General features: G+C 43.1%; 6 protein-coding genes and 2 long non-coding RNA genes across 21 annotated transcripts in view; 4 read left to right on the top strand and 4 right to left on the bottom strand.

Moving 5' to 3' along the window:
* The window catches only part of LOC126996517 (uncharacterized), a 5251-nt gene extending 4743 nt beyond the window's left edge, over window positions 1–508 (bottom strand). Inside the window, exons 1-2 of the long non-coding RNA XR_007751227.1 lie at window positions 179–508; window positions 1–63 (exon numbers count right to left, since the gene is read on the bottom strand). The exon at window positions 1–63 is cut by the window's left edge and continues 32 nt beyond it. This is a non-coding gene — a long non-coding RNA (uncharacterized LOC126996517). The remainder of the gene's footprint in view (window positions 64–178) is intronic.
* Window positions 509–1107: 599 nt separating this feature from the next.
* On the bottom strand, window positions 1108–29325 carry LOC126996516 (transformer-2 protein homolog alpha-like). 10 transcript variants are annotated; one of them, XR_007751224.1, is made up of 10 exons: window positions 29159–29325; window positions 26253–26398; window positions 23961–24026; window positions 19208–19294; window positions 18603–18786; window positions 15019–15194; window positions 12740–12868; window positions 10608–10753; window positions 3485–3612; window positions 1108–2558 (listed from the first exon to the last, which is right to left on the bottom strand). XR_007751224.1 is itself a non-coding variant. In XM_050857048.1 (9 exons), the coding sequence occupies exons 1-9, from the start codon at window positions 29162–29164 to the stop codon at window positions 2542–2544; spliced, it is 957 nt and encodes a 318-aa protein (XP_050713005.1). In that variant the 5' UTR covers window positions 29165–29325; the 3' UTR covers window positions 1108–2541. The 10 variants fall into 10 exon arrangements, 8 of the variants coding, with proteins under 8 accessions (XP_050713005.1, XP_050713008.1, XP_050713009.1 ...); XM_050857048.1 differs by lacking the exon at window positions 3485–3612; XM_050857051.1 differs by lacking the exon at window positions 3485–3612 and having other exon boundaries at window positions 18603–18771.
* A 10780-nt stretch (window positions 29326–40105) lies between these two features.
* LOC126996512 (patatin-like phospholipase domain-containing protein 2) lies at window positions 40106–67716 on the top strand. 2 transcript variants are annotated; one of them, XM_050857044.1, is made up of 7 exons: window positions 40106–40355; window positions 46389–46406; window positions 60483–60582; window positions 63022–63187; window positions 64179–64370; window positions 64799–64905; window positions 65477–67716. In XM_050857044.1, the coding sequence occupies exons 3-7, from the start codon at window positions 60494–60496 to the stop codon at window positions 65733–65735; spliced, it is 813 nt and encodes a 270-aa protein (XP_050713001.1). In that variant the 5' UTR covers window positions 40106–40355; window positions 46389–46406; window positions 60483–60493; the 3' UTR covers window positions 65736–67716. The 2 variants fall into 2 exon arrangements, with proteins under 2 accessions (XP_050713001.1, XP_050713000.1); XM_050857043.1 differs by lacking the exons at window positions 40106–40355; window positions 46389–46406 and adding exons at window positions 54200–54403; window positions 55088–57489.
* Window positions 53147–55192, top strand: LOC126996342 (uncharacterized). The gene has a single exon (XM_050856712.1). It carries the CDS (start codon window positions 53147–53149, stop codon window positions 55190–55192), a length of 2046 nt encoding a protein of 681 aa, XP_050712669.1.
* Window positions 67717–68667: 951 nt separating the features above from the next.
* Window positions 68668–93248, bottom strand: LOC126996513 (uncharacterized). The gene is made up of 9 exons (XM_050857045.1): window positions 93154–93248; window positions 91561–91652; window positions 90712–90863; window positions 87669–87779; window positions 87116–87260; window positions 86471–86866; window positions 85548–85747; window positions 80418–80666; window positions 68668–71879 (listed from the first exon to the last, which is right to left on the bottom strand). The coding sequence occupies exons 2-9, from the start codon at window positions 91626–91628 to the stop codon at window positions 71254–71256; spliced, it is 1947 nt and encodes a 648-aa protein (XP_050713002.1). The 5' UTR covers window positions 91629–91652; window positions 93154–93248; the 3' UTR covers window positions 68668–71253.
* A 21476-nt stretch (window positions 93249–114724) lies between these two features.
* LOC126996511 (uncharacterized) lies at window positions 114725–159581 on the top strand. Its single transcript, XM_050857042.1, has 6 exons — window positions 114725–114864; window positions 125558–125669; window positions 131575–131778; window positions 131864–133387; window positions 153425–153675; window positions 155904–159581. Exons 1-6 carry the CDS (start codon window positions 114829–114831, stop codon window positions 156480–156482), a joined length of 2706 nt encoding a protein of 901 aa, XP_050712999.1. The 5' UTR covers window positions 114725–114828; the 3' UTR covers window positions 156483–159581.
* A 7880-nt stretch (window positions 159582–167461) lies between these two features.
* On the top strand, window positions 167462–172786 carry LOC126996510 (uncharacterized). 2 transcript variants are annotated; one of them, XR_007751221.1, is made up of 3 exons: window positions 167462–167985; window positions 168039–169178; window positions 169239–172786. It is a non-coding gene; the product is annotated as an uncharacterized LOC126996510 (long non-coding RNA). The 2 variants fall into 2 exon arrangements; XR_007751222.1 differs by having other exon boundaries at window positions 167462–168167; window positions 168275–169178.
* A 229-nt stretch (window positions 172787–173015) lies between these two features.
* On the bottom strand, window positions 173016–250369 carry LOC126996509 (inactive dipeptidyl peptidase 10-like). Of its 3 annotated transcripts, none has more exons than XM_050857038.1 (18): window positions 250149–250369; window positions 246083–246899; window positions 228316–228529; window positions 224078–224172; window positions 222597–222671; window positions 213026–213078; window positions 202124–202338; window positions 200314–200471; window positions 200014–200138; window positions 192288–192411; window positions 189067–189296; window positions 187902–188142; window positions 186756–186818; window positions 184533–184717; window positions 182621–182762; window positions 181108–181321; window positions 179816–180033; window positions 173016–178780 (listed from the first exon to the last, which is right to left on the bottom strand). In XM_050857038.1, the coding sequence occupies exons 2-18, from the start codon at window positions 246167–246169 to the stop codon at window positions 178622–178624; spliced, it is 2598 nt and encodes an 865-aa protein (XP_050712995.1). In that variant the 5' UTR covers window positions 246170–246899; window positions 250149–250369; the 3' UTR covers window positions 173016–178621. The 3 variants fall into 3 exon arrangements, with proteins under 3 accessions (XP_050712995.1, XP_050712996.1, XP_050712997.1); XM_050857039.1 differs by having other exon boundaries at window positions 200035–200138; XM_050857040.1 differs by lacking the exon at window positions 186756–186818.
* Between the last annotated feature and the right edge of the window lie 37989 nt (window positions 250370–288358).

The following is a 288358-nucleotide window of genomic DNA, read 5'->3' as shown; positions in this document are numbered from 1 at the left end:
CGGGGGCGGGGCTCCCTTGGCTGGGACGTGGGCTCGTCAGCGGGGCCACAAGTGTACTTTGATCTGTAAAGATGTCCTGCAATAAACCTCGTGGGCATGTCGAAAGGGGCACGCACTGCTGTATGTGCATGTGGGTCTTTGAACCGAGGAGCCAAGTGATAATTACACCCACACTTACCTGACGAGTGAAACGGTAATCTCGGGCAGTGTCCACCACTTCTTGGTGAGACACCATTTTTAAGTGTTTTTTCTGGGCTTGCTGAGTTCAAGAGACAACCTTGGGGCTGTCAAATGCAAGTGTTTAAATCGGCATGGAGGAAGTGATAGACGTGAGGAGGTTTTGTTTTCAGATGACTGGTTGGCTGCAGACTCCTTTCTCAAGTGTTAAGAGGGCGAGGCAAGCCACAGGAGCACGGCCTCGAAGGTGGAGGGTGCTAGACACTTGGACAGATGGTGGTGTGCCCCTGAGCGGAGGCTGGGGGCTAGATCCAACTGGTGTGGCCATGGTTCAGGACTCAGGAGCCACTGCAGAAACCTGTCACGGACGTTGGATGGTCACGGACCTATCATAATTTCTTTATAGTATTACTCCTTATTTCATTATTTCTGCTTCACTTGTTGCTCTAATAAGAAATAATTAAAAAACCTAAAATGCATACAACAATAAATATGGATGTTAGACATTTACCTCCGAGTGAATGGGCGGGGCCGCTCGAGGAGGTCCCTGGCCATAGCGCTTCCATATCTTATTTGACGTATACAGAATATCGGATACATAATTTCAAATAGTACGTACATGGCATATGAGGGAGAGTAGTGTCCTGGGGGTGATCCACAGAGCTCGGGCCCCTCCCAAACTGCCCTCATATTTGTGTTGGATTATGGTGTTATTCAGGTTCTGTAGTCTTTGAACTTAACTAAACGTAAGTAACCGAATAATGTCTACAGAAAAAAAAATCGTCCTGAATCAGTTGTAGTATATTTCTCTAGGCAGTCTAGGGCAAAGCGGGTGAGACAGTTACATACTGGAAATTGTTTTTCATTAAGTAATCCTGGGCTGGGTGTACAGATACCTTCCTTTGTAGCTTTGTAAATGAGACAAATACGGCACTTGCTCAAAGTTGACATTTATTGATTACTTCTCTTCAAACACAATAAAACAATACAGACGCGTGTACACATTAAAGTTTGAGATTATAGAATACTTATGAAGTTATAACTCCCTCAACACAAAAGTTTACCAGTTTGTAGTGAATGTCGAAATATAACTCCGATCATAATGGATACAAAAAGTATTTGTACAAGAATGGTAAAAATTCCTATTAGTGGTGGCTGGTGGAATCGTTCTTTAATTGTAATCAGTGAGTGATAAGAACACTTATCACATCATACCATTCATTCTAAAAGTGTATGTGCAATATGTTATAATGCTCAAGGTTAATATTCTAAATGTTTGTGTTCTTTATACACACAGAGATGTGGGATCTTGGACTTTGGCAATGCAAGCTTATTCTTATATAAATTATGAATTCCAAGTATCGCCTGCATACATTTTCAGTTTCTTGTAACAAATAAATGACTGGTGTACTAATATCTTTGCATACATCCAAGCAAAACTAATAGATACTCATTCTCTTGCATTCTAAACATTCATAATATTGAACCTGGCATTGCCTTAAAACTATTTTGTATCGAAGGCAATATCTGGACAGGAGTGGAATGAAAGTGATCTAAATCTCTCATCCTCACTGCCATCTCCCAGTGGACATCGCCACATTCTCTTTGCTTTTCTAAACTATGCTTCTTTCCACACACATGGAAAATAAAGAGAAGATAAATTTATAAAGGAAATGAAAACTGAAACAAAGGAAGTACTATAAAAACTGATAACTAATTAATAAGTAATTGCAACACAAAAGTTGTAATAGCATAAAAATTACAATAATAAAATAAATTATAGAAATAATGGTATACATATATCAGTAGGAAAAAAGGAAAAAAAATAATTTGAAGCACAACACTTGTACATGGCATTAGCCACAGAAAATATCATACAGTAGTTTGATCTCATCTAAGTGCTACCACCAACAACACTTGTACATGGCGTTAGCCACAGAAAATATCATACGGTAGTTTGATCTCACCTAAGTGCTACCATGTGTAGTGAAATAATGATAATGATAATAATAATAAACTAGCATGGCATGTAATGGCCTGAGTGACTTACAATGAGCCAAGCTCTCACAATAAATAAGGATATACTCAAACTGAGCCGAACGCATTTTCAAGACCCACATTGTCAAATGGTTCATGGTAAATTTTGCACTGAAACAACCTGAGGAAGGACCACCAGCATGAGGTGGCCATCAGCATTGGTTTCTATTTTAAAATGACACATTTCCAATACCCACATTGACCAATGGTTCAAGATAATTTTTGCACTGGACAACCTTTGAGGAAGGACCACCAGCATGAGGTGGCCTTCAGCCCAGCAAGGCTCTTGGTGTCTACTCTAAGATGACAGAAGATGTAGCACAAGCATCAATACTTGTATCTCCCTGAAATGTAAATGAACACATGGTAAAACAAAAAAATCACTGTGAAGATTATAGAATAAAAAGTGTAACTTGATGTATAAATATAAATCCAATCCAAAAAGATTTGACTACTTAATGCAACATCCACACAGGTGACAAATTTGCTACCATGTAAGTTACCAAAGAAGCCTTGTTGTATCCATGAGGCAAATTTTTAAAAGCATACATCAACACTTAATCAGACTGAATCACCAAACCAAACTTGTCGAGACATTTGATGTCCCAACAACCAACGAATTACCTTGGAACAACACCTCTTAACAGTGTTGGAAGCCACTACCTGTACTGCTCGGCATACATGGCAACTTATGCTTTGTTAGGTATGTCTTTTGCAGGTGCTTTTAAGGTGATTTGCAAGATTCTGTAAATGCTCGAGTATTTTTTTTCTTTTCCAATACCATTTTCATTACCGTGTTAAATCTTGTTTTACGATATTTTGAAAAAAAACATAAAACTAATATCCTCACCTTCACCTATCTTATTAATATGTTTATTGGTTATTTCATGACTTGCAGCACTTGTCTCCCATGTACTACTGGACCAGCACCATATTTTGATTATATATATATATATATATATATATATATATATATATATATATATATATATATATATATATATATATATATATATATGCTGGTGACCACTGAGGAAGCCAAGGATCCAAGCACTTTTGTGTATTACATCTTTTCCCCGGAAGATGTAATACACGAAAGCACTCGGGATCCTCGTGTTTCCTTGACTTCCTCAGTGGTCACCAGCAAATATTTACATATCATGCGCTACCAAGTGATTGTGTTGCATATATATATATATATATATATATATATATATATATATATATATATATATATATATATATAGGGTGATACGGGGTGAAGTCGTACTCGGGGTGAAGCCGTATAGTCGCTGTAAAGAAGTTTCTGGCAACTGGATCGTGACGTCACGGGAAGGGATGGGGAAGACGAGCAGTGTCTACGTGGTCGCCATTTTCTGTGCTTCTATTGCCGGTCGTCTGTTTATAAGGTGAGAAAATCATTTTTTTTAGTGTCTGTCATTATAATTATTGTTCAGCTTTATGATACAGTGTGTCATGATCGTGAAGATGGCCTGATCATTTTGGTAAGAGGTGTATAGTGAAATATGACCTCTACGCGTAATATGCGAGTGAAACAAAAGTGATGGACAGTGAACTTGGTCCAATATGTGGGGGGGAAAAAAAAAAAAAAAAAAAAAAAAGGCATCTGGATGAATTCGTATGGGGTGAAGTCGTGTTGTGAGTTTTTGGAAAATTCATGAAAATTATTAAACGTTATTTAATGCCTCCAAACATGTGTGACCTATTAATTTAATTAAGTTAATGTTAATAATAGTTGAAAAAATTTGAAAAAAATAAAATAAATAAATAAATAAATAATGTGATGTCACGGAACTGTATTTTTGTACCTATATTTGTTACAGTAAAACCATAATTTTCTACAATACTTTAATTAACCTTCTAGTAGCTTTACAGGTTTAAAACAAGCTGATAACTGGAAAAAAAGGTTCACCCCATACCTTGTACGGGTTCACCATACTACTCATATGTGGGGAACCCGTATGAAAAATTACACAGTACTTTGACAAATGATTCAGGTTTCTTTTGGTGTCTGTCTGTTGCCAATAAGTTTAAAACTTTTTTATTTTTAAATGTCTTTCATTTTGCTGTATGTCTTAACCCCATATCACCCTATATACAATATATATATATATATATATATATATATATATATATATATATATATATATATATATATATATATATATATATATATATATATATATATATATATATATATATATATATATACACACTCAGTCAAACCTTTTTAAAGTGTTACTTTTCAAACAAATTGGTTCATGAACAGAATTTTGAACCCGGTTCCCGAGCAAGCTACTCGGCAAGAGCAGCACGGCTGCGGCATCGCTGTGCGCGTCAGTCATACTGCAGTCCTCACTCAGAGAACATCTGCTACGAACCGTTCTTTGATTTTGACAATTTTTCTTGTGTTGTGCATTATTTCTTCTATATCTTTTTATATTCCGTAAACCACCATGGGGACCTACGAAAGCTAGTAAAAGTGTAAAAGCAAAAAGGAAAATAGTGAAAACAACAAGAGGTGAATAATGAGATCATACGAAAACATGAAAATGGCGTTCATGTCTCGGATCTGGTTTTGCAGTTTAGCTTAGCAAAGCCATCAATCTGTACCATTCTCAAGAACAAGGAAGCAATAAAGGATGCTGTTATTGCCAAAGGAGTGACTGTGATCACCAAGCAAAGATTACACATCTTAGAAGTAAAATTGTTGCTATTGATTTGGATCAGTGAAAAGCTGTTGGCCGGCGACAGTATTTTGGAGGCTATCATTTGTGAGAAAGCAAGGCTTTTGCACCAGGATTTTATGTATGAAATACAGCTGAAAAGGTAAAAAAAGGTCTTTATTTGGGGGGTCAAGAACAGATTAATCCATTTTATATTTTTACTTATGGAAAATTTGTGTCAGTTTTAGAATAACTATTGGGAACGAATCATGTTCGATGATCGAGGTTTGACCATATATATACAGTAAAACCCCGATTATCCGAAATGGAAGGGGGGAAGCCTCTTTCGGATAAGCCGATTTTTCGGATAATCCGGATTTATGGCCGCCATTTTGTGAGGTCGAAGCACAGGTAGAACGCGATGCGACTGCCCAGTGTGAAGTGTGTGACGCGACTGCCGCCGACTGACGATGTAAACAATGAAACCAAACAAACACACGCTACGCTAAACAAAGTAGTACGCTTAAAACATGTGATGTAAATGTTTTATTGTATGTTTGTCTGTGTGTCTCCTTGTCTGGACCAGTGTATGTTGATACTTGTGAGCGTTGCAGATCTGAATTGTGAATGTTGCAGAGTGCGATTGTGAATGGTTGTGCAAGCTTGCAAGTGTGACCTTGATGCATCGTGCAGGTGGAGACACAGTATGATGACTCATATTATCGCGCAACTCGTATGTTGGAAGGGGAATGTGGCATGGAGTGGAGAGGGGAGTCGTGTTTGTGTCGTTGTCTTGAGAGTACGGTGTGAGAGTAGTCGTGCAGTAGTTTGTTCGTTCGCCGCACCTACGTCCTTGCTGGGGCGAAGGTGCGGACGTGGTGTTGTTGAGAGTTTGTTTAATGTTTTTTGTCTAATACATTGATCTATTTGTTACAAGCTACTTTGGCAATACGTATTAGAAAGCATATTCATTTTAACTGTTCTTATCAATTTTAAATGTGTTAATATAGTACATATGTAGTTACTTTTATTTATTTTTGATGTTTTATAACGTTTTAGTATAGAAAAAATTTTATTGCATTATCCAGATCAATTTCGATAATCCGGTTTTTCGGATAATCCGCTTCGGATAATCGGGTTTTACTGTGTATATATATATATATATATATATATATATATATATATATATATATATATATATATATATATATATATATATATATACAGTACCCTCTCGAGTTTCACGCTACCCAAGTTTTGCGATCCTCGAGTTTAGCGCTTAGTCCTAAATTCTTACCATCACGACTTTCGCCGCATTACCGCCACGAGTTTCGCACTCCTTTGACATGTTCGGGTCACGTCTACCTACCGTCGGCGTCATGCGTGCTGCCTTAAAAGGCGGTGTCCAACCATTGATGCTATGGGCAACCGGGAGCGAGTTATTGGTTGTCCGTATGAATGGAAAACGGTTGTGAGTACAAGCGTGGGTACGTGGGTACCTCACAGCAGCATGTTAACAGACGACGGCAGTGGCTGAGTGAGGAGCAGTGGAAGATGGTCCACCAAGAGACTCGTAAAATGGACTGGCAGAGCTGCTTTGCTTACTACTTGATTAACAAGATAAGAGAACACCCCGCGCTGTGGAACCACAGTCCAAAAAACATTTTTCTCGAGTCTATGAAAATTGTAGATCTCCCAGTGATATTTTCCTCTTCTTCTTCTTCTTTTGACCTGTAATGCATGGCAGCGATGGTGAAAAGTAACAGTGGAAAATAGCAAAAGGGCATAGAAAACCAAAATCAGAGAAAGAAAAGAACAGAAAAACACCTAAGTTCAGGGTGGAGTGTATAAGTGCGCACTGTGAAGTAAATAAGGGCCACTTTCAGTCACTTTGTTTTGATCGTTACCAATGGCGGCAATCGACTCTATAGTTTTCCACGTGAAATTGGCCTATGGGGTAGTGGTGGCTGCAGAGAAAGCGACAGGTGTTGAGAGTGTGTGGTAAGGTGCAGGGTGAGGCTAACCCTGCAGCTGCCACGAGGTGCCGTTGTAAAGGCAATACCTCCGACACCATCACATCACATCACTACCCATCAGCCAGTTTCAGGTGGAAATACTAGAGCGGCGATTGCCGCCACTGGTAACGAGCAATACAAATAAAATGACTGTGAAAGCGGCCCTAAGTGCATGTTGTGAAGTAAAAAAATGTGGAAAAGGAGGACCTAAGAAGCAATACAAAGCATTACAGGTCAAAAGAAAAAGATCCACTATACACTGGCCGGTGTTGCAAAAAATATCTTCCAGCTGAAATTAGTCATTCTGCTCTGCTGTCCACCACGCATGCGTGCTGTGGGAATACACAGCATTAAAAGTGCTAATTTACCTGGATTTGTTCTTTTTTGTCCACTTGTGGTCCTTGTGAGCGGTGAGGGAAATATGGAAGCAGTAAGCAAGTTGAACCTCTCTGCGAGCTATTTTGCGATTGTGGCGGCAGTTTACGTTCAATAGGCATTGAAAAGTCAATCATGATGTTAGTGTTTTGATGATATATAACAGAGTTAGCGGATTATACCATAACACAGAGAAAACAACCAGAAGCTATAGGTTTGTCCAACTGTTCCACAGGTGACCGCGAGCAACCGCCCTTACATTAGCAGACGACACCACGTGGATCACGAGCGTGTATTCAGAACTGCCAGCCAATTGTAAGGCAGCCGCCTTCAACTGCGGCTTCAGAACGACCTCTTCTCACTTCCCATTTTCTGCCTATTACCAAGGTACGTATTTTGAGATAACAAGAGAGTAAAGTTGAATAAAATTGTGATAACAAGGGAGTCAAGTTGAAAAAAAAATAAATAAAAAAAATAAATAAATAAAAAAATTCCACGGGCTGGAACCAATAAGCGCTCTTTCATGTATTTCAATACCTCGAGTTTCGTGCTATACCTTCGGATTGAAGCAAGCGCGAAACTCGAGAGGGTACTGTATATATATATATATATATATATATATATATATATATATATATATATATATATATATATATATATATATGGTCAAACCTCAATCATCGAACATAATTCGTTCCCAATAGTTATTCTAAAACTGACACAAATTTTCCATAAGAAACAATATAATTGTTTATGCAAATCAGTGGTGTAATGGCCTTGAAGACTTAAAAACTGGATATTTTCATATTTTACTTGGATCTCGGCCATCTTGAAACCTGTAAGGAAATGACCCTTGTTCTTCACTATAGTCGGTTCACCTGAGTCTGAAGTGAGCATTATCACACAACGGCAACCTGCAGCCACACAGCATGTCCAATTTCATGGATACTGTATGCTAGCCTGCGCATAGTAAACAGTCATTAGTGTCAATAATATGCAGGCAGCAATAACAAATATTGTCACAAATAGCTGTTTTGCTACTATAAAGCCTGTTAATTTTCTTGCTGGTGGACAGCTTCAAGGCTGTTTAATAATCATAATCAGCAATCTTGTGAATTAACAAAACAGCTATTTGTGACATTACTAATATTTTTACTCATAATCAACTATAACTGACAGTATTTGTTATTGCGCCTGCATGTTATTGACACTGACGACTGTTTACTATGCGTAGGCTAGCATACAGTATCCACGAAATCGGACACCGTGTGGCTGCAGGTTGCTGTTGCACAATAATGCTCACTTCAGACTTGGGTGTACTGACTATACCACTCCATCCCTGTGCCCTTTTTCCCCACCACCATCACTTGCATGTACTGTCAAATGTACTGTCAAAAATAGATGTATTATAGGATATAAAAATACTTTACTCAGATTTTAAGGACTGTTAAGAAATATTTTACTGGTATGTATTTGGGAGTGTACAACGTAAATACAAAATCATCATATTTTCCATTACCACACTACTCTTGTACATTCAGAGAACTACTGAATAGTAAATATGTGGTAAATTACACACACATTAGAAAAAGAAAAATATATGCCTCATGATGTAAAAGTTGGTATCTTAGACTCCCTATAACCATTTGTGTTTTTCTGTCCTCTTCCTGTCTAATAATGATGTTAGGCTTGCTTACTGGACCACCCCAGCCTGAGGCAAGCTGAAATATGTGTGGCCTATAGGCCTCATTGGTGTTACTCCTCATTGTGCTGAGTGAGCAATAAGCACTGGGCAGGTTACCACATGATTATCCCAGATCAGATTCTCACACAGACTGCAGAGCATGTGACAATAAACTGAATATAATTTGCAAGAACAGCCAAAGCTTACAATGACTTTAGGGTGGAAAAAAAATAAATAAATAAAAAAACTTTTGAGGTACAGATATTGACAAAAAATATCAATCCCCTTTATACTTAAACTAGTTGTGCCTTCCTAGCCTCCTTCCACACAGCCAGTCACAGGTCACAGGAGAGTGGAGGGGAGGAGGATACACTGGCAAGGGGTTACCAAGTCACGAGTTAAGAGTAAGGTGGGGAGATCAATACTTTCTTTTGTCCCACTTGTGGTTGTTAGAAATTGCCTGCAAAAACAATGAAGAAAGAATTCAGTCTGATGCCAGATACTCTTCAGTAACAGGGAGACTAAAAAATAGAGAAATGTGAGAAGGCTCAATTCCCAGTCCTAACAATGCATTGAGACAAGGACAAAGAAAAGTCAAAATGGATACTGGAGGCACAAGAGACCAACTGTCATTGGCAACAATGGCCAACCACAAACACACATTTGTAAAATAACTGTAAAGCATCCTTAATAAGGTATTTTCCTCCTTTGGACCCTCCAACTTCTTTCTCAGCAGCTCCCCTGAATACATCTGACCCTTCACTACAGCTATGTAAACTCATGTACTTTACCTCCACTATAAGTAAAACTTTAATTTTCTACTTCATAGCCACAAAACCTGTAGTTCAGTAAGTACATTGTCTTTTCTCATGTATTTCACAACTTGGCAGGGAGTAAGTTTATTCCATTGAACAATATCCAGTCTTATTCTCACTGGATTTTCATCATGTAATGATTCTTTGCACATTCACCAACTCTGGCATTGTAAGGGATCAAATTGTTCATATCTCTATAGGTTTATCACATACTTCACTACCTGTCATGCAAACTACAGGTATAGTCCAAGTACTGATGTCTATATCGTCAAGGTGTTACAGCTGCAAATTTATTCAGGTAGAAAAATTCAAATGACACTGAAAATAACCTGCCAAATTACATTTATCCAATCACATACACTTGGTATATATTCAGCCAAATAAAAAACGATACCACTAGAATATAACTCAATTTCATACCTCCTTATGAGGATGACAATAAAAGATAATTTCATTATGAACAAAAGGGGAGGTTAACTGAATGCTAACTGTGAAGAGCAGCAATGTTGGTCAATATATATAAATAAAAAAAAATTATATTGCAAGCCTTTCTCTGTAACATTAGTCTCACATTAATAACATCAGTAAATCATAGGCATGAAAACACCACTGAACAATGCTGATCTTTGAGATGTATTAATGAACATTGGAAGGAAACATTCTGCCACAGACTGGTTTGTTAGCACACTGTAATGGCTTTTGTGGGTTTAATGACTACAGTTTTATTGATAAAGATACTTACCTACAAAACGTCTCCCACACCGATCCACAATAACAAGCACTCAGATCTTTTTTTTCCTTTTTTTTTTTTACTTACGGGGAGAATATGAACGAGATCTGGACCGTTCATAGCGATCGTACTTGTCATAAGAGCGATCATATCTGTCGTAACGGTCGTAGTGTTGGGGTCGGTCATAGCGATCATAGCCGCCACGATAGTAACTTCGATCGCCACGGTCGTACCTGTGAAGATTAAGTCATGGAAAAAATGTAATGCACATCAGGTATACAAGTGTATGTGTATGACTGTAAGACAGTGAGGAGTTGTTATTTCATGATAATAATTTAATAATCATTTTTTATGAACTAAGGGGTAGATGTTTAGCATCCTTTTCATCTCATTGGACAAGAAATAATAAAATTCTAAGGCCAAATTAAGATATTTTTTTAGCATGCTTAGGATGATCTTGTTCCTCAAATCTAATTACCACAACCTGCGGCCCATCATACTACTGCACACAATTCTGCCTGCCCACTCCAGCCTGCACACACACACACACACACAGACACACACGCACACAAACATACACACACACACACACACACAAAGCGGAATACAGATATGCGATGATCTCCATGTCTCATTCACCATTATATGAACTGACTTTGTAAGGAGGGTAGATGGCAACAGAAATGGACTGACAACTAGTTGGTACATCTGAAGAAAACTAAAACTTTGAGATGATGACTCAAATGAGAGCAACCAGTCATGAAAAGAATACTATGACAACTTTCAATGATTTGAGGTTGCTTAGATTGCAAGGACAACAATCTTTCTTCTGCTGCAACAATGTTATTTACATTTGTATTAGCCATTAAGAGCAGCCAGGAGTTTGATCACGTAATCCAGTCAGGAATGACAGCAAATATTGAGCTGACTTATCTTCATAATTTGTGAAAACTGGCAATTAGGATAAGAGGCAAACTTCCACTCCAAAACAGCAACTCAAACACTAAAATATCACAGTTCAACAAAGGGACAGCCCATGTAAAGAGCTTCCCCACTGTGAGGTAACAAGATAAAACAGGATCTCCAAGAGGAACATAAAAAACTATTAATAACTTATAACCCAACAGTACTTCTCTCTACAATCTCTGCCAACCTGAGTGTAATGTGATATCACTGAGCCTATTCATAAGGATTGAATTCTGAATAAGTTACCACTCATCCCAAGGACCTGTACTGTCAAGAAGCAAGTAAACAATACACTCTTGAATATCTAACAAGTAAAAATAGAGCATGTCCTTGCACTGATATGATGCTAAATTTTATTAGAAAATGGCATCTATATAATGAAAACGAATATGGCTGTAAGATAAAGCATGAACCTTCATTGACATGAAAAGTATACTTATGGACATTAACATAAAGCAATTAAAATTCACATCTCACTTAAAAATTAAAAAAATACAAAGAAAAAGCTGAAGTAAGGAAAAAAGGAAACAAAATAAACATAGCTTAAGATCTTAAAATAATGAAATTGGAAAATCCCCAAATTTATTTCAATAAGGACTTTTGTTTTTGACATGAATTTGGCAAAACTGAGGAATATGATCTCTTAAATCGTTACCAATATGACATATCTTTGACTTTGTTAATGTTATCAGATGAATATAAAAATCATTAACATGACTGAAAAAACACCTATAATTTAAAAAAATTGTGTCAAGTTCAAGAGAAATATTACATATCCTACTCAGGAAAGGGCTAGGAGTGAAACACTGTGTTAAATAAACATGAAGATGATTATTTACATATGAATAATGGGTTAGTAATGCAACAATGAATGTGAAAAAAAAAAAAAAATAAAAAAAAAAAAAATGAAGAGGCTGTAAATGGTAACAAATGACAATGATTCTTCGTTGAACTTTCTGTTTGTACCATCTTACCTCCTTATATAGAGAATCCTCAATTCAAACTTGTTTTTCAAATTACATTGTGTTTCGTGTGGACTTGCCAACTGCCAAAGGAACTTGATCTTAACGAACCTTAAAACTTGTGATTCAATGCTTAAGAACCTTGACCCATAACTTGTGGTTCATCATCTTCAGCCTTGAGACATATACAACAGGCTTCTGTACACTTGCTTAACTAGCTTGCCTCCACATGTATACTCTTTGTTTGGTTGTGGCTTGAGCTGTGGTGTAACTCCCAGGCTGGGTACATACCCACGGTCATAATAGTCACGGCGACCTCCACTGGAACGCTGTCTGTAACGAGGTGAGGGAGAGCGGTACCTGTCTCCTCTGTACCCTCCGCCACCTCGCCCACCATACCCTCGGTCGTGACCTCCACGCCTGAAACAAGGAAGGGCATCAACACACTGCACGATGCTGCCATCAACTACTAAAGGTTGGGTCCCATACTCTGTACCCTCCCCATCCTTGCCCCATCATACCCTGTTATGGATTTCATGCCTGAAACAAGGACATGCTTCAACATGCTGCTAAGTACTGCTACTGACCATAGAAAGTGCTATCATATCCTCAGTCACGTAGAAATAAAATCAGGCTGGTTCAAGACCACTAGTTGCTACTATCAAAATCACTAAAGGTGGGGTGGTCCCATACTCTCATGAGTAAGGGATAGGTGAGCAGCATCACACATATGGGCAGGGCCAAAGGCAAAAGGTTATTTTTTTTCTCCGATGACTTTATTCTCCATAATTTGGGTAGGAAGTTACCCATGGAGGATGGGGAGGCCTAGGGGCCAACTACTAATCCAAAAATAAACCTTGCAAATATCAATGAGATTGAATTCAGATCCCCAGCACCATAGACAGATATACAAAGAACAGAGCAGCTGTGCCCCATGTTATTTATCATTGGGATACTGTAATAACTCATATTCCTCCGTATGCTTAAGAAAGTTCTGAATATATGGAAAATGAGACATTATAAGGCAGCTTTCATATATCAAAAACAAAACAAAACAAAACTAGTCTATTCTACCACTTATGCATCCCACCCCCATGTACCTCTCAAGATTGCCACAATAAAGAATTTTTCAACTTGAGATATTGGTGCAAAAATAAACTTCAATGAAAACTAGCATAAAATATTCTTTAACCAAAAGAACATATTTGATACAGACATCACTCATAATGATATTGCCAATAACTATATGTATGTAACATATCGTTCTTAGTATATCTCAATAGAAAAATTTTCATAGGGAATACTTCCACAAGATTATGAGTTATTTTCATGCCTAAGTTTCAAAGACTATTACGCAACAGGCATTTCAAGCCTTGTATAATTGATAAACCTAAAACTTTATATTCAATATATACAATGCATTGCTAGTAAAACCTCTGATACATTATGCCTGGGATAACACCTACTATACAGTACCAAAAGTCATGCATATGTACACCACTAATTGTCATTCACTAAATAAGTATCTAATACATTGTATCACTCAGGAAGTACATCCACTGTATGTACTGAGGTGATAACAGTCCTTATACATACATACATACATACATACAGGGAATCATGTAATAAGTGGTGATTTATGGGGACATTTCACACATACATACAGGATGTTGATGACAGTGCTTTCACCTAAACTGCCTTAAGGATCCAGCAGGCACCCATTCAGAGGCCATGTGCGGCTTGAGGTGGACACACACAGGGTATTCATTAACATTACCTGTAAACTCTGCTGTACACCTCAAGGGTCAAGCTCACCTCAGTTTCAAAATAATAATAATGATAATTATAGTTCCTATGCACAAAATCTACATAGCAACATTATCTACCATAATCTATTTCTATAAACTTTGTAGTAAACTACAAGAGCCAAGATTGGGAAAAAAAGTTGAACAATAACTGACTCCCTACACAGGCTCAAAAAGGGTTGTTAAAAAAAAAAAAAAAAAAAAAAAAGTGAAAAGAGTAATAACTGGCCAGTGAAATGAGCTGCACAATCAAAATCATTAAAAAATATATAAAAAGGATGATAGTCAGCTGTTTCCTCAGGTTTCACATCCACGGATGAAAATAGTTGATAGAGGGGGAGGAGGCAAAGTTCCAAAAATGAAAACTTCAACTTGCCAGAGGTAAGGTATGTGTGATATTCTAGTGAGGTAAATATGATCATGAGACACAGGAAGCTGCTAGTGCTGTGAACTCCTCAGGTGGCTGCGAGCCTATGTTTTCTTGTAATTATTCCCGTAATTATTCCCTATATATTATACTAAAACAATTACATAACAATTCAAAGTAAATGTGACGATGCATGTAGGTGCATTCAAATACTATGCCACTTCATGGAAATTTGGAATTCATGGAAATCTGCTATCAGAAGGGATCTTGGAAGCAATACCTCAGAGATGTTAGGGGCCAACTGTAATACCTTTTATATTCTGAAACATCAAAATCCTATTCAATAAGACAAGTCAGCAGTAGTACTGCATACTGCTGCAGAGTATCAGCACACTTACGTGGTGGGTCTGCCCATGTAGATGCCTGGGGTGGGGGTGTGGGGACGCTTGGTGATGGAATAGTCTACTCTGATCCTTCTGCCATCAATCTCCATGCCTGTGCACTCATCCTTGGCATCAGAGGCATCTTTTTGGGACTCAAAGTATACAAAAGCAAATCCTCTTGACTTCCCAGTCTGCAAAGTGAAGTCACAGTTTGCAAAATGAAAAATATAGTTATCTTGGAGTGAATTAATTAAGAATCTTGCAGTGGAGAATGTACAAAAAGAGTTAAACATAAATAAGAGATTAAGGGGGGACCCAACACTTGGGGTAAAAAATACTAATATTTAAAAAATGTGCAAAATTTTTTCCTATACCATCGATAAATCATCTCCAAACAGTATTTGTTCTGCCTAGCATGATTTAAATGCCTGGGTGGGACTTATAAGGGCGAGAGTGTACACACGAGAGGGGGGCGTGGCAGTTTCAGACCTTTTGTGTGTCGATCAAAGGTGATTTACCTTGCATTTACATGCTGAAAGTGTTTCTATTGGTATTCTAGGGTTTAGTATACATCATGATGCATTTGGCAACAAGCACTGAGTCATGGTCGCAGGCAGAGGCTTAGTTATCCGTGAGTGTTCAGAGCGAAATTGATAGTGATGATTATATTCACATTATTGTACATTGTTCGGTCCTCCTGATGGTGACACCTACATTGTAGGCAATAGGAAAATCTACAGAAAGTCCAACACCACAATTAAACAACATTTAAAGACACTCAAAGTAAAACGAAAGACCACTGTGTATGAACAACATGTGGACCTTCCCCCACCCATGCAGCCTCCCCCAAAATGAATATTTCCACAGAAAAGTGAATTTGTGTTAGCAAAGAAAACTAATATTCTAGAGTGGATGACTTCCATAGATCTCCTCTGTACGTGTGGAGGCCAGATTCGTGTGGATATAAAGAGAGTTAAAGATGACAAAAGCTATTCAGGCCGAGTACGAGATGTGTTTAGAAGCAAACACGTGGTAAACATCTCCTGGAGGAGGGAAAGAACAATACGAGAGGCATCGCAGAATAGTGGAGGTGGGACTCCTTTGTGAAGATGAATTTGTGGCTTTGCATGACATAGAACATGTCACTATTGAGCCATACAACATTTTACCATACCAAAAGGATAAGGAGTAAGACATGCAAAAAAACTATCATTTCGGGGAAGAAATAAGACTATAGTTGGTTCACCCATGTCTGAAGTGAGCATTATCGCGCAACTGCAACCTGCTGTCGCACGGCATGTCTGATATCGTGGATACTGTATGCTAGCCTGTGCATAGTAAACATCCGTCAGTGTCAATAATATGCAGGCAGCAATAAGGAATACCATCAATTATAGTCGATTTTGAGTTAAAAAAATATTAGTAATGTCGCAAATAGCTGTTTTATTAATATAAAGCCTGCTAATTTTCTTGGTGGTGGACAGCTTCAAGGCTGCTTAATAATCATAATCAGCGATCTTGTAAATTTACAAAACAGCTATTTGTGACATTACTAATATTTTTAACTCATCATGCACTATAACTGACAGTATTTGTTATTGCTGCCTGCATGTTACTGACACGGACTGCTTATTATGCGTAGGCTAGCATACAGTATCCACAAAATCGGACATGCTGTGTGGCTGCAGGTTGCCGTTGTGTGATAATGCTCACTTCAGACTCAGGTAAACCAACTATAGTATGTGAATCTTTAAAAGACTGTATCTCGGATTAATAAATTTTGCTTTCAAAATATTGCAGAAAATCTACAGTCAATCAGATTTCCTTGGGACTCACAGGGTATATTGTTTATGATATTATCTTGGGATGAGTGAATTGCTTTTGGCGAAAATGTAAAGTTTTTTAAATAATAGGGGAAAATTGCCGAAAAACTTGATTTTGCGTGACGTCACACATACGTGTGTAAATGGCAGGGCTTCATTTCGTTATTTATGAAGAATTTTACAAATTTATTTATGTTCGACTCTAAAGATAGTAAACAACATAAATACCTATTTATCTGGGAAGAATTAGGTTTTAATTCCAAATGGTTAGTTTTTAATGGATTAAGAAATAAAATAAAATTAATTCCCAAGTGTTACATCCCCCTTAATCTGTTGCATGAATAACAGTGCAAGAGGTGTGAAATACATATCCAGTGACATTCAAAAGAAAATGAAATGTGAGAATAATGAATATATAAGCTGTTATGAAGACTAAAGATGCAATCCACATTAATATACCAAGAACATGTAAACTATGCCTCATATATATTCATGAAAATATCAGTGTAAAAATAATAAAATAATTGTTCAAGATGTGAAAAGTTTAATTAGTGATAGTAGTGGAGATCAGAAAGAACCTGGATATATCTAGAACTGCATGCAGAACAAAAATGGAGAAAGAAAGAATTAGCAACTAATAGACTAAGTGGAGAAAGTTGTACAGCAATATGAAGAGAACCAGATAGATCCTTCCTGCCCTGATAGTTAGTTTGATATGCTCCTACCACCTGACATCCATCTCAGGGTGTCTTAGTGTCACACTATTCTGCCCTGAATGTTAACCTGACAAGCTCCTGCCACCTGGCTGGCTAAGGGTGTGTTTGCATGCATCAAGCATCATTACGATCCAAGAGATGTCCACTATGACTTACTTTCTCATCAATACTAACACTAGGCAATTCCATGTGCTACACTTCACACTACTCCTATGAGAACTACTTTATTTCCATGAAGAGAACATTTTCTTTAGTGGAGATCAGGCGAAAAAAATCATCATATGGGACTTCCTCCCTGCACAGACACTTGGGAGAATAGAGGTCTCCCCTATTCCTTGTACTGTACTGAAGCAGTTAACTATCTAATCACTATACTACTGAAAATGGAAGACAACATGGCACTAGGTAAATGTGGAGTGAATTTAAGCAAAACTGATTGTAAACCAATAACTTAAAATAATGGGTCATTGGTGGCTATACTAGTTAGTATATATATATATATATATATATATATATATATATATATATATATATATATATATATATATATATATATATATATATATATATATATTATTATTATTATTCCTGAACACTTTTTTCATATATATAGGCCTCAACACTCTTTCTTCAAAGTAAAACCAAGTTGCCTGCCAGAATAATCTGTTTTAGTTTCAAAGGTGTCCTAAAACTTTGCTTGTGAAGTTAAATTCATTGAAGAAGAAAATACAGTAAAGGCAGGCTGCTTCACAGATTATAAGTGATATAAATGAAATAATAATGGGAATTAACTTTTGCATTAGGAAGTTGTACAGCATAGAAATGAACTTAAGTCCAGTGTAATAGGATCACTGATGAATGCAGTTGGCAAGTTCAAAAGTTAGTATGAAAATAGGGATAAAAGATCCCACAGGAAGAAAGGAACACTGCAGTGGACTTTTAAAAACTTGAATACAGGTCAGTCAAAGGATCTGAAGAATTGAAAGATAAGAAAAGAAACATGCAGTGAACTTTTAGATGTTTAAGACATCAGTCAGATATTTATGAAGATAACTCTCACCTTGGAATCCAGTACAACTTGAACCTTCTCTAGTGGTCCAAATTTGTCAAAGATGCTGTGTAGCTGTCTCTCGGTGGTGTATACACTGAGGCCGAACACACCAAGACATTTCGATGGCTCGGGGTTATCGCGGGTACCAATGTGTCTGCGACGATTGGACATGGGAGACCTTGAACGAGGGGAGCTGGTGGTGGAAAAATAATTTAAGGCTATCCTCTCTTGGGTATTTCAATGTGTCAAGTTACGGGTTGTCTAAAAAAAAAAGATAACCAAAGAAAGTAAAAAAAAATAAATAAAAAAAAATGTACTCTAATGTAGAGTAGACAACAAGAACCATAGAGAAAACTGCTGAGATGTACATTCACAGTCTGGCCCTGTAAAGAATGCCTACCTTTACTGGAACAACAACCAAAAAATAAAGATAAATAAAAATAAATAAATAAATAAAAATAATAATGATAATAAAAAAATAAAAACTGATCCTGTTTATGCAGCTTTGCCTTGCAAAGCTTCAAGTCAAAAGAAAAATGAATAATAAATAAAATAAATAAATAAAGACACTTACGAACCCATGCGGCTCCCTACGCAAGCAGACGGTCACTTACCGTGATCGGCGAGACCGGCGACTGTCATGTCCATTTCTTGGGGAGCCGCTGCGGGACCGGTGGCGGCGAGGAGTGCGGGAGCGGGACCTGGAAAACACATCCATGTTACACTTGATTTATGAATGACCATCAATTTTATCAATAAACACCATTATCAGTCATTTTTAGTCCACTGCTGGACAAAAGGCACGCCCAAGTCTCCGACTTTTCCCAGTATGTTAGTGTAATCCATCCCAATTATCATCCCAATGCAATGCACCAAAACTGAATGAAAACTCCGCCTTGTCTTAGTTTCTGTAAAAGCTGACTGGGAATCCATGGAAAAATGTGATAAAAATTGCATGCCCACATGAGACGACCACAAGTTTCAGCAGTTCTCCCTCTGAAAAGATTGCCACACGGCTATGCACCTTCTCTTTACCTCTCTTGGTGCCTAACCTTCCTTTCCCCCATAAAAGTAAAGTGCTGACAGTGAATGACAAATGGGTGACACTAAATGGGATGTTAATTCTGAGGTGCCGAATTGACAAGTACAAAATATTCTCATTTTCCTGTTCTGACAGATAGCATGGGTGACACTATTTCTTCAAAAGTACAAAAAAAATTTAAGAAAGAATGTTAATTGGTAACTCACTCCCCAAGAAGAAACTGCCCTATTCTATACATATTCTGTTCACAGACCTCACATCTGTGGCACCAATGCTTCATCTAGTTTAAAAAAAACTAGGGCCATGGTTGTAAGGTCTACTTTTAAACCCAAATACTTTTTTTTTTGTGCAACACATCAACTTTTTTTTCCCTGTGTAATGTATATGATAAGTGCTCTAGTTATTAATTCAGAAAACATCAATTAATCACAAATGTGTGAACTTCAAGACCTATAATTTGTTCTGATGGCATTTGACAAAAATTATATATATATATATATATATATATATATATATATATATATATATATATATATATATATATATATATATATATATATATATATATATATATATATATATATATATATGAAAGTTAAAGGCCATGAGTTAATAGGTAAAACCAACAACAAAACATTAGCCTAGTTTCAGAATAATTTTGCCTATTTCTAACCACCATCAGCAGCAGCTATTATTAGTTCACTCCAGGATGCAGGCCTTTCCTCCACCTTTGATATTAGTGTCTGCCCTGGCTACAGTTCAGTTAGGTCAGGTTACTCCAAGTTGTTCTTTCATATCCTATTCATGGCTCCTGCACGAACTTAATATCTACCGGTTTACTGAGGAAGTGGAAGGAATAAATTATATAATTATGGGAAAAAAAAAAAATAAATAAAAAAAAAATAAATAAAAAAAAAAAAGGACTTTCAGTGGAAATGGAGGAGGGGAATATCCTTAACATTACTGATGTGTGGCAGCAGCTATGATTTCTCCCTTAGTGTGAGCAAACATACTATGCTGTTACCATCTCACTTTAATGGATGGATTTGACTTATTGAGACACGCTATTCTATTCTTGTATTGAAAATCCAGGGGACGTGAATGTTATGGAAACTAGCCAAGCGTTTGTGAGTGCCAGTACTGACAACTTAGGGGGTCGCCCGTTATGTAGGTTAGGTCGGTTAAGTTAGGTTTCGTTGGTTTAAATTTACTCGGCACTCGGTGTGGGGCGGTGGAAATACGAAGCGCAAGATGGGACAGGGTGGCGGCGAGGATGGCCCATTACGCTGGTTGGTGCTGCAAGAAATACCTCCTCGCAGAAATAAGTTACTCTGCTGTCCACCATGCATGCGCACTGGGGAAATACACAGCAGGAAAAAACATTAATTTGCCTGGTTTTGTTCTAGTTTGTCAACTTGTGATCTTTGTTAGCAGTGAATGAAATACAGAAACAGTAAGCTAGTTGAACCTCTCTCTGCGAGCTACTTTGAAGCTGCGGGGGCGGGCGGCGGCGTGTGCACAACAGGCATTTAGTGATTTAATGATCTGCGACAGAAAGTTAGCAGATTATTTCATAAAAAATAAAAATAAAAGTTTGCCAGTGCGAGATAGGTGAACTTGTAAAATTATATCCATACCTGTAAAAATACGCTCCCCCCGTAGAGCCCCACTGCCAACCTAACAGCCTCAGTGTGTCGCCAAGTTTGCTGTGTGGCCATACAGACAACATACACAATAAAAAGAAATATATACCTACGTTTATTAGGCTCGTCAGTATTATTATACGTATTTTTAATTTTCCGCCGCTTATAACGGACTTTCGGCATTAACGGACTAAGTTCCCCCACAATTAATTTGTTATATCAAGGGTTTATTACTGTATATATACACACAATAGAACCTTGTTTATCCGGCATCCAAAAACAACGGCACCCTGAAAACAATGGCACAGATCTGATCTGCCGTTGTTTACTCCAGGGTTGCCAAAGCGGCATTGCCAGCACACCCAACGTGCACTGTTGCCATTCTAGCGATTTTCCCATTAGATCTAGAGATTTGTGGTAGTGACCTAGTTGGGAAATTTGCTATCTAGTAGCTAGCATTTTAGTGAAAATGCCTATTTAAGCATTTTGGGAGGGTATTATTATTGTATTACTTGAAATGTAGCCATATATATATATATATATATATATATATATATATATATATATATATATATATATATATATATATATATATATATATATATATATATATAAGGAGGGGGGGGGGGGTCTGAATGCATTAAATATGCAAAGTTTCCAGCTGTTTGAATGCCTTTCCAAGTTAGTAAGCATCACAATACTCTGAAAACTTGGCATATCGCTCTAAATTATGATTGGGTGTAATTTTTCATCTTCTATAAACATATGAATCCCTCTCAAGGTATATATGTGTCTGCAGATGCAATTAAATAATAACAATAACAATTTTGATTAAATTAATGAAGTCACTTTAAAATGGGAAACATGCAATAACTTTTCAAGTGCACCCTTAGGCAGTACTGATCCCCCTATACTCAACTTTACTGATCACAACTAAAGGGAAGTAAAGAATGATGCATGACCACTCAGCCACATACACAATAAAACAGCATCAAATTATTTACAAGTGATAAGACATCCTAAGTTCTATTTTAGATGACAATATTATGAAAAATATTAATACTTAAGTGAAAGTGCCAAAAACATAGAACCAGCTGTGGCCAACACACTACTGTCATAATACACACTTAATGTAGCATCATTAGGGGTGAATATCCACATTAGTAGTAAATCTCAAACTAATAACTTATGTCAATAAAACTATAATGAATAAACAATAAGACATCCAATGCACTGTTGACAAGCTAAGGGATCATTTCTAAACGTTCCAGGTATAATCTAATCTATAAATTTACTTGTGAGCAAGTCTCCAATTTCAGCCTACAGTAAAATTTCATGGCATCACTATATACCACTGTGAGCATCCATTCTCTAAGTCACTGTCTCAATTTCTGACAATCCTTTGGGGTAGAAAACTCGTGCACACCACCATCCACCCTCACCAGCAGTAACAAAGCCACACCACCCACTCAGGCACAGTGAGGCATTAAGCAGCTGCCATCATGTTAGAAGTAAAATATTTGTTAAAAGAACTTGATATTTCCTACTCAAGTAGGGTGAGGCACTAAGCAGATGTATATCATGTTAGAAAGCAAAATATTTTATAAGGTCACTTGACAAAAGCTCAAGTCTACATGTGAATGATGACATTACAATTATTCTTTTTACTAAACATTGGTGTGACCACAATCAATGAAAAATTATCTGACAGTGTTTTATCATATATATAAATGATTTTGTAAGTTAGGATGAGCTGATGAAACTGATCTAGATCGCTATCTCTTTGCACACAAAGCAGAGTAGAATGCATGTAGCAAATAATTTAGTATATACACTATTCTAGCCATGTAATACCATGGTTTGCAGTCCAGGGGAAAACTAAAATTTATGAGCAGTTAGAGCAGGCTGATAAATTCACAAGCATAAGGTTGAACAGTTTACTATCTGCCTGATGTCTTGTTCTTTCCTTTTCTTCTATAAATAGCAGTTATCTTCAAATACCAGCAAATATTGTTCAATATCTGCAGTATATTTAATCTTCAAGCATATCCTTAAAAGATATATAGTATAAGTTGCTATAAAGCTATAATAACAACAAAAAATAAATAAAAATATTTGCATTCTTATTCAGCACGAAGTGCATAAACTGTCCAAGAAATTTTAACTACAATGCAACAAAACATGTGATGAGTATAAATGTCCAGTTGTGCCATAAGTCATCTACAATTTTGGCCGAGCTCCAGTTCCTTCATGTGGATATTCACCCCAAAACACCTGCTGCAGATGCTAGCCATGATTGACATTAAAGTGAAAGATGGACATCGGTTATGTGAAGGTTCACTCATAGTGTTCGGTTAGTGTAACCAAGCTTAGAGCAATCCAATAATTGCAAGAGCCTTTATGACAAGTGAAGGATGAAGATGTGAACTTCCATCAAGTGGTGATAAAAAATAATTCTCATTCATACATAATATTCTTTCAAGTCACCTGCAAGACTTTCCAATAGGGTCTGTGCTACTTTTAATTAAGATATCTTATATGCTATGATTTTTAATAGTTGCAAGTGGTTGCCATTTTCTAGATATTCTCCTGAAATCCCCACGAAAAATTTCTCTGGAACACAGTTCCAAACTTTTCACATAACCGATGTCTTATTGTATATAAATGAACAGTTGACACTACCTTTCATCGACAATTTCTTCCAGAACCACATATCGAGACATGTCTTGTGATGGCAACAACTGGGGGCTGGTGAAAGTCACTGCTTGAGTCTGTCACTTTACATAGCTGATCAGTTATTACTTCACATTGGCTTTTACACCAAAAGTTAACCAGGTGGAAGACTCATTCACATTAGTAGAGAAAATTTTCACTGACCTAAATTTAACTAATTTAAGATAATTCCAGCTTTTGGTTTTCTCATGTAAACTGCAAAGCTTTCAAAACACATCACAGGAAAATGAGAGGCTGAGCATTCATGACCACATTATAGTGTCAACCATTAACATGAGTTGTCTACTTCAACAAGGATTTAAAGTGCTTGTTTGATTCATGGAAATCATTACTCCATGAAGTACTAACTGTTTGTGAACTAACAAGAAATAGTTATAAATACAATGCATAAATATAATAGCACTTACATGCTATGCTATGCAATGTTTATTTTTTTATCCAATGTTATAACTTATTCCTACTCAAAGTATAATCAACTGAGATGGTTAATATATAAATTTAAAATTTAAGTTACCTTGCCAAATATAAGTAAGATAAACTTGCTGTCAGGGCCTTATATTTCACCATGTGAATATCTTGCCTTCAAAAAATTACCAGATATGAGTTTGTGAGACAGCTTCATACCTTCAAACCTTTAGATATAAAAAAAGGGTCATGAAGCTAATTATGGTGCATTCCACCCAATTCCTGCAACATCAACTGTTGCTGAATGACAACAGCTGCCAAAACACTATTTCTAAAGTTTGGTTCCCGGAACATCTTGCTGTTGACAGTTAAAAGTGAAGAGTGGGAAACTGGCAAACTTGCAGGTGACTTTCATATATCAAATTACTGTCATGTTCCAAATAAATGTGCAAGATGGAACACAGTTACTACATCTAACAAACTATTTGTTCACATTACTGTCTTCATTTTTTTGTATTATTTTGTCAATGATACATCAAACACTGGCTTATTAAAACAAAATAATACAATAAAATGGCATAACATTATATTACTTACACAGGTTTGAATTATGACTAAAATACCCTGCAGGAAAGAAGTAGTCATAATGCAGCAATGCATTTAAGAAAGGCATCAAACTGATAAATATATATATATATATATATATATATATATATATATATATATATATATATATATATATATATATATATATATACATATATATATATATATATATATATATATATATATATATATATATATATATATATATATATATATAGTGACAAGATGATGAATGGTGTAAAATATAAATTAAAGTGAGGGTATGAGGTGTACACTAATATGAGTGTGTTGGAGAGAGAGAGAGAGAGAGAGAGAGAGAGAGAGAGAGAGAGAGAGAGAGAGAGAGAGAGAGAGAGAGAGAGAGAGAGAAATTTCTGACCCCTTAAAAAATCTCTCATTCCACTAACCACATGTAGCCAGGTAAGAGTCATCATACTATAATAAAATAATTCAGCCAGAGGCCATAAGCAGAGAGATATGTCGCTGATCAAAACTTAATTATATACAGTAAATATGCAAACAGTCCTATCAGCAGAATGGGATGAGGGTTTATGGTATGAATAATATAACTTTTGGATAGTAACACACAGCTAATCTAAAAACATGATGATCTGTAACTTTCATGTTTGAGATGGCTACAAACATTCATTAACAGTTCATTATGGGATAAGCTTCTCTTCCATGAACTCTTGTTAGTGTGGATCAACCAGTGGCTACTGGCCATTAATGCACTTGACAAATCTCAAATGCCAAAGCCAAAGCTAAGACGCCCCATACTATAATCTGTTCCTTAAAAGCCAACTTTAACCCAAAATTTAGTTTAGAAAAGTAAACTGTTAAACAAAGGCAAAATGTCAAATAAATGGTACACATACACCTTCTGATGACATAACCAATTACAACATGAAAACCTTCCTCTCCCTCCTACTCACAAGTGCAAATATTTAGAACATGACAGTAGGCTACTAAATGAACCATGGCTGGAATTCCAAAGCAGGAGTGAAGCACCATACACAATGACAGCTGACCCTTGAGAAAAGTATTTTGAGTAAAGTGCCACTTTAATCAAGTGAAAACATAAAACTGTATAATTAGCATTTACATTACAGCTCCAACAAAGTAAAGTTAATCCCATTCCTTCTTTATGTTCACCCATCTCTACTTGTGTCCCTCCTCCTCCACAAAGTGTGGTGCACAGTCTTCCTTATCAGTGAAGGCATCCCCGAGTACCTTGAGAAGGACCGTCTGCGGGGCGGGGGCGACCGGGACTGTGAATTGACGCGCCGGCGGGACGGAGAATCAGAAGGCGACTCCAACCGTGACCTTGATCGTGACCGTGACCTTGGCGTCAGACTGTTGCGTTCAGCCTCTGGACTCTGCAAGAAACCATCAAATATAAATACATATACACAAAGAAAGCAATACACTGGAAATTAATAAGATATTCAATGAATGACTTCCCTGCATTATGGTCATCTGGAGACTACTAAGGGTCTTGAGTGTGTACATAAGCTACCCCACCACTCAGATCTTTCTACCCTCTGTATCAAGACACCTCTCCACCCGAAATTGACCTCTCTTTTGGCCACTCTTTACTTTTATCTTTTTTAGGAGCAGTGTTTAGTGGGCTTTTTTTCTATTTTTTTTATGACCTTAAGCTGCTTCCTTTTCTGTAAAAAAAAAAATAATAAAAAAATCTTGTCTCTGAAAGACTTCTCAGTTCTGCTAAATGATGGTAAACACATCAAAACTGTCATAACATTTTTTTTCAGCCACTGACTCAGGCATTTCTGTTTTAAATATTTATCTTAATTTAAGTAATGGGTTAACCATAATATAGTAGTACAGGTAACTCTCGATTTACGCGAGTTTGGTTTACGCGTTTTTTAAATAATGCGGGGTCCAAAATCCAAATAAATGTTTAATTTACACGTTATTTTCACTTATACGCGATATATTATGGAGATGTCTCACGCGAGTGGACTCACACACCTGAGCTCAGTTCTTCCCGCGCGCCACTTGAACAACAATACAGTACCCACGCTGCCACGATACTCAACAATAGGGGTGGGCAGGTACCGGTACTAACGGTACCAGCTATACAGTACGGTACCAGTACCAGGCTGCCTGGTACCGGTACCAATACTAGCCAGTCACTCATGGTGTCCCTCATTTCTTCCTCACACGAGTGAGGCTGAGACTGGGTGCCTGAGTGAATATCTCGGTGATATGGATATTCTCTCTCTCTCTCTCTCTCTCTCTCTCCACTGAATTAAGTGAATATTTATTTTTCGATAGAAACCTACCTATTGTTTGATTTACATCGTTTTTGATTTACGCGACCTCTTCAAGCACACAATATTCGCATAAATCGAGTTACCTGTATAATACTATAGTATGAAGGTGCACATGATTAAAAACTAGGGCCTCTTTCACACGAGACCACCAGTGGCCTCCACTGGTTACCCCAATGTGAAAGGTCCAGGAAACTGCAAGAATCTAGTGACCACCATTGACTCATGATGTTCCTTCACATGAGTGTCAGTCACACGAATGGCATCAAACGAGGGGCTTCTTTGCTGGCCAAGAAAAAGAAGACGCCCTAAAAGGAGAAGAATGAATGTCCATGACATTCTCTTATCTAGATGAACATTGGTTTGCATCATACATTTTACAGGATTTATGTGCTGCCCCCAAAATCTATTTTCCTATGGTACTAATCTTTTGTATGAGCAAGCCTTCATTTGAGCTTCTCAGCCTCACAAATATCGATATCACAGAGACGGATAAAAACACTCCTTGGTCATCCACAGCATCTCAGCCTCAATGCATTCTTCACCTGACTTGACTAACCTGACCTGGAACATTTCAGATATGAAACTAAAGTACAGACCCCATTTTTTATCTACACCATATTTCATCACAGCTGGACTTCCACTGAATGAAAGTGCCGGCCACTGGTGGCTCCACATGAAAGCTCCCATTGGAAACAATGCTTTAGTGAGTGGTAGCCACTAATTACGTGAGCGGGCCACGATCAAACCTTGTCGTCCCACCAGGCAACCGCAGTGGCCTCACATGAAAGGTGCCACAGAAAAGTATGGGAGGTAACTAGTAGCAGCCAGCAGTGGCCTTGTGTCAAAGGGGCCTAACCTAATCTAAACAAACTTAATGTACCCAAACCTATCTACTGCCCTTAGTCCTCCCCTCCACATCGGTGCTGCTGGCATGGTTGTTAGGTTTGGTTAGGTTAGCTTAGTTATTTCTAACCATGTATGGATTATGGTTCAAGGGCATAATATGAAGCCATACATGGTATTATGAGTTGGTGTTGCTGAACTAAACGTTTACTAATACAACTACATTGACATGAGAGGACATCATATCTTACCCAGGAAATAAGTCTAGGTCTGAAATCGACTACTCAGGTCTGCTAAACACTCTCCCAGATTCATTGAGATTAACCTTTTCCTAGTAAGCCAAGAAGTAAAAAGTAAATAGTGTTGGTACATTTAAAGTCTAGCATGGGCTCCTTGATGCACGTGTGACCAGCATTTGATGAGAACCCTACATCACGCCGCCCTGCCATGCCACGGCGCCTGTCCTGCCTCCCCGACCCCTCCCGAGGACAGAACGCCGTGGCGCGCACCCCGTCATGCCACGGGCGGCAGAGAGGCGCCGCGGGGCCCCTCAGGCAAAGGTGACCACGCCGCCCTTAGGCTCACCCCAAGGACGCTACAGACCGCATAACTGTTCCTAGTATCTCACCTCCGTCAGTAGTCACCTCCAGATCCCCCACCTCCCGCCCCCAACGTTCTCTTGAGCCCACGCCATGCCGCGGGGCCCCTGAGGCAAAGGTGACCACGCCGCCCTCAGGCTCACCCCAAGGACGTTACAGCCCACACGGGGACCACCTGACTGTTCCTATTACCCCCCTCCGTCAGTAGTCACCTCATGATCCCCCGAACGTCCCCTGCGAGCCTTTATCCTGTTCCCCCCTTGGAGCATCCCCTCTCCCCGTCCCCCCGCAGCATCCCCTGGGTCTGTCCTCTCCTGTGTCCCCTCAGCCGCCCCGACGCTCCTCTCCCCCCGCCACACCCTCCCCGTGCACCATACAGCCGCCACCGCCGCCTCACCTCCATGGTTAAGTAGTTGTGTCAGCGGCGTGGGCAGCGAGAAGCGGGACCTCAGGGCGCGCGCGGCCTTTTCCCTCGCCATGTACAAACCCTGCCCAGCCGCCTTGTTTGGCGCCGCGTGATTGGCTGGGGGCCTCGCGGCGGCCTGCCAGTCCTCGCCGCTGATTGGCTGACGGCCGGGCGTACAATTCCAATAACGAGATACCAGTCACTAATATCGTACGCCTTTTGCTAAAACTGTTGTACTTTCGTAGTGTTGAATCGAGAAATCCATATAATTATGCAGTACGATAATGTCAGTAGTAAAATTAGTGCGTAGCTATTCTTACGTTTTTTTTACACTCTTTATTATGGTTTTCCGAGAGGTTTAAGGATTAAAGATTAGTAGAGAGGTATATACATAATACAGGGCGCAGCATATATACCAATGGGTGTCGAGGTGTCGGACCACCCCGCATCTGCTAAAAGGTACACTTTCTAAGAAAGTCAAAACGAAAAACTGGGACAAAAAGCCCCAGTTTTTCGTTTTGACAGCAGGAAAATGCACCCAAAAATGTATTATTTTCAAAATCCAACCCCCACAGCTGATTTGGCTCGCTTCGCTCGCCACTCGCCCTTTTCCAAGTGGCTACAAAGGTCAACATTAGTGGAAAAAAGATTAATTCATCCCCCGCCAAAAAAATTCCCCGTGGTAACGTACAAATGCATGCAAGGACATAGGAGTACCTGCTTCGTATGGTTAAAAGCGATATGTTAGCCCATTAAGCAATCAGTCTAAACTATAAATTACTTGTTTTTATGCTGTCAAGAACTGATCGTATATCGTACGTACATATACCAACGTTACCTATAGTTTATCACATCACTAATTTTTCGTAGTCATACAATAATTGTCATACATCCAGTCACGCTGCCAATAACCATACTTTATCGTTAAACAACCGGAAGGACATATTGAGAAGACCGGTAAATATGTAGCCTCTTCAATATACCCAAAATATAACGTATCCCAAAAAAGAATTATCTATTTACCAACAACTCTGACGTCCCGTTCTCTTTGAAGGCTCTCTTAAGGGGTGACCATGGCAGTTGAGTCTCTAGGGGGGGTCTGTCTTATACATGCCCTCTTCACACTCTACAACACCCCCCTCCCACCCGACTCGATGTATTCCTCAGTCCTATCGATCTACTTTACCGCCTACCTGCCACTACCACCCACTGCTCTCCCAGTTGACTGTATTAGAATAGTAGTATCACCCAAATGAACTACGCTCTCTATGTATAGCCTACCTTCTCATTCATCAACTCCGCATCGATTTCGCGTGCGTCTCATATTCATACGATATATTTCCCTCCTTTTCCAAGCATTCTGTCTTGTTTGATTGATGGTTTATTGTTGCAAAAGTACACAGCAAAAGAGAAGGGAGGAGCATGCCATCCCAATACATAATGTGATATTGCAGTAATACAATAAAGAAACATGTGTACATTATATCCATATCACTATGCGGTGCAGGAAATCATAACACCCGGAAGATGATAACAGAGAACAGGAAAGTCACGTGTTATTCTTGAGCAATTCATTTCCTTTTCCATTATTGCACACGCTATTAATCGCCTTTCTTGCTAATTAAGGTATATATGCTGCTGGTGATGAGACACGTACGCTACCTAGACTGTACTGTACGTGGATTCTCTCTCTCTCTCTCCCTCTCTCTCTCTCTACTTCACAAGAACACGTCGTTATATGGGCCGTATTACTGAACATTTAGGCGCCCAAGCACATATATTTGCATGACAAGGCTTTCGTAGGAGGTTTGGGCATTTCCAGGGGTATAGTTTAATGACCCTAGTAGTACAGGTTGACCCTTCTTCTGTAGGCTACTATCAAACCCACAAAACACCCATTAGAACCCGATTGATCTCTTTTTCAGTCTTTGGAAATAGATGATATGAGATCGAGGCGGATCCGTCTAGGAATACCAACCTATATACCTTCCCATCAAATAGGCCCAACATCGTAGCCTGTAATTATGTAAGTTTGAGGAATAAAACCTAGAAAAATATCATCCCCATCTGCTTTATCTTAATTAAGCATCTGTGGTATACGTGTAAAGTCTATGGATCGATATCGAATGAGTTGTGTAATGTGTGTGTGCTGTTGCTACGTATTATCTTCTACTATTACTACAATAATAATAATAATAATAATAATAATAATAATAATAATAATAATAATAATAATAATAATAATAATAATAAAAACTACTCATCTTGTTCCAGACGAGATTAAAACCATCTGACTTCCTTCCCTTCTCTCTCTCTCTCTCTCTCTCTCTCTCTCTCTCTCTCTCTCTCTCTTATGTTTAATCACTCTCGAGGTTTGCTCATTTCAATCATTCAGCCTTCGTCATTAATTACCTTATCTTCTTTTTTAGGCATGCTTGGCGGTGGCGGTGATGGCGGTGGTGATGCTGCTGGTGACGAGACACGTACGCTACAGACTGGTACTCTACGTTGAATCTCTCTCTCTCTCTCTCTCAGCTGTTGTTTGCACCTGTGCATGGTGGCAAGTGTTTCGTTTACAGGTGTAAGACTGATCGATGGTGTGTGTGTGTGTCACAGTGTGTGCATGTGTGTGTGTGTGTGTGTGTGTGTGTGTGTATAGATAGATAAGTAGATAGATAGGGATGGATAAGGCAGCTGCGTGGGAGCTTGCTCTGGAGGACCGCTGGGAGTATGGACGGCGGGAGAGTGAGGCGCCGCGCCCCAGGGTGTATGTTTCCCAGTTAGTTAGTTATATCACACTCATTCCAGCATACGGGGACCATGCGGTGTCTTGGTTTCTAAAGAGTGGTCCACAGTAGCAATATCCGTTATTATTGACAGGATGAGTGTAATGGCCATGCAACAGTGTGACCCTTTGCCAGGTAGTGCAGCAGCAGCACGCCTGCTGCACCCCAGAAAGCTGAGGCCACCGCCCAGGGTGCGGAGATCACCGACTTGGTTTTCTTGGGTACTTTCACTGTTTCGATTGTTTTGGAAGTGATGGATCCAAGTCTCATAACTGGTTACGATTCGCTGTAAAAATGTCTGGGGATCCACAAAAAATAATGGTATAAAGTTCCCTTGACATCTTTTGCCGCATCCGCTCCTGAGCATGACCATGGAGTTTCGAAACCTAACGAGCTGATACCTTGGTCATTTTGGGTTCTTTGTGGATAACTTTAGGCTATGGACTAGGAAGAGGCCCAGCTCTTTGATACTGTGCCGCTGTGTCAAACTATTTATCTGTTGATGTCATTTGATAACCGTGCCAGTAGTTTGCGTGGAGTCGGCGACAGTCTTTGACAAGCTAGGGTTGTCTTTACCATGTTGTAGGATGTGTTGCCACCTTGTCCTTTTAGATCTGCAAGGACGATGAGCTTCTTGGACAGAGGTAGATAATGAGGTAATGATGTCAATCCATGGCAAAACTTTACGTATTCTATATAGAAAGCATGCACAAATAGGTATAAGCATGGGTATAAGGTTGCCTACATGCAGTTAATATCACACAACATCGTAAGTAAAATATTTATGCGTTTCTATGTCGTCGTAGCATTCTGAGGCTCACAAAGAAGTGGAAAAAAATAAACTGGTGATAATGCTGTCAGGCCAAGGTAAGAAGGGCTAAGAAGAGGAGGAGGAGAAGGAGGAGGAGGAGGCAGTTGTGACTCGTTCAAGGACTTGGACACACACACACACACACGCACACACACTTTTTGTTGTCTCATTTCGTTTTCTTCGCAAATCAACACATTCAGCGCGGGATTATATATAAAGACTCCATTCACTGCGGGTGCTTGCTTCTGCGTTCTTTCAGCGAATACATGCATTGCTGTGATTGTTTGCGGATTAGTCACTTAATTCGCGGCTACATAACCCTTGCTGGAGAAGGCATCGTGCAAAGGAGGGAAGGGTGGGTGGCGTCTTCAACGTTTGGTTAGTATAGTTTAGTTTTATTTCCGCTAATGTTGCGAGGCCGTGTGTGTGGGAGGGGGAGGCATACGGCAAAGAGCTAAAGAGATAGGTTGATGTTTTGAAAGTATACGCTGTTATCACCACCTTCGCTATCCGAGAGAGAGAGAGAGAGAGAGAGAGAGAGAGAGAGAGAGAGAGAGAGAGAGAGAGAGAATGTTTATGGAGTATTTTACATATATAAGCATAGTGTTAGGTGGAGTATTTTAGGCCACGGTACAGCATTTCTGAAGGAGACACAAATGTCACACGCAGTTCACTCCGTTTTCTTTATTTCTTGTGTCTGTGAAGCTCTATACGGGTGAGGCTGAGGGGAAAAGAGAGGATCAAAGTTACCCCGCCTATTATATACGATACATAATTATACAAGGATTCAGGTCGGTTATGTAAGACGCTTCAGCCTCTCACGTTAACTATTTCCAAAGGCCAAAAACGAGATCGATCGGGTTCTAATGAGTGGTATTTTAGGTTCATGGTACAGAGGAAGGGTCAAACCACCATAAAACCACCCCCTGGAAATTCCCACAACTCCTACGAAATCTTTGTCAAATATGTCTGCTTGGGCGGTGAAGTGTTTATGAATATGACCCACATGCAGGATCTGCCTAACAAAAATATCGTACTTGACTAATTCAACAAACAATTCAGCGAGGCACGGGGGCCTTACTTTAACCCGGTAGCTGCGGGGATTATGTTTCCTAAAGGCCCTTCCATCTAAGCGAGAAAAATGAGAAAAAAATCAACACTCACGCAAACCATTCCATAATATATATCAACGCATTTGTGATCAGTTTATGCATCATCTATTTTGGGGGGTTTATATCATGGCAAAAATGTGGCCCGTCGCTGGTACACGGTAAAGCCACAAATTTGGCCTGTCGCTGCTACCGGGTTAACATTATGCTGTCGAGAGTTGATTCAGAGCGATAAATTCATAGAAGCACAACACGGCCTCAAGACCCTGGGAAGCTAAGTTATACGCCGTTCAATTAGTCATTACTGTCTGCTGCAAGAACCACCCATTACTCTTTGACATGAGACCCGTAAGACAGCGGCTGCGTACAAAGATGTGAAAGTGTAATTAAGAGCATCAATTAAACTTTTAGAAGCGCACCACGACACGCACAAAGGATATCGAGGCGACTGGGAAGGAGGGGGTGTAGGAAAACAGGGGCAGTATTCTCAGACGCTTCCACCTCGGACATCAACTATTTTCAAAGGTCAAAATGGAAATTAATCGGGCTTTCATGAGTTTTTTTTCACATTCATGGTACAGAAGAAGAGCTAAACAACCACCAGGGCCATTAAACTACACCTGGAAACGCCCGAAACGCCTGCGAAAGCCTTGTCGAATATGTGTAATAGGGCGCCGAAAGGTTTAAGAATACGGGTCCAGGTCATCTGTGGGAGTCTTTGCGTGAATGGAGCCGTATAGTCCCCATCAGGGTTCGTATTTCAGGGCTCCTAATCTCTGACGCTTCCGGATCTCACAGTCCATATATCCAAAGTCTCAAAAGAAGATTACTCGAGTTCTCTTAAGTTTTTTAGACATTCATGGTGCAGAAGCCTTGTCAAACTTTTACTAGGCTATTTAAACTACTCATGAAAATACCCCTAGAACCTCAACGAAAGCCTGATCAAGTGTGGCAGTGTGAGCCCCGAAGTGTTTGAAAATAGGGGCCCAGGCTGCAGTGCTGGATGGCTGTAGATTAGTCACCTGGTCGCCACTTCTTTAGAGATACTGATTGATTGATAGTTTATTGTTGCAAGTAAACAACAAAGGAGAAGGGAGGAACATGTCATCCCAACCCCCAGGCAGTGCATAGTGTGATTATACAACTAAGGATAGATGTGGAAGTAGCACCAGGAAACTAAAAAGATACAATGATAGGGACAAGTGTGCATAACTAAACACCAGCAGGGAACGGGAGACACACAACTTTGAGATCGGTATTCTTATGCAGAGGCTTCACTTTCCACATCAAATATTAAGTACCAATGGTCGACAAAGGGATTAATCGGTTTCTCACGGGTATTCTCTTACATTCATGGTACAGAAGCATTTGTCAGACTACCACCAGCATCGCAAAACTACCCATGGAAATCCCAACACAACTCCCACGAAAGCCTTGCCATATGCGTGTGCTTGCATGGGCGACGAAATGCTTGAGAATGTGCATGCATGGGCCACTGTCAGTCCTATCGAGATGTAAGTGGATCATGAGGGAAACGCTTTGCGAGAAAACTGGGTTGATGCGAGACGTGGCCGTAGAAATTCGATCTCTATATACTCGGAAATATACAAAATGATGATCACTCGGCGTTTATCGTGACGAGAACGCAGCACATAAGGAAACAAATGGACAAGGTGTTCATTACGGATATTTTCAGTGTTATTGCAGTTTCTCTAATAATGATGACAAGGGTTAACATTTTTTTCCATGGGATTTTAAACTAGGTACCTCTTCTTTTATAAAACTCACACACATGTCTCTCTCAGCGTATGATGGAGTAACTTGTCACCTCCACTCCATACACTTTTTATGCAGTTTTCCGCTTTGTTGAGTTGCAAAATTTCAGAGGCTTATCTGTAAAAATACTAACCAAAGCTCCTAAATCGTTCCGCTGTATGTGTGTGTGTGTGTGTGTGTGTGTGTGTGCGTATTGGGGTCTCATTGTGCAACCTCTCTTTAGGTAGAAAAACAAGACAACAAAAGGTTTCATTGTTTCTTTAGCGGCTGAGTGGATTCGCATCGTTTCAGAAGAGAGTGAGACATGACTTTCATTCCGACGAAGTACTTTGTTGGGGCTTAGCGGTGTATATGTGTGTGTGTGTGTGTGAGAGAGAGAGAGAGAGAGAGAGAGAGAGAGAGAGAGAGAGAGAGAGAGAGAGAGAGAGAGAGAGAGAGAGAGAGAGAGAGAGAGAGAGAGAGAGAGAGAGAGAGAGAGAGAGAGAGAGAGAGAGAGAGAGAGAGAGAGAGAGAGAGAGAGAGAGAGAGAGAGAGAGAGAGAGAGAGAGAGAGAGAGAGAGAGAGAGAGAGAGAGAGAGAGAGAGAGAGAGAGAGAGAGAGAGAGAGAGAGAGAGAGAGAGAGAGGGAGAGAGAGAGAGAGAGAGAGGGGGAGGGAGGGAGGTCAGGAAGGCTGTGATGGTGAGTCTCATAATCACATCAATGACCCCACACTGAGTGACCTCGATGATGCGTGACTGAGCGCCGCGACGGAGATGAGGAGGAGGAGGAGGAGGAGGAGGAGGAGGAGGTGAGGACACAGAGAAAGAGGAAGCATTCAAGGTCTTATTTATCTATCTCTTTATTTATTTACTTTTTTTTTACAACAAAGGAGACAGCTCAAGGGCACAAAAAAGGAAACAATAATATAAAAGCCCACTACTTGCTGCTCCTAAAAAGAATCAAAAGAGGTGGCCGAAAGAGAGGTCAATTTCGGAAGGAGAGGTGTCCTGATACCCTCCCCTTCCCCTTCACTCCCCCATATCCTCCCTACCTTTTCCCCCTGGCTACTGCAGCTGTTATTCAAGGTCGCACCACCCTTCCTTCCTTCCTTTCTTCCTTCTTTCCTTTCTTCCCACCCCCCACTTCCTCCTCTCTCACATGACGCTGATCTCTCCACTTCCCCCTACCCTGTCCTCTCCCTCCTCCCTCGGAAAGTTGCAAAATTGACCACAAAAAAAAAATTAAGCATGTTTCCTTTGTTTGGATAGCCAGGATAGGCACTGAAGTATTTCTTTATTTTTTTGACTACCGCTACCGCAGTACCGCACACCGCGTACCGCACTAGGAAAGAAAAAAATGGGACCGCACTACCGCAACCGCACTACTCCGGAAAAAGTACCGCACTACCGCAACTGCACTAATGATTTTTCAGTACCGCGCCCACCTCTGAAGATATGACATCTAGTAAAATTAAATTAAAGTCTTCCAATTATCCTTACTAATCATTCTGAACACTTTAGCCAAAAACAAGAGCTGTGTGTCTCCCGCCGTCTGGAATACATCATTATGCAAAAGTGACGGGCCAGTGAGTAGAGTTTATCGCGACTCAGTATAGTGTGACGCAACAGAAGCCTTAAGGAACCCCAGTATGGAGTATGGATTTCATTAAAGGACTCCCACATATGACCTCGATGCCTTCTGACGTTAGCCCTCTTGTACGTGTCGAGGTGAGCGCCAGTAAGTTTATCTGATGCTCTTACAAGTCTTATTACGCGGCCAAGACTAATCAGGTTCGGCCGCTGCCTTGTGCGTCTCAGGCCGAGGTGTGCCGAGGGGTACTTGCGGGGACAGTAATGAGCGGCTGGACGCTGCATACCTCAGCTTCCCAGGCACTTCATGACGACTGTGTTGCGTTTAGCGTGTATTATTACCGTATTACCAGGTCAACCTTCGAGAGCATGATAAGTTAAGAATTCTGCCCTGCCTCACTCGTTAATGAGAACATTTTGTAATAATACACACACACACACACACACACACATATATATATATATATATATATATATATATATATATATATATATATATATATATATATATATATATATATATATATATATATATATATATATATATATATATATATATATATATATATATATATATATATATATATATATAAATATATATATATATATATATATATATATTTATATATTTATATATATGTGTGTGTGTATATATATATATATATATATATATACACACACACATATATATAAATATATAAATATATATATATATATATATATATATATATATATATATACATAAGAAGAAGAAGAAGAAGAAAAAGAATAAGAAGAAAAGAGAGAAAAAAATATTGAAGCAAAACAAAAGACAAAAAAAAAAAGAAAGTTGAGGTATTATTGTTCGTTTTTACAGCAAACGACCAAATTTTCATATCAAATTTTTTCACATGTGTTTTTGGCTTTTTTTCCCTAATGACTGGCGCCATCGTGAGCAGCTTAAGGGGTTGCCTCACTCCTGGAATTAGCCATAATCTCCATGTATACATAATTTTTCATTAGAGTCATAGAGTTCGAGGTTGGCTGAGAGCAAGGAGACGAAATATCTATAGAGACAAGGAGCATGTAAATGGATGATTGGACATATAACCAAATGCAGTAGTATTATTATTATTAGTAGTAGTAGTAGTAGGAGTAGTAGTAGTAGTAGTACTTACATATGAAAAGGAAGAAAAAGAAGAATGTGAAAAAGAAAAAAAATGAAGAAGAAGAAGAAGAAGAAGAAGAAGAAGAGGAAGAAGAAGAAGAAGAAGAAGAAGAAGAAGAAGAAGAAAAAAAGAAGAAGAAAAAAGAAGAAGAAGAAGAAAGAAGAAGAAGAAGAAGAAGAAAAAAATGAAAAAAATGAAAAAGCCTTGGACTGGTCTCATGTTTAGAAATGATAACAGATGTGTAACTAAAGTAACAGAATGTCAACCAGGCCGAGTGATGAAATTATAACCTAGGTCGGAGAAGGAGGATTGACACTTGCATCAGTAACAAAATGGCAACCCATGAATCGTAGAAGTGGGGCAAATGATGAAATATAAGCCGGGGAAGGAGGGGAAGGAGGGTGACCACCAGCATTAGAGGGTGACAGAAGGGGAAAATAAGGAGTTTCAAAATGAGGCAGACCAGACCGAGGACTATAGGAGGAGAGATGAAATTATATCCTTGGTCAGAGTAGGATAAAGCATGATGCCATAAGGAAAGAGCAATGGAAAAAAAAACAGATAGATAGTTATAGTTAGTAAATGCCGACAGGAAACTAGACGAAGACGTAAAACTACCACCATTTCCGAGGTGGCATGAAGTACACCAATATACCAAAAAAGATCCAGCTGAAGAACATTGCGAAAGATCATTTTTATGCTGTTTTGTAGTTGACTAGTAAAGGCTGGTGCTCCTGCTGATGATGATGATAATGATGATAATGCTCTTTAAAACAAGCGGAGGTTTAGGTTCTTGCGCACGCGGCATCTTCACTTCTTGAGGTAGAGATCGCGGGCCAAAACCAAGCACTTCTTTTTTTTTTTTTTTATCCCTCCAAGTCGCTATGAACGTGTCGCCGTGTGCATCGAGATGGTTAGGTTGCGTAATGATGCTTATAAGAGAGCATCACAAGCTGTTCAGCATGCACGGTCGCGCTGCACTGCGGGTTTGTGGTGCTGCGTGTGTTGCTGATGCTGGGTCTTCTTTATTTGTTTCAGCGTTATCGTCACCATCATCACGACGAAAATAAGATGAAAAGGAAGATGATGCAGCACGACGAAAATAAATGAAACAGCAGCAGCAACAACAACAACAACGGTAACTGCTCCTACACCCCACTACTACTACTACTACTACTACTACTACTACTACTACTACTACTACTACTACTACTACTACTACTATTATTACTTCTACTGCTGCCACTGCTATTACCAAAAACCAAAACACAACAGCCAAGCAGCCTATTCTTGAAAACAAACATGAGAATCCACGATACACTATTTCCCAGGTAACTTTGAAATGTCAGGAGTTCCCTTTTCTCTTCTCCCTTCAACCACACGTCTTATTTCTCGCTGTGACCTCGGATTATGTAACTATTTCAGCGTGAACACACACACACACACACACACACACACACACACACACACACACACACACACACACACACACACATTGCTTATATTGCTGAGGCTTCAATGGGGGTAAGAACTTCAGATCGCATTATTTATTTTCTGACTAATTTTTGTTTGCTTCAGTGACCGCTAAAGTTCAAGAAGAGACTAACTAAGAGCTAACGTGTCTGGCGGAGGCGTTGGGGACTTGCCGCGTCAGTGTGGAGGGGGGCGTGCGTGTGACAAGGGCGAGATGACGGCTTAGCGAGGGGGAGCTGAGCAAGGCGGTGACGAGTCAAGTGTTGAGAGCTGGCACTCCTACCCCATCGCCAGTGAGCTTCAGGCGACGCTAGGCACACCATTAACCTGTCCTCACCCTTCGTCAGGCACGCATTCGGTGGGTGGACGTGCCAGACACAAGCTGAGAGGGCAGTCTGAAACTCCGTGATAGAGGAGAGAGGAAAATCGAGTGCTTCATCAAGTGCATCAGTTTTGAAGGACCCAAGCGACGCCAGACACACGGATCTGTCCTTGCTCTTCCTCTGGCATACAATAGGTGGGTAGACACAAGTGGAGGGCATACAAGGCCAGGAAAGAATACTTGTGAATGCTTTTAAGAAGAGAGAGAGAGAGAGAGAGAGAGAGAGAGAGAGAGAGAGAGAGAGAGAGAGAGAGAGAGAGAGAGAGAGAGAGAGAGAGAGAGAGAGAGAGAGAGAGAGAGAGAGAGAGTACATTGTATGACATTCGAAATCCTTGTATTTTCTGGATTTAAAAGCGAGAGCGCATACATCTAACAAACTTTATAACTTTATGACCCGGGGTCCTTCAAAATGCGTGTCACTATAAGCTAACATTTGGGTTGGCATTTTTTCATGGGTAGATAACTAAATACAAGATACATAGCCCTTAGTAATGTCATGAAGCTTGCAGATGGGCCGTGAAGGTAATGCTGGATAAACAGAAGGGTCATGGGATGGGAGGCTTGAAGCACACCGTCACGACAACCTTTGCGTTGACCTCCGTTAATTTCATGGCCCATAGTCTCAAACGTATCGGGGCTTACACACAGAGAACATAAACACAATAAGCCACAAAACAGAAGTGTGACGTAAGAGAAAGCAAATGGAGAAAGAATAAAAGAGGAAGAAGAAGAAGAACAAAAGAAGAAAGGACGAAATGGAGGAGTGAGAAAGATGAATAAAAAAAATAAAGAGAATGAGAAAGAACAAGAGGAGAAAAGAGACACACACTTGATAAGCATTTCGTAGAGGTTCTAGTTATTTCCATAGGTAGTTTTATGAGCCTAGTACTAGTCGGAAAAGGCATCTGCACTGTGAACGTAAAAAATGACTCATGAGAACCCGATTAGTCTTCATTGTGGAGACTACGGGTCTTTCTCACACTGTTTTTGATCGCCTCATTTATTAGACTTCGTGCCTACAAGAGTTTAAGGATACGCGCATATAGTAAGTGATAAAACATACCCTTTGCTGGCTAAAAAGATTGAATTTATTATCACACACACACACACACACACACACACACACACACACACACACACACACCAAAAAAAAAAAATAATAATAATAAAATCGTAGTGAAAAGTGGTTGGACAACTCCGCAGACTTTCAGACTTTCAATCTCTATAGTCTTATTAATTTACGGTTAAATCACTACGAACTTTTAATATTTTAAAGGTAGGTTTAACACTATGCTTTTACTACAAGGATAATGGGGATATCAGCAACTATATCTTGTACATTGTCTTGCAAATTTCGTTGATAGTAAATCATTAATCTCCGACACGTATCGTCAAAATTGATCGTTCTTTCGACATCTCCATTCGCGTTGTTGGCACTTTTTTGTCATTTTGTTTCGTTCAGGCCTGCCCCCTTCGCAGTAAAAACAATGGCGATTTAATTTGAACGGTAATATGTTAACCAGACGCCGTAGGAAGCTGTACTCACCTGCAGGGATCACTTGGGCGTTCCACCACGACAAGCGGCGGCAAGCAATGCAAGGAAAAAAAAAAAGCTCTTTAGTAAGTGTGTTCGAGTCATGGAATATCATATTAGAATTTCCTCGTCGATCCCCCCCGAACACACACGGCCTACTACTACTACTACTACTACTACTACTACTACTACTACTACTACTACTACTAATAATAATAATAATAATAATAATAATAATTCTACTATTATTATTATTATTATTATTATTATTATTATTATTATTATTATTATTACTGCCATTATTATTGTTGTTATTAATGTTGTAAACAGCAAACTTAATAATAATAATAAAAAAGAAATTATTACACTTATTAATATTATCAGTATCATCATATATTACCGACTGATCCCTTAACTTATATTCCCCCTCTCTCTTTTCTGCCACGGTTCCGAGAGTCATTCTCTTACACAACGTCTTCATCCTCCTTCCATCCTTCAAACCACTCGCCCACCACGCACACCCCATCTTCTAAATGCAATGAAATGTGCACCCAACCACGTCTAATGCTCAGTAAATTTCAAATGGAGCCAAATAAAACCTCTTGCAACTTCTATTAATTCAAGATTCGTTTTTTATTTTCCATTACGTGCACATTCTTCCATATGTCGATACTGCATCCACTCTCTTTTTTTTAATTGCTTCTGTTCCTTCTCTTTCCACGACTTTCATTTATACGCTTCAAATATTTATCGCGTCAGACTTGTGATTCTTTCTTCGCTCCGCATGCTTCACTTCTAATCAATCTTACTCCTTCTCTTACCCATGAGTCTCCTACACGTTTCAAACACCGCTCACTCAAGATTCATGATTCATCTTCTCCTTCCTTTGTTCTCTTCGAGGTCTAACTCACCCTTTTCTAACCAGTCATGTTCCCTCTTTATCCGTGATCCTCTTTATAAGATCCGATCATGTACGTCAGATTCGTGTTTCATCCTCCCCTCGTTTTGGTCCTTTCGATATCTCATTCGCCTTACTCTATCTCATTTCTCCCTCAACGCTCTCCTCCTTTACCTTCGCTCCCCTTTACTCACGTTTGATTCTGATCGTTAGTTATGTTAGATGTGTTAGTATGTTAGTTGGTTAGTAAGTGTTGGCTGTGCAAGTATGTTAGTTAGTTGTGGGATCAGTAAAATGGTCACACTAGGAAATATTCTCCGCAGCTGTCTCATGAATTACCTCCCTTCATCAGGCTTGCGTCTATTGTTACTTAATCTTGTTTGTCTGAGTCCCCGCCTCCCTTTCCCCCTGTGCGTGTGTGTGTGTGTGTAAGGAGACCATCTTCAGCGCGTGCCACCCTGGGCCTGCCTCGAAGTCGCCTTATGTCAGAGGCAGCTCAACACTCCCATGACTCTAATACCACAGTCATCCATGAACGAACACACACACACACACACACACACACACACACACACACACACACACGTTACAAAGACTATCTCCCACTCATAAACATCGCAGCAAAGGCAGATCAGTAGATAATAAAAATGCGTAACTATCAGTCGTAACAAGACCTAATAGTTATTAACGCCCCTTGAAATTATATGTATTGCTCAATTTTAGATCATTTACTTGAACTTTCTGAAGTCTCATGTTTTTTTATACAACAAAGGAGACAGCTCAAGGGCACAAAAAAAGGAAACAATAATAAAAAAAGCCCGCTACTCACTGCTCCTAAAAAAAAAAAAAATCAAAAGAGGTGGCCGAAAGAGAGGTCAATTTCGGGATTTTCTTTCTCCGCTTGATGTTCAGACCCTCAAGAATACACAAGGAAACTACATTTACTCACGCCAGAGAATTAATCCACGACTGCTTCGGAATACCTTTCAGTCACCCTTGGTGTTTGTGTTTGACTGATTCAGAAATAACATTGTCACGATAAAAAATAGGAGTAAGGCGTTAGTGAGTCACTGAATCACCTTGAAGCACTGCAACGAAACTAGGCCCTAACCTATCCACTCGGCCAATGGGTTCGGGTTCGCGGAGGCTTCGAACCAGCGTATAAGTGATGCTTTGGCGTTTGCAGAACTACGTAAATTAGGTCTTTTTTGGCAACATCTTTCTCACTTTATGGGAAAAAGCGTGTTGCTGAGCTTTTTATATATTTTTTTTGATAAAAGATAGCAAGGGAAGCAACACTGCGGCGGACTTTCAGAGATTAATGACAGTCAGTTAGAGGAGAGAAGTTGCCTAAGAAGTCCCTAATGCGAGGCCGTGGACTGCTATAGACGTGACTCCGTGGCCGCCAGAAACAAGATGATTCGAGTAACAGCGCCATCAACTGTGTCAATCCCCAGAAAGACGCGTGAGTCAGGAAGGGGCACTCACAACTACGCCATCATTGTACTTTATGCGGGAAAGGTTGACGAACAAACCAATGAAGGCTAAGGCTGAACATTTTCTTGCCTTGGCGGTGTCTTACCCGGAAAAGGTCACTCATGCCCCCACCCCCACCGCGCGGCTTTCCTGTAGAAGACATTGTACCTACTCAAGCTCATTCCTATGCTGTCCAACTTCCTAATGAAAGAGATAACTTCACTCGCTCTCACTTGTAAACTTTGATATAACCTTCCTTCTTTTTTCGCTTCCTTAAGACTCACACTCTTGCAAGAGGAGAGTATTGAGAAAGAAATTAATTAACTCATCTTGGCTTCTTCCACATATATATATATATATATATATATATATATATATATATATATATATATATATATATATATATATATATATATATATATATATATATATATATATATATATACATACATATATATATATATATATATATATATATATATATATATATATATATATATATATATATATATATATATATATGTGTGTGTGTGTGTGTGTGTGTGTGTGTGTGTGTGTGTGTGTGTGTGTGTGTGTGTGTAACAAAGTTGATGTCACAAAAACTCACCAGGTAAGACATGAGTGCCCAGGTGAAATGTGGTCAGCTCCTCCCAGCAATGATATACACCTCTGCTGTGTGGCCGCCAGTCCCCAGCAGCTTATCAGCAACTGGCCACCGTGGCGGCCTGACCTGCTCCACAACAGGGGGTGCTAACAGTTTTGGGGTACAGTCAGGCTGCTCTGGAATCTGCCCCTGGCAACATACAATGTTAGGACTTAGGCAGGTGAAGGTAACTTGTAAAATAATAAAATAAATGAAAGATATCAAGTGGGAATTGGTAGAACTCAGTGAGGTCAAACTATGGGTGAGGACAGACATATCTCAAGCTACCAGGTCTTGCAGGTAGATGAGAACGTGGAATGAGTTTCTTCATTAAGAATAATCTATTAGGTAGTGTAGAGGAATTCTTCAGTATCAATGAAAGAGTAGCAGGAATAATTATCAAGCTGAATAAAAGATACAAACTTACAGTACTTCAGACTCATGCGCCAGCATCAACGTATACTGATGAAGTAGAAAAGAAGCATAATATCCAATTTACAACAGTAATGGGAGACTTCAATACCAAAGTCAGTGAAACAGCAACTGGTAATTTTGAGAAGATTGCAAGAAACGAGAGAGATCACCTTGTTAATATTTGTGAAATTATACAGGCTTAGAATCCCGAAACACGTTTTTCAAGAAAAGAGCAAACAGGGTCTGGGCCAAGGAAAGCCCTAACAGAAAGATGTTGAACAAATTTGACTTTATTCTTGCTGAAAATCCAGACATAGTGAAGGATGTAATATCAGTAGAAAAACTCAAATCCAGTGACCACCAATGTTTAAGCTGTAAAGCAGCCTTAAACCTAGGAAGGGAGAGGCAAAAGTAAATAAGTAAGAAATACTCCTACTCCTGCGGCCAGAGGTCAGAAGAATTTTATTTATATATTCAGTAAAAACTCTCAAATCTACCTGATGAGGCTGAGGGGAGTCAGGAGGAAGCAAATGACAAATTACCAACCAAGATTGTGATGGAAGCAGCATGAGTAGGAGGAAACGCACCCGTGAAAATCAGCAGTAAACTAAACTAAAACAAAATAAAAGATTTCTTATAAAAGTTAAGGGATATGAAAGCAAGATCTAGGAGGTATGATTTAAAGTTGTTAATATTAGCATGAACAGGATAAAAAGTAGAAATGGGAACAGAACAACAGGTCAGTAAGGTGAATGTCTTTATACTAGAAGTAAAAAGAAGGGCAGCAAGCTAAACGTCTGCATACTATAATTAGATAACAGGAAAGTGAGCTGAATGTGTGCGTACAACAATCAGACAACTTGAGAGTACACTGAATCTACCTATACTGCAATGGACGTCATGTTAGGGATGAGTCAGTGCTGATGTCGGAAGTGGTTGTATGTTTGTCAGCTTGGTTTTAAAATCAACTTTTTGTTGTGATAAAAGGAAACCTCAGACTCAGTGGTGCCTATCATTGACTTCTGGCAGCTGCACTTCACATAAATGCAGGCTTTACTGATCCTTTAGTTAAACCGCGGCTCGGTAAGTTGATAGAACATATTTATTTTTTCCCCCGCATTCACCCATTTCATCTTTGCCTCAGCAGACACGTTCACGCGTTATGGTGACCAGTTATGATATGAGTTTTCTCTTGTGTTTCAGAGGCTGTTGGAGGGACAGGTAAGTGTGTAGTGGTTGGCGCAGCAGCCACCGAGGGCACTGTGAATGGGCCGCCCCCTGCCAGAACGACCCTGCCCTTACCCAGCAGTCCCCATGTACAGAGGCACTAGTCATCACAGCCTGTCCATCTTTCTGCTGCTCTCCTAAACCAGGGTTCTTCAAAGTATGGGTCACGCCCTAGTGCTGGGTGCGATGGCCTACTCACTGGGTTGACACTTCTTATCAAGTACATAGCTATAGATACCAGTCGACAGAAAACAAATAACTCCAAGTACTGTCAAGAGGCTTGCACGAGGGTCGTCAGGGTAATGCTTAAGATAAAATTGGGCTACAGTGAGAAAAAATTGAAGAACATTGCTCCAAACCTTCTGAGGTGGGTGGCCAGAGCAAACATTCATGTCGTGCCAAGATGAAGCATCTACAACCGTAACAGCACGTCTCCAAAAGGTGGAAATGTTTGTTAGTGTTACTGATAAACAATACTGAAAGCTTTTCGTTTGTACAGCATTTCACGAGCTGCCTTGTCCTCCAGTCATACGCCCGTGTGTCCGCCAGCGTCCATAGAGAGAACACGAAGTGTGCATTCTTGTTTTAATATTATGTGATTTAAGTAATTCATTTTAAGCTTTGAGTGGACGCCTCAAGAATCCGTTGTAGCTGCAGGTATATAACTGAAAGCTGTTAATATTTCCTCCTTCCCTTCTGACATGGCAAGCCTCAAGGACTCTCATCAGAACACTTCACGAGGGATGAACGGAGATGATTCACTTTCTGGGAATCAGTTTATCGGCGACGAAGACCTCAACGGGGCCACAAGTGGCTCAAGTGCTCCAGAGAGAGAGTCATACACCCGATCCTATGATGCTGGGATTCCGAGCATTCAAATTTACGATGCAAGTGACGACGACGGACTGAAAAGTCAACAAGACTCACGCAGACGAAGAAAATCTAGTGCAGGAAACATGGCGACCAAGGACAAGGGTGAGGTCAGTGAGGTGCCATGGTGGCGGAGGCCCTCTGTGCCTGATATCATACCCGTAGGTGGTGCCAAGGAGGAATCAAGGCAAGAAGAGGACGCTTCTCCCGCTGAATTCCTTCTCCCTGACCTCCAGGACTACGTAACATTACCGAGGCGCCGTTCAAGTGATGCTGGTAAGCCAAGGATCCCAAACAAAACCACCACCAGCCCTGCTCCTCAGACAACGAACAGGACACCGCGTGGGTCAATCAGTGCTCCTACTCCAGGCAAGGAGCGTCGACGATCCGTAAATGACATCTCATTCAACATTCAGCCTCGCAAGTCAGTCACAGAAATGACCCCTAAAATGCAGTCACAGATTGCAAAGTTCGAAATGCTCCCCGACCTTGAAATGGAAAGTGAACACCCAGGTCACACACAAGATGAAACTATTCGTCGAAACTCCAAGACTCTGAGAGATGCTTCTAACTATGGCAGGCGAAAGTCATCAATCAGGGATGAGATCCTTGACCCTGAACGAAAGTCTTCAATGCAAGGTGATGTTTTTGATCCTGATCGAAGATCATCACAGAGCGATGGAGTTCTAAAGTCCAACAGAAGGAGATCATCAACGAGGGAGGAGTTTCTTGATTCTGATCAAAGGAGACCATCAGTGAAGGATGAAGCTACTTATTTAGATAGACGCAGAGCATCAGTCAAAGAGAAGGACCTTGAAAATGATCACAGGAAGGCATCATCTGATAGCAGAAGATTGTCAACCAAAGATGATGTGCATAATTACAGTCGCCGAAAGTCTTTAACTGGAGATGATTTTTTAATTGATCAGCGAAGGTTTCCGTCTAAAGAGAGTTTGCCTGGGACGGGACGCCGTCCCTCTCTTAAAACAAAAATCAATGACATTGAAAAAAGCTGGCTGATTAGTGACGACATTGATGCTCTTGAACGTCGTCTGTCCGTCCAAGAGCCTGAGCTTAAACCTGAGCCTAAGCTTGAGCCTGAACCTTGGGGTGAGGGTAAAGGTACGGATGAGGACGAGGAACCCACGAGTCCTGAGCCTGAAGCGATGCCTGCACCTTTAATACAGGCACGGAAGTTTAGCGATTTACTGGATGAGGACGACGACATCTTAGGAGATGAGGACCTTGAAGAACAGTTTCGTAAGTCTATGATGCCTTACCTAAAATACCGAAAGTCAATATCTGACCTTGAACCTTATCTGCAGTACCAAGAAGAAGCAACAAAGATGACACCCGAGATTCAATCGCAGATGAAAATAAGTGAAAAGGGCTCAAGAGACGGCTCTCCAAGCAGTGAGGCTCCAGCTCCGGTGTCTCAACAAGCCTCTGAGAGTGAAAACATTGACGAAACAGATCAAGGGTCAAAACACTTGAAATATTCACAAATCTCGAAACACTCATTGACTAACGAGACAGATGACACACTGAACCAGAAAACCTTGAACTATTTAGTTCGGCGGTTCAGTAGTGAGCCAATACCAGAGCATAAATCCCTTCAATCCAGTAATGGTCGGTGGGAAAATGAAACTGATCAAGAGATGTCTCTTGACAAAGGAGATGATCACTCCCTTGTTCCGGGAATAACACTACCGCGTAAGTCATCTGCAGCTTTTTCTCCGACGGACTCATCGGAGGTCATTTTAGACCAATCATTTATTGATGACAATATTAAGGGACGTCCGGCAACTACGAATTCACCCACAGAATTGGAAGTCCAGTCATCACGAGGTTCGTCATCAGGACTTACTGATCATTCACCGAGAGAGTCCTTGAGATCATACCTGTCGAAAGATGAGCTAGAAGTACCAATAAACCAAGACCAAAGAAGAAAGTCACTAACGACTACATTTTTTGACTTTGTTGTTCGGCGGCTCAGCACCCAAGTGGATGAAGATGTAAAACTACTGCCGCAAAATCAGACTACTGATGCAGAAAACCTTCTGCGAGAAGACTTGTACACAGAGAAATATGAAGATGAAAACAGGAAGGATGAAGCGAATGATGTTATAGGAGAAGAAGAAATGAATATAGAAGAGGAAAAATATGAAAAAGAGTTGGAAGGGAATTCAGAAAAATTCTTATCGTATAATAAAAATGAAAATTCAGTAAGGAGCTTCTCACCAGAACTGGAGGCACGTTCACCAAGGGGCTCGTCAGCAGGACTGGAGGCACGTTCACCAAGGGGCTCGTCAGCAGGACTGGAGGCACGTTCACCAAGGGGCTCGTCAGCAGGACTGGAGGCACGTTCACCAAGAGGCTCGTCAGTAGGACTGGAGGCACGTTCACCAAGGGGCTCATCAGCAGGACTAGAGGCACGTTCACCAAGGGGCTCGTCAGCAGGACTGGAGGCACGTTCACCTAGAGCCTCGTCAGCAGGCCTGGAGGCACGTTCACCAAGGGGCTCGTCAGCAGGACTGGAGGCACGTTCACCAAGGGGCTCGTCAGCAGGACTGGAGGCACGTTTACCAAGGGGCTCGTCAGCAGGCCTGGGGGAACGTTCACCAAGGGGCTCGTCAGCAGGACTGGATGCACGTTTACCAAGGGGCTCGTCAGCAGGCCTGGGGGAACGTTCACCAAGGGGCTCGTCAGCAGGACTGGATGCACGTTCACCAAGGGGGTCGTCAGCAGGACTGGAAGAACGTTCACCAAGGGGCTCGTCACCAGAATTCGAGGCACGTTCACCAAGGAGCTCGTCAGCAGGACTGGAGGCTCGTTCACCAAGAGGCTCGTCAATAAGCCTTGGAGCACGTTCACCAAGGGTAGCGTCACCAGAACTCGAGGAACGTTCACCAAGAGGCTCGTCATTTGGATTGGAAGCACGTTCGCCAAGGGGCTCGTCAGCAGGATTAGAGGCACGTTCACCAAGGGGCTCATCAGTAGGACTGGAAGCCCGTTCACCAATGGACTTGTCAGCAGGAATGGAGACACGTTCACCAAGGGGTTCATCAGCAGGACAGGAAGCACGTTCACCAAGGGACTCGTTAGCAGGTCTTGAGGAACGTTCACCAAGGAGCTCGTCACCAGAACTGGAGGCACGTTCACCAAGGGGCTCATCAGCGGGTCTTGAGGCACGTTCACCAAGGGGCTCATCAGCAGGACTGGAGGCACGTTCACCAAGGATTTCGTCAGCAGGACTAGAGGCACGTTCACCATGGGGCTCGTCAGCAGGACTGGAGCTACGTTCACCAAGGGGCTCGTCAGCAGGGCTGGAGGCACGTTCACCAAGGGGGTCGTCAGCAGGACTGGAGGCACGTTCACCAAGGGGCTCTTCAGCTGGGCTGGAGGCACGTTCACCAAGGGGGTCGTCAGTAGGACTAGAGGCACGTTCACCAAGGGGCTCGTCAGCTGGGCTGGAGGCACGTTTACCAAGGGGCTCATCAGCAGGGCTAGAGGCACGTTCACCAATGGGGTCGTCAGCAGGACTGGAGGTACGTTCACCAAGGGGCTCGTCACCAGAACTCGAGGCCCGTTCACCAAGGGGCTCGACAGCAGGACTGGAAGCACATTCACCAAGAGGCTCGTCAGTAGGACTAGAGGCTCGTTCACCAAGGGACTCTTCACCAGAACTTGAGGAACGTTCACCAAGAGGTTCGTCAGCAGGACTGAAGGGACGTTCACCAAGGGGCTCGTCACCAGAACTAGAGTTACGTTCACCAAGGGGCTCGTCACCAGAACTGGAGGCACGTTCACCATGGGGCTTGTCAGCAGGTCTTGAGGCACGTTCACCAAGGGGCTCGTCAGCAGGACTGGAGTCACGTTCACCAAGAGGTTCGTCAGCAGGACTGGAGGCACGTTCACCAAGGGGTTCGTCAGCAGGACTGGAGGCACGTTCCCAGAGGGGTTCGTCAGCAGGACTGGAGTCACGTTCACCAAGGGGTTCGTCAGCAGGACTGGAGGCACGTTCACCAAGGGGTTCGTCAGCAGGACTGGATTCACGTTCCCCGAGGGGTTCGTCAGCAGGACTGGAGTCACGTTCACCAAGGGATTCGTCAGCAGGACTTGAGGCACGTTCATCAAGGGATTCGTCAGCAGGACTGGAGGCACGTTCACCAAGGGATTCGTCAGCAGGACTAGATGCACGTTCACCAAGGGGGTCGTCAGCAGGACTGGAAGAACGTTCACCAAGGGGCTCGTCACCAGGACTGGCACGTTCACCAAGGGGTTCGTCAGCAGGACTGGAGGCACGTTCACCAAGGGATTCGTCAGCAGGACTGGAGACACGTTCACCAAGGGGTTCGTCAGCAGGACTGGAGGCACGTTCACCAAGGGCTTCGTCAGCAGGACTGGAGGCACGTTCACCAAGGGCTTCGTCAGCAGGACTGGAGGCACGTTCACCAAGGGGTTCGTCAGCAGGACTGGAGGCACGTTCACCAAGGGGCTCTTCAGCTGGGCTGGAGGCACGTTCACCAAGGGGGTCGTCAGCAGGACTAGAGGCACGTTCACCAAGGGGCTCGTCAGCTGGGCTGGAGGCACGTTCACCAAGGGGCTCATCAGCAGGGCTAGAGGCACGTTCACCAATGGGGTCGTCAGCAGGACTGGAGGTACGTTCACCAAGGGGCTCGTCACCAGAACTCGAGGCCCGTTCACCAAGGGGCTCGACAGCAGGACTGGAAGCACGTTCACCAAGAGCCTCGTCAGTAGGACTAGAGGCTCGTTCACCAAGGGACTCTTCACCAGAACTTGAGGAACGTTCACCAAGAGGCTCGTCAGCAGGACTGAAGGGACGTTCACCAAGGGGCTCGTCACCAGAACTAGAGTTACGTTCACCAAGGGGCTCGTCACCAGAACTGGAGGCACGTGTACCATGGGGCTTGTCAGCAGGTCTTGAGGCACGTTCACCAAGGGGCTCGTCAGCAGGACTGGAGTCACGTTCACCAAGAGGTTCGTCAGCAGGACTGGAGGCACGTTCACCAAGGGGTTCGTCAGCAGGACTGGAGGCACGTTCCCAGAGGGGTTCGTCAGCAGAACTGGAGTCACGTTCACCAAGGGGTTCGTCAGCAGGACTGGAGGCACGTTCACCAAGGGGTTCGTCAGCAGGACTGGATTCACGTTCCCCGAGGGGTTCGTCACCAGGACTGGAGGCACGTTCACCAAGGGATTCGTCAGCAGGACTGGAGGCACGTTCACCAAGGGATTCGTCAGCAGGACTGGAGGCACGTTCACCAAGGGATTCATCAGCAGGACTGGAGACACGTTCACCAAGGGGTTCGTCAGCAGGACTGGAGGCACGTTCACCAAGGGGTTCGTCAGCAGGACTGGAGGCACGTTCACCAAGGGGTTCGTCAGCAGGACTGGAGGCACGTTCACCAAGGGATTCGTCAGCAGGACTGGAGACACGTTCACCAAGGGGTTCGTCAGCAGGACTGGAGGCACGTTCACCAAGGGGTTCGTCAGCAGGACTGGAGGCACGTTCACCAAGGGGTTCGTCAGCAGGACTGGAGGCACGTTCACCAAGGGGTTCGTCAGCAGGACTGGAGGCACGTTCACCAAGGGGCTCGTCAGCAGGACTGGAGGCACGTTCACCAAGGGGCTCGTCAGCAGGACTGGAGGCACGTTCACCAAGGGGCTCACAAACAAAATTGGAGAGTTTTTCACGAAGCACCTCGTCGGAAGAGCAGAATGAATCATTACCAGAGAGGCCAATAAATGAGGATCCATTGCTGAATGAATTAGAGGTACCAGTGAGAGAGGACCAAAAACGAAGATCACTAACTGAGACATTCTTTGACTTCTTTGCTCGTCGGATGAGTACTGAGGCGGAACATGAGCCTGATTTGGTGCAGGAAAAACATGGCTATGAAGAACCTTCCAATGAATCAGTGGGACTTGGCATGGAAGAACAAAACATTGAAGACGAGGAAGAGATGAACTACTTGTACAACAGAAAGTATTCAAGAGAAGAGTTGGAAGAAATAAACACAGACAAATATCAAATTGAAGAGGAAGGGTATGAAGGCACAGACGAAAATGGTGAAAATGGAGAACGCAGAGAGGATATATATTTAACTGATGGAAACGAGAGTTCAGAAACGGGCTTGTCAGTAGGACTAGAGACCCGTTCACCAAGAGGCTCGTCAGCAGGACTGGAGGCCCATTCACCAAGGGGCTCGTCAGCAGGACTGGAGGCACGTTCACCAAGGGGCTCGTCAGCAGGATTAAAGGTACGTTCACCAAGGAGCTCATCAGCAGGACCAGAGGCACGTTCACCAAGGGGCTCGTCAGCAGGACTGGAGGACCGTTCACCAAGGGGCTCGTCAGCAGGACTGGAGGCATATTCATCAAGAGGCTCGTCAGCAGGGCTGGAGGCACGTTCAGGGAGCATTTCACCAGAGATTGATTCTCATTCTCCAAGAGACTATTCACCGGAATTAAATGCCGGTTCATCTAAACCCATTTCACTGAAACAAGATTCTGTTTCACCAAGAGGTTCTTCCCCAGAAGTTTATACCCATTCACAAGGAAGCTCCTCACCAGAATTAGATTATTATTCACCAAATGAATCTTCCCTAGCTTTGAGGCCTGATTCTGCGACACCCTCTTATGCAGAAGAACAGGAAGTTCAACTACTACAGTGGCGGATAGTAGAGCAAGAAACCACCTCAACATGGGGCTCATCAGTAGGGGTGGCAGCACGTTCACCAAGGGGCTCGTCAGCAGGACTGGAGGCACGTTCACCAAGGGGCTCGTCAGCAGGACTGGAGGCACGTTCACCAAGGGGCTCGTCAGCAGGACTGGAGGCACGTTCACCAAGGGTCTCGACAGCAGGACTGGAGGCACGTTCACCAAGGCCTGTCAGCAGGACTGGAGGCTCGTTCACCAAGGGGCTCGTCAGCAGGACTGGAGGCACGTTCACCAAGGGGCTCGTCAGCAGGACTGGAGGCACGTTCACCAAGGGGCTCGTCAGCAGGACTGGAGGCACGTTCACCAAGGGGCTCGTCAGCAGGACTGGAGGCACGTTCACCAAGGGGCTCGTCAGCAGGACTGGAGGCACGTTCACCAAGGTCCTCGTCAGCTGGACTGGAGGCTCGTTCACCAAGGTGATCGTCAGCACGACTGGAGGCTCGTTCACCAAGGGGCTCGTCAGCAGGACTGGAGGCTCGTTCACCAAGGGGCTCGTCAGCAGGACTGGAGGCACGTTCACCAAGGGGCTCGTCAGCAGGACTGGAGGCACGTTCACCAAGGGGCTCGTCAGCAGGACTGGAGGCACGTTCACCAAGGGGCTCGTCAGCAGGACTGGAGGCACGTTCACCAAGGGGCTCGTCAGCAGGACTGGAGGCACGTTCACCAAGGGGCTCGTCAGCAGGACTGGAGGCACGTTCACCAAGGGGCTCGTCAGCAGGACTGGAGGCTCGTTCACCAAGGGACTCGTCAGCAGGACTGGAGGCTCGTTCACCAAGGGGCTCGTCAGCAGGCCTGGAGGCACGTTCACCAAGGGGCTCGTCAGCAGGACTAGAGGCTCGTTCACCAAGGGGCTCGTCAGCAGGACTGGAAGCTCGTTCACCAAGGGGCTCGTCAGTAGGACTGGAGGCTCGTTCACCAAGGGGCTCCTCAGCAGGACTGGAGGCACGTTTGCCAAGGGGATCGTCAGCAGGACTGGAGGCACGTTCACCAAGGGGCTCGTCAGCAGGACTGGAGGCACGTTCACCAAGGGGCTCGTCAGCAGGACTGGAGGCACGTTCACCAAGGGGCTCGTCAGCAGGACTGGAGGCACGTTCACCAAGGGGCTCGTCAGCAGGACTGGAGGCACGTTCACCAAGGGGCTCGTCAGCAGTTCAGGAGAACAGCAATGACAGAAATTTCTTAGAAGGACCGAATGACAGGTTACCAGGAGGCCTTTTAGGAGAAATGACTGACATCTTACCAAGGACCTCATCACCAGAACTGCAGTACAGCGAGGCAAAGAGCTTGTCAGAAGAAATAAATGATTATTTACAAAAGAGGTTTTCAGAAGAATTAGATGAAACACCAATATCCTTAACAGCTGAACAAGAGGGTAGTTTACCAGGAGACCTGTCAGCAGAGCTTGATACCCGTTCACCAAGGAGCTCAACATTCGGAAAGAATGAACTTTTACCAGAGAGTTCTTCAGAACAAACACAGGTTCACTCACCAAGGGGCTCGTCAGCAGGACTGGAGGCACGTTCACCAAGGGGCTCGTCAGCAGAATTTGAGGCACGTTCACCAAGGGGCTCATCAGCAGGACTTGAGGCACGTTCACCAAGGGGCTCATCAGCAGGACTTGAGGCACGTTCACCAAGGGGATCATCAGCAGGACTTGAGGCACGTTCACCAAGGGGCTCATCAGCAGAATTTGAGACACGTTCAACAAGGGGCTCATCAGCAGGACTTGAGGCACGTTCACCAAGGGGCTCGTCAGCAGGACTGGAGGCACGTTCACCAAGGGGCTCGTCAGCAGAATTTGAGGCACGTTCACCAAGGGGCTCGTCAGCAGGACTTGAGGCACGTTCACCAAGGGGCTCATCAGCAGAATTTGAGGCACGTTCACCAAGGGGCTCGTCAGCAGGACTGGAGACACGTTCACCAAGGGGCTCGTCAGCAGGACTGGAGTCTCGTTCACCAAGGGGCTCGTCAGCAGGACTGGAGACACGTTCACCAAGGGGCTCGTCAGCAGGACTGGAGTCTCGTTTACCAAGGGGCTCGTCAGCAGGACTGGAGGCAGGTTCACCAAGGGGGTCGTCAGCAGGACTGGAGACACGTTCACCAAGGGGCTCGTCAGCAGGACTGGAGTCTCGTTCACCAAGGGGCTCGTCAGCAGGACTGGAGACACGTTCACCAAGGGGCTCGTCAGCAGGACTGGAGTCTCGTTCACCAAGGGGCTCGTCAGCAGGACTGGAGGCAGGTTCACCAAGGGGCTCGTCAGCAGGACTGGAGGAAAGTTATCCGAATAATTTGTTTGTAAATCAAGAAAACTATACCCTGAGGGACCTATCAGAAGGAAGTGACGCTCATTCACCTCAGATCTTTGTATCGGAGGAAGAACAACAAGGTCGTAGACATTCGTCGGATTTACTTGCCAGTGGGGAGGAGCCAGCATCTGTAGAGTCATTGAAAAAGAAACTGTTGGTGCCACTGCCTCTAGAGGTAACAGTTAGTAAAGAGCCGCGAAAATCTATAGGCATGGAAATGTTCAACTACCTCGTTCGTCGGTTTAGCACCGTTGAAGATCCTTACGGGTCTGCTATTCTGAAACAGAATAGTAAAGATGAAGATTCTGAAGCAGCTTCTGAGCATTCTGATGCTCCAGAGAAAGAAGACATTGAAGCTAATACAGGTGATATAATGTCCCATGGAACCATGATATCTAGTCCTTACAACCATGAAGATAAATCAACTGAAGTGTCAGACGATTCTGACTCTGAACTTGATATGACATGGAATGTTAATGAAGACAAATTAGAGGAGTTAGCTTCTGGGGATGAGCTGCAAGATCGTTCCAGGAGTGTTTCCCTTGGTACAGATGTCAGCAGTCCACTGGACCATGCTAGAACTCTCATCTTTGAGGATGCTGAGGAAGAGCCACACGTTTCTATTGATAAGGGTGTACGTCGGTCGAGTGGAGTTGGAAAAGAAATTTATCTCGAAAAAATACAGTCAAATAATGAAGAGGATGCCAGTCACTGCCTGAGGTTGACAAACGGGTCAGAAAGTAGCATCAAGTCAACACCTCGAAGGAGCGTTACTCCTAATGCAGGTCTTCATAAATCAAATATAGTTTCGGAGGAAATTAAGACATATGAAGAAAAGGAAGTAGAGTCTGATGATGAAAAGTTAAATAACATGTGGGTCATTAGAAAAGTCAATGGTGTGGCTCCACCTGGTGTCAACAATGATATTTCCACCGAAGACCCAGAATTGGAAGTGACAACAGAGTATTACCAACTCGACCTCGAAACAGGAGACTTGTATCGCTATGAGGTGCCAGACATATATTCAGCTCTGTACCACCACTTCTTCGCCATCCTGGGTGGGGAGGACTTCGATGTTATAGACATGGAACTCAACCCGGCTTCACTGGACTCCGTGAAGCCACTCAACACTGAAGATTCCCCACAGCTAAAGTCATTAGGTATAAACATCAAACATCAACAGATTGTATGACTGGGCGGATAAATGGCAGATGGAGTTCAATGTAGGGAAGTGCAGTATTCTGAGTGTAGGTAGGAACAACCCCTCACATAACTATTGCTTAAATGACACTCTCATAAGCAGGTCTGGGTGCGAGAGGGATTTAGGGGTCTTAGTGAGCTCTGATCTCCGTCCAAGGGCACAATGCATTCAAGCTAGAAATCGAGCAAATAGGGTACTGGGATTTATTTCAAGGAGCGTAAGCAACAGAAGCCCCGAAGTCTTCCTCAAACTATATTTAGCATTAGTTAGACCTCATCTTGACTATGCGGTTCAGTTCTGGTCACCTTACTATAGAATGGATATCAAAATGTTAGAATCGGTGCAGAGGAGGATGACTAAGATGATTCAGGGGTTGAGAAACTTGCCATACGAGGAAAGACTCAAACAGTTAAACTTGCAATCTCTAGAAAGGCGAAGGGTGCGTGGAGACATGATCGAGGTTTATAAATGGATGAAGGGCTTTAATAAGGGAGACATTCTTAAGGTTTTGTTGGTAAGAGAACCGGGTAGGACACGAAGTAATGGGTTTAAACTGGATAAATTCAGATTCAACAGGGACATAGGCAAAAATTGGTTTACTAACAGGGTGGTAGATGAGTGGAATAGGCTTAGCAGTCATGTGGTAAGTGCCAATACAATTATCACATTCAAAAATAGACTAGATAAATTCATGGACAGCGATATTAGGTGGGGTTAGATACACGGGAGCTTAGGGTCAAAGGAGCTGCCTCGTACAGGCCTACCGACCTCTTGTAGACTCCTGCGTTCTTATGTTCATATAATATTAATATTAACATCCCATCATACACGGAAGGGGAAGGACGCTAAACACCCGCCATAACGTTAGCAAAACACTCCTGAAGCGATATATACGCTGGGGTGACAGGTTGTTCAGTGCTTTTCAAGAAGTCCTCGACCCCATGTCCTATCTGGCAGTTTCTTCTTTGTGTCTCAGTAACACCAGAGTAGTTCAGTATTCTCTAAGGACAAATTCTCTCCCTTGACTCACAACACTGCAAGCCCATTCAATTTATACATGCCATATTTTCAAAATTTTATTTCAAAATTATCAAAATTAAAGATGCTGACAACCTTGGCATCCCAATCTCAGACCAAACCTATCCCCCAGGTCCAAGGCCTATGTAGACAGATCTATTGGGTTGGTCATGTTAAATCTAGAGACCACTCGATGTCATTGCACTGTGGTTCCCCAAAAATGTCATTATCTGAAAAGTATCTAGTAATAATATAAATTGTTACGGAAACTTGTTACAGTACTACAGGCATAGTTAACTTAATGGCAAGGATGCATGATTATCATTGTCCAAATCTGTCGAAGTATTTATAGACAACTGCCCAATGTCTTTTTGAAGCTTTCCTTACACATTATATGTATAATGATGTCATGTAAGCGATAGATCTGAGCTGCCAGGCAGACCTGTCTACAAAGGCCTTACTCAGGTCGACGCCCTAACAGTGATGATGAACTTGAAAACAGGGATGGAGTGAATAGAAGACTTGTGCATTCGAATACGAATACAAATACTTCGAATTTCAACGAATACGAATACAAATTCGACTACACTGAAATGGTTTTAATTCGAATACCAATACGAGTACTTCTTGAAAGTATTCATGAATACCACAGGTGGGCATTAGCATTAGCGGATTTGCGATAGCGGACCGGCAAAGCCAGAAAATTTGCGGATTATAATTATTAAACGATTATCGGAATACCGAACAGAGTTAACGGAATTGCGAATTGCGGACTAATAAAAAATTAGCGGGTGCCCACCTCTGATGAACTACATTCATGAATACCTTTCATTGAAAAGTACTCTCTTGACGTAAGTGGGCATACCTAATACTGTTCTAACGTTATTCAAAAATAAAATGAGCTCATGAATCATGACTTATGACTGGTGCCAGTATTCAGTACAGTGATATCACACTTACTTAAATACGGCTGTTATTTTTATAAATTTTGAAATATTCGTCAGATTATTCGGAGAATACAAATACTTTTCCCTTGTATTCGACTACAAATGAGAATACTTTGATTTCTACGCCTATGCACGCTCTCCCGAAGCCGCCTCTGTTCATCCGGTTGTTTCTTTAAGAGACAATCCTGAGTGGAGGAGGCCAAGGGGTCTCCAACAGAGTTCGTGGCTTGAGGAAGTCGATAGATTCTGCCAGGAGATACTTAGGATGAAATGGGGTCTGCATGGAGACTTGCCGGGATGAACCCCCAAGCTCGGTGTCGTAGGGTGGGCGAGGCAACGCCCCCCCCCCCCAGCGTATGCCCCCATTGATTGATCGATTGAGTATTACTTGAGGGTTAATTTCATATTATTATGTTACTGCTGCAGTGAAAAGTAATTCACTTTGGACTTGAATGTGTTGACGTTCTCTGTATTGCATATTTCAAGCAGATCATTCCAGTTATGAACAAGTTTGGGAAAACAACGCCTCTGGAACTGTGCACAACATCTCGCCGGCTGCAGTGATAACAAATTGTTACTTATTATCATGCTCCTGCTCTTCTAAACTTATAAACTGAATATCTCCTCCTATTCCTTGGGCCTGCTGAACATGACTTTATTACCAACCTCTTTTGCAGCCTGTCTTATTAATGCAAGTTAACGGGTCTTCTCTCTTTCATACCATAAATTGGTAAGCTGTGAAACAGTCTCCTGTTTCCCGCATTCTTATCACTGAAGCTTTCTCAAGAAGGAAGTATCGAAACACCAGGAATAGAATGTTTGCAGAATTTGCAATATTATCATTGTCTTCTTTTCAAAGCCAAATGTGAACATTTTTTTCCTTTATCTAACACTTGGCATTAGATCTGTCCCTGTAAGACAGAAAATTACTACGTTTATGTGAAGAAATACATGTCACACATAGTGACCGACATAAACCATGTTGCAGGGAGACAGCTGATGGATTCTGTCAGTCACCTGGAGGGATCAAGAGGCTGGACGACAATGGAGAACTGCCAGAGGGACAGGAAAAAGAAAAATATTGATGAGTAAGTCATGAGCTTGCCTGATCTAGTTTCTGGAATATTCATCTTTTCTTGGGTAAATTTTGGATCTGCCTTCCTTCTGTATTTCTTCAAGAGCAATCAAAATACCTCTCAAACTAGTTATATTCTCTTTCTGGCTGCTTTGTGGGACTATGACAGCATCTTTGCTGACATTTCTTGATTTTTCATCAGCCCTTGGACTGACCGTCTCCTCTACCATGAAAAAATTACAAACATCCAATACACTTACATGGACAAGTAGTTACCACTTGCTTCTTTGAGTGTGCAAGCTTTACATGCATACATGAAATGACAAACACAAAAGTGTTTCTAGATAGAGGAAACATTATTATTATTATTATTATTATTATTATTATTATTATTAGTAGTAGTAGTAGTAGTAGTAGTAGTAGTATCATTATGATAAGCTACCAAAGCCTCCCATCAGAGTGCAGATACAACAGTTGAACCACACAAAATGCCAAAAGGTACTGGAGAAAAACAAAGGCAATGAATAGTTAAGAAACTGGCCAGTCAAAGCCAAAAGGAGGAAAAATAAAATTAATGTTTCAAAAAGACATTCACACGAGATTTAAATGTAGAAATGTCTGCAGAAAGGACAATCTCATTGGGTAATTGATTCCATGAACGTGTCAACGACGGAAGAAAACATCGTGGGAATTGTGTCGTACAAAAATTCATAGGATTATAAGCAAGATTGTTTTGAGTAAGAGCAAACCTCATGACCTGGGCAGGAATAAAAGGATCAGGCAAAGCATTGTGTAAGGGATGCCGATTATTCTTAAAAACTTTAAAATAGAATGCTTAGGGCACCAACTTGATGCCGATGATCAAGATCAAGAACAAGTGCCAGAGAAATAAATTTAATTGAATTGATAGCTCTGTCAAGTAACTTTAAATGGCAATAGGCAGCAGACATCCAAACAGGAGCACAATACTCAAAGTGAGGCAAAATGAATGCATAAAAAAGATTTGATTACAGTTGAGTCACAAGCAAATATTTTGAAGCACTTATGAAGAAAGCCTGTCTTCTGTGCAATAGTGGAACACATGGAATGAATGTGCTTCTCAATTGTCAGTTTAGAATCAAAAGTGACTCCCAACAAATGAATAATAGAAACATCCTTACTGTTCACCAAAAATATGCAAACAAGGATGAGGTGGATTCAAGGTACGGGATCTACTGATGGTAATGGAATGCGTTTTATTAGCATTAAGCTTCTAAGCTTCATGCCCCAAAGTTGACACCAAGCGGTGATCATTGCCAAGTCCCTATTCAGAGATGCAGCAATTTCACCTCTGTTGCTAGGAGAGTGAACAGAGGAGTATAGAGTTGTATCATCAGCATATGAAATAAGCTTATTTTTGAGGTTGAAGCCCAAGTCAGAAATAAATATGTTAAAAAATAAAGGTCCAAGGACACTGCCCTGAGGAACACCAGAAACAACAGGCACCATCAACAACCACACACTGTAATCGACTAGTTAAAAATTCTTTAAAAATACTGAGAAGACTTCCACCGATACCAAGGAGTTGCTGTTTATAAATTAGAGCCCTATGATTCACATCAAAATCAGTAATAAAATCAATAGCAACAACTCGAGACTCATGCCCACGATCCAAAGAAGACTGCAGGTCATGAGACAGAGTCAAGAGAGCGTCACATGCTCCCAATCCCTTACGGAATCCGAAATGAGAATCAGGTAACTGATTGAATTTATCACAATATATGGAAAGCCGTTTAACCAAAAGCCTCTCATAGATCTTAGAGAGGATAGGAGTGATAGAAATTGGGTGGTACTCAGTAGGAAAAGTTGAAGCTGAGGCTCCATTCGGGATGGGGGTGATGTTGGCCAACAAGAAGGAAAACTACCAGACTTCAGCAGTAACCTAAATGCTACAGCAAATTTTGGTGCTAAGAACGTAGCAATCTTGTTAAAGAATAGAGGAATAAAAACATCTGGGTCCGTCCCACTACATATATCAAGATCTAGAAGGTACTTTTTCAATTCCCTGGATCTAAATGCAACTGAGCTCAGTTTTGGAAAGGGGAAACAAGTCAAAGGTAGGGATAATTCATCTTCACACTGTTTGTTAATAAAAATATCAGAAAGTAAATTAGCCCTTCTTAAAGGATCACAGGACATTGAACCATCAGACTCGCATAATGGAGGCATGCTAGAATCGACACCAAACAGGGAGGATTTAAGAGAAGCCCACCATTTGTGAGGTTGAGTAGTTCCTGACATAGGTCGGTCCTCTTACGCCACGAGACTAATACCCATCAGGCAACAGACATAATTACATAACATGACAAACACATAAGTGATTTAAAGACACTGAAGGTAGACCTTAGCTCAGTTATACCATAGGACCCTTGCCATCTAGTCTGAGTCATTAAAGCACATCTTCCTTGCCCAGTGTTACCGCTGTCACATTCTGTGGCTGCGGCTTCCTTGGGGTGTACCTGGTAGGTGTGGCAACCTACATGCAGCAGCACGTGCCCCAGATCCTGAGAGGGCGTCTGGGAGGCTCCTCTGTGGGGTCCCTTATTGCAACGTGTCTGGCCTGCGACGTCCCTATTGAGGTCAGTACTAGAAACTCCGCCAACTTAGTAAAGGGAACACCTTGAAGATACTAGAAGTCATTATCATCAGCCATTCTTAGTTCATAGCAGAATAAACAAAGGCCTTTCCCAAAGTCTTCTACCCCTCTCCATTAGTGTACTCTACTCTAGCTTTGTCAAAACTCACTTCTTCAATTCCTTGTTTACCACATTGTTACACTGGCTGTTACATCTGCTATCAGTTTTATTCATGATATAACTTGCCAGACTTCACTTCTTATTTTCAGTCGTCAATGAAGTATCCTCAACCTTTGAATTTCTTCCCTAACCCATGGTGTTCACTTCTTGTCTCCATGTTATACCCAGCTATTTTTCCTTTATTGCTTTATCCCCCTTGTATGGCTAGCCTACACACACCACTGACACCATCCCCACAAGTTAATTACACCCCTCACAAGTGATTACTCATCTTCCCAACAATCAGCTTCCTCGAGGTTGGGCGTTCTGCACCGTCTATGCCAGTTTTTTTCCCCTGCACAGATGCTGTCAATATACAGGGGCCTTGTCCACCATCGTATTGAGTATGCATCTCACATGTGGGGGACTCCACATACACAGCTCTCTTGGACAGAGCGGAGTCTAGGGCTCTTCGTCACGTCAACTTCCCTCCTCTTACTGACAGTCTCCTACCTCTTAAATTTCACTGCAATGTTGCATCTCTTTCTATCTTCTATCGATATTTTCATGCCGACTACTCTTCTGAACTTGCTAACTGCATGCCTCCCCCCCTATCGCGGCCCCGCTGCACTCAACTTTCTACTCTTGCTCACCCCTATACTGTCCAAATCCCTTATGCAAGAGTTAACCAGCATCTTCATTCTTTTATCCCTTCTGCTGCTAAACTCTGCATTACACTAATATAGCTGACTACTTGGAATTCAAACCAGTCCCAGACACCATAACTCCCCTTGCTACTCATCCACGCATGAAACTAATTCATTCTACACTGCAGGTTGTGAGGAAGTCCATTAATGAAACAGCTGAAGCAGCACGTCAGTACACCTTTGGGGTGTTCAATCCCTTCTACCCTCTGGAAGAACCACTGTTGGGGAAACTGCTGGAGCTACTGCCTGAGGATGCCCATATTCGTGCCTCAGGCAGACTGTACCTCTCCCTCACTCGTGCCTCGACTCTCACTAATGAGGTACACCAACTAAAAGAAGGGCAATGACAGTGCAGTATGCCTTCTCCATATCTCATTATGAATTGCTGTTTTTCATTCTTGTTTTATTCTCTGCTACAGAAGAGACACAAAGGGCACAGCAAAAATATAACAAAATTGTCACAGCACTGCTTCAATAAGTAGGTTAATGACAAAATTGTGATAAAACCTGTCTCGATCATCTGCTTACTGTTGCCATGAGATACATGGATGCACCAATGTATTTTCCCCTGACTTTAAACACTAATTTATCAAGATAGAGGCATTATGTTCACTGCATATTGTGAATACCACTAGATTTATCCCTTAAGCATTCTGGATTTTTTTCTTTTCACTTATACAAAGTTAACTATAATTTATTTATTTATATATTCCTTCTTTTTCACGCCACTTTTATGTGTACCCCCAAGGTGGTGTGTGAGTATGCAACGCGTGATGAGCTGTTGCGTGCTGTGCTGTGCTGCTGCTTCCTGCCAGGGGTGTCTGGCTTTTCTGTCCCCACCTTCCAGGGGCACAAGTGAGTACCAAGGGCTGTCTGACATCATAATCAGCTATTTTGATTTAATCCCATGGAGGACAATGACTTTCCCAATGTTCACCTCTCCATGGCTGATGTTAGCAGATTCTAATTTAATTTCTCTACCTGGTTCTCTGTCAGCCCTGACTTCCAAGTTGAACCAAGAAAAAGGAACAATAATTTGCTTAATATTAATGGGAAGGGCCAAGCAGGGGTAGAGGAGCTTTGGGAGGCCTGAGTCCATCAAGCCCCCCTTGGCACCAGTACTGTTTCTAGGCAAATTAGTTGAGGCGAATCAGTTCTCAAACTCAATCCTTTCTACTGCAGTGTCTCTTCCTTTCTGTCACCTCTCATGGCACAAAGTGAAATATGGTGTAAATATCACACCGTTACAAACATAACAAGAACACTTAACATGGTGAAAACTAACTACAGAAAACCAAACATGCACATAGTCAAATCAAATGTTCAATATACAATAGAAAAGCACAAAATTCCTTCTAACAACATGGAAACTTCTCACATTTGCTTTCTCAACTTCAGTTTTGCACTAAAATTTTTCTTGTTTTAGGTATATTGATGGGGGCATGAGCAACAACATGCCACTTAAGGGACCTTCCAACATAAGTGTGAATGTCTTCGCTGGAGAGTTTGACATCTGCCCAGAGGAACAGAAGAGCTATGGTCTTACCACAGCCTTCAACCAATCAGTGGAAATGTCTTCACAGAATGTGAAAAAGTTCTTTCAGGCCCTGTTGCCCCCAATTGACCTGGATGACTACTATGAACAAGGTTATCTAGATGCAAAAAAATACTTCACTGGTTCTTAGAACTTGCATCAGGTTGCTGCACCTATTTCAAGCATAGATTTGCAACTTTGTGAGTTTAAATGCTTCATTGTGTACACTGCAAATGCTTTAAGCTCTTCTTATGTTATATAGCAAGCTAAGCAAATGGAATTTGTGATGTTTCTTTGATAAAAAGTAACAATATCTTCATAGGCTGCTCTGTAAATCTACATAACTTTTCAAACATCAGTTACGCTTTGTGCAGATGAGCTTCAGTTATTGGGATTGCTAGATCGTTCAGCACACATCTCAGGGTCTCAGAGGGGAGGCACATAAATTCTTAGTATTCATTAGGTATAACAATGAGAAGCCTGGCGATGAAAAAATATTATATATATATATATATATATATATATATATATATATATATATATATATATATATATATATATATATATATATATATATATATATATATATATATATATATATATATATATATATATATATATATATATATATATAATGGTTTGTAACCCATTGAAATAAGGTTTTAGATCACTCACCAAAAGGGCAATTGAGAGTAATTAAGGACTTTGATAAGGAGCAAGAGCTGATGAAGCTTTCAAAGTGCCTTGCTGCTGAAGAAATTACTACTTATTGACTCAACTGTTGATACAGTGTAGGTAAAATTTCTATTGAACAGCATTCCTGCAAGTACTCTGTTGTATTGCTGCTATTATTCATAGGGCTTATACAAATTAGTAATGTATTTCACATATTCATGAAATAAAGTTCCTACTACTTACAACTTATTGCAAAACCTTCACTAATAGGTACGTAATTAGTACGAGATGAGTGGAGCAAAGATAACTCATATTGAAAACTATGAATTTTTTTTTAAGTGTTGGACAATTCTCCCCTTGAGTCTTGGTGCCAATGGGGAAATTTGTAGCTGGGTGATACACAGTGCCATGAAGTTGTCTATTCTCCATTCTTCATTAAGTCTGACTAACAAGGTGCCCTACACTTGTCGTGACATACTTAATGTGTTCATATTCTAGCAAATAATGTCTGTAAATCTCATTTGTGGGTTCTAATTTTCATAACAAATATTACCTGCTATAAAATTAAGGAACCACAAAACACATTTAAAGTGTGCAAAATCTGAACACTCATAGTAAAAAACGAGGATATTTTACTTTGACATATCTTTATCAATATACAGCATATGAAAAAACAATAACAAGGCAGGTTGGGTTGTTGAATGCTCTAATTATTAAACACCAATTAACAAAAAAGTTTTGTAGATTATCAGCAAACCAGTGAACATATTCCCTTTTAAATAACAGACTGCTCTAACACTAAGAAGCAGAATAAAGTCAAAAGATGCCGATTATATTCAGTATGTGTCTTGTTGGACTCCTCTTGACTACCAAGTACCTCTGATTTTCTAAAAAGGACAATTAAAAGTGCTTTGTTCCAAGTTTTTTTATTCAAGGATCAATGGTGAGCTTATTTGGGGTAATTACATGCTGCTGTCATGGTCCACTGGCTAAGCAGAGGACAAATGGAAAGAAGATGCTCTAGGTCCTTCTAAGATTGACTCACATATAACAGTATGATCTACATATACACCCAAGATTTGACTGTTGAATAGGAAATCCTAATCAACCATAATTGCTATAAAGGAATGGACTGAATACTATAATTTTCATCCTACTTCTATATGCATAGAAGTCTGGCAACAATTAGAGCATAATTTTGTTTCAATTACTGATTGGATTAGAATTTTCTTTAGAAAACCAATTCACACTCAGCATTGACATGGTCTGCTTATATACTAAGATTCCTAAATATTACAATACTTTTTTTCACATTTAGTTTTCCCTACTACATATGAAACAAACTGAGAACCTAAAAAATGCTTCTCAATTTATAAGTAAGAGACCTTACACACACAAAAAAAGAGAGAGAGAGAGAGAGAGAGAGAGAGAGAGAGAGAGAGAGAGAGAGAGAGAGAGAGAGAGAGAGAAGGCAACAAATAACCAATGACATTTGTACTATGATGATAATGTAAAATGATACACTGATGTTTATGACAGCCAATTAATTTTGAGGTAAGTAGCAGTCTCTTACTTATGAATACATATACAGTCTGTTCATGTTTTGTGCGAATGTAGGTTTGTGGAAATGTTGTATAACTAGATTTAATATTCCCATGAAGAATGATGGATCAGTTGCGCTCTGGAAATACGTAACAACATGAAAACAGAAAAAATTATGAGCTGATGAACCACATTGTATGAGTAAAGTAATACAAAAAGCATGTGGCCTTAATATTTTTCTTAATCTTGTCAGCATTAGAATACATCGAGTTGTTTCCAGTAATAAAAAAAAGATAATAAATAAAAAAAGTGTGCAGAGTGCTTCCATTTACCTGCCTTGAATGTTTCATGGCAACATCTGCCATCCTCATCAGAATGTTTTCACACTTCAAGATGATGGTTTCATGGCTTACTAGCTTCTCATGTACAGGATCACGTGGATTTGCAATATGCTTGTCTGGAGGCTGGCTTATTATGGTGTATAGTACACGGCATACTCATAAATAGCATAATAAACACAATACACACTATATCTGAAGCACTTTTAATGCAGACCTGAGGGTGCAATTGTAGCAGCCTGCTACTATTGCTTTTTCAGGCAGCTTCAGACATCATGATTCTTGTGCTTATTGTACTATTATTTGAGAATGAGTAGTGCATCCACTACTTCAAACTTGAGCCAAGCAAAGATAGTGCAAACTCACCTACTTCTCAACATGAGAAGCTGATAAGCCTTGAGACTAACAACTTTGAAGAGTAAACAGATTTTGATTGGGGTGATAACAGTTGCTATTAAGCAGCACAGCAACTAATTGTGAGCACACCGCACACCATGCACTTTTATTTCTTACAGCAAGGGAGACAGCTTAAAAAAAAAAAAAAAAAAAAAAAAAAAAAAAAAAAAAAAAAACTAGGTGCATAGTAATGTTGACATAAATAAGAATACTAAAAGTGCAAAGGCCAGTTGACTTTGTATTACAGTAAACCCTCACTTTAATGGACTAAAGGGGAGAAGGGGCCGTTGAATTGCATGTATAAAAAATAATAATAAGTCTTGAGTAACGACCGATTTTCCCAAGGCGAAGGCCGCCACCGCATGTAGCCAAGCTTGCTAGTGCCCTTTTTATAACAAGAAGGTGGCCACGTATGTGTCTTATCCTAATTGCTGCAAGACACACAAATGATCCTTGTATTGCCAAATAAGAATTGCTGCAGCCTGATGCAGGCAATTTTGGATGAGGAAAGGGCAAATATGGCAGGAAAAAATGCCAATTTTATTATCATTTGTAAGGTAAAATGGGGGCATATGGTAAGCTGTGTGTAGCCTTGGTGCTCTATATCACATTGGCCCTCGAGCCTGTGGTGAGCAAAGACTCATTATCCAGGAACACAGGGCCAGTGTGATATCCAGATTACCACAGTTTACCTTCCCCAGGTACCCTTTTATCGGCAAGTCCGTAAGGGGGGTTGAAGAGCTGAGTGGGTTGGCTGCCAACTACCTGGGCCAGGCCTGCTGATTCATAGCTAGGCATGCTAAAACCATAGAGGCATCCATCAAATCTGAAATCTGTTATATCAGCCCATTATATCAAGGGTTTACAGTATTCACATGTACAACATGCTTCATTCACTTTTGATTTAGCTTCTACTAGCACATGCAACAGCTATGTGTCTCAAGGCAGAATAATGGCACTGTTTGTTCCTAAGTAGTGTTGCATTATTCACATAAGTCGCAATAAAGCCAGGTTGTAGATGATACACGCAATATATTATAAATTAGCGTAAAGTGAGTAAAACTTGAACAGACGATATATATATATATATATATATATATATATATATATATATATATATATATATATATATATATATATATATATGATTATATGTATGCAGTCTTTGTGTTTTCCAGTTATTTCGATATTTCCTATTACCAACTGGATGGTTGCTGCATTTTACGCTGACACGGTTCAACGTTAAACGAGATATGAAACTTGAAAAGTGCAGCCTACAAATACCCAGTGAAGAAGCACTGGGTCTCCCTCCATGAGTATGTAACAAATACTGCGAATCCACAAAGAGTTCACGAGAACTAAACGGGGAAAACCGAAAGCTATTAATTTCTTGCATCCTTCCAGTCAAATGCCTTTAAAAAGATGAGCTGAAATGTATCGCACGTAAAAAGTGGTAATCTTTCACAACACGCGACCATGACTCCATGGCACAAAACACTCTTAGTAAGCACGCACATCATAGTCTGTGGCACGGCAATGAAAATTCTTGGCTTGAGGGGTTGTTCTGTGTTGTCGAGTTCCAGAACACTACCTCAACTAGCCAAATTTGATGATATATGCAGCTGTAGTTTTATATTCCAGGGCAGCTGCAGAAACAAAAATGCTCAGTAGGGAAAGTTGAAAATATCCTTTCTTGATCTTCAGTTTGCGAAGTAAAAAGTGCTGAAATCCTGTGAAATGCTGGCGTGTCTTAATCCTGAATAAAATGAATCTCCAGGTTAATTTGATATCAAAATGCAGCAAACGGATGCCATCGTTTCAATCAATAGTACAATATACTGTTAGAAGACAAGATTTCTCAAGTGTATGATCGAGTGAGGAACAGAAAATGGCCATGTCCTCTCATGTTCTGCCTTGTCAGTGTTTCTTGTGTGATGCAAGGCATTAACTGATCTTTCCTCCAAGAATAAAGTGTTTGTGATATCATATTTACGTTCATATTAAGATTGGCTTTTATAATAAATTTAGCTGTTTTCAAAATCTGCTGTCACACACAAATCCTAATACGAAATTACAATCTTGTGAGAAAAATTCAGACATTCTGATGACACAGCTGTTATCTTATCAAGTACATATCTTTATCTAAACATTAAAAGATGCAAATTTTTTCTCTTACTTGGTACAAAGGAAACACTTCAGTAATAATGAAGTGGTTCAGTAATACAGTCTTAGGATTAAAACTCTTGAATGAACAAACCAAATGAAAAATGATGATGGATGATTCGGTTTCAAAGTAAACCCACAGCAAAAATCACAAAACAGATTCTGATCACTTTAGCAGTTTATAAAGTAAACTTCTAGTACTCTGAATAAACTTCATATAATTAAATAACGAATTTTGAACAACATTTGAGAGAATGTTTTACTTCCTAGAAAAATGAGGTCTTTATATTCAGAAGAGCCCAATGCAACCACTGCTGTCATTCTCCACTTTAAAAATTAGAGAGCCCTTCCATGACTACCATTATCAGATGCAGGGTGCAATGAATTCTGGAGGAGTTGTAGATTTCAAACAGAAAGGGTTTTGGGGCTCTTTCAAGTCATATTTTAAAATTTAGCAAGAGATAATTTTGAAATGTTCACTCCAGCTGGCAAGAGAATGGACATCTGGGTTGAATTTAGAAAAGAAAAATGTGTCATACGCCAATTTACTTTAGTTTACTGATTCCAAGGTGTGTAAGCAGCAAAAAGTGTGCTTTGTCCAGGCGGACCACCTGACTGTGACACTTTGATGGCAGGGGAAGACGCAGCCTTGTTGGAATGGCTGGTCATGCCTGTGGGCCAGACGGGAGGCACCATGCTGGGGGGCGGCACCCCCGAGGGAGGTGGCACACCCGTGGGGGCAGGGACACCTGAGGGGGGTGGCACCCCTGTGGGCACGCCTCCCCCGGCAGGACCCTTCATCAGATTAAGTATTCTCTCCTGCAGTTCGGCCTGCTTATTACCTGCACCACCAATGGAACCGGCAGTGATCATGGGGGCGGCGACGGGTGTGGCCGGCACTGGGGCGGCCATGCCATACGCACTGTACACACCGCTGGTCAAGCCTGGCACACTCCCGTAAGAAGGATAGGCACTACCTGAAACAGCAGCAGCAGCAGCAGCAGCAGCAGCGGCAGCTGCTGCTGCTGCTGATGGCTGTGGAACCACACTAACGGTACCTGGAGCAGCAGTGGCTACTGTAGTACTCTGGCTTACAGAAGTATCAGAACCCACCACGTTATGGTTGGAACCATAATTATACCCTGGGTAAGTTACTGCCATGGGGCGGCTGGCACTGGCTCCTGGAAAACAAGGCATTCAAAAGAAAAATCAGCTTTAGAAATGCATAAAAAATTGTTCTGAAACAAATATTCTTATTAATGTAAAATACAATCATGATATATACTTACCAAGTGTCCCTTGGGGTGCTACACAAACATCACATTCTTCATGCTCTGAATAAAACATTTTAGTGGAATTTTAATTACAATAGCTGTTGTAAGATCATACTTTATAAAGAAGAATGGAACCCAGGGATTGAAGAAAACTAAATGGCAAAAAAAAAAATAAATAAATAAATAAATAAATAAAAATGAGTAACCCTTTCAAGATAATGAATCCAAACTCACTGATTATGCAATATTGTATACTTTATCATCTGATGTTGACAAATAAATGGTGGTTACCATGAGGACCCCACCCCAACACAAGCCATTACTTGGTGATAAGTTATGGCCGTCACTGATGGCTAGTGGCACTCACTTGGTAGCGTGTTCATGCTACTTTTTGGTGGTAGGGACCCCCGAAATGCCAAAATTGGATGGATACATGAGTTCATGCTATTACAATTTGGACTATTTGATAAATGCAACCAATGAGCTGCGCTACATGATTTCCACTTGCATGACACTATTTTTCACTGAATTTCTTTATTTTGGTGAGTGGCTTGTAGTGTTTGAGACCTGCTTGCACTACTAAATAATTTTGGGTTAAATGTCTTGAAGCTCCTTCTACTTGCAAATCACACTATTTGATCTTGCACTATTTGGAACTACTGTACCAACTGCATTTCCAAATTATCATATTCTTGTCATAATTATATAAAAAATAATCATTCTTCAAATCTATGCTTTCCTTTCTCATTCTTACACAAAAGAAGAAAAAAAATCAAAATTTCTAAAAACTTCTTACACGATTGAATTGCATCAATAAGTTTTCCTTCACACACATCATTACAGTTTTTGATTGGACAAAATCTTCATGAAGAGCTGGATATTTCTTACTGTGGTAGTTTTCATACTCAAGCACTTCTTAACACAGCCGTCAGGTCATCCTAGCATTTATTCGGACTGGTTCATGGGTATATAGCTATTTAATGTTTTTTTTATAGCATTGGCCTTCAACATCTACCCACAAAGGTGTGCTGAAGAAAATGAACTGCCCATTAATTTCATATGATGGTCAGTATAAAACTTTCTCCATGGAACATCTGTACTTATGTTCACTTACGGAAGTGTCATACCAGCCACATGAGTAGTAGCAATATATAATTAATATGTTGTAAACATTACAGGGCACAGAATTTTAGTAAAACTCTTGAAAGGGTTATGCAACATTACAGTAAATGTACACTGGGTGGAGATAGGTATGAAGAATAGGTATATTTTGGCATTACAGTTTAGTGATAATTTGTTAAGAATAAACTGGTTCTAATGTGCAAAATGAGGTTCAATGCTAATGAGCAACATAACTACATTACATGTCACTGCATACAACACTAGTTCTTATACGTACATTAATATCTGATATTTGTGAGCGTAGCTTTTACAACAATGATTCTTGAAACTTTTTAAATATGTCTTCAGACTGTTCAAAGTGCTTTCATGCCTTTAAGTGTAGTAGACCCTCGATTCTATGGACTTCAATTTCTTGGGATTTGGATTTTCCTGACAATGGTTTAGATACCAAAATGAAAATTCCACTTTACCATCTGTAATGTACAGACCATCTAGCTGTGAGCATACAAAGCAGCAGCAATGTTTTTTTTTTTTTTCCCCTCCAGATTGAATGTATGGACAGAGCACTTTGCATAAACATTTTATTCATCTATTGTTAGTATTATACTTCAAATGATTTTTGTGACCAGTAAGTTTAAAATAAAGAAGACAGGACCAGTGCTGGGTGAACACTTTTTCAGTCTCAGTGCAACTGAAGTAACAAACAGCACAAAGACATACAAGAATCAGGACATCCCACATTAACAAACATGGTGCTGGTTTGTTGGGCAAGGTGCTGCGGATGTATTTAAATAGAAAATCTGAATGTTGCTCACAGACTCCTAACTATTTTATTTTCCTAATTATTTTTTTAACCTCTTAATGACCTTGATGCTGCTGGCGTCATATAGTTCTATCTGACGTGGGCAACGAGCATGACACCAGCGCCGGGGAGCGAGAAGCTATCTGGAATTTGAAGGGCACGCGTAACAATGTCTCTGTCGATGCACCTCCTTTGTCCCTTACACCACTCCATGCTAAAAATAGTCTACAGTTCCTGCCTATGCATCATGACATCTGCAGTTTCTGCTCGTTGTGTGAGTGCTGAGCGTAGTCTTGACGCCTCCACTTTAAAAAAAAAAAAATTTAACATCAAAGGACACGGCTCAAGGGCAACAAAAAGAGTGTATATATATATATATATATATATATATATATATATATATATATATATATATATATATATATATATATATATATATATATATATATATATATATATATATATATATATATATATATATATATATATATATATATATATATATATATATATATATATATATATATATATATATATATATATATATATATATATAAGCCCACTGCTCGCCGCTCCCATAAAAGATGAAAGTAAAGAGTAGCCAAAATAGAGGTCAATTTCGGGTGGAGAGGTGTCTTGATAAACTCTTCTTGAAAGAGGTCAAGTCATAGGCAGGAGGAAATACAGATGAAGGAAGGCTGTTCCAGAGTTTACAAGTGAAGGGGATGAAGAATGGAGATGATGGTTACTCTTGCATAACCGGTTTGGACAGTATAGGGATGAGCATGAGTAGAAAGTCGTGTGCAGTGGGGCCAAGGGAGGGGGGGAGGCATGCAGTTAGCAAGTTCAGAAGAGCAGTCAGCATGAAAATATCGACAGAAGATTGAAACAGAGGCAACATGGCGGCGGAATTTAAGAGGTAGAAGGTTGTTAGTAAGAGAGCTGATGAGACGAAGAGCCTTAGACTCCACTCTGTCCAGGAGAGCTGTGTGAGTGGAGCCGCCCCCACACGTGAGATGCCTACTCCATACGAGGGCAGACAAGGCCCCCATAAATGGAAAGCATCTGTGCAGGGGAGAAGAACTGGTGGAGACGATACAGAACGCCCAGCCTCGAAGAAGCTGATTTAGTGAGAGATGTGAAGTTTCCAGTTGAGATTTGGAGCTAAGGACAGACCAAGGATATTTAGTGTTGAAGAAGGTGACAGATGAGTGTTATCGAAGAATAGGGGATAGGTGTTTGGAAGATTATGTCGAGTTGATAGGTGGAGAAATTGGGTTTTTGAGGCATTGAAGGACACAAGGTTCCTTTTACCCCAATCAGAAATGAGAGGAAGGTCTGAGGTTAAGCGTTCTGCAGCCTCCAGTCTGGAGTCTTGTAATTCCTGCTGAGAAGGTCTTCTGTTGAAAGAAGTTGAATAATGCAGAGTGGAGTCGTCAGAGTATGAATGGATAGGATAGTTTGTTATGGAAAGAAGATCACTGATGAATAACAAGAAGAGAGTGGGTGATAGGACAGAGCCCTGTGGAACACCACTGTTGATAGGTTTAGGGGAAGAACAGTGATCGTCTACCACAGCGGAGATAGAACGGCAGGAAAGGAAGCTGGAGATAAAGGAACAGAGAGAAGGATAGAAACCATAAGAGGGCAGTTTAGAAAGCAAAGACTTGTGCCAGACTCTTTCGAAAGCTTTCAATATGTCTAGCGCAACTGTGAAAGTTTCACCGAAATGGCTAAGAGAGGATGACCAAGAGTCAGTTAATAGAGCAAGAAGATCGCCAGTAGAACGGCCCTTGCAGAACCCATACTGGCGATCAGATAGGTCAAAAGTGGATAGGTGCTTTTGAATCTTCCGGTTAAGGATTGATTCAAAAGCTTTAGATAGACAGGAAAGTAAAGCTATAGGGCAGTAGTTTGAGGGATTGGAATGGTCACCCTTCTTAGACATAGGCTGTATGAAGGCGTACTTCCAGCAGGAAGGAAAGGTAGATGTTGATAGGCAGAGACGAAAGAGTTTGACCAGGCAGGGTGTCAGCATGGAGGCAGTTTTCAAGGAAAATAGGAGGCACTCCATCAGGTCCATAAGCCTTCTGAGAGTTGAGGTCAGAGAGGGCATAAACATCATCATTCTTAAGAATCTTAATAATAGGCATAAAGGTCAAGGAGTCAGAGGGGGGATGAGTTGGAGGAATAAACCCAGAATCGGCCAGAGCGGAGTTTTTACAGAAAGTTTGGGAGAAGAGTTCAGCCTTAGAGATAGATGAGACGGCAGTGCTGCCATCAGGGTTAAGGAGAGGAGGGAAAAATGAAGAAGTGAAATTGGAGGAGATATTTTTGGCTAGGTGCCAGAAGTCACGGGAAGAATTAGAAAAAGCAAGGTTTTGACATTTTCTATTTATGAAAGATGTTTTGGTAAGTCGAAGAATAGATTTGGCACGATTCCGGGTAGAAATATAAAGATCATGGTTAGCAGGAGTCAGAAGGCTCTGGTACCTTTTGTGAGCTGCCTCTCTATCTTTGAAAGCACAAGAACAAGCGTGATTAAACCAAGGCTTTTTAGCATGAGGAGTAGAGAAAGTATGTGGAATGTGTGCCTCCATTCCAGTAGCAGTAATCATATATACATGATGTTCTAGATGAACCAATATCTTGTTCACAAGAGTGTTCTGAGGAGTGGGAAGCGGAAGTTGGATTTTTTTGGGAATCATGGAATTCCAGCCAAACAGTCTGTCTAAATAATAATCTGATTTCACAGTTGAGTTATACGGATGATTTTCTATAACTTTTATTCAATGAGATTCATTCCAGAATGAAAAAAATACAAAAATTATTTTTTGAGTTTCACTGCAAATTTGGCTCACTATAGGCAGTAAATTTCCAGGTCAAAGATTATAAACTATATTTTTCAAATTCCATTGTGATAATATGAGCAACTTTTCTTTATTAAATCTTCCTGTACGTCGCACCAATAAAAAGTTGGAATTTTGGGGGAGCCACGGAATTCCAGCCAAACGGTCAGTCCAAATCATAATCTGATTTCACAGCTGAGTTATATGGATCATTTTCTACAACTTTTAGTCAATGAGATTTATTCCAGAATGGAAAAAAAAATAAAATAAATAAAATAAATAAATAAATAAATAAATAAATAAATAAATAAATAGTTTCACTGGAACTTTGGCTCTCTGTAGGCAGTAAATTTCCAGGTCAAAGATTATAAACCTAGAAAGAAACGGATTTCACAGCAGGGTGCGTCAGAAAATTATCCATAAAACATCTTTTATGACTTTTTCTCAGTTTCAGAGTATTTTCTGCTGACTTTTGCTTTATGGGGGATCTCCCGAGAAATTTTTTTTACGGTTAAATGGGGTTAAACAATTAATTCTCAACATTGTCTTTTGTTTTTTCAGACAGCCCTTCACCCCTCAAGTCACAAAATCAAGGGTCTAGTACTTTGTTTGAAAAACAGATGAAGACAGTAATAATGTATGACTGGATGAAACGGGATCCTCAGGTAGTCTGGATCTGCAGCCAAAAGGGGAGATGATTCTTTCAAATTTTTGACGCTGTCATTGTGGGATTGAGCAAACTGAAGCAGCAAGGCAGCAAGGAATAATATACATGAGAAAACAAATAACAGAAATGAAAGATAGTGACAAGATATAAGGGAAATGGAGAGATGTGATTTGTTTTTTGCAGCTGTTACCAAAGACTAAGGTTCCTCAGTAATGAAGCATTATGAGATCATGACACCTATCATTGTTTGTGATATTTCCTCTCTGTTGGCGGCAGTGTCAGTTCCTTTTCGGGAAACTAACAAGACCTAAGCTAAAAGGGGGGGGTCTTCACCCCCCCTCGACCCCTCCAACCTTCCTAACGGGGGGGGGGGGGCTCTCCCCCCCACCCGTTGGGCTCTGCATACTCGGGAATCTGGTTAGGGTCTCGCTGCGTGGTAACAATGCAATAGAAAATGCATAACTGGCAACTGAGGTGGGTGAACCTCCCGCGGGACTGGAATTTTCAAGGTTTGCCGACAAATGCTCTGAATGCGTGCTCAGCATAAGCAGTGTGACAAGTAAAATAACAAGTTAATGTTAATTTGTCAATTAATAAGTAATAACGTTATTCAGCTAATTCCCCTTGCAAAAGAGCAGCAATGACTTCAAGGTGGATGCCCCCGTCTCCCAGGATGTGTTCAGCAGCCCTGTGGCCAGTGGCAGTGGTCACAGGGCTAATATTTTTAATTTTATTATTCTATGACTTTAATAAATGGCTTATTACCTAACATTCGTTTTATTTATCAAGTTATTATTTAGTAGTTAATAAGTGTGTGTGTGTGTGGGGGGGGGGAGGGGTTGTAAAATCGGGAATCCCATATTAAATTAAGAGCATAAGAAAATAAGGAGTCTGCAACAGACCAGGTGGCCTATACAAGGCAGCTCCTGTGAGCCCAATGTGGCACTGCAAGCCAAACGCCATGCCGCACCATCCCGTATCCTCCCTCCCACAACAAGAGGAGGAGGAAGAAGGTCTTGCGAGGCAGCGCAACATGCCGCCTGGACCACAGCAGCAAACTAACGCCCAATACTCCTCCCATCTAAGAACTTATCTAACCTCTTCTTGAATATATCTATCATGTTGGCGCTCACCACACGACTGCTTAGTCTATTCCACTCATCCACCACTCTGTTGGTAAACAAATTCTTGCCTATGTCTTTGTTGAACCTGAACTTATCCAACTTAAACCATTGCTACGTGTCCTACCCGACTCATTTATAATCAAAACTTTATTGCTTATGTTATTCTTGTAACTCCCTTATTTATGGACCAATTTCTTTTATTCAAAAAGCTATTTAAACAGGAAGGATAGGAGATTAATTATCATTATCGTTTGTTTTTTATACAATAGTAAAAAATATTTCCTAAATATCAATGATAAAATAATAAAAAATTGACAAATATTTGTCAAAAATGTAAATCAACTTCAAACAATAGTTAAAATAGCGAACATAACTCCTTTTCATACTTTCATAAACTGAATAAAAAGGGTAGACCTAAATAAATGCCTAAAATAAGTAGTTAAAATAACTTTTTACCATGTCCTATATACCAAAAGAAAGAGGAAAAATATAGATATAAGCAGATAATTTTAAGTTATTACTTATTTGAGATTATTACTTAAAGAACCCCTAAATTAGGTGTTTCTTGTAATTATTATTTTATATATATATATAAAAAAAACTATTATAAGTTTTAATGATCGGATGATCCGAATGAAGTGAGCGGAACAGCAGTACTTGAAAGATGATCGGATGATTGGAATTGGATCAGTTGCTCACAGTGATCGGATGATCGGGGATTGGAACAGCAAAAAAGTGATCGGTGCCCACCACTGATATATATATATATATATATATATATATATATATATATATATATATATATATATATATATATATATATATATATATATATATATATATAATTTGAGCATAAAACAACTGTTCCGTAAAAGGTGTGCAGTAGACTGAGTACCTTTGGTAGAGTATCAGAGACTGACAAAAGTTTACTAGATCTAATAGGTCAAAGAATATGGAAGACTTTGTTCAACAAGACCTTGAAACAAGGATATCATATATGAATAAGATTAAAACCTGAATAGGGTGATAAAAAATGTAAATATAAGCGACTTCCCATGCAGGGCACTTTGGATGGATCCTACAAGGTTAGTTTTAGTATGCTAAGTTGAGAGAAAACTAATGTGTATGACTGCACGCAAGTAAGTACGGATATGCATGGAAAAATAGGCAGGATTGCACAATTTTCCAATAATATTATGACGTACTCAAAAGCTTAATGAAAAAACGGATAGCATCTATACCTTGAACTTCAATAAAATGCCTCTTAAAGCTTGTATATCACAAATATTTGTGAATTTTTTAAATAATTTTTAAAATTAGCTAAAAGGCTATCTCAAAATTCTAAATAAATGGAGAATATATTATCTTTGACAAAACTTATATGATGGCAACTCTGTTGTGTGTTCAAGCGTATTTCTCCTTGTCACGAGATGCTGCATCAATACTTACATGAGTGAACTGTCACCCACAACAGCCTCCCTCACAATATATTACTTCCACTTGGGACCAGAAGAAAGTTATTAAGTGCATCAATGTTTTCAGGCATGTTAGGTAACTGAGAGCTGTAAATGCCTGAGTAAATCAAAATCATGTACTGACAGCAAGGAATCCCTGAAAAATCTGACACTGCACTCTTGCAAACCGGCAGTCCCTGTAAACCTGTGTAAATGAAAGGGTCAGGCAAATATCCGAAAATGTTCGGCGCGATCAAACATCCCAGGAAAATGCAGACCGTGTGGAAAATGACGAAATAAGACAGTCCAGACAAGAAAGGTGTTCTGTCGCCAGGAAAAGTTCTTTGCAATCCATCCAACAAATTGTATCGCTGCCAAAAATTAGAATAAGTCTTAACATTACAGCATGAGTACAAGGTTGTCTCACCTGCAGCAGTCTCTCGCTTCTGCTCTATTTGGTCATCCACCAGCATGCTTTGTCGCTCCTTCAGGTACTTGATCAGCTTGTCCAGGTCACCCATGGAGAGGGGACGCGTCTCAAGCAAATCAAGGAGCAAATTGCGAATATCTCGGGGCACAACCTCACGAATATTCCGTTGACGGGCTTTCTTGACGTATTCCTCAAAATTTTGTTCAATTAAACGCAAAGCGTCATCAACCGGCATGTTGCGATGTTCTGTACAAAACGAAAGAATTCATTGTGGAGAAAATAGTACTTTTGTTGAAAATATCATGCTGTCCCGTAAAAGAAACTAAAGTACAAAATAAAGAACTAGACACCTGAAAATGATGAGATACTTGTTAGTAAAAATTCTGCTGCTCTGGATACTTCCTGGAAAAGAGCATGAGTTGAAATAGTGGAAAATTATTGCCATATACACATCAAACATATACGAAGACACTCAAAAAACATAAGGTGGATCAGAAGTCGATCTCCAGTGTGTAAAAGCTGCTTCCAAGATTACCTTAAGAGAGGTAAGACAAATACAATAATCTGTTAAGTATGGGATTCCCCAACCAATACAGAAGATGGTTAGCGTTTAAAACTTTCATTTTGTGTAATAAATTAATGGACATCTGTGAAATTCCTAATGGAAAGCTTTATTGAAGGCTATGTGTTATGTTAAACTGGCCAGTAGAGTAGTACTACCCATCACTACACCTCTGACTTAACACTCAAGACTGATACTTGTAACTCTGTCATAACATGTACAATGCATCCCATTAACAACTTAGGGTAATATATAACTAAATAAATAGATAAATCCCATTAGAAGCATTCATGAGATTTTACTCTAGCCATCAATTAAACCAGTGTAACCCTTTACTCTTTTAAAGTCAAACGTGTGGAGTCAAGTGCTGTCCTGACTACCACCTATCAACCCAGACTGGCAAAACTCTCTAAAGCAGATCTCTGGGCAGCATGAGCCAAGCAAAATGGCGCCACAATAAAACACTTGTCTGTGCCCCTAATGGACTGCTGGGTCTGACGAGAAGACCCCAGCAAGAAGGCCTACTGACGCTAAGGGCCAAAGCGTTGAAAGAAAACTACATTCATCTGGTTTTCGAACTTGCTTTGATATACAATCATTAATGATTCTTGCTGATCTCTTTGAATAATAATACTGCTTTGTTTATCACCACTATTAAACAATACCATATAGAAACCTCAGCACTCCTGACCCTTTTTTCTTTATACGTATACATAGCTAAAGCATTTAAACTTTCCGGAGCAAGAAAACAGTTGAGTTAAAGAAGTCTGCAAGTGGCCTGATGGTCTACCCAATACACTTGCTGATTTTTCTTTTGACCTGCTGGCAGCAACACAAATTGAATCCCTAAGGGAAATAAATAATCATGACTTGTGATGGGCAAAATTCAAGGTTCTTGTAATGCCCCTCTGAATTGCAAGCCTTCTTCACATCTACTCCATCATGCACCAATTACACACCTCAAATCTGTGAAAACCCACAAACTGACTAACCAAATATATTAGTTGAAAATGTTCATGGTCTGGGTGAGACTCCAGACTAAAGCAAAATAAGGCAAAAATCAACCCCAAAAAACTCTTCAATTGTAAGAAGTGACTAAAGTCAACTTCTGTGCTCTGGAAAAAAAAAAAAAAAAAAGTAAATATTTACATAACAGAAGCAAGCAAATACACACACATTAAATAAATCAACATATTAAATCAAACAATTTAGTAATCTTGATAGTGAGTTTCTTTTTTTAAGTCTGTGTGTGAATGTTTCTAAGGCAGAATGTATGTATCAGAGTTGCATCCTTCTAAACTTGAAAAAAGCTACTGTCTGCAATCAGCCTTGATTGGCACCGAGACATTGTGTGTCTGTAACCATGCTGCCTAACAGACAGGTTGTTAGAGTCTGGGACCTCATTATCTTCAGCCATTACTTGTCCACTGAGGGACAAAGGCCTTTCCCATCCTCTCCTATATTTTCCATTCCCTATCTAATGTTAAGAGTACACTATTCTGCTACTGCAAATGCTCTTATTTCATCTCTTCAATTACTTCTGTTTTCTGAGATTTATATAATTTATGGGCTGTCACTCTGGTTGTTCATCTGTTATCAGTTCAATGCATGATATGACTAGCCCAAGTTCATTCCTTGTTCCTAATTATCATTAAAATATCTTCAACCTTTGTCTGATCACTGATCTATGATGCTTGCTTCATATTACTCCAAGTTAGGCTCAATGATTTTCCTCTTTATTCCCCAATGAACAATTCTTTTGAAAGGCACTAAGTTTCTGAACCTCATGATAGGACTGGCAGGATACAATAATTGTTCACTGTTCTCTTCAGGGAGTGGCAGGGTGCTCATGATATCAATGTTTCCCAAAAGCACACTATTCCATTCCAATTCTTTTTTGGACTTATTTTCTTTGGGCAAGGTATGCAACTGTTGTCCTTGATATGTGTATTACTCTACTCTTGAGCAGTTCATTCTTGGTCATTATTTGTTGCCCTGCCATCAATACAAGCTTTCATATTTGTAAATGTCTATTTTAATTTTAAACATGTGGCTGAGTAATCTGTGGTGACCAACATGGAATGTTTCCCTTATTTGGAGCTTTACTCAAGCCATCCTGTGGACCTCACATAAGGCCAAGGTATTAACAGCCTTTTTGCACCACTACCAAATGCTAGAGACCCGTTAACTATAGAGAAGCCAGATTACCGAGATCGTTTTGGCATTGGCTTCAGCGGGTCATTTCCTCCCTGCCACTCTGCTACACAGTACCAACAACTCTCTTCCTCTCATATGTTAATCTATAGCTAATACATGAAAAGTAAAGATAGGTGCTGGGACTGTGTGGCAGAGCGGCAGGGAGGGAAGGACCCATGGCAGGCAATGCCAAAACGATCTCGGCAATCTGGTTTCACTCTAGTTAATAGGCAAGCCTTGTTTGGCAAAATGGTATCATATGTGAGTTTTAAATAGTTGTCTGGGGAAAAAGGCTAAGGCAGATCTAGCCCTGAACCACAACATCCTGTAGGCAACAACTGTCACTTAGTTCTCTTACAACATACAGTGGAATGAAGAGATGGTATTCCTAACGCTCAGATTTCAATAAAATTATTGAAATTAAATTAATACAACATTAGCATGATCCTTTCCATTTATCTATATTTTCTGTTGCAACCAGAGATGAAAGATCATTAATAGTTATATTATAATAAAGGTTGCATATTCCTGAAAGTTAGAAATCCACATTTCAATATACAGTAAAAGTCCTTTAATCCGGAATGCAGGGGGTCACGAACTCTCCAGATTAGCAGATTTTCTGGGTTGCTAGGAGGGGACTTCGAAATGTTCAAAACACACAATTCCCAGATGTTTTATCATACTCGGTTCAGCAATCGCCAGTATTCTATACCTACCCCGAACTTTTACTACATTTTGTATGGCATATTTAAGCAGCACATCTAAGAGATTAACTATGACGAGTTATTTGAAAACTTGCATTACGTGTCAACAAAGGAAGCACCAATGGTGGCGGTCATGAAATTTTCTTTTTCAACTCCAAATGCTGAAACATATACAGTGCGAATTGTTCACTAATGAATGTTTCTTTCTATAAAAACAGGTAATAAAACTACAAAACGGGTACTAAAAACTGGATTATAACTACAAGCAGCGGCTCAGCTGATTCCCGTAAACTAACTCATGTGTCAGCAGTGTCAATGTAGAACTTGCCATATTCTTCTTCAACTCTCCAGGCATTCAAATATATAATACCAAATCAGCTGATACAAGTAAACAAACTGATGATGTGTAGGCAGGGATGATGCAGCATTCACCATTTTCTTTTCAACTCTCCGGGCAGGCAAAAGTATTATACCAAACCAATTGATACACGCAAACTAACCAATAACACCTCGGCAGGGGCGATGCAGCATACGCTATTTTCTTCAACTCTCCAGACATTAAAAAAACAGCTGATATACGTAAATTAACCAATAACACGTCAACTGGGCCGATAGTGTTTGCCATTTTCTTCTCCAGCTCTCCGGGCATCCAAAAATATTACACCAAACCAGCTGACACACGCAAACTAACCGATAACGTGTCGGCAGGGGCGATGCAGTTTGATATTTTCTTCTTCAACTTTCTGAACGGCTAAAAATCTTCCACAAAACCATACGATACATGTAAACGAACAGATGAAGTGTCGTGTTCGCCATTTTCTTTTCGGCAATGGTGACTGTATTATGCCTCCTCTTTTTCCCCATGTAAGGTGGTAGGAGTCATTATGGTGGAAGAATATAGATAAAACCAAGCAAATTCAGGAGACAGGTGTAATGGACAGTCAGCTGGGTAAACACGCTCTGAAATGGGTGAATCTCACGAGTGTTGGTGCGGGTGCAGAATTGGATAGTTTGGTGCATCTCTTTCGTACAGTTTTCGATTTTTCCCTCTGATTTTTCTCGCATGCCAAAAAAAGATGAAAATGAACCTCGGCTGAAAATTCCAAACCATCCGGAGTTCCGAGGTATTGGACACCGGATTATCAGACTTTTACTGTATATATAAAGCCCATGCATTGACATGACTTTTTTTCATTATAGCAATTGTCACTGCAAGCATACTTCCCCTCAAAAGAGTACAACATATGGGGAGAAGAAAGTCCAAAACTCTGAAAAAAAAGTTGAGAATAATTTAGTAGGTCAAGGCATAGGAGATAAGAAAAGTCCTCACATGAGTTTAACCAATGAACTGCAATAAAACTATTTGGAATTAATTTTAAAATACTGACTACAAATAATAGCTGAATAAAATTTATGTAAGCTATATAGTATATAATATAAACAGGACTTAAGTAGCAGCTGAAGAACTCATGTGTAGTGTAGTGAGTGACATGACTTTATATCAAGGGCATTGTGCAAAAACAAATGAATCAACATGCAGCAGGAAACATCTATAAAGATGTCTTTATATAACTGATCAAAACTGGGTTTCCAACTGGAGTACTTTGTATGGCAAAACTAACTCCTACCAAGACTGGACTCCTGTATGAGCACAGTGATTCATACCTTGTGGACTTCCGTGAAGTATGTTGAGGGTGAGGGAGTGGTGACTCTCGTTCTCAGCAGTGATGAAGATGGCATAGAGACAACGGCGCTGGCTGAGGTCAGTCAGCACCTGGGAGGGGAGGATGTCTGGTGGAGGGAACAGTAAGTCCACCATCATGTTGAAGGACTTCAGCTGTGCCTCAATCCTCTCAGCATAATCCCTGTTGAGTGGTAAATAAAATTAAATCTTTTAAAACCATAAGAACATAAGGAGTCTGCAGGATGTCAGTTGGCTTACACAGGGCAGATTATTTGAGCCTTTCTACACTTATCTTCCCAATTCAATCTTTCCTTGAAGGTATCAAATCTGAAAATAAAGAGTGAGATTCACCTAGAAGAGTTGAAAACTTTGCTGCATTTAAAAAACTTTAGACGGCTTATGACAGGCTTATGGGTTGCCCTGAAGATATATGATGTTGGAAGATCAGGTCTTTTTACAAGGCTGTGAGTTGCTCTGCATGCATAATTCAGGAGTTGAGTTAGAGTTCTAGGGTTGGTGTGGGCGTGAGTCAAGGGTGTGTGATGTTACCATGGCTATTCAGTATTTACAAGGATGGTTGCATGAGAGAAAAGAAAGCCAGTGCAGAGGCTTTAGAAGCAAGGCTGAAGAAGAGATAAAGAGCAGTCCTTGGTAACAGGCCTATTTGCAGATGATAGTGTTGTTGGCAGAAAATAAAAGGATACTGCGAAGGCTTGTTAATTAATTTGATAGGGTGTATCTGAGGAGTAGGGTTTATATGACCTAAATAATACACAGGAACTATAACACAGAAAAGTATATAAAAAAAAGTTTACAAAAAATCCTTTACTTTCATCAGCCCCTCTCACACACACCAAAAAATTATGCAGCACAAAAATATTAACACTAAGAACGGCACCCTCACCTCTGCATTTTATTGGGAACAACAATTTCCACATCATTGGGTCGGTTGGGGTCCAGAGGGTCCATGGGCTCGGAGTAGCTGGGGTATTCCCTGGGCGGGCCGCCGTGACGGCTGTCCATGTCCATGTCAGGGGGTGGTGGCCGCTGGTAGGAGTCGTCGTAGCGTGGGTAGTATCCCCGGTAATAATTGTCGTACATGTCCTCATAGTGGCCTCCTCGACCCCTCCCTCCTCGGTCACGGTCTCTTTCCCGTCCCCCACCACCTCCACCCCCTCTTCCTCCTCCTCCCACTCCTCCTCCGCCACCACCTCCACCACCACCACCGCCACCGCCACCACTACCACCACTTCCTCCTCCTCCCCCTCCTCCTCCACTACCATTACCACTATCTCCTCTCCTGTTTAAAAAAGACGGAAAAGAAGTTAGTAAATTTTTCTTTTATAGTAAGGAAGACAGGCCAAGATCAACAAAAAATTAAGAATAAAGGCCCATAACATGATATAAAAGGCTGAGGAAAATGCCATAAGACAATGATCAAGTTTTAGGAGAAGCATCAATGGGTATACCTAATGATTATAGATCTGTGTCAAATTATATTCCTGGTTTAAGGAAATGCAACTTTGGGTATATCCGACTTTTATCTCACCCGTAATAATCATTGTAGTAGTCTTCGTCTCCCCTTCCTGGCGGGGACCTCTCTCTGCTATCACTGTAGCGCCCTCTACGAGAACTCCCACCAACTGGTGACACACCCATGCCCAGGCCACCTCCTATTTTGGCTGGCTTCACATCTGTTAGCCAGAAAGGAAAACTTTATTAGTAGGTATAATGAAAGCACAATAAGCTTGAAGATTTAGGGAGATAAAAATCTACCTGCTCCACTAATGGGCTGGATATGACCATCCTTCAAGAAAGCCTACTGCTGTTAGGGGGTTTGCAGAAAGAAAAAAAGATTGTGACTTCCACAATATTTGTACATGTGACATGGTGTTCACTTCTGATTTAGTTTCCATCAATCAAATGAATGTAAGAAATGGCTTATATAATAAAAATGATTTTGGGGCCCTGTGTGTTGCTGTTTGAGGGGGAATATAGGATGGTATCTTATGCACTGTGCAGGGTACAAACTCTTGAATAAAGTATAACACAGCAATACTCTAAGAAGCACAATCCTTTGACAAAAAATGTGGAGAGCTTACCGACTCTCTTCCCTGATATGTACGCTGTGCTGCCTGCACTCAGACAGGCTGCTGCCTCCTCCTCTTCCTCAAATTGCACAAAGCCAAACTTGTGCCTTGTAATGGACACTCCTAAAATAGAGGATTATGAATGAGACTAAATGAAAACTTTGAGTAAATGTAAAGGCATGTACAAGGAGCATTTGTCTTTTGCCCCAATTTCATGCAACAATACACAATGGAATAAATCTGAGCTCAGAGCAGGCTCCAGCATCTGGCCAAGTTGCTATTCATGATATTACTATATTTACTTGAAGCGCTTCATCCCAATTTCTATTCACTCTGATTTATTTTCTGTGGGCTGGGTTTGCACCTTGCTTCACTGGCTTGCCTCATTGCTGCAAAGTGCTCTTTTATTTTGCCCCTAACTTGATTAGTGATAAATAAAAGCTAATTGTGTTGTACAGGAGCTTTGTTCCAAATACAAGTCTCATACTAAACAGGAATAATTAAATAGAATCATGTTGAAAATGATGGTGAACTTTACATAGAAAAATAAAACTATATACTTGTGACGTATTTTAACTAAGAGTGTACAATAAATCCTGCTACACTGTGGTATTGTATTCTGGTACATCTTCCTCAGTGGTGCAATGGTTAGTGTGCCTAGCTATAAATCTACAGCCATGGGCAGCTGGCATGCAGCTCACCCAGCTGTTTATCCTCCCTCTTGGGCTGGTTGGTAAATGGGTATCTGGGGATACCTAGGGAAGGTAAACTGTGGTAACCCAGATGTCACACTATCCCTGCCTCCCGTGGATTCTTCCCACCAGAGGCTCAGTGTCACTGCGAAGGAGATGAGCCAAATGCAGCTAAAGCCCATGTAACATGAACACCGTTTCTGGCATCTTTTGGTATTTTCATACCATTTGATGCCGGCACGGGAATCTCTTGGTAGCAAACAGGGAGTTGCTCATGACTGTCCTCCTGCCACCAGTACAGACATCTTTGTTTACTTTGGAGCAGATGACGTTGGTTGCGGGAAAATGCCAATTAGAGATACTCGAAGCTGAGTCGACCGTGTGGCTACATGCACACCTTTTGCTGCCACTACACGCATCACTTGTAGCATGATGCCAGAAAACATTGCTTGTGTGACATGGCCTTAACCCTTAGAATGCGGGTGGCGATATATTTCTCTGGATGCTGTGCACGGGGAAAATTTAGACATTTAAAAGAGGTGGAAATGGTGTCTTTCTTCTTTGTAATAAATTTATAATCATCTAGTATATATGGTGGTGTAATAAAACTTCTCTCCTAATAATAATAAAAAAGTTATGACAGCCGAAAATACTGCGCATTTTTTCGTGGTTGTGACATGTCGCGGGGAAGCACCCCACTCTCTCTCTCTCTCTCTCCCTGCTGACCAGACACATGCAACAGGACACGAGGACTGAAGCCTAACATAATCGTTTGTTTGTTTATTTGTGTGTGTGTGTGTGTGTGTGTGTGTTATTTTCTTGTACCTAATGCAAGTATAGCATTATTATGAGAGAGAGAGAGAGAGAGAGAGAGAGAGAGAGAGAGAGAGAGAGAGAGAGAGAGAGAGATCAACAAGTTACAACTAGAATACGCGTTCGTTACTCGTAGCAGTGTTATGACAGCTTGACAAGGCAGTCCCAGCATTGCTTCCCTGCCGGTAAGATGTTTCTCAGCTCTCCTGCTCCACAAAACATGTAATACTAAACAAATTTTATCGTAGCTGGCTTTCTTTTTTTTATTTGTGTCTCAGCCATGGGTGAAGTACAGGAGCTGAGGCAGCTCATCAAGCAACTCAAGCAAGCTAATGAGACAGTCCAAAGGCACCGGGTTGCTGGTCGCTATGTAATCAAAGGCGGCAAATTGAAACTGATATTGGACATGCCGCCTCACCGGGTGCCTCCGAACAAGTGCCCACACGCCAAAAAAACAAAGATGAAGAAAAACACCCGTATGCCCCCGCCCAAGTGTACTCTCCCCCCCCCCCCCCAAAAAAAAAGATGAATAAAGATAAATAAAAAGTAAAGATGCTAAAGCACAAAAAAAGACAAAAAAGTTAGTGATGTGCCCATTCTCTCTCTCGCAAAAGCGATAAGACACCCTTGTTTATGTCCTCTCTCTCTCTCTCCATGACTGAGTCAAAATTTTCCATTTTATGACATACAATATATGTATATCTGCACTAACACATTATGTACACACGCACACACACACACGCAACTGAGAGAAATAGACATTCCTTGTCAACTCAGTGAGAGGAGCGCCCTCTTGATGCAGTAATCCTAGATCGTGAGGAAATACGGCCATGCCTCCGTCTTGAAGAACTCGGGGCAGAGGGAGGGAGAGGCTGCAAGGCAGGCGGTGTATCACTATCACTGCTTCGTTGACTAATGTCTCCAAAATCAGAGAGCCAGTCACTATCACTAGTATCACTGTCAATGTCACTAACATAGAAGTCATCAGAGTCACTGTCACCTTGATTTGCCCGCGCTCTCCCACCCGGAGCGGAGGAACTGCTTGACGCGTCACATGACATGCCAGATGTATTCCGAACAAAAGTGGGAAATGATCTGTGGCCCTCAGTAGGCCGAGCGCTGGAGACAAATGAGAGTGTGTACGGATGCCAGATGCCTCCACCATTCTTCTGAGTCAAGAACTGGCGGTATATTTGAAACGTAGGGAGCGTAGAGCGTGATGATTATATATACGATCCTCGTAAGGGTGGGGCGTGTGGCAGCGCACTTATATAAACGATCGCTGTAATGTAAGGGTTAAAAGAATATACCTGAAAATCTACCAATGGCAATGGAAGATACTCAAAGCTGAGTCAACCGTGTGGCTACATGCACACCTTTTGGTGCCACTACACGCATCACTTGTAGCATGATGCCAGAAAACATTGCTTGTGTGACACAGCCTTAAAGGATATACCTGAAAATCTACCTTTACCTTACTCCTTATGCCTCTTATGTGCTGGTAAAAACAAAGATTGTGAGTGACACAATAAAGACAACCAAAATCTTACCAACAACTCGTCCATACTGAGAAAAATGTTCCTGAAGCATTTCTCTGGTCATGGACACATTGATGCTGCCAACAAAGATGCGTGCATTGATGGTCTTGGGATCGGAGGTGACATCAGAGATTCCTCTTCGTGCAGGTGAGAAATTGCGGCCTCTGAGATCACGAAGAAAAGTCAATTATATTCAGTGCATTGACAGGCGAAAAACTGTTTCTAAATAATGTGCTAAGATTCTCAAGCAATGGGTTAACTAGTAGCAGAAATTCAACTGTTAACATGATCCTTAGGTGCAAAGACTTATTATAGCTTCCTGTACTGAAAAAAGATGTGCACCAATTTGACGGTTCTATTGTTATATATCATGACAGTTTCACACAACCCGAATCTATTCCAAAGTTCATCACACCAAACTACAAAGTACATATCAAAATAGAATAATTATGAAAACACTTTATCAATTTTTTGGAGGGTAATAATACTGAATATTAGATTTGTCAGACTGCACTAGTGTATCAGATATTTTAAGAATTGTACATTTAGCATTCAAATAAAAACTTTATACCATCTCCAATCACATGTGCAAATGTTTTATATCTTTAGTGCTAAGGTTACAAAATGTTAGCCCAGGAAAAATACACTAAAAACATGGAAATGAAAGGTAAAAATCTTAAAAAGGCTTCAGTAATACCAATACCAATAAAAATAAACTAAATACATATATAATACTGTAGTCCTACTATTCAGTAAGCTATGTGCTAAAAGTATCACAGCATATTTATGTCATAGTGATCATCAACTTTTTGGTATTTGGTAATCATACACTGTACAGGTCCTTGTCCCTCAATCCCTCACCTGCTGCGACTCCTGCTGCGGCTGTGGCTGTGTGAGCGCCGACGTTCACGTTCACGGCCTCGAGACATTGCTGAATCCAGTTCACCTAAAAGCTATACATTCATATTAGACAGTGATTGCTAAAAAAAAAAATAAATACATACATAAATAAATAATAATAATAATTTGAAAGAGAAAATACCAGCTTACACCAATTTTCTTCCCTTTTGCCAAAAAGTAATGGTGCAACATAAAGGGTATCATGTACTGGGGAATATGGAGATGAGGCTATGGTACTAGTCTTCTCCACTACCGCTGACAACAAAGGCACAGCACAAAGCGTACCACATGAATATATCATAAACAATTAAACTTGATAAACCTAACAATAATAAATCTAACCTAACTCAACTCAACTTGACCTGACACCTCTGCTGCCAAAATACTATGTGCTAAACTGCACTCATAAACTTCATATATCAATATTAAGAGGTGTCTTTAGTTTTCTTGAAGCTATTAGCTACTGCAATGCATTCAGAAAAAACCCACTCAGGATGCTGTGAAATACCCGGTATACTTGGAGGAGGCTTGAGATTGAGGTGTCAGGCATGAGGAAAAGAGGAGGGACAAAGCAGAGGTCTGTGGATATGGTGAACAGGAACAAAGGGGGAGAAATTAATAGACAGAAGAGTTCGGAGATGTAGAAATGCTAAAATCAGACAAGGTGGGAGGGAAAATTTAGAGGTAGAAGAGTTTGAAGATGAAGAAAGGCTGAAATCAGACAAGGCAAGGGGGAGAATTTAGAGACAGAAGTTTGGAGATGTAGAAAGGATGAAATTAGACAAGGCAAGGGGGGAAAATTTAGAGACAGAAAAGTTGGAAAGTTTCATTTAGTCGGCGCAACATCTGTGGTCATAAGCCGGAGAGACAGAAGGGGAAGGAATTATAGGAGAAGGGTACAGAACCCAGGAGACAGGACACAACCCCCAATTAATACCTGGTACCCATTCACTGCTGGGTGGACAGTGGCGTAGGGTATCGGAAAAGCCGCCAAAATTTTTCCACTCCACCCGGGAATCGAACCCGGGCTCTCTTGGTTGTGAGCATTTAAAGACAGAAGTTTGGAGATGAAGAAAGGCTGAAATCAAACAAGGTAGGGGGGGGGGGGGGAATTTAGAGACAGAAGTTTGGAGATGTAGAAATGCTGAAATCAAACAAGCCAGGGGGGAAAATTTAGAGATAAAAGAGTTTGGAGATGAAGAAAGGCTAAAATCAGACAAGGCAGAGGATGAGAAACACAGGAAGGAAAATTTATAGCTAGGTACCTAGAAGAGTTTTGAGGCGTAGAAATGCTAAAATTAGACAAGACAGGTGGGCCACGGAACTAAGTGGTGTCGAGGTTTATGGATGTTGTGAGGAGGAACACAGGAAGGAAAACTAATGGCTATAAGAGTTTGGAGATGTAGAAATGCTAAAATTGGACGGGGTAGGTGGGCCACGGAACAATGTGTATACGTGTAGAGCGTTACGGCTGAATAACCTGAGCTATTGCTACGGGCTGATAATGTTTCTTGGCACCAAATGCGGGTAAACAAAACCACTGTGGTCACTCACCGCTCCTACAAACAGTAAAAATTAGGTGCCTTGTGAGGTGCAAAGGCTGGCGGTAGGCGGCGGCGCGAGGTTCACGGTGTTGTTACGAGAAATACCTCCTCGGAGAAATAAGTCGCTTTGCTGTCCACTACGCATGCGCACTGGGGAGGTGAATATTAATTTGCCTCCAAAACAGCAACAACAATATTAATTTGCCTGGTTTTGTCATAGTTTCTCCACTTGTGATCTTTGTGATGGTTGATATTGCCCGCAACCAGATAAATACACCAAACAAGCCTGAACGGAGTGAACATTTACGAGGGGTGATCCTTTCTAAGATCTGCCCTATTCTAATGATCAATAGTGATTCTTTGATGTTTGTGCCATGTGTTGGATCTGAAGAAGGACAAGTAAACGATAGTGGTGAGTGAAATATAGAAAAAGTAAGCGACTTGGACCTCACTCTGCGAACTATTTTGCGGCTGCGAGCTAATTCCTGCAGCATCGTGTTTGGGTTCAGCCACGGTGTTGCCAGCTCAAAGATGCGCTGCGTTATGATTGAAATTCCCACTTAACTCTAATTGTATACCATCTTTGTTGTTATAAAAGTAAGAATAGATTACTTTCAATTGATTTGCCCGTGTGACTCATATGTGACACTCCAACTACCGTAAAATTTTACATCGCATAAAATTCTGCTCTCGCCACCACCATCCCGCATCTCCATAATCTCCACTTTTATTTTATAACAAATTGTAATCTAAATGATATATACCTTTCATTCATGTTATTCCAGAAAAAAATATGCCAGCCTCAATAATGACCACGATAGCATGCAAAGAGCACGGTGGGGTAGCGGCTAGCTCATGCACCCCATTTAACTTAATATATAATGATTGATTGATAGTTTAAACACAAGGGAGAAGGGAGGAACATATGCCATCCCAACCCCCAGGCAGGACAGAGTGTGATTATACAACTATTAATACATGTGTAGGTAGCACCATGAAATTAAAAAGATAAAAATCATGAGCCAACAGTTTTAAAAGTTCGCAAAGAGGAATAAAAAAACGCCACCAACTCCGTTTTGACATCAGTGCATAGTGGGAGGCGCCCTTGGAGGAGTAATACATGTAGTATATTAATTCTTCCTCCAATAGTCGAGGCGCCTGCACAGCGTGGGGCGCTATAGTCAGCGTCTCAAGCCGGGGAGACTATAGGGCCATTCTTTTTATCATTATCATTTGTCAGTACGTGTAAGAGACCCAGCCAATATTCTTGCATTGGATGATATGTTAATCTTGGAGGTCGAACGTAACTGTATCCTTTTAACATGCTGACACCTCGATAAGCAGCAATTGGACTTTAATTTTCATTACGGTACAGTTGGTACTTTTAGTACGTGAAAAAAAAAAGACTTAAACGAGATAGAGTGGACTTTTACTGAGAAACACTGAAAAAGTTGAAGACTTATAATTCACCATTATTTACTTGTGAGGAACTTAATTACGTGAACAAACTTTTAATTGTGTCTTCGTGTTGAAAGGACGTTTTCCCTAGTGAATTAACCTAATGAGAAGCAGTTATAAATTACTTCAACGATATAATAATATTGTATATATAGCTTAAATTTCAAATGACGGAAAAGTTAGCCCGAATACGTACGTGGTACCACATATATGGAACTTATGGGAGATGACATCAATGAAACGGGTGATTTTACCAGGAATAGCGGGCATTTAAGGTATGTAATGAACAATGAAGTCTTACATTTTTCACAATAGAAAATGAATATAATGCTGTCACTATACAGATAACTTTTGTCAACTGGTAACACTGCCACCATCGCCGCGGGCCGCAGCCAGGGAGGTGTGGCGCAGGGTTTGAAAGGTGAGCTGTGGATGTTTACAGTGGGACCAGCCCATGCCTTGCCCTGCACCTATCACCCTTCCAACCCCTCCGTCGCACACCGGGCTTCCTTCCTCCTCCGGGTCAAGTCTGGGGCGCAGGTATGTCTTGTCTTACCGTTACCGTTTACCGTTGATGAGGTTGATGAGGTCTTGTCTTGTAGTTTAGGTGATATTCGCCACGGTGACTTGGGAGTCCTCCGCCCCTACACTGTGCTCCGCTCCTAATGTGGCTCAGCTGGTTACAGTGGTTAGCTCGTCTTAAGCCCCGTTCACACTGTGCCGACTCTAGACCACGACAACCCAGCGACTTTTCCATTTGACAAGTTGGTTCCCACGCTCCAAGAAGGGGGGGGGGGAGGTTTTATTGGGGTCTTGGTGTCTTGCCGACTGTCTGGGACATTCGGCCAACTAGTTGCCAGCATGTCGTGCTAACCATCACGACTCCCAGACTCCCGCCACGACGTCGGCGCAGCATTCGGCAACAACAACCTTTCAAGTCATGCCCGACACTTTTACATCAACACCCAAGACCTCGTGTACCCTAAAGTCGTGGGTAGTCGTGGCAAGCCCCGTTCACACTGTGCCGACTCTGAGCCACGACTATACCCACGACTCTAGGGTACACGAGGTCTTTGGTGTTGATTTGAAAGGGTCGGGCATGTCTTGAAAGAGGTCTTGAGACTGTTGCCGAATGTTGCGCCGACGTCGTGACGGAAGTCTGGAGTCGTGAGGGTTAGCACGACATGCTGGCAACTAGTTGGCCGAATGTCCCAGACAGTCGGCAAGACACCAAGACCCCAATAAAACCTCCCCCCTTCTTAGAGCGTGGGAATTAACTTGTCAAATGGAAAAGTCGTTGGGTTGTCGTGGCCCAGAGTCGGCACAGTGTGAACGGGGCTTTATACAGTGGGTCAAGCAGGCTACTTATCTTCAATCTAACAATATATTGGATTTGATCTTTACCACTGAAAATGATAAAATATCAAATGTTAATTTCATTGACCCCTTTTCTAGATGTGACCATTTTCCTGTAATATTTGACTATCTATTTTGTCCCCTTGAATCTAGCCCAATGAATTCAAAGGATGAATATGATTTTTTTCAAAGGAAAGTACAGTTTAATAAACAAACATGGAGGCTCCCGTGGTAGAGTCTCCACCTTGTGTTCCGGCGGGGTACTGAAACGTATGGGTTCGAGACCTGTCCGGTGCCATGGGTGTGGAAAGGTGGGCTCTTTCCAACACCCTCAGCCCCGTTGTTGGGCCTCCTCCTTGAAAGAATTGGGCATCTCTCTACCAGCCGTCTGGGTGGTTGCGCAGCATGCTCCGCCTTCCTCCCTTGGGGTATATCCCCATCGAAATACCCCCCCCCTCCCCCCCCCCCAAAAAAAAAAAAAAAATTTTCAGGGACATTAAATTTATGGGATTAGATATTGATCAGTCTTACTCAAGATTTAAGTGTTTATTGTTCAATACATTCCACCGCTTTATTCCCAAGAAACCCTCAGGTCCCTGTTCACTAAAGCCTCCTTGGACCACAAGCATACTTAATGATATTAGTCGTCGTAAATGGCAGGCTTGGCTGAACTATAAAGATGCTTGTTCTGTGTTTGGCAGATCATTTGTTGCCTTAAGGTTGTGGTATGTTTTTAGCTGTTCATCCCTGGAATTCAAAGAGATTGTCCATCAGTTAGTCATTAATTATGAAAAATCTCTTTTCTCTGCTGGTCATCATGATGTGAAGCGTTTTCACGCTGACCTCCGTCATAAGAAGGTTCAGCGTCTGGCAGTTGGGCCGTTATATAGTGAGGACAGATGGTGTGTTGAGGCTGCAGATATGGCAAACCATTTCGTTAGGGCTTTTTCCACCGTATTTTCTAGAGTTTTTGCTTAATCATTATCCTTTACAGCAGTGTGATAATAAATTTATATTCAATGTCTATAGTTTTGATATTTTTCAAATGGAGAATATTTTGGCTCAGTTAAAACCTTCTGCTTGTTCTGGCCTTTTTAAAAAGATGTGCCCCTTCTATTAGTTACCCTCTGTTGCTACTGTTCAGAAAATCTCTTTCATCAGTGGGTGTCCCCTCAGACTGGAAAGATGATAATGTGATGCCACTATTTAAAGGTGGAACCCATTCTGATCCTCTCAACTATAGACCAGTTAGTTTGACATCAGTGTGCTGTAAATCTTTTGAAAGAATAATTGTCTCAACTTACTGCTTATTTGGAAGATAATAACTTACTTTCCCAGTATCAGTGTGCTTTGCTAAAGTATCCTTTTATCCAATGCTTTTTAATCAGTTATTACCGGAAAAGTATACATATATCTATTAGCCTCTGAATTCCTTAGTAAGTATAATAGCATTAATTGTTGCGCTAATATAACATAAGAAAAAAGAACAGTGAAGGCACTGTAAAAACTGTACAAGTTGAAAATACTGTGGTGTGTCAACGGAGAAATACTGTTAGCATCTGGTTATAAAACTAAGCACTAGCGTCACTTGCTGGTGGTGCTAAAAGCTCGCTGCGAGCGCCAGTCGCACTCAAAGCAAAAAACACCCCCTGAACGTGCCTGTACGTTCGCAGGAGAGGCTTACATAACCAAATCTTATAGATCTTGGCCTCTTTCCAACGGCATTTTTGTTTTGTAGCTGTGATGAATAGTTTTTGAGATATAGCGGTTAAAAGAGATCCCCTGCTGCGGTGCCCGAGCGCGCCTGAGGGGATAGTCTCGTTGCGAGCGCTTAGCAATGAAAGGGTTAAAGCACTGCACAAGGAGGCGAAGCCTGTGGGACTCAAGGTCTGCAGCAAGATGTAGGTACAGGTGTTTGGAGAGTTACTGGATGAAACAGTACAATCTATTCATGCATGTGGCGAGGCATTGATATTTTTGAAAATTTTACATACTTTGGTAGTTCAGGCCAATGGCAAGTCTTGCCAGGAATCCACAGTGGATAGGCACAGCCAAGGGTGCAATGGACTCACTCAGCACAAGTATATGGTGTTGTTAATACCTGTGCAGAAGGACAAAGATCCAGATCTTGAGGTTGCTTGTGTTCCCCGTCTTACTATGGCTGTGAGACACGAACACTGATTAGTGACTTGGAGAGGCAGATTGATGCCTTTGGTAATAAGTGCCTAAGCAGAATCATGGAATATTGCTGTAATGATTTTGTATCAGACCAGCAATTACTTTATGAGACTGATTAGAGGCCTTGTACCTGCATAGTCCATCAACACCAATTCCAACTACATGGGTAAGTGGCATGCCACCCAAAAGCAAATCCTGCTCATCTAGTTATTTCTGTAAGAGGCAACCCTAGTGGAGGAGGCCAAGGGGAAGCCCACAGAGTTTGTAGCTTGAGCAAGTTGACAGATTCAGCCATGAGGTACTTGAGATGGGAAAGAAGCTTGCATGGAGACTTGCTTAGAGGGACCCACAGGTTTGGCACAATAGGGTGGGCAAAGCAATGTGCCCAGCAGTGTATGCCCCTGTTGATTGATGATTGAATCAGTCAGTCAATGGGGATATATGCCTGGGTGTGCCTTGCACTTGCTCAAGCTATGTATAAGTTTAGCAGGTTTGTAGTTAAAGTCCTTGCTTAACTTGTCTTTTTACTGGTTTTGTGTCTTACACGGAGCGGTGATGTGAACTCTATCGAGACGAAATGATGACTGCTCTCGGCAGCCGCACAAGCTATGTGCGTCATCTTTCGTTCATGAGGTTGCCTAGTCACAAAAGGATTTATACAGATAGAGGGAGAAGAAGTGGAAACGAATAGATATTTAGGATTAATATTTACATGTTTACAATGCTCGGTCAGGCTAGCGTGGCGCCCACGCCACGATGAGAGTAAAACTCTATGTACAAGGATGGCCGGGCCGAATGAGGTATAGAAAGTATGAAGACGAGAAAGGAAATACACAGTATAAGGGAATGGAAAAAAAAAAATAATGAATGGGATACAGGATGATAAGCCCATGAGGGACAAATAGCAGTTAAATGCAGGTTAAACAATTGGCACATGGTTACATTACCAAGAGGAATGGTGTCTAAATTAATAAAGATAAGTGCACAAAAAAAAATATTTGTTTTCTAATATCTAAACTCCCGGGAGAATGATTTATTAATTAAATATAACATGAGAAATAATATAAAGTAGAAAATATTATCATGATCATGGAATAAATGGTATGGGAATACATACATGGTTAAGTTAAAATATGGAAACAAAAAAAAATTGGTTGTATATGGAGATATAGGCGTATATACAAATGGTAAACAGATACATATCACAGAGGACTTGCATGTTAGTTAGTTATTGTAAGAAATTATCCTGTCCTCTGGGTATAGATAAATGGCAGATGAATACAAGTATGCTCAATGAAAAAAAAAATATTATTGGACAACGGGAATATGGCCTATGCCGTTGCTGGCTGTAAGGGGCGCTGGATGACGGCTCGACGCAGGAAGGCGTAGCGGCGGTGGAAAACACAGATGAGGAGGGTAGCTAGGATCATAGTGAGCGTCAGTACCGTAGTCAGTGACGCGAGGATGGGGTATACAGTGTCGGGGCGAAGTTCTGGCCAGATGGTGAGAGAGGAAATGGGTTGTAGGGTGATGTTCGGTGCAGTGAGGTTGGGTAAGGTGTCTCCTAAAGAGTGTAAGGGTTTGAGGTGTAGGGGAGTTGTTGGTGTCGGCAAGTTGAAGGGTTTGAGGTTGTAGGTATGAAAGGTTTGGTTAAGCAATAGATGGTTAGATTGTTTAGTGGTTAGGTTGTGGGATGTGAGACTGCAGGCCTCCAAGATGACAAAGGAGCCGTGGACAGCGGTGTTGCTAGGTCGGGATCCAGGGCAAGTAACTGTAAGAGCAATTGAATGATGGAAATAGAAGTAACGCCAGGGTTTCACTCTAAGGTGGAAGATGGTGGTATCCTCGACTGGGGTGAAAAGACACAGAGATTCAATTGGGGAGTTTCTAACTAGACCCAGCTCACAAGGATAATTACTGGTAGGCAAAAAGACGTACTGGTAAGCAGGGCAAAGGTACATCTGGAATCGGGTGATATGGCAATCATGAAAGTCAGCTGGAAAAGCAATGTGCATGAAATCTGATGAAACCAAGAGAGTGGTATGAGATGTAGATAGTTGGTAGATGGAAGAATTGACAACTGTAGGGAATGGATGAATGTGATAGATAGTGAACATATCTGGCGACCTAAAGGGTATATGCACCAAGATACCATCTGTAGTCAATGTTGCCTCCATGTAGGGATAATAATATTGAACCTGGGTTTCACTGAAAACAGGAGTTAAGCCTTTTTCTGTTCTGGCCCAATCAATGACATGCATAAGTTCCTGAGGGGTGAGAAGGGAAGGGGTTACAACACCATCTAACACGTCTCTGAGTAGTGTAAATGTGTCCTGCAGTGCTAATTTAAAATTTGTGATTGCAAGGTAGACAGCTCTGAGGTTTGCTGCCATTAAAGCCAAATGGTGAGCCAATAAGTACTGGTGTTGGACCTGCTGAAGCTGGGTTATGAGGGATGTGAAGTTGTTGAGGCGGTCTATGATAACTTTTTGAGTCTTAACAACCGTCTCAATAGCTTTGTTTTGGGAACTGAGAACAATGGCCTGGTTATTCAAAATAGTACCCCATTTGTCTAACTGATCGTGAACTTTAGCTACATCGGCTTCCGTAGCTGTACCAATGAGGCCTTTTAACAATCTCCCACCAATGTCGATGAGACCACGCTTGGACCTGGCGTGGGCTACTGGTGTTTTAAGGTAAGTTGAAAAAGGGGTCCATTCTAGCAGACTATCAAAGGATTGTTGGATATTTAGGAAAGATAGCATGAGAGTAGAGAAATATGTCAGCGTGAGTGGATGGTTTAGTTTATGAACTGTGTCCGAGGTCTGCTGGAGAACCGCTTCCGCTTGCTGGATCTGGCGCCGGAACTGGGGTATATGGAGTCGCTCCAGCTCACGAAAATCGCATAGGGTAATGCGGACATCGACCACGTCCTCCACCACCATCACGGGGCCGTCTGGCTCCACGATTGCCCCCACACGTAGGTGGTGTTCATAGGAGGACTGCTTCGTGGCATTTGTGGGGAGGACCAGGAGAACACCTCCCAAGACACATAGGCAAGGGAGTAGCATCGCAACTGGGTGAGATAATAGAAAGTGGTTAGTGGATGGATAAGGTAAAAAAAAATATGTGGGAGAAGAGAAGGGACACTAAGGGATGAAGATGGTTCTCCGTGCAAATGCATCAGTGTGCAGATGTGTATGATCTTAGTTTCTTCCTGTAGTCGTTGGTAGTGTCCACCTCAGCTGGGCCTGGAGTATTTGTCGGTGTCGGTAGAGGGTCGTCAGGCGCAGGGGTCGACTCCTCACAGGTTGAGGAAGAAGGTCGGTTAGTGCGTTTTAGATGGTCTAGGTGTGCAAGCTTTGTTTCCAAGGTAGTCAGGTGGCGGATCTTGACCTTATTCCCTTTGTCGTAGGACAGTACTCGGTACGGTCCCTCAAAGCGAGGTGCTAGTTTGTTTTTGGGTTCCTGAATTTTTAAATAGACAATGTCCCCTGTGACCAATAATTTGTCGGTTGCTGATTTCCATTGTGACGCATTCATGGCAGCCTTGCTATCCTCGATGTTGGAGGTAACCCGTTTATAGATCTTCTGGAAGTCTGTCCCTCTGACTCGAACGTAGTCATCAAAATTATAGATGGGTGTGTCCTCTTTGAGGAGGAATGAGTATGGCAATCGATGGTCCTGGCCAAAAATGACAAAATGAGGTGTGTCACCTATTGATTTATGGAGAGATGAGTTAAGAGAAGCCATTACCTGAGGCATCCATTCGTGCCAAGTTACTGAGACATCACCGACCAGAGAGCGAAGTGTCTGAATGATTTTTCGATTTTGTCGCTCGACCATGCCATTGGAAGCTGGATGATAAGCCATGGTATTGACCTTATCAACTTGGTATTCCTTGCAGATTGCCTCCAAGATTTTATTGTTAAATTCTGTGCCATTATCTGAGATGAGGACTCTAGGGGTGTTATATTTACAAAAGACTTCATCCATGAGAGCTTTAGCCACAGTAGTTGCTTGCTTGTCCACAATGGGGACTAGAACCGAGAAACGACTGAAATGATCAATGGCAACCAATAGGTATTTGTGGCCTTCAGTAGTTTGGGGTAATTTCAATAGGTCAATAGCAATGGTATCCCATGGCTCTAAAGGTATGGGATAGCTTTTGATGGGGACTTGCTGAGTAATGGATCCATAATTTTCTGCACAAGTGTGGCAGTTGTTGATGTAATCAATGATGTCGAGCCGCATACGTGGCCAATAATATAACAAACGGGCTTGCATCAAAGCTCTACTTTTTCCAGGATGGCCTGCATGAGGGGAAGAATGTATGTTATGCAAGATCATAGAGACTAGGCTTTCTGGTACGACGATTTGTGTAACTTCCCTATGCGGACCGTATTTAGTTGTGATGTATGTATTCCTGACGAGGATGCCGTCGTTGAGATCAAAGTCAGTTAAGGGTACAGGTAGTGTTGGCAAGGAATTGGGGTCGCCACTCTGCAGATAGTATAGGATGGGTTGACAGAAGTTATCTGTTTGTTGCGCTGCGCGTATGGAATCATTCAAAGTTGGGTCATGAGTTCGACTTGGGTCATCAAAATGATCGACATCCATGTCCATTATCGCGCCGATATTTCTGGATAGGGCGTCCGCTACCTGATTTACTGCTCCAGGGACATGAGCAAATGAGGGATTAAAGTCTTGGACAATGAGGCTCCATCGGGCCAATTTCCCCGTGAGGGTTTTAGTATTGAATAATTCCACCACGGCTGCGTGGTCGGTTCTGACATGGATATTGTAGCCATAAATGATGTCACGAAAATGACGTAATGCCCACACGACCGCAAGGGCCTCAAGGTGGGTAGTACTGTAGTTTGATTCTGCTTTGTTGAGCGTGCGACTTGCATATGCTAGAGGTTGTAATTTATTTCTAACATCATATTGCATGAGAGCGGCTCCTAGGCCCTTGCCACAAGCGTCTGTGTACAGGAAAAAGTCTTTTGTGTGGTCTGGGTAGGCCAGGACAGGCGGGGATGTTAGTGTTGTTCTAAGGGAATCAAAAGCTTCCTGATGTTCCGCCCCCCATGTAAATGTGGAGTCTTTGCGCAAAAGTTGAGTGAGGGGTCTTGCAATGCGTGAATAGTCCTTGATAAAGGATCGATAGTACCCGGACAGTCCTAGGAAGGAGCGGACAGATTTCACGTCTGTTGGCACAGGATAGTTAAAAATAGCCTGGACTTTGTCAGGAGTCGTATGTACACCATTCTGATCTAGGACATGGCCTAAGTATGTGATGCTTGGACGCAAAAAATGACATTTTGGGAAACGCAGAGTTAGACCTGCCTGGTAAAGGCGATCAAATACTTCTTGTAGTAAGGTAATGTGTGAGTCGACATCCTGTGACACTATGATGATGTCATCTATAAAGGCGAAAACCTGTTTGCCAAGGAGGCCATGCAAAACTTTGTTGACTAGCCTTTGGAACGTTAGTGGCGCACCACTAACTCCAAAGGGGAGTTTACGAAACTGCCAGTGACCCGAAGGGGTAGAGAAGGCTGTAAGCGGTTTACTATGCTCATCGAGGTCTACCTGCCAATAGCCACTTGCTAAATCTAAGGTCGTGAAAACCTTGTTGTTGGTGCCCATGCTGCTTAAAATATCCTGCAAGTGAGGTAAGGGGTATCTTTGAGGGTGCGAAACAGCATTTAGTTTCCTGTAGTCTACAACTGGCCGAAATTGGCCGTTTTTCTTCTTCACAAGGAAAATGGGAAAGTTCCAGGGAGAAGTAGTGTGTTCTATAATACCTGATGCTAACATGTCTTTGACTGCAGTATCTAGGATAGGCCTTTGAGAGTGTGGTGTTCGGTATGCAGGCACATAGATGGGGTTGGTATTGGGATCAACCGGTATTGAATGTGTTAAAACATTTGTGGATCCAATAGGATCATCCGGCAGACTGACAATGGAGTGGTATGTCTCTAGTAGGTTGTGCAATTTCTCCCTTGCTTCTGGAAAAGCTAGATCTTCGAGATGAGTAGCTAGATAATCATTTACTTTTTGTTTATGATGATCACTCCGCAAGATCTCAGAGGGGGAGATGATCTCTGATTCCTGTACGCTACCTATGCGTTCAGGTAGAACTTCAAAGTCAACGACGCATGTCCCTTGACGGAACTTGCGTACGTATGGGGATGAGTTGTGCATTATTAGGAAGGTTTGACCATTTTTATCTACTTTGCAAAGTGCATCCTCCATAGTCATGGCATTCATCTTCAAGCTCTCACTCATACAGATAGCCTCACATTCATCACTTATACCAGCAAGACGCATTTGAAGCATAGCTGATCCACGTCCTTCTAACGTGACGTCATTCGCCAGAACGCCGTGGACCCTCAAATGCTCTTGCGAAGAGGAAGAAGAGGGAGAGGGAGGTAATGTATTGGAGGATGATGCACTTTGTTCCTTAATAACATGCACTGCTGGAGATGAAGTATCAACCAGTGACCGCTGGGCCACGCTAGAAAGATGAGTATATTCTCCATCGGCGGAGGGAGAAGTGCACAACAATGGCTTTGGGGCCGTGAGTGTCCTAATTGGTGTTTCATGTTGGTAAACACAATCTTCTGCTGGAGCCAGGGACAAGCAGTGTTCCCGCATAGATTGAAGACCCAAAAGAATATCACCTGGGATATTCAAACCATGACACACATGAAAGGTGGCTGTAATCGGGGACAGGGAGTTAGCCAACTGGATAGACAAGGGGGTGTGTCCAACTACTTTAAATGATGTGTCATCTAGTCCACTTAATTTTAGGCAGGGAGGTTCCAATACCAAGGTTGTCTTTGCGTCATGTAAGGCACGCAATGTTCCGATGTTTATGATATTGGGACATGCCCCTGTGTCCATGAAAACACTAATTTGGCGACCATTACACTTAGCAGGGACAGTCATGGCAAGGGAGGATTGGGGATAAAGAGCAATGCGGTGGTGTTTCATGGTAGTGGTTTCAACATCCGTAGGTTGGGTTTCAATGTCAAAATGAGCTGTGGATGTACTTGGTTTGTTTAAAGGTGTGCGGGTTAGGGGTGTTGTATGAATACCACGCACCTGGTGTGATTTTGTACCTGAGCCTATGTTATTGCGGGAGACATGGCGCGCGAGGCTTCCCCCGACGAGGTACCTCCCCGGGGCCTCGCGCGGCAATCCTTGGTGTTATGGCCTGATGTCTTATGGTAGGAACAATATTGATTTGACTGTTGGGTGTTGCTGCCGTACCAGCAATTACGTGTATGGTGTCCTGTGATTCTGCAGTTGTAACAATATTGAGCGTTATAGCCACGCCCGCGACCCCTGCCTCTAGTGTAAGGGCGGCGGCCGCGGGGTGTGGCAGAGCGGTTCCTAGGGGTCTGAGTTCCGGTCGGGGAGCGACTTTGGGGACGCCCCCTCTGAAATCTGACACCCCTCACCGCTGAGGATGGGGTTCTGTTGGTGGCTCTCGTCCCGACAGGGACTGATGTGGTTGAAAAGGGTTCTACCTTTTGGTAGGGGTTCTTCCTTTTGTAACTCTTTGAAGAGTGTCTCCGTGCAATTGAGGAGAAAGACAAAGTATGAGAAAAGGCGGCTCACATCCTCAAGGTTCATTTTCTCATCGGTAGTCCACGGGGAGTGACGGAATTGGGTTTCAAACTCTGTGAAGGCTCCACCCGCGACGCCTAAACAGTCATCCACTGCAATATTAGCCTTTATTTTGGGACGGTAGGTAGCCGCTAGGCGGAACAAAACTGACAGGGCACCTTGTTTGCATGTGGAGCCGAAATGGTTGATGAGATTCGCTTTCGCTTCATCATATGTTTTGGCTTTCTTGAATGCGTCACTTTTTATAATGGATTGAGCCCGACAAGGGCCCGTGTGGATGCTGTCGTAAAGGTGGGCCAATTTCTCCTTTTCATTTGTATAATGGAATTTGGTAAAAGCATCCTCTACCCTCTGCAGGTGAGTTAGGAGGTCGGGGCCGGTCTCCTCTGAGCCCGTATATTTTGGATTTTTATCCTCGCCCCTTAAAATGACGTTTTGAGGTTTGTCACTCATGGTTGGGTCACTTTGGTGCTGTTCTGTCTGGGAAGAAGTAGTCTGGGAAGGCTCTGGTGAGAAGTCTGAGGGGAGCTGCTCAGCAGGAGGTAATGGGGGTGCTGGGGGAATAGGTTTTGGATAAGCAGCTCCTGAACGGAGGACTGTGTGATGGGGAGTATCAATCGTTAAACCACTGAAGGCAGAGGATAGAGCCTCTTCCAATTTTCGATCCTGGGACATGGGGAGTTAGACGGGGGAGTCACTTAGCTGTGTCTGATGCATTTGTAAGGAGACCAGAGCATGATGGTATGGCTGATGTATGGTGAGGGGGGAGACTGGGACGCAGGAGATGTGGGTTAACTCACTTCTCTCTGCTCACCGGCACAAGCTGTAATGTACGGGAGATATTAGGACGTATATAAGGAAAATTATAGGAAGGGAAATATTAAGTAAGAGTAAAGGGAAGTTTATAGGAAGATTCGTAGGTAATCCGTAAGGAAATGGTAAGCTACCTTGGGTGTGAAGCAGTCGTGAGGTCGCTTGAGGAAGGAGTGGGGCGGTACAAGGGTATAAATGACTGGGATCAGCAGATGTGCAGGTGGCGACACATATCACTGGGATCAGTAAAGGTGGCTGCCGCCGGCGAAAGAGGGGTAGGGCTGGTGAACGGGGAGGGGAGGAGCGCTGAAGGCGAACGGTATTGAATACAAGAGAGTAGGGATAGGAATTTAAATGTAATCCGTGTAAGGGATTAAGAACAAATGAAATGGCGATTATATTTGGGTAAATTAGTGGAGAATGGGAGACGAGGGTGAGAATGTTATTTGAAGTGGGGGGTTTCGACAGTACATGTACTAAATTATGGAACAACGTTTCGTCTTACTTGAGTGATAGTTCAGGTGACAAACCAAAATTGTGCGGCGCGTTCCACTAGCCGGGGGTGGGTGTTGCCGATGCTGTGATTGACGGCACGCTGACGCTGACCGCTGACGCGTTGAATTGAGCTGCCTGGCCGCGGCTACTACCTCTTCACTACTAAGACGGCTTCCTCTTCCTCCTCTTGTGACTGTGAAGATACAGTGTTGGGGGAGTTCGGCAGGGGGTTAATCCCGGTAAGTGAGGTGGGATTTTTTTTTGGGTAGACTGGTCACGGACGTTTGCTGAGTGGTGGCAAAGATTGTTGTTTTGGTGATACAACGTAGGTGGTGACCTCTTTTGTAGGTGCAAGTACGAGCGATGGGGCTTGTAGTCGTCTCATAGGGAGTGTAGTAATCCCGTAATTGTAGATAGGGTGTGCTGGATTTTGCGATTGTGCTGGAGTTCACACTGGTTCACTGGTATGGAGTCACCACGTAATTTGAGGCACTTTGTGTAGGCCAGTATTATTTGATGATAAATCCTTTGTAATCGCTTTGTAATCGCTTTGTAATCGCTTTGTAACCGCTGCCACCAATATAAGTTTAGCAGGTTTGTAGTTAAAGTCCTTGCTTAACTTGTCTTTTTACTGGTTTTGTGTCTTACACGGAGCGGTGATGTGAACTCTATCTAGACGAAATGATGACTGCTCTCGGCAGCCACTGTGCGTCATCTTTCGTTCATGAGGTTGCCTAGTCACAAAAGGATTTATACAGATAGAGGGAGAAGAAGTGGAAACGAATAGATATTTAGGATTAATATTTACATGTTTACATATGAACTCCGTGGGCATCTCCTTGGCCTACTCCACTCGGGCTTGTTTCTTACAGAAGCAACTTGGTGACCAGGGTTGGCATCTGGGTAGCGTGCCACATGCCCATATAGCTAAAGTTGGATGTTGGCAAACTATGAAGGTGATAGACCTCGAATCAGTCTCGCGGAGTAATTGCTGGTTTGACACAATCATTCCGTCGATATCCCATGTTTCAGTGTAGGCACTTAGTACCAAAGGCATCAATCTGCCTTTGCATGTCGTTATTCAGTGTCCACGTCTCACAGCCATTGAGTAAGAGAGGGAGCACAAGCAACTTGAAGATTCATATCTGTCCTTACTGCCCAGGTACTGACAATGCCATATATTTGCGCTCCGAGAGTCCTGTGTTCTGATCTATGCTATCAAGGTATGTGTTATTTTCCAAGATATCAATGTCCTCACCACATGCTTGAACACAATGTACTCATACTGTTTCATCTAGCAATCCTCCAAACACCTGTAGGCTACCTTGGTCTGGGCCCAGGAGACCCAGAATCCCAAGGGCTTTGCTTCCTCGTGCAGTGCCTCTAGAGCCATCAGCAGAACCTGCAGCAACTCTGCAAGGAATACTGCATCATTGGTAAAAATAAGGTCAGTGACCCTGGTATTACCAGCATATGCTCCACCATGATACTGGTCTACAACTCTGCCTAATACCTAGTCCATACTTATGTTGAATAGCAATGGGGCAAGGACACAGCACTGCCTCACGCATGTTCATGGGAAAGAAGCTGTACATGCCACAGAACTCATGGCCAGTAAACCAGTGGTCCTTGCAGGAATTCTGCGGAGTCAAAGGAGATACCAGAGTGCCTTGCAATGCACTGAATCATATGCCTCTTTGAGACCAATGTAGACTACAAAGATCCCTTGTCAAAACTCACATTGGCATTCTGCCAGTATGCAAAGCACTAGGATATGGTCAGTTGTCAAATTACCAGGTGTGATCCCAGACTGTGCAGGTCTCTGCTGCTTCAGCAGCTGGTTGTGAATACACATCAGCAGTTGATGGGCAAGCACCTTGCCTGGCACACTGAGCAGTGTAATACCACGGTAGTTGTTGCAGTCCTTCTTTCCCTTTCCAGATAGGGATGACCAGTCCCCTCTTTCAGTCAGGAGGAAAGGTACCAGATTGCCATACAGCAGTCAAGACCCCATGCAACCCACAGATCATGGCCTCACCTCCAGCTTTGAGCAGCTCTGCACTAATGTTACAGATACTTGGTGCCTTTCCACTCCTCAAATTTGCCACAGCCTCTCTGACCTCGCCAAGGGAGGTTGGAGCTTTCATTGATTAATGAATCAGCATCCGCCATCAGCAACCCAGCAGCTGGAAACTGCCCACTTGGAGGGTCCACCATGTACAACTGCTCAAAGTACTCAGCCCAGCAAGCCCTCTGCCCTTCCATGCCCATCACAAGGCAGCCATCTGCTATTCAGATAGGGCTCAGGCTTAGAGCAGAGCTTCTTCACAACTTGGCAAGTAGATTGGAGGTCATTCACATTGATATGCCCTCTACTTCCTCAGCGAGATTCTTAACATACTTGTCTTTGTCTCTCCTCATTATTCTCTAGCATTTCCTCTGAGGCAAAACCACTCCTCAGTCTTGGGCACTCTTCAATGCACTCCTTTGCAGCATGAAGAATTTCACATTTGAAGGTATCCCACAGTTTTACATGGGTGCTGAGCACACTAAACTGATTTTGAGACTGTCACTGCATACTCCTGAGCACATGCCAGGTCTTTCGGCCTTTTGAGATGGAACACAGTATTGTTGTATCTCAAGATTCTTCTTGACATGTCATAAAGCTTGAGTGTTGCAAAGAACTCCCCACTCCAGAAAATCCTGCAGTTCTGAAGGATCCTCCAACAAGTACTTACAAGGATGTGGCCAATCTCCTTAGCTACCCCTCTAGCATTGCTATACTAATTCCAGTGGTGCACCTCTGGTCTCTGGTACGAAGAACCTGCAAGTCTTGGCCTCCTGGATCTTGCAAAATTCAGGAGAGCTGTTGGTGTTCCTGGTACCAGAACCATGGGGACCAACACATAGCTTGTAGCCAATCCTATAAGTGCCACTACAGTGCTCCCTCATTATTGATGGGGGTTAGGTTCCTGAAATACCAGTTGATACCTAAAACCATCGATACTGATTTTTGTCAAATCATGTTACTTACTTGAAATATTTTTTAGATATAAATTCGTTTGGTAATAGAAACAACTTAATACTGAAAAAAAAAAGTTGATGCGTGGTTCCATCTGGCCATGGCAGCCATGCTGGTACCCTGCCGACTTGCCCAGGCTCAACATGTAATGGCCGCCACATCTTCATCACAGTCACTCTCCACCCACACCTTGCTCCATCTAAAGAAAAAATAAAGCAACTAGTAGTTCAAGCATTTCATACCTTACCTGTAAAAATGTATTCCATACTGTACTCACCATTCATTTGGGGATTGGACTGAAGAAGTGCTTAATTTTGGTCTGACACACATCCCTCCTCAAAGGTCGCTGGAGATCTGTGTAGGGCATCATGGCACTTTCCAACAATCAAGTGATGGATCCATCTCAAAACAGATAATCAGGAGGGCCCATGTCAATCTAAGAGCTTTCCCGATGTTGTCTAGATTGAGTGTTGGAGGCTCTTCATTGTTTTCTTCCTCTTCCTCTCGCTCATGAACTTCAATGAGGTTTTCTAGTTCCCCATCTGTGAAGGGTTCACCAGCATGGCCCCAGTGGCGTAGCCATGGGGGGCACGTGCCCCCCCAGGTGCTACCCCACAGAAAGTTCTTGGCTAAAGGATTCGTTCCAGGGGTGTGGAGTCAGAGTCAAGGAGTTGACTAATTTTGGGTGGAGCGTGAGTCAGTAAAAATCTCTCCGACGCTGACTCTGACTTTTGAAACTATGCATTACAGTTCACAAAATATGGCTTGGTAAGTTGCATGTTTTAAACAGACATAATTGTCTTAAGATTTTTTTTTTATCAGATGTACATTTAACTGCTGTCATTTGTACGGTTCACACTCAGTCAAGTTAGGTATATGAAGACAGCAAAGTGATACGTAACAGTATATATGTAAAATTGTTTATGTAAATGTATGTTAGACTTCTGCATGTGAACATTTTATTATGAATATAAAAGAAACTATTTTTGTTATACTATGTGTCTATGTCTGACAGTCTGTCTTGGTAACGTTTAAAGCTTATAGAATAATTTTGGGCAGAAAGTGGTTTTGATATTGCTACTCCTATTTCAGTCACAATGTTAAAAATCTCACAGTAGTTTATATCAGTTAAAATGTTTACCGGTAATGGATTACTATTTACTAATCAGCATTCAGCATGTTCTGTCACAGGCTTTTCTGCAAAGCTCAGCGGAGAAATTTTGCTGTAGAATTAATTTATATATGACTATATTGTGTTATAAGTTAACAGTTGATATATTAATATATATGACTATATTGTGTTAACTTATAACAGTTGATATATTAATGAAAATGAATGGCAGTACAGTTCATTTTTAGTAAATTCAAATCATATTTTTCTGTTTTTATCATGGACATACATGATATATTATAATTAGGTTATTTCCCTTAATTTTGTACATAATTTCCATTTGCCATGCCACATATGAAAGTGTAATTGATTACATAGTGTTACGTAATTATTTACATAGATGCATGCATGCATACATACATATTTTAATGCTTGTTTATTTTGCACCAAGCCAATTCTTGTCAAGTGTGACAAACATAATTTATTTTGTTTAAATAATTAAATTCAACTTGAGTTTCTTTCGCTTGTTTAGTTATTTACGAATACAATAAATGTTTAGAGTTTTAATTCAGAACATGACTTTGGTTGAAAATCATGTGGTATGTGTGCCCCCCCGTGTGCCCCTCTATAAAATGGACCCTAGCTACACCGTTGCATGGCCCAGAAGTTCATCTTCTATCTCCTCTGGCCGTAGAATGAGCCATTTTCACAATGTTATGAAGCTTAGGAACAATTGTTGGAAATCCTATGAAGTCATTGACGATGTCAGGCCATAATTTCTTCCAACATGAGCTGTGAACGTTATTGGAACGACAGACACAAGTGAACTGATGCTAGCATGTCGGGATGGCGGTAACATGCTGCGTGCGGCCAGTGACGCCTGGCGAAAACTAGCTAGGAGGCGGCAAATACACTTTTTATTTTTAACATCAGATAAAACCGTCTTAAAAAATACGTCAATAATGAGGGAGCGCTGTAGTAGCTTTGAAGTTGCCCAAGACAATGAGTGTGACCCAAGGGGGGCACTGGCCTTCTGAACTCATATGATAGGTAATGTAGTTGACTAGTCGGTGATTCTCTGAGAAGCTCAGGACATTCTAGGAGACTATATATAAAGCCCTCTGAAGGTTAATCCCGGGCCTGGTTCTGCAGGCAGGTGCTGCATCTGCTTACTATGAGACAAAGTTGCTCTAACGATTGCTCTATGTTGTCACATCCACTCAAAATCCCCTTAAAACCATTAAATTTTTCAGTCTTTAGGAGTAGCAAAAAACTTCTCAAAATTTATTCCCAAGAGTGAAGTTGAAATGTCTGGTTGGGTTTCACCATGTGAAAGGGATTTCTTCATACAGGCAGGTGCAGGCAGCTTGTTGGATGGTCGTCACATCTGACTGATTATACACTATGCGACACCTGAAAGAAAAAAATTCAGTCAAGACCAAGGACACTACTTCTCACAACAATCGTAAGTGGATAAATTCAGGTTCAGGATGGAGATTAGTAAAAATTGGTTCAAGAATAGGGTAGTGTGGATGAGAGGATTAAATTAAGTAACTGAATTTAATGAATTTAATGAAAACAATTAAGTTAAGTGGAAGTTTCAAACTTCATGGATAAGGAGGGCAGATAGTGAATTAGTTGCTTAGCTCAGGAAGACTTTCTACTTTTAATGAAGACATTTCTGTAAAGTCATCAATTTTCGAAGCAACTGGTTCATTAAATATACTGGTATGGATTCATTTCTAGTTTTATTAAGCAACAAATGCTTCCAAGTTTGATTAAGCAACATATGCTTCCTATCTTTCTCTTGAGCCTCTTTTTGGCATTAAGTGACATAAATCAGGCACATAACTGATAACAGACGGACAACCAAAGTAATAGTGACAATCTAGATTAAATAAAGTAATGACTAACAGAGAGCCACTTGAAGAAATAAATGTAGAACCAACATTAGCAAGAGCGAGATACATACAAGATACTTTAGATAGGGAGAGGTGGTGTTAAAAAGGCATTTGTCATGGAGTTGGCTAATAATAGCAATAATAAAAGACACCAAAGATTGCACAAACAAGAGCAAATATGAAAAATAAAAAGATGCCAAACTGACAAAACTTGACAGCAGAAAGTTTGTGATTAACTGCGTGGGGTATGCAGTCATGGCACTGTTAGTAAGAATAAGGTGCTGCATTGGTCAAATCTCAGTATAACCAAGGATGAAGACTACATAGAAAGGAATCAACAGAGGTACAGCACAAGATGGCACACTCATACCTATTCAAGGACGCAAGGAAGAAGGGTAAGTGAGTGGGGTGACAAGAGGGAAGGAAAATGGGAGGGGGCTAAGGAAAAGGAAAAGGAAAGAAAGTGGGTGAGGGGGCTGAGGAGGGAAGGAAGGTTAGTGGCTGGGCCGAGTGATTGTGGAAAGGGTGACTCAGGAACGAGAGAGAGAGAGATGAAAGGAGGGGGGGGGGGGTAGTAGGCAAATGTCATAGAAAACTGCTATTCTTGGGGGACTGCTGTGCGTGACATTATCAGAGGGGATTGGGAGGCGATTGCATCAGGAATGAGGGAGGGAAGGTAACAAGAGTGGGTGACAATATTGTGGAAGTATAACACTGCAAAATGGAGAGTGAACTACTGGGAAACACGAGTCTGTACCGTGAAGTTGCTATTGCATGGTGACTACTGATAGGGAGTTTATTGTGGGGGTATGTGGCTGATATCGGTGGCTTTAATGAGGGGGTAAATGACAACATCGTTTACTCGTGTGAAAGCCAACTCTCTCTCTCTCTCTCTCTCTCTCTCTAAAAAAAAAAAGTAATGCGGTAGGGTTGATAATAAATAACTGAACCCCTTGGAAGTAAAGGTAAGATGGTAATTGTGATACTGGATTACCACAACAATAGGAATAGTAGTAGTAGCAGCAGTGTAGTAGTAGTAGTAGTAGTAGTAGTTGTGTATTATTATTATTATTATTATTATTATTATTATTATTATTATTATTATTATTATTATGTAGTATATTATTATTATGTAGTAGCGTATTATTATTATTATTATTATTATTATTATTATTAGTAGTAGTAGTAGTAGTAGTAAAAGCAATAGTAGTAGTGATGTAAGTAATAAAGGCGGTAAAAGTAATAGTTGTAATAATAGCAACTCCTTAGGAAAGTGGAATCAATGTAAAAGTAACAATACAACATACAGTACGGGAGGTCACGTGCCAGCTGGTTCAGTGGGCGTAACCATGGCTTGTGGGCGGGGCGAAGGTGCTTGCTGGCTCCACCCTCTTCGTCACCTGCGGCTCTGATAGCAGCGCGGCGCACGGCTGCACGGTGACGCTGAGCTGTCGGAGGAGGCGCCCGCACACACCGCATCCCAGTTCTTGCACGCTGCAGCTGGTGCGCGGCCGTCGGTCTGGTCATTCTACGGGACGCTGGCTGGATAGCGGGTCACTCACACGCACCATTTCATTCATACGTCCGAGTCTAGTTTGTACGGTGATCAGCTGCAAAGTCCGTCCATCAGTCCTTTGTCTTTGCGTCCACTTCTTTCCTCGCGTCGCCTCGTCGTCTAATTGGTTCTAAGTTCTACACGTCTTCGGTCACATGTTTACAGAGATGGTTTTGTCGTCACATTACAAGGTTGGTTTTAGATTTATGATGGATGGTCTAGTTCAGCGGTTCCCAGAGTGTGGTGCGTGAGCTGATCACTTGAGGTGCGTAAGGAAAAAAAATATGTAATGGCGGAATTTGTTATTAAAATTTCAAACATCATTAACTGCCATTGTTGTTGTCTGTTCTTTGTTTGAAATTTATCCAGACTGAGCACATTCATCCACCCCGACCCCAGGTACATTTTCGTTCAGTTTTGACATCCATCACTCCGAGCCTCATACTCTGCGAGCACAAAATTCGTAAAATATGGACGAAATTTCAGAAAATCGACGGGACCTTAGTGCTGCTGGAATCTTAGCGGGGGTGCGTGGACTCGATCACAGCCTGGGAGGTGGTACGTACGTGGCCTAAAAAGTTTGGGAACCGCTGGTCTAGTTTATATCCTCCAGTCTCTCTCTCTCTCTCTCTCTCTCTCTCTCTCTCTCTCTCTCTCTCTCTCTCTCTCTCTCGACCCCCCCTTCCCCCCCCCACACACACACAGTTCCGCATAGTCATGTGTCTGTGTATCGGATGCTCCTGATCTGAAAATAATAACAGGAGGTAGAGATCTGTGCTAAAGAACACTAAATTTTGATCTGGCAGGAACCCTACATCGTGAACAAAGTCTTCATAGGAGCAACATACATTTCATGAATATACAGAATCTAACGTTGGTTGAACAATATTCTACTAGTATTTGTACATCAGGGGAAGACCAGCTAGAGTAGTAGGCCTAATCAAGAAGCAGCTACTCCTAACAATGGCAACAATACGTCTTCTAAATAGCAGTGTGAGGACAAATACAATACAACATTACGCTAAATTTCACTGTATGCAACATCTTAAAATCATGACTGTTTAGATATGCAACATTCTCCTTCAAAAAATATGCGTTACAACGAAAGCAAGGCCGATAAATATGCTACAGTGTAATAATACGTCACGTTTTTGTGATGGGAATGTCTTAGATCATGTCAGAGAAAGAATTTGCGGCAAACGAACCATGTGTCGTATTCTCCTTTCTCTTGTGGACCAACCCCGCGACCTCGAACCTGAGCCATCGTGATACAACGCCCCAAATTTCTCCAGTAAGAGTACAAATCTATACGGAAGGGAGGAAGGAAGAATTTGCGTTGGGCATAAATAGTTATCTTTATTTTTTTTAGCACTTGTCCCCTACCATTGTATCTTTTAAGTTTCCTGCCTGGTGCTACTTCCACATGTATCATTAGTTGTATAATCACACTCTGTACTGCCTGGGGGTTGGGATGGCATGCTCCTCCCTTCTCTATTGTTGTTTACTTGCAACAATAAACTATCAATCAATCAATAGTTATCGCATAAATTATAAATGTATGATGGAGAAAACATTTACTCCAAATACCAATGGATTAAGTACAGCAATATAATACCACATCAAGTCTAATGTTGTGCAGTATAACAGCATCATAATTTACATTCTGCATCGCTCCCTGTATTGAATAGGCATCATGCTTATAACACTACTGCTGAATACTAGTGAAAGGAACACCAGAACGTGACACAAAGTTATTTTCCAGGAGACAGCTCAAGGGGACACAAAAAAAGTAAACAATAATAAAAAATAAAAAAAACCCGCTATTCGCTGCTCCCAAAAAGAATCCAAAGAGGTGGCCGAAAGAGAGGTCGATTTACGCGAAGCATGGCTAGTCTGGCGCTACTTCTTGACAGTCTCCGTCCATCCAAATCCGGAAAGACACAAAGGGATGTCACAACGCCAGTCACAATGATTTTACTGGAGACTGGAAGCATTCAGGTGAAGTTCTCAATATAAACCAGCGTTGAAAATTATCGTACTTGTCGCACTGCATTTTAGTAGTTTCTGACCAATAACGAATGCAAAAACAAAAACAAACATCAATAAATAGGAGCTTTAACGCTAACTTCAATTTTCTATCGTTATTTGTGTAGATACGAGAGTTTGAGGCTTAAAATAAAGACTGTGGTGAATACGATAATCTGGCAACGCTGATATAAACTCTCCTCCACACCATTGCGCCCGAACTCGCTCGAACCTTTTTATCAGAATCATAACCGATACTCCACGTAGGAATGATCTTTCTTTTATCATCTAGGCCGCAACCCAATACCAAGTGGCAGCCCAGTGGTGTTGTACTGTGTGTGTGTGTGTGTGTGTGTGTGTGTGTGTTTAAACATTCATATCAATGGAAAAGTGGGCCAAGGTAAGGGTGAGGGGCCTCGTGTGTGTGTGTGTGTGTGTGTGTGTGTGTGTGTGTGTGTGTGTTCCAAAGTTTCTGTGCGTGCGTTCCTATGTGCATTAATAGAAGGTACAAGAATAAATGAATATTAGAAGGAAATGAAGAAAAATAACAGAAGAAACGAGAGAGAGAGAGAGAGAGAGAGAGAGAGAGAGAGAGAGAGAGAGAGAGAGAGAGAGAGAGAGAGATTACTGAGACAAAAAAAACTACGATATTAATAATTTGCACACACACACACACACACACACCGGACAATCCCTTTCTCTGTAACCCTTAAAGCAAAATGGCGTCCCTAACTACCTCGAGAAACGGAATATTTCACTCCAACGAACCTGTCCCAGAAGTTAGGGGACGGTCGATGGCTTGGCGTGGATGCCTTCACTTATAGGGGTTCGAACCTTTATTTGTGTTGAAGTGCCTACCATTGGACCCATAAGAACCTACCATAAGAACTTGGAAACCTTCTTCTAGACTACTACTACTACTCCGTGTGTGCGTGTGTGTGTTTGTGTATGTGTGAATGAACGGAAAAAATGTGTGTGGCGAGTGTAAATGAAGGGAAAGGGGCAGAGTTGGCAAGGTAATATAACAGGGTCCTCCTCCTCCTCCTATTACTACTACTACTACTACTACTACTACTACTGCTACTTCCGTGACAATGCAAACGAAAAAGATTTATGCTGCGTTCAAGGGTAAATCAATAATAAGTTTGTGAATCACCGCTTGGCACTCTGCTTTACGTATCCAAGAAAACATGTCAGGCGAATCAAGCTGCGTGCTGGAAACAAACTATAAAAAAGTGCTCTCTCTCTCTCTCTCTCTCTCTCTCTCTCTCTCTCTTACACTTTGTCACTCTCTCCATCCCCTTTTCCCCTGTCTCTGTCTCTGTTTCTCCTACACTTTGTCACTCTCTCCATCCCTTCCTCCCCTCTCTGTCAATCTCTTACCCTACCCTACCTAATGCCCTTTCCTTCCCACCATAAGTATTCCCCTATCTGCCTCCCTGTTATCTTAAACCTCCCCTCCCCTTTTTTTCCCTCTCTCCTATCGTAAAACACCATTCCCTACCGTTCTGACAGGCGCGATGCTTCAATGACCTATTTTCGCCACATTCAGATTACACTTTCCTACAGGCATTCCCAGTTTAAAGCCTCGTCCTGGCCTTACCCATACATGACAGGTGCAATATTATAGGCTATTAGGTTTGCTCAGAAATTGTGTTCTTATATGCCCATATCCTTAAAAACCGGTAGCAGCGACGGGCCAAATTTGTGGCTTTACCGTGTAGCAGCGACGGGGCAAATTTGTGGCTTTACCATGTAGCAGCGACGGGCCAAATTTGTGCCATGATATAACCCCCCCAAAATAGATGATACATAATCTGATCACAAATGCTTTGATATATATTATGATATGGTTTGTGTGAGGGGTGATTTTTTTAAATTTTTCTCGCTTGGAGGGGCCATTAAGAAACATGAGCCTCGCTGCTACCGGGTTAAACATTTCGTGACCTACTCAGTAACATTTGATTAGGCTCTCACAGTAGTTGGGGGTCCATGGGCTGTTTTGATATAGCCTTGTAATAGTTTGACAAGGCTTCTGCACCATGATTGTGAAAAAAAACCCAGCCATGAGCATCCGAATATAGTAAAACCAGATTATCGAGTCCGTTTTGGCGTTGGGTTGCACGGGTCCTTTCCTCCCCGCCGCTCCGCCACACAGGGCCAGTTCGACAGTCCAACACATTGTCATTGTAAGCGCCCAAACCAAACCATATCCACTACAATGATCCGCCATTTCTACTCATTACCAGATACTGATAAAGAGATTTCCTGTGTAGTTTCCTAGAATTCCCTCCACCTTTTTATAGCAACGCCAAACACAAGAGCTACAAGGAGTTTTCGTCGTATTTTATGTTAAAGCCTGACCTGACAACACCTGACACCTGGCCGTAAAAATGACAGCTCGGGCGGATTAACGTAATTGGGGTGATGTCGACTCCACTAATTCTACCTCCATGGTCCCAACACCTATCTCTTTCTCGTCGACTCCAGTAATTCTGCCTCCATGGTCCCAACACCTATCTCTTTCTCGTCGACTCCAGTAATTCTGCCTCCATGGTCCCAACACCTATCTCTTTCTCGTCGACTCCACTAATTCTACCTCCATGGTCCCAACACCTATCTCTTTCTCGTCGACTCCACTAATTCTACCTCCATGGTCCCAACACCTATCTCTTTCTCGTCGACTCCACTAATTCTACCTCCATGGTCCCAACACCCATCTCTTCCTCTTCTATGTTACCTCTATGCCAAAACGGTCTCGCCAATCTGGTTTGACTATAATCTCCCTTGTGGCCTTTGGAATTAGTCCGTTAGTCGTTGTGAGAGCCGAAAGCGTTTGAGGATACGGGGGTTATAAAAACAAACAAACATAAGAACCCGACTAATCTCCTTTGTGGACTTTAGAAACAGCTGTTGTGAGAGCCGAAAGGGTCTGAGGATACGGGGCTGAAGGGGCTATTACACCGTGGATCTTCAGTCAAACCACGATTTCCGCTGGCGTGGTTCTCATTTGTTTCTTGTTATTGCTGCTGCTGGTGATGGTGCGTAATACCGTCGTCCTTTGGTGAAATCTACCGAAGCTTTGGAAGATCGTGGACTCTTCGAAAACCACGGAAATAGGAGAACCACGCCAGCGGAAATCGTGGTTTGACTGAAGGTCCACGGAAAATTTGCCCAGTGTCATAGCCCCTTTATACGCATTCCTGCCGCGTCATCACATACTCTGACGCGACCTTCGAGGATCACACACAGCGCCGTGCTTTCCGTCAAGGTCTGATTACAATAATTTCAGAGGCGACCTCTGGCTGGACTGTCCTTCCGATTGAGCAATCAACGTGCTCACACTTCCCACCCAAAAGCCAGATCGAAGCAGATGGAACGGTGGTGTTACGATCAAGCAAGCATCTATGCACTTGGCTGATTAACCTGTTCACGCCAGTTACGAGCAGACTCCAAAGATCGAAGCGTGCGTGAGAACGTCCCGAATTCCTTCCTTCCACTCGATGTGTCGACGAAAACAGCGAAGGAGGGCCGGCGCTCGACGTGCAAAAAAAGACAATAAAAGCGGTGACTTGCGCTCTTGAAACCTAAAAGACTGAAATCAACGCTTGATTAAATTATTTTTGGCTAAGAAATAAACAAAAGAAAATGTTCCTGCAAGGAAATCATCACGCATACTACAAAATGAATTTCGTTCTTTCTAAGGAACGATTTTGTGTATATAAAAAAGGGAAAACTTGTTCCAGCTGGAAATCAATAAAGTTTGCGAAAGCACATGAAGGCGATTCCGCTTTGATGAGAATATAAAATATGAAAACGCAAATGAATAAATGATGAATAAAATAGGAGGAAAGAAAGGAGAAATCCTTAAGAGGGAGGGGGAGAACAATTAATTTAAGAGAGGTAAAAAGAGAAGCAGCAGAGGAACTAGGAGGAGGAGGAGGAGGAGGACAGTTAATTTTGATAAGTAGGAACAGAAGTAGAAAGTAGTAGGAGGAGGGGGGAGGAGAAGGGGGAGGAGGGGGAAAAGAGGAGGTGGTGGAGTAAGAACCCTCGTAATCTTCACTGAAATTCAATACCGGCCGATTGAGGGGACTTTCTTCCTTCCCGATCTCCTTTCTTCCCTTTCCACTCCTTCCCTTCCTTCCTCTCTAATGTACCACCAATCACTTCCTTCTTCACCAGGCAGGCGGCAGAGGGCGCAGATATCTTAGAAGCACTGTTTTCCCTTCCTTCGTCCCCTCACCTTCCCTTCCTTCCACTCTGACCTAACTCTCCTACAGGTCGGTATCATAAGACACTTTCGCTTCTCACATCAGCTATTTCTAAAGGTCAAAGTGGGGGTCAGTCGGGTTCTAATGAGTGTTTCTTCAGGTTTATGGTACAGAAGAAGGATCAAACAACCACCAGGGTCATAAAACTACTCTTGGAGATGCCCACAACTCCTACGAAAGCCTTGACAAATATGTGTTCTTGGGCGACGAAATGTCTTGTAATACGCCCATATATATAGTCCGACGCAAGTGTGAGGTCCGTTTGGATGAGGCCTGAACCTCTTTACAGCACTGCCGCGTCACCCCCAATACGTCTTTCTCATATGTCGCCTATACGTGCTGTTTCAAAGGGACGCCCAACCAGATTCCATTGCCGAGTCAGACCATAGTACCACTCATTCGATCGCCACTTGACAAAACAGATGATTATAAGAGCCAAAATCAGTTCTCAGTATTGTCAAGAGGGTTCAGAATGACTCGTGAAGGCAATGCCCGAAGTAAAAATAGGGTGCAGGAAGGAAAAGTGTTAAGTGGCGTGAACAGCTTGGAAGCTTAAAAAGAACGGAGTTGTCACCCATTCCGGCGAGACGTCACCAACACCGACGCAGAACAAAACTGAACCTCGACGTTATACTTCAGTGCGTTTCCGGGTCACGAAGGTCGATCTATGCATCTGCTTAGCGATATCAATTTGAAAGAGTTGGAGGAGGAGGAGGAGGAGGAATAGGAGGAAAAATAAGTTAATTTATCGGTATTTCGTTCCTGTTTTCTTATTTGAGAGAGAGAGAGAGAGAGAGAGAGAGAGAGAGAGAGAGAGAGAGAGAGAGAGAGAGAGAGAATGTAAAATTACTGTTCGTTGGTACAGAAATATGACGAAAGACGAAGAAAATAATAAATTGAAGACATAGAATAGAAAAGACGAAACAGAAGGAGAATCTAAAATTGCTGTTCGTTGATAGATAAATTAGATAAAAGAAAGACCAACGCAGCAATAAATAGAAGACGGATGTTACTACCGGTACTAAAAAAAAACAAAAAAAAAAAAAAAAAAAAAAAAAAAAAAAAACTGACGTGCACAAACAATACAAAAAGCCGAAAGGAAAAAAATAGGTGTGTACGCTTGTCAAAGGCAACACGCGAACTAACACACGCTCAAGGAAGTACACATCCCCCCCTCCACTACACATCCACCCCCCCCCCTACCCATTACACTCATCCATCCACACCCAAACTAAACACCCACCCACCCATCCACTACACAACCATCCACCCCCTACCCTCACCTATCCACCCATCTACCACAGCCCATCTCATACACCCCCTTACTCACCCAGCCTCCCGCTACACATTCATCCACCCACCCCCTACAGTCTACACACTCATCCATCCACACCCAAACTAAACACCCACCCACACACCCACTACAGATTCACCCACTCCACACCCGCACACCTATCCGCCTACCTACCATATCCAATCACATCCACCCCTCACAATACACATCTACCCACCCATCCACCACATCCACCCCTCACAATACACATCTACCCACCCATCTACCACATCCAATCACATCCACCCCTCACAATACACATCTACCCACCCATCTACCACATCCATCACATCCACCCACCCACTACACATCTACCCCCCCCATTCACCCCTCCCCCCACACATTCATCTTGGTGGTCGTTAAACAGTAGCACACACAGCCACACACAGACATGGCATATGCATACACAATGACGCACATACGAACGCACACACACACACACACACAGGTAAGACATATAAAGGTAAGGGACAGACAGGTAAGGCACAGACAATAACGCACAGACGAACACACGGACGCAGACCACGACATAGCTAGGTAGACATGCATACAGACACACAGACCTTAGACAAATAAAGACATATAGAAAGAGTAAATAAGCCAATGCAAACAGACAAATACAGACGTTGATGAATAAGACGAACATTGACACACACACACACACACACACACACACACACACACACACACACACACACACACACACACACACACACACACACACACACACATTTTTAAGACAGCACTTCGATTATATATTGGGGGACAAAGTTAAACCACCACCACCACCATCACAACACCACAACCTACACCACCTCCTACATTATGCTTATCACCCACACCAACACCAACCATATCACACCACTACCATCACCACCAACAACAACCACCCTACCACCACCACAACCTACACCACCACCTATATTACGCTTATCATCACCAACACCAACCATATCACACCACTATTCACACCACCACCTACAACACCACCACTTACACAATTCCCATCTCCTACCTACGCCAACACCAACCATATTATCACCACCACCACCACCACCACCACACACTACCCCTACACTTTGCCTTACACAATTTATGCCTCAACCCGCTTGTAGGAAGGAAAAGAAACATGAAAAAAATAATGTTGTATTGTGTAAGGGTGATCGATTCACACTCGCTGCAACTTTTAGGAATGAATACAATGCTGCAGAAGAAGGATGGAGGAGGAGGAGGAGGAGGAGGAGGAGAAAGAAAAGGAAGAGGGGGAGAAGAAGAGTGAACAAAGAAAGGAGGAAAAGGAAACGAGTAAAAATGATCATGAAAAGAAGGAGAAGGAAAACGAGGAGGTAGAGAAGTAAGGAAAACGAGAAGGTGGAGAAGTAAGGAAAACGAGGAGGTAGAGAAGTAAGGAAAACGAGGAGGTAGAGAAGTAAGGAAAACGAGAAGGTGGAGAAGTAAGGAAAACGAGGAGGTAGAGAAGTAAGGAAAACGAGGAGGTGGAGAAGTAAGGAAAACGAGGAGGTAGAGAAGTAAGGAAAACGAGGAGGTAGAGAAGTAAGGAAAACGAGGAGGTAGAGAAGTAAGGAAAACGAGAAGGTGGAGAAGTAAGGAAAACGAGGAGGTAGAGAAGTAAGGAAAACGAGAAGGTGGAGAAGTAAGGAAAACGAGGAGGTAGAGAAGTAAGGAAAACGAGGTAGAGAAGTAAGGAAAACGAGGAGGTAGAGAAGTAAGGAAAACGAGGAGGTAGAGAAGTAAGGAAAACGAGGAGGTGGAGAAGTAAGGAAAACGAGGAGGTAGAGAAGTAAGGAAAACGAGGAGGTGGAGAAGTAAGGAAAACGAGGAGGTGGAGAAGTAAGGAAAACGAGGAGGTGGAGAAGTAAGGAAAACGGGGAGGTGGAGAAGTAAGGAAAACGGGGAGGTGGAGAAGTAAGGAAAACGAGGAGGTAGAGAAGTAAGGAAAACGAGAAGGTGGAGAAGTAAGGAAAACGAGGAGGTGGAGAAGTAAGGAAAACGGGGAGGTGGAGAAGTAAGGAAAACGAGGAGGTAGAGAAGTAAGGAAAACGAGGAGGTAGAGAAGTAAGGAAAACGAGGAGGTAGAGAAGTAAGGAAAACGAGAAGGTGGAGAAGTAAGGAAAACGAGGAGGTGGAGAAGTAAGGAAAACGAGGAGGTAGAGAAGTAAGGAAAACGAGGAGGTAGAGAAGTAAGGAAAACGAGGAGGTAGAGAAGTAAGGAAAACGAGAAGGTAGAGAAGTAAGGGAGGAAAAAAAGAAGAAAAAAGAAAGAAAATACAGAGGAAGAGAAGGACAAGGACATGAAGAAAATAAAGGAAAATCTGCGTAATGAATTCATGACAAAAACAACAACAACAACAATCACCACTACCACCTTAAAAATGCATCCAAAAACAGCAATTAAACCCAAAATACTGCTACAACTATTTTTTTTTACAGCGGAGGATTCATGCAAGGGCGTAAAAAAATACAATAATGAAAAAAAAAAAAAAAAGCCCGCTACTTACTGCTCCTGAATAAAGTAGAGTTGCCAAAAAGAGAAATCATTACTACTACTACTACGACTACTACTACTACTACTACCAATAAAGAGAAATCAACCTAGCTTGGCTCTTAGGTCGAACCCACACATTACGTTACAAGGCTTTGAGCACACGAGCGTAGCCGAGTCATACAGCGAACTTATGAAATATAAAGCGTAATGTCTCTGGCTGGGGTTGGAGGGGGAGGGGGCGGAAGGAGGAGGAGGAGAGAGGAAGGAAAGGAGGAGGAATCGGAGAGAGGAAGGAAGGGAAGGGTGAGGGAAGGAAGGGGAGGGAAGGGAAGGGAAAGAAAGGTAGGGAGAAAAAGGAAGGAAAGAAAGGGAGAGGAAGGGAGGGAGGTGAGAGGAGGAGGAGGAGGAAGGGGAGAGGAAGAAAGGTGAAGAGCATTGGTGTTAAGGAAAGATGAGGTGAAGTAGTCATTATTAGTGATTGTGGAGGAGGAGGAGGAGGAGGAGGAGAAGACTGGTGAAAGATGATGAGGAAGAGAAGGGAGTATGAGGACGTGGAGGCTGAAAAAGGAGGACGAAAAGACGGAGGAGAAAAGGAGGACGAAAAGATGGAGGAGAAAAGGAGGACTAAAAGACGGAGGCGGAAAGGAGGAAGAAAAGACGGAGGAGGAAAGGAGGACGAAAAGACGGAGGCGGAGAAAGAACAGCAACACTCAACTTCTCATTAATTCATCTTTTCCTCCCTGCAGATGGATGGAGTGGCAGCAGCGGCGGCGGTGGTGGTGGCGGCTGCAACACGATACACTGGCACTGTTCTCACCATAATGGCATTACTACAGGCACCGCGCCCCGCCCTGGCCAGTGAGTGCCCTTCCCTTCCTCTCCTCTCTTGTTCTCTTTCTCTCCCTCCCTTTTCATCCCTTCCCTCTTAATTCTTTCCTCTCTTTCCCTCTCCATCCGTTCATCTTCTTTCCTTTTCATCCCTTCATCTTCCCTCTAGACCCCTTCCTCTCCATTTTTTCCTTTCCTTCCCTTCCCTTCCTCTGTGTGGTCTGATTTTCTATGTAAATCTATGTAAATCTCCTTCCCTCTCCATCCCTTCCTCTCCTTCCCTCTCTTTCCCTTCCTCTCCTTCCCTCTCCATCCCTTCCTCTCCTTCCCTCTCCATTCCTTTCTCTCCCATCCTTTTCTCTCCATTCCTTCCTCTCCTTTCCTCTCGACCTTTTTCTCCTTCCCTGGTGTGGTTTTGAGGTGTGGTGTGGTGTGGTGTGGTTTGGGGAGGTGTGTGGTGTGGTGGGGAGAGGTGTGGTGTGGTTAGGAGAGGTATGGTGGGGTGGGGAGAGGTGTGGTGTGGTTAGGTGTGGTGGGGTGGGAAGGGGTGTAGTGTCGTCAAGAAGTGTGGTGTGGTCAGAAGAGTTGTGGTGTGGTCAAGTTTACTGTGGTCAGGAGAGGTGTGGTCAGGTCCGGTGTGGCCATAAGAGGTGTGGTGTAGGCGGGTGGTATGGTGTGGTCAGCGAAGTTATGGTGTAGCAAGGTGATGGGCGATTCGGTCTATGCTAACTAAGGAGATTGAGACCGGTGCCGTAACTTAAGGGGCTATTACACTGGGCAAAATCTCCGCGGATCTTCAGTCAAACCACGATTTCCGCTGGCGTGATTCTCATTTGTTTCTTGTTATTGCTGCTGCTGATGATGGTGAGTAATACCGTTGTCATTCGGTGAAATCTACCGTAGCTTTGGGAGATCGTGGACACGTCAGAAAACCACGGAAATATGAGAATCACGCCAGCGGAAATCGTGGTTTGACAAGATCCACGGAAAATTCGCCTCTTTAGCGCTGTCTGCCTGCCTTCCTCCCTGACGCATAAGCACGTCTCTGGACATTGTTATACTGTATTAGGTGCGTGTGTGCGTGCGTGTGTGGAAGCTTTCTGATATTAGTTCACCTATGGCTCTTCAGTGTTCCGTGGCGTGTGCTTTCATAGTGCAGCATTCGCGAGGCTACCGAAGTCTGAGCGGGATGGAGACGATTCACACCACACTAAGAATAAATAATGATAATCGACGTAATACAGACTGATAATAATGGCAATAAAAACGGCAACAACAGCTACAAGTAAAGCCCCATCTATCACCGCTATCTTCACCACCTTGGCAACACAGCACAACCGTCATCACTCACAACAACAACATCTGGAACAATCACACCATCACCACCACCTTACGTAACAGTACCACCACCACCTCTAACAACCACCACACCACCACCTACACCACTAACAGCCACACCACCACCACCACCGCATTCTTCCCGCTGGTCCCTTCCCGTCAAGACACTTTATCTGATCCCCTGGAAGTGTCACTCGCTCCACGCATTGATCTTGCACACTTTCTCAACAAAAGCTGCAAGACGCGAGAGAATAGCAAGGTAATGATGTAATTCTACCCCCCAACCTTTATCGCTTGTGGAGGCAATGGGCGGATGATTTAATAACAGTTTCGTGAGTCTTTAATCATAGCCCCGGCCTGGCGTGGGTGGCCGTGAAGTGCCCGCCATGTCGACCGTATTTCACCCGGGAGCGATGGCACGTTTGCTCAGCTAGAAAAAAAAGATGCTTCAATTAGGCGCCATGAAACCTTCCTTTGAGTGCCGAGTTCCGGAAAATCATGCTCTTTATTTGGGAGGAAAAGACTAACAATTAATGGTTAAGTTACCAATATACCACCTAAAAATCAATAGCTCGAGTTATCTCAAACTACTCAAATATGACGAGACGCTTGGCGAAATTCGAACGTGAATATCATATTTTGTGCAAATGACTATTTAACACCGACAAGGAAAGTAATTATTTCAAAGTTCGCTTCCAGTTTATTCCGAAGGTCATTTAATACTTTCAGGTCAATTAATGAAGTGAAATACCACTGCCATGTTTCTGAACACTGTCAACCAGGAGGTTTGCACTCTTTAAACATTTATCATGAACTGTCAGCGAGAAAAAAATATCGAAACGAGTTGTATAAAGTAAGCAAGTAAACACTACTGAAACAAGAGTCGTAAAGAAATCACTCGGGCTGAAATTGGGTGTTTGATAATGCCAACCACTCAGTTATGGCGAGCTATGCAGCGAGGCCCAAAAAGAAAATCGCTACACAGGATACCATTCGCGTGGCCAAACTCTTGCGCCTACAGGAATAAGTCGCGTTAATACCGATAGGTTGGCTCCAAGATAACCGCCCCGACCTTCCCCGCTTGTGTCGTGACCAATGGAGGTTGAGGCAGGCATGTGGTATAACCTCTTAATTATTTCTAAGCACCTACTTGCGGAAGCGGTGACACAGTGGCCCGGCAGCGTCAAGTTCCGGGAGTTCGATGCCTCTTCGATTAACCTGCCAACCTGTTATTGTTTCTGACCCTTGTGACACCACCCCCATCACCACCACCACCAGCACTCCACTCCACTGGCTGACTAACGTACCGTAGAGCAAAGTGGGAGTGCCAAGACTTAGTACGTACCAGCTGCGTCTTATTCGGTGTCCTGTCCCAGATCCCTGCACCTGCTCCATCACCATCATCACTACCACGACTACACTGTCTTACGAGAGGACTGGGCATTTGGTGTGAGGCCAGAGAAATGGGGAGGAAGGGTAGGGAGGAGGGAAAGAGGGAGGTAGCTAGGGGGAGAGCGATGGAGGGAAAGTAGGTAGATGGAAAGAGAGAAAAAGAGGGGAAGGATGAAAGAATGGTGAAATGGATGGATGGATAACTTAATGAAAATTGAATGAAGAGAAAATTTCAAAAACGAGATAATCAAGATGTAACTAACGACAAAATAATAGCAGACAAAGGAAAACAAATAACCAACGGAAGCAACAATCATATCCTTACCTTGTTAGCTTCGAGTCTTCGTTTGAACCAGTCTCGCAAGGCCTCGGCGACTCGATCACTGTCTGTGGAGTTGAGGAAAGAACCATTGTGTTAGAGCAGGGGGAGTGGATGCCTGGAGTAGAGATTTTTTGTGGCTTATTTCTTTTATAGTGGAGGTCGCGTTATGGGGGACAAGAATAAAAGTAAAAGATAATTAAAACGGCTTTATATATAGAACACACACACACACACACACACACACACACACACACGAATGAGCTAAGGAGTTATGGGTATTGCTGTGTGTGTGTGTGTGTGTGTGTGTGTGTGTGTGTTACTTCCATGAATGCGTGGCTGCGTGCGTCAACAGGCGGGCGGGTATAAGTATAGGTAAAAGGTGAAACAAAAACAATAAATAATAACACGTGGAATAAAAATGGGTAAGTAAAACAAAAAGAAAACGGGCGTCGGCATTGAATTAGGTCAGTTTAACCAAAAGGAAGCGGAGGAAGGGATTGCAGTGGGAGACATTGCGCGGAAAAAAAGTACGAGAAGCTTCCACAAAAGACGAGGAGGAATGTTATATAAGGTTACGAGAGAACAAAGAACAATGTGTGTGTGTGTGTGTGTGTGTGATATCCTTAATAATTTACAGGCAGGTGCGAGTGTATACAATCTAAACACATTTATTACACACACACACACACACACACACACACACACACACACCGCAACCCTGACAACGAAACAATCCTATCCTCCCCTGGCCCTTGTTCCCTTCCCCCTTCTCTCCCTATTCCTCCTCCCTACTCTCTCTCTCTCTCTCTCTCTCTCTCTCTCTCTTCCTCCTCTCCCTAGTCCTCCTCCCACCTTCCCCTCCAACCACCCTCCCTCCCTCTCTCTCTCCTCCCCTATTTCACCACCTCCCTCCTTCCTCCCTTTCCTTACTACCCCCCTCCCTCCCACTCTCTTCTATTTTCCTCCCTCTCTCTCTCCCCTTCTACGTTGGCACACTGACCTTGGCTCCCCACAACCCTTCGATAAAGCACAGAGAGAGAGAGAGAGAGAGAGAGAGAGTTCATTAATGCTACGCTCTGTCTCCTATACTTTGATTTCGTTCTCTCTCTCTCTCTCTCAAAATATATATATGGACCCAAACTCAAAATCTATCATCACTATATCGACTCTCTCTCTCTCTCTCTCTCTCTCTCTCTCTCTCTCTCTCTCGGAAGTTCATTTTTGACTCGATTCTGCCACAAATGAACGTCAATGAAGTAATCAATGAATGACCAGGGAAGCAAATGAACGTAGATTAACGAACGGATTAATGAATATAGAAGTAGGGGAGTAAATGAAGGAAATAGAGAAAAATGGAATAAAGAATAGGGAAGTAAACGAATGAAAAGGAGAAAACACCCACCCACACCTGCACAAACAAACACCCACAGAGGTAAATAAATTATACCTGAGCTTCGTGAGTGAGATCGACCGACACACACACACACGCACACACACACATACACACAACGCCATCCTCACCTCGGAAACCTACGTGAATAATACATGTCAAGCTCGTGGTGGACTGAAGGAATTGTACGTGTTCCCTGTAAAGCCCAAGTGACGCAATCGTGCTTTCTTTCTTTCTTTTCCTCTTTTTTATTAGTTTTCTATTCCGTGTTTTTTCTTTATTCTAGTAGGACCTCGATTATATAATTTACTACTACTACTACTACTACTACTACTACTACTACCACTACGACTATAAAAAACTTCTTCTACTACTGCTAGCACTACTACTACTTCTATAAAAAAAAACTACTTCTACTACTACTACTACTACTACTACTGCTACTACTACTATTATAAAAAAAAACTATTCTACTACTGTTACTACTACTTCTACTACTACTATAAAAAAAACTACTACTACTGCTACTTCTACTACTATAAAAAAACTACTTCTACTATTGTTACTACTACTACTACTACTACTACTACTACTACTACTACTACTACTATAAAAAATTAAAAAAACACGCGTCCAGCACTGGATTACCATGTCTCCCAAACCCGCGCTGTGATGTATGTGCAAGGCATCACAAATAAGATAAAACACACACCAGTACAATCTTAACGTAAGTACCATGACATATCAAAGAAAAGTAAACGTATGTGTAAGGTTTCTATACGGCAACAAATAAAATGTGGCATAAATGTTTTACAGGGGTGCTAAGAAAACGCTATTTTCATTGACTTTCACCGCAGCGAGTAGCGGGCTTTTTTTATTTTTTATTATTGTTTCCTTTTTTTTTTGTGCCCTTGAGCTGTCTCCTTTGTTGTAAAAAAAAAAAAAAAACTATGGAGGGTAAGGAATGTAACAATTATATTCATACGATATTTTGAAGGAACAAAAAAACAAAAGAAAAAACAAAAGAGAATTCCTTGATAAAAATAAATGTACAGCCCCTGACGAGCGGCAATAGTCCCCACTGACCCAAGCGGACACGCGAGTGCTTCCACGAACTAACTTTGCGTCTTGACACATTGTAACCAGGATGCAACAAAATATAAAGAGAGAGAGAGAGAGAGAGAGAGAGAGAGAGAGAGAGAGAGAGTGTTACTGCAACTGCTATTACCACTACTACTACTACTGTCACTACTACTACTATTTTATTCTTAATCACAGCTCTCATTATTACTCGTATTTCCCTCTTGTTAATGTTGCTATTACTTCTACTACTATTATTTCTACTACTACTACTACTACTACTACTACTACTACTACTACTCTAATAATTATATTCATTGCTGTATAGATATTTATTCATAATGGCATTTTTTTTATTCCATCATCATCATTACCACTTCTCGTGACGGTCCTCGTCCTCGTCCTCTCGCCAGACGTGGACGCCTCAGAGGCCAAGAACTTCCGGCTGTTCCCGCACATCACCTCCGAGAATGGCAGCTTTGTGGCGGCGGAGGGGCTGGCGATGAGGCGGAACCAGCTGACGGTGTGCGTGTGGGCGCGGGTCACCTACTTCAGGCGGCCCTCCATTGCCCTCAGCCTCGGCAGTCGCGACGCAACTGTCGGCGACGTTAGTGTGGGTACGTGTGTGTGTGTGTGTGTGTGTGTGTGTGTGTGTGTGTGTGTGTGTGTGCCCCCAGGATCTGACGCCCCTTCCTCCCCCAGGCATAGTGCCCCAAGGAGTGCTGCTGCGCCAAGGTCGCTCCGTGTGGTTGGCGGCGGCACTAGTGGTGCCGCTCACGTGGTACCACCTGTGCCTGGCCCTCACGTCGCAAGCTGTCTCGCTGTACCTGGATGCGCGCCGCCTACTACAGGTGAACCCGGCCGTTGACTTCTTCAAGAGTGATCTGCGCGCGGTGATAGGCGGCGGCGTGATGTGGCCCGACACCTCGCCTTCCACCTTCACTTTTGAAGGGCCGACGGACGACAGCTGGGAGGACCTGCAAGCCTCGGAGTCATTCAACGCGGTGGTCGGCTCCTTCGCCGGGGACCTGCTGGCACCTGAGCTGTGGAACGCCGAGTTAAAGGAAGCGCAGGTGAAACAGTTGGCGGATTGCATCATTCTGCAAGGCCCCCAGAGGCTGCGCCCCGTGTCCTGGCAAGCCGTGGGACAGAACGTCACCGAGTCAATGCTAAACACCAGCGAACCTTGTGAACGGCGGCGCTTCGACTACCTCTTGTTCCCCGAGCCGATGAACCACGAGGAAAACTACGAACTTTGCGTCAAGCTGGACATGGACATGATCAGACCCCGCGAGGGTCGCGACTATGACCGACTGTTCGCTGAGGCGATGGGCTTCCCGGCGTGCAAAGGCGGCCGGCGTGTGCTGTGGCTCGCCAAAAGCAACAACACGTGCCCGTCCCTCACGCCCTCCGGCCAAGAGACAGCCCCGTGCGCCTCGCGGCTGTGTGGAGGCTGCCAGCTGCAACCGCGGCGGCGACGGTTGTTCATCATGCGTGGGGTGTGTCCGCTGCCTGCAGACTTCGCCTTTGTGGCGACCTCCAACAACTCGGCACAGCCTTACTTCCAGGGCGTGGGGAAGTACAGCATTGGACTTTCCAGGGACACGTGGGAGGTGCGTGACGAGACGACGGGGCAAGTAGTGGCCACCACCACGGGCAGCGACCCGCTGGGGGCACGCCAGTGGCAAGTGAACCCCGGCGTGTGCGGGAGAGCAGAACAGCGGGCGGTGAACGCGTCTCTCAGTCCGTGTAACACGCGGGAGACTCTGTGTCGCTCCGGCCAGTGCATTCCACTGGAAAAGCGCTGCGACGGCTACCCAGACTGTCCCGGCGGCTTCGACGAGGTGGGCTGCCAGCCGGTCCGTAGGCCCCCCGACTACCTGCTGAACTCGCCGCCGCCCGACCCGCCCACGCTGATCGACCTCAACGTACAGATGTCGCAGGTGCTGTCGACGGACCCGCTGACGCTGCTCATCACCACTAAGCTCACCTGGCGGGACCCGCGCCTCACCTTCGCCAACCTGCTCAACAACAAGGAGATGCCCGTGCCGTTCACCTCCCTCATGTGGCGGCCGCAGCTCATGGTGTTCATCGAGGGCACCGCTTCGCCCGAGGACCTCCTCCGCATATCCCAGGAGACGGGGGCAGAGGCGGAGGAGACGCTGTCGCTAACGGCGCTCTGCAATTCCTTCCCCGTGCCCGACACCCGCGCCACACCCTCCATCGGTAAGTAACGTGTGTCTGTGTGTGTGTGTGTGTGTGTGTGTGTGTGTGTGTGTGTGTGTGTGTGTGTGTGTGTGTGTGTGTGCGCGCGAATGAGTGATGTTCACCCACGGTCTGACCACATTATCAGACTCGTGATTATAGTACACTTCCGGAAAGAGCGTGGAGTTCAAGGGTGACCGATCCATGGGCGTGGCGAGGACCTCACCCCGGCATCCACTTTGCTAAAGATCGGAACGGCTGTGATTCTCGTGTTGGCCACCGGTACACACCCTGCCAATGGTGATGTAAGCTTATTGGCGCCTCACCATACAGCTAAGGTCCCCATCACATGCCTTTGACTAACGGACAGTGGGATAAGAAGAAAGGAACTGAAGAAGAAGAGTAGGGAGAAAGATGGTTTGTGGAAAAGGAAGAAAGAAGCTGAAGGAGAGGAAAGGGAATAGAAGAAAAGGGAAAAGGACAGTGGAGTAACGAGAAACAACCCGTAACACGTATATGCTCCTTCTGATAACCTTTCACCTTCCTCTCTACCAACGGAACCTCGTGTTTTCGAGTTCTTGGTAACATCAGGTCCATTTTCGTTCCTTAGGTTGTTGTATAAGTTACGTAATTCATCTCAGTCATCATCGGTTTTCGTTTAAGTTACGTAAGTCATCGTAATCCTCATCGGCTGCTAGGGTGGTTACCTCACCTAATGAATACCTGTGGACAAGGTGTTGATATTTGATGGCCGGGATGATGGCGGCCCTCTCGTCTATACTCTTTTTTCCTCTCCTCTCCTTTCTCATTATTTCACTGTCCTTTTCCAATTTCTTCTATTCCCTTTCCTCTCCTTCAGTTTCTTTCTTCTCTTTCCACAATCCTTCTCTTTCCCTATTCTCCCTTATTCTTTCTCTTCTTCACTTCCTTTCTCCTTATTCCATTGTCCGTTGCCTCTTCATTTATTCCCTTTCCTCTTCTTTCGCCTCTTTCTTCCAATTCTACAGCCCCTCTACCTCCCTCCTCTTCTTTGTTCCCTTTCCTCTGTTTCATTTCCTCTCTCTACACCACAGCCTCTTTCTCTGCCTCCTTCTTTATTTCTTCTCTTCTCCTTCAACTTCCTTCACCTTATTCTAGTTCCTTTTCTCAATTCTGTGTTCCTTTCCCAATCTTCAGCTTTTTTTTTCCTTGTCCCACAGTCCCTATCTCTCCTTTCCTCTATTCTCCCTTTTCTCCTTCTTCATTTCTTTTCTCCTTATTTTATTTCTTTTCTCCATATTCCAGTCCCTTTCCTCCCTTCTCTAACCTCTTTTTTTCCTTATCCAACAGCCCCTTTCTCTCCTCTCCTCTATTCTCCCTTTTCTTCTTCTTCTTTTTCAGTTCTTTCCTCCTTATTCTATCTCTTCACTTCTTCAGCTATTTTCTCCCATTTTTCCAGTTCATTTCTTTCATTCTCTTACGTATTCATTTTTCCTATCCTCCAGCTTTATTCTCCCTTACCCTACATTCGCTTTCTCTCCCTCACCTCCTCTATCCCAAGTCGGTCCTGTCATCCACCATTTTTCTTCTTTTACTCCGCCCTACATTCCCTTTCTCATTGAGCCGGTTTCACAGTCCCACACAGTGTCTTCGTAACAGCCCGAACCAAACTATAGAATCCCATACAATCCAAAATGGGGAGGTCTTCGATGCCACACTAAATACACAAGACTTTTCCTGTATAGTTTCATCAAATTTGTGAACTTAAATATAAACACCAGACACTATACCAGGAAATTTTGAAGGCTCCGGTATTGGTTTGGGAGCTTACTAACCTATCATGGGGAACTGTGAAACTGGCCCTGAATCTCCGCTCTTCCTAGGTTGGTTCACGCGTCATCTTCACTGCATATTCATCTTCAATTTGGGTTCTGATTATCGATGTGGAAGTGAAGTGGTATATTTTACGGCTAGGCAACTTTTGATACGGTCTGACGTGCTCGTGACTTCACCTTCCGCTTCGTATAAATGCTACAATGGCTTCGGTTATGATTTTGTTATGAAGTTCCAACTCGGTGACCTTTCCACTAGTCTCTCTCTCTCTCTCTCTCTCTCTCTCTCTCTCTCTCTCTCTCTCTCTCTCTCTCTCTCTCTCTCTCTCTCTCTCTCTCTCTCTCTCTCTCTCTCTCTCTCTCTCTCTCTCTCCATCACAACAAATATATGGATCCAATGTAAAAATCTATCATCACTATATCTAATCTCTCTCTCTCTCTCTCTCTCTCTCTCTCTCTCTCTCTCTCTCTCTCTCTCTCTCTCTCTCTCTCTCTCTCTCCATCACAACAAATATATATGGATCCAAAATAAAAATCTATCATCACTATATCTACTCTCTCTCTCTCTCTCTCTCTCTCTCTCTCTCTCAGCTCTCTCTCTCTCTTACAGTCCTAGCTCCACCTTCAGGAGTTCAGTGAGATATGATTGAATTCTCTCTCTCTCTCTCTCTCTCTCTCTCTCTCTCTCTCTCTCTCTCTCTCTCTCTCTCTCTCTCTCTCTCTCTCTCTTTCTCTCTCATTCTTTCTTTCTTCAGCTTGTTTCTTCTTTTTACAGTCCTAGCTTCCACCTTCAGGAGTTCAGTGAGATATGATTGAATTCAGCCCTTTCCTTTCGTCTTCTCTAATCCCCCTTTTCCTTTTATCCATTTTTTCTCCTTGTTCCATCTCTTTCCTTCTTCAGCTTTTTTCTTCTTTTTAGTCCTAGCTCCCAACCTTCAGGAGTTCAGTGAGATATGATTGAATTCAGCCCCTTCCTCTCTCGTCTTCTCTAATCCCCCTTTTCCTTTTATCCATTTTTTATCCTTGTTCCATCTCTTTCCTTCTTCAGCTCTTTTCTTCTTTTTACAGTCCTAGCTTCCACCTTCAGGAGTTCAGTGCGACACGATTGAATTCAGCCCTTTCCTTTCTTCTTCTCTAATCCTCCTTTTCCTCTTATCCATTTTTTATCCTTGTTCCATCTCTTTCCTTCTTCAGCTTTTTTCTTATTTTTACAGTCCTAGCTCCCAACCTTCAGGAGTTCAGTGAGATACGATTAAATTCAGCCCCTTCCTCTCTCGTCTTCTCTAATCCTCCTTTTCCTCTTATCCATTTTTTATCCTTGTTCCATCTCTTTCCTTCTTCAGCTTTTTTCTTATTTTTACAGTCCTAGCTCCCAACCTTCAGGAGTTCAGTGAGACACGATTAAATTCAGCCCCTTCCTCTCTCGTCTTCTCTAATCCCCCTTTACCTCTCATCCATTTTTTTCTCCTTGTTCCATCTCTTTCCTTCTTTTTACAGTTTATTTCCTCCCTTCTCTTTTACCATCTCCATCTCTTTCCTCCTTTACTCCACAGCTCCCACCATCAACAGTTCAGCGCGACACGATTGATTCATTTAAAGCAAACTCGACAGCCACTTTCTCCGCCTTGATATTAGCTAAGGTAAAAGTGTTGGTGCTGGACATTTGCAGTCATTATTATTTCACTTGAGTTTAGGGACGGAGCAACCAGTCTCTCGGTCTGTGTGGGCTGGTCATCGATGTAAGTCAATCAGTCAATCTCTCTCTCTCTCTCTCTCTCTCTCTCTCTCTCTCTCTCTCTCTCTCTCTCTCTCTCTCTCTCTCTCTCTCTCTCTCTCTCTCTGATGACGGGGATATTTTCGATTACATGTTTTCGGAGATCTAATTTTGGGTCACTTCGAGCATTCTGAATGATGTTAACCTTGGAACGCGGTTTTTATACGCGTCTGTTATTGTGAGAGCCGAGAAAGAGAAGCGCTGTGTCATTTTCTAAACACACACACACATGAACGTGATTCTTTTCCTTCTCTTTCTCCTCTTTTTTTTTTTTCTCTACTTTCATAATTATTTATTTATGTTCTCTTTGGTAAATTGGGAATAGCTACACTTTACTATATAAAAATCACATTCTCTTTCTTTTATTCTTCTTCCTCTTCCTCCTCCTCTTTTTTTTCTCTACTTCCATGTGTTCTCTTTGGTAAATTAGGAATAGGTACACTTTACTATATAAAAATCACCTTCTCCTCTTTCTTTTATTCTTCTTCCTTTTCCTCCTTTTTTTTTCTCTTTCATATGTTCTCTTTGGTAAATTGTGAATAGCTACACTTTGCAACATAAAAATCACCTTCTCTTTCTTTTATTCTTCTTCATCTTCCTCCTCCTCTTTTTCTGTCTACTTCCATGTGCTCTCTTAAGTAAATTGGGAATTGCTACACTTTGGTCAATCCAATCAACCATCTAATCAACAAGTCAATAAGCCAATCACCGCTCTGCTCGGGATCGCTTTGCTCTAAGTGTCTAAGGCTGTAACGTTCGTATTCTCGTAACTATTCTTCAGTGTTTGCTATCACCACCAGAGTAGGTCAATGACACCACCGCCACCGCCGCCGCCCACAACGCAACCTACCGCACTCATTTGTAGCTAAACTGTGTGTACCTGGGCCACCTTACCTGGGCGAACCGGTGCTCAGGACAAGGAGCGAGTGATTGAGGTTAGGCGCCGCAACAGTCTGGGTCATATGGCGCCGCTCTGGGCAAGGACTGGGAACAACACTCGTGGGGTTAGTTAGTCTTTTTCTCCTTTTCCTCCTCTTACTCATTTACTCGATCTTGTTATTGGTTCTTTTCTTCGTCTTCTTGTTTCTGGCCCTGCGCTTCTTTTTCTTTTTCTCCATCTCCTATTCCTCCTCCTCCACCTTCTTCTCTTCCTCCTGTTCAGCGAGAAGGTCGATGTTTCGTAGTAATGGCACAGCCTCGTCTATGGTTTATTTATCACACTTTAAATCGAATGTTTTTTTTTTTTTTGGTGCGTGTATGAACTTTCTCGTACGCGTGTTTTGTAACTTTTGTTCGTTTCCGGGTAGAAATATTTCAATGGAAACTTCCCTGAGAAACTATTCATTATAGAAAAAAAAAATCTAAACGTTTTGTGTGAGTTTAAGCCAAGAAAATGAGAGAGAGAGAGAGAGAGAGAGAGAGAGAGAGAGAGAGAGAGAGAGAGAGAGTGTGTGTGTGTGTGTGTGTAGGTAAGCGGATAGATAGGAAGAAAAAAAGATATAGATAGATGGGGAGGTAAGGAGGGAGGGAAGGTAGGTAGGAAAGAAGGAAGGAAGGAAGGAAGGATGGAAAGAAGAAAGGAAGGAGGGAAGGATGGAAGGAAGGAAGGAAGGAAGGAAGGAAGGAAGGAAGGAAGGAAGGATGGAAGGAAGGAAGGAAGGAAGGAAAGAAGGAAGGAAGGAAGGAGGGAAGGAAGAAAAAGAAGAAGGAAGGTAGAAAGGAAGGAAGGAAGGAAATAAAATATGCAAATCGGCCGAAACAAAACTTAGCCACCATCACCATCCGCCCACCACCACCACCACCACTACCACCACCACCACTACCACTAATCACTACAGACAGACAGACGGACCCCTCATGCAACCAATTAAAGACACATACGAACAAGCACCATCATAGCACCAGCGTAATGGCCCTAGAGTTTTCGGCACGCCACATCCATCACGATAACGGCGCGCAGCAATTGAATAGCCCGAGCAAACATCGTTACCAACACCTCGTTACACCTTTGTTTTGGCGCCGAGACAGTGCTTAGATTTTGTTGTTGTTGTTAATTTCTTCTCCTCTTCGTCCTCGTCGTCGTTGTTGTTGTTCCTGGTAATGGGCGAGTATTCACGATGATTGCAAGTGTTTTAACTGGCGGAGGAGTGATGAGGAATGAAGATGAAGAGGAGGAGGAGGAAAAGAAACAAGAATAGAATTAAGTATGATAAAAAAAATTGAGGTGAAAAGTGGAGGAGTGTGAGGAAGAGGAAGGAGAAAAGAAGAAAGAGAAGAATTAAGAGGAGGAGGAATAGGAATATATCGACATGAAATAAAGATGAAAATAGATAAAAAGGAGGAAGTAAAATTAAGAGAAAACAAAAAAATGAGAGCGAGAGCGTGTGTGAGAAAGGAGGAGGAGGAGGAGGTTAAGGAAGGTTAGGGAGGTAAGGAGAGTGGAGAAAAAACCAAGTTGAAATCTCATTCTGTTCTCGTGTGTGTGAGGGAGAGGAAAGGTAGGTAGATAGGTAGGAAGAGAGGAATATATGGGTAAGAATCGAGGAAGTAGGAAGAAAGAAAGGAAGGAAGGATGGAAGAAAGGAAGATATAATGAAATGGAAGGAAGGAAAATGTGAAGATAGGTAGGTAGGTAAGGAGAAAGGAAGGAATGAAGATGTTAATATACAAAAGAAGGAAAATAGGTAGGTAAATAGATAGGCAGGGATGTGGGAAGGAAGGAAGGTGAGAAAGAAGGCAGAAAGGAAGGACGGAAGGAAGATGTGAAGGCAGGGATAAAAGGTAGATAGGAATAGGAATGTAGGAATGTAGGAAGGAAGGTGAGAAGGAAGACAGGAAGGAAGAAAAGGATGGACTATTTGAAGGTTAGGTAGGAAGGTAGATGAATAAGATAGTAGGAAGGTAGGTACATGAGAAGGTAGGTTATAGAAAAAAAAAAAAACACTTCCTAATGCAGATCCACGCCCACCGATTTAAAGACTGCAGAAAGGTGTACACTAAGACGAAACAAGAAAAGAAGAAGAAACGAAATAGGAGAACAATAACGAAATAGGAAAAGGAAAATAAAACGAAACAGGAAAAGAAAAAAAACGAAGCAGGAAAAAAAAAATTAAACGAAATAGGAAAAAAATAAAACGAAACAGGAAATGAAAAAACACGAAACAGGTAAAGAAAAACCAACGATATAAGCTAAAAAAAGAAAAGAAACAGGAAAAAAGAAGCGAAAAAGGAAATGAAAAAACGACAGGAAAAAAAAACGACATAAGAAAAGGAGAAAAGAAAACTGGAAAAGAAAACACTTAGAAAACAACTCTCACTCTCCGAGATGAAATAGGAAAAGAAAACAAAACGAAAAAGGAAAGAAAAAAAAAGAAAACTCAGAAAATAACTCTGAGCACACCTCCGAGATGAAACAGGAAAAGAAAAAAACAACAAAAAAACAACCGAAATTGGAGAAAAAGAAAACATTAAAAAAAAACAGCTTACTCTCAGACCTTTCGTTCATACACTCGCCGGGAAAGAGAAGAAAAAACAAAAAGAGAAAATAAAATAAACACCGAGTTATGTTTTACGACTTGGAAATATTATGAAGGCGAGGCGATGCGACGCGACATTCCTGTGAAGTTGAAGCGTTTCACAAACAACCATCACACGAACTGTTCCCTCACCAACCCATTCCTGAAAAATATATAAGTTTGCCTCCAGTAACTCGGCTTCCGTTTTCTTTTATTCATCGCCTGCCTCAGATTATCCTTTGTTTTCTTTCTTTGCTGTTTTGTCCCTTTATTTTTCTTATCTGGCAGAATTAGTGATTTTCCTTGGTCATTTGTTTGTTTTTGTTTACCTCCAATAACTTTGCTTACGTTTTCTTTTATTCATCGACTGCCTCACATTATCCTTTGTTTTCTTTACTTCCTTTGTTCCTTTTTTTTTCTTTTTTTTTATCCTTTATTCCTTTTTTATTCCTTTTTTTCATCCCTGGTTCATATTACTTCATTTGCCGTTTTTTTTCTTTTTTAATCATATATCATATATAGTTTTCATGAATTTTCAAGTGCATATAATTTTCTCCTCTCTTTTTCATCACATCCCGCAGAGTTATCATGATTCTCCCTGAAAATTTAATGGTTTACTCGAATGCGAGACTCATTTATAAATGTTTTTTTCATCGTGTGTGCTAGTTTATGGGCTTTACCACCCGCCGAACTCAAAGGCTTCTTAACTAAGCTTTCTTCAGGCTTTCCTTGCGGCGTTCTTTCATGCACGAAGGCCAATTTTTTATGCTGTTATTCAATACTGCCCAAATGGAGCGTATTGGCTATACAGGCAGCGCCACACGTGGCCGCTCGATGAACTGTCAAAGCAGTACTTTCCATAGGAGTTCAAGTTATAGACTAGAGTGCGTCTGAGGCTGGCTTCGGGATACACCGCCTTGGTGCCGCCACCGCTAGCCAACGGCTACACACACTTCACCCCAACCCGATTTCCTGACACTACTATTTGACATGAAGAAAAACTGAGATCAGCATCGTCTTCCTGAGGAAATTCGGCATTGCACTGGAATAAATTTGTAACTGTAAAGTAAGCAAAAATATACGAAAATGAGAGTTAAGTAAAATGGTGCACAAACTTTCTCCAGCATACTTGGCTTCTAATCCTTATTGCTCGTTTTCTTTACATTGCAATATTTTTTTTTCAAGCACGGTTCGTGGTTTGGCACACTTCTGATTATGTTGGTATAGGACACGTCCCAGTGTGAACAGACTGGAAGACGATGCTGACCTCAGTTTTTCTTCATGTAAAACAGTAGCCTAGTATCAGGAAATCGGGTAGGAGTGAAGTGTGTGCAGGCGTTGGCTTGGAGCGGTGACAGCAAAAAGGCGGTGTATCCCGAAGCCAGCCACAGATGCACTCTAGTCTATAACTTGAACTCTATGCTTTGAGGGTTCACAGAGTGGCTACGTGTAGCGCTGCCTGTATAGCCAATACGGTCCATTGGTCTTGGTGGTGGTGATGGTAGTGGTGGTAGTGGTGGTGGTTGTTATGGTAGTGATAGTTTAAGTGTTAGAAATGGTCAAGATGGTTATGCCGTGGTAGTTATAGTGATGTTGGTGGTAGTCGTAGTAGTAGTAATAGTAGTAGTAGTAGTAGTAGTAGTAGTAGTAGTAGGAGCGCGCATGGTACGGTTATGGTAAAGGTGTTGATGACGAAGGCAGAACTTATGGTACTTAATGGTGGTGGTGGTGGTGATGAAGGCGGCGGTCGTGGTAGTGTTTGGTGGGTGGTGTTGACGGCAAGCAGGCAAGCAAGCAGGCAGGCTAGTAATATATTGACGATACCTGGTACTGAATGAACAGATAAATATGTTCTTGGAGTGTGTGTGTGCGGGCGTGTGTGGAGGACATGGGCTGGGAGTGGTGGTGGAGGTTGATGTTGACTGGCAGATGTTGAGAAGGGGTGATATGGGTCGAGTCACGGCCAAGGATTGTATGGTATGGAAATGTATGGATGGGAATGAGGGAAGCATAGATGTTGGAAGGCTTTGGACAGACGTTGTGTAATTGGGAGTGTATGCGAGGGGTAAAGTATGGGAGGGTGACAGGGATGCGTGCTATGACTGGGGGTTGTATGGTATGGAAATGTATGGACGGGAATGAGGGAAGCATAGATGTTGGAAGGCTTTGGACAGACGTGGTGAAATTGGGAGTGCATGGGAGGCTGATGCAACGTTGCTAGATTGTCGTTTTCAGCTTCACATTTTCCCACCCACAAAACTAACGATAACGATTTATATTTATTGCTAAAAGTGTTAATTATAGAGGGTTTTGTGCAGTCATTATGCTTTAGAAATGGGGAAATCTAGTTTGTTGAGTACGATATCGTGGCATCCCTGGGCTGATGAGATGTGTGCCATGACAGGGAGTAGCATAGCATGGGAATGAATGGGAATGTGACACGCGACTAGTTGGTGGGGGGTTTTAGACTAGAGTCGTGGTGGTGGTAGTGGTTGAGGGTGTAAGAGGAGAAAGAAGCAGGTGGGATGTACGAGAGAGCAAGACAGAGATGAGAGGCTGTAAGTCCCACCCAACCATGCCAGATTGTCGTACTCTGCCTCTTTGCCGATTTCCGACCCAAAAACTGCTTTCATCACCCAAATAACTACCTTCATATATGGTTATCGTTTAAATGGTTAATTATTGGTGTTTCTTGACAAGTTATGGGCCAGAAACCCGTAAATACGCGGCTCTGAGTACGATAATCTGGCAACCGTGGCGTGGGACATAGAGAGGAGGCGAGAGGGCATATGAATGAGAGAACGAATGGACATGGGCAGAGCTGAAGTAGTGGAGTGACAGGATGTGGTTTGAGTGGGTAGGGGACATAGGGCCATCTTTTTAAACATTTCGGCGCCCAAGCACATATATTTGACAAGGCTTTCGTAGGGGTGTGGGCATTTTCGTATGTAGTTTTATAACCCTGGTGGTAGTTTAACAAATTTTCTGCACTGGAAGGGCATGACACCGGTTAGTATGAGTTGTATTTACATTCCCTTCATCCCACAGCACCGGGAGGCTTTTTGGTGGGTCCTGGTAGTTGGCCCCGGTCTGTTCGTGTCGCGGGGAAGTTTTTATAGTACCGTGAACGTAAAGAAACACTCATAGGGACCTGCTTAGCCTCCTTTTTGGACTTTGGAAATGGTTGATGTGAGAGAAGGAAGCGTTTACGAACACCGACAATAGGAGCAACCACAACCACAACCACCACCACCAAAACCACAGCTATAACAAACACAATAACACACGTGTATTCACCCCGCCATCACCACCATCTTCACTGCAACTGCCACCGGAGAGTGCTACGATCAATTTTAAATCGACCATCATCACACCACCATCACCACCACAATCACCACCACCATAAAACAGCTCCATTTTCATCACCTACCATTACCAACAACGCCATTTACTTGCCACTAATAAAAAGATAATAAGGAAATGAGAAAAAAACTAATGAAAATGAGGCAAATATTGTCTGTTCGATGATTAAAGTTAATTAGAGATAGAGATAGATAGATAGATAGATAGAGAGAGAGAGAGAGAGAGAGAGAGAGAGAGAGAGAGAGAGAGAGAGAGAGAGAGAGAGAGAGAGAGAGAGAGTAATGGATTTCTATTAACATGAAAAAAAAAAATCAATTCATGGAATGTTCCGCTTATGAGGAGGAAGAGGAGGAAGAGGAAAGGAGGCGTAAGGAAAAGGGAAAATAAGAAAAGTAATGATGTTTTGGTCGTGTTTTTTATTTGACCCAAAAAGAAAAAAACAGCCTCAGAAAACAGGTTTATTCTTGGTCCACACACACACACACACACACACACACACACACACACACACACACACACACACCATTCCTTCACAGGTGTCAATCAATTTACCTTACGTTGTCACATGAGTAAACAGATTACGTACCGGTGTGTGTGTGTGTGTGTGTGTGTGTGTGTGTGTGTGTGTGTGTGTGTGTGTGTGTGTGTAACTTGAATTCTTTCCCTACTCTTCTTTTTCCTCCTCCTCCTCCTCCACCTCCTCCTCCTCCTCCTCCTCCAAACACACTCAACCGTCTCATTAACCTGTGGACTCAGCTGTGTACCTTCTTGTAATTAGTGGCCCCAAACCCTTGAGACACACACACACACACACACACACACACACACACACACAAGGAGGGGGAGCAAGACAAGTAATACAGGGGAGAAAAGATAGAGGGAAGGTAAGGTGAGGTTTGTTTGTTTGTGTGTGTGTGTGTGTGTGTGTGTGTGTGTGTGTGTGTGTGTGTGTGTTAAATAAAACAAATAAAATGACACCTGCAGAGATTTGAGATAGAGAGAGAGAGAGAGAGAGAGAGAGAGAGAGAGAGAGAGAGAGAGAGAGAGAGAGAGAGAGAGAGAGAGAGAGAGAGAGAGAGAAAGGTTGTTGTAATGGAGCCAAACGTTAGCGGTAGAACCAAACGTTGCCGCGGGAGCCAAAAGTTACCCCAGCAAACAAAAGTATGAGCAGAAACACCAGAAAGTGCCGCAGGAACCAACAGTTGGCGGCGCAGGAGTCAAATACTGGGAAAGCTGATGCAGGGGTCAAAAGTGGGCACAGGGTTCAAAGGTTGGCGCAGGGGTCAAAGGTTGGCGCAGGGGTCAAAGGTTGGCGCAGGGGTCAAAGGTTGGAGCCGATGGCCTCATTATAACTACTCTAAAATAATATTCTTGTTGAATATCACGCCACTGGCGTCAGAGTTACCTTCCAAAGCACATTTTGTTTCATACCCTAGTAATCCTAAGCGTAATAGTGCGCCAAGGGGTTAAAATATGAACATATAAAAGGCGAGATGGCGCCACTATAAACACTTGCCTGCGCCACAAGGGCTGAGGCCGACCACCAAGCTCCACCAAGAAAGTCTACCGGCGCCAAAGGTTAAACAAAAAACCCGCTTTATTTACGTTCAACTCCGCCTCACATTATTTTTATTTCTATTTTTTTATAGCTCTGTTTTATTAGGCATGTTTCTGAAGCCAAGGCCAAGGCCTGTTGTATTGTTTTTTCTTATCTTTTCTTCTCGTCCTCTCCAGAATGCTCCTCCTCCTCCTCGCCCTCCTCCTTTTCTAATTCTTTTCTCTCCTCCTCCTCCTCCTCCTCCAAATAAAACACTGCAAGTCCGCCTGTAAGAAAGCCAATACAATGCTTGGGTTCATATCGAGGAACTGAATAGAGTTATGTTATCCTATATCCACCTTAAAGGCATTCGCTGGTAAAGGCCCCCCCACCTGGATTCAATAATTACAGGAAAGACATTGAATTACTTGAGAGAGTACAGCGCCGCCACGAAGATGACCATCTCACTGATTTAAAGCCGAAGAGAGCGACTCTCGAGCGACTCACTCAACCACTTCAAAAAGAGAAGAGACGGACGCGGGAGGGAGACAGTCTTAACCTGAACAAGCTCAGCAACACGTTGATCACAAAACTCTCTCTTCACACGCAAAACCAACCTGAGAACAACAAAACAAAAAAAAAACAAAAACAATTCGACATCGGCAGATCATCGGCGACGAACAGGTTCGAACAGAGTTGTTCGCCACACAACAGTGTCTTCCTTGAAGTGGTTAGCGCAGAGACCATCAACTCCTTCAACCAACGCATTGATCTCATCACTTTGCTGCAGTGAACTGAACTGAAGATAGAGTAGACACAAGTGCTTTAATCCTTCCCCTGCCCACTGCTTTATTCGATCACACGGATCATCACCGAACGCAGGCACCAGCAGACTAGTAATGAGCCAACAGGCTTTCTGCTGCCTGCTAGTCCATGTTTCCATGTTTCCTCCTCCTCCTTCCAAGACGGGAGCGAGGTGACGCAAGGCAGACACGTGATACCGCCTTCCCTTACCTGCCCTTTGCCTGAATCTTGCCTCACCTTATCGGGCCACACACCTGGACACGTGACACACACACACACACACACACACACACACACTGGTAAATCAACATCATTAATAAAGTATGGCAAGCAAACATTAGTGTATCACGCACTGCAACGAACCTTATCAATAGTTGAGAGAGAGAGAGAGAGAGAGAGAGAGAGAGAGAGAGAGAGAGAGAGAGAGAGAGAGAGAGAGAGAGAGAGAGAGAGAAATTAGAAGTTATATTATCAACGTTTTAATGGACAAACTCAAGCCGTCCTTACCTTATGCTATCTCCTCCTGGCGCCTTCAGGGATTACCGCGGACACCTTCGGCCGTATACCAAGCTCTCCCTTACTAAGAAACGCACATTATCAACTAAAAGACAAATGAAAGCTTATAAACCGTTTTCTGCCTTCGTTGAACTCCATATATTGCACTTTTAAATAATTCATTCTATTCATACTTCCGCCGTACTATCACTAACAGAGAAAATGAATATGTTGGATGTTATCAATGAGCCGTATAAGCAGTTCACAGAAGGCTCTCAGGGAACGGGGCCTGGCATACTAATATTCCTGGAACGCATGTCAAGGGAATGGACGAGGAAGGGAGAGCTTGTAATTTGGGCATTTGGCGGTCCAACGGCGCGACGGGGCTGGAGAAAAAATAAGTAAATACATGAATAAACAAACATGGATCGAAAAAGACTGACATATAAATAAATAAATAACCAAATAAATGGCATGACACGTTCCTACAACACAAACATAAAAACAAATGCGGTTTCGAACGACTATTTTGATACACAGATATAGAGAGACACATAGATAAAGGTATATGATTACACAAATAGATTGAAAATATACTCAATTAACAAAAGACCATATACACAAATAACATATATACTACATGAAAATAAATGCGGCTTCAGAACGATACTTGAATACACAAATACTGAAAGAAACAGATGAATAAATAGACTATTAATTTTGTATACAGAGAAGGAGACGGCTCAGGAGAAAGAAAATAGTGAGAGGAATAAAAAAAAAGTCCGAAAATAACTTCCAGACAGACATAGGGCAAAAGAAGAATTGAAATGGTCCCTCTAAGCGAGAAAAATGAGAAAAAATCATCACTCACACAAACCGTTTCATAATATATATCAAAGCATTTGTGATCAGATTATGTATCATCTATTTTGGGGGGATTTATATCATGGTACAATTTTGGCCCGTCGCTGCTACACGGTAAAGCCACAAATTTGGCCCGTCGCTGCTACACGGTAAAGCCACAAATTTGGCCCGTCGCTGCTACACGGTAAAGCCACAAATTTGGCCCGTCGCTGCTACACGGTAAAGCCACAAATTTGGCCCGTCGCTGCTACACGGTAAAGCCACAAATTTGGCCCGTCGCTGCTACCGGGTTTTAAGAATTTGGAAAAAGCGTCTCGTCTCAAGGAAGTGGTACGATATAGCTTCTCGTTAGTCGGTCGAAGAGGAGAAAGAAGAGAGTCTGATTGCCTTCCAGCTTTACTTATATTGATGAAAACACGCGTGGTCAGGTATAAGAGGTGCTTAGAATCTCTGCTGGAAGAGGAGAGAGAAGAAATAGAACATAAGAACAACAGGACATAAGAACATTCAAGAGGCCAGTAGGTTTATGCAAGTAGGAGCAGTAAGTAGCGAGCTTTTTTTTCATTATTGTTTTTTTTACGCCCTTGAACTGTCTCCTCTGCTGTAAAAAAAAGAAAAGGCAGCTCCTGTGGACATAACATCACTATCCATGAATTTATCTAATCTTTTTAATGTGTCTATCGTGTTGGCACTCACTACATGGGTGCCAAGTCTGTTCCCCTCATCCACCACTCGATTAGTAAGCCAATTTTTGTCTATGTCTTTGCTGAATCTGAATTTAATTAACTTAAAACGATTGCTACGTGTCCTACCTGGCTCTTTTACAACCAAAACCCAAATGTGTCTTATCCTGTTGACATTCACTAGATAACTGTCCAGCCCGTTCCACTCAGGGTTAGAATGCCTTTCAGATCTACTTATATTCACTTAAACACACGTGAACTCGGGTGTGAGAGGTGTTAAGTAGCCCTGTTGAAATTAAGACATGTTTGAAGCCGCTCGCATCCCAAGGCCCAGTGAACAGCGGCAGCCTTGAGGAGGGAGGAAGGGGGGAGGGCGGGAGAGGGGCAAGGACGAATTAGATATATAACATTCCAGGAAGAAAGTTCAAGACGTGGCTCCTCCTCCTATCCGAGAATCCCTCAACACACACACAATCATGCAATAAATATACTATGACTTCATCTCTCTTTCTTTGTATCTGTGTCGGTCTCTTTCTGTTCTCTCGATTTTTTTTTTCCGTGAATTCAGTCAGTTTGCTTTCTTTGAGTTCTTCCTTCCTTCCTTCCTTCTCTACTTCTATCATTCTTTTCCTACCTTCATTCCTTCTTTCGTTTCCTTCCTTCCTTCTTCTTTCCTGCTTTCAGTAATTTCCTTCCTTCATTACTTTTATTTTATTTTCTTTCCTTCCTTCCTTCCTTCCTTCTCTACTTCTATCATTCTTTTCCTACCTTCATTCCTTCTTTCTTTTCCTTCCTTCCTTCTTCTTTCCTGCTTTCAGTAATTTCCTTCCTTCATTACTTTTTTTTAATTTTCTTTCCTTCCTTCCTTCCTTCTCTACTTCTATCATTCTTTTCCTACCTTCATTCCTTCTTTCTTTTCCTTCCTTCCTTCTTTTTTCCTGCTTTCAGTAATTTCCTTCCTTCATTACTTTTTTTAATTTTCTTTCCTTCCTTCCTTCCCTCTCTTCTTCTATTAATCTTTTCTTACCCTCGTTCCTTCTTTCTTTACCTTCCTTCCTTCTTTCCTTCTTTAAAAAATTCCTTCCTTCATTGCTTTTTTTATTTTCTTTCCTTCCTTCCTTCCCTCTCTTCTTCTATTAATCTTTTCCTATCCTCATTCTTTCTTTCTTTACCTTCCTTCCTTCTTTCCTTCTTTCAGTAATTTTCTTCCTTCATTACTTTTCTTCACCTACCTCCCTTCCTTCTCTCCTTTCAATAGTTTCCTTTCTACACTACTTCTTTATTTTCCTTCTTCCTTCCTTCAATCAATCTTTTCCTATCTTCATTCCTTCTTTCTTTTCCTTCCTCCCTCCCTCCATCATTCCTTATTTCACTTCTTTCTTTTTCTTTTTCCTTCTTTCTTTTTCTTCCTTCCTTCCTTTATCCATGCACGCTTCCATCTCTCAAACTGTCCTTCATCTCGCAAGCAATCTCTTTTTCTTCCTTCCATCCTTTTTTTCTCCCTTCTTCCCTCCTTTCTTTCCTTCAGTCACATACAATTGAACCAAAGGAAGACACAAAGGAACCAAATCACAAAGGAGTTGAGACACTTGCTTAAGAAAAAGGAACAGAATGGGAGCTGCTATTTATCTTTCCTTTACTTCGACTTTTTACTCTCTCTCTCTCTCTCTCTCTCTCTCTCTCTCTCTCTCTCTCTCTCTCTCTCTCTCTCCTTCCCTATATCTCCTTCCACTTTCATTTATTCTCTTCTTTTTTTCTTCCTTTCATCCACACCCTTTTTACCATTCCTTCCCTTCCATTACATCTTCTTTCCTTCTTCCCCTCTTCTCTTCATTCTTCTATCCTCTTGTTCCCTCCTTACACACTTCCTATTCCGCGTTCCTTCCTTCTCTTCCCCTCCACTCTTCTTTTTTCTCTCCTTTCATTCTTTTCACTCAAATTCATCTCACTCGCATCTCTCCTCCCTTCCCTTCCTCTCCCTTCGATTCCCTCCCCTTCCCTTCCCTTCCTTCCCTTCCCCTTCCTTCGTCTCCTTTCTCCCTCCCCCCCTGCTGGAGATACAAAGGTCGAGGTATAAATTATTACTCGTGGGGTCTTACAAAACCTGCACGTGACTCTCCAACCATGGCCACTGACGGAAGAAGAGGAAGAGGAGAGGGGGGGGGGGGGAGAGAAAGTAAAGGAAGTGGATGGGAGAGGAAGTGAGAGAGGAGGTAGAGGGAAAGGAGGAAGAGGAGGCGAGGAAAAAGAAGTGAAGATGGTGGAGAGGAGAGGGTGAAGGAGGAAGGGGAGGGGGTGAAATGAGGATGTGAGGAAAGAAGGTGAAGGGGAGGAAGTGAAGGAGAAGGAGGAGGAGGAGGTAGAGAGAAGGGAGGAGGAGTAGTAGTAGTAGTAGTAGTAGTAGTAGTAGGAGGAGGAGGAGGAGGAGGAGGAGATAAAGTAAAGGGAATGAAGGGAGGTGAAGGAAATAGTACTTAAAGGTAGTGGAAGAAAGTGGATTATGTGGAGTAGTGGAAGGAGGAGGAAGTGGGGAAGATGGAAGAGGAGGAGATAAATGAGGTGGATGTAGTGAAAGAAGATAATGTGGAGTAGTGGAAGGAGGAGGAAGTGGGGAAGATGGAAGTGGAGGAGAAGATAAATGAGGTGGATGTAGTGAAAGAAGATAATGTGGAGTAGTGGAAGGAGGAGGAAGTGGGGAAGATGGAAGTGGAGAAGATAAATGAGGTGGATGTAGTGAAAGAAGATAATGTGGAGTAGTGAAAGGAGGAGGAAGTGGGGAAGATGGAAGTGGAGAAGATAAATGAGGTGGATGTAGTGAAGGGAGATAAAGTGGAGGAGATAGATGAGGTTTAGGAAGTGGAAGAACGTGGGATATGGGAAGAAAGTGGCATATGGGTACACACACACACACACACACACACACACACACACACACACACACACACACACACACATCGTCCGTCAGTACACGTGGCCTTCCCGGGTCGTCCCAGCAGCAGCCCCTGAATAAGTAAACCTCGGTGAGCTCTCTTCCACCCCCCCTCGAAAGGTCAGCCCGAATTCCTGGCGTGTGGCGACCCGCAGCGAGTGGCGGAGGTACGCGGCGACGCAACAGGAGAAAGTGTGTGTGTGTGTGTGTGTGTGTGTGTGTGTGTGTGTGTGTGTGTGTGTGTGTGTGTGTGTGTGTGTTCCCAAATCCCACATTCTTCCACTTCCTAAACCTCATATATCTCCTCCATTTTATCTCCTTTCACTACATCCACCTCATTTATCTTCTCCTCCTCTTCCATCTTCCCCACTTCCTCCTCCTTCCACTACTCCACATCCTCCACTTTCTTCCGCTACCTCTAACTACCATTTCCTTGATCTCCCTTCACTCTCTCTACTTATCTCCTTCTCCCCTCCTCCTCCTACTACTTCTACTACTCTTTCTCCTTTCTCTCTCTCCCCTAACCCCCCTCTCAAGAAACGCTGCAGACTCCTCTGTTACGATATATAGGACTGCCTTTTCTACTTCGCCTTCGGGTTTAGCTTTTTCTTGTCTGTCCCCAATCCATGCTTTATGATCCCACCATGTTTATGAATCCCTTGGAAACATTGCAAGTATAAGTCTGTAGACCACTAGATACCACGGTGTATAGGTCTGTCTTTACTATTTCGCCTTTGAATTTAGCTTAGTCTGATCAAGGTTCTCCCAGTCGATTTTTCATGTTCTCACTATATTCATGAAAGGCTGTGAATCCCTTTAAATCACAGTCAATTGGGTTGTAGATCACTATAATCCGCTGTATATTAGTCTGTATTTGCGGCTCCTCCTTCGAACTTATATATGTCTGGTCATATTCTCATTATATTTGGGAGAGGGTGTGAATAACTTGAAATTACTGTAAATAAGGCTATAGACCGTCATAAACCGCGGTACATAAGAATCAGTTTAATTCTACGGACAATGCAACCCAGAATTGAGTTACCAGACCAAACCAACCAACGAATTAAAAAAAAATAACGGTATATACATAAGTCGGTTTGATTCTACGGACAATGCAACCCAGAATTGAGTTACCAGACCAAACCAACCAACGAATTCAATAAAAAAGAAAACTTAACTCTCACCCCACCCTAAAAAAATCAACCAGTTCATCCCTTGCCCCCCCCCCCTAGAAAAAAAAATCTACATTCCTCGGACAATGCAACCCAGAAATCAGTTATCAGACCACACCAATCTACGAATTCAATAAGGAGAAAAATAACTCGCCCCCACCCTAAAAAAATCAATCAGTTCATCCCTTCCCCTCCCCTAAAAAAAAAACATCTACATTCTACGGAAAATGCAGTTATCAGACCACACCAATCCACGAATTCACTAAGGAAAAAAAATAACTCACCCCATCCTAAAGATATCAACCAGTTCATCCCTCCCCTTCTAAAAAAAACATACCTTAACTAAAATCACTCAACACATAATCAGATACCCAACCTAGGAAGAGAAACTAAACCAAACAAGGCTTTACTAACTCCCCTTAAGGACTTCTCAGCATCCCCCTTCACCCTAAAAAGGCAAGACGTCCATCCCTCTCCCTGAATTAGACTAGAACAAAACCACTCTATATTAATCCCTCATACTTCCTTCCTTGCTCTCATTTGCTGATTCTACTCGGCTTCTGCACGTTCTACCTTCCTTAAACTTCTCCCTGAATTAGACTAGAACAAAACCACTCTACATTAATCCCTCATCCTTCCTTCCTTGCTCTCATTTGCTGATTCCACTCGGCTTCTACACATTCTACCTTCCTTAAACTTCTCCCTGAATTAGACTAGAACAAAACCACTCTACATTAATCCCTCATCCTTCCTTCCTTGCTCTCATTTGCTGATTCTACTCGGCTTCTACACGTTCTACCTTCCTTAAACTTCCATACGAACAGTAACACTTCATTTTTCCCTTCTTCCCCAGACTCGTCGATCCCAGGGGTCAACACTCCCATTTCTCTCACGCAGTCCTTCCGGCAGCCTCTCAACTTCTAACCCGTAACATCATTTCATTCTTCCTTCCTTCCTTCTCTAGACACAAAGTTCCCAGGGGCCAACACGCGTCCATCTCCCGCAAGCAGTACTTTCACGAGTCACCAAACTGATAATCCGACTTGCTGTTAATTCTCCTCTTCCTTCTAACCCATAGCACCACTCCATTCTTCTTTCCTTCCTTCCTCAGACACGCTGTTCCCAGGGGCCAATACGTCCATCTCCCTCACGCAGTACTTCCGCCAGCCGCTCAACTGCCAATTCGACCTGAGCTTCTACCCTTTTGACGTCCACCTTTGCGAGCTCCCTCTTGTGCTGCTGCCCCACGAGAGCCGCCACGCCAAGCTCGTCACCGGAACCAACAGCGCCAAGTTCACGGGGCTCAAAGGACTGACAGACTTCGAGATTGAGGAGTTTAAATTGAAACTCCAAGACGCGCAGGTGAGTAAAGGAGGGAAGGAGTGAGGGAGTGGGTTTGGGAGGGATAAAGGGTGGGAGTGTTGGAGAGAGGAAGGGGTGGGAGCGAGGGAGGGAGAGGATGGGTGAGGGTGGGTGAAGGAGGGAGGGAGGGGTGGATGTGTTGGAGAGAAGGTACGGAAGTGAGGGAAGAAAGAAGAGAGGGAGGTAAAAAGGGAAGCATTGGAGGAAGGGATGGAATGGGGAAGCGAGCGAGGGAGTGAGTGTATGAATATAACTAGAAAAAAAATTAGAGTAAATAAGAAAGAGGGCGAGTGAAGATGAGTATATGAAAATGAGGAAGAAGGCGAGTGAAGCGAGTAAGAGTGAAGAGGGTAAGAGCGAGTAAGAGGAAGAGTAAGAGGAAGAGGGCGAGTGAAGCGAGTGAAGATGAGTATATGAAAAGGAGGAAGAGGGCGAGTGAAGATGAGTATATGAAAATGAGGAAGAAAGAAGCGAGTAAACGAGTGATTACAAAAAAAGGAAGATGAGTGAGTAAGAACGAGTGAGTAAGCAAGAGATAATAGTAAAAAAAAAGATAATAAAAGAAACATTATATAAATAAAACATATAGTAAAAGGATGAGTAGGCAAAACGGAGTACAAAAAACGGTGAGTCAGTCAGCAGGTGTGCGAGTCATGACAGTCGATGAGTCACGGACTGCACCCCTTAACATTTAGCGTAGTCTTCCGACCTGACAACTTAAAAAAATAAATAAAAAGTGTGTGTCGATTACAAACTGGCTCGGCTAAAGGTGACTGCGCATTACAAACTGGCACTGCAAAGGATGACTGTGAATGTATAAAAAAAAAAAAAAAAAAAAAAAAAAAAAAAAAAATCTTCCTTGTACAGCTACTTCAGATGTCTATGTCGTGCCAACTTAAACAAACGAACAAACACACGAACTTCGGTATACGTACTAAAACATAATGCAATACGATACAACGAATATGACAGAAAAATAGTTCGGCAGGTAGAATAAAACTTGCGTATTCCTCCATATTTCATAAGCTACATAACGTTTTCTCGACAAAGCATAAAGTAATGACATCAATAAGTATAATAGTGATACTACTTCTACTACTACTACTACTACTACTACTACTAATACTAATAATAATAATAATCAGCGTAGTCACTGAGCTCAATCTAATTGCATGACTAATAGGTACAGGTGAAGGCTAGTCCTGGTTCTGAGCGGTTAAGTTCTTGTCGCAGGCGAAGTTACGCAAAGAGAAACTACATTCCAAGCGTTAGGGTGAAATCTCCATAACTTCGCGAACCAGGAGAGCTTACGCGAAAGCTGTCTTGCGAACCTGAAGGTGAAAATCTCATTCCTTGAGTTCGCAAAGCAGGTGAAGTTACACAAAGAAAAACTACGGTACATTCCAAGCGTTAGGGTGAGCTCTCCATAACTTCGCTAACCAGGAGAGCTTACGCGAAAGTTGTCGTGCGAACCTGAAGGTGAAAATCTCCTTCCTTGAGTTCGCAAAGCAGGTGAAGTAACGCAAAATTCTCGCAGGCGAAGTTGCGTCGAGGCATTCACGCAGTGCTCTTTTGTGTTCCTGATGTTTAATGCAAAGTCTTGGTCACCGGTGCGCCGCTCATTAATCCATTCAATACACTGCTTGGCCGGCGGCGAGCAGCGGGAAGCCGGTGATATTGACTTTCGCGACGGGGGTTGCTAGGAGCGCACACACACACACACACACACACACACACACACACACACACACACACACATACACATACACAAATAAACACAAACCCACCTAGTCACGTCACTATAGATTGTGTGCAGTGTGTGTGTGTGTGTGTGTGTGTGTGTGTGTGTGTGTGTCGGGGGCTGGAAGTGTATGATAAGGGGGCAGGGGGTGAAGGAGGGGGGTGGGGGGTGATGTGCCAAGGTTGTCAGCACCCATTGGAAAGGTCTTCAGAAGGTGCTGGGGGTGAATAATGGGGGTGTGAGGGTTACTTCTCAAGGACTCGGTGACATTTCCGGACCAGGAGACAAATGAAGAGGACCGTTGGGTAGAGGGAATCGGGGCAGGCCAGGGTAGGGAAGGACAGTCCGGGGCAGAACAAGATCTTTTTCTCTTCCTCTTTTCCTCCTCCCTATCTTCGTCCTCTTCCATTTGTCCAGCGTTTTTCTCTCCGGCATATGACCACAGATGTTGCGCCGACTAAACGAAACTTTCCAACTTTCTCTGCAGCTCGGGGGTCGCCAGCACAGCGGCGTGGTACTGCAAGTCCGCCTGGCGCGCCGCTCCGCCTTCACGGTGCTGGCGGTGTACCTTCCGTCTTTCATCCTCCTCGTGGTCAGCACCGGATCCCTCTGGGTGTCGCACACGTCCCCGGCGCGGCTGGTGCTGAGCTGCGGCGTGGTGGGGGCCTTCCTCATGCTGTGGGTGCTCACTGCCCTCACCAGCCCAGCCTCGGGGAAGGTGAAGGCCGTGGACGCCTGGCTCTGCTTCTGCACCATGCACACGCTCCTACACGTCATGCTGCACGTGCTACTTGAGGTCTTCGCGTCGCATGATGGTGTCTCCGTGCCGCCGCTGTTCTCCCGCGTGGCGTCGAGGGCGGCGTCACGCACTCGGGAGGTGAAGCCCATCGAGACGGTGAGCATCTACGACAGTCTGATGCTGCGCGTGCCCGAGGACAACAACACGTGGACCGTCAACTACTGGATCTCCTTCATCGCCAGGGTCGTGTCCCCCTCCCTCATTTTCTTCTTCAACGTCTGCTATTGGCCCTTCGTCTTCTACTTCAGTACGGACATAACGGAATAACGACGCCCCCCCCACACCTGCAATACACTCCGCACTTTGTAATAGCTTTAGTCTTTCGTGCGAGAATTCACAATAACAAACGGTGCAAGGTGGTAGTAGCGGCCCCGTCCAAGACTTCTGTACAAAGGTGTCTATTTTTGTACCGTTTCCACCCACCGTTGCTCAGGTAAATGTGTACTAGTGGACATATAGCGACAGAGATGGGCAGCTTTTGATAACCCTCTTCCCCTTTCGCCCACCCCATCCCCCTTTCAGGATTATTTTCTTAGCGCCCCATTCCACCGCCTCCTCCCACTCTTCTCACTGTTCCATCACCCCATCCCTCTTCATTGTAAGTTTTTCAGAGCTCCGTTCCCGCCGTCCCTCCTCCTCCTCCCCTTCCTAATCCTCCCTGCAAAACTATTACTCCATCGCTCTTCGTAATAAGTTCCTCAGCGTTCCATTCCCCTCGCCACTCCAACCCTTCTCCTCCCTGCATCAACATCACCACCCCATCCCTCTTCATGATAAATCTTTCAGTCTCCCATTTCGTCCACTTCCTCATTTTCCTCCTTCCTGAAACACCAGCACATCTTTCCCCCCTCCCCTCCCCCCTCGTCATTTACTCCCTCACTGCACGAACTCAAGTGAGCCTCGTCAACGCTCCTCATTTGGCCCGTATCCTCAGACCCTTCGCCTCTCACATCAACTATTGCCAAAGTACAAAAAGGTGATTAATAGGGTTTTCAAGAGTTTTTTTTTCACGTTCATGATACAGAAAAAGGGTCAGACTACCACCAGGGTCATTGAACTACCCCTGGAAATGCCCAAAACGCCTACGGAAGCCTTGTCAAATATGTGGACTTAGACGCGGCCCTTTGTCTCACTGTGTCTCCTTCTCTAGATGCAATACTTATCTCTGTAGCCATCTGTCCGTACCATAACATACTCGTAAATCCGTCTACCTATATATGTCTATCTATCTATCCGTCAATTCATGTCCTTCGTGACTGTTCGCTGTCCAATCACTTTTTCGTCGGATCTGAAACTTTTTTTATATTTTGTGTTGGTTTTTTGTATGCAAGGTTACGGGACCAGTTGTTATATTAAGGAAAGTAGTACATAGCCTCGCCATGGACACACACACATACACACACACACACACACACACACACACGCACTTCTCATATATTTATTCAAATCAAAGAGCGCGACTGCAACCTTGAAACCAACCATAACATCAACACTAATAATAATAGTAATAACAATAATGTATGACGATGTATAGACATGTATATAACGAGTCCTCGCAATAATACAATAAGTTCACCCCCCACCAACCCTCTATCCGTGTCCCTCTTCCTCCCTCCCTCCTCCTCTCTCCTCTTCGCCGCAAGTTATTTGGAAAGAAATCAAGGAAAAAAAGAAAACTTAGCACGCACAAATCTATTCAGGGAACATGAGAGGAGGAGGAAGGAAGGGAGGAATGGGGTAGACAGAAGAGGCGGAAAAGAGGAGGAGGATAAGGGAAAGAGAAGGAAAAAGACAAGGGAGGATGCAGGAAGGGAGAGGAAGGTATTAAAATGAGAAACACTAACGAAGCAAAATGAGTCTTGCACACACACACACACACCCACACCCACCCACACACACTTAGGTTTAGAGCGATGAATGTTTTTTATGTAATTAGATCTAGTCATCGAATGTGTGAACTCTTAACGACCACGAGAAAACCGCAAAACACAGACCTTACAACACCTCTGCCGAGACCTTTTGTAACTTGTCCTGTGATGCAACAAACTCCCTGCCGAGACTAGTGATGATGGCGGTAATCAGAGAATATCTATTGCACCCTTCAAGACTGTGAGGAAAACTTAACATGAAGCCTTAATACAACACTCTCAGTATCTTTGCAACTTGTCCTGTGATGCAACAAACTCCCTGCCGAGTACAATGACGATGACGGTAATCTGAAACACCGTTGCCAGATTATCGTACCCAGAGCATAGTATTTATCGGTTTCTGACGCCTAATTATTGCCAAGAAACATCAGGAATTAACTATTTTAACGATAACTATGAATAAATCTCGTTATTGGGGCCCAGGAGACAGTTTTGGGGTCAGAAATCGATAAAAATAAGAGGCTGAGTACGACAATCTGGTAACATTGATCCGAAAATATCTAACGAATCCTTTAATACTCTGAGGGAACCTCAAGACGAGGACTTAACACAACGCCCTCTCTGGACCTTTGCAACGAACTTCCTGCCGAGTACAATGACGATGACGGTAATCTGAGAATATCTAACGAATCCTTTTATACTCTGAGGGAACTTTTAACACAACGCCCTCTCTGGACCTTTGCAACTTGTCCATTGATGCAACGAACTTCCTGCCGAGTACAATGACGATGACGGTAATCTGAAAATATCTAACGAATCCATTAATACTCTGAGGGAACCTTAGGACAACGCCCTCTCTGGACCTTTGCAACTTGTTCTGTGATGCAACAAACTTCCTGGAGAGACTATTGAAGGGGTGGCATAACCAGAACAACACATAATGATTCTCAGTGATGGGCGGCCGAGAGCGGAAGGTCACGTCTTGTTAAAATATTCAGAGGGACATTTGTGCTTCTTCTTCCTCCTTGTAAAGTCGCCTCGAACTGTGTGTGTGTGTGTGTGTGTGTGTGTGTGTGTGTGTGTGTGTGTGTGTGTGTGTGTGTGTGTGTGTCACTTAGGGGGTTGATGTTTTAGATGTTTCTCGTTTTGTTTTGAGGCAGGACTTCAAACTTTTATTATTGGCTCGTTTTAATGTGGTTTACTAATTAAGGGAGACGCGGCAAGGATGTGTTAGGTTAAGAATAGCAAGACAAAACACACACACACACACACACACACACACACACACACACACACACACACACACACACCGCTACATAAGGGGGCTGGTCCCTCTCGTTGCCCCCCACTTAAAGGGTTGAGAAGTGGCGACTGCATGCAATAAAGGTGGTGATGTAAGTGGTGGTGATGGTGGTGGCGGTGACGGCGACCAAGTCATATCAAACTATACTCACTGATCTCTCATGACTTGTAAATATAAATTGTAATAAAGCTGTAAGTCACAACACACCTCACGTTTTACTGTATATCTCTTTGCGTGTGTGTGTGTGTGTGTGTGTGTGTGTGTGTGTGTGTGATTGACGGGTAAATGAACTGACCTGGCCCAATCTATATTATCTGCCTGCATCTCTCTCTCTCTCTCTCTCTCTCTCTCTCTCTCTCTCTCTCTCTCTCTCTCTCTCTCTCTCTCTCTCTCTCTCTCTCTCTCATCCATCACGGGCTAGACAAAAACATTCCCCTGCAAGAAGCTCAAGCGAGTCACTGATAATTATTGGCAGCTTCTCAGAATCGCAAATGATGGACGATGTGATATGGATTTCCTCGAGGATGACTTGCTGCTTACAATAGGCCCCGAGCATAAAGGTTTTGCCGAGAATGTGTTAATAATTCATAAGTTACGTAATGAACCGAGGCGGATAAGGACAGAAGGAATGTTAAGGGAATCAATGTACATTTATCTTTGGTGACCTTGAAAGACAACGACGAAATAAAGGTCCATTATTTATTTTACTCGCTCTTTGGTTACCTTATGTTTACCACGAAGAAAGAGAAGGGCAGGATGGCATTAACGCTACGAAATAAATGCAATCTCAACTTCTTTGACTTTCATGAAACATTCCAGAGCAGATGAAACTAATGTCATCCATCTCTTGCAGACTTCTTATGTTTTTACTTGAACAACGGAGAAAGATTGGGAAGGTACGTACGAAATCAATGCATATTTAATTTCCTTTCACCTTAAAATCAATACCATTACCTCGTGAAGTGTTGTATGTAAAGCAAATTAATGTCACCCATCTCTTGCGGACTTCTTATGTTTTTACTTGAGCAACGGAGAAAGATAGGGAAGGTAGGTACGAAATCAATGCATAATTAACTTCCTTTCACCTTAAAAACAATAACATTACCTTGTGAAGTGTTGTATGTATAGCAAATTAATGTCACCCATCTCTTGCGGACTTCTTATGTTTTTACTTGAACAACGGAGAAAGAAAGGGAAGGTAAGTACGAAATCAATGCATATTTAACTTCCTTCCACCTTAAAAACAATAACATTACCTCGTAAAGTCTTGTATATATAGCAAATTAATGTCACCCATCTCTTGCAGACTTCTTATGTTTTTACTTGAACAACGGAGAAAGAAAGGGAAGGTAGGTACGAAATCAATGCATATTTAACTTCCTTCCACCTTAAAAACAATAACATTTTCTCGTAAAGTCTTGTATATATAGCAAATTAATGTCGACCATCTCTTGAAGACCACTCTGTTTTTAACTGTAACAACGGAGAAAGAAAAGAAGGAATGTAGGTACGAAATCAGTGCATATATTTATCTTCTGTCCACCTTAAAAACAATAACATTATCTCGTAAAGTGTTGTATATATTGCAAATTAGTGTCTCCCATCTCTTGCAGGCTTCCTATGTTCTTACTTCAATCACTGAGAAGAAAAAGAAGGAAGGTGGATAGGAATTCAATGCATATGTAATTTCTTTTCACCTTTAAAAACAATAACATGATCTCGTGAAGTGTTATATAGTAGCTCAATGCCACCCATCTCTTGCAGACTTCTCATGTTCTTAATTTAACCGCTGAGAAAGAAGAAAGGGAAGGTGGGTACGAAATCAGTGCATATGTAACTTCCTTCCACCTTAAAACAATAACATTATCGCTTATTAATGTCACCCATCTCTGGCAGCCTTCTCATGTTCTTAATTTAACCGCTGAGAAAGAAGAAAGGGAAGGTGGGTACGAAATCAGTGCATATGTAACTTCCTTCCACCTTAAAACAATATCATTATCGCGTGAGGTGTTGTATATATAGCAAATTAATGTCACTCATCTCTGGCAGCCTTCTTGTGTTCTTAATTTAACCGCTGAGAAAGAAGAAAGGGAAGGTGGGTACGAAATCAGTGCATATGTAACTTCCTTCCACCTTAAAACAATATCATTATCGCGTGAGGTGTTGTATATATGGCAAATTAATGTCACTCATCTCTGGCAGCCTTCTTGTGTTCTTACTTTAACCATTGAGAAAGAAAAGAAGGAAGGTAGGTACGAAATCAATGCATATTTAACTTCTTTTCACATTAGAACAATAACATTATCGCGTGAGGTGTTGTATATATAGCAAATTAATGTCACCCATCTCTGGCAGCCTTCTTTTACTATAACTTTAACAACGGAGAAAGAAAGGAGGAAATGTTGGTGGGAAATCAATGCATATTAAACTACTTTCACCTTTAAAAGCAATACTATTATATCGTGAAGTGTTATTTAGGACCAGATCAATGTAACCGATCGGCTGCAGATTAATATTTTTACCTTAACAGCGGAGAAAAGGACAGTAGGTACAAAATCAATGCATACTCAACTCCTTTTCACCTTTCAAAGCAACAAAACTACCTCCTGAAGTGTTATATAACAGATACATATAACTCCTTTCTTGCAGCCTTTTTACATCCTTATACTAACCATAAAGAAAGGAAGCGACCATTATACATTTTACTGCCTCTGACCTTTAAAAGCATTCTTCTCCAAAGGGTTCCATGGTGAATTAAAGCAGCAAGTGCCAACCAAACGGAGAACGCAATAAGTGATTCAGCAGTCAGTTGTGTAACCAGGACCTGACGGGACGGGTCAAGGCCAGCGAGGGTCTGTTACCAGTGGCGTTCCGAATGGCATTTAGCTTGCACTTTATGGGTTTTATGTAGTATACTAATGCCTTGGTTGATCGATTGACTGACTGACTAGCTGACTGACTTACTGATTGAGCGAATGAATGATTGATCTGACTGACTGACTAGCTGACTGACTTACTGATTGAGCGAATGAATGATTGATCTGACTGACTGACTAGCTGACTGACTTACTGACTGAGCGAATGAATAATTGATCGATTGACTGACTGACTAGCTGACTGACTTACTGACTGAGCGAATGGATGATTGATCGATTGACTGACTGACTAGCTGACTGACTTCCTGACTGAGCGAATGAATGATTGATCGATTGACTGACTGACTAGCTGATTGACTTACTGACTGAGCGAATGAATGGTTGATCGATTGACTGACTTACTAGCTGACTGACTTCCTGACTGAGCGAATGAAAGCTTGATCGATTGACTGACTGACTTACTGACTGAGCGAATGAATGGCTAATTGATTGATCGATTGACAGGACTGACTAACTGACGGACTAACTGACTGATTAAATGGCTGACTGACTTCTTGATTGACCGACTGACTGACTGATTGATTTACTGTTCGACTGATTGAATGACCAACTGATTGAATGATTGAATGACTTAAGTGACTGACTGACTGGCTGCTGTACTGCTCGACTGATTGACAGACTAATTGACTGACTATTGACTGAATGAAATTAAGTGATTGATTGACTATTTGGTTGAGTGACTGATTAACTGATTGACTAATTAATTGGTTGCCTGATGGACATACTTTCTTTCATTTCCTTCTCCTCCACTTCTCTCCTCTACTCCTTTTCTATTTCCCCTCCTTTGCTTCCCTTCCTCCTACTTCCTGCTCCCCTTCCCCCCCCCCCCCCCTCCCCGTCCTCTGTTCTCTTCACCACATTATTCTTTGCTTTTCTCCCTTCCTCCTTCTCTTCTTCCTTTCTCTTCTTACCTCTCCTCTCCCTGCTCCTCTTCCCTCCCTTCCTTTCGCCTCTCTTCCAATATCATCCTCTTTCTTCCTTTCGCTGCTACCCCCCCCCCCCCCCTTCGCCTATCAGTGCTCAATAGTCTTTAATAGGAGAGAGAGAGAGAGAGAGAGAGAGAGAGAGAGAGAGAGAGAGAGAGAGAGAGAGAGAGAGAGAGAGAGAGAGAGAGAGAGAGAGAGAGAGAGTGTTAAAATAATTAGTAGTTGCGGGAAGTGTCATGTGTGTGTGTGTGTGTGTGTGTGTGTGTGTGTGTGTGTGTGTGTGTGTCGGAATTAAGCTCAGCCATCAAACGTCAAACAAACAACAACAACAAAAAAAAAACATGGCAATACAAGCAAACAATTCAAACAGAAAAAAAAACTATCGCGATCTTAAAGAGAATACCTTACCAACCTGACCGACCAACCAACAATCCGACCATCCGACCAATCGTTCATTTTTTATTCTTTTTTCCCGGAGCAGTGTTCGGCGGCCTTTTTTTTATTACTGTCTGCTGTTTGCCCTTGAACTGCCTCCCTTCTAAAGGAACAACAACAACAAAAAAAAAAAAAGACCAATCATCTCACCCGCCCCTTCAATTCTAAGTCAAGCCAATAAACTCGAGTAGGTAAGTAAGTCCTCTGCCCTTTGAGAATCGAGGGCATTCGTCAGACACTCTTGACTAATACATGACCTTCGAGCTGCCGGAACTCACCTTGCCCCTCCTGACATTGACCTCGTTGTACGTATGTAGGGGACTGCGGCGGCGGCGGGGAGCTGACCTACACACGCATATAGGCCTAGGTGGAAGTAGGCTACACTGGGGTCGAGAGAGAGGGAGAGACAGGCAGAGGCGGTATAGGTCAGTAGAAGCGATCGACATGCTATAGGGGAAGGGCTACGGGGAAGACATTGCAGGCAGTTAGAGGTGATTAAGGCCAGTGGAAGCGATTGACATTGAAGAGTTACTGTGGGGACAAGGAGGGCACTCAGAGGCGATAGAAGCGATGGAAATAGTGGGGATGTGCAACGTTAAAGGCTGGGAAGGCAGTCAACGTGGTAAAGCCTCGGTGAACTGACTGACATATGACGAAAGGAGCTACGTAAAGGAATTGGAAGGCAGTCAGCGTGGTAAAGATAGGCAGAAGGAATAGACAGAGCTGGAAAGTACTACGATATGGACATGGAAGGCAGTCAACGTGGTAAAGCCTCGTAGAAGTGATTGACGTAAGAGGAAAGGAGCTACGTTAAGGAAATGGAAGGCAGTCAGCGTGGTAAAGACAGGCAGAAGGAATAGACAGAGCTGGAAAGTACTACGATATGGACATGGAAGGCAGTCAACGTGGTAAAGCCTCGTAGAAGTGATTGACGTAAGAGGAAAGGAGCTACGTTAAGGTAAAGGCAGGCAGAAGTGATCGACAGAGCTGGAAATTGCTACGATAAAGACATGGAAGGTAGTCAACGCCTGTAAATGCCGATAGAGGGGACAGGCTTACAACTGAAGGCATACAGCGGTAGAGCAACACTAAGGCCATGAAAGAAAGTCAGCGTGGGTAAATGCAAGAAGAGACCATCGACCTACTGCATAAGACATCAAAGGCAAGACGCAACGTGAGATGGAACAAAGGACAGAAGGGATACACGTTGAGGATGTTTTAGGAGCGGATACATTCTACAGGTGATGCTGATTATTGGGGCGTTGTATCTTGGCGCCGCAGCATTCTACAGGTAAAGAAAGAAATATAAAGAACTAAGAACCAGGCAATAGTGGAAATAGTTTTAGGCTTAGAGGAAATGATGGTGGTTTGGGAGATGAAAGAGATGAAGAACCGTGAAGATAATGGGAGAATAGAAAGATACCCGGATACATAGACAGAGAAAGAAATACAAGACCAAAAAATACAGTACCAAGAAATAGTGGAAATAGTTTTAGGCTTAGAGGAAATGATGGTGGTTTGGAAGATGAAAGAGATGAAGAACCTTGAAGATATTCGGAGGAAAGAAATATAGGCGGATACATAGAGAAAGAAACACAAGACCAAGCAATAGTGGAAATTTAGGCTCAGAGGAAATGATGGAGGTTAGGGAGATGAAAGGGATGAAGAACCGTGAAGATAATGGGAGAATAGAAATATAGCCGGATACATAGACAGAGAAAGAAGTACAAGACCAAGAAATACCGTACCAAACAACAGTGGAAATGGTTTTAGGCTTAGAGGAAATGATGGAGGTTAGGAAGATGAAAGAGGCGAAGAACCGTGAAGATAATGGCAGGATACAAAGACAGCCAAATACATAGGTAGAGAGATAGAGAAAAAAACAATAAAGTGAAGAAAACACCTCCTTCCACACAAACTGCCGCCTTTCCCTCATTCATCTCTAGTTTCTGATCCAGTCCTCGTCCATCCCTCGCTCCTTCCCTCGGCCATGCATTTCTGATTCAGTCCCCTATCGATCTACACAGCGTCATCCCAACCCCCTCCCTCCCTCCCTCCCTTCCTCCCTTCCTCACCTGCCCACCTAAATAATCCACGATCTCAATCCATCAGAACACGAATAACCGAACTCGCAGAAGCACCTCGCCTCCCTCGCATGTTTCTGGGGCATAATAGTTCATCTTGTTATCACTTATTTTTACCTGGAGACTCGTGGGTGAGTGTAATTAGAGCTTGTGTATATTTGGCCGGGTCATATCTTACGTAGAACTGATAACAGAGGGACAGCAACAGTAAAAGGTAGAAATTGTTGAAGTCAAAGGTAGACAGAACCAAGTGGAGATGAAACTAAGAGCTTTTGGTGAGACAGGGATGGAGTTTACCTACTACTACTACTACTACTACTACTATTGATCATGTACGTCCCTGTAAGTAAGATTAGATGATTTGGCGGACGTTGTCGTAACAGCAAACATGTCAATAATGTAATGTATTTATTTTCGTTTACACACACACACACACACACACACACACACACACACACACACACACACACACACACACACACACACACACACACACACACACACACACTTTCTTATTAGTCGTCAATAATACCCCTCATTTATTATGCTGAACATCTATTTGATACCTCATTTTTTTTACCGTAGTAGAGGTAAAGACATAATAATAATAATAATAATAATAATAATAATAATAATAATAATAATAATAATAATAATAATAAAGACAGATACAAAATATTTAACATAACCCTACAACTTTTCCTTCCCCTCCTTATTTTCCTCTTTTTTTTTTCCTTAGCCTCTGCCACCACATGTAAGGTAAGATAAAGTAAAGTAAGGTTAGGGGAGGGAAGGGAAGGGAAGGGAAGGGAAATGAATGGAATTGAAGGGAAGGGAAGGGAAGGGAAATGAATGGAATGGAATGGAAGGGAAGGGAAGGGAAATGAATGGAATGGAAGGGATGGGAATGGAAGGGAAGGGAAGGGAAATGAATGGAATGGAATGGAATGGAATGGAATGGAAGGGAAGGGAAGGGAAATGAATGGAATGGAATGGAATGGAATGGAATGGAAGGGAAGGGAAGGGAAATGAATGGAAGGGAAGGGAAATGAATGGAAGGGATGGGAAGGGAAGAGAAGGGAAGGGAAATGAATGGAATGGAATGGAATGGAAGAGAAGGGAAAGCAGGGTTACGTAAGATAAGGTAACATAGCGAAAGGAAAGTTTAGAGGAGGTTACACAAGGCCAGGTGAAGTAAGGCAAGGTAAAGGTAAGATAAGGCATGGCGAGGTGAGGTAATACAAGATACGTACATACACACATACACACATAATAATACATAACAAAATACATCATGCAATAGCAGTAAATAGCGGGCTTTTTTTTTTTTCATTATTGTTTTCTTTTTTTTTTACGCCCTTGCACTGTCTCCTCTGCTGTAAAAAAAAAAGAAGAAAAAAAAGCAGGTCAAATATGTTATCCTCACCACCACCACCATCATCACTACTGTCACTACCCCCCCCCCCCCCCCCACGCATACCATACCCCTACTATCCCACCACCACCACCACCACCACCACCACCACCCCAAGAACCCATCACATACCACACCTCCATGACAGCACCACACCATTACCACAACACCAGATAAGTATTCACACACACACACACACACACACACACACACACACACACACACACTGGCAGAGAGAGGTAGGTAGGCAGGCAGGCAGTACACACACGCCACGGAAACAGCTTTGAAGTTTATTAAAAAGGTTACAGTGTGGAGTAATATTTCGTTATGTACAAACTATTTACAGGAGATGTCAAGCCCAAAGGAACAATAGTAATCATAACCGTAAGACGACGAAGACGAACCACTGATGAACGACGGCGGAACGGATGGCTTTGGGGTGAGAGGAAGGAAGGAGAAATAGGAAATGAGATTAAGAAGAAACGAAAGGGGAGTGAATGTGGGATAAAAAGAGGGAGATGAGGAGAAGTGAGAACAGGCGAAGAGTAAAAGGAAACAGACGGAAATGGTAAAGACTTAGTAAGAGGAAGGAAGGAGGAGAAAGAGGAGAGGAGATTAAGAAGAAACGAAAGGGGAGTGAATGTCGGATAAAAAAAAGGAGATGAGGAGAAATGAGAACAGGCGAAGAGTAAAAGGAGACAAATGCATGGAAATGGTAAAGACTTAGTACAATATCACTGGTATCTTAGTAGTACTTTATAAACAATTTTTTTTAATTCACAATAGTACGCCGATTACGTCCATGTAAAGAAAACTAGGTAGATTATGGCGACAAGTAAACGGTTGTCTTCACCGAGGCTCACTCAGCTTACAGTAACATTGATGAAGGTAAGGTAAATAAAAGGTAAAGTATGGTAAGGTAAGGTAAGGTAAGGGAAGGTAAGGTAAGGAAGTGAAAGGTAAAAGGAAAGGCAAGGTAAGGTAAGGTATAGGGATAGCAGAGAAAAGGAGAAGGGAGGAGCAGAGAAGGGATGGAAAGGGAAGAGAAGAAAATGAATGAAAGGATAGGGAAGGGAAGGGAAGGTAACGTAAGGTAAAGGAATAGCAGAGAAAAGGAGGAGAAGGGAAGAGCAGAGAAGAGAAGGGAAGGGAAGAGAAGGATAATGAAGAGAAGGATTGGGAAGGGAAGAGAAAGTAAGGTAATGGAAAATTAACTCCCTATTTATCAACTCTATACAAACTACACATCATTTGGTCTTACAACGCAATATATATGATTAATTTTATCACTCTGCAATAACAATCAGAAACTCATTAACAGCATTCGATTCTAAATAACAAACACCATAATCATAATAATTTTCCCATGGTAACAGAATACGTTATCGTTATCGGGTACAGCAGTTGGAAAGTTTCGTTTAGTCGGCGCAACATCTGTGGTCATAATTATGCCGAAGAGAGACAGGAGGGGAAGGGATTGTAGCCGTAACGAAGGGCAGAACAGTTAGGTATGAAGTCACAGGTTTTCTTCTTCTAGTTGTTGTTTAGATTATAAAAAAAAAGGATGAAACAAATGACTAAGGAAAAGTGAGCAAAGAGGAGAATAACAGGATTAACAAAATAGCCAATCCTGTGAGTAGTTAATGGAGGAGGAAGAAAGGGAGAAAATAAAATGAAAAATGAAGAATAGGATGACAAAAAATAGCCAGTCCTGTGAGTAGTTAAAGGATGAATAAGAAATGGAGGATATAATGAAAAATTAATTAGGGAAAAAAACTCAGATAAACTCACCCAGAAGGAAAGAAAAGGAAAGGTAAAATAAGGTTAAGTAAGGAAGAGGAATAGAAAAGAGGGAAATGGAGAGTGAGGTAAGGGAAGGTAAAGGAAGGTAAGGAGATAGAGGAGAGAGAGAAAGGGAAAAGAAGGCAAGGTAAGGGAAGGTAAAGGAAGGTAAGGAGATAGAGGAGAGAGAGAAAGGGAAGAGAAGGCAAGGTAAGGTAGTGTAAGGTATTGAGAAGAGAGAAGAAAAAATGTAAGTTAAGGTAAGGTAAGGTAAGGTAATGTAAGGTATTGAGAAGAGAGAAGAAAAAATGTAAGTTAAGGTAAGGTAAGGTAAGGTAAGGAGATAGAGGAGAGAGAGAAAGGGAAGAGAAGGCAAGGTAAGGTAATGTAAGGTATTGAGAAGCGAGAAGAAAAAATGTAAGGTAAGGTAAGGTAAGGTAAGGTAAGGTAAGGTTAGGTTAGGTTAGGTTAGGTAAGGTAAGGTTAGGTTAGGTTAGGTAAGGTAAGGTAAGGTAAGGTAAGGTAAGGTAAGGTAAGGTAAGGTAAGGTAAGGTTAGGTTAGGTTAGGTAAGGTAAGGTAAGGTAAGGTAAGGTTAGGTTAGGTTAGGTTAGGTTAGGTAAGGTAAGGTAAGGTAAGGTAAGGTAAGGTAAAGTGGCTCAAGTGTGTCCTTTCCTACATTCCTTCACTTGCCTTAACCTTTCTCGCTCCCTTCGTTAACCATTCCTTCTTCTCGTATCCCTCCTTCATCCCTCCCGCCTTCCTTCTCTTTTATTGATATTTCTGATACTTTGTTCATTCGGTCCCTTCCCTTCCCTTCTCTCTCTCTCTCTCTCTCTCTCTCTCTCTCTCTCTCTCTCTCTCTCTCTCTCTCTCTCTCTCTCTCTCTCTCCCCTTCAGCCTCTCACTCCGGCTTGCACGCATTAAACTCTCACTCACATTCACCCACACATCTAAAACTCCCCTTCTGCCCTAGTTCTTGCAATACTTCTAAAACTCCGCCCCCACTCACTCCCTCTGTCCCTCCCCATCCCCGTCTCCCAACCCTCCCCCCTCCCCCCGCCAACTCAGCTCTCCCACATTCCATCAGTGCGTCATCTATACACCGATACTCGTGTTCCTTGATTTTATTTTCCTGGAGAAGCGTGCATGTTTGGGTCTAGCCACGCCACTCACCACCGCGAGGCAAACACGACACTTAAAAGGCCCTTCACACTTGTTGACACGCACGATAACACGCATTCTCACACCCACCCACTCACAAGCGCACACACACACACACACACACACACACACACACTGAATCTCTCCTAGCTATTAAAGGATTTGGTGGTCAGAGGATTGGTGGAAGGTAGGTAAAAGAAAGGCAAGAAAAATCGTAAGACACACCGTTCTACATTTATGATTATGAAATGATGCTCTTGTAGGGTAACGAGGTACCAAGAGAGGGGAAGGTCAGACTTATGTAAAAATGCATATCCGTAAACGAACAGCACCTCAGGTGGAACTAATGACTGGAAGATGAGATTAGGAAGAGTTGCGACGGGAGTGGAACTGAAAGGAGAACGAGGGAAATGGAGAATGAGTGATAGAAAGGCATGTGAGGGGAATGTGCTGCAGAACGAGAATAGGAAGAGAAGAGATAAAATGAAGGAGGGAGAGGAAGAGGGATGAGGAGGTAGAATGAGCCGGTCGTCGTCCAATGAACAGAAGACAACACAACACATCACTGCGGGGCCGACGTAAGAAAGCACGAGACGCGAGCAAAACATAATCATCGTCATGTCAGTACGTTGTGCGTGGAACTGTTTGATTGGTATAAAGCTGCTGCTGCTGCTGCTGCTGCTCCCTCTTCACCTCTCCTCCCGTATCAAGTATTTTTCGATCGACTTGCAGGAATAAGGAAAACCTGATGACGATGCCTCCGCTGTTTGTACTGAATATCAGAAGGCGAGAGGCATAAACGACTTGAAATGGAACAGAGAGAGGAAGGATGGAGTGAGGGAAGACGCTGAGGAGGGAGGGAGGCAGGGAGCCGGGTAGCAGCCGTGCGAAAGACCGGAGAACACGGAGCTCGGCACACACACAAAAAGAAAAAGGAAACTAGAACTCAGTCGTTGATTGGCCAGTTGTAGATGAGATGCACAGCAGCCGCATTGCCGCCGTGTGCGTGGGTCACGGGGAAGTGGAGGTGTGCTGACACCCTCTAACAGGTAGTGCGGGGAGGGTGTCGGACCCCAGGAGACCCCAGCCCCCCACGCTCCAGCCCGCGTTGCAGCACCTCTAGGCTCGTGGCGCCCCGTCCCACGCGTGGCACGAGTATTGCTAAGTACATGGATGAGGACTAGCGACTGGAGACTTTTTCGCGCTCCTCAACGTTCTATGTTATCAGTTAAGGGACCATTACTCCTACAACATCCAGGAATATATTATGTATTATGAGAGTGATGAGTTCCGATACATTACGCCGGTCTGCTACGTAAATGTTTGTCTACTGCTACGAAATGGACTGGAGTAACCAAAAGTCGCTACAGTTTTTCTCGACATGACTTACAATATGATTGTCGAAATGTGAAACAATATAAAGAAGTTTAAACATGGCGATGTTGACGGTGTTCTCCGGCGTGGGCGGCAGCGTGGCCGGCCGTGAACTGATATGTAGCCGGCGACGTGACGCCAGTCGGCGGCCGGGACCTCCGCCGGCGAAGCGGCGTCCAGCCGGCGGCGAGGAGGCTCGGCGCTCACACAGCAAGGTCAAGCTGGCCTGCCCTTGACCACACCATCAAGGTGTTACCGTTAGTGCTGGAAAGATGCGCCGCTCATCACTGACGGCTTGTGACTACGAGTACTTCTGCTACCGGGGAGGTTTGGACATGTAATGGGGTGAAACATTGTAAAGAGTAACTATCGTACACTAAAAACAAGACTACCGAGTATGCCAAACGCGAGCCTGGCGAGGGCAGCAGCATGGTATACTTGTGGCACGGCGGGCAGGACACTGGGCCACGAGGTGTGCCAGCCCGGCTCTGCCCCGTACGGCAGCCAGCACTGCTCGCCAGGCCGCGGCGCGGCGCGTGGCGCGTCGCGGCCAGCGCTGCCCAGGGCGTTGTCGCATAGCCCACCTGAAACAACAATAAGTCAACAGACTATTACTGTCTACAGGTCGCTCGTGACGTAACAAGAGCGTGTGGGTGAACCAGCGCGTCGCGTGAACGAGGGAACTCTTGACATCGTGGAATGCAAAGGACTTCGACTTGACACCCAAAAAATATAAGATATTATATATATGTATATTTATATATAGGGACCTATCTAATAGATCGTTTCGCGTATAACTTTTACATGTTCATAACAGTAACCATTTGTTGTATCAACTATGTCATAAATAACAATAAAATACGCAACATATTAACACCACATTTGATATCGTCCTGCAGCGGCACCAGCGCGGCGGTGTTCGGGAACGTGAAGTGAGCGACGCAGAGTGGCGGCGGCGGCGACGCGACCCCCGCCGCCAAGGACACGCGGAGCCTGGCTGCCCGCCGCGCACCACCGCAGACACGCCGCCACCCCCGCCACGGTGGCCACCACAGCCACGACGCGCTGGCAGGGCACGGCACGGGCTGTGGCGCCCCGCGGCGTGGGCGGATGTGCTGCACCATGCGGCGGGGGTCCTGAGAGGGCGCGGCCCGGCAGACAGACAAGTATAAGGCGCAAGGGCCGTGGAGAGAGAACTCCCTCCAAGGTCACAGTGTCTCGCTTATGGAGAGTACAGTTAATATTATAACTGTGAACAGCACAAATATATATATATATATATATATATATATATATATATATATATATATATATATATATATATATATATATATATATATATATATATATATATATATATATATATATATATATATATATATATATATATATATATATATATATATATATATATATATATATATATATATATATATATATATATATATATATATATATATATATATATATATATATATATATATATATATATATATATATATATATATATAATATGTCAAATCAATTGGGTCATAAACAAGTACATTAATGGATGATGCTTCGTGGTGCAGCCCATGACCAAGATTTCCTGATGTAGGTCTCGTGTAATAAAACAGCAACACAGGCTGAGGCTTGCCTCCTGCACACCACTGTGTCATGATACCACTCCAATCCCCCCACCCTAGCAAAACACACACCAACACCTTCCTCAAACAATCATATGCTCCTGTGACCCCCACCAAACAAACAGCAAGACACTGCATCACTATCATGGTCTCAGTTATTTCTGCAGATTAATAAAATGTGTAAATATTGAACAGTAAATCCCAGGCATTATCAATTTTGTTACTCCAGTACAACACAAAGGAACCTGTTTTGCCACAAAGAAAAAAAACATACAAAACATTAGCACAAACATTTCCATTAAGACTGTTCTGATGACTTTAATCAGCATGAGTATTATTATTACAGTTCTATGGAACCATGAAGATTTTTTTCATCCACTAGAGGATAAAGTATCTTAATTAGTTAATTAAGTAGTACAATACTTATCCATCAAAGCTTACCAGATTGGAGCATTAGTATATCAAGGTCTATAAGTGCACATATTCAATCACTCAGTTTTGAATATCTCTTTGTCATTATTAAGCATAATGCACTGAAATGGGTCACTTTTTTCAACAATGCTGATCCTCCAAGAATCTGAAGACCCTCACCAAACTCAACGAAAATGGATTTCCAAGACAAGATATTACTTTCCAGTCTTCCACAAGCTGGTTCATGAATCCACAACACAACTAACATAAGACACCGCACTGAACACATGAATTATTGTCTAAAAATTATGCTTATGAGTATTATGGAGAATAAAATTGTAACTGTGAAAATACATCCAAGTCCTGGAGTTATACAAATGAAAAAGAAATTCACATACGTACAGTAAAAGTTCATTAATCCAAACATACATAATCTGAAAATCACAATGGTCTGAATATTTCATAGTGGTTAATAAATATTCCAAAAATGAAAAATAATAAAATAAACAAATGAGGGGCCAAATGGGCCGAGCAGTGCCAAGCAGTGGAGACAAGAAACAAGAGACTCAGGAGATTTAAATTTAGTCTAGGTGTTGACAGCCAAATATTCAGCTGATTTTGAGGCCTTTATGCCAAAACCATAGCTTCCACACCCATTACAAGTGATATTTTTGAGCTGATGTGTGAGGACACGTGAAAGTGCTCAAGAAAGTGACAGGTAGGCTACAGTAGTAGGTTAAGGAATTTTGCATGGTATTGAAATTAGGTAAAAATATTATGAGTGAAGTGAATAGATTTGGCAAAAGTAGAGCACTCAGGCAGCCTCGGCTAGACTTGCTTGGTTGTCGGAGGTGTTCACCATTCTTATAGTTATAGCACCTCCTTTTTCCTGGCATTTTCATAGACCTGCTCTACTATTTTGTGCCCTTTTTACCTCTGGATTGACTCTCTTTGTATGGATTTTCCTTCCTAACACTGTTGCTCTGCATTTTTGTGCATTAGTGGTGAGTAATAATACACACCATGTCTTTTTCTGATTATGTAAATATAACATATGTTTTTGTGGGTCCCTCCGAACCATTCGATAACTCAGTGACCTTCAGTCCACTGACATTTGGATTATTGGACTTTTACTGTAAACAGAAAAATCATTTTGTTAAAGTGGCTGTCACAAGGTATAAGCAAATTGCATCCCAGTCACAAAGTTTGACTACCATACTATCAGTGTATGAGACTAAGCTGAATATGATCTGCAAAAGTATCTTTGGTTTTCTCTTTTGACAAACAGGAGCGGTAACTAATAGGGAGGAAGTGAATTTAATGTAATACAACTTGACATTGTGAGATGTTCCAAAAAGAATTTATATGACCCACACTACATGATACTGATTACTCCTTGACTTATTAATAATGTGTGCTCAACTTTGCTACTTTCTGGTTTGTGTTGAGCATTGTATGTAACTTAAGAGGTTATCATGAACAAAGCAGCACTTTAATAAGCAGAATGAAAAATATACCGTAAATGTGACACAAACTGGGAAATGTTTATACACAGTGGATCATTACATTACACTATGACCTTGCTCAATAAGGCTTTGGTAGACCTGTATTATTACGTGTGAAAACTGACTAGAAGCTGGACAACAACTTAACCCTGTGATGGAAAGATGTTAAAAAAATATGCATAAAATTGACAAAAAGCATTCTAAGATCCAAGTAACTGCACAACTGGAAAGACCTATACACTAAGTCATGGCATACATCAACAGTTTGAATATAATATGGCATACGAGCTGTTATTGAGAACAAAGGTTTAACATTGAGTATTAAGGTCCTGTTACCATGTGTTTTAGTAATGAGCCTTCAAGAACATAGATGGGATTAAGGGTTTTAAAATTATCAGACACTATGGAGTCAAATGTCAACACAAATAAACAAGTTTGAATGGGGAAGGGATTGTAGTTCTATGGCTTGAATGGTAGGAACAAGTAGCTTAAATGTGAGATTTGGCATCAGACGAATTAACCCAAAAATGTTTTACAAAGATACATACATACAAAAAAAATGTAATGCAAAAATACTTGATATACGTACTTAAAATAAAAACATGATGCTAAATGTGATGGATGTAATTGGTTAGTTAGTTCGTTTGTGTTGATGTTATTGTTTGTCTTTAGCCTTCAATGTAACTAGAAATATTTTATCTGTTCTGACTATGAACACCCAAAAAGCTACATATTCAGGATTTCTTTAAAACTGACCACCACTGCTTATGATGAATTATCTGTTTCAGATTCTTTGAGGGCAAAATTAAGATAACAAATCATCAGATGTTAAAGCATACATGATAATGAACTGACAATTGAATGAGAACCCAGCAGCTCAACACACAATACCTATGTGATAACCACTGTGGACTCAACATCTCCCCCCCCAAAACACTGTCATCCCAGTTTTTACCTGATGGCAACTTTCCAATGGTGTTAACCCTTCAAGTATTAAAACTTTACAAACCAAACACATTAAGACCAGAATGCTGTAGCTTAACACACAATGCCTGGGTTGATACTACTGTGTCTGGTGTTTGAGGCCCCAAGGAAACACAACCCCATGACCTTCTTACTTGAATATTTCCTTTCCTGTAAATTAGGAATGACTGACAAACTAAATATCTGTATAAGTAGGCATAAAACACACCTCAGTGCACAACTTTAGAGCCTCCTTCTTGTGTACTCCAAAACGCCGCAGCTTGGTAAGTTATTTGATCATAAGTAGTTATTTCCTGAGCAGTTTAGCAAATAAGTCGGACAATTTACAGTTTCACCCAACCATCGATTTTCTTACGTGGTTCATGTTTTTCTGGTGATAATTGTGTGTATAGCATGATTTTGTACCTCATTTCTGTCGCAAACGTCTACCTTTCTTGTTAGGTTACGCCGCTAATGCAACTGAGCGGATAGTAACCTATTACCACCAAAGTAGTAACCTATCAATAAATAAATATAATCAATGGTTAAGATTCGTTTTAGTTCCATGCCAGTATTTCATTACCTACCTTATGAAACATCGCTAGCTCTTTATATATCTTTTCTAGGTAATGAAATACTGGCACGGTACTCAAATGATTCTTTACCTAATCAATCAGACAAGAACTATTTATAAACATAATTTCCGCTGCCCTCAACAGGTGGGGGTAGTTTCAGGCTTACCAGGAGAGAGCAGTGGGTCCCGTCAGTACTATTTGGGCTCAACCTTGGCACTTTCCCGGGTCCAGTCCAGTAGTAGGCGTGGGAGAAGCCTAATTGTGACGGCTCCCACTCTGAAGTCCTTGTTGAGTAAATATTTATTCTTCTTTTCCTTTTCCTCTTCTTCTTTTTGACCTGTAACGCTTTGTATCGCTTCTTAGGTCCTCCTCTCGTTCCTCTTTTCGGTTTTCTTATTCACACTTTCCTTTTCAGTATTACATCACTTTCAATGTTTCAATGTTTGGGTTCTCCACGTGTCAAGTCTCAACAGCTGACCAAAACAGATTCACAGTTGAGTCTGCCTTTCCAACGGCGCACAAACTTAAGCTCCTTTAATTTCTTCTCTCGCATTTTCCACATTTTCCTTGTTATAAACGTGTGCATCAAAGTAACTGATCTTTCCCACAATCAATGGTCATCCCAGTGTACATCCTCAGGGGAAACAAAACCAAATGTAGGCAATAATCATAATAATAGGCTACAACCTTTCTTTTTTTTTTCTTACAACGTTTGCATTTTAAGGTTACTGATCTTACTTATAATTAATGGTAATCCCAGTGTACGTCCTGAGTGTACATTTGACTTCTTTTTGTTTGTAATGTATTGTGCAAGAACCGTAAAAGAGAGCATAAAAAGCCGAACAAGAGTGCACTTCACTGTAGAAAAAGAGCAATGTACAATAACGCGTAAGAACTGCGTGATTATTAATATTGTGCGATAATAAATGTTAGGGAGGCACTACTAAGTACATATTTATCGTAAAAATGCTTCAAACCAAGGAGGCGGATCCATTCCTTCTAGTCGAGGGGAAGGGAGCCAGAGGGAGCCACCAGCGCCATCCTCCTCCTCCACCAAGCTATTCTGGACCTCCACGAGTAATATCAAGTCCACTTCTCTTCACACTCGAGGGGTAGAAATCTCTATGTACAAATCAGGATAGCGGAACAAAGCCAGACTGAAATACGTGAATCATACCGGAACACTTCAATCTTAGGCTGACCTTTCCACAACCCCACCTACCTCACTCTGCATGGGATGTGGATTTCGTTATGTGAAGGTGGAATGTCTATTTATTACGTCAGATTATTCCACATACCAATATTGAAGGCTCGTAAGGGCTATACAGTATCCAGTACCTGCCATTTTTACTGTTAGATAAGATCGAGTTCCCACAGTTTGTAGGCCTATAGTTGTGTCTCTTTGCTGGTGAAATACTGCGCTGTCTGTTACCTCTGTTTTAGGTGTAACAAGGAGCTGCACGAGGTCAAATTATGGTCATATCGGAAATCATGAAAGTGATGATGCTGTGATGAGTGACTCCATGTGTGTGTATGTGTGTGTGTGTGTGTGTGTGTGTGTGCTGATTGACTCCCTCACACGGATTTTTTAGCCTCCCAAACTAGACTAAAAAATATACACGTACGCATCTTATGTATCCCCTAACACGGTAGATTAGATTACGTATACGCTAAAATAACTTCGTTCACACTATTACGCTGTTCTGATGTAGACTAGGAATTTTTCACGGACCGTCAGGAGTCAAAGCCGCCCGTCCGTCCAGGCCATCACGGGCGAAGCGACACTGTTCGTCCGAGTCAACAGATGAAGAAGTACCGTCGTAAAGAACGATCTCACACTAGAAACGAAAACAATATTGTCGTGGAGGCGATCAGAGGAGCGATGAAGATTGTGAGTGGAGGGAGAGAAAGGAGAGATGGGAGTGAATGAGGAAGAGGAGGAGGAGAAGAAGGAGGAGGAAGAGGAGGGCGTCTGTCTCTCAAGCCTCCCTGAGCGTCCTGTTCCTTTCCTCTGGTCTTCCGCCGCGCCCGAGCCTCCCTGCCTTACAGATACCCGATCTCCTCGACGTCCTTCTTCTTCTTCTTGATGAGGAAGTAGAGTTCCCGGATGGTGGGGCGGTAACAGTCGGCGAGGAACTTGTCCAGCGTGCGGTACAGATGCTCCCTCACGTCCGTCAGTCCGTGGTTCTCGTCGGCGTACGTCTGAGAAGAGGTGGACTTATTAAGCGGGGAAAGAAGGCTACTTGGGGAAGTGGCAGATGGAATTCAATGTCGGGAAGTGTAGTATTCTGAGTGTTGGTAGGAATAACCCCTCACACAATTACTCCTTAAATGACACTCCTCTAAGCAGGTCTGGGTGTGACAGAGACTTATTTAAGGAGTCTTATAGTGAGCGCTGACCTCCATCCTAGGGTTCAATGCATTCAGGCTAAAAATCTTGCAAACAGGGTACTGGTTTTCATCTCAAGGAGCATAAGCAATAGGAGCGCTGAAGTCATCCTCAAACTTTACTTAGCACTAGTTAGACCTCATATCGATTATGTGGTTCAGTTCTGGTCACCCTACTATAGAATGAACATCAAGATGTTAGAATCTGTACAGAGGAGGATGACAAAGATGATTCAAGGGGTGAGAAACTTGCCTTATGAAGACAGACTGAAGCATTTAAAAGGGGAAGGGGATTTTAGTGGGGAGGGGGATGCAGACAACTATAACAAGATAGGTAAGGAATCTGAACCTACCCACAGAAAAAAAGAAGCATAACTAGGACCACAGATACCTTACTATATAACATAATTCATTTCATATCAGACCCTTCCTCCATAATAAAATAAAGTAATAAATAACAATAAAAAGTCCAATAGAAAAGGCCACACAAAGTAAGCCCACAGCAACAACAACAACAAATAAACCATGATCACAAAAGAATCTGACAACGTAGTTTAACCCTATCCCAAAACTGACCCTGCTTTCCTCCCTCAATCCCACCCTCTCTCTCTCCCCTCTCCTTCCCTACCACCCTACCTCCCTCCCTCAATCCCACCCTCTCTCTCTCCCCTCTCTTTCCCTACCACCCTACTTCCCCCCTCAATCCCATCCTCTCTCTCTCCCCTCTCCTTCCCTACCACCCTACCTCCCTCCCTCAACCCCATCCTCTCTCTCTCCCCTCTCCTTCCGTACCACCCTACTTCCCACCCCTCAATACCACCCTTTCTCTACCCCCCTCTCCTTCCCTACCATCTGCTGGAACAGTACGCCCTCGTCCACCAGCGCCTTGGCCAGCATCATGGAGTGACGGTAGTGCACATTGTCGTCCGCCGTCCCGTGCATCAGCAGGAACATCTTGCCCTTCAGGTTGCCCACCACCTTGGTAGCGTCGGCGGCCTCGTAGCCCTTGTAGTTGCTGCCGGGATACACCTCCGGGGAGCCCATGTACCGCTCCGTATACACCGAGTCTGGGGAGGGACGGGAAGGTTGGGACCAGGTCAAGGGAGTCCTTTTAAAATAGAGTTTGAACAAAATCACGAGAGTACTAATGACCTTGGGTAGGAACAAGGTCACGAGAGTAGTTTCTTGATCTACAGCTGGAACAAGGTCATGGATAATTTATTGGCCTGGAGTAGGAACAAGGTCACGAGTAGTTTATTGACCTACAGTTGGAATATGATCACGAGAGTACCATTGACCTAGGGGTGGAACAAGGTCACAAGAGTAATTTATTGGCCTTAGGTTGGAACAAGATCAAGAGAGTACGACTAAACTATATATAGGGTTGGAACACATTCACATATTCGTCAATGTTTTTTTAAGGTGTTCGTCTGTGCCCCGTGTAGATAGACGGTGGAAAGGGACAAAGATGAAAGAACAGACACACGAATCAATGCAGATCAAAGGAAGGAAGAACGAACAAGGGGACGAATGGAGGGAGAAGGTACAAGATTAGGTGAGAGGTAAAAATAGGAGGAGGAGGAAGAGGAGATCGGAGCCAGAAGGAACAAACAAGGAGGAAGGGGTGGACGTCATGGGGTAGGAGACAACAAAGAGAGAAACGAGATGAAGGAGAACAGAGCAGGAGACGAAGAGAGAAAGAAAAGTGTGGGAAAGGAAGACGCATGCAGGTGAAAGGAGAGAGAAGGAGAGACAGAGCAGCAGACGAGAGGAAGAAAAACAAACAATGAAGAAAGGAGGAAGAAAGGAGAAAATAAAGTAAGAATGAAGAGAGGAGACGTGAATGAGAAGAGGAGATGCATGCAGTGGAAATGAGAGAAAGAGACAGAACAGGAGAAAAGAGGAAAAATAACAAAGTAGGAACAAAGAAAGGAGGAAGAAAGGAGAGGATAAAAGACGAGAGAAAGAAGAATAAAGCAAGAATGAAGAGAGGAGATGTGATTGGGAAAGGGAGATGCATGCCGTGGAAAGGAGAATAAGGAACAGAGCAAAAGACGAGAGAGAGAAAAACAAAAGAGGCATGAAGAGGCGTGAATGGGCCCCTTAACGACCCCAACGTTCTTCTGCACTCATGACCTCACCGTAGTGTTCCCAGCGCGCCACGGGGGCCACCGCCATGCCGCAGGAGAACACGTCATCAGCATCGCGCGCCAGGGCCATGGTGGTCACGTAGCCGCCGTAGCTCCAGCCCCAGATGGCGATGCGGCGCGGGTCGACGAAGTGAAGGTTGTCCCGCAGGTAACGAGCCACCGCCACCTGGTCGTCCACCTCCTTGCCGCCCAGCTCGTGGTACACCTGACGAAGGGTGGGTGGTTACTGGGTGGCTGGGTATACGTATAAGGTGCAATAATGTTATATATTTTGACAAGTAAAAAGAAAGAAAACAAACAAACACACACACACACACACACACACACACACACATACAAACACACAAACCGCCGTCTCTTCACCCAATACTAAAGCTTTATATTCATACTTTTCTCTCGTACTTTCTCTCCATTTTTTCCTCCTCTCTCTTTCTCTCTATTTTTTTCTCTCCTTTGTCTTTCCTTCACCGGCCTTTTGTTATGCCTCCTTTATACCTTCCAGTTCAGTTCAGTTCTCTCTCTCTCTCTCTCTCTCTCTCTCTCTCTCTCTCTCTCTCTCTGTGTGTGTGTGTGTGTGTGTGTGTGTGTGTGTGTCCACCTCTTTCATGCCGTCTCCCTTTCAATGTTTTACCGCCTCCCTTCCTCGCTTCCTTTCTCTTTCACTTTTTCCCCATTTTCAATACAAATTCATACACACAAACCCATTCGTCTTTTTACGGCCCCTTCTCTCTCTCTCTCTCTCTCTCTCTCTCTCTCTCTCTCTCGGTCGCTCGCTCGCTCTTTCTCTTTGCAGTATCATTTGCATTTTGGCAATGTTTACGTTCGCCACTCAGGGAAGCGTTCGCGTAAGAGTGAGAATAAGGTCATTTTGGACTGCAACACCATTCCTCTTCTTCTTCTTCTTCTCCTTTTTCTTTTGTTCGCTTTTTCCTCTTCCTCCCTTCACCTTAATCATCGTCACTCCTTTCATTAATACTACATTCTGGAATCATCTTTTTCTCTCTCTTTCTTTCAACTCTTAATCTACTCTGTTATACTTTTCCTTTTAAACATCTACTCCCCGATTATTTCCTCCCTGCAGTCCCTCGTACTCCACCTCTTTCCTATCATCCATTTCTTTTCTCTCCTTCCTATCATTCTCTCAACCCCCATTCAATCCATTACACTCCTTTTCTTTCCCATCAACTTCGCCCATATCTCCGTCTTCCATCTACCCTACAATCTCTTCTCATCCACTCCCCTTCATCAACCACATCCTTACTCATTCATCTACTTCATCCCTCAATCCTCTTCTCCTCTCCTCATCAGCCTCAGAGTAACCAAAGTCCTTTATAAATTACGTCAGTCTCACCTCTACCTTGATCATGTTTCTTCGTAGTGGGCAGAGTAGAAGACGATGTAAGAGTGGAGGAGGACCTAAGGTGTTTACTCTACTCTACGGGTCTTTATACTTCCCTGAGGGTGGGGGACAAACCAAGGTCTTCATGCTCTACGCCAGTCTTACCTCTCGCTTGATCTTGTCTCCCTGGAATCCCGAGCCGCGCCCGTCAATCATAGCGTAGATAATGTTTTTCTTCGAGGCCAGATAAGTACCCCACGAGAACGTCATCTTGGAGTTCACCGCCTGAGAGCCCGGCGCCGCGTACCTAGGGGAAAAAATGGAAGTCGTAGTGGTAATAGTGATGGTGGTGGTGGTGGTTGTGAATGCATAAAGAGGTGGAAAAGAGGTTAGAGAAACACAACGGCGCCAACAGCAGAACAAAGAGGGTGATACAAAGAAATAATGAAACAGGCAAAGAAAAGAGGGAAAGAGAGAACGAAAGAATTAATGGAGAAAAAGATATAGGATGAAAGAAAACAGGCAGAGGAAGAGAAAAGGGGAGAATGAAAGAGAAAGAAAAAATGTAAAAAAGAAAAGGAAAGAAAGAAAGAGAGGGTTGGCGGTATTAGTTGTAGTAGTAGTAGGTAGTAATAGTAGTAGTAGTAGTAATAGTAGTAGTGTAGTAGTAGTAGTTATAGTAGTAGTAGTAGTAGTAGTAGTAGTAGTAGTAGTCGTAGAAGTAGTAGAAAAGTTGTTATTTACCCTCTCTATATCTATTTAAATACTATTTATCCATCTATCGATCTATTTATTTATATCTCATTCTCTTTTCCTGGACACTCGAAAATTAAACACACACACACACACACACACACACACACACACACACACACACACACACACACACAATTCTATGACATTCCCCTCTCTTGTAAATTTCTGCTCCTCTCCTTTCCCCTTACCCTTGAAATTCTACAATAAGGAACTATGCAAACTTAGCGCCAGATACTTAGGGTCAAGGAGGGGATCCTTATGCGTCTAGCGGGGCTCTCAACGCTCTTATATGCAAAACAGTGTTGGGTCTTACGAGGCTTAAAGTTGGCGTGTGATACCTTGATGGGGAGGAAAGAGGGGAGGGTGAGATGGGGTGTGAAGGGGTGTTAGGAGGGAGGGAGGGAAGTTGATGGAAGGGAAAGTAAGGTGTGCAGAAGAGGGAGAAGTGGAAGGCAGTTGATGGGAAGGTGAGAGAATGTTGGTGTGTAGATGGAGATGATGACGATAGGGTGTGAGTGAGGGAGGGAGGGAGGAAAGAGTGAACGTGTAAGGGTGATATGTGAAGCAGGAAGAGAGAGTAAAGTGAAAAGGGGAGGGAAAATAAGAGGGATCGGAGGTAGATGGGACGGGGTGATGGTGTGGGTGTGTAGATAGGGAAAGTGATGATGAAAGGGAGAGAGGAATGAAAGTATAGAGAAGTGGAATTTAGTTTACATTTGGTAGGAGATGGGGTGATGGTTATGGAAGAATAGGAGTGGAAGGTGGAGTGAATAGGAGTGTGTAGATACGGAAGGTGATGATAAAGGGAAGGGAAATAAGGATGAAGAGAGGAAGAAAGGGAAGAGTGGGCAGGGGTAAGTTGTAAAGGGTAAGAGAGGAAGAAAGGTAAAGGGAAAATAAAGAAGGGAAAGGGAAGGGAAAGAAGGAGGAACAGTGGAAGGATTGGAAGAGTATGAAGGAGGTAAGTTGGAAGGAATAAGTGAGTAAAAAAGGTGATAATGAAGGAAAGATAATGAAGGATGAACGGAGGAAGGGAGAGTAGAGTGGGCAGGAATGGGTTCGAAGGGACAAGGTAGTAAGTGGGCGCATGGGCAGGTCAAGTAATGAGGGGGAAAAAGGGAACTGAATCACCCCCAACCCATCCCGATACCTTCCCACACAGACCCTTCTCCCCATTATCAATAGGCACTGTACTAACGCATGCATAAGAACCATGGGAAAAGGGAGTAAATGGGCGTGTAAATAGAGAATGATAGAACGAAAAAGAGGAAACTGAACTCCCCATTTACCCCTCCCCCCCTCTTAGGCAACGGGTACTCACGCGTGGACGACCATGGGATAGGTGGTAATTTCGTCATCCCTGAAGCCCGGGGGAAGGAGGAGCTGCACGTGGTAGGTGTAGGTGTCGTCACCCTCCAGCTCCACGCGGAAGGCCTGGGTCTGCGGCAGGGCCATCTCCTCCACGCGTTCCCGGAGCTCACTGTAGTTATCTAGCGTGTAGATCAGCTGTGGCGGGGAGAAGGGGAGGTGAGGGCGTGTGTGTGGAGGGTGGGGAGTGTGTGTGTGTGTGGGGAGGCTGTGTGTGTGTTTGTGTGTATAGGGGGGAGAGGAGGTTGAGTGAGTGTAGGGGTATGTGAGGTTGTGTTTAGGGTGGCATGGAGAGGTTGTTTGTGTGGGGGGATGGGAGGTTGTGTTTGTGTGGGGGGATGGGAGGTTGTATGTGTGTGGAGGATGGAGGTTGCGTGTGTGTGTGCGGGAGGATGGGAGATTGTGTTTGGGGGGATGAAGAGCTTGTGTTTGTGTGGGGGAATGGGAGGTTGTATGTGTGTAGGGGGGATGGGAGGTTGTATTTGTAGGGGGATGGAGAGGTTGTGTTTGTGTGGGGGGATGGGAGGTTGTATTTGTAGGGGGATGGAGAGGTTGTGTTTGTGTGGGGGGATGGGAGGTTGTGTGAATGTGTGGGGGATGGGGCGTCGGGGATGTCGTGTGTAAGGGGATGGGGGGGGGGGGTGCTTGTATGAGTCGTGGTTATGATGTATTTCCTCTCCAGTGGCAGCTGTGTTCTATCTATTCATGTTTGTATGTATGTATTGATCTATCTATTTATCTATTCCATACAAAAGAACAAGTGCGCGAATAGTACCTAAGAATCTAAAGTGCACGAAACGAAGCGAAGACGAAACGAGCCGAGACGAAACGATATAAAAAGGAAAACAACTTTAGTCTTTGTCGTTGTTGAGTTCAGATTTTAGTTTAGTTTAGAAGGAAGCGCATCAGGCTATTTTAAGAGACAAACTCACCTTAAGCAGCGTGTTCAAGAGGACGAGATAAAAGAAATAGCGAGCGAGATAAAAATAAGTTGTTTGTATGGCGTTGTGACTCACTGAGAACAAAGAAAGGTGCGTAGTTTATGAGAGAGAGAGAGAGAGAGAGAGAGAGAGAGAGAGAGAGAGCGGTGGCCGTGAGGGGTTCCTCATGTCCTGGAGAGCACAAATTTAATAATGACGCTGTGTCTGCCCCTAAGAGCGAGGGCCCCGCCTCACGCCCAGCTCCGGAGGGGAATGAAGGAGGGAGGGAGGGAGGGAAGCCAGCCAGCCAAGCAGCCCGTTAATATCATGGTAATAATAAAGAGAATGTGTCGTTCGTGTAATTCGTTGCAGGAAAACACAAGAAAACATTTTATTGTTAAAGTTTGTACCAGGACAATACTTTGCCCATGACGCTTAGTGGTTTGTATGAGTGCTGTGAGAAAGTGAACTTGCTGGGGGTGCAGAGGGGGTGAGGGGCTGTTGGACTGGAGTGAGGCGGGGCCAGGGCGGTGCACGGAGACACGAGGCGCAGAGAAAACACTGCGTGGCCGCGGGCTTCCCATCGCCCGGGTGGTGGTGGTGGTGGGGCTGGCGGGGCAAGACCAGCAAGCCTTGACAGGAAAATGGCGCGAGCTGAGCCACTGGTTAGGAGGCTAACGACACTGCGGAGGCACTCTCGCGATGCTTGTATGACTCTTTGCACCCTAAGCGACATCTATGAACATGAGCTTAGACTTTGAACCTTATTATCGGGTAGTACACACATCACAAAGGTCATTGGTGAGGTCAGGTGGCTTCCTTCGCCTCAGCCAATCCCTCAAACGCTCTAACACATTTATCGGAAGGTCGGGAGTAGTCGAAGTGGCAGTGAGGCATTCAGGTGTTTGGCCAAAATTATCGAATATGTATTTGCCTTTTATGTTATTTTACTTTATATTTTTCAGTTCAGTTCAGTTCACGGTCGGGAGTTTCGCCTTGTAGCGGCACTCCCTGATGTAATTCTTAACTGTCTGAGTCTCTTGTTTTCGTCTTTCTTTTTTCTTTACATTTTTTTTATTGATTAACTACTGCCAACGCCGCTCCCGTCAGGTACACAACATTGCCGCTAGTTTGAATGACCTTAATGAAAACCACACAAGCTCTTGGAACCCACGTCGCCCTCCATCCGCAGCGCCCTTAGTCTCGCATCCAGTGTGAAACGACCCTAAGGCAGGCACTGGAGGCAACCACCTTACCCTTGGCGGCTTGGTCATGGCCGTGTGCCCCTTGATGCCGCTCGCCTCGACCTTCTCACCGCTCTGGAACCGATCACCAAACAAACTGCTCTGGTTACCCGCGCCAACCTTAACCTAACCCAACTCTATGGTGGCATGGACAGGACTATATAGTGGTTAAGGGACCTACACCATACTCAGCTCCAAGGATGCTTAAATAAAGGTTCTGGTAAAGGGATTAAAACACTTGCTGAGGGAAGAACTTACGAGTTGTGTGGCGAAACGAACAAAAGGGAAACGAAGAAGAGAATGCCAAGTTTGTTTCAGCTTAACTTACACTCGAGTAGGGAAGTAGTTGTGGAGAGGGGCAAACCATCTGACTAGGCTACAAGAACTTCAGATCGAACGTAGCAAAAGGAAGGAACAAAGGGAAAACAAGGAGGTATCTAAAAAGGGGCTAAACCATCGTACTAGGCTACAAGAACTTAATTAAAAACAAACGTAGGAAGAGAAGGAACAAAGGGAAGAGGAGGTAGGGAAAGAGAGGCCAGGTTCACCCCAGCTTAACTTCATGTGAGCAAGGAGGTAATTGGGACTAAGGGATTACGGGGAAGAGGAGACATCGACGCTCTAAAAAGGCAAGTGTGAGCTCGAGGATCCACCAGCACAAGGGAGCGTGAGGGGGAAACCAACCCAACGAGGAACTGAAGGAACGGGGGAAAAATGCTACCAGAGAGAGAGAGAGAGAGAGAGAGAGAGAGAGAGAGAGAGAGAGAGTAAATACACGCTCACATACACAACCTGACAGGAAAAATAGACACACGAAATTGAAAAAAAAAAATAGAAGGAAAAAATCATACCTGACGAAATCCACACCTCGTAAAACCTCCTCCTCCTCCTCTTTCTCCTTCTCCAACTCCTTCTTCTCCTCCCCTCCTCCTCCTTCACCATCTATCACCTTCTCTTTCTTCTACATCACTAACCCACTCTCTTCTTCCTTTTCCTCGTCTTCATCTTTCTTCTTCTCCTCGTCCTTCTTCTCCTTCCCCTTCTTCTTCACCCTCTTCTACCACCTTCACCTTCTGTACTCCAATCCACTCAAATCTTCCTTCGCCTCATCTCCTTCTTACTCCTCCTCCTCCTCCTCCTCCTCGTCCCATCCCTTACCTGATTACTCCACGCCGTCGAGAAGAGGTAGGCACGAGGCACGTCTGGGCCCTGGCACTCCAGCACGTAGTAGCTGAAGTCGGTGGAGAAGTGGGCGCGGTTGTAGAGGCAGGTGTCCGTCTTGTTGTCGGCCTCGAGGCAGGAGAGGCAGTCCGGCATCATCATCATGGGGGAGGTGACGTCGGAGGTGCGGAAGAGGTGGCGTTCTCCCGGCTTCTCTTCCATCGTGGCTATGTAGTAACTGGAGGAGAGGAAGGAGGAGGAAAGAGGTTAAGTTGAGGTATAGATGGATGCGGAAAGAGGGTGTGACGGTCATGTTCCCCCCACTGGACATTTTCTCCTCTGCCAAATATCATCCAGCCACATGAATATATTTGGACCTCTTTGGATTATTTTTAGGAGCAGCGAGTATCGGGCTTTTTTTTTATTATGGTTTCCTTTTTTTTGTGCCCTTGAGTTGTCTCCTTTGTTGTAAAAAAAAAAAATGTCTATAATATCTGAACTATCAATCCAATACTTAAACATGGCGCCGGGGCAGCTGAGTAACTCGCTGTATATAGAGTTAGTATCATATGCTATAACTGCACGTGGTGGCAATGCTTCTCTTCGTTCCGTTGGTCCTATGAGCCTGTGGTGGGAGGGAGCCTATATTACCCCGGGACAGGGACAGTTTTGACATCCGGGTTACCACAGTTTACTTTCCACAGGTTTTCCCAGGTACCCATTTATCGACGAGCCAGAAAGGAAGGATGAACAGCTGGGTGATGTGCACGCCGACTGCCCAGGCTGGGATTCGAATCCAGACCTAGAGATTCGATATTAGGGACGCTAACCACTGCACAGGAGAATATGTCTAGGGGGGAAATTTGTCAGGGGAGAAAATGTCAGGGGGAAGAAAAGACTCAGGGGGGGAAGGGGGTTATCCTACACTCGGGAAAGGCAGTAAGTGATGGCGTTAGTGCTTCGAAAAAGGAGATACAGAGAGGGAGAAGAGGAAATGGAGAGGGCGAGGCAGAATAACATATGCACGTAATAACTGACCAAGGTGTAAAGTGGGGATAAGAAAGAGGTGAAAAGTACAATCCCCACCTCATCACACACACACACACACACTAACACACACACTCTAGCCCTCCCCTCCCCCCTCATCACTCCCGTAGCTCACATGTAGTTGTTGGTCTGGTCCCAGCCGAGGATCTCCGTGACCTCGTAGGCGCCGTGGGTGATGGGGATGACCTGGTGCATGCGGACGTTGTACAGGTTGACGTGCTTGAACTCCCCCTGGTTGCCATTCCTCACGGGCAGGCGGACCAGGAAGCTTTGGCCGTCCTGCGAGAAGATGGGCGCGTCGTACAATTCCACCCAGCCTCGCCCGCCTGACTGCTCTCTGTGCGTCTGTGGAGGTAAAGAAAAAGGGTGTTAAGAGTGATTATGGAGGTGGAAGAAGATGATGTAGATATGAATAAAACAAATAAAGAAAAACTTCACCCATCTGTGCGTCTGTGGAGGTAAAGAAAAAGAGAGTTAGGAGTTGATTATGCAGGTGGAAGAAGATGATATAGATATGAAACATTCAAATAAAGAAACACTCCACCCATTGACATCTTCCACCTGTGCGTCTGTGGAGGTAAAGAAAAAGAGTGTTAAGAGTGATTATGCAGGTGGAAGAAGATGATGTAGATATGAAAAAAAAAGTAAAGAAAACTCCACCCATTGACATCTTCCACCTGTGCGTCTGTGGAGGTAAAGAAAAAGAGTGTTAAGAGTGATTATGCAGGTGGAAGAAGATGATATAGATATGAAGAAAAACAAAACAAATAAAGAAAAGCTCCACCCATTCACATCTTCCATCTGTGCGTCTGTGGAGGTAAAGAAAAAGAGTGTTAAGCGTTAATTATGACAAGTGGAATATGATATAGGGATGGGAAAACAGATAAAGAAATTTTGTACCTATCCATATCACCCACCTGGCTGCTCACTGTGCGTCTGTGTAGGTGAGAAAGAGAGAGCGTTGAGTGTTAATTATGACAGGTGAAAGATTTTATATAGAGGGAAAAATAAGCAGGTAAAAAAAACTCCATCTATCAACACCAATACCAAAAACTCCTCTGGTTTCTCTGTGTCTGTAAAGGTGGAAAAGAGAGAGTATTCAGTGTTAATCATGATAGGTGGGGGTGGAAGGTGATATAGGGATGAAAATGCAAGTAAAAAAAAGAAACTCCACCCATCAACGTCATATATTTCTCCGTTGTTTGTGTGTCTGTAAAGGTGAGAAAGAGAGAGTGTTCAGCGTTAATCATGACAGGTGGGGTGGAAGGTGATATAGGGATGAAAATGCAAGTAAAAAAGAAACGCCAATTATCAACGTCATAAATTTCTCTGTTCTTATGTGTGTCTGTAAAGGTGAGAAAGAGAGAGTATTCAGCGTTAATCATGACAGGTGGGGTGGAAGGTGATATAGGGATGAAAATGCAAGTAAAAAAAAGAAACTCCACCCATCAACGTCATATATTTCTCTGTTCTTTGTGTGTCTGTAAAGGTAAGAAAAGATAGAGCGTAGAGAGTTGATAAAGACAGATGGAAGGTGATACAAAGATGAAAAAACAGGTAAAAAAAAAAAAAAGCTCCACCTGTCCACATCATCCACCTGACTTTTCTCTCTGTGCGTATGCAAAGGTGAAAAAAAAAAAAAGCGGGAGAATTCAAGCTCATCCCTACGCTGTCCAACTTTCCAATGCAAGAGTTAACCCGAGTCTTCATTTTTCTATCCCTCTCCTTGGTAAACCGTGCAAAAGCCTTTCTTCTGCTGTATTTTCTCCTTCCTCCAGCTTGAGAAAGAAAGAGTGGGCGAGAAAAAAACCTCAAGTGTTGCTTTTGTGGGTGTCGTAAACTTAAGAATAACAATGTGTGTGTGTGTGTGTGTGTGTGTGTGTGTGTGTGTGTGTGTGTGTGTGTGTGTGTGTGTGTGTGTGTGTGTGTGTGTGTGTGTGTACGCGGTAAAGGTCTGTTTTGCAATTCAGAACATTCACTCGACACTTTCAACCTAAGACCATTAAAGTTTCCAATATATTGAAATTTAAAACCTTTTACCGCTTCGCCCCGCCCTGCCCCCTTCCCCTTTTGCCCCGCTGATCCCCGCCCCTTCCCCTTACCCATGCCCCGCCCCGCCCCGCCACTGCCCCGCCCCACTACAGCTCAGCGGCTCAAAGGAGGATGAAAAGAGGAAGAAGACGCAGCCGAAAGAGGGAAAGAAATTGAGGAAGAAGATAGTAAGCTCCAACGTGTGTGTGTGTGTGTGTGTGTTCTATCTATATCGTCCTGACACACACACACACACACACACACACACACACACGAAAAACACATACACAAAACGAAATGAGGTGAAAAAGACTTTAAATTAAGAGAAATACGATACAGGTAGATGAGAGAGAGAGAGAGAGAGAGAGAGAGAGAGAGAGAGAGAGAGAGAGAGAGAGAGAGAGAGAGAGAGAGAGAGAGAGAGAGAGAGAGAGAGAGAGAGAAATCCTAAACACCCAGCAGCTGACAAAAGGCGATAAGTAGCTAAGGAAACAGGATACAGGGCGTTCGAGGAGGTGACTATAAACAGGAGCGAACCCGGGTCACTGGTGGAGTTCCCCAAGAATCGGTTTGGGGTCCATTGTTATTTAGACAGACATAAACAGACGGAGAACATAAGTATACAGAGCGGCTGCGAGGGGAGACTGTGTTGTAGGTGAAGTGTGTGTTGTGTCCTATTGATTCACTTAGATACATAAATTTATTGGGAGACTGTGTTGTACGTAAAGTGTTTGTGGGGTGTGTTCTATTGATTCACTTAGATACATAAATAAATTGGGAGACTGTGTTGTACGTGAAGTGTTTGTGGGGTGTGTTCTATTGATTCACTTGGAGACATAAATATATTGGGAGCATACACTATGGCTGCGCGTGGCCTTGGTGCGCATCGCTGTAACACATAAAAACAAACGAAGAATACAAAAACAGAGGAAGGGTAACAGCTACATGGTGAAAAGAAGATACAGGTACAGGTTCTAAGGAGCAGTAAGTAGCGGGCTTTTTTTTCTTTAATATTGTTTTCTTTTTTATTTACGCCCTTGAACTGTCTCCTTTGCTGTAAAAAAAAAAAAAAAATCCACCTCCCACATCAACTACATCCAAAGGCCGAAGAGGAGACCAGTCGCATTCTAATTACTGCTTTGTTATGTTCAGGTTACAGAAGACTGATCAGACCACTAGTAGGATCATAAAACTACCCCTGCAAATGCCCAAAACTCCTACGAAAGCCTTGTCAAATGTACGCGCTTGGGGGCTGAAAAGTTTGAGAATATGACCCACAGGCACAGAGACAGTCGCAGTGCTTACCGTCTCGCAGTAGTAGAGCGGCGGCTGGCAGAGGGTGATGACCGAGGTGTTCTGTGCCCTGTTCATCCACACGACGCTGACGGCGCTGTTGTCCACCCAGGTGAGAGCCGTGAAGTAGTGGTCCCTGCAGGCGGTGGTGGGGGTGGTGAGGTGAAGGTGGTGGTGATGAAGAGGGTGGTGGTGGTAGTAGTGGTGTGTGTGTGTGTGTGTGTGTGTGTGTGTGTGTGTGTGTGTGTTTAAACATGCAAGTGCACACTCTCGTAATGACACACGCACACGCACAAACTTTAATTTCCTGGCATACACTCCACACACACACACACACACACACACACACACACACACACACACACACACACACACACACACACAGTACTCTCTCTCTCTCTGTGTGTGTGCGCGCACACACACACACACACACACACACACACACACACACACACACACACACTGATCTATCACGTCACACTCAAATAAACAAACAAGACTGTGGCATCACGTCACAGACTTGTTCGTTCGAGTTTAGCAAAAACTACTAATAAATAAATAGATGGATAACGAGTCACTTCAAATACAAAAGAGGAAAATAAACCTTACAATAACATTTCCGTAAATACAGAGACAGAAATAGAGACAGAGAATGAGAGAAAGTTGTGTATTATAGAAAAGGCTAAAAAGGTTGTGATACAGACTTGTGCATTCAGAGACAAAAAGAAATTAAAGGAAGTACTAGATCAACGTTAACAGGACGGTGACTTGAAAACGTGCAGAGTGCAACGCAACACTAACATCATTTACTTCAGGATTTCGATCGAACGTACCAATACTGAGAGAGAGAGAGAGAGAGAGAGAGAGAGAGAGAGAGAGAGAGAGAGAGAGAGAGAGAGAGAGAGAGAGAGAGAGAGAGAGAGAGAGAGAGAGAGAGAGAGAGAGAGAGAGAGAGAGAGAGAGAGAGAGAGAGAGAGAGAGAGAGAAGAAAAAAAAAATCTCAACTGTACCGAATGTTCAGAAAATTGATGAGAGAGAGAGAGAAGGAAAAAAAAAAGATCTCAACTGTACCGAATGTTCAGAAAATTGATGATTACCAAATTGGAAGAAAAAAATACATGTGGTTTAGAATTCTAGTCAAGCAAAGGAAATAAAGAAGGAAGGAAAGGTGGATTAAGAGAACGAGGATGGGCGAAACTGAAACAATGGTTAGCGAAAAAAGAGAGGAGAGGAGGGAGAAAGGAGAGAAGAAACGTGAAGAAGGGAAAGAAGAGGAAAGGATTTGAAAGATGAGGATGGTGGAGCAAAACTGTGAAGAGAAATAGAGTGTGTGTGAATGGGGGAAGGTAAAGAAGGACGGTACAAGGAGAAAAGGATATAAATGGGTGAGGAAAGATGAGGAAAGGAAAGGAGAGGAGGGGAGAGGAGAGAGGATGAAAGAAAATGATAGATATAATAAAGTGTGAAGAGAAACAGAACAATGGCAACTATGGGGAGGTGAAGAGTTGTGGAGAAGAGAGAAAATAAAGAATATAAACATGAGAACTGGAAGGTAGAGGAGAAGTGAGCTGCAAAAAGTAAGAAAAGCAAAAGGGTGAAGAGAAAGATACCATATACAACAGCGGGTAAAGAAAGGAGAGAGGAAGGGAGATAAAGGAAGAGAACTGGAAGGTAGAGGAGAGGTGAGGTACAGAAAGTAAATAAGAGGAGCAAAAGGGTGAAGAGAAAGATGGCATATACAAAAGCGGGTAAAGAAAGAAGAGAGGAAGGAAGAGAAAGAAGATAGGAAAGGTGAGAATGTGAGAGTGAAAATGAGAATAGAAACAGGACGGTTGCAAGTGAAGGAGAGAGGAAAAAGGTAGGGAGAAAAGATGCAAGGAGAGACGAAGAGAGGAGAGGAGAGGAGAGGAAAGGAGAGGCGAGCAGGGAAGGACAAATGGAGAAGTGGTTTACATATATTGGGCATGGAACACTATAGGGACGAACAGGAGAGGAGGGGAAAGAGATGGATGGAGGAAGAATAGAAAATAGAGAGGGGGAAGTATTAGAATTGTATGAGGGAAGGAAAGCGAAGAGTTGGGAAGGAATGTGGAAGAGAAATGGTGCAAAGCGGATACGAATGAAGAACTGGAAGGGGGGAAGGAGAAAAGGAGGAAAAGGAATGGAAAAGGACGTTAAGAGGAGAGGACGAGAAGAGGTAGATAAAGAGAGGAAGAGGACTGGGTGCAATATGGATGGGAATAAGGTGGAGGAGAGGAAGGGAAAAAAAGAAGAGGAAAGGAAATAGAGAAGAGGTTTTAGAATAGATGGGAGGGAGGTAGGTAAGGAAAGGAAGAAGTGGAAAGAGGAGAGGAAAAGGACAGGGTGAAAGGTGACTGGGAAAGAAGGAGGAGGAAAGACGAAGGGAAGGAGGAGGAGGTGGAGGAGGAGGAGGAGGATGGGAAAAAGAGGAGGACGAGGTTTCTGAGTAAATGTTAAGAAAAAAAACGGAAAGTAAGTTCAGGAAAAGGTTCTGTAAATAAGGAAAAGGCAGTGAAATAAAATAGACAGACAGACAGATACAGACAGCTCAAAAGACAGACAGACGGGTGGAGAGAGAGATCAAGTGAAAGAGACGGAGAAGAGCGAGAACAACAAAAAAAGAAAAGAAAAGAAACCCACGAAGAAAGATGACAAACGGTAAAAAGAAAAGAAGAAAAGAAGATGAAGGAGAAGAAGAAAAAGAAGAAGATACATGAGATAAAACCGGGAAGACGAAGAAGAGGCGACCTTAAATAACACAAAAAAAAGAATGAAGGGAAAAAGAAACAGACAAGTGATTTAAACAAAGGAGAGAAGAAAACGAAAAAAAACAACAACGTTAGTACAGAGAAAAAAAAAAAACTGAAGAAAAATGAGGTAGGAAAAAAGTCAGAAAGAAGCATGTATAATTGAATAAATGAAGTGAATGAAGGAAGGAATGAAGGAGAGAAGGAAGGAGAAGGATAACAACAAAGGAGAGGAGAAAACGAAAAAAATAAATAAAACGTTAGTACAGAGAGAAAAAAGAAAAGAAACAGTGAAGAAAAATGAGGTAGGAAGAAAGACAGAAAGAAAGCATGTATAACCGAATGAATGAAGTGAAGGAATGAAGGAATGAAGGAGAGAAGGAAGGACAGGACCAGAACAGGATCAGATGACTCCGTGAATGCATAAATATTAACAAGCAGGTTACGACACAAGCAATCGAGCCAAACAGAAGAAAAAAAAAGAAGTATGAAAAGAAAACAAACACACAAACACACATGCGCTTCAGACACAAACACGGGCAGAGGAACAAGTCGTTTTTAGGACCAGAAGACAAGCAGAAATAAGCAGAAAGCAGGAATAAAGCAACAGGAAGATAGATAGATAGATAGATAGATAGATAGATAGAGATAGATAGATAGATAGAGATAGATAGATATAGAGAGGGAGAGAAACCAGGAATATAGCAACAGGCAGATAGATAGACATAGATAGATAGATAGAAAGATAGATAGATAGATAGATACAGATAGATAAATGGAGAGAGAGAGAGAGAGAGAGAGAGAGAGAGAGAGAGAGAGAGAGAGAGAGAGAGAGAGAGAGAGAGAGAGAGAGAGAGAGAGAGAGAGAGAGAGAGAGAGAGAGAGAGAGAGAAGAAAGGAGAAGAAAGGAGAAGGGCGGTAAACAATACAGAGAGGAATAAAAGATAGACAGAGAGACAAACAGACAGAGAGACAGAGAGACGGACCCAAAAACATATAAAAGCGTTTGGCGGAAGAAAGAGAGAGAAAACGAAAATCGAGGAAAGATATATATATAAAAAAAAAGAGAAAAAAATCCTACTGAGAAATAGACAGACAGAAAAAAAAAAGGCTATGAACAGAAAAGAAGAAGGAATTTACGAAGAACAAAAGAGTAAGGGAAAAAAAGAAAAAAAAAGAATATCAGGTAGCAGAATAAAACCAAGAAGAAGAAGAAGAAGAAGAGGAAGAAGAAGAAGAAGAAGAAAAAAGAACAAGAAGAGAGAGCGAAATACGGAAAGAGCGAAAACAAAAATGAAAAAAAAAACCACGAAGAGAGAAGACAAACAGTAAAAAGAAGAAGAAGAAGAAGAAAAAGAAGAAGAGAGCAAAATACGAAAAGAGCGAGAACAAAAAACAAAACAAAAACACGAAGAAAGAAGACAAACAGTATAAAGAAAAGAAGAAGAAGAACAGAAGAAGAGAATTCAGAAAAAATAGACAAGAAGAAGAAAAAGAAGAAGAAAAGAAGAAGAGAAATCAGAAAAATAGACAAGAAGAAGAAAAAGAAGAAGAAAAGAAGAAGAGAAATCAGAAAAATAGACAAGAAGAAGAAAAAGAAGAAGAATAGAAGAAGAGAAATCAGAAAAATAGACAAGAAGAAGAAAAAGAAGAAGAAAAGAAGAAGAGAAATCAGAAAAATAGACAAGAAGAAAAAGAAGAAGAAAAGAAGAAGAGAAATCAGAAAAATAGACAAGAAGAAGAAAAAGAAGAAGAAGAATATAAGAAGAGAAATCAGAAAAATAGACAAGAAGAAGAAGAAGAAGAAGAATAGAAGAAGAGAAATCAGAAAAAATAGACAAGAAGAAGAAAAAGAAGAAAAGAAGAAGAGAAATCAGAAAAAATAGACAAGAAGAAGAAAAAGAAGAAGGAAAGAAGAAGAGAAATCAGAAAAAATAGACAAGAAGAAGAAAAAGAAGAAGAAAAGAAGAAGAGAAATCAGAAAAAATAGACAAGAAGAAGAAAAAGAAGAAGGAAAGAAGAAGAGAAATCAGAAAAAATAGACAAGAAGAAGAAAAAGAAGAAGAAAAGAAGAAGAGAAATCAGAAAAATAGACAAGAAGAAGAAGAAAAAGAAGACTAAGAAGAAGAACAAGAAAAATAGACAAGAAGAAGAAAAAGAAGACTAAGAACAAGATCAAGAACAAGAAAAAGAAGAAAGAAAAAACAGAAAGAAATATACAAACACACACACAAGAACAATAAAGAAACAAGACCAAGACTGCAGAGAACAAGAACAAGGACAAAGAACAAGGACGAAGACGAAAAGAGGACGAAGAAGATCAGATCAGTAAGTAAGTAAGTAAAGTAAGAAAAAGGATCCAGAGAACATCACTCAACGAACATATACGCGGGGTGAGGGTGGGCTTCATGGGGGGAGGGGTTGGTGGTGGTGGGGGGGTCCCGGGTGGTGGTGGTGGTGGTGGGCCTCGCGTAGGGGTCAAACGGGTAGCAGGTGCGCGCTAACCACCTGGCAGCGAGAGAGAGAGAAAGAGAAGGAGCACAAGGAAGAAAAAGGGAAGGAAGCAGCGTTGCCAGATTATCGTACTCACCACAACGTATTTATCATTTTTAAGCCTCAAACTCTCGTACCTACACGAATATCGACAGAAAATCATCAACGTTAGCATTAAAACTGTTATTTATTGATGTTTGTTTGTTTTTTGCTATAGTTATCGGTCAGAAACTACGAAAATGCAATGCGATGAGTACGATAATTTGGCACAGCTGGAAGGAAGGAAGAAGAAATGGCGGGTGAAGATGGAAGAGGAGGAGGAGGAGGAGGAGGTAAAAGAAGAAGAAGAAAAAGTAGATGAAAAAAAAGGAAACCATGAGAAAGTATTAGAGAAAGAGAAAAAGGAAGAAAAAAAGAGGAATTGAAAATGGAAGAGGAGGAAGATCGAGAAAGAGGAGAAGGAGGAGGAAAATAAGAAGAAGAAGAAGAGAGAGAGAGAGAGAGAGAGAGAGAGAGAGAGAGAGAGAGAGAGAGAGAGAGAGAGAGAGAGAGAGAGAGAGAGAGAGAGAGAGAGAGAGAGAGAGAGAGAGAGAGAGAGAGAAAATACACAAGCTGTCTATATTCTAATGTGACAAAGCGTTAACATTGAGGTCATCCACTTTTAGGTGAATTTGGAGGAGGAGGAGGAGGAGGAGGAGGAGGAGGAGGAGGAGGAGGAGGAGGTGTAAAGAGGAGAAACAAGAGGTAGCAGGAATAGGAGGAACACGAATTGAAAAAGTAACATAAGAAGGATGAAGAGGAGAGGAGGAAGAGGAAGAAGTGGAACAGGAAAATGAGTAAACTAAGGAGGAAAGGAAAAAAATAAAGAGGAGGAGAAGAAGGAGGAGGAGGAGGAAGTTGAAACAAGGATCGTATTTCGGGAGCTGGAAGAGGAAGAGGAGGAAGAAGAGGGATGGAATGGCGTTTCGGTGGAGATGAGGAAGGGAGAGGAAGAAGAGGAAGTCACAAGATGAAGAAGACTATAGAGGAGTCGGCGTTGGACGAAAGGAATATCTCGAACAAAGGAACAAAAACAGGAAGAGGAGAAGGAAGGGAGGAGGAGGAGGAGGAGGAAGAGGAGTGGAATAGTGGTGGTGGTGGTGGTGTATAAGGGAGCAGGTACTGGTGGTAATACAAAAAAGTGCATATCTAAGGAAAAACTGAACCAAATGAAACACTTGCGGATGCGTGTGTTTCACCTCGGACAGTGCCGTGATAGTAGGGGCGGTGGTGGTGGTGGTGGTGGTGGAGTAATCAACCAAAAACTCTAAGAAAGGTAGGGAGTCAAATAAGTAAGGGAAGGAAGGGTAAAAAGGTAAGGTACTCGTCCACTTGAGTGCCACCAACTTGGCAAAAGGGCAACAAAATGACCCACCAATACTGTCACATCAGGCCCGTGAGAGCCGTGGGGGGGAGGGGGGCTGGCAGAGTCTAGCACTACACACCAAAAATGGACTTGTTTGGGTGGGTGAGGGTGGGTGAGGTGAGACGGGGTGAGTAGTGTGAAGAGAAACACGCAGCGGCTGAGCTCAGGCCGGCGTGTGGAGGCGGGCGTGGCGTGGCGTGGTGGACGGAAGGTGCTCTGGACTCTGAACACCCTGCGAGGCGGCCGTCCCATCTTCCGCCGGGTGAGAGCGCGACACATGGCTCGCTGTATTGCCAGGCGTCGCCCAGCCATGCATGAGACACAGAGGGAGGGAGGCACGGCGCCACGCTTGCTGCACCGTCGCCAGTGTGTGTTGGCGTGACACAGACAACGCCACTCAGCCTCTGACACATAGAAACAAGACACGTGTGTGATCCATCAAGAAGAGGGTCCAGGGGTAAGGAGGACTGTCTGAGGGAAGCGTCACACCGAAAGCCGTGAACACCAAGGCTGTCAGCTACTCGGCGCGTCACTACGACACACAACTACCGGGGGGACTCAGTGAGGGGGAAGTCGCGGACAGAAGTGAGCAGTTAGAGTGAGGGTGAAGAGAACAGTTACAAGGAACAACAACGTCCTCATCTCCGTTTGTTTGCTCTGGTGGCTCAGGCTGACGCGCCCCGCATGACTACTGGACCAAGGCACCGCGGCGCTGCACGCATTGATGACTGACTGACTGGGGAGAATTTACTGTTGAGGGGCCAGGCCTGTGGCGGTGTTATGAACTAATGAATAGTTAGTGATATGGATGGGAGGGAGGGGAGTGTTGCCACGCGGCATGGTAGTGATGGTGGTGGTGGTGGTGATGGTGGTGGTGTTAGTGGGGCCAGCCTCCCCGGCGGGCAGCCCCGGCGTTACTGCCTGAGCTGTGGCGGCCGTCGGCTGAGGGCCCCGGCCGCCGCTGCCGCCGCCGCCGCCGCTTGGTGCTAGTGATGTTGGTGCCACCAAGGCCAAAACTACACTTAAGTGAGACAACAAACGATAAGAACGTCGTTAATCCTCCCACACAAACCACACTGCGGAGTGCACTAACTGGTCTTTGACCACGTTCGGCGGCTTGAGGTCACGCGGCATGATTGGCCTCAGGCTAGTGAGATCAATCACCCACAGCGTGACCTTCGGGTTCTCCTGGCCGGGCTGCAAAGAAAACAGGCGTTAGCACCGCCGACCTCAGCACCTGACGGAGTGTGTGTGTCAGTGTGGCAGACATCACAGTGCTACCCCACCCCGCCCCGCCTGACGCCCACGGCCTCCACTGTGCTAGAGCGGTAAGGGCGGCAGGGGCGAGGGTTGGGGAGAGGCGGCGGCTTACCTTTGGGTATCTGAGGTTGTACATGGTCGGGTACTGTTGGTGGGCGCCGTAGTGCGGGACGGCCACCGTCCCCACCAGCGTGTCGTTGAGCGAGGCATAGGCCAGCTTGGTGCCGTCAGGGGAGAACCAGAGGGCGCTGTTGCTGTCCAGGATCTCCTCTGCAGGGGTGAGGATGGGAGGCATTACTAACCTGACGCTCAAGTGAGAAAGAATCAAAGGATGACGATCAGGCGGAGCAAGGTGTAAGGAGGCAATCAGGGAGAGAGGGAAGGACGAGGAATTATAAAGAGGAAGGGGAGAGAGTGAATGAACGAGAGGGAGATAGGAAGGGGAAAGAAAGGGAGAAAAACAGGGAGTGGGGGAATGAAAGGAGAATCAGAATTAGGGTCGGGGTGGGGGGGGAGAGAGAGAGAGAGAGAGAGAGAGAGAGAGAGAGAGAGAGAGAGAGAGAGAGAGAGAGAGAGAGAGAGAGAGAGAGAGAGAGAGAGAGAGAGAGAGAGAGAGAGAGAGAGAGAGAGAGAGAGAGCACGAAGATGGATGGCCAGACTTCGATTAAATTACCGGGACTTGATCATTACTGAACCGGCGGTAATTACGACTGTGTGTGTGTGTGTGTGTGTGTGTGTGTGTGTTCCAGTCTTGGTAATTCACTCTTCTGCCTTGTCTGCCAAAACTCAACCTTAAGATTATTTTAACACCATTATACCACTCGGTCTATCCAGGGCAGCTCCTCTAACCCACACGCCACCTATCGCCACCTATCGCCATTTATCGCCACCTATCGCCATTTATCGCCACCTATCGCCATCTATCGCCACCTATCGCCATCTATCGCCACCTATCGCCACCTATCGCCATTTATCGCCACCTATCGCCATTTATCGCCACCTATCGCCATCTATCGCCACCTATCGCCACTCGGTCTATCCAGGGCAGCTCGTCTAACCCAAACGCCATTTATTCTCACTATCGAAATGGCACTCTCCTCCTGACTGCAAAGCCTGATCCATTAATTCACCACTCTATTAGTAAACCGTATCTTGCTAATGTCTTGGTTGTCTTAATTCATCTAACTTAAACCCATTTCTCCTAAACTTGTCAATGAGGGCGAGGATGTGAACGCCTTGCTTGGGTATGCCTGTTTGTGCGTGTGAATGTGGACCAACACTTTCCTTTATACATTTTTTTTTTTGCAGCAGAGGAGACAGTGCAAGGGCGTAAAAAAAAAAGACACAATGATGAAAAAAAAAAGCCCGCTACTTACTGCTCCTGATGTGTTCTTGTGCATAATATATGTTTGTGTGGTGTATGTTATTACCCTCAGATCAACACCAACTATCGTATTCTTGAGTTTATGTATGTGTGATGTATGTACCTTTAGACCAAAGCATACTTTCGTACATGTATTCTTATGTATATGTGTATGTGTGTTGTCTGACACTATGTATACCATCGGACCAGCGCCTACCCAAGCACATGAATTACTGTATATATGTGTACGTGTGGTGTCTGTCACTACCCTAAGACCAACATCTACCCAAGTAAATGAATTCTTGTATGTTATGCGTATATTTGGGCTGTTTGTCATTCTTAAGTATTTTGGCGCCCAAGCACATACACTTAACAAGGCATTCATAGGATTTGTGGGCATTTCCAGGGGTAGTTTTATGACCCCGGTGGTAGTTTGACAAAGTTTCTGCACCATGAGCGTGAGGAAACACTCTTTTTTGGCCTTTAGATATGATATATGTGAGGGAAGGGAACGTTTAGAAATACCGACCTGTGTCATTTCCCTCACAGCGACACCTACCCTCGTACACCCAGTCCGGCACGCCGTTGTAGATGAGGCCAGGTTTGCCGGTGTTGGTGAGGCGGTGCACCGTGTCCTTGTCCACCGTGGGCCGGTACACGATGTTGTAGTGGTCATCCACCATGATGATGGCGGTGCTGCGCGGCGCCCAGCGGGCCAGCAGCAGCGGCGGGTGGCCTCGGTCCTCCGGCGACGGCGACAGCTTGGCATGGTTCCTGGAGGAGGGGAGGCAGGAGGTTAACCCTTTGACTGCGGATTTCCTATAAGAAGACATCACCAAGCTACAGGAGTGGAGCAAAAAGTGGCTGCTACAATTCAATGAAGAAAAATGTGAAGTCCTGCACCTTGGGAGGGGAAATCCAGCACACCAATACCACATGGGAAACACTCCACTATCCACCACAGAACCAGAGAAAGACCTGGGAGCATATGTTACCAGGCTACCAGTGAAGGCGAAATCCGTGCCAATCGCAGCAGACGGGTTGAGTGGTGGAGGAGAGAGGGTGGTGTATGGAGGAGGAGGTCGAAGATGATGATGGTAAGGAGGAAGAGTATGAGGAGAATAGGGATAGGCAGGAGGTTAAGTGGTGGAGGCCAGACAGTGGTGTATGGAGGAGGAGGTCGAAGGTGATGATGCTAAGGAGGAAGAGTATGAGGAGAATAGGGAGAGGCAGGAGGTTAATGAGTGGAGAGGAGATGGTGGTGTATGGAGGGGAAGGGGGAGGAGGAGGAAGAAGAGGAAGTCGAAGGGGATAATGATGATAAGGAGGAGGGGAATGAGGAGTATAAGAAGAGGATTTTAATTGATGGAGACGAGATGATGGTGTTTAGAAGAGAAGAAGGAGGAGGAGGAGGAGGAGGAGGTCGAAGGAGATAAGAAGTAGAGATAAACAGGAGTATGCGATCGAAAAGATGATAATAATGAGCTTGAAAATGAGGGGAAGAATAAATGCACAAGGAGAAAGAAGAGGAAGAGAAGGAGGTGGAGGAGAAAGAAGATATGGAGGCAGAAGAAGAGGTAAAGGAAGAGGAGGAAGAGTAGGAGGAGGAGGTATTGGTGGATTGACATTTATTGGAAGTGGCAGGCACGAGTGGGGTTATTGGCAGACTTTGGAGGAGGAGGAGGAGGAGGAGGAGAAGGGGAATGGAGGATGAAGAAAAAGAGAGATGGGAAGAGAAGGATGGCAGAGAGAGGAATGAGGGGCGTAGGAAGAGGTGGAGGAAGAGGAGAAGGAGGATGAGGAGAAAGAGGACGAGGAGGAGAAGGAGAATAATGGCATAGGAAAAGGAGTAGGAGTGGATAGTGAGAGATTGTAATGAGTTGAGAGAGTAGGAGAAGGGAAGGAAGAGAAGGGGGTGAGAGAGAAAAGGAGGAGGAGGAGAAGAGATGAAATACAGAGAAGTTCGAAGAGAAGAGAAGAGAAGAGAAGAGGGAAGGAGGGAGAGATAGATGAATGAGGAGAACGGTAAGGAAATTGAATAACGGAGAGAGAGAGAGAGAGAGAGAGAGAGAGAGAGAGAGAGAGAGAGAGAGAGAGAGAGAGAGAGAGAGAGAGAGAGAGAGAGAGAGAGAGAGAGAGAGAGAGAGAGAGAGAGAGAGAGAGAGAGAGAGAGAGAGAGAGAGAGAGAGAGAGAGAGAGAGAGAGAGAAATTCCTCCACATGTTTCTTTTACCGCAATATGGATTATGTGTGTTAAAAATGCATGTTGAAGTCTGCACACACACACACACACACACACACACACACACACACACACACACACACACACACAATAAGAATAGAAATAAGAAGAAAAAGAAAAGCAAAAAGACGTTGAAAAAAAAAAAAACATGACCATCGACTGAGAGACCATAAAAAAGTTCAATTGATTACATTAATAAAAGACTCATTGACTGAAGCGATAATGACGTCACCAGCTCCCCAAGGCATCCTGAAAGCTCATTGGTCCTTGTGCAGTGACGTCACGCTTGCTTACAGAGGGGACGACGGTGATTGGTGGAGGGTTTGATGACGCAATAAGGAGGTCGTTCGTGATTGGTTGGCGACGTGAAGGGCAATAGTGAATGAATAATGGAGGAGAAATATTTTGTTGAAGGCGATAAGGGAGAGGGAGGGGTGGGAGGAGAGAGAGAGAGAGAGAGAGAGAGAGAGAGAGAGAGAGAGAGAGAGAGAGAGAGAGAGAGAGAGAGAGAGAGAGAGAGAGAGAGAGAGAGAGAGAGAGAGAGAGAGAGATAGAGAGAGAGAGAGAGAGAGAGAGAGAGAGAGAGAGAGAGAGAGAGAGAGAGAGAGAGAGAGAGAGAGAGAGAGAGAGAGAGAGAGAGAGAGAGAGAGAGAGGAGAATAAATATAATTAAAAGAAATAAATGCATAAAAGGAGGAGAAGGGAAGTAGGGGAATATGAAGATAAAGGAGGGAGGAGAGTAAGGGAGAAAGGAAAGGAGGGGAGAAAAGGTGGAAGAAGGAAAGGGAGAGGGGAGACTAAGGAAGGAAGGGAAGGAGGGGAGGAGGGAAGAGAAGGAAAGAGGGAAGGAGAAAGGGAATGAAAGGAGGGAAGGAATGAGAAATAAAAATCACAAATATAGGAAATAAAAAGTTCCCACAAACAACAACAACAACAAAACAAATTCCTGTCCAACGGAACTTCAAGAGAGGGAGAAACAGCAAAAAAAAAAGACGAGGGAGGAAATCAAAATAAAAACGGAGAATAGAGGAACGAGGAAATGGGAGAGAACAGAAAAATAGAAAGTCCCACAGCACAGGCATGGAGAATTGATAGGGCGTGTATGAATAGGGTGGTGGTAGTAGTAGTAGTAGTAGTAGTAGTGGTATTATTATTATTATTATTATTATTATTATTATTAGTGGTAGTAGTAGTAGAAGTGATAATAGTAGTAGTAGTAGTAGTAATAGTAGTAGTAGTAGTAGTAGTAGTAGTAGTAGTAGTTGTAGAGTACATGGGTGGAGGTATCATTTATGTTGTAGTAGTAGTAGTAGTAGTAGTAGTAGTAGCAGCAGTAATAGTAGTAGTAGTAGTAGTAGTAGTAGTAGTAGTAGTAATAGTAGCAATTCGTGTGATAATACATAATATATTGCTAGTTTAAATGCTTCATATCCCCTCTAGTAGAACCCATTATTTTGCTTCTCTACGCTCATGGAATAACCTAAACCCTTATTACTTTTTTAGCTAAACAGACTATTAAATAAACGTTCAGGTAAACAAATAATGCCCCCTAAATACGTTAATCCCTCAGCGTATGACATGATAAAATACACAAGTAATAAAGAAAAAAGATCTGCTTCAACTCCGCGGGTGTCTTGAAGCGCCCTGAAAAGCTTTGGTCGTGGGCGGGAGACACTAACCCTGCATTAACCCTATGCGATAAGACCGGCGAACACGTAAACATCAACCAATGACCTCTGACCCGACACTCTCTCTCTCTCTCTCTCTCTCTGAATGGCGGTATCACTCTTAATAATCATCTTATGTTATCAAGTTAATGGCGCTTTCTAGCACGTCTTTCTGGCGCTGCTGTAACACGACTGACCTTTCCCGAACAATTTTTAGATGCAAGTTAGCGGAGTCCACCTGTCCCGTGACCTCAGTACGCACGCACGCACGCTACCACATGCACAAAGACAGACAGACACACACACACACACACACACACACACACACAGAAAGATATACACAGACACACACACGACCCGTAATGATATGGTGTGTGTGTGTGTGTGTGTGTGTGTGTGTGTGTGTGTGTGTCTATCCCGCTGGTCCTTATCCTCTTCCTCCTCCTCGTCGACCCCATTATCACTCTCAGTTCAGGTTCGTGTCTGACAACTGCCATCTCCTCCTCCTCCTCCTCCTCCTCCTCCAACTCCTCCTCCTTTTCATTATCCTCATCATCACTGTAATAAAAATCTCCTTGCCCACCCACACACTCATTCCCAGACATGCCACCAATACACTCCCCAATACACTCCCTCACTCTGGAACACGACTTGGCATGCTCCACCAACTTCCCGCAGCCACGGGCAATATTGGCGTCCCTTGGTCTCGCATCAGCAACTAGGTCATTGAGAATATACATCGATGATCAACTTTAGCGGCAACACACTCCTAGGAATTGTCACTCGTCTATGTGGCTCAGTTATGGATCACTCGCAACCACAGCATGTAGGCCATTGAGAATATACATCGAGGATCAACTTCAGCGGCACACACTCCTAGGCATTGTCACTCGTCGATGTGGCTCAGTTATGGATCACTGGTATGCATGTTATGAGTCTCGGTTGGGATTTAGGTCGGTGTTAAAAGGCACTTTCAACTCTCACATCAACTATTTCTAAAGGTCAAAGAGGGGACCAATCGGGTTCTAATAAGTGTTTCTTTAGGTTCACGGCACAAAAGAACTGTCAAACTACCACCAGGGCCATAAAACTACTCCTGAAAATGCCCAAAACTCCCAGGAAAGCCTTGTCAAATAGGTGGAACTGGGCGCCGAAATGTTTTAAAATACGCCCCTATCTAAAGGTCAAAGAGGGGGTCAATCGGGTTCTAATAAGTGTTTCTTCAGGTTCACGGCACAGAAGAAGGGCCAAACTGCCACCAGGGCCATAAAACTACTCCTGGAAATGCCCAGACTCCTACGAAAGCCTTGTCAAATAGATGAACTTGGGCGCCGAAATGTTTTGAAATACGGCCCTATCTAAAGGTCAAAGAGGGGATCAATCGGGTTCTAATAAGTGTTTCTTCAGGTTCACGGCACAGAAGAAGGGTCGAACTACCACCAAGGCCATAAAACTACTCCTGGAAATGCCCAAACTCCTACGAAAGCCTTGTCAAATAGGTGAACTTGGGCGACGAAATGTTTAGTAATACTGCCTTTAGCCCGTAATTTTAACCGCCTCGTCACTCCAGTTCGCCTGCTTGAAATGACTCTCGTAGAAGTAACTGGACTTTTCATGGACTGTTTTGTGATTGAGTGACAGTTTTACACGACTCAAGCATCTGGAACGGAAAAACTACCAATCAGAACCCGGCTAATCTTCTCTGTGGTCTTGAGAAATCGTCGTAATGGGAGAGATGTGTCAAAATATGGGCCTTAAAGAACTCTGGCTGGTCGTCACAAAGTCTCTAGTGATGATCAAGGAAAGCTCGTATCACTAAAGGCATCGATCGGGGTCGTCAGGTTATCCTCTGCTCTGTGATAAGACGAGACGAGTATACAGCAAAGGGGCCTGGACGGAGTTTTGGGAGGCAGTCGCTGGATATCACTATCTGTCTTCTTTTAGTGATAACCTCGCCGTGCCCTTATTATGAGAGGTCAGTCGGGTCATTCTCTGCCCTATAATACGACGGGTAATCACAAACTGTCTCTCTTTCGTGATAACCTCTCAAAGTCCATATTACGAGAAGCATAAAGTTATTCTCTGCTCAATAATACACCGATGAGGAAGCTTCTTATAGGTTTTATGTCCCTTTTTAATGATGATCCTACGAAGCTGTTATTACTAAAGGCTATGTTTCCTCAGGTCATTGTTTCTTTTATAATACAACGCGTAACCAAGGTCTTGCATGTCTTAATCTATTTTCCTAGTGATGATTCAGCGAGGTTCTTGTTTTTCAGGCTTCATTGTCAACTCAGGTTAATCTTTGTCTACTCATGTCGTTCTCAGTTCTGTGATGAGGCGAGAAACAAAGGTCTGACATGTCTAAATCTGTCTTTCAAGTGGTAACGTGACGTAGTTCTTGTCACTAAAACTTGCAATGTCTCCACAGGTCCTTATTAGTCTATTCAGCTTGCTCCTAGTTCTACGATACGACGAGAAACCAAGATCTTACACGTCTAAAAATCTTTCCGACGGTGATCTATCGACGTCCCTGTTACTAAAGCTTTCACTCTCTTGTTGTATCGCCGTCGCTGTCTCTTCTACAGTTGCGGTTAGTCCTACAATACAAAGAGGAAGCAAGGTCTTATAAAACCGTCCAAGTCTTAGGGTCATATTTTTAAACACTTCGGCGCCCAAGCTTACATATCTAACAAGGCTTTCACAAGAGTTTGGGCCATTTCCTTGAGTAATTTTATGACCCTGGTGGTAGTTTGACCCTTCTTCTGTACCATGAACCTAAAAAAGTCACTCATTAGAATCCGATTGATCTCCTTTTCGGCCTTTGGAAGTATGTGATATGAGGGATGGAGGTGTCTCACAATACTGCCCTTAGGTTGATGCGCTCACCCCTTACACCAACTATTTCCAAAGGCCGAAAAGGAAGTTAATCGAGTTCTAATGAGTGTTTTTGTAGGTTCATGGTACAGGAGAAGGGTCAAACTACCACCAGGGTTATTAAACTACCCCTGGAAAGGCCCACAACTCCCATGAAACCCTTGTCAAATATGTGTGCTTGGGCGAGGAAGTGTTTAACAATCCGGCCCTTAGTCCCTTGACACAGCTTGGCAACCGCACCAAACCCGTGTCGGCCGCGTCCAGAGGTCAGACCAATCTCCCCGCCGCCTTCATGACAGGACCCGCCACTGCAGCGTTGCCAGACTGTCGTACTCAGCTTCTTATATTTACCGACTTCCGACCCCAAAACTGTCTCCTGGGCCCCAATAACGAGATCCATTCATAGTTGTCGTTAAAATAGTTAATTCCTGATGTTTCCTGGCAATAGTTAGGCGTCAGAAACCGGTAAATACTATGCTCTGTGTACGATAATCTGGCAATGGTGTCCGCCAGTCTTATGGGCTTCAACGCTATGCTATTCCGGGCGGACCAAGACCTTACCGCCCCGCCACACGCACACGTTACCATGCCGGCCTCGAACATTGGGTCTTTCATGTGCCTCAGCCTCCGTCCCTCGTAAACAGAACGTGATGTTGCCCTCCGTCTCCCTCCCCTGATTCCGGAGTTATGGGAAGAAGTTTATCATTTGTTGTTATTTACTTTGATTGATGTTTGGAATCTGATCAACTTTCTTTCCCGCCACCATAGTGCTATTCTCTTCTATATACGGGACATTTATACTTAATTATCTATCTTAGGTGTGTAGGGATTCCAGACTTTCTAACTTGTATTGTATTTGTATTGTTTCGGTTTTGCATATTACACTACTACTACAACTACTACAATAACCACTACTACTAATACTACTACTACTACTACTACTACTACAGCTATTATTACTACTACTACTACAACAACATCTACTAACTACAACGACTACTACTACTACTACTACTACTACTACTACTACTACTATTACTACTATCTTTACCCTCACATAAGCAATAGTAAACAGGTGGCGAATCTAATATACCGTAAATTTATGTATAGGAAAATGATAGGAAAGCGATGGCAAAAGTAATGACGGGGTTAAGTTACTCTTCCTATCGTCGTCACCCGTTCACTACCATCATCACCACCACCTCCTTCTGCGCCAGCGACCTCAGTGCCCTCCTTCACTCCTCGTTTCTGTGTCTCTCTGTCTCCCCCTTGTGACTTTGCTGGTGTTAGTTCATTAATTAAACAACACACATGGGAGAGCACACACACACACACACACACACACACACACACACACACACACACACACACACACACACACACACACACACACACACACACACACACGCAAATGAAAACTAAATCATAAGTGCACGAAGTATATAAAAAAAAAAATAAGGAACTTCAACGTAAAAAAATATGACAAAATTAGGGACGAACAAGCTTGATTAGATCCTGCAATAGAGAGGACAGGTGTATACAGGTAACAACACACACACACACACACACACACACACACACACACACACACACACACACACACACACACACACACACACACACACACATACACAAACGACTCTCTCCAATTTGCATCTGAGAGCAGTTCCCGAGGCTTGCAATGAGGCCAGCACACGCAACACTCACATAAACAAAACTCCGCGACATGCACGTGAGAGGTGTGCAAAGCTGCCTCGACTCCACCTGTCCTCACCTGCTTCCTCACGTGCCTCCTTGGGTTATGTGAAGCTTGCGTGATGGATGTGTGTTTTGCTTTTTATTACTTGTTTGTGTGGCGCTTTGTTTCCTGTTTGTCTGTGTGTCTATTTCTCTCTGTGTGTTTGCTTGTGTGTCTGTCTGTCTATCTATCTTGCTACCTGTCTCTCTCTGCATAATTTTTCCCTGTTTTTTATTTCTCCTTTTCAATCCTTCCACTCGCTTCTTCCCTCTTTCCTATCTCCTTTCTCTCCGTGTGTTTACTTGTGTGTCTGCCTGTCTGTCTGTCTGTCTGTCTGTCTATCTCTCTATCTATCTACCTCACTGTCTCTCTCTGCATAACTTTTCCCTGCATTTTATTTCTCCTTTTCAATCACTCCACTCGCTTCTTTCCTCTTTCCTATCTCCTTTCTCTTCGTGTCTGTCTGTCTATCTGTCTGACTCTCTCTCTACATGACTTTTTTCTTCTTTTAATTTCTCCTTTTCAATCGTATCTTTCCTCTTACTTTTCATTTTTAACTTTCCTAACTCCTTACTTTCCCGGTCTGTCTGTGTGTCTGTCTGTCTCTCTACATAGCTTAATATTTCCTCTTCTTGTTCCTCCTTTCCAATCGTATTTTTTCTTTAAATTCTACTTTTTTTTTCTTTTCTGCCTCTTTCCTTTTTCAATCTGTCACTCTGTTTGTCTGTCTGACTCTCTCTCTACATAACTTTTTATTTTATTTCTCCTCTTACTATTCTTTATTATCTTTTCTTCCTCCTCCTGTGTCTGTCTGTGTGTCTGTCTGTCTCTCTACATACCTTAATATTTCCTCTTCTTATTCCTCCTTTCCAATCGTATTTTTTCTTAAAATTTTACTTTTTTTTATCTTTTCTACCCCTTTCCTTTTTCTATGTCACTTTGTTTATGTCTGACTCACTCTCTACATAACTTTATTTTCTATTTTTCCTCTTAATATTCCTCTTTTATCTTTCCTTCCTCCTCCTGTGTTTCTGTCTGTGTGTCTGTCTGTCTCTCTGCATACCTTAATATTTCCTCTTCTTATTCCTCCTTTCTAATCGTATTTTTTCTTTAAATTTTACTCTGTATTCATCTTTTCTGCCTCTTTCCTTTTTCTATCTGTCCCTGTTTATCTGTCTGACTCTCTCTCTCTCTACATGACTTTTTTATATTTTTCCTCTTAATATTCCTCTTTTATCTTTCCTTCCTCCTCCTGTGTGTCTGTCTGTGTGTCTCTCTCGCCGGAAATCAGGCCAATACTCTCCATCACTGCCATAACCACGTTGCTATTCACGTCGCTAGAATCCATTTGTCACCTGACGCCTCCCCCACTCCCTCTCACACTCTCACACTTACACACACACACACACACACACACACACACACACACACACACACACACACACACACACACTTCCTAAACGGTTGGTACTTTGGTGTTTGTCGGTCTGTTTGTCTGTTAGTTTGCCTGTCTGTCTGCATATCTCTCTGTTTCTGTCTTTTGGATGTGGTCAGGTTAGGTGAGGTGAGGTGAGGTGAGGTTAGGTTAGGTTAGGTGAGGTGAGTGGAGGTCAAGTAAGGCTAGGTTAGATCTAGTTAGCTGAGGTTCTATTAGGTTTGGTTAAGTTAGGTTAGATTCACAGTCAGGTGTCTAGTTAGGAAAGGTTCTATTACATTTGCTTGGGGTTAGGATAGGTTCAGAGTCTGTTAAGTCAAGTTAGGTGGGGTAAGGTGGGTAAGGTAAGTTAGGTAAGATAAGTTCTGAGTCGGTCAAGTCAAGTCAGGTGAGGTAAGGTAGGTAAGGTAGGTTAGGTAAGTTAGGTTCAGAGTCAGTTAAGGCAAGTTAGGTGAGGTAAGGTAGATAAGGTGGGTTAGGTAAGTTAGGTTCTGAGTCAGTTAAGTTAGGTGAGGTAAGGGGTACGTAAGGAAGGTGAGGTTAGGTAAGTTAGGTTCTGAGTCGGTTAAGTCCCGTTAGCTGAGGTTCTATTAGGTCAGGAAGGGGATCTATGCGTTACAATAGCAAAGACGGGAGATAAACTAAGGGTAAGCTTCTACACAGGGAGAATATACGTTGCTAATCATATAGGGAGCGTCTCTTTATTTAGTATACGTTAATGAACCGATGTACAGAAGAGGAGGAAGAAAAAGCAGAGACAGGAGGAGGTGGAGGAGAAGGAGGAGGCGAAAGGGGAAGAGAAGGAGGTGGAAAGGTCACTCAATGCAGGTTCAGTTTATCCTCTCTTCTCTTTTCTTGTGTTGTCTTAATACTGCGGCAAGCTATAAAAGGAGGAGGAGGAGCAGGAGCAGGAGGAGGAGGAGGAGGAGAGAGAGAGAGAGAGAGAGAGAGAGAGAGAGAGAGAGAGAGAGAGAGAGAGAGAGAGAGAGAGAGAGAGAGAGAGAGAGAGAGAGAGAGAGAGAGACACACACACACACACACACACACAAACAGACAAAAAAAATAGCGTTGGAATCAATTTTAACAGCACCACCTTTAGAAACGTTCCACCGAGGTCATTTAGGTGGTCAGGTAAGGCCAGGTGAAGTCAGGTGAGGTCACGGGAACTCAGGTGTGAAATGAGACGCCAGGTAATTAAATGGCAAAGGGAGAAGAGGGGAGAGAAAAGGTGGGGAGGTGAAGTAGATAGGGGAAGTGAGTGTAAGAGAGGGAAGTCATGAGGCAGAAGAGGTAGATGATGACAGAATGAAGGAAAAGAAGGAGAGGAGGACAATGAGGGTGAATGTGTACAGAAGAAAAAAATGATGGAGTGAAAGAAAGGAAAATGTAAGAGGTAAAAAAATGAAGAGAAGTGTCCAGTTATTAAGCAGAATATGATGTGGTTAATGATGGCTAATGATGATGGTGATAATGAAGGGAAGGACGCCACTGAGGGTATACTTACTGTGTCTGGCAGTTGTAGATGTAGTACTTGGCCTTGAAGGAGTAGCGGAACACCTGTGCGGGAGAGAAGAGAGGCTGATTAGTGAGTGGCAGGTGAGGGCTATCGAGACCTTGATTACCTAGAACAATATTATCTCACTCATAAGGGGAATAAGCTGATGGAACTAAGGACACACGTATGAGAACAGTAAGAACGCATGACCAATATACTTTCTCTCTTAAGTAGATGGAAGATGAAGAAATTGACCTATCTTTCGACCACTCCTCTAACTCTTTTTAGGAGAAGTGACTAGCGGGCTTTTTTTTTCATATTTGTTTCCTTTTTTTATTTCCTTGAACTGACTCCTTTGCTGTAAAAAAAGAGGAAAAAAAAAGAAAAGGAGAAACTTAAGAGATACAAACTAAATGATCTTAGAGTGCCGAGAACATTGAGGACGTAAGACCAATATACTTTCCTCTCCATCGTAAGAGGAAAGCATCGTGAAAGAATCGAGGAAGACAAAGATAAGACTGAAAGATGATGACTGAAAACTCTTACAGATATGAGAACTGTAAGAATGCAAAAACAATATACCTTCTTTGAGGCCTTTGAGGGAATCGAGGAAGACAAAGATAAGACTGAAAGATGATGACTGAAAACTCTTACAGATATGAGAACTGTAAGAATGCAAAAACAATATACCTTCTTTGAGGCCTTGATATTTTTTTAGCCCTAACTGAAAGAGTGAACAGTGAAAGTAAGGCAGAACACAGACATACACTCACAAAATAAAGGGAAATAAATAGACGGACAGGTAGACAGACAGAGAGATAGACCGCTACCTCCCATATAGCGGCCTTAATACAGGTGAGGCTGCGCTAATGACGTGCCCAGGTGACGTGAGTTAGTGTAATGGCGAGAGGTAATGGACGCCGCGCCGGGAGCCCTCCAGTGGACGTGCCGGAAAGCGACCTGAGTTGATGATGACGATGATGACTACTACTACCACTACTACAACTACTACTACTACTACTACTACTACTACTACTACTACTACAACTACTACTACTATTACCACTACTACTACTACTACTACTACTACTACTACTATAACTACTACTACTACTACCACTATCAACTACTTTTTCTCTTCCGTCCCTTTCATTGACAGTCCCTTCCCATCATTTCCATTTCCTTCTCTTCCTTTCTCTTCCCGTCTCTTCCTCACCTTCCCTTTTTTAGTCCCTTTCTCTGCCTTCTCTTTCTTTTTCTTCATTTACTTGTCCTTCCTTTCCTTTCTTTTCCTTCCATCCTCTTCCCTTTCTCTCTGTCCCTTCCCGTCCCTTCAGAGGTTAGGTCACGAGAGGTCAAGAGATGGAGAGAGGTCAGAGACTCCTTCCTCCCCTTCCTTCCCCTTCCTCCTCCTCCCCTTTCTCTTCCCTTCCTTTCCTTTCCCTTCCGCCATCCCCCTTTAGAAGGTCCACAAGAGCGTAACACAACACCCAAGACAAACATTTCTCCTCCCTCAATGCTCTCCTACCCTCCCTTCCCCTCCCTTCCTCTCTTTTTCTCTCCTCTTCCTCATTCATTTTCCTCTGTTTTCTCCTCTACTCTCTCTCTCTCTCTCTCTCTCTCTCTCTCTCTCTCTCTCTCTCTCTCTCTCTCTCTCTCTCTCTCTCTCTCTCTCTCTTTTTTTATCTTCCTATCTAACTCTTCCTCCCCTCCTCCCTTTCTTCTTTTCTGTTTAAACTCCTTCATTAGTGTTCTTCATCCTTTCTCCTTTCTCATTCTCCCTCTGTAAAAGATGGTAATTTTCCTCCATCTTTATCTTCGTCTTCCTCCTCCTCCTTCTCTTCCTTTTTTTTCTCCTCATTTTCTCTATCAATTTATTTTTCTTTGTTTTCTTCTTTTCTTCGTTTTTCAGCTTGAATTTCTTTTCCTTCTTTTTTTTCCTGAGTCTTGTCCTCCTCTCTCTCTCTCTCTCTCTCTCTCTCTCTCTCTCTCTCTCTCTCTCTCTCTCTCTCTCTCTCTCTCTCTCTCTCTCTCTCTCTCTCTCTCTCTCTCTCTCTCTCTCTCACTCTCCTTTTCATCTTTTTCTTCTTCTTCTTCTTCTTCTTCTTTTTAATCTTCTTTTCTATTCTCTCTCTCTCTCTCTCTCTCTCTCTCTCTCTCTCTCTCTCTCTCTCTCTCTGGTTCTATCTTTATCACCATCTATTTGCGTCCCTACTCCTTAAGTCTTCCCTTCTAGCTCCGTTTTTTTCCCCTTGACGCATGAACTGATAAGAATGAGTTTATTAATGAAAATGCTTGAGTGTTGCATGCTTGGAGACGCTAATGCATACTTGTGAAGGAAGGGGAAAGGTGGAAGATGGGAAGGAGAAGGTAGGGAGGCAAGAGGTAGAGGAGGAGGAGGAGGAGGAGGAGGAGGAGGAGGAGGATAGAAAGATGAAAATAATAATAATAACGGAAATAATAATAATAATAATAGTAATAATAATAATAATAGTATATAATAATAATAATAATAAAGAGAAGAAGAAGAAGGAGGCGAAAGAAGATGATGAAGAAGAAGAAGACGGAGAAGAAGAAAAAGAAGATGATGAAGAAGAAAAGAAGAAAGGAAGAAGAACAAGAAAAAGAAGAAAGAAAGAAGAAGAAAAATAAAAAAGAAGAAAGGAAGAAGAAGAAGAAGAAGAAGAAGAAGGAAGAAAAAGAAGATGAAATATTGAAGGTGGAAGAAATAAGAAAAAAAAAAGAAAAGAAAAACGAAGAGAAAATCATAATTCAAACAGTATAATGAAAACACATAATTTATACAGAATAGCTTTTTTGTGTGTAAGAGTTATGGCATACCTCACTACTTCCTTCCCTTTCCTTTCTCTCTCTCTCTATCTTTCTCTTTCTCTCCCTCTCCTTCCCGTGCCACATTCCAGTCCTTCAGAAAGCGTCCATTATATATTTTTTCCTTTATTCCTTTATTCCTTTTCTTATTCCCTCATTCTTTCTTTCTAGTAACGTCTTGCTTTCTATTAACTTCTTTTCTTTCGTTCTTTCGTTTCGTCAGCCTATCTTTCCTTTCTTCCTTTCTTTCTTTTTTCCTGTCATTCTTTTTATCTTTGCCTTTTTCATCCTTCTTCTTTCTTGCAGTGGTCTTTATTTTCCCTTTTCTTCTATTTTCTCCTACTCCTTCTTTCGTTCTTTTATTCTTCATTTCTATCAACGACTCCCTTTCTTCATGTTCGCTTCTTTATCTTTCCTTCATTTCTTCATTTTATCTTTCCTCTTCTCTTTCTTTCTTTCTTTCTCTCTACTAACGGCTCACTTTCTTTTTAACTCTTTTCTTTCTTTCAATTCTTCAATCTGTCTTTCATTTCTTTCTCCCCTCATTCTTTCTTTCTTCCCCTCATTCATTATTCCTCTCTTTTGGCAGCGGCCCATTCTTCATATGATTCCCTCGGGGCGGCCTTTCCTTCCTCCCCACTTCCTGATTTCAATTTCTCCGTTTTCTTTGCCCTAATGAAGAAAGTTCTTAAGACCAGTCAAATGAGAGACGCCGTGGAGGAGGAGGAGGAGGAGTAGGAGGAGGAGGAGGAGGAGCTAGGCGGATTATCATAAGTGGTGGAATGGCTCGCTGGCTGAACGTTTGTTGCGTCTGTGTGTGGATCAGCCTTCGAGTCCCTTTCCTTGTTACTTGAATAGCCCAGAAGAAGTGTGGATGACTGTGATGAGTGGATGCGTTAGTGAATAAAAGGATGTGAAGTGGATAATGTGTTGGGAAAGTAGAGGAAGAAGTGGAGTTAGAGATGTGGTGAAGTGGGTGGACTTTGAATTGTGGAACGGAAGATGAGTTGGTGGAAGGGATTAATGAGTGATGTGGAATGGATAATGTAATGGGATAGTGGTGGATAAAGTGGGTGAGGAGATGTGGAAGGGAAGATATTAGTGTTAGGTGGAATGGAAAATGAGGTGGTGGACGGGTAGAGTGGAGGATGTGGAGTGGAAAGTGGGATGGAATAGAGGTGGATGGAGTGGGTATAGAGAGGTGGAAGAGAAGATAATAGTGTTAGGTGGATTTTAAAAAGTGGAATGGAAAATGAGGTGGTGGAAATGTAGAGTGGAGGATGTGGAGTGGAAAGTGGGATGGAATAGAGGTGGATGGGGTGGGTATAGAGAGGTGGAAGAGAAGAAAATAGTGTTAGGTGGATTTTGCAGTATGGAATGGAAGATGAGGTAGTGGAAGGGGAGAGTGGATGATATGGACTGAGAGGTATGGTGGCTGATGGTGGATGATGTGGATTTAGAAGAGCGGTGGAAGGGAAGGTGGATGGAGTGTGTTAAGAGCTATGTGTGTCTGTCTATCTGTTTATTTGGCTCATTCTCTACCCCCCACCTTCATGCCCTTTTTATCAACCCCTCATCATTACCATCATCACTGTCATCATTATCGTCATCATCCCTAAAGCCCCAAAGCTCAACCTCATGCCATCATCATTCATCACATTATTATCATTATTATATTTCGCTTAAACGTTTTTCCCTCACCAGCTGGCTCATCAACGTTCCACCTACACTGTATCCACGCACGCAGCACCAGCAAAAGCTCACCCTGATGCAGCCTTACCTTTAAATTATACCCCATAAAAGGTAATGTATTTTAACCCACCGTGAGAAAAATAATATAATCCACCAGAGGGAAAAAAAAATACCTCCCGCTCCCACACACACAAACAGTATTCTCACCCCCGGAAGGTAAAAGAAGAAAACAGCTGACTACAGAAAAAGTATATATAAGAATTAAAAGGCGATAATAAAAGTAAAATAAAGGGTAATATATATTCTAACGCGCTGCAAGGAAAACAATCTAATACACACACACAAAAAAAAGAAGTATTCTCACTCACCCACGAAAAGTAAAAGAAGAAAACATCTGATCCCAAAGAAGTATATATAAAAAGAAGATGATAATAACATACGTAAAATAAAAGGTAACATATGCTAACCAACCGTAAGAAAAATAAACTAACTCACACACCCACAGAAAAATAAACAATAATAAAAATAAATGAAACAAAATAAAATAAACTGTCTTCTAAGAAACGCCACAGAACTAAAAGAAGAAAAAACACATAAACCAGAAAAAAAGTACAGAATAATTTAACCAATTTTTGTAAATCGTCCGGGTTAAAAAGTAATAACTCGCGAATGCAAATTACCTTCACGGAAAATTAATTACGACCCCAACGATTCAGGTGTGTGTGTGTGTGTGTGTGTGTGTTGGGGGGGGGGGCGGCTGACCTGGCAGAGAGCAGCATATAACACTCTCGCCTGTATATATATATGGGTCAGGGTAGCATGGGTATGGTGGACAAGGTGCTAGATAGATTCGATGATCGTATATCTAAATGCAAATATATATAAACTGACTGACTGACTCTGCTACGACTTTTTAGCTTAGCGTGACACGAACATATAATTAACGTAGTATATCGAACGGGTTATTATGACATACGCCTTGCAGCCTCCTGGACCTTAATAATCTGATATACATATACATAATCATGGGCCGTTGCTGTATTAAGGCAGATAATTAATGAAACTAAATGGAAAATAAACCGATGACATAACTTCCCTAATTTCCTGAGATAAAAGGACGGGTAATTAAAGAGAGAGAGAGAGAGACAAACAAATAGAGAAAAGACAAACAAACAGACTGAAACAGATAGAAACAAACAAACACACACACACACACACACACACACACACACACACACACACACACACACACACACACACACACAGAATAAAAGAAGAGAGAAAGAAAGGAAGGCGTATAAAAAAAATAAAACTTGTATATCCTCGAAAAGCTACACACGAAGGCTGAAACAAGTTGGTTCTTTTGATCTTCCTCGCCGGCCGGGGCAACGCTAACTTCACGGATTTGCCTGAGCCAGCCCGAATGATGACCTAATCCATGCTTGCTTCGGCAGGTGGTGGGGGGGCGGTGGAGGGGGGTCGGTGAGGGGCGGGCGGCAGGGTTGAAGGGTGGTGGAATGGGTGGGAGGAAAGGAGAGGGTGAGGAGGAGGAGAGGTGGATGGAAGGATACAAGGGAGGTAAAGGAGGAGGATAGGTTGGTAGGAGGAAAGAAGGGAAGTAGAGGAGGAGGGAAGATGGCTGGGAGGAGAAAAGGGAGGTAAAGGAGGTCGGTGAGTAGACAGATTTGCGGGTGGAAGGGAGGAAGGATTGGGAAATTTGTGGAAGGTTAGTGGAGTTGATGAAAGGGAATGAATGAGCGGTGGAAGAGTGACAGAGAAAGGTTGTGGTTAAGCAGATGGGTGGATGGCAGGGTAAGAAAAGCCAGGTGGAGGGGTGGAAGTGATGTGGATGGTATAGAATATGTATGGGGGAGGAGAGGAGTCGGTGGATGTGAGTAGGGGGGTGGAATGGGAATAGAGGTGCTAGAGGAGAGAGGTGGAGAGGTGGGTGGGGTAGGGAGACGTATGTTAGGGATATGGAGAGAGGAAAAGGATGATGATGGAGGAAATAAAGACATAAGGGGAGATGGAATTGAGAGGAATAGGGTGAAAGGTATGAGGGAGACAAGTAGAGGGTAGATGAGGTAGGTGGATGTGGAGTGCAAGATGGTGGGGGTAGAAGGCAGGCAGGAGGAGTTACGGAGGAGGGAAAGGTGGGGAGACAGACAGGATGGGCAAGGGGAGGGGAGGTAGAAGGGGCAGTGGGATAAGGGTGGTGGTGGGCAGGAGGAAGGGTGTGTATGCCATAGTATGCTCAAACAATGTGTTCCTCTGGCACCTGGGCGTCATTTGTCAAGCCTCTCCTGATTGGATGGATCTCTCTATCGCTCTCATGGAGGTTGTCTGTCAGTTGCACATACTCTCGTGCTACATGTTTCTGTATTATTTGTCTCATCTCACACCTTATACGAGATAAACAACTTAGTAACAGCAGGGATTGTAGAACTTGTATATGTTAAAAAATCAGTAAAGAAGAAAGTACAGAAATTATGACGAGTATAAGTGAAATAACAGCTCCGAAATGTTATATCACTTTAACATTTCATTATCATTAGCAAGAGTTATTGAATTAGTACTAAATTAATACATTTCGTTTAATAAAGAGAGGTTGAGGGAGCGACTCAGAAGCTAAACTACGTGTGTGAGTAATGTAAACGTGACTGGTTGTGTCCGTAGAGTTTTCCGCGTCCCTGCCTAGGTAACGCTCCGCACCTAACACATTTTTTGTCTTTGGGCATTGAAAAGCTGGTGTTAATCTGGTGGAAATCTTGTTGAAAACCCTTCTGCTAATCTGTCTCCTAATGCTAAATGTGGCTAGAGATTCCCCGAGACATTGAATTATTGAAATAAATGTCATTGTATAAAAGAATTTGTCACGTAAGATGTGAGCTTGACAGACAAACTCCATGAATGCAAGAGAGGAATCCAACCCATCATTAGAGGCGTGAGGTTGGAGGTTATTAGGCAAGTGTGGAGTACAGGTGAAGGACAGGAAACGAGGTTGTGGTGAGACGGGAGGCGTGGAGGAAAAGGAGGGAGGGAAGGAGGGAAGGAGGTAGATAGGGATGAAGGAAGGGAGGGAGAAGAAAGGAAGAGAATGAGGGAGGAAGGGAGGGAAGACGGGACGAGGAGAGGAGTAATTTCTTGGGCAACATTTCCGAGGTTAAGAAGAAAAAAAGTTAGGAGCAGAAAACCATTACACGAGATACACCGATGACGGAAGGAAAGCAGCAAAAAGAAAGGAAGAAAGGCCGCTACTGGTTAAGGCGCCGGGGAAGAAAGTGTATTGCAACCCCTCGATTAGACGTTTAACTTTGATAAGCTGTGAGTGTCCCTTAATATCCTCCTAGGCATGGTGACGTCACGCACAGTTGGGAAAATTCTTTTGAGATGTTTTACCACCGCAAGTTTTATCACGGCAATATTTCTAGCGCGTTTCCGAGAACATATCAGGCTTTGGGCACACTCACAAGGACTTAGATAAACCCTTGTGTCTTGGCCTGGGTTTATCAAAGTTCCTAAGTCCTTGTGAGTGTGCCCAAGGCCTGATATGTTCTCGCAAACGCGCTGGAAATCTTGCCGTGATAAAACTTGGGGTGAAAAAACAGTCCCACAAATTTTTCCCAGCTGTGCGTGACGTCACCATGCCTAGGAAGATATTTAAGAACACTCAAAGCCACAATGATTCATCCCGGCCCAGGAAATTAATGAGAGGAGGAGGAGGAGGAGGAGGAGGAGGAGGAGGAGGAGGAGGAGGAGGAGGAGGAGAAAGAGGAGGAGGAGGAGGGGGAGGAGGAGGAGAAAGACCCAATGAGAAGATGCCCACTGATACTGTTGGAACTGATATCAAGGGCACTGCGTAGGAAGGAAGAGCTTGTGATATGAACGTAAGGGAAGAGGAGTTTGAGTTGGTACAAAAAAATAAGGGATTGACTTTTGAATTTTCTTCCTCTTTCCTTTTCTCGTTTTTCTCGTCTTCCTTCTCCACTTATTTTTCACCATTTGTTTTTCTCACTAATCCTTCACTTCCTTCTTCTTTTTCATCATCACGAAACTTACTAAGGCATCTTCTCATTGGGTCTTTCTCCTCCTCCTCCACCTCCTCCTCCTCCTCCTCCTCATTTTCCACCATCTTCATGCAACCCACTAAGTCGACGTTCAATCAGCATCGAAGTCGAGGTTCTGTTTGATCTTCAGGAGTCAATCGAAACCAGACGCCCCGCCGAGGCTCCGCGGGGATAAAATTACCGAGGAATAATGATGACAAATGCATGAGAGAAGCGGAGAGGTGAGGACACGATGGTGGGGGGGAAGAGAGAGGAAGTGTGGGGAAGGGGAAGGAGGGAGATGGGGATGAGGAAGGAAGGAGAAGGGGAAGAGACACATCCTCCCCCCACTCCCACCCCCCACACACTACTAGGTAAATACACACATGAAAACACACATACACTCATCCTCCACTCCATTTTGCCTTCCTTTACCTTCTCTTTTCATTTTTCTCCTCCCCGCGTGGCAAGTTTCCTCCCCCTCCCCTCTCCCTCTTTTATTTTATCTACCACTCCTCCCTCCCTCTCTCTCTCTCTCTCTCTCCCTTTCTCGTCCTCCTTTACTCTTCTCCGCTAGTTTCTTTCTCTTTCCACCTGTCTTTTTTTTTTTTTACTCTCATTCTCCACTCTTCCTTCTGCACCTGTTATCTCATACTTACTTCTCTCTCTCTCTCTCTCTCTCTCTCTCTCTCTCTCTCTCTCTCTCTCTCTCTCTCTCTCTCTCTCTCTCTCTCTCTCTCTCTCTCTCTCTCTCTCTCTCTCTCTTCACCTACCTCCCTCTCTCTCTCTCTCTCTCTCTCTCTCTCTCTCTCTCTCTCTCTCTCTCTCTCTCTCTCTCTCTCTCTCTCTCTCTCTCTCATATCATCATCATCATCATCATCATAACACATGTGACCTGCCGCGTGGAAAGATGTTCCCGATTCACGCGTAGAAAGTAAAGCAGGTCGCTATTTTGGTCCGCAACTGTACACACAAACACACGTACAAACACCAACAAATACACACACACGTACCTTCTCCACGTGTTCAGCCAGCAGGACGTATTGCAGGTCAGGGGAGGCGCTGAAGTGAGCCACATTGAGCTGCCTCTGTAGGGGCGAGAAGGAAAGGAGAAATGAGTTGGTGAGAAAAACTTGACAACGTGATAAAGAAAGAGATGAAGAGAAACGTGCATCAAGAGAAATAAAAATGCAAAGATATAGAAAAAAACAGAATGGAAAAGAGGAGAATGACAGATGAGTTAGCAGAGGAAATTTAACAACTGATAAAAAGTTAGAGATGAAGAAAATTAAAGACAGTTTTTGCTCTTCATCATGTAAATAGTAAAGGAAAAAAGAGAAGGAGGGATGAGTTAACCAAAGAAACTGAACAAAGTGATAAAGAGAGAGATGAAGAGTATTAAGAGACGGACGAGTTAGTGGGACAGTTCTTACATCTAATCATTAAGTAGAAAGAAAAGGAAGAAAAGGAAAGATGAGTTAGCGAGTGAATACCGTGCTAAAAAAAAGTCAAAGATGAAGAGAATTTAGGAATGGGCGAGTGAACGAGACAATTTTTATTCTTCATCGTGTAAATAGAAAAAGAAAGAGGAAAAGGGGGGATGGGAGCAATAAAACCTTGACAACGGGATAAAAAATAAATAAACAGATGAAGAGAATTAAGGAACGGGCGAATGAACGAGATAATTTTTTATTCTTCATCGTGTAAATAGAAATGGAAAGAAGAAAAGGAGGGATGAGAACAATAAAAACTTGACAACGGGATGAAAAAAACCAGTTAGAGATAAAGAGAATTAAGAAATAGACGAATCAGTGAGACAATTTTAACACAGTATCATGTAAAGAGAATGGAAAAGAGGAAAAGGACAGTTGAGTTAGCAAGAGAACCTTAACAACAAGATACAAAGCAGTTAGTAATGAAGCCAATTAAGAGACGGCCGAGTGAATGAGAATTTTGACACCTTATACAAATAAAAAGAGAAAAAGGAAAAAGTTTGGAAAGTTTGGTTTAGTCGGCGCAACATCTATGGTCATATGCCGGAGAGAGACAGAAGAGGAAGGAATTATAGGAGAAGGGAACAGACCCCAGGAGACAGGACACAACCCCCGATTAATACCTAGTACCCATTCACTGCTGGGTGGACAGGGGCGTAGGGTATCAGAAAAGCCGCCCAAATTTTTCTACTCCGCCCGGGAATCGAACCTGGTTCTCCCGGTTGTGAGCAGAAAAAGGACAGATGAATGAGCGAGAAACCGTCATAACAATTAGGGATGTAGAGAGTTAAGGTGCGGACAAGTCAGTGGGACAAGCTGACATCTTACACGTTAATATGGAGAAAAAAAGGAACGAATTAGCTAAATATACTATACTAAGCAATGAAACAATTAGACAGAGGAAAGCTGAGAAATACAGGTTACTACAGAAGAGAGAATGTAGAGTGAGAAAGAAGAAGAGCAAAAACAACACTTGAAAAACGAAGGAAGGGAGTACTTACGAAGGTGATGTTGGACACGAGGACTCTGGAGGTAAGCGTCTCTGCGTCGAAGACCGAGAGACCGCCGGCCGGGTCCTTGTACACGAGCTTGTTGTCTGCGGGAGGCGAGGAGACAAGAGTAAGTGTTAGCACATAGGCTCGTAAAACGGTCGATCTCGTGTTGAAGTAGATCCTCCCCAAAACTATCCCACCGCTGCCACCATTGTATATTTGTCTGAAAGGTTGGCAAATACTACCACTACTCCTACTACTACTACTACTACTACTACTACCACTCCTTCTCCTCCTATTACTACTACTATTACAACTGCAACTACTTCTACTACTACAAATACTCCTGCTACTACTACTACTACAACTACTACTACTACTACTACTACTGCTACTACTACTGCTGACTCCCACCGCTGCCATCATCGTTTATTTATTTGTCTTAGAGATTGCCAAGTACTTCCATATCTCCTCCTTTTCTTCCTCCTCCTACAACTACAGCTGCTACTACTACTACTACTACTACTACTACTACTGCAGCAACAGAATAACCTTTAACGTTCCCCCTCTCTGTTCATATTATTCCATCTCTCCCTCTCTCCCCTCTTCTTTTTCTCTCTTCCTTTCCCTACAGCACCTCTTGCCTCAACTCATTCCTCTCTCTGATTCCCCTCGCTTCCTCCCCTTCCTTTTCCTCCTCCACTCGCATAACAACACTCGTACCACCCTTCCCCTTATTCCACTACAAGTCTGCCTCTCCATCCATATAGTGTAAAGCGTTGTAATAGCTCTCCACACCCCTATCCACAACACTCCATACCCTCCCTCCACCTCTCCCTCCCCCAAACCCTCCAAACACCCCATATACAAACAGAATGAACCACTTGCTCTCTCTCTCTCTCTCTCTCTCTCTCTCTCTCTCTCTCTCTCTCTCTCTCTCTCTCTCTCTCTCTCTCTCTCTCTCTCTCTCTCTCTCTCTCTCTCTCTCTCTCTCTCTCTCTCTCTCTCTCTCTCTCTCTCTCTCTCTCTCTCCACCTATTCACCATTTTTTTCTCCTCCCTCCTTTCTCTCCACCTCCGTTCTCTCCACCAGTAGTTTACATTGATTTCAACTCCACTTTTTCTCTTCCACCAAGGCGCCTTCTCTTCTCCACCACAATCTAGCCACCACACTCTCTTCCTCTTCCTCTTCCACTTTCTTTGTTATATTTTCCTACGATGACGGAAATTTTAGTTGAGTTATCCTCCGTTTTGTGCCTACTTCCCCCCCCACCCCCCGCCATTACCACAATCATAACCACTTTCCCCCTTACGTCACTTTCCTTCACTGTTGCCACCACCACCACCACCACCACCACTCTTTCACTGCACTTCACTCCTCTTCAAAACTACTAAGCCACCGTCACCACCATCACCACCACCATCCCTAGTCTATTTACTCTCTCACATCACTTGTTTTCCCTTCAGAAGTATATTGGAACCACCACCACTACTACCCCCCCCCCCCCCTTCCGCCACCACCACCACCACTACCACCACCCCGCTCTCCGTCAAGGTATTATCAGAAGGGGTAAACAGTAGGGACACCCGCAGAGCCACCTGGCGGACTCCGGGTAAACAAGTCCCACTATAGCCTCCAGTCTCCTACGCGCCTTAGCTGGGCATAAGGCAAACAGGGGAAGGGAGGAAGGCCGATTACGGGCGTGTGGTAATAATAGTCCCCAAGAACCCAGAGACAAGACGGAGGAGAAAGGAAAGAAAGAGGTATAGGGGAGAAAGAGGGTGTGGGAGTGGATAAAAGGGAGTGTATGGGAGAGAGAGAAAGAGGATGAGGGTGAAAGAGAGGGAGGGAGGGAGAGAGGGGGAGAGAGAGAGAGAGAGAGAGAGAGAGAGAGAGAGAGAGTAGTAGTAGTAGTTGAAATAGTATAAACAGAATTAACGGTGTGTGTGTGGGGAGGTTGTAGGTGGAATAGTCTCTCTCTCTCTCTCTCTCTCTCTCTCTCTCTCTCTCTCTCTCTCTCTCTCTCTCTCTCTCTCTCTCTCTCTCTCTCTCTCTCTCTCTCTCTCTCTCTCTCTCTCTCTCTCTCTCTCTCTCTCTCTCTCTCTCTCTCTCTCTCATTATTCACTAAGCTTGTCTATTTTTAAACCTGTCTCTTCGTTTGACCTCATCACCACAATCACCCACACCACCACCACCACCACCACCACCACTGTATACTACGACCACCACTGTTACCACCGTCTTAACACTATCACCACCACCACTACTTATATTGTTGCCGGTATGGTATTGGTGGTGGTGGTGGTAATAGTAGTGGTGGTGGTGATGGTGGTGGTGATGGTGGTGACATTCCCGAGCAGTTCCGCGGCTGATGAAAAATGAACAGTGACCTTCAGGGATCAATAGCGGTGGAAGAAGTGGTATGCCATTGCTAGCCACTGCATAACCTCTACTACTACTACTACTACTACTACTACTACTTTCACTACTACTATTACTACTACTACTACTACTGCCACCTTCATTTTTTTCTAAGTACCATCTATACTATTACTGCTGCTACTGTTTCTACTATTACTATTCCTACTATTGCTATCTTTTCGTTGTGCTATTCTTACTGGTACTACTTTTATTACTACTGCTATTACTACCGCTCCTCCTCTTCCTGATAGTTAACAAGCATACAACCATCTCATCCCCTCAGCGAACCAGCCACTCACCCACAAGCCCCGTAAGCCATCAACCTGCAGTCCTGCCATATATCTCAGCCAGCCAGCCAGTCAGACTAAGCCAACCAACCTGTCGACCTCCACTTCTCTCCCCTCCCCCCCTCCTCCCCTCCTGCGCCCCCTCTGCACCCCCCTGTCAGCCGTAATCACGCCCAACGTCTCACCAATACTGCCATCGTTATTTACTTCGATACTTTCCTACTCAATATTCTCTCCCACTCTCCTCCTCTCCCACTCTCCTCCTCTCCTTACTCTCCCTTCTCCTCCTCCTCCTCCCCTATCGCCATCTACCTCGCTAACAAACTACTACTGCTCCTGTCTCCTCTCCCTCTTTCTCCCCCTTACTGCTGCACCTACTCCTGCTACTGTTGCTGCTGCTGATGTTGATGATGTTGATGATGGTGTTACTGCTGGTGGTGGTTTGGGTGCTTCTATCGTATCTGTTGTTGTGTTATTGTTGATACCACACCGATATCTATTATTGTTACACTGATATTTATTGTTGTTGCTGATAAGTGTTACAGAATGTTAAACTGTTTATGTTACTGTGACTGCTACTGGTGCTGCTACTCTCACTGCTACTATTGCTACTACTACTGCTACGCCTACTCCTACTTCTACTACTATTTCTATCACTGGTGCCTCACGAACACTATTAATTCCATTCTACACTCTCACACACACACACACACAACAACAAAAAAATACAGAAGCCCCTCCTCCACACATATCTTTTCCTTTCCCTCACTCACTCTTAACACTAAACACCCCTTCTCCTCACCCCCACCTGTTCACACACCCCTCTAATTAAACCCGCTTACCTGTCACCCCAAAACAACAACAACAGACAGCCCCCCCCTCAACACACATATCTTTCCCCTCCCTCACTCACCCTTAACCATACCCACCTCTTCTCCTCACCCCCACCTGTTCACACACCCTTCTAATTAAACCTGCTTACCTGTCACCCAAAAACAACAACAACAGACGGCCCCCCCCTCAACACACATATCTTTCCCCTCCCTCATTCACCCTTAACCCTAAACACCCCTTCTCCTCACCCCCACCTGTTCACACACCCCTCTAATTAAACCCGCTTACCTGTCACCCCAAAACAACAACAACAGACAGCCCCCCCTCAACACCTATCTTGCCCCGCCCTCACTCACCCTTAACACTAAACACCCCTTCTCCTCACCCCCACCTGTTCACACACCCCTCTAATTAAACCCGCTTACCTGTCACCCCAAAACAACAACAACAGACAGCCCCCCCCTCAACACACATATCTTTCCCCTTCCCTCATTCACCTTTAACCCTAAACACCCTTTCTCCTCACCCCCACCTGTTCACACACCCCTCTAATTAAACCTGCTTACCTGTCACCCCAAAACAACAACAACGGACAGCACTCCCCTCAACACACATATCTTTCTCTTTCCCTCACTCACCCTTAACCCTAACTACCCCTTCTCCTCACCCTCACCTGTTCACACACCTTTAATCAAACCCGCTTACCTGTCACCCAAGTCCCATTAAACGTGTGTATCTTAAAGTCGTCCCCTAATATGTCATCTAACTCGAATCTTCTTCCTTTGACTCTCGGCCCGTCGTCAGGTGGCGTTAGCAGCAGCACGGAGGTCACTATCATGCCCAGGACGAAGCAGATGACCAGCACAGCGATGATGATGCCCCGCCAGTTCCTTTGGTTGGGGTTGGTGGATGCGAGCTCCTGGAGAAAGAGAGAGAGATGCGGTGAGTGTGAGTTGGTTTATTGGTGAGGGTCAGGGGTTAGGAAGGGTGTATGTTAGGTTATGTTAGGTTATAGTATTGTGATGTTAGTTCCTTTGATTCGGGTTGGTAGACGTGAGCTGCTGAAGAGAGACGAAGAAGTGAGGTTGAGTGTTTTGTGTTTCAGGGGAAGGTCAGGGTTTAGAAAGTTTGGATTTAGGAGGTTAGGTTAGGTTAGGTGTTGTGATGATGCCTCTCCAGTTCCTTTGATTCGGGTTGGTGGACGCGAGCTGCTGGAGAGAGACGAAGAAGTGGGGTTGAGTGTTTTGTGTTTCATAAAAGGGTTAGGGTATAGGAAGGTTAGGTAAGGTTAGGTTAGGTTAGGCTAGCTTAAGGTTATACTGTGATGATACCCCTCCAGTTCCTTTGGTTGGGGCTGGTGGACGCGAGCTCCTTCAGAGGGACAAAGAGACAGGGTGAGTGACGGTTATGGATCAGGGTGAGAGTTATGGGTTAGGAAGGGTGTGATGTTAGGCTAGAATGAGGTTAGTGTTTTACTGTGGTAGTGTTGACAGGTTTCAAGAGAGATGTCAAAGAGATGGAAGTGGGTGTTAGGATGTGTTATAGGCGAAGGTTATAGTTTAGGACCGGTGTATCTTTGGTTAGACTCAGGTTACAGTATTAGCATTAGTATGAGTATTGGCATTAACATTGACACTTCATGAGCTTTAAAAGTAGAAGCGGACATCCTCCTTCCTTTCCGGACACACCCTTTCCACCATCCCCCTTCGAATACACCTCTTCCCCTTTTCAATGTACCCCAGGAAAACACATCCCCTTCCCCTTGCGGACACACCCCATCACCCCAACCCATTTCGGACACATTCCTTTCTCCATTCCCCTTCGGACACATCCCTTCCCCCTTTTCAACGTACCCCCTGCAAACACATCCCCTTCCCCATTCCCTCTTCCCCTTGCGGACACACCCCATTTCGGACATATTCCCTTCGCCATCCCCCTTCGGACACATCCCTCCCCCCTTCCCTTTACTGCCCTCCCCCTTTCCCCTCTCTACGGACACATCTCTTTCCCCCCTTCGTCTTGCGGACACTCCCCCCCTTCCCCCCACTGCGGACACATCTTGCCCCCCCTTCCCCCCTCCGGAGAACCCCAATTCATCAGACGTCGCGAGCTAATCGTCTCACCAACAAAACCTGATCCGGCGCCAAACACACCAGGAGGAAGAGGAGGAGGAGGAGGAGGAGGAGGAGGAGGAGGAGGAGGAGGAGGAGGAGGAGGAGGACAGAGTTACTCATTTTCCCGTTCTTATCTCCTTCACTCATTCGTCTCTCTCTCTCTCTCTCTCTCTCTCTCTCTCTCTCTCTCTCTCTCTCTCTCTCTCTCTCTCTCTCTCTCTCTCTCTCCTCCCCTCCTTCCTATCCTCTCTCGTTTTTCTTCTTCTAATCCTTCCTTCTTTTCCTTTTCTCTCCCTTCCATTTTTATTCCACCCACCCTTCTCCCTTAATTCCTTTTGCCATAACATCCCCCACTTCAATTATTCTCTTTTCCTGACCCTCTCTTTCCCTCCCTTTCTCCTCTCCACTTCCTTGTGTCCCTTTTTATTTCAATTTTTCGTTTCCCGTTTTTTTTTTAATATTCAGTCTTACCTGGATATCCTTCCCTTCTTTACCTTTCTCTTCCGTTTCCTTTCCTTTCTTCTCCAGTTGACCATTTATTTCCCCTTTTTGCCAATTCATTCTTTCTTGCTTTATATCTTTCTTACTTTCTCTCTTTCCATTCTTCTCTCATTCGTCATTCCCTTTCTTTCTCTCTTCTTTTTCCCCTCCTCCTTTTTTTATTTGCTTCCTACTCTATCTAACATTTTCTTCCCTCTTTGTTTTCTTCTAAATCATAAGCCGTTTTTTTTTTTCACCTGCTGACCTATATTTTCCTTTTTTTTCTGGTTTTTTCTCTAGGTCCTTTCCTCACTTAACTTCCCTTATCTTCTCTTTTTTTCCTTCTCAATCATCCCCGAGCGTTCTCTCCTTGCCGCGAGTGAATTCTCTTTACTTTCCTTCTCTTTCTTTCTCCACATGACACTTCTCTCCCTTCTTTCATTCTTTCTAACCTCATTTTTTCCCTGTCTCTTTAATCCCCACCTTACTCTTTCCTCGTCATCCATGTTCTCTCTCTCCCTCCTCCTCCTCCTCCTCCCTTCAACCAAGGAAAAATATGATTGCTGCATCAGTTTTGAGTTTAATAATAACCTTGACTCCGCTTTCTTGTTTCCTCTCTCGTGACCCAGAGACGCGAAGGAAAGGAAGGAAGGAAAGAAGGAAAGGAGAGAGAAGGAAGGAGGGAAAAATATACCTGAATCGCTTTATGATATCACGGTTCGAGGAAGGAGGAAGAGGAAGAAAGGGAGAGAAAGAAAAAAGATAAATAATTATGGCTGTGTGGATGAGTAAATGGTTGACTGGATGGCTGATTGGTTGAGTCATTTGGTGGGTGGATGGATGAAAGAGAAAGGAAGAGAAAGAGAGAGAAGGTAGTCTGAATACGTGGATGAATTATGGCTGACTGGTTGGTTGACTGGTTGAGTCATTTGGTGGGTGGATGGATGAAAGAGAAAGGAAGAGAAAGAGAGAGAAGGTAGTCTGAATACGTGGATGAATTATGGCTGACTGGTTGGTTGATTGGTTGAGTCATTGGTCAGTGGATGGATGGTTCGAAGAGGGGAGGACTGGTCGTGTGGTTGACTGGGTGGATGGGTGAATGGATGCGTGTGGAGTGATAAAGAAGGAGACGTGTAAAAGTGGATGATCCTTGAGAGAGAGAGAGAGAGAAAATGATGGCAAAGAAGAAAAGGAAAGAGAAAAAAATATAAATAGATTGTTTTAATACTTTTTATTCTCTTCTTGACATTTTAACATTAATTCTCTCTCTCTCTCTCTCTCTCTGCCTCCCTTTCTCTTCTGCTTAATATGGATAGACAGACACAGAGGGTGATTTTCAGTGAACAAACAGCAAGGTAATTTTTGTAACTGCTTCAAATTACCTTATCTTGACAACGCAACACTATGCAACACAACACAGCACAACATAAATAAACACTAGACAAAGCAAATATAAGAATTACAAAAAGTTGAATATGTGAGCGGGTTCTGGTTACATGAAATTGTCCTCCATCGCGTGTCCGGCCCAATCATAATCAGTCATGCATATCAGTCAGTCGGTCCGTTAGTCAGTCAGCCAGACGTATGTGTAGCCTTGGGAGTTGTGCAGTCAGTCAGTCAGTCAGTCAGTCAATTAATCAGTCGCTCAGTTAATTTGTCGATTGTTTATTTCTTCTTTCTTTCCTTCCTTCCTTTCTTTCTTTCTTCGGACTTTCTTTTCTTCTCTCATTTCTTCCTTTCTTCTTTCCTTCCTTCCTTTCTTTTTTCTTTCCTTCCTTCTTTTCTTCCTTCCTTCCTTCCTTCCTTCCTTCCTTCCTTCCTTTCTTTCTTTCTTTCTTTCTTTCTTTCCTTCCTTCTTTTCTTCCTTCCTTTCCTCCTTCCATTCTTCCTTCCTTTCCTCCTTCCTTTCTTCCTTCCTTACCTCCTTCCATTCTTCCTTCCTTTCCTCCTTCCTTTCTTCCTTCCTTTCTCCCTTTCTTCCTTCCTTCTTTCCTTCCTTTCCCCCTTCCTTCCTTCCTTCCTTCCTTTCTTTCTTTTCCTTTTTCTTCCTTCCTTCCTTCCTTCTATCCTTCGTTTTTTCTTCATTCAGTCAGACAATCAACTTCACCATCTTGTTTTAGGACTATCGATCGGCTACCACACAAGAATTTCACCAGACCAATATTATGTACGAATGATCAGATAGGTGGGCGAGTGCTTATGCGAGTCTGAGATAAGGTTACTCGAAACAGAAACACCCAAAGTAACAGTGTTCACCCAGGAAGAGTAGAAGTCAAGGCAGGCAAAAAGACAGGTGGAGAGATGAAATTAGAATCTTTTGTTGAATCAGACGAAGAACCAGGTGGCGAAATGACAGTAAAACCTTTGCCGGAACAGGATGACGCTACGCTGACAACAGACAGAGAATCAAAGAGATGGAGAGATGAAATTAGAACCTTTACAATTAGAACTTTTAGAATTAGAGCCTCTGGAGTTAGAACCTTTGGAATTAGAACCTTTAGAAATATAACCTTTACAATTAGAACCTTCAGAATTAGAACATTTGGAATTAGAGTCTTTAGAATTAGAACCTTTGTCAGAAGAGGATGGAGCACAGCACACTAACACAAAGGAAGAACAAACAACAGCAGACCTGCTGGTCCATACGAGGTTGTTTGTGACAAGCTACACTAACTATCTAATCAAAGGTGGAAGATGAAGGACAGCAAAGGCGAAGGCTCCTCCCCACCCCCCCATCCCTCCAGCCAAAGCTGGCAGGAAAGGAAAAAGAACCATGCAGCATGGAAAAACTGCATGGAATTTATGTAGGAAAGAGGAAAGAACTACCATTACTGCTACCACTAACCGGGCAATAAAAGCGGACAAAGACACCAGTATTCGAAAGAACTTAACGTTATTACGACAATGAGTAATATCTTAGTTGCTGGTTGGATTCAAAACACTTGTCTAATCTATTCTTGAAGGCCGTAACTGTTGTACTATCAACGACATCACAAGGTAGAGAGTTCCAAACATTAACAACTCGATTGAAGAAGAAGTGTTTAGCTTCGTGCGACGAGAATCTTATACCACTTATCTTCAAATTGTGATTTCTTCTTGTTCTATTTGATCGATCAATTGTAAAGTAATCTTCCGCATTAATATCACTGAATCCTTTGAACATTTTAAACACTTCTATTAGATCGCCTCGCATTCTTCGTTTTGATAGGCTGTATAAATTTACTTCTTTAAGCCTTTGTTCATATGACAAATTTCTCAACCTAGGAATCATCTTTGTTACTCTTCGTTGGACCCGTTCCAACTTTTCTAGGTCTTTTCTGTAGTAGGAGACCAAACTGTACACAGTACTCTAGACGGGTCGAACCAACGCATTATACAGTTTTAATATTACTTTTCCGATTTATTATTAAAGACTCGTCCGATGAAGCCAACCAATTTGTTTGCAGTTTTAACTACCTCTGAACAATGCTGACCGGGCTTTAAATCGCTTGATATAGTGATTCCAAGATCCTTTTCTTTACTTACTGCAGAAAGTTGTTGGCCATTCATTACGTACCGAACGCGATTGTTATTTTTTCCGATGTGCAACACTTTACATTTCTCAACGTTAAATTTCATTTGCCATTGATTGGCCCAACGTGCAAGTCGATCTATATCTGATTGTAAAGCTTCTTCGTCGAGTATCGCAGTTACTTTACTAGCAATTTTTGTGTCATCAGCAAATTTTGATACTTTGCAAATGAGCCCATCATCGATATCATTAACATAAATTAAGAGAGGTGGAGAACGCTGGGAAAGGCCGTTGCCCCGCAGTGAACTAATAATGTCAGATGATGATGACCCAAGGGAGGAAGACACTGGGTCACCTTGATGTCCCCAACCCCCCCATGAGGTCACCATTGGGGGTTACACGTCTTCGACAAGGAGGAAAAGATGGAGGGGAAGGGAAGGAGAAGGAGGAGAAGGAGGAGGGGGGTAAGAAGAAGAAAAAGAAAATCAAGGGGGTGAAGAAAAGGATAAAAGATGTGAAAGAGAACATAAAGAAGAACAAGAACAAGAAGAAAACAGAAGAAGGAAATGAAAAATGAAAATGAAGGGCAAACGAAGCATGGAGGAGAAAGTCAAGGAGACGGAGAAGAAAAAAAGTATGTAGGAGAAGAACAAAAACAAAAACAAGATCACAAACAAAAGAGACAATAGAAGAAGAAAAGGAATAAACCAAGAAAAAAAGAAGGGCAAGTAAATCACAAGGAAGAGAGTCAAGGTAGAGGAGAAGAAAAAGGACGTGAAAGAGAAGAACAAAAACAAAAACAAGATCACTAACAAAATAGACAATACTGTAGAAGAAGAAAAGAAGTAAAAAAGAAAAAAAAGAAGGGCAAGTAAACCACAAGGAAGAAATTCAAGGTAAAGGAGAATAAAAAGGATGTGAAAGAGAAGAACAGAACCTCCCTCCCCCCCAAAAAAAAAAGAACAAGAACAAGACGACAATAGAAGATCGAAATTAAAAAAAGAAAAAGAGGAGGGCAAGGGAAGCACGAAACCTCCTCACCTGCTCACCAACAACTGCTATTCGTCATGCCACCTGCTTACCTCACCTGCTGGCCGCTCGATTTGCCTGTGGAATGTACGTGGAATGCCTGCCTTCGTGACCCCTCGAACTAACAAGCTGGGTCGTGTGTGTGTGCGAGGAATGCTATGCTGAAGTGATGCCAGGTCAGGTCACTATTCGCCTACATATTTAGTTAGCTACATGTGTCTGCTACTTTATTCTTTTCCTCGCAGACCGTGACTCCTTTGTATGCACGGAAGGTAAGAGTTGTTGAAGGAATGCTTTACGTGTGTGTTACCTGACCAGTCGCTTGATTACCCCGGAGCATGAAGACTTACGTTCTTTGTATTGTAGAAGGTCCAAGGTCCACGCTAGTGTTACGTGCTTTGAGTTGTAGAATGTCCAAGGTATGGCTTCTTGAATTTGTCTGTCTTGAGCTAGTGTTTCGTGCTTGGTGTTGTAGGATGTCCAAGGTAGGGATTCTTAAATTTGTCTGTCTTGAGCTGGTGTTTCGTGCTTTGTGTTGTAGAATATATTAGGTTTCGTACTTTTCTTGACCTTATCTGCCTTGAGCTAGTGTTACGTTCTTTGTGTTGTAGAATGTCCTCTCTGTATGTGGAATGTTGATAGAGTTACAAGTCCTATCTGTCTGCCTGTCTGTCTGTGTGTTTGTTCTCTCTGTCTGTGGAATGTTGATAGAGTTACGAGTCCTATCTGTCTGCCTGTCTCTGAGTCTGTCTGTCTGTGGAGTGTTGATAGAGCTACAAGTCCTATCTGTCTGCTTGTCTGTGAGTGTGTGTGTGTGTGTGTGTGTGTGTGTGTGTGTGTGTGTGTGTGTGTGTGTGTGTGTGTGTGTGTGTGTGTGTGTGTGTGTGTGTGTGTGTGTGTGTGTGTCTGTGGAGTGTTAATAAAGTTACAAGTCCCTCCCCGCGCCCCCTGCCTGACATTACCTGGTTCGTCTGTTCACCCGATTACTGCATTAGGGAAAGTGCCGCTCGTCAGGCGTGTCATTATTTTCATTTCCTCTTCTTAATCCTAATTTTAAAGCCAATTTTTTTGTGTATAATGAACCTCTTAACCTTCATTTGCAGTCAGGCATCTACTGCATATTCGCTCTTTCATATTTTTTTTTTACAACAAAGGAGGCAGCTCAAGGGCACAAAAAAAACAATAATAAAAAAGCCCGCTAATAAAAAAAAACCGCTAATTACTTTGTTTTTGTGATCGCGATGTTTTCGATTTTTTTGGTGTATATAATAAATCTCTTTTTCTTCTTCATTTTCAGTTAGGCATCTCCTCAATATTTCCTCTTTTACATAACTTTATTTTTCGTAATTGCTATATTTTCCGATTTTTCTTCATTTTCAGTTCGGCTTCTCCTCAATATTTGCTCTTTTACATAACTTTATTTTTCGTCATTTCTATATTTTCCGATTTTTCTTCATTTTCAGTTCGGCTTCTCTTCAATATTTGCTCTTTTACATAACACTATTTTTCGTAACTGCTATGTTTTCGATTTTTCTTCATTTTCAGTTACGCTTCTCAATATTTCCTCTTTTACATAACTTTATTTTTCGTAATTGCTATATTTTCCGATTTTTTTTTGTGTATAATGAACCACTTTTCCTTCATTTTCAGTCAGCAATCTCAACAACAGCACCATCAATAATAACAACAAGAACAACAACACCACCACCACCACCACCACCACCACCACCTAATTCCCGCTCCCTCTTATATCAGCGCCATCTATGTGTGTGCTGTGGCCGCCCCTAACGCTATCACCGTCATCTGTCGCCGCCTCTTGCAGCCTCGCGCCCCGCACACACACTTAAAGGGCCTGTGTTTGCTCCTTTGGCCCCGCAGATCAGCCGGAGAAAGACACAAAGAAATACGAGGAGAAAAACGCAGCACATGACAAAGGAAGGAGGGTAGGCAACAACATACACACTTACGCACACACACACAGATAGATAAATAGATAGATGTACAGATAGATAGATAGATAGATAGATAGATAGTTTATTTACCACAGTGGCGAGTAATATATAAGCAATACACACACACACACACACACACACACACACACACACACACACACACACACAGATAGATATATAGATAGATGTATAAATAGATAGACAGATAGACAGATAGATAGATAGTTTATTGACCACAGCGGCGAGTAATACACACATACACACATACACACACACACACACACACACACACACACACACACACACGCCACAATGCAACATGACATCAAACACCAATTTCCTGCCTTCCTCCTCCTCCTCCTCCTCCTCCTCCTCCTCCTCGCTGTCACGTCACTCGATTATCTGACCCAATCTGTTCCGGACTCACCTGCATGACCTTCACTTGGCTTCCTTCCCTTCTCTTCCCCTACCCCCCTCTTCCCCTCCACCCCCTTCGTCCTCCTCTCACCTGCTCCCTTCAATGCACCACCTGCTGATTAAGGGAACACCTGCATCCCTTACCTGCTTGCCCCCCTCCCCCCCCTCACCTATCCCCCGTCTATTTCCTTTCCATCTGCTTCTTTTACCTGCTTTTTTTTACTCTCACCTGTTTCCTTTATTTCCTCTATTTTCGTCTAACTTACACGGCAGAACTATCGTATTAATCATGTTTTCATCTCATCTCTCCTTCCTCTATCTCTTTTTCTGCCTTCATTTTCATCTTCATTCTGCGGCCATTCATTCCTCCCTTCCTTCTCTCTTCTTTCATTTGTTTCCTCGTGTTTTTCGCTCCTTCTCAATTTTGTCTTTTTTTCTCTCTCATTCGTTTCTTGACCTCCTTTCTTTTCTCGTATTCTCCGTCTGCCTTTTTCCTTCACCCTTTCCTGACCCGTTTATCCTCTCTCTCTCTCTCTCTCTCTCTCTCTCTCTCTCTCTCTCTCTCTCTCTCTCTCTCTCTCTCTCTCTCTCTCTCTCTCTCTCTCTTAGTCCATTTTCACTTTTACCTCCTTCATATTCATCTCTCTCTCTCTCTCTCTCTCTCTCTCTCTCTCTCTCTCTCTCTCTCTCTCTCTCTCTCTCTCTCTCTCTCTCATGATTTTTTGGGTCTTCGTCGTTTCGTTCTACATATCATTTCAATATTTCTTTCCATTCCCACCATCCATTTTGCTCTTCCTTTCTCTTCTCTCTATTCTTTTTCTGGGGATACCAATGGCGCTGCTTCTCTCTCTCTCTCTCTCTCTCTCTCTCTCTCTCTCTCTCTCTCTCTCTCTCTCTCTCTCTCTCTCTCTCTCTCTCTCTCTCTCTCTCTCTCTCTCTCTCTCTCTCTCTCTCTCTCTCTCTCTCTCTCTCTCTCTCTCTCAAACTCTCCTTTTTTTCCTCAGTTTTCAACCAATCCCTTCTTTAAACAATATTTCCCATTCTCTCTCCTCGTTTTCCCTCTCGTTTTCCTTTTCCTCCCGCTCCTCCTTCTCATATTCCCCTTCCTCCTCCTCTTCTTCTTCCTTTTCCTCCTAATTCTTCTTTTGTTCTCATTTTCCGCTTACTTTTACCATTATTTCGACTTCCTTAAATATCACTCACTCTTTACTTAATTCCTCCTCCTCCTCCTCCTCCTCCTCCTCTTTTCCCTCCTAATTCTTCCTCTGTCCTCATTTTCTACCCTCTTTACCATTGTTTCAACTTTCTTAATATAAATCACTCATTCTTTACTTCCTGTTCCTCCTCCTCTTCCCCCTCGTACTCCTCCTCCTCCTCCTGCAGTAAGCGTGACTCACCTGCATATAATCGCCTCAAATCGCATGTTAATGAGCGGCGGGGGAGGGCGCGCGGCTGACCATTAGAAAAGATCCCGCCGCGAAACACGAGACACGAGACGCTAGCGATCGTCTTTGTCTACTCCTTCAGGGGGCGAGGTACTGCGAGGAAAGTATTCATAATTTCTAACGAAGAAAATATATAAAGGCCGGCTTTTCTAGAGCACAAAACAGACAGAGAGAACTGTTGACTCTTGCACTGGGAAAAAGGACAGAAGGGAATGAGAGAACGAAAGGAAAAGGACATTAGAGTGTGTATTCTTCCTTAATGAGATGGTACTCTCTGAAAAGGGTCAAGATGATGGTGAGGAGGAGGAGGAGAAGGAGAAAGAGGAGGAAGAGGAGAGGGGAGGAGGAGGAGAAAGAGGAGGAAGAGGAGAAAGGGAGGAGGAGGAGAAAGAGGAGGAAGAGGAGAAAGGGAGGAGGAGGAGAAAGAGGAGGAAGAGGAGAAAGGGAGGAGGAGGAGAAGGAGGAGGAAGAGGAGAAAGGGAGGAGGAGGAGAAGCAGGAGAAAGAAGAGGGCAAATATAGAAGTTCCATTTAGGTGCTGCGTATATCGGTAGAAAGAGGCTGGAGATGGAGCTGCCAGGCAAAGGAAAAAGAGGAAGACCAAAGAGGAGGTATATGGATGCGGTGGGAAGAGGAACAAGCGGGGGATTGAAGTGACAGAATACGCATAAGACAGGACAGTTAAAAAAAAAAAAAAACGGGAGAAAAAGTTAATTTCTAAAGGCAATGAATACGAAATAAAAAGTTCTTGCACTGTACAAACAAGTCATGTACGAAATTCCTTCTGCGTGTTTAAAGAAAATGAAGGAAAATGACAACTCTCTATTTAAAGAAGTCATCAACGAACCGACTCGGGTGTTAATTAGAGAGAAAGAAAAAAGGGTCCGCTTCTTGCTTAGACGAATAATGAACTCACTCACTCCCTTTTCATGGCGACGTGATCTCTTTCCTAATGAAGCGCCGTGCCGTTCAGAACAAACGTAAATAGAAGGTTATACGGTAAACAGGAGCCGTGCACGCGAGAGACAGCCATCTGGCGGCACCTAACTAACCTAAGCAAGTCAAACCCAACCCAACCCAACCCAATAAAACATAACACGGATAGCAACACAAGTAGAAAGAGAACGTAAACAGGTTATACGGTACACAGGAGCCTTGCACGCGAGAGACAGACATCTGGCGGCGCCTAACCAAAGCAAGTCAAACCCAACCCTACCCAACCCAATAAAACATAACACGGATAGCAACACAAGTAGAAAGAGAACGTAAACAGGTTATACGGTACACAGGAGCCTTGCACGCGAGAGACAGATATCTGACGGCACCTAACCTAAGCAAGTCAAACCCAACCCAACCCAACCAAATAAAATAAAACAGGGACAGCAACTGAAGTACAATGAGAGCGTAAACAAGGAGTTATACGGTAAACAGGAGCCTTGCACGTGAGAGACATTTGGTTCTCCTAACTTAACCCAACCCGACCCAACAAAGACAGTGACTCAAGCGCAAAATGATCGTGAATAAAGGGTTGAATAGTAAATATGAACTTTCCACGCGTTAGAGAGATTTGGCGGCACCTAACCTAACCCAGCGCAATCCAAGCTAACCCAACCCAACAAAACACAAGACAGAAAGCATCTCCAGCTCAAGAGAAAGGATAAACAAAGGCTTAAACAGTGAACAGGAGCTTAGCAAATATAAAACAAGACATCTGGCGACCTGACCCAAACCAACTAAGCCAATCCAACCAAGCTAACCCAACCCAACCCAACCGAGCCCGGCACAGTCAAGCTATAAGGGAACATGAACAAACCCTTAAACAATGAACAGAGCTTAGCGAATGCCTTAAAATGAGAAAGTGACAGAGAGACTTGTGAGGGAGCCTAACCTAACCTAACCTGACCAAACCAAACCAAAGCCCACACAAGACAGATGCTAACTCAGTCTCAAAGGAAGCAAACTAAGCCTTAAGCAGTGAACAAAGCTTAAGAAATGACTTTTAAATGAGAGTAAGAGAAAAAGAGAGAGACATCCAGCGTCACCCAACACAGCATAACCCGACACAACAGAACGCAACCCAGACAGTAACTCAAGCAACCACCAATCACCTCCCGCCGACCACCATAATCACCCCGGCCCGCCTGACCTGAGAGAGGCATGAAGGGGCAGGCCAGACTGGTACATGCGTGTCCCTCCCTCCCGCCCTTCCTTCTTTCCCCTTAATCCCCTTCCTCACGTTATTGTCTTCAGGGAGGGATGGAAGTTTAGTCACCACTGCAGACATATCCCCTTCCCTTCCCTTTCCTTCCTCTCCTCCCCTTCCTTTTCCACCCCTTCCCATCCTCACCACTGCAAACATATCCCCTTCCCTTCCCTTTCCTTCCTCTCCTCCCTTTCCTTTTCCACCCCTTCCCATCCTCACCACTGCAAACATATCCCCTTCCCTACCCTTTCCTTCCTCTCCTCCCCTTCCTTTTCCACCCCTTCCCATCCTCACCACTGCAAAGATATCCCCTTCCCTTCCCTTTCCTTACTCTCCTCCCTTTCCTTTTCCACCCCTTCCCATCCTCACCACTCCAAACATCCCCTGCTTACTTTCCCTCCACTTTCTTTCATCCCACTTCCTTCCTTTCCCTCCTTCCACTTTCTCTTCCTTCCTTCCCATTCCTGCTTTGGTCATCCCTGCAAATACGTCCCTTACCTTTTCTTCCTTTTCTTTTTTCCCATCTCATCCCCTTTCTTCCTTTCTCCCCCCTCTTCCATCCTCATCCCTATTCTAGCTACTGCTGAATATATGTCCCTTGCCTTCCTCCTTTTCCTCTCCTCCAGTCTCCTCTCCTTCTCTCCTTCCTCCTCCCCTTCCCATCCCTGTTCTAGCCTCCACTGCAAATATACCCCTTACTTTCCCTACCCTTCCTTTCATCTTACCTCTTCCCCTTCCCTCCTCTTCCTCCCCTCCATATTCCTACTGCAAACCTTTTTTTTTATCTTCTCCTCCCCTCTTTCTTCTCCTTCCTCTAACTTCTTCCCCTCACCCCTTTCCATTTCCCCTCCCCTTCCATTCCTTTGATATGTGTTTGGGAGCCTAGGAACCACTGCACACTTGATCCTTACTCTCCCTTCCCTTCTTTTTCCCCCATCTCCTTCCCTTCCTTTACTCCCATCTCCTTCCCTTCCTTCCCTCCCCTCCTTCACTTCCCTTCCTGCCCTCCACTTCCTTTTCTCCCATCTCTTTACCCCCAATCCTTCCCTTTATTACATTTTCACCCATCTCCTTCCCTTCCTTTCCTCCCTTCCTTCAGTCCCATTCCTTTACTCCAATCTCTTTCCCTTCCTTCCCTCCCCCAATCCTTCCCTTCCTTCCCTTCCCTTTTTCCCATCAAATTCTCGTCCTTCCTTCCCCTCCTTCACTCCCCTTCCTTCTCACCCATCTCCTTCCCTTCATTTCCTCCCCTCCTTCTCTCCCCATCCTTTACTCCAACCTCTTTCCCTTCCTTCCCTCCCCTTTCTCCCATCAAATTCCTGTCCTTCCCTCCCCTTCTTTTTCACCCATCTCCTTTCCTTCCTTTCCTCCCTTCCTTCAGTCCCATTCCTTTACTCCTATCTCGTTCCCTTCCTTCCCTCTTCCCCATTCCTTCTCTCACCTTTCTCCCATCGAATTCCCGTCCTTCCCTCCCCTCCTTCATTCCCCTTCCTTTTCACCCGTCTCTTTCCTTTTCTCCCATCTCCTTCCCTTCCCTTCCCCTCCATCCTTCATTCCCCTTCCTTCCCCTCCATCCTTCACGTCATGTCCCCATTCTTACCATCCTGAAGGAGCTATGCAGGTCAGACAATTGCATGCGTGTTCTCCCCTTCCCTTCCCTCCTCCTTCGTTCTCCTCCCGTGCGCCCCTTCCCTCCTTCACCACCTCACTATCCCTTGTCTGTCGTCACGTCATATTTTTATTTTTTTTTATTTTTTTTTATTTTTTTACCAGGAAGACGCAGCCCACCGCTCACTGCACTGTCCTTGTCCCGCGTCCAGTCTTGTCCTGCCCCGTCATCACTTCCTTTATCTTACTTTTTTCCTACTTTGTGTTAGTGACTCTGCCTTGACTTTTCTTTGTGTGGGTGTGGGTGTGTGGGTGTGGGTGTGTGGGTGTGGGTGTGTGGGGGTGGGGAGCTGTCGTGTTTGTATGGGGGGCGGGGCGGGGGTCGTTTGTGTGTGTGTGTGTGTGTGTGTGTGTGTGTGTGTGTCTCTCTCTCTCTCTCTCTCTCTCTCTCTCTCTCTCTCTCTCTCTCTCTCTCTCTCTCTCTCTCTCTCTCTCTCTCTCTCTCTCTCTCTCTCTCTCTCTCTCTCTCTCTCTCTCCGTCAAAATAGCTCACAGCACTTACAAACATATAAGAAAGACTCTCTCTCTCTCTCTCTCTCTCTCTCTCTCTCTCTCTCTCTCTCTCTCTCTCTCTCTCTCTCTCTCTCTCTCTCTCTCTCTCTCTCTCTCTCTCTCTCTCTCTCTCTCTCTCTCTCTCTCTCTCTCTCTCTCTCTCTCTAAAAGGGCCGCGGCCAGCTGGGTGGACTCCCGTCAGAAGGCGTTCACTTAAGAGGCGTTCGCTAAGTGGTAATGATTTTTTTCACCTGCTCTCTCTCTCTCTCTCTCTCTCTCTCTCTCTCTCTCTCTCTCTCTCTCTCTCTCTCTCTCTCTCTCTCTCTCTCTCTCTCTCTCTCTCTCTCTCTCTCTCTCTCTCTCTCTCTCTCCACAACACCTGTCAATCATCCACACCTATATAAACACACCCACCCACACACACGCACACACACACGCACACACACACACACACACACACCCGCATCGTCCCTTCCTCCCCCTAACGTCTTCTTTAACATCATTTGACAAAACCCCAGATATAATAAACACAGCTTCCTCCTCCTCGTCCTCCTCCTCCTCTTCCTCCTTCCTCTTCTTCGTTCACCTCCCCTTACAATTCCTCTTCTTCTTTCTTTCTTCTTCTTCCTTCTACATCCTCTACCATCATGTCCTCCTCCTCCTCCTCCTCCTCCTCTTCTTCGTACACCTCTTCTTACCCTTCCTCCTTCTTCTATTTTCCTTCTTATTCTTCCTATTTCATTCTCTACCACCACCACCACCACCTCCTCCTCCACCTCCTCCTCCTCCTCCTCCTCCTTCTCCTCTTAGTGGCCAGGTAACACAGGTGAGCGCCTCTGGACGGCTCTGTTTTGATGTACCTGAGATGTTTAGAGAAGGGGAAATGACAGGTGGGTAGGGGGAGGAAGAGGGGGGTGGAAGAGGAGGAGTGGGGAGAGATGGAGGGAGTGAGATGGGTGAGTAGGGAAAGGGAGATAAGGGGAGTGGAGAGAGAAAAAGGGAGAGATGGAGAGGAAGGGGAGGTTGAGGATGTGGAATGAGGAGGAAGGTGAAACAGACGGAGGAAAGGGAAGCAGAAGGAGAGAAAGGAAAGGAAGAATAGAGGAATGAGGAGAAAGATGACAGGAGAGGGAAAAAAAAGGAGATGGTAGAGGGAGATGAAGGAAGTGGAGAGAGAAAAAGGGAAAGGGGAGATAGAGGATGTGGAATAAGGAGGAGATGCAGGAAACGGAATAAGGAGAAAGAAAATGGAAGAAAGGAAAGAGAAATATGGTAAAAGGAGAAAAGGAGAAAGTAAAGAAGAGGAAGGAGGAACGTAGAGAGAATAAGAGAAGAAGGGAGAGGAAGGGGAGAAAGAGGATGTGAACTGAGAGGGAGTTAAAAGGAGGCAGAGTAAGATAAAGGAGAAGAGGAGGAGGAAAAAGGAGAAAAAAGTATGAGGAGAAAGATGAAAGGAAGAGAAAACGTGGGAAAGTATGAGGCGAGTAAGGAGAGAGGAGGAAATGAGGAGAAAGATGAAAGGAGAAAAAAAAAGGAAAAGGAGAAAAAGGAGAAAAAAGGAAGCGTAAAGAGAAGAGAGAAAGGAAATGAGTAAAAAGGAATGGAGGAAAAATGAGAGGGATGAAGGAAGGAGAAAGCGAGAGACAGCTGTTGTCGAGGGGAGATAAAGTGGAGATAGAAGGAAGGGGAGAATAAAGGAAAAGAGGAAGAGAAAGGGGAGCAAAGAATCGTCATATGGGAGGAAAAAAATGACAAAACAGGAATTATTTTACGGAGAAGGAAGAGAGAGAAGGAAATAGAAGGAAAAATAAAATAGGGAAATTGGAGAAGAAGAGAAAGAATAGACATTGACGTAAGAAGGAAGGTAAGGCAAGGTAAAGAATAGAATGGAGAGCTAGTGGAGGAGGAGGAGGAGGAGGAGGAGGAGGAGGAGGAGGAAGACATCGGTTGTTAGGGAGATGAGGCTATTTCGGTAAGAGGAATTACAGGTAAGAGAGAGAGAGAGAGAGAGAGATATAGAGAGAGAGAGAGACTCTCTCTCTCTCTCTCTCCTACTCTCTCTCTCTCTCTCTCTCTCTCTCTCTCTCTCTCTCTCTCTCTCTCTCTCTCTCTCTCTCTCTCCATCATTTTTTTTTACCTCCACTGATTAACCGGTTCGTATTTCCCCTCCAATCTTCCCTCGGGGCTCCTCTTCCTCCTCCTCCTCTTCCCTTTCTCTTGCTTTTCCCCATTTCCTCTCTTCCTTCCTCCTCTCTCTCCTCTTTCCCTCATGTTTTTCCACTCTTCGCTTCCCTTTTTTCTCTTTTCCTCCTTCCCTCTTTCTTTTCTCGCTCATTTTCCGATATTTACTTCTTTTCTCTTATGCACTGTTTTCTCCTCTTTTCTTTCCTTCGTTTCCTTCTTATTTCCTCCTTTTTATCATTCTCGTTTTTTAATATTTCCTTTTCTTTTACTACTTTTCCTCACTTTTCTTTATTCTCTCCTTCTTTGCCCTTTTCATTTCCTCTTTCTCATAATCTTTTTCATTTTTCATAACTTTCTATTTTTCATAACATGGAAAAAGAGAGAGAGAGAGAGAGAGAGAGACACACACACACACACACACACACACTCATATACCTTTCTTTCTTCCAATCATCTTTTCCTTCCCAAACATCCTTCTTCTCCCTTTCTTCCCTCTCTTAACTTCCCCTCCTTTTCCTCTTCCTCTGTTCAATCACCCTTTTCTCTCATTCATCTTTTCTTGCTATGTCATATCCTCCTTCCCTAGTTCTTCCTTATCTTCTTTAATTTCCCTTCCTCATCCCTCTCCTTTATTCTTCTCCTCTTATGCCATACTTTTCTTTTCCTTTCTCTTCCTTTCTTCTCCTCCTCTTAGCTCCTCTCCCTTCCGTCTCCTTTAGTTTGTTGATCCTCTCTTCCTCTCCTTCCTTCATCTCCCTGTTTTACTTTCTCTTTCATTGTCCCATCCCTTTTCCTGCCTTTCTTTCCTCTTCATCTCTCACTAACTCTTACTTTATCATACTTTTCCTCCCTCTTTCTTTCCTCTTCCTCTCTTATTTCCTCTAACTTTGTCTTACCATTTTCCAGTTTCCTTTTTTTTCTCCTCAGGCTCCTCCTCTTTTTCCTTCTCCTCCTCCTCCTCTTCCTCCTCTTACTCACCTCCTCCACCGCCGCCTGAGGGTTGTTCGCGTTGACCGTCGACTTCCTTCTGTCCCTCTTACTCTTGGCATCCCCTCCTGACGTCATGGCTGCCTCTTGACTCTTGGTTCGTCCTCTGGTCTCTTGCTTCAGTCTCTTTCCTCTTGGTTCACCCTCTTAACTCTTGCTTCAGTCTTTTTCCTCTTGCTTTAACCTGTTGCCTTTTGGTTCGACTTCACTTCATTCAATTTTTTCGTTCAAATCGACGTTAATTTTGGGTTTTCTATATTGGATGTTTTTTTGGGGGGTGTTATAATAAAGTTGTTTTTTACTGAATTTCGTTTAATCTTTTTTTTTTTTTGGTGCAATCGTGATATTTTTTTATTCGTCTACTCCGTTTTTCCCTATTTTTTTTCTTTTCTTACTTACTTTACTTTTTCTTACTTATTTTTTTCTTGTTTTGTTCTCGTTTTCACTCGCTCATGTTCCTTCTGCTTTTTCACTTAGTTTCCAATCATGCGAGTTTCTGATTATTGTATTTTCTGTAGCTTCGTTATTTTTCTGTCTTTTTCTGTAGCTTCGTCCTTTACTGTCTTTTCTGTAGCTTCGTTCCTTTTTCTGTTTTTTTCTGTAGCTTCGTTATTTTTGTTTTTTTCTGTAGCTTCGTTAGTTTCTGTCTTTTTCTGTAGCTTCGTTCCTTTTTCTGTCTTTTTTTGCAGCTTCTTTCTTTTCCTTCCTCACAACCTTACGTCATCAGCACATATTTTTCTTTTCCTTCTCATATATTTTCATTGACATCTTTCACGTTTTCTTTTCATTCCCTCGCCGCTGCGCTTCCCTTAATTCATTAAACGAGAGTGAATAAGTATATGAGTGTGTGTGTGTGTGTGTGTGTGTGTGTGTGTGTGTGTGTGTGTGTGTGTGTGTGTGTGTGTGTGTGTGTGTGTGTGTGTGTGTGTGTGTGTGTGTGTTTCTCTCTCTCTCTCTCTCTCTCTCTCTCTCTCTCTCTCTCTCTCTCTCTCTCTCTCTCTCTCTCTCTCTCTCTCTCTCTCTCTCTCTCCCACGTTCATTTCCAGCCTCGGACACTTGGCTCTACCTTGTTTATGCTTCGCCTTCATCATCACTATAAATACGATGAGAGAGGGAGGGAGAGAGAGAGAGGGAGGGAGGGAGGGAGAGGGGAAGAGAGAAAGAGGGAAGGGATGTGAGAGAGAGAGAGAGGAAGCTGGGAGAGATGGTACAGCGGGTTAGGGTGAAGATGAAGTAGTATGAGAGAGAGAGAGAGAGCAATGTTTGGCTAAGTTATACCTAAAGGAATACCTGGAACTGCAGCCTAAATTTTTCTGGCTATCTAAACGCGATTGTCTAACGTATAATGGCATCAAATTAACTAATATAACCATATCTAAGTTGACGTGTAGTTATTTCATCTATAAATCTACATATTGCTTTTTATATTGCCTCATTTGGCTTTACATGAACAAACACGACTTTTCTAACATTTCAGTAACTCGGTATAGCTTTACCATCTCTAATATGACTTAACGTTAATGACATAGCTGTTTATATACCTAATTAATGTGACTTTTCCTTGCCTATGTTACTCCTCTGATTACTTTACTAACCTGACTTAATCTTACTTAATATTATGGCTTAACGTTACCTAGATATGACTTACTTTTTCTTACTTATTTTTTTCGTTTTTCTCTTCTCATCACTCACTAGTACTCCTTATCTAACCTAATGAAGTGACTTTTAACTATCCAAGTATCCCTCCCTTTAGCTAACCGAATTTTAACTTTAAATGATATGACTTTTAACATTTCCTAAATATCATGTAACCTAAAACTACATATAACTTTGTCTAACTAGCTCTTCATTTCCTATTTCAAGTCTATGTCTGTATTATTTCGATTCTATATTTAGTATCTCATTTTTTTTAATCTGAATTCTCTCTCTCTCTCTCTCTCTCTCTCTCTCTCTCTCTCTCTCTCTCTCTCTCTCTCTCTCTCTCTCTCTCTCTCTCTCTCTCTCTCTCTCTCTCTCTCTCTCTCTCTCTCTCTCTCTCTCTCTCTCTCTCTCTCTCTCTCTTTTTACGTTAATGTATTAGGCAGCATCTCCCCACCTTGTCCTTGCCTAGCTTAATGACCTGTTTACCTGTCCTACATTATCTTGATCCACCTTGAATTTACCTTGGCTTTGAAGTTGTACAGAGAGAGCATCTTATAATTACCCTTCCTTCCTTCATTTTTTCCTTAATTTCTTTCCTTCTATATTAACTCCCTCTCCCTATTTATTTTTCTCTTCCTTCCTATCTGACCGTCTATAGTCCTTCCTTTTTCCTTTACTTTTTTCTTTCCTTCTTTCTTTCTTTCCTCCCTCTTTTAACTCTCTCTCCCTCCCTCACTTCCTTCTTTCCTCCCTCCCTACCCGCCTACCTTTCTTACTTCCTTCTCCACTACCCTTTTCCTTCCTTCCCTTTCCTTCCCTTTCTTCCATCCACTCCTTTGCCTTCATTTCTTGTTACCTAATTTTCTACCTTTCATCCTGTCGACCTACCTACCTACCTACCTACGCAAACACACACACACACACACACACACACACACACACACACACGTACACACATCTCCTTTAGGCCTAATGGTGAAGTATCGTGAAGTGTCGACCAAGAACCACTTACACAACCCGTACATAATGAGGGAATCTTAATGAGAGAGAGAGATATGTAGTTGTAGATAAATCTCCTCCCTTGGATCTCTCTCTCTCTCCTTCTTCTTCATTATTTACGTTGTAAGAGATTAGAAAAGAAGAAGAAGAAGAAGAAGAGGAAGAAGAAGAAGAAGAAGAAGAAGATGAAAAACAGAAGAAGATAAGGAGGAGGAGGATGAAGAAAAGAAAAAAAAAGAAAAATGCGATATGATTTACCGAGAGAGAGAGAGAGAGAGAGAGAAGGGAGAGACAGACAGACAGACAGGCACCTAGCAATCTATACATCCTGCCAATAACCGTACATAATAGCAAGTGAAGATGATGAAGATGAGAATAAACTACCGGGCTAATGAGTCTGTCCAGGTGTTTTAGCCAATTAGCGCCGATAAAGGTAATTAATATGCATACAGGTCGTGGCCAGTCAATTATCTCCACCAATATGTATCTTTACCTACCATCCATCTACCTATCTGTATCTATCAATCTATCTTTCCATCTATCTATCTATCTATCAGGACACCTCTCCTCCCGAAATTGACCTCTTTCCGCCACCTCTTTTGAGTTTTTTTAGGAACAGAGAGTAGCGGGCTTTTTTTTTTTATTGTTTCCTTTTTTTGTGCCCTTGAGCTGTCTCCTTTGTTGTAAAAAAAAAAAATCTACCTATCCATGTTTGTGATGTTTTTGTCTAGATAAGGAAGAATTAGTATAAGAAAAAGAGAGATAAATAAGAGAAAAAACTCGTAAATTCATAGCTTGGGAAGTGAAAAATGAATAAAACATAAACATTTCTAAAAGCTATATTATACTAAAAAATGAACGTTCACCTTTCGTTCTTTGTTTCTCTCTCTCTCTCTCTCTCTCTCTCTCTCTCTCTCTCTCTCTCTCTCTCTCTCTCTCTCTCTCTCTCTCTCTCTCTCTCTCTCTCTCTCTCTCTCTCTCTCTCTCTCTCTCTCGTTCTTTCTTTCTTTCTTTCCTACTTCTTTATTTATTTATTCAATGCACGTTAATTATTTCCTTCGCCTGCCTGCCTTACCTGTGCATGAACTCACTAATTATTTATGATTATTGAGTGTCCTGGCTCTCAACGGTGACCTGACGGGCGGAAAGGCTGCTCTCTCTCTCTCTCTCTCTCTCTCTCTCTCTCTCTCTCTCTCTCTCTCTCTCTCTCTCTCTCTCTCTCTCTCTCTCTCTCTCTCTCTCTCTCTCTCTCTCTCTCTCTCTCTCTCTCTCTCTCTCTCAAACACACACACACACACACACACACACACACACACACACACATGTATTTCAAATTTATAAACTTTAATTTGTCTTCCTCCTCCTCCTCCTCCTCCTCCTCCTCCTCCTCTTCTTCCCCGTCACTTTCACAACTCACATCAAATCGTTACGTTGACTTAACCCGAATATGTTGTTTTTGTTGTTGTTGTTGTTGTTGTGATAGTTGTTAAGGGCGCACGTGGTTAAGTTGATGCTCGTAGGCCTATTGTTGTTGATGTTGATGGTGGTGGTGGTGGTGGTAGTGGTGGTGGTGGTGGTGTAGGGAGAGAGATAGAGATAAAGAGAGTGAACGCGTAGAGTAAAGGGGGAGTAGATCTGTACGCCACAACGCAGAGCTACACACTGACTCACTCACTCCCACTCCACTCTCTCTCTCTCTCTCTCTCTCTCTCTCTCTCTCTCTCTCTCTCTCTCTCTCTCTCTCTCTCTCTCTCTCTCTCTCTCTCTCTCTCTCTCTCTCTCTCTCTCTCTCTCTATGGTATATACGCGACCTTACCCTCCCTCCAGATCTCTCTCCTTCTCTCCCTTTTACCTCCCCCTCTCTCTCTCTCTCTCTCTCTCTCTCTCTCTCTCTCTCTCTCTCTCTCTCTCTCTCTCTCTCTCTCTCTCTCTCTCTCTCTCTCTCTCTCTCTCTCTCTCTCTCTCTCTCTCTCTCTTCCTTCCTCCACTTTCCTACTCCTTCCTCTTGTTCTCTTCCTCTCTTCCCCTTATCCCTTCTCTTTACCTTTCTCCTCCTCTCTTATCTTTCCTTTATCTTCTCTATCTTCTTCTTGTCTACATCCTTTTCCCTTCCCTTTCTTCTTCTTCTCTCTCTCTCTCTCTCTCTCTCTCTCTCTCTCTCTCTCTCTCTCTCTCTCTCTCTCTCTCTCTCTCTCTCTCTCTCTCTCTCTCTCTCTCTCTCTCTCTCATCTGCACTCTTCCATCTCCCTCTCCTCTTTCTCTCTCGCTTTTTCTTTCTCCAATTCAATTTCCTACTTCCTCTTCTTCCCTTTTTCTCCCTTCTCTTTTCCTCTTCGTTTCTTATCTTTTTCATTCCTTCCACCCTGTTTTTTCTTCCCTCCCTTCCTCCTCATTCCCTTTTCCGTCACCGCTCTTTAATATTTCCTTCATCTTCTCTACCTTCCTCTCATCTACATCTTCTTCCTCTCCCTCTCCCTTTTTCCCTCCTATCCACCTCTCATTACTTTTCTCCTTTACCCCCTCTTCCCTCTAAGTCTTCCACTCTACTTCCTTCTACTCCTCCTCTCTATCTTCCACCCATCTACTTTTTCTCCTCTCTACGATGACCCTCCCACCCACTTCCCATTCTTTTTTCTCCTCCACCCTCTCTTTTCTCCTTCCTTCTGCTCCTCTTCCTCCCTATCTTTCACCCATCTACTTTTCCCTCTCTCTTATGTCCCTCCCTTCCCCTATGATTTATTTTCTCCACCTTCTCTTCTCTCCATCCGCCCTCTTCCCTCATCTCTTCCTCCATAATTTCCACCCATCTACTTTTTCTTCTATCCTTCTACCCTCTCATCCACCTCTGATTTATTTTCTCCACCTTCTCTTCTCTCCATTCGCCCTCTTCCCCTCCTCTCTTCCTCCATATTTTCCACCCATCTACTTCTCCCTCTATCCTTTGACCCTCCCATCCACCTCTTATATATATTTTCTCCACCTTCTCTTCTCTCCATCCGTCCTCTTCCTTCATCTCTTCTCGAATATTCTCCACCCATCTACTTCTCCCTCTCTCCTTCGACTCTCCCATCCACCTCTCACTCAACTCCTTCGTCCTTCTTCCCTCCTACGGACCTTATTTAACCTGCTGCGCCTTCTCCAGGGACGCTTTTTAAGGAGCCCCGTCAGCCACCCGTCAATTCTCAGGAACGGTTGTCAGGGAAAGGGAAGGGAGGAGGATAAGGGAAGGGAAGGGAAGGGATGGGATGGGATGAGATGGGATGGAATGGGATGGGATGTGAGGGGAGAGGAAGGAATAGAAAGGGAAGAGAAAAGAAAGAAATGGAAGGGAAGGAAAGGAAAGGGAAGGGAGAGGAAGGGGAAGGAAGGGAAGGGAACAGTTCGCAGGGAAGGGAAGGGAAGAAAAGGGAAGGGAACGGTTCGCAGGGGAAGGGAAGGGCAGGGCAGGGAAGGGAAGGGATGGGAACGGTTTGAAGGAGAAGGGAAGAGATTGGAATGGCAGGGCAGGGAATGGAATGGAAAGGAAGAGAAGAGAAGAGAAGAGAAGAGAAGAGAAGGGAAGGGAAGGGAAGGGAAGGGAAGAGAAGAGAAGAGAAGAGAAGAGAAGGGAAGGGAAGGGAAGGGAAGGGAAGGGAAGAGAAGAGAAGAGAAGGGAAGGGAAGGGAAGCGAAGGGAAGGGAAGATAAGATAAGATAAGATAAGAAAAGAGAAGAGAAGGGAAGGGAAGGGAAGCGAAGGGAAGGGAAGATAAGATAAGATAAGATAAGAAAAGAGAAGAGAAGAGAAGAGAAGGGAATGGAAGGGAAGGGAAGCAAGGCAGGCAGTCGTACCCGTGATGTGAAATTGGAAAATGTGACTGGCGAATGGTTTGGCAGGGAGGGAGGGGTGGCAGGGAGGGAACGACGCCAGGGAGACGGAGAGAAGGAGGGAGAGAGGTAGAGGCAAGAAAGGAGGAAAGGGAGGGAGGGAGGGAGAGTAGTGTGGGAAAGGACGGAGGAGGAAAAGAAACAGGAAATAAATAAATAAAAGGAAGAAGAGAGAGAGAGAGAGAGATGGGGGGTGGGGGGGGAGGGGTAATTTATGACCATGCGCGGCCCCTGACGGTCTGTATTGACGCTTGGGATTGGCTGATCGGGAATCGACTCGGCCGCGCTATTGGACGAGACACCTTACGTACGAACACACATACATACACACATACATACATATTGTGGGAGGGCTTTATTTATAGGTGTGTGTGTGTGTGTGTGTGTGTGTGTGTGTGTGTGTGTGTGTGTGTTTAGGTCTACACGTTTATACATATCATGCGTCTTGATTTCTCCTGACGCGTGACAAGATATTGATATGAAGAAAACATGTCGCCTCTTCACCCCGACACACGACGTATTGGTCTGTCTGTCTGTCTGTCTGTCTGTCTGTTCGAGTGTGTGTATGTGCTTATCTACCTGTGTGTGTGTGTGTGTGTGTGTGTGTGTGTGTGTGTGTGTGTGTGTGTGTGTGTGTGTGTGTGTGTGTGTGTGTGTGTGTGTGTGTGTGTGTGTGTGTGTGTGTGTGTGTGTGTGTGTGTGTGTGTGTGTGTGTGTGTGTGTGTGTGTGTGTGTGTGTGTGTGTGTTTTGAAAATAGAAAAAAAAAAGAAATCATGTATCAAAAACAAAGTATGGATATGAAGGAACGAAGAAAGGAGAGCAGGAGGGAAGGAAGGACGAAGGAAGGAAGAACGGGATAATGATAAAGAAATCGGAAAAAATAAGGAATAAAGGAAGGGAGGATGAAAGGAAGTAAATACATGATAGAGAACGAAAAAAAGGGAGGAAGAGGACATGAATGAATGAATGAGAGAGAGAGAGAGAAAGGCAGACAGACAGACAGACAGACAGAGACAGACGGACACACACGGACACACAAACACACAGACAAACAGACAGACAGAGATAGACAGACAGAGACAGAGACAGACGGACACACACGGACACACAAACACACAGACAAACAGACACACAGAGAGAAGGATTGCATTTCTTCGGCAGTTGGATCTTTTGAAGGATTTACCGCGGGAAGGAGCGGCGCGTGCTGATCCGTCTCTGAGGAGGGCTGAGGGTGGAGGCGCTGACCCCGGACACCTGCGGACACTTGCACGCCCACGCCTCTACCCTCCCCTTACCCTTCTTTTATCTTTCCCTTCACTTCTCGTTCTTTGAAATTGCTTGGAACGGTGCTAAGGAAAGAACAGAGACTACAAAAGAGAGAAGAGGCGCTACACAACCACTGGTATTACATTTTTATATCCTTCCGTCAGGCTGTGAAGATTGGTGGAGTCCCTTCTCATCACTTTCCTCTTTCTCCTCTAATCCCTGAAGCATCACTCTCTGGGATTTGGAACTGCCTGAGTCGGTGCTAAAAAGAGGGAAGGCTATACAAACATAAGTAATATTTTTGTCCTAGTAGGCAAAGGACATCCTACATTCCCCTTCTTCTAATCTCCAACCGCATTCTATTTATCTATCTGTCACATCCTGAGCTTTGAACTTGCCTATAGAGAAGTGCACAGAGGAGAGATAAATATAAGAGTGGTGCTAAGGAGACACTCACTAATTTAAGGCTTATATAGGGTATGGGACTGTTGCCAAAGAAGAGATCAAAGAAGGTTCAAACACCTTATGACGGGGCTCACTAAAGGGGTTATTACACTGGGCAAATTTTCCGTGGATCTTCAGTCAAACCACGATTTCCGCTAGCGTGGTTCTCATTTGTTTCTTGTTATTGCTGCTGCTGATGATGGTGAGTAATACTTCCGTCCTTCAAGGAACTCTACCGTAGCTTTGGAAGATCGTGGACACGTCAGAAAACCACGGAAATCTGAGAACAACGCCAGCGGAAATCGTGGTTTGACTGAAGATCCACGGAAAATTTGCCCAGTGTAATAGCCCCTTAAGGCTTTGATGGGCCAAGGGACACTGAGGGACAGGCACTCTCCTCTCCTCTTCCGTCTCTTCCCTTCTCTTCCTTCTTTATTACATCGTCTTTCTCCTTCCTCGCATCTGATTTCCCTATTTCCTTCTTCTCTTATCTCTTCTCTCTCTTTCCTTGCTTTTTCATTTCCTCACTCTTATCTTTCAGTTTCCTCTATCTTTCCTCTTTCCTTCATTTCTTCTTCTTTTTTCAATATTTTTCCCGCTCATTTCTCTCTATATTCGTACTTCCTTCCCTTCTTTCTCTTCCTTCATCTTTCCTTTTTCGTTCAATTTCTTCAATCTTTTCTCTTCCCTTCATTTCTTCTTTTTTCCCCCCATTTTTCCCGCTCATTTCTCTCTATATTCGTACTTCCTTCCCTTCTTTCTTTCCCCATCTTTCCTTTTTCGTTCAATTTCTTCAATCTTTCCTCTTCCCTTCATATCTTCTTTTTTCCCCCCATTTTTCCCTCTCATTTCTCTCTATGTTCGTACTTCCTTCCCTTCTTTCTTTCTCCCTATTTTCCTTTTTCGTTATCTTTTGTTATTTCTCTGTCGATCACATCATCAGTTCTCTGCTCTCTTCTTTTCCCCTCTCCTCCTTCCCTTTCTCCTCTTTTTTATTACTTCTTCCCTTATCTTTAACCTATCCCATTTCCATTGCTGTCTCTCTCCGTATGTCTGTCTGGGTAGGTAAGTCTCTGTGTATCTGAGAGTCTGTAAGTCTGTCTGTATGTAAGTCTGTGTTCATCAAATTTCTTTTCTCCATTTCCTCCTTTCATTCTGCTTTTATTTTTACGTCTGCAAATAGTTTTAATGTCACTTTTGTATTATATTTGCCTCTATTTTTTTCTGAAAGTATGTACGTCTGTGTATTTTTTTAACGTTAAAGGAAGCAGCTCAAAGGCAAAAAATAAATAAATAAATAAATAAATAAATAAATAAAATAAATAAATAAATAAATAAATAAATAAATAATGAGAAAAAAAGCCCCACTAAACACTGCCACTATAAAAAAGAGTTCAGAAGAATGGCCCAAAGAGACGTCAGAGGTGTGTGTGTGTGTGTGTGTGTGTGTGTGTGTGTGTGTGTGTGTGTGTGTGTGTGTGTGTGTGTGTGTGTGTGTGTGTGTGTGTGTGTGTGTGCGTGTGTGTGTGTGTGTGTGTATGTAAGTCTGTATGTTTGTGTGTGTGTGTGTGTCTGCCTATCATGAAAGGAAGCAGCTCAAGGGCACAAAAAAAGAGAAAAAAGCCCCACTAAGCACTGCCACTATAAAAAAAGTTCAGAACAGCCAAAAGAGACGTCAGAGGTGTGTGTGTATGTAAGTAATTGTGTGTGTGTGTGTGTGTGTGTGTGTGTGTGTGTGTGTGTGTGTGTGTGTGTGTGTGTGTGTCTGTTGCTGTCTTTCCCCGCGGCACATGAGGCGACATAAAGAAGCACAATAACCGAAGCGGAGTGTTTATGTTACGGCCCATGAAGGAAGACCGACTGGCTGGCTGCAGGGATGGGATGTCTGTCTGGCTGTCTGGATGGCTGGCTGGCTGGATGATTGGATGTTTCGATGGGTGGCACACTGACTGGCTGAATGGGTGACTGACTGATTGGTTGATTGGAGGGCTGGCACACTGACTAGCTGAATGGGTGACTGACTGATTGGTTGATTGGAGGGCTGGCACACTGATTGGCTGAATGGCTGACTGACTGATTGGTTGATTGGAGGACTGGCACACTGACTAGCTGAATGGGTGACTGACTGATTGGTTGATTGGAGGGCAGGCACACTGATTGGCTGAATGGCTGACTGACTGATTGGTTGATTGGATGACAGACTGGCTGACTGATTGGAAAACTCACTGTCTGTTTGTCTGTCTGTTTGTTTGTTTGTTTACCTGCCTGTCTGTCTGTCTGACTGTCTGTCTGTTTGTCTGTCTGTCTATCTATGCATTCACCTGTCTATCTATCTATCGCTTGGTCATTCTTGCTTTCTGCCTATCTCTGTCTACCTATTTACCTATATAATTATTTATCTATCTACACATTTATATATTTATCTATAACTCGTAAGCTATATATCTGTCTGCTTTTCTACCTATCTACCTATCAACTTATATATCAATTTATAAACTATGTAGTCACTATCACCATAACACTATAATCTAACAATGCGTCGGTCTCTCTGTTTCTCTGGTCAGCTGCAGGTGTCGGGAAGTGGAAAAGAGCGTCGATAGCAACAGGTCACCGGCGAGTCATATCAGACCAAAGCAATAACTTCAATTGTGATAGAAATAGAAATAGTAAGATAGATAGATAAAGATGGATAGATATATAGATAGAGACGGATAGATAGATAGGTAGATAGAGGACAGATAGATAGAGAGAGAGAGAGAGAGAGAGAGAGAGAGAGAGAGAGAGAGAGAGAGAGAGAGGTATTATCTACAATTAAGACAATGAAAAAAAGATAAACAGCTTAACAATGACAACAAAAGAAAGCTCCTCCTCCTCCTCCTCCTCCTCCTCCTCCTCCTCTTTCTCATTCTTTTATGTGACCCTTCAAACACCTTTTTCTTAAAACAGGGAAGGGAGACTCAATGAAAGCAGTGTATGTGTGTGTGTGTGTGTGTGTGTGTGTGTGTGTGTGTGTGTGTGTGTGTGTGTGTGTGTGTGTGTGTGTGTGTGTGTGTGTGTGTGTGTGTGCTTGTACCTAACTATAATCATGCACCCAAATCAGCCCAAAGAAGCCCACGACCAGGCCACAAAAATAGCCCCCAAAAACACCCGGTCATCATCGTCAGCAGCAGGAGCGGCAGCAGCAGACCAGCCAACATAAACACACTTTCCCCGCTTACCTACGCATGCACCTTCCGCTTCCCACCTGAGATAAATAGGTGAGGAGGAGGAGGAGGAGGAGGAGGAGGAGGAGGAGAAAGGAAACGAGGAGTGAACTAAGCTATATTATATTTATAGGCGAAAGAAAAGGAAGGAAGAGGAGAAGAAAGAAGAGGAGAAAGAGGAAAATGAATAAGATGATGAATAAAATGAAGAAGACGAGGAAGAGAAAAATAAATAGTTGAAAGAGGGTGAGAAGAAACAGGTAAGTCTCTCTCTCTCTCTCTCTCTCTCTCTCTCTCTCTCTCTCTCTCTCTAATCCTGGGTTAATGTCCCCTCTTGTGCCTTAATGTATGTGTGTGTGTGTGTGTGTGTGTGTGTGTGTGTGTGTGTGTGAGAGAGAGAGAGAGAGAGAGAGAGAGAGAGAGAGAGAGAGAGAGAGAGAGAGAGAGAGAGACTACTACTTCTACTACTACTACTACTACTACTACTACTACTACTACTACTACTACTTCTCCTGTCTCTGTTCACGACCTGATTGGCTTCTTTCCTCGGCTCTCGTGGGTGCGACAGTCACCCACACATGCTCTTGGTGTTAAATGTTTTTTTTTTTATTATTTACCTTATCTCACATCTTATACAATGTAGACAATTTCACTTAATACCATTAACCCCAGCATTAATTGTAGATCCTAAATGTGCTTGTCGCAACTCGGTAAAACAAAAAGTAATGATTTTTTTTTTTACAGCAGAGGAGACAGTGCAAGGGCGTAAAAAAACACAATAATGAAAAGAAAAAGCCCGCTACTTACTGCTCCGATTGACGAGTATAAATGAAAGAAAGGGTCCGAAATGTTTACACTTATGCTGCTCTGCTGCTGCTAATGATGATGATGGTAATGGCAACTAGAATATTCAAAAGTAACTCATGACTATATTGGGCTGGTTATATATTATGTAACGCCTTATGCACATCGGGGAGGCGGTGGCTGAACGGATACCGAGACGGCCCCGCGTTCAGGAGGACGCGAGTTCAATCCCCGACCGGTGCCACCAAGCTGGGATTTTTCAGCCGCCGCCGAGTGGCTTAAAACTACCCACATGCTGTCCAGAAGACCACCTATCAACCCGGACTCTAGATTCTAGGATTAAAGATGAGCTCCGGGAGGGCAGCATGAGCCAATGCAAGATGGCGCCACAATAAACACTCGCCTGCGCCAGAACGGGCTGGGCCGACCATCAGCCTCCACCGGGAAGAAGCCTTGGACCGACCATCAGGAACTCAGGATCCACCGGGAAGAAGCCTACCGGCGCAATAGGCCAAGACGTAAAAAAAAAAAGTTACCCCCGCCCCTGTACAAACAACTCTACCAGCGCCCGTGGACAATGAAAAGCACATGAACTATGCGCCCGAGAACTATGTGAAACACGTGAACTTTGCACCTTTCTCTCGAAAAAAATCATAAACTAGACATTGGACACTCTAACGAGTGCAAACCGCCCGCTGCCAACACCCTCTGGTCGGAGTACTCGAAATGTAAAAATATGAAATTAAGTCTCGGGTGATGTCCTGCCCTGTTTCATCTCTCAAAACTCGTGCCAGTTTTATTTTTTACCTCGGTGACCTTGACCTTTCACCTTTGACCTTGAAAATCGAACATGTCCTGTGTGGGGTCGTTAGTAGTCCACCTATGAAGTTTCAACATCCTAGCTGTAATGGTTCAAAAGTTATCGCGTTACAGACAAAAAAATATTACACAAATGAAAACAATATCTTCCGCAAAATTCTTTTGCGGTAAAAAGTAAATCCACTTACTATTTGAAACTTTCGGGATATGTTTCGAGACTAATTTACTTCACTCTGATTGCTTAGTGTATGTAAGGACTTACGACTGCCCTGGCGGCGCTATTACTTGGCGGTAACGTTATAAGTCTTCTGTTTTGTCAGCCTTTCTTGGTTTCTCTCTCTCTCTCTCTCTCTCTCTCTCTCTCTCTCTCTCTCTCTCTCTCTCTCTCTCTCTCTCTCTCTCTCTCTCTCTCTCTCAGTCCCTGCGCGCGCACTCACACACACACACACACACACACACACACACACACACACACACACAGTCACGCATGAACGACATAGCTGAACCAGTTTCGTTTAGTTCCCCCTTTTTTATATGATTGATGAAAATGTCAGTTATGTTGTTATTGCAGCAACAAGAGTAGTAAAAAAAGTAGTAGTAGTAGTAGTAGTAGTAGTAGTAGTAGTAGTAGTAGTAGTAGTAGTAGTAGTAGTAGTAGCAGCAAAAACAGCAATAAGAATGATATCACGGAAAGAATAAAGTACTGACTGAAGTGTGGGAGCCAGTAACCCCCTGCTCTCTCTCTCTCTCTCTCTCTCTCTCTCTCTCTCTCTCTCTCTCTCTCTCCTTTCCTGTTCTCCGTCCCCTCATTTCCTTCTCTTTACTTTATTTCCTACTTTATGCTACTCAATCTATACAATCTTCTTTCCTACTCCTTATTTATCTTTTCTTCCTTTACCTCTTCCACCCTTTAATTATTTTTTTCTATTCCTCAAGAAAACATTAATGCACCTGTTATTCATACGTTCCACAAACAGCCCACAAAAAATACTCACCAGCAAAACTCTTTTACAATTACTATTTACTGTCAATATTAAAAAAGAAAAGAAAAACGAGCAGACCCGTAGAAGCATATTTAGGTATCAATCAACCGTTACTTCCCTATAGAACTCCATTACTTTGTGTTCTTTTCCTATAACCAATACAGCCCCCAGTCCACAAGTTACCCCAAGACAAGCACCAGCGTCCTTTACCTTAGTTATCCTCTCGAAGCTGAACGACAGAAAACGGCGGTGGTATAAGAGAGAACGTGTTTGCCGAGGAGGAGGAGGAAAAAGAGGTAGACGAGGACGAGGACAAAGACGAGGAATAGAAGGAGAAGGAACGGAGGATTAAGAGGAAGAGGAGAAAGAAGAGGAAGAGGAAGAGGATAGTAATGCGGTGAAAGAGGAACAGGAGAAGGAAGAGGAGATGAAAGGGAAGGAATAAGAGGAGAAGAGAAAGAAGAGGAAGGGAAGAAGGAGGAGGAGGACGAGGATGAGGAGGAGGAAGAAGATTAAAGGCAAGATTCTGTTAAGGTAATATTCTCTCTCTCTCTCTCTCTCTCTCTCTCTCTCTCTCTCTCTCTCTCTCTCTCTCTCTCTCTCTCATGTTATTAACGCCATGAAAAGTATTTATAAGCAGGTAGAAATAATTAAACGTGTATGTTATAAATAGACACAAAAATGTACAAAAATAGTTCACAGTAAAAATAAAAAAAAGGATTCCGTTAATTATATGATGACAAAAATAACTTACTATTTTTGTTTTCTATTTTCTCTGAGAGGGATGACGTGGACTGCGCCTTCCCTCCAATGTACCTTCTCTCTCTCTCTCTCTCTCTCTCTCTCTCTCTCTCTCTCTCTCTCTCTCTCTCTCTCTCTCTCTCTCTGGGACAAACAACAACAAGGCCTCGCGTGGGAAATTGGCTGAGTCGTCCATTTCCTGCAATCATCGGAAAACGAGATTAATTAAAATGAGTTTCCACCACTGCTGCGAGAGAGAGAGACTATTGTATAATTTTACCATGTCATTAGAACATTTTTTAACATGTTTTTTTTTTCATTAATATTTAGGACAGGAACTTTTGTGAATGTATAAATTTTTCTTTGTTTCCGTCTGTCTGTCTGTGTGTGTCGGTCTGTCTCTCTGTATTTCTGTCTCAGTTTCTATGTTACTGTCAGTCTTTTCTTTTTTTTCCTTTTTTTTAGTGTGTGTGTGTATTATTGTGTGGTTATGTGTCTGTCTGTTTGTCTGTGTCTGTCTGTCCGTCTGTCTCTGTGTTAAAGTCTGTCGTTCTGTGGATTTTTTTTTTTGGTGTGTGTGTGTGTGTGTGTGTGTGTGTGTTTTCGTGCGGCTATGTGCTGTCTGTTTGTCTGTCCGTCTGTCCCTCCCCCTCACTGACACACATTTCACAGAGGCAAACCTTAATTAGCCTAAGATCCTCTCCCCCTGCTTTCTCTCTCTCTCTCTCTCTAAAAATATATATGTAAAAGAAAAAACAGAAATAACACATTACAAGCGTCCTTTCATGTTAGTCTAGAAATGTTTGTAATATTCTTTCACTCGCTCTCGTAAAAATGTCTCTTTGTATTCCTTTCGTTATGTACGTTTTCATGCATTTTTTTTGTGTTTGCTGAGAGAGAGAGAGAGAGAGAGAGAGAGAGAGAGAGAGAGAGAGAGAGAGAGAGAGAGAGAGAGAGAGAGAGAGAGAGAGACCTAAGCAATAAGAAAAGAATGAGGAAGTGAAAGAGAAAATGAATAGGAAGAGGAGAAACAGGAGTAAGTAAAGGAGGAGGAAAAGGAGGAGCAGTAGGAGGAGAGGAAAAGGAAGAGGAAGAGAAATTGAAGAACGACGTGGTGTGGGAGAGAGAAAAGAGAATAATAAAAAAGAGGAGGAGGAGGATGGATAGAAGAAACAGAAAATGAAGAAAAAAAGAAGAAAAGAGGAAGAAGTAGAAGATGAAGAAAAGGAAGAAGAAGAGGAGGAGGAGGAAGAAAAGGTTTAAAAAGAAAGAAGAGACTGAGGAACGAGAGGAAGGAAGAAAATAAAAGTGGCGGTAAGAAATTCAATTAATCAAAGAATGTCGTGAAACTTAAAGATGAAAAATAGAATAAAAAGAAAAAAAGAAATCTTCGTTATTTTTCCGGACGGTTCCCTTCATCACCACCACCACCACCACCATAATCACCACCACAATCACCACCATCACCACCACCAGGCTTTTGTTTTTCCCTCTTAAATTTTCTAGCCCCCTCCTTCCCTATCCCTCTTCTCTCCTCTTCCAATTTCCCCTCCTTCTCCTCCTCCTCCCTTCTCACTTTCCTATTTCCTTCTTTTCTCTTTTTCTTTCTTTTTAATTTTCCCATGATGAAAAAAATAAATCGATGTCAACAAGTATAAATTTGAACTACTACTATTACTACTACTATTACTACTACTACCACTACTACTGCTACTACTACTACAACTACTACTACTGATGATAATAAAAACAATAACGACAACAACATATACACTGTCACTCGCCTGTCCCCCAAAATGACACAGAGAAAAGAAAAAAGAAAAAAAAAAGAGAAAAGGGGAACAAAGGAACCCAAGCCCCATCAACCCATAAGTCCATCAATACACACACCTGAGGAAGGGCTGGCAGGGGGTTAAGGAGGGGTGGAGAAGGGAGGAGAAGGGAGGGGATTGGAAAGGTAGGACAAAGAAGACCATATAGGCACGCACGATCCATAGGCCTACTTTGTTGTGTGTGTGTGTGTGTGTGTGTGTGTGTGTGTGTGAGAGAGAGAGAGAGAGAGAGAGAGAGAGTTCCCCTATCTAAAGATGACGGACAGATGGCTAATAACGTAATTCAATATACTACTACTTCTACTTCTACTACTACTACTACTACTACAATCACCACCACCACCACCACTATCTCCTCCTCCTCCACCTCCTTTTCCTTCCCATAATGAACCCAAATGAGTCAAAGGGAGAAATGACAAAGTAACCCATAAAAAAAGAAGAAAAAAACGGTGACGGACGGAAAAGAAAACGGGAGTCACGCGCGGCGCTAATGAACGAGCTAGGCCAATTAAGCGGGCGAGTCGTTAGCCCACAAAGAGCCTACCTGGTGCCTAATGAGAGAGAGAGAGAGAGAGAGAGAGAGATTGGTTTATTCATCCTTATTTTTGTCATTATTTTTTCTTGTTCTTTTTGTTCTTTATTATTTATGTTGTTATTATTGTTATTTCTTCTCTTTTGTATTGTCTATGTTTGTCTTTTTCCCCTTCTTCTTCGTCTCTCTCTCTCTCTCTCTCTCTCTCTCTCACTGTTTATGACGTAACAAATCACTGGACGTAGTCTATCTTGATTTCAGAAAGCGTTTGATAAAGTCCGCATCATAAATTACTTTACAAATTAAAGCAAATAGGTATTGACGGTCAGGTAAACCAATGGATCGCGAATTGGTTGAGCAACAGAAAACAACGAGTAGTGATTGACGGATTTAACTCAGAGTGGGCGCCGGTCACTAGTGGCGTCCCTCAGGGCTCGGTTCTTGGCCCAGTGCTCTTCATTATTTACATCAACGACGTGGATGTTGGACTCAATAACCGCATTAGTAAATTTGCAGACGACACAAAGATTGGTAACTCGGTTCTCACTGACGAAGACAGGCAAAGCCTCAAGAGGATTTGCACAAAATTTCAGCTTGGTCGGATAGATGGGAGATGCCCTTTAACGTAGACAAGTGCCAGGTCCTTCAAGTTGGAACGAGGAATAAGAAGTTTGATTACGAAATGCGCGGCGTTAAACTCAAAAGCGTTCAATGCGTCAAGGACTTGGGGTCATAATCGCGTCAAACCTCAAATTCTCTCAGCAATGCATCGATTCAGCAAATAAATCGAACAGAATGTTGGGATACAATAAAAGAAACTTTTTATTTAATAATAAACATGTAAAACTCACGCTATACAACAGAATAGTCAGACACCACTTGGAATATGCGGTACAGATTGGTCTCCCCACCATGCAAAGGATATTGCTAAATTAGAAGGTGTTCAGCGTCGGGCAACGAAAATTATCCCTTCCTTGCGCAACAAATCCTACGAAGAAAGGCTTTCTACCCTTAACATGTTCTCTCTTGAGAAACGTCGCCTCCGAGGAAAACTGATCGAATGTTTTAAAATACTTAATGGTTTCACGAATGTAGACAGATCAACATTGTTTATGATCGATGACACTTTGCGCACGAGGAACAATGGCGTAAAACTCAGATGTAGACAAGTAAATTCAGACTGCACCAAATTTTTCTTCACCAACGATGTAGTGCGAGAATGGAATAAGCTCCCATCATCAGTGGTCCAGTGTAACACGATTGACTCCTTCAAAAATAAGCTCGACCGTCACTTCCTCCAACTTAATATCAACTAGAGTAGAAATGCAACGTTTTGGAGTCTTCTGATTAATGTAAAATCACTTAGGTTTAAGGACAGACCACCAAGTCTGGACCATGGGGTCTGTGTGGTCTGATTTTCTATGTAAATCTATGTAAATCTCTCTCTTTTCCCCCTCCTCCTCCTCCTCTTCTCCTCTTTCTCCACTTTTTCTTTTTCTTTCTCCTTATCTTCGGCTTCCTTTAACTTTCCCTCTTAGTCCTTCTCCTCTCGCCCCTCCTCCTCCTCCTCCTCCTCCTCCTCCTCCCATCCATTCGTTTCCCGTTTCCTGTTTGAAAAGTGTTTCGCTTCATCTTTCTCGTTTTCTTTCTTTCCTTTGATCTCCGTCAGTTATGTTTATTTTCCATTTGCTTCCTCTTCGCGTCCACTCTTCGGCCTCTTCCTTCGCCTTCCTTCTTATTTACTTTATCTTACTTCTCCTCTTTCGCTGTTTCTTTTCATTTTCTTCCTTTCGCTCCTCCTCCTCCTCCTCCTCCTCCTATATTTGCCTTCTCTTCGTATCCACTTATCTGGCTGGCTCTTCATTCTTTTTACTCCTTTACTTTATCTTCCTTTTCCTTCTTCGATGTTTCTTCTCATTTTCTTACTTCTCCTCCTCCTCCTCCTCCTCCTCCTATATTTGCCTTCTCTTCGTATCCACTTCTCAGGCTCTTCCTTCTTCTTACTCCTTCTTTACTTTATCTTCCTTTTCCTTCTTCGCTGTTTCTTCTCATTCTCTTCCTTTTCCTCCTCCTCCTCCTCCTATATTTGCCTTCTCTTCGTATCCACTCTTCATCCTCTTACTTTTTATTCCTTATTTACTTTATCTTCCTTTTCCTTCTTCGCTGTTTCTTCTCATTTTCTTACTTCCTCTCCTCCTCCTCCTTCTATTATTGCTTTTTCTTTGTGTCCATTTTTCACCCTCTTCCTTCTTACTTATTTTTCACTTTCCTTTCCTTCCATCTTCCTCTTCCTTCTACTCCTCCTCCTCCTCCTCCTCCTTCAAAATTTTCGTCTTAACTATTTTTTTTCTAGTTTTTCCTTATACTTTTTTCTTTTTCGATCATTCTTAATTAACTTTCTCTTCTCCATTTTTTACTTTCTCCCTTTTCTCTTCATTCTCTTACTCCATTGCATTGCTCTAACTTTTTTTATTCTCTTTTATTAACTTTTCCTTTCTGTTTATCTTCCTTCTCCTAATCCTCCTCCTCCATCGCTTTGCTCCTTCTCTCTAGCTTTTCCTTCTCTCTTTTCTTCCTCTTATTTTTTACTTCAGTGATTGTCTTATTTTTCTTTTTCTTCCTTATTTTCTTTTCCATTTTCTTTCTTTCTCTCTTTGCCCTCAATCAGTGTGTCATATTTCCTCTTCCTTCCTTTCTTTCCTCTTTCTTTCTTTCTTTACTCTTTTCCTTCTGTATTTTCTTTTCTTATTTTTTCATTCATTAATTAATTTACTCCTTCGTTCACACACACACACACACACACACACACGCACACAGTATCTTTCCTCTGTGTCACTATTGAGCTAATTTACATAACAGGAGCGATTCTGCCTCTTTGTCTTCGCTAAACAGGAGGAGGAGGAGGAGGAGGAGGAACCTGAGGAGAGAGAGAGAGAGAGAGAGAGAGAGAGAGAGAGAGAGAGAGAGAGAGAGAGAGAGAGAGAGAGTGAGTAGAGAGGAGATAAAGAAAAAGAAGCAAAAGAGGAGGAAGAGAGATGATAAGGGAGGGGGAGGAGGAGAGGAAAGAGGGATAGGAGGAGAGGATGAAGGGAAGGAAGGAAATTAAAGGGAAGGATTGCAAGTGAGGACGAGGAGGAGGAGGAGGAGGAGGAGGAGAGAGAGATTAGCTGATGACGATGTGTTTATGGAGGTGGAAGGAAGGATTGTGGGAAGGAGGGAGGGAGGGAGAGAGAGAAGGAGGAAAAAAGGGGAGGGGAAATGGGAAAAAGGAACATAGAACAGGTGGAGAAGGAGGAAGAAGAGGAAGAAGGAAGGAAAAAAATAAAGAAGAGATGGAGGAAAGTAATCGTGGAGAGACTTCAAGAAATACCTCCATCACAAGACCGGCTCTTACTGAAATCTCTCCTTCATATCTCTCTTTCCCCTCCTCTCCCCTCCCCTTCCTCTCTTCTCTTATCATGGTGCCTTCTCTTTTTTCTTTCTTTCTTTGTTTCTTCCTTTCTTTTTAGTTTTTTCTTTTCTATTTTCTTTCTTTGTTTTTTCCTTTTTTTTTAATTCTTGCATTCATTCTTCTCTTCTCTTCTCTTCTCTCTCTCTCTCTCTCTCTCTCTCTCTCTCTCTCTCTCTCTCTCTCTCTCTCTCTCTCTCTCTCTCTCTCTCTCTCTCTCTCTCTCTCTCTCTCTCTCTCTCTCTCTCTCTCCCCTATAACACATCCATACAGGGAAGCCTTGCAGGGCACACAGTCTGGGATGAACGGAGTCTTGCGGAGAATAACTTATTGTGTTTGTGTGTTTTTCTTCCGCTTCTCAACAGTAGTAGTAGTAGTAGTAGTAGTAGTAGTAGTAGTAGTAGTAGTAGTAGATGGTCATGGTGTTGATAGTAGTAATAGAGGAGATGGTGATAAGTGTAGCGGTGATTGTCTACTATACATTCTGTCTTAATACATTTTAATCTTTATACATCCTATCTTAATCCTCTCTTATTAGTAATAGTGACAGTAGTGAACATATCCTGTCACTAACCTTTCCATTTTTACCTGTCTTGTTCTAACCAACTTTCTACCTGCTTACCTAACCTTACCTGCCTGCTGCCCACCTGCCCACCTGTGCCTGTCCTGCCTGTCCATATTCACAATCATCATCGTCATCCTCCTCCTCCTCTTCCTCCTCCTCATCAAGTCATTATTAGTCCTCTGTTCCGGGGAAGGTTCTAATTACATCTCCCCATCTGGGTCTCTGTTTACTCTGACCTTATACTGACAATTCCTGGGTGACGAAACTCGCTCAGAACAATCGGTACACGTGGAACCAAAATACCTCGCTAGCTATATGCGGGTCTGCTATTCTAAGGCGTGGAAAATACAAGTTCCCCCTACGAAGGCTTGCACTGAAGGGAGAGAAAACCAGAGAAATAGCTGTCGGAGGTCTCTATTCTTAGCCATTGAAGGAAAACGAACCCCAGTGTGAAAATAGTTTGGGTCGAAGGGAAGAAAAAGTTTGATAAAGAGGAAATTGGTGGAGATTATAATTGGTTGATGGAGGTGGTGGTGATGATGATGATGGGTACGATGTGTGTGTGTGTGTGTGTGTGTGTGTGTGTGTGTGTGTGTGTGTGTGTGTGTGTGTGTGTGTGTGTGTGTGTGTGTGTGTGTGTGTGTGTGTGTGTGTGTGATTATTTTACTGATATTATGACAGTTTTCATGTCTTATTTAGATGTTACTGTTATTTTTGTTGATCGTTATTGATTTGTTTATTCATTTGTTGTTTGTTTCATTTTCGTTTGGCTGTTTTTTTTCTTTTTTACGTTCGACCTATGGCTTCGATAGACTTTTTTTGGTGGGGCCTGGTGGTCGGCCTCTGCCCGCTGTGGCGCAGCCAAGTGTTTATCGTGGCGCCATCTTGCTTGCCTCATGCTACCCCCGGAGCTAATCTTTGATCCTCTGTTCGAGAGAATCTAAAGTCCGGGTTGATTGACGGTCTCCAGGACAACATGTGGGTAGTCTTAGGCCACTCGGCGATGGCTGAAAACTTGCCATCCTGTTTGTCGTGGCGGGAGGGTCGCAAATCCGCATCTTTTTGAACGCCGCACCAGCACGCTGGCCACTCGGTCACCGCCTCCTCCTGCTGTTGCTGCTATTGCTGTCGTCGGCGTTGTTTTTATTGTTGCTGTTGTTGGTGCGGTGATGATGGTGGTGATGGTGGTGGTATTCGTTTCCTTTCCTTTCAGCCAAACTATATATCTTAATCTATTGCTATATGATATTGTTTTGCCGGAAACGAATATTTATTTATGTGTTTGTCTGTAGTGAAACTGCATTTATATTTTCTTCCCCACGACCAAAGCAGTCCATCCACTGCCCCCTTTCCTTCCCCCGCCCGAACCTATCTCATCCCCTCGCCAAGCCAGTATACACTGTGAAGGAGATGGAGAGAGGCGAGGGGGCGTGTCGCAGTCCCCTGAGTGTTGCCTTGTGTCCCAGCCGCAGAACACACACACACACACACACACACACACACACACACACACACACACACACACACAACCGCACGCACGTGAACTGAGGGTCACGTGTTGCAGCTCCTCCGTGCCTGCCCTGGGCGGGAGTCAGCAAGGAGTTACAAAGAAGGGTGTGTTAGGACCACTGCTACTGCCTCCGCCTCCGGTTTTGGGCAGCGAGACGCACTTGTGATCGGGTTTTAGCATGATGATGGTGATGATGATGATAGTGATGATGATGATGATGGTGATGCTGATGATGATGATGAGGAGGAGGAGAAGGAAAGAGGAAAAGAAGAAAGGAGGAATAGGAGGAAAAGAAGAGGAAGAAAAAAATATTAGAATAAGAGTAGGTATGAGAATGAGAAGCAGTAGAATAGTATGGAGAGGTGGACGATAAAAAAGATGAAGAAAACAAGATGAAAATGGTGAAAGAAAGCATCACTATGAAAAACACACACACACACACACACACACACACACACACACACACACACTTCCCCTCCACCCCCCACATATCCCCGCCCACCCCCCACACACGCACCATCATTACATAACCCTCCGTGTCACCCTCGCCGCCCACACGATCGCTACCCGGGACGTTATTTTCATCCGATCACACACGCCAAAACAACGATAACGACAACGACGATGACGCTGACCTTTCGCTACGTCACGACCTTCTCGGTAAACATTGACGCATAGGAAATGAGTTGCAGTACAAGCGTTTAGCAGCCTTCATTTTGTCATTTGTTATTTGTTGGCATTACGATCTCTTTGGTATATGTTAGTGGTATATGTTAGTTGACGTAGTTAGTTGGTATACATATTTGGTTATAGATGGTAAGTTGGTATATATAGTTAATTAGAGAAAAGTATAGATACAAATGGTTGGTACAGATAGTTAGTTGATATAGATAGTATGGTGATAAAGATAGTATATTGGCATAGTTAGTTTGTATAGATATTTGGTTATAAATGTTAAGTTGGTATAAATAGTTAGATAGAGAAAAGAATAGATACAGATAGTTGGTATAGATAGTTAGTTGATATAGATAGTATGGTGATAAAGATAGTATGTTGGTATAGATATTTGGTTATAGATGGTAAATCGGTATACATAGTTAGATAGAGAGAAGTGTAGATACAGATAACTGATACATATAGTTAGTTGACATAGATAGTTGGTTGAGTTAGCTGGTGTAGTTATTTGATATAGATATTTGGTTATAGATGGTAAATTGGTATACATAGTTAGATAGAGAGAAGTGTAGATACAAATAACTTGTACATATAGTTAGTTGACATAGATAGTTGGTTGAGTTAGCTGGTGTAGTTAGATGGTCAGCACTTGTATTACTGTTATTCATGTAAAATTCGCTGTGCCAATACGATCTCCCTGCTCAGTGCTGAAACACCCCGCTAGTTTTCTTCACTAGATTTGTATTCATGTTTAAATTCAGAAAAAAAGATGCATTCGTGTAAGAAATTAGCAAAAAAAACAAATAGCCAAGGAAAAAAAATTAAACAGTCTTCCCCACGTAAACAGTATAAAAAACAAGCTTTCGTTGTGTATATTTTGCAGGAAACCCAACACGCGTTCATCTTTTTTTATGGTATAGGAGACCGACCAAGGGCAAAATAGAGTTAAATAAAAAAATGAAGGAGTAGACGGAGGAGAAAAAGAAGGAGTAGAAAGAGGAGAAAGAGAAGGAGAAGACGGATGGGAAGAGGAGTAGAGGGAGGAAATAGAGGAGAAGACGGAGACGAAAGAGAAGGAGAGGACGGAGGAGAAAGAGAAGGAGTAGACGGATGGGAAAGAAAGGAAGTAGAAGGAGAAAAAAGAGGAGTGGAGGGAGGAGAAAGAGAAGGAGTAAACGGAGGAGAAAGAAAAGGAGTAGAAGGAGGAGAAAGAAGAGTAGATGTAGAAAGAGAAGGATGAACGAAAGTTGGAAAAGTTAGAGAATACAAGGTTTAGAGGCAAACTTTTGGGGGTTTAGAAATACAATAAAACAAAAGTACAAACAATTAAGGACGTGATAGCTTGAGAGAGATCAAACAGAGGAGTCAAGTTGCGGTCTACACAAAGAATAGCGAAAACAAGATCTCTTTCGCTCTCCTTTTATCGCCTCTTTGAGTACGGAAAGTGAGAGGAGGAGGAGGAGGAGGAGGAGGAGGAGGAGGAGAGGGAGAGAGGCGGGTAGGCGAAGGCAAGAAAGGTTAGGGAAGGAGAGAGAAGGGGAGGCAGGGGAAGGCAAGAATGGTGAGGGAAAGAGAGGGGAAGAGAAAGAGAGAGGAAAGGGAAGGAAAAAAGAATAAGTGGGGAAAGAAAATAGGGAGAAAGTGGGAAAAACGGAGAAAAAGAGTAAAGATCAAGAATAAGCAACGGAAAGAAGGAGGAAGAGGAAGATGAACGAGAAATGGAGAAGAAAGAAAGGATGATGAAGGTATTAGTAAGTAGGTGAGGGCTGGAGGATTGGAGGAAGAAAAGGGGCGAGGGAGAGAGAAGGGAGTAAATGGAGGAAGTGGACGGGAGGAAAAGGAGCAAAGGTGAGGGAGAACAGAGGAAAATGAAAGGAAAATAGCGTTAGGGATGAGAGAATGGATCATGGAAAAAGGAGAAAAATGTGAAAGAAGGTGAAGAAAGACAAATAGAAGATAGGAGAAAATAAAGGGAGGAGGAGAAGGAAGGGAAAAAGGAGAAGTGTGAGAAAGCATGATAAGAGGGACGGGAGGAAAGACGGATTAGGACTGAGAAGAAAGAAGGAGAGAAAAAAAAGTGAAAAAGATGAAAAGAAAGAATAATGGAGAAAGGGAAAGAAAAGGAGAGAAGAAAAATGTTAAGTAAATAAGATAAATGGAAGGGAAGGAGGAAGAGAAGGAAGACGCAGGTGGAGGAGGAGGAGGAGGAAGTTATGAGAGCGGAAGGTGTGCGTGAAGAATGTCAAATGAAATAATGGTATGAATCTCTCTCTCTCTCTCTCTCTCTCTCTCTCTCTCTCTCTCTCTCTCTCTCTCTCTCTCTCTCTCTCTCTCTCTCTCTCTCTCTCTCTCTCTCTCTCTCTCTCTCTCTCTCTCTCTCTCTCTCTCTCTCTCTCTCTCTCTCTCTCTCTCTCTTCAGATTATTTATTTCTCGTTCAATTTTTCTCTTCTTTTTAATTCCTCCTCCTCCTCCTCCTCCTCCTCCTCTTTCTCTTATTCTTCCTCTTCCTCAGTCTTCTCTTTCTCCTACTCCAACACCACCGCCATCACTAGCTCCTCCTCCTCCTCCTCGTCCTCTTCCTCTTCCTCCTCCTCCTCCTCCGTGTTTGCCTCCGCCACTATCACTCCTAGACAGCCTTCCTGATCCCTTTTTCCCAAACAGTTTTCACGAGACAAGAAAATCGAGGAAAAGAAGTGAAGGGAAGAGAGGAGAGGCGATTGGCTTCCGTCATCCTTCGCCACGACCACACGCGTCCCTTCCCTTCCCTTCCCTTCCTTCCATGTCTTTCCATTGCCTTTCTTTCCTTTCATATTTCCTTCTCCTCTCTTCACTTCCTTACTGCTAACATTTTTTGCTTTCATTCTATTCCCTTTATTTTCATTCCTTCCTCTCCCCTTCTCTTTCATTTCCTTCTATATCTTCCCCTTCCCTTCTCTTCCCCTCCTTTCCCTTCGTTTTCCTTCCCTTCCCTTCCCTTCTCTTCCCTTTCCTTCTCATAACTTTCCTTAATTTCTCTTCCATTCCATTCCTTCCTTTACCTTCCCTTCCCATCCCTGTCCTTTCACTCCCTTCCCTACCCTTCTCTTCTCTTCCCTTCTAATAACTCTCCTTCATTTCTCTAACATTCCTTCCTTCTCTTCCCATCCCTTACCTTCCCTTCTCCTAATTCCCTTCCATTCCTTCCCCTCAACTTCCATTCGCATCCCTCTCTTTCCCCTCACTTCTCTAAACATTCTTTCCAGTCTCTTCCTTTCTCTACCTTTCTTTTCATGTATTTTCAGTCTTTGCTTTCTCTTCTCTCTTTCTTTTCCCTGCTAGTTTATTATAGTTACCCACAAAAACTATCAAACACTCTACCATTGCAACCAACTCCATAACTCCTGTACCTTACCAGAGCCATTTGAACCCCTGCTACGAGTTCTCTGCCATGTATATTCAACACCCTGTCAACCCCTCCCCTGCCAGAGTCCGAGGAAGCTCTTTACTAACACCCCTGTCACCTCCTTGCACCCTCTTTCACCCTATCCTCTGTCAGATGCCTCAAAAACCCTGCCAGACTGTTTGCGAGCTCCCCACTTTTCCTTCCATGCCTCAAGCCACCCTGTTAAAGTGTCTAGCCAAACCCTGCCAGCCCCTCTACATCCCTAGGCCCCTGCTACAGCCTCCCACCGTCCTCTGCCTCACCCTGACGGTAAGTTTCATCGTAATCTTTATATTTTCTCAGCTTATGGGATCCAATTCTCCTTACCGAGCCCCAAAGGAGGATTCAATGCCTCTTTCTCCTCCTTCTGGTCTCCTTCCGCCTCCTTTTTCTTCTCTACTGATCCACCTCTTCTTCCTCCTCACTTCTTCGTCTCCTCTTCTCCTCCTCCTTCTTCTTTCCCTCTTCTCTTCTCTATTCCTCCTCTCTTCCACAGTCGATCATCTTCTTTCTCCATGTCCTCGTCCGCCCTCTCGTTCTCGTTCTCGTATTCGTTTTTCTCCTCCTCCTCCTCCTCCTCCTCCTCCTCCTCATCTTGTTCTTTCTCGCGAGCAAACTTGTTTCAGGGTCGGGAAGGCAAATACTGTGTGTGTGTGTGTGTGTGTGTGTGTGTGTGTGTGTGTGTGTGTGTGTGTGTGTGTGTGTGTGTGTGTGTGAGAGAGAGAGAGAGAGAGAGAGAGAGAGAGAGAGAGAGAGAGAGAGAGAGATTCATATTCAAATTTGCAACAATAACATCGCCACCTGCTCCTCTTCCTTCTCCACTTTCTGCCGCTGTTGCTGTTGCTCCTCCTCCTCCTCCTCCTCCTCCTCCTCCTCCTCCTCCTCCTCCTCCTCCTCCTTCTCCTCAGTGGCAGGTGTCCTCGCAGTGATTAATTAAAAACAGTGTAATTACCTCACTTGATGAAATACAGGAGGAGGAAGAGGAGGAGGAGGAGGAGGAGGGGGAGAAACAGACTGCGAAAGTGGACGGTGATGATGGTGATGATGATGATGATGATGATGAGTGAGTATAACACAAAAGAATAATGCCCTCAAAAGACTTCCTCCCCTTTCATTTCCCTTCCTTTCCTCCCTTACTTCCTTCAATACCTTCTCCTTCTCCTCCTCCTCCTCCTATCCTTTTTCTTTCCTTCAATACCTCTTTACTCTCCCTCCCTCCCTCTCTTTCTCCTTTCCTTCCCCCTCACTCCCTCCTTCCCTCACTCCCTTCCTCCCTCCTTCTCTCTCTCCCGCCGTCCCTCCCTCCATCCCTCCCTCCGTTCCTTCAGCCTTTCTCGCCTTTCCATTTTCTTCTCAAAGGATGCACAATATACTGCTTACGACCATTCTCTCTCTCTCTCTCTCTCTCTCTCTCTCTCTCTCTCTCTCTCTCTCTCTCTCTCTCTCTCTCTCTCTCTCTCTCTCTCTCTCTCTCTCTCTCTCTCTCTCTCTCTTTGGTACGATTGGTCGGCGCAAATATTGAATCTCTGCCAATCACGCGTTTAATTAAAATACCGAAAAAGAGAGAAAAAGGAGAGTAAGAGAGATGAGAGCGAGAGAGAAGTGAAAGAGAAGAGAGAGAAACGAGGAAAAGGATAGAAAATAGTGGGGATGCCGAGCTGTGAGTGGGTGTGTGAGTGAGTGAGTGAGTGGGTGTGTGAGTGAGTGAGTGAGTGAGTGAGTGAGTGAGTGTGTGTGAGTGTGTGAGTGAGTGAGTGTGTGTGTGTGAGTGAGTGAGTGGGTGGGTGTGTGGTGGTGGTGAGGTGGTGTGTGTGTGTTGTGGTGTGTGTGTGGGTGTTGGTGGTGTGTGTGTGTGTGTGTGTGTGTGGGGGTGGGGTGTGTGTGTGTGTGTGTGTGTGTGTGTGTGTGTGTGTGTGTGTGTGTGTGTGTGTGTGTGTGTGTGTGTGTGTGTGTGTGTGTGTGTGTGGTGTGTGGGTGGTGGTGGTGTGTGTGTGTGGTGTGGTGGTGGTGGTGGTGGTGTGTGTGGTGGTGGTGGGTGGGTGGGTGGTGGGTGGTGGTGGAGTGGTGGTGTGTGGTGTGTGTGTGTGTGTGTGTGGTGTGTGGTGGGTGGTGGTGTGTGTGTGTGTGGTGGATGGTTGGTGGTGGTGGGTGGGTGTGTGGGTGTGTGTGTGTGTGGTGGTGAGTGTGTGTGTGTGTGTGTGTGTGTGTGTGTGTGAGTGAGTGAGTGAGTGAGTGAGTGGGTGAGTGAGTGTGTGTGTGAGTGAGTGAGTGAGTTCGGTGAGATTTTCTTCCTCAGACCAACCAAAGCAATAGCACTCCTCCTCCTCCTCCTCCTCCTCCTCCTCTTTGCTACTGGGAAGGAGGTCAAGAGGTCACCAGCGGCGGCGACCTGACCCATCCATTACGACGCCACAGGGAGGAGGAGGAGGAGGAGGAGGAGGAGGAGGAGGAGGTGTGAAGAGAAAGAAAGGAGTAGGTGGATGAAGGAGGCATTGAGAGGAAAGAAAATAAGATAACAGGGAGTAGGAAGAGGAGGAAGAGGAGGAGGAGGAGGAGGAGGAGGAGGAGGAAGATAGAAGCATTTTAAAGCCTTCTTCCGAGAAATATTCGTATAAAGAAAACACAGATAGATGGAGAGGCCGGAGGGAGCTTGCATTTCTCTCTCTCTCTCTCTCTCTCTCTCTCTCTCTCTCTCTCTCTCTCTCTCTCTCTCTCTCTCTCTCTCTCTCTCTCTCTCTCTCTCTCTCTCTCTCTCTCTCTCTCTCTCTCTCTCTCTCTCTCTCTCTCTCTCTCTCTAAATTATATGCGGGAACTTCCAATTTACTTTCGGTTAATTTTTTTCTCCCATAACTTCGTGTCTCTGATTTAAGAACGTCCTCAACTTATGGAATAGAAGGGAAGGGAGGAAAGGGGGAAGGGGGGAAGGGGGGAAGGAGGAAGAGAGGAGGGAGGAGGGAAGAAAGGAGAGAAGAGAGAGAGAGAGGGAGAATGGAGAAAGTTATATGATTTCTTTTTTTTCTTATTACACACACACACACACACACACACACACACGTCTTTCAAGCTTTCCTCCTTCCCTCCATCCTTCTTTTCTCCTCCTTCCTCCCTCCTCTCTCTCTCCCTCTCTCCCTCCCGCTCACGTTCTCCACAAACATCAATTTATCTCCCGTGCCTTGGAACCGCTGCAACCTCCTCTTCCTCCTCCTCCTCCTCCTCCTCGTCCTCCTCCTTCTCCTCCTCTTCCTCCTGAAAACGAAGGATGCGAGGCGATCCAACAGAAGTGTTTAGAATGTTTAAAGGATTCAGTGATATTAATGCGGAAGATTACTTTACAATTGATCGATCAAACAGAACAAGAAGAAATCACAATTTTAAGATAAGTGGTAAAAGATTCTCGTCGCACGAAGCCAAACACTTCTCCTTCAATCGAGTTGTTAATGTTTGGAACTCTCTACCCTGTGATGTCGTTGATAGTACAACAGTTACGGCCTTCAAGAATAGATTAGACAAGTATTTTGAGTCCAACCAGCAACTAAGATATTACTCATTGTCGTAATAACGTTAAGTTCTTTCGAATACTGGTGTCCTTGTCCGTTTTTATCGATCGGTTAGTGGTAACAGTAATGGTAGTTCTTTCCTCTTTCCTACATAATTTCCATGCAGTTTTTCCCTGCTGCATGGTTCTTTTTCCTTTCCTGGCAGCTTTGGCTGGAGGGATGGGGAGGTGGGGAGGAGCCTTCGCCTTTACTGTCCTTCATCTTTCACTTTTGATTAGATAGTAAGTGTAGCTTGTCACAAACAGCCTCGTAAGGACCAGCAGGTCTGCTGCTGTTTGTTCTTCTTTTGTGTTTATATGTATTTCTCCTCCTCCTCCTCTTCCTCCTCCTCCTGTTCTTCCTTCCCGTCCATCTTTGTTTTATCTCGTTCCTTTCTTTTCTTCTGTGTCTGCTTTCATCTCTATATTTCTCTTCCTCTTTTTATTCTCCGTCTATCTTCTGTTCCTACTTTTTTATTCTTCGTTATTTCTCTTTTTTTTCTGTCCTTTTGTGTTTCTTTCTTTCCCTTCCTCTCTATTTCCTTCCTCCTCTTTTCTCTACCTTTTCTCCTTTTATCGTTCTATGTATCCAGTCCCTTCTCCACCTTCCTACCTCTATCTCTTTTTTCCTCCCTATTTGCCTCTTTTCTCCACTATCTTCCTCTTATATCTCCTCTCCTCCCTTCATTACCTTGCATTATTTCCTCTTCCTCTTCCTCTTTGCCTTCTCTCTCTCTTTATCCCAAACTCAAGACCTTTCCTCCCATCTTCAGTCCTTCATCCTTCTGCTCTTCTCCTCCTCCTCCTCCTCCTCTTCCTCCTCCTCCTCCTCCAGCTAGCATCACCTCTTTCCCTCCTCTCAAGACGGGCTGATATTCCTCCCTTTCTGCTCCCGTCTTTCCCTCCCTTCTCATCTACCTCTTTCCCCCTCCTCCCTTAACTTCTCCCTTTTTCAGATAGCATCACCTTTCCTCCCTAACTTTCTTAAGACGGCATGATACATTTCTCTCTCTCTCTCTCTCTCTCTCTCTCTCTCTCTCTCTCTCTCTCTCTCTCTCTCTCTCTCTCTCTCTCTCTCTCTCTCTCTCTCTCTCTCTCTCTCTCTCTCTCTCTCTCTCTCTCTCTCTCTCTCTCTCTCTCTCTCTCTCTCTCTCTCCTTTCGTTTCTTCCTTTCTTTCTTCTTTCTATCTTCGTTTTCTTCCTTTTTTCTCTACTTCTTTCTCCCTTCCTTCTTTTATAACTTTTCTTTGTCATATGTTCTCTCTCTCTCTCTCTCTCTCTCTCTCTCTCTCTCTCTCTCTCTCTCTCTCTCTCTCTCTCTCTCTATCTCTCTCTCTCTCTCTCTCTCTCTCTCTCTCTCTCTCTCTCTCTCTCTCTCTCTCTCTCTCTCTCTCTCTCTCTCTCTCTCTCTCTCTCTCTCTCTCTCTCTCTCTCTCTCTCTCTCTCTCTCTCTCTCTCTCTCTCTCTCTCTCTCATTCACAGGACAACATAAAAGCAGCTAAAAATATGCGCCGGTCTTTGTATTGCTTTTCATCCCTTTGGCGGCGTCTTCTGCTAATATCGACGTTGTTCCCGGCTTTGTCTCGCTCTTGAAGGAGGGAGGCAGGCTACTCTCTTCTTAGCGTTAATTTTCTTTTTTTTCTTTTTTTGGTCATACGGTTTATTTTTTTCTGTTTTTCTGTCTTTTTGAGGTTGTTGCCCTTCCTGTCCTGACGTCATCTCTCTGTCTTCCTTTCTCTCTCTTTCTTCTCTCTCAACTCTTCTTCTTCTTACTCTCTTTCAGTAATTTCCTGGTTTTGGGTTCTAAGGGGTATTCATTTATGTTTTTGTTTTTTTCTGAGGTTGTTGAACTTTCTCTCTCTCTCTCTCTCTCTCTCTCTCTCTCTCTCTCTCTCTCTCTCTCTCTCTCTCTCTCTCTCTCTCTCTCTCTCTCTCTCTCTCTCTCTCTCTCTCTCTCTCTCTCTCTCTCTCTCTCTCTCTCTCTCTCTCTCTCTCTCGCTTTAATTTCTCTTTCTCGCAGTTCGTTCCCTACTAACTCTTCCTCTTCGTCTCGCTCTCTCCTCTTTTATCACTTTCTCTCTCCTTTCCTACTGGATAGATTGTTACATCCTCACTCCCTCTTCTCTCCTTTATTTTATCTCTCCAACGTTTCATTTATTATTAGATTTGCAAAAGACAGTTACATCTTCCATTTTCATTCTCTCCCTCCCCATATTCCTTCCCCTTCGATCCTTTGAAATAAAAGAAATAATGAAGAAAAGAAAATTAAGAAAACATTCGCTTTAAACTCTTCTCATTTTTTGTTAATTATATTGTTTCGTTTTCAAGTACTGCTATTTTCTTAACTTCTCCGATTCGTACCTTCACTTTCTACCTCACTTCCCTCCTACCTCCTAATCTTAATTCCTTCCCTCCCTCCATCCTATCCCCTCTCTCTTCCTCCCTCCCTTCCACACAAAACGCCACGCTCACAATAACTTCATGAGCAAACTGATGAAAAAAAAAATCCTAAATTACTCCAGCAAATTTTACGCGAACATTATATTACCCACACATTTTTTTTCATATTTTTAATTACCTGCCTTCTGGGGTCTGTCTGTCTGGTCTGTCGCCACGCAAACAGTGTCGCCAGGTGGACAGACACACAGACAGACAGGTGGGGACACACCCGGCACTGAATACCTGACTGGCTGTACCCTTAATCACCCCTCACGGCAACACAGGCGGCCAACACTCACCTGAGGAAAGAGAGTAAACAGTGTTACAAAGTGTTACCAGAAAAAAGGATATACTGAGAAATATTACCAACTGAATGATGAAGCTAAGAAAAAGTGTTAACAGATGTAGGAAAAAAAATAACAAGAGATATATACCAGTAAATAAAAAAAAATAAAATAAAAAAAAGATAAACGAGAAAGAAAAAGATTATGATTTGCTATACTAATGAGTGTTACCAATGCCATAAGACAGATAGCCTACAAATGTTTCACCCCCACAAATGAAAAATAAAATAAAAATGAACTGAAAAGGAGAAAAACAAGCATCGTACAGAATTATAAAACTTTTCACGGTCACAAACACACCCACACACACACACACACACACACACACACACACAACACATTAATCGCCAAGGGTCTTAAGGTCACTGCTCGCCTGTTATCGAAGCGAAAAATAACTCGTAGCGCCCAAAAAAATCCCTAAAGGTACGATGCGATTATAGTGAGAGAGAGAGAGAGCAAGCCAAGTCGCCAATCATTAAGTTTTGCTCCAAAGTTACGCGGAAAAGTGAGAAAAATGAGTGAGAGTAAGAAACTTTGGAGAGAGAGAGAGAGAGAGAGAGAACGTGTGTGTGTGTGTGTGTGTGTGTGTGTGTGAATGCGTGCGTCTGTGTACACGCAGGGGATATTACCAGAACAAACAACAAACATAAAAAGTCCATAAACACACAAACACACACGCACACACGGGTACACACACACACACACACACACGGGTACACACACACACACAAACACACATACACACATCAGAAAATTGAAGATATATAAAAACGAATTAAAAAATGTCTTCACCACCATTACCATCACCACCACAATCATCACCATCACCACCACCACCACCACCATCACCACCATCACCCAACCAACATTTTTTATCAATTCTTTTCCGGATGGCGTGTGAGGTCAGGTGAGTAAGCCTAGAGGAGGAGGAGGAGGAGGAGGAGGAGGAGGAGGAGGGGAGCAGATGATGTCACGCAGGTCACACACTTGGCCATCTTGAAAATTTTTGTCCTTCCCTTCCCTTCCCTTCCTTCTTCCCTTCCTTTCCCTTCCCTATTCTTCCTTTCCCTTCCCTATCCTTCCGTTCCCTTCCCTTCCTTTCCTTTCCCTTCCCTATCCTACCTTTCCCTTCCTTTTCTTTCTCTTCCCTTCCCTTCCCTTCCTTCTTCCCTTCCTTTCCCTTCCCTATTCTTCCTTTCCCTTCCCTATCCTTCCGTTCCCTTCCCTTCCTTTCTTTTCCCTTCCCTATCCTACCTTTCCCTTCCTTTTCTTTCTCTTCCCTCCCCTTCCCTTTCTTTCCTTTCCCTTCCCTATCCTTTCTTTCCCTTCCCTTTCTTTCTCTTTCCTTCCTTTCCTTTCCTTTCCCTTTCCTATCCTTCCTTTCCCTTCCCTTTCTTTCTCTTCCCTTTCCTTCTCTTTCCTCCCCTTCCCTTTCTTTCCTTTCCCTTCCCTATCCTTCCTTTCCCTTCTTTTTCTTTCTCTTCCCTTTCCTTCTCTTCCCTCCCCTTCCTTTCCTTTCCTTTCCCTTCCCTATCCTTCCTTTCCCTTCCCTTTCTTTCTCTTTCCTTCCTTTCCTTTCCTTTCCCTTTCCTATTCTTCCTTTCCCTTCCCTTTCTTTCTCTTTCCTTCCTTTCCTTTCCTTTCCCTTTCCTATTCTTCCTTTCTCTTCCCTTTCCCTCTCTTCCCTCCCCTTCCCTTTCTTTCCTTTCCCTTCCCTATCCTTCCTTTCCCTTCTCTTTCTTTCTCTTCCCTTTCCTCCCCTTCCCTTAACTTTTTTCTCCCTTCCCTTTTTTTATCCCTTATCTTTATTTCATTTTCATTTCCCGTCCGTTCTCTTCCCTTCCCTTCCCTTTCCTTTCTTTCCCTTCCCTTTATTTCCCTTATCTTTATTTTCTTTTCCCTTCCCTTCCCCTATTTTCTTTTCATTCATTTTCTATTCACCTCCTTTCCTTATCTATTCTTTTTGTCTCTTCCTTTCTCTGCCTTTTCCATCCGTTTTGCTCCTTTCCCTTCATTCCTTTTCTCTTTTATCTTCTCATCTGTTTTAATCCCTTCCCTTTTCATTTATTCATTTCCCTTTCTTTCGTTACTTTTCCTTCCCCTCTCTCTCCTTTCTATCCCTTCCTTTTCTCTTCTCTACTTCCTCCTTCCTCTCTTCTTTTATCAATAGTTTCCTCCCTCTCTTTATTTTTCCTTTCCTCTATCTCCTTTTTCTCTTCTTTTATTAATTTTTTCTTTCTTCCACCCTTTATCAGCAATTTCTTCCCTCCTTATATTTGTTTCCTTCACTACTTTCCCTTCTCCTCCTCCTCCTCCTCCTCTCCCCTCTTCCTGCCATTCCCCTTGACACGTTCGTTGATTCAGACATGTAAACACTCCCTCCTCCTCCCTTCCTTACCCTCCCTTTCCTCTCCTCTCCCCTTCCTTACCCTCCCTTCCTCTCCTCTCCGGTTCCTTACCCTCCCTTTCTCCCCACTCCTCTTCCTTACCAACCCTTGCTTACCCCTCCCGTTCCTTACCCTCCTCTTCCCTCCCCTTCCTTCCCCTCCCTTCCTACCCTCCCCATATATTGATCTCTCCTCCATTCCCTTCCTTTAGACCTCCGCCTCACCTACTTATTGCCCAGCTCCTTTTCCTTCCCTTTTCCTTCTCTTTTTATTATCTTTTCCTTCCCGTCTTCATTCTTTCTCATGGTGTGGGGAAATGATATGAGTGGTTGAAGGTTTTCTCTCTCTCTCTCTCTCTCTCTCTCTCTCTCTCTCTCTCTCTCTCTCTCTCTCTCTCTCTCTCTCTCTCTCTCTCTCTCTCTCTCTCTCTCTCTCTCTCTCTCTCTCTCTCTCTCTCTCTCTCTCTCTCTCTCTCTCTCTCTTTGTGTCAGGTAGGAAGTAAAGTTTTGTATGTAAGGTGTGTGTGTGTGTGTGTGTGTGTGTGAGTGTGTGTGTGTGTGTGTGTATCCATGGAAGTGTATAAATAAAATTAATTACACATACACACACACACATACACATACATACACACACACATACACACGCTCAGTACCACCACGGAATAACTACTTCCCTTACAACGTTCAAACGCAATTTTTGGTTTACCGGAAAATGTGAATGAATTGTTAACTAGAAAAAGATAAATAAAGAGAAAAAAAAAATCACTTCAAAGATAAACAAAAGAAAAGTAAAACATGAAGAAGGAACAAGAAATATTAATTACCCCAAAACACCAAATTTAAACCTCCCTGCCCTGATGTGTTTTTAGGGGTGACTATAAAGAACTCGTGCTAATTGTGGTGTTTTACGGTAATTACGCCTAAGACTCACACGACTAATTACAGGTGATATTCAGGTGACACGTCTTTTAAATCTCTCTCTCTCTCTCTCTCTCTCTCTCTCTCTCTCTCTCTCTCTCTCTCTCTCTCTCTCTCTCTCTCTCTCTCTCTCTCTCTCTCTCTCTCTCTCTCTCTCTCTCTCTCTCTCTCTCTCTACTACTACTACTACTACTACCACTACTACTACTACTACTGCAAAGGATAATAATAATGTCAATATATAAACACACGAAAATGATACATGACCACCTTTTTTCTCTTTTCCATTAATATGTTCCATGATTCATCGTCTCCCTCTGATTATTCATTTACAGCGAACGAAGGGACGTGAAGTGAATAATGTCCTTGTTCCCCTCCCGTCCCTCCTTCCTTCCCTATTCTTTATTTTTCTTCCCCTTCCCTCCCTTCCCCTGCTCTCCCTCTTTTTTTCTTTCTTCGCTTCCTTTCCTTCCTTCTCCCTCTCCCTGCTTTCCCCGCCTCTTTGCTTGCCGCCCTCTCCCTCCTTCCCTTCCTCTCCCTCTCCCTCCCCTTCGAGTTCCCTTCTCCGCACCTCCTTCCCTTCCCTCTTTCTTAACTTCACTTTCCTCCTCCTCCTTTTCCTTTCTTTCCACTGCTACTTCACCCTTCTCTTTTCTATCACTTCTCTCTTCTTTTCCTTCCTCCTCCTCCTCCTCCTCCTCCTCCTCCTCTCTCTCTCTCTCTCTCTCTCTCTCTCTCTCTCTCTCTCTCTCTCTCTCTCTCTCTCTCTCTCTCTCTCTCTCTCTCTCTCTCTCTTTTGTCTTTGTCTTAAAATGATTAACGAAGAGACGATATGAGAGATTGGAGGCCTTCTTGAGCGATCGATGAAGTATATCAGTCAACGTCGTGAGTCATTCATTCATCAAGTCAGTCTGTCCTTCATTCATATATTCATTCATTCAGGGAGTCGGGAAATTACTCATTCTGCGACTCCTTTACAAACTCCTTTACGAGCTAGTTTATGTGTCCGGAGTAAGGCATATTTCTTCCTCATACTCTATTTTTTTCTTTATTTGTTCCCTTCATTTCATTTTGTAATCTACTGTCTCTACTCTCTTGTCTTCCTTCCTTTAGTTCTTTCTTCTTTCTCCCCTTGCTTCCTTTTTTCCTCCTTCCTTTATTCCTCCACTCATTTATTTCTTCCTTTTGTTCCTTAAATGTTCCTTTCTTTCTTCCTTTCCTCCTCCTTTCTATCTACTTCTTTCCTTACTTTCTTCTTTTTTTTATCTTTCCTTTTTGCACTTCATTGCTCACTTAGTTCTTCCTCCACTCATTCCTTACTTCCCTCCTTCTCTTTCTCCTTCCTCCTCCTCCTCCTTACGTCCTTCCTTCCTTCCTTCTTCCTCCTCCTCTTCCTTATCCTCCTCCTGTGAGACACCCTCATTCTTGTCTTGTCATGGATTCATTATTAACCAAGAACTTAATTTCCTTGGGTGAAAATACAGAATGATAGATAGATAGATAGATAGGTAGGTAGATAGATAGATAGGAAGACAGATATATAAAGACTGTGTTCGTATGTGTGTCTGGTGACGGTGATTGTAAAAGGGGTAAATAGTGATGGTAGTAGAAGTGGTAGTAGTAGTGGTAGTAGTAGTAGTGGTAGGGAAAGGTAGTGGGGAAGGGGAGAGTAGGTATTGGGGAGAGGGGAAAGAGGGGTGAGGGTTGGAAGGGGAAAAAAATATGGTAGGGGAAGGGGAAGGAAAGTTAACATATCTGAGGTAGAAAATGTGGTGGTGGTGGCGGTGGTGGTCGTGGTGATGGTGGTGGTGATGGTGGTGGTGATGGTGGTGGTGGTGATGGTGGTGGTGGTATGTTAAAACTGCTCTCTAATCTCTCTCTCTCTCTCTCTCTCTCTCTCTCTCTCTCTCTCTCTCTCTCTCTCTCTCTCTCTCTCTCTCTCTCTCTCTCTCTCTCTCTCTCTCTCTCTCTCTCTCTCTCTCTCTCTCTCTCTCTCTCTCTCTTACTCTAATGGCGATAGAAGTGGGAAGGGATGTCGGTGGTGGTGGTGGTGGTGATGATGGAGAAACAGTGGTGATGACAATACAATGGTGCGGAATGCTGGCCTGTTGGTGGTGGTGATGATGGTAGTGGTGGTGGTGGTGATGTGGTAGTAGTGGTGGTGCTAATGGTAGTGATGATGGAGATAACAGAAGTAGCAATGGTGGTGATAATAATGATGACCTCAGTACTGGTGGTGGTGGTGATGATGGTGGTGGTGAGAGTGGTGTTGGTGTTGGTGATATTGGAGATGAAACAAATAGTGGAAGTGATGATATTGCTGGTGATATTACTTGTACTGGTGGTGGTGGTGGTGGTGGTGTTGGTAGTGGTGGTGGTAGTGGTGGTGGTAGTAGTGGTGGTGGTGGTGGTGTTGGTGTTATTGGAGACGAAACAAATAGTGGTAGTGATGATATTGCTGGTGATATTACTTGTACTGGTGGTGGTGGTGGTGGTGGTGGTGGTGGTAGTGGTGGTGGTAGTGGTGGTGGTGGTGGTGGTGATGTTGGTGTTGGTGATATTGGAGACGAAACAGACAGTGGTAGTGATGATATTGCTGGTGATATTACTTGTATTGTTGGTGGTGGTGGTGGTGGTGGCGGTGGTGGTACAGGTGATCAATAGCCGGCCCACAAGACAGGTAGTATCGGCAGGTGAGTACGAGACAGCGACAACACACAATTACTGAACCAGTGGCCTACTTCTCTTCCTCCCCCTCCTCCTCCTCCTCCTCCTCCTCCTCCTCCTCCAGTAGTTTTCTCTTTCCCTCTTCTGTTTTTTTTTCCTACACTTAAATTTAATGTTTACTTTTTGTACCTAATCGCTTTCCTTACTATTTTTCTTCATTTTCTTCTCATTATTTTGTGTTCTGCTTTATCCTCCTCTTCATCCTCCTTCTGCTTACTCCTATTCCTGCTATGCCTCTTTTTTATCCTCCTCCCCCTCCTTTACTCTTCTTTTCCCCCTTCTGTTATTTTCCTTTACGTAAATTAACCGTTTGTTTTTTGTACATCATCCTCGCTTTTTTTTATTATTTTCCTCCACCTCCTCTTCTACTTTTTCTTTTTCTTCTCCATCCTCTTCTTTCTCCTGCCTCCTCCTCCTCCTGTGGCCTTCTTTTTCATTGTTTTACTGTTTTCCTCCAGATCCTTTTTCTCTTTTTCTTCTTTTTCCTCTTCGTCCTCCTAATCATCATCATCATCCTCATCCTCATCGGAGCTTTAATATCTTCTCTACTATCAATATTTCGTTTATATAATCATTTGTCATCTTTCCCTTCTTTTTTCCCCCTCTTCTTTTAACCTAATTTCTTTCCTTTCTTTCCTTCTTTACTTTCCTTGCCCGTCCCATCCCTTTATCCTATCTTTACTCATCATTCCAAGACTTCATCTGCTGTTATCCTTCCCTTTGAGAGAGCCATTCACTATTTCCCCTTAAACGGCTTCCTATTTTCCTCATTTTCCTCTCATTCATTATTTCTTTATTCATTATATTGCCTTTCACTACCTCCTCCTCCTTCCCTTTCATTTCCTTCCCTTCCCTTCTCCTTAAACTGCTCCCCATTTCCCTCTTTTTCCTCTCATTCATTATTTCTTTATTTACTATACAGCATTTCACTACCTGCTCTTCCTTCCTTCCCATTTCATTCTCTTCCTTTCCTATCTTTTTTCCTTCCCATCACCATTCCGTTCTTATTTGCTTCTTCCTTTCCCAGCTTCCATTTCCCATTTCCTTCCCTTCTCATCGCGTTCTCTTCCTATCTCCTGTCCTCCCCATTTCCTTAACTTCCCATCTCCCTCCTTTCCCATCTCCCTTCCTCTCCTATATCGTTATTTTTCCCATTCCCTTCCCTTCCTATCTCCTTCCTTTCCCTTCTTATCTGTTTCCTTCCTTTCCCAGCTTTCATTCCCATTTCCTTCCTTTCCCATCTCCTTCGCTTCCCATTTCTTCTTTCCTTTCCCCTGACCTTTCCATCTTCTTACATTCCTATCTCCCTCCTTTCTCTTTTCCCCTTCATATTTCCTTCCTTTCCCTTTTCATTACCTTCCCATCGACTCATCTTTCCACTTAATATTTATCCCATCTCAGTTCCTTCCTTTTCCCCTTCCTTCCTCTGCTACTCCTTTCCTTTTCCATCTCTTTCCCTTCCCATCCTCTTCTTTCCCCCTTCCGAAGTACCCAAGCCAATTATTTTAACACATCATTAACCTGCCTTTGAATTCACGACCTGTTCCTTGCTCTACTGCCTCCTCCTCCTCCTCCTCTTCTTTCTTATCCCTCTCCTTGTCTTCATTCTTAGTCTCCCTTTTTTTCTTCATCCATATTTTTCTTGTTTTTACTTTTCTCTTTTTATTTCACTTTTTTTTCTTTTTTTTTCTTTTTCATTCTCTTCTTCTTCACCTTCTTCTCCTCCTCTTTTTTCATTTTCTTTCATTATTTCTTTCCTTCTTCTTCTTCTTTTTCTTCTTCTTTTTCTTCTTTAGCATGTTCAGTAATGTCGATCACTCCGAACGTTTTACGCTTTAAAGTAACCCGATAACAACAACAACAAGAACAACAACAACAACAACAACAAAAACAAAAACAGTGGTCAAACATATCAAGCGAAGCGATGCAGAACAGACACCAGCAGGAGTTATTTCTCGAACAGAGTCATCCGCCACTGCAAGAGCCTTCCTGCAGATTTAGTGTGAAAGCGACCAACTCTTCTAAGAATCTCACTGATCATTACTTTGCTGCGTCAGAGGCGAAGTGAACGGTCCTACGCCTACATGCAGGAGTGCTTTAATCTTTTTCCTACAGACCACTTGAGCAGGCAGCATCGTAATGAGACAACATGCTTTCCGCTGCCTGTTAATCCCTGTTTCCATGTTTCTTCTCCTCCTCCTTCTCCTCCTCCTCCTCCTCCTCCCCGACTCGAGTATTTCATTCCTCCTTCCTGGGTACATGTTTTTCAGGTATTTTACGTAACATTATATAAACACCTTTTGTACCTATTGTCCTCCTCCTCCCCCTCCTCTTTCTCCTCCTCCTCTTCTTCTTCTCTTATCTTGTTTTTTACTAATTCCTTTACTTCTGCGTCTGCCATCATTTTCCTCTTCCTTTTCTTTTTCTTTTTTTGCCCCGTCTGTTTCGCTGTATCCTGTTCCTCTTCCTTCTTAACCTACTCTCCTTCTTCCTCCTCCTCCTCCTCCTCCTCCTTTATTCCTTTTTTTCCTTCTTTCGAAATATCTTGCAAACACACACACACACACACACACACACATACACCATCGATTCTAATTACCGATAAAATACCTGCAGAAGACGGTGATGAGTCGCTCCCTTCATACAGGTAGACGAGAGGGGGGGGGGGGGGGGGAGGGGGCAAGGGAGGAGAGAAGGAGGAAGAAAGTGGAGGGAAAGAGAGAAAGATAGATGGGGTATTAAGGAAACATGGAAAGTAGATGGAAAAAGAATAGAAGAGAGGAAGGAGAAGAGAAGGATAAAGAGAGAGAAAGGAGAGAAAGGTGGAATTAAATGATAGGAGTGAGAGGGAAAAGAATAGGGGAGATGGAGGAAGAGAAGAGAAGGATAAGGAGAGAAAGAGAGATAAAGGGAATTAGGAAAGGAAGAGAGAAGTAGAGGGATAAGAATAGGAAAGAGGAATGAAAAGAGAGAGAAGAGGAAAGAGAGAAAGACTGTGAGGGGGAATTAGAGAGAGATGGAGAGAAACAGAGGGAAAGAAAGAGGAAGTAGAAGGTAGAAAGGAGGGAAAGGAGAAGCAAAAAAGTGACGAACGGAGAGAAAGAAGGAAGAGAGGAAGAGGAAAGAGGGAAGGAGGGAAGGAGGGAGGGATGAAGGAAGAAGAGAAG

The sequence above is a fragment of the Eriocheir sinensis genome, chromosome 10 (genome assembly GCF_024679095.1).
Source record: "Eriocheir sinensis breed Jianghai 21 chromosome 10, ASM2467909v1, whole genome shotgun sequence".
NCBI lineage: Eukaryota > Metazoa > Arthropoda > Malacostraca > Decapoda > Varunidae > Eriocheir > Eriocheir sinensis.
This window is presented reverse-complemented; position numbering and strand designations above follow the sequence as displayed.

What these genes read in the sequence shown, in the direction of transcription:
- LOC126996509 (XM_050857038.1), bottom strand. Translation starts at nt 246,169, where the DNA reads ATGACGTCAGGAGGGGATGCCAAGAGTAAGAGGGACAGAAGGAAGTCG. An exon ending in TGGCTGAACACGTGGAGAAG is followed by an intron (nt 213,079 to 222,596) that starts GTACGTGTGTGT and finishes TCTCCCGCACAG; the next exon opens with GTGTTCCGCTACTCCTTCAA. An exon ending in TATCCCATGGTCGTCCACGC is followed by an intron (nt 182,763 to 184,532) that starts GTGAGTACCCGT and finishes TTTTTCCCCTAG; the next exon opens with GTACGCGGCGCCGGGCTCTC.
- LOC126996512 (XM_050857043.1), top strand. Translation starts at nt 55,248, where the DNA reads ATGACTGACATCTTACCAAGGACCTCATCACCAGAACTGCAGTACAGC. An exon ending in CCCACAGCTAAAGTCATTAG is followed by an intron (nt 57,490 to 60,482) that starts GTATAAACATCA and finishes ACCATGTTGCAG; the next exon opens with GGAGACAGCTGATGGATTCT. An exon ending in CCCACCTTCCAGGGGCACAA is followed by an intron (nt 64,906 to 65,476) that starts GTGAGTACCAAG and finishes TTCTTGTTTTAG; the next exon opens with GTATATTGATGGGGGCATGA.
- LOC126996511 (XM_050857042.1), top strand. Translation starts at nt 114,829, where the DNA reads ATGTTTACAGAGATGGTTTTGTCGTCACATTACAAG. An exon ending in TGTCGGCGACGTTAGTGTGG is followed by an intron (nt 131,779 to 131,863) that starts GTACGTGTGTGT and finishes TTCCTCCCCCAG; the next exon opens with GCATAGTGCCCCAAGGAGTG. An exon ending in TGAAACTCCAAGACGCGCAG is followed by an intron (nt 153,676 to 155,903) that starts GTGAGTAAAGGA and finishes CTTTCTCTGCAG; the next exon opens with CTCGGGGGTCGCCAGCACAG.
- LOC126996342 (XM_050856712.1), top strand. Translation starts at nt 53,147, where the DNA reads ATGAGTACTGAGGCGGAACATGAGCCTGATTTGGTGCAGGAAAAACAT.
- LOC126996513 (XM_050857045.1), bottom strand. Translation starts at nt 91,628, where the DNA reads ATGTCTCGAGGCCGTGAACGTGAACGTCGGCGCTCACACAGCCACAGC. An exon ending in TCAGTATGGACGAGTTGTTG is followed by an intron (nt 87,780 to 90,711) that starts GTAAGATTTTGG and finishes CCTCTATTTTAG; the next exon opens with GAGTGTCCATTACAAGGCAC. An exon ending in GAAGCGAGAGACTGCTGCAG is followed by an intron (nt 71,880 to 80,417) that starts GTGAGACAACCT and finishes CTTGTTTTCCAG; the next exon opens with GAGCCAGTGCCAGCCGCCCC.
- LOC126996516 (XM_050857048.1), bottom strand. An exon ending in TACATGGGCAGACCCACCAC is followed by an intron (nt 12,869 to 15,018) that starts GTAAGTGTGCTG and finishes TCCTTGTTTCAG; the next exon opens with GCGTGGAGGTCACGACCGAG. An exon ending in CGTGACTATTATGACCGTGG is followed by an intron (nt 10,754 to 12,739) that starts GTATGTACCCAG and finishes TAATCTTCACAG; the next exon opens with GTACGACCGTGGCGATCGAA.